General features: G+C 36.0%; 7 protein-coding genes across 13 annotated transcripts; 2 read left to right on the top strand and 5 right to left on the bottom strand.

The window, feature by feature from the left end:
* The first annotated feature begins 2,229 nt into the window (after positions 1 to 2,229).
* stk32a (serine/threonine kinase 32A) lies at positions 2,230 to 55,759 on the top strand. 2 transcript variants are annotated; one of them, XM_051093126.1, is made up of 13 exons: positions 2,230 to 2,722; positions 4,093 to 4,233; positions 8,008 to 8,063; positions 8,615 to 8,766; positions 22,367 to 22,540; positions 33,696 to 33,733; positions 40,681 to 40,770; positions 42,837 to 42,940; positions 43,084 to 43,200; positions 43,326 to 43,451; positions 45,167 to 45,295; positions 53,753 to 53,817; positions 54,076 to 55,759. In XM_051093126.1, exons 2-13 carry the CDS (start codon positions 4,182 to 4,184, stop codon positions 54,188 to 54,190), a joined length of 1,218 nt encoding a protein of 405 aa, XP_050949083.1. In that variant the 5' UTR covers positions 2,230 to 2,722; positions 4,093 to 4,181; the 3' UTR covers positions 54,191 to 55,759. The 2 variants fall into 2 exon arrangements, with proteins under 2 accessions (XP_050949083.1, XP_050949084.1); XM_051093127.1 differs by having other exon boundaries at positions 54,079 to 55,759.
* Positions 55,760 to 55,846: 87 nt separating this feature from the next.
* dpysl3 (dihydropyrimidinase like 3) lies at positions 55,847 to 94,215 on the bottom strand. 2 transcript variants are annotated; one of them, XM_051093114.1, is made up of 14 exons: positions 93,868 to 94,215; positions 83,209 to 83,297; positions 80,171 to 80,355; positions 78,362 to 78,526; positions 77,439 to 77,500; positions 75,776 to 75,856; positions 72,694 to 72,762; positions 72,140 to 72,260; positions 67,905 to 68,061; positions 67,102 to 67,243; positions 65,679 to 65,849; positions 60,848 to 61,027; positions 59,434 to 59,590; positions 55,847 to 56,968 (listed from the first exon to the last, which is right to left on the bottom strand). In XM_051093114.1, exons 1-14 carry the CDS (start codon positions 94,189 to 94,191, stop codon positions 56,883 to 56,885), a joined length of 1,989 nt encoding a protein of 662 aa, XP_050949071.1. In that variant the 5' UTR covers positions 94,192 to 94,215; the 3' UTR covers positions 55,847 to 56,882. The 2 variants fall into 2 exon arrangements, with proteins under 2 accessions (XP_050949071.1, XP_050949070.1); XM_051093113.1 differs by lacking the exon at positions 93,868 to 94,215 and adding an exon at positions 88,372 to 88,523.
* Positions 94,216 to 102,216: 8,001 nt separating this feature from the next.
* Positions 102,217 to 137,793, bottom strand: jakmip2 (janus kinase and microtubule interacting protein 2). Its single transcript, XM_051093110.1, is given in 23 exon segments — positions 102,217 to 104,328; positions 105,773 to 105,846; positions 106,017 to 106,082; positions 108,245 to 108,448; positions 108,826 to 108,903; positions 111,633 to 111,701; positions 112,841 to 112,906; positions 113,046 to 113,099; positions 113,186 to 113,284; positions 115,573 to 115,671; positions 116,657 to 116,719; positions 116,930 to 117,013; positions 117,374 to 117,502; positions 117,608 to 117,730; positions 119,533 to 119,586; positions 119,674 to 119,814; positions 120,146 to 120,292; positions 120,503 to 120,601; positions 121,066 to 121,113; positions 121,115 to 121,276; positions 123,896 to 124,393; positions 126,465 to 126,699; positions 137,648 to 137,793. Coding segments are annotated over 21 exon segments (2,463 nt in total). The 5' UTR covers positions 126,594 to 126,699; positions 137,648 to 137,793; the 3' UTR covers positions 102,217 to 104,328; positions 105,773 to 105,795.
* A 1,148-nt stretch (positions 137,794 to 138,941) lies between these two features.
* Positions 138,942 to 146,594, bottom strand: LOC127152770 (prolyl 4-hydroxylase subunit alpha-2). Its single transcript, XM_051093614.1, has 14 exons — positions 146,473 to 146,594; positions 145,168 to 145,264; positions 143,862 to 144,013; positions 143,488 to 143,619; positions 142,889 to 143,107; positions 141,953 to 142,098; positions 141,568 to 141,735; positions 141,364 to 141,434; positions 140,229 to 140,328; positions 140,096 to 140,146; positions 139,921 to 139,980; positions 139,774 to 139,842; positions 139,582 to 139,678; positions 138,942 to 139,012 (listed from the first exon to the last, which is right to left on the bottom strand). Exons 1-14 carry the CDS (start codon positions 146,552 to 146,554, stop codon positions 138,942 to 138,944), a joined length of 1,515 nt encoding a protein of 504 aa, XP_050949571.1. The 5' UTR covers positions 146,555 to 146,594.
* Positions 146,595 to 147,218: 624 nt separating this feature from the next.
* LOC127152449 (interferon-induced GTP-binding protein Mx3) lies at positions 147,219 to 166,355 on the bottom strand. The gene is made up of 14 exons (XM_051093112.1): positions 166,142 to 166,355; positions 165,635 to 165,831; positions 165,414 to 165,542; positions 165,194 to 165,301; positions 154,954 to 155,108; positions 154,739 to 154,877; positions 154,454 to 154,652; positions 153,206 to 153,284; positions 152,368 to 152,490; positions 150,253 to 150,385; positions 149,778 to 149,921; positions 149,558 to 149,634; positions 147,889 to 148,098; positions 147,219 to 147,811 (listed from the first exon to the last, which is right to left on the bottom strand). Exons 1-14 carry the CDS (start codon positions 166,246 to 166,248, stop codon positions 147,587 to 147,589), a joined length of 2,025 nt encoding a protein of 674 aa, XP_050949069.1. The 5' UTR covers positions 166,249 to 166,355; the 3' UTR covers positions 147,219 to 147,586.
* Positions 166,356 to 180,761: 14,406 nt separating this feature from the next.
* p4ha2 (procollagen-proline, 2-oxoglutarate 4-dioxygenase (proline 4-hydroxylase), alpha polypeptide 2) lies at positions 180,762 to 199,308 on the bottom strand. 5 transcript variants are annotated; one of them, XM_051093123.1, is made up of 17 exons: positions 199,105 to 199,308; positions 198,743 to 198,944; positions 196,204 to 196,298; positions 195,905 to 196,001; positions 195,668 to 195,819; positions 193,968 to 194,105; positions 189,051 to 189,290; positions 188,660 to 188,859; positions 187,303 to 187,479; positions 186,364 to 186,434; positions 185,692 to 185,791; positions 185,476 to 185,529; positions 183,295 to 183,354; positions 183,165 to 183,230; positions 182,224 to 182,292; positions 181,383 to 181,479; positions 180,762 to 181,170 (listed from the first exon to the last, which is right to left on the bottom strand). In XM_051093123.1, the coding sequence occupies exons 3-17, from the start codon at positions 196,283 to 196,285 to the stop codon at positions 181,100 to 181,102; spliced, it is 1,674 nt and encodes a 557-aa protein (XP_050949080.1). In that variant the 5' UTR covers positions 196,286 to 196,298; positions 198,743 to 198,944; positions 199,105 to 199,308; the 3' UTR covers positions 180,762 to 181,099. The 5 variants fall into 5 exon arrangements, with proteins under 5 accessions (XP_050949080.1, XP_050949079.1, XP_050949077.1 ...); XM_051093122.1 differs by lacking the exon at positions 183,165 to 183,230; XM_051093120.1 differs by lacking the exon at positions 183,165 to 183,230 and having other exon boundaries at positions 193,950 to 194,105.
* An 8,216-nt stretch (positions 199,309 to 207,524) lies between these two features.
* Positions 207,525 to 221,602, top strand: oatx (organic anion transporter X). Its single transcript, XM_051093115.1, has 10 exons — positions 207,525 to 208,001; positions 209,806 to 209,909; positions 212,484 to 212,638; positions 213,037 to 213,205; positions 214,087 to 214,210; positions 214,297 to 214,412; positions 216,762 to 216,976; positions 217,267 to 217,375; positions 219,741 to 219,947; positions 220,040 to 221,602. The coding sequence occupies exons 1-10, from the start codon at positions 207,618 to 207,620 to the stop codon at positions 220,140 to 220,142; spliced, it is 1,686 nt and encodes a 561-aa protein (XP_050949072.1). The 5' UTR covers positions 207,525 to 207,617; the 3' UTR covers positions 220,143 to 221,602.
* Positions 221,603 to 227,470: the final 5,868 nt, after the last annotated feature.

Consider the following 227,470-nt stretch of genomic DNA (forward strand, 5'->3'; position numbering starts at 1 on the left):
AAATGAAATAGAATGACGCCATATATTCTGCCATCATTTCATCATTTGTTGAAGAGAATTAATCACAGTTTTTTTCTAGCAGAAGTTTTGCTACTTAGGTTTCATCTCGTTTAATCACATAGTAAACTAAAATATGTTTTTGAAACTGGAAATATTGAAATATATTTATCATTTTACATTTACAGTAAAATTGTTGTATCAGCTAAAAAAAAAAATTAAAAGACTCAAAATGTTAAGCTTGGTCAACTTGAGACTTTGACAATTTGAATATTCGAACCTTAATATTTTAAGGCAGCATAAACACTTATGAAGTTACAATTTGGTACATTAATATATTCATTTTAAATGTGATATTACATAACACACTACTGTTCAAATTATAATCAAGTACTTTGTATGTGCTTTAGCATGTTAGTCAACACATCTGTAAGTGTACTTAATTAAAACATGTCAAAAGTTTACTTAAAAAGTAAAACTTCTAAATTGACATTATTACCATGTGCACTTCTAAAAGTGAACTTACGTGTTAAGAAAAATAGTCATGAAAGTGTAGTCTCTTTAACTACACTTATGCTGTCTTTATTTTATTTATCTTATATTATCTGCAGTTTTTTAATACACTTTTAAAATTTGTAGTACACTATAAGTGCACATTTAGTAATGAAGCATGCTTCTTTTTCATGCTTATCCTTTTCCTAAAAACAAGCACACAGTCGTCTTGGCATCTATAGATGGCTTATGCATGTGAAATAAGCTCATCAAGAAAACAAATATCACGTACCTGCGTTCTCCATGATGCATTTGATGAGAATGATCACATACAGGTTTGAGAAAATAACAGCCAGTGGTGTCCTGGACAGACCTTTCTACAAACTAGAAAAGAAATGCTCGTCAAGACAAACAACGTTGACAAGATTTTGTCTAGATTTTTAAAATCTCTAAAGTTTTAAGGTTATAAAGGAATACATGGTTTGGATCAAAGCCCGCTAAAGTTTATTAAAATGCCAAATCAAATTATTCTGAATTAAAATCTTCAGGGAAACACATGTTAAATAATCGTGCAAGTCAATAAAATGTGTCTAGATGTGAGTCGTGTGGCGCTAGATGGCAGCATAAGGTCTGCAGCGGCGCATTGCTTGACCTTCAGTAACGCGCTGTAGCGTCCTCCTCCTCTCCTGCTCCCGAATAAAGCGCACTTCTACAGTTTAACAAACACACAAGCTCATCAGTTCGAGTCAGTGAAAGGAAGCGCGCATGTGAGGCGAAACGTGTTATATATGTAATCAGGAAGAGGTGACTAGTGTATTTGTAAACGCCAGTTAAGCTATAAAAGAGCTGTGTGTGCATGAGGCATCTAATCTTGTAAAGTACTCCGCTGTGCCAAGAGTGTAATGGTGATTTGGCTGGATTTTGAGAGATCCTATTGCTCTGACCGCCTAAACACGATTTCACTTTCGAGACTGATGACCCAGAGCAAATTCATTACAGCCTCATATGCCTAAAGAAAAAAAAAAAAAAAAAAAAAAAACATGCTAAGCAAATATCTGCGAAAATTCACATGACCTTGTCTTTGACTTACACACGTTTGATCTGCAATCACTGATGTGCTTCTATTTTATTCTATTCTATTCTTTTCTAATTACTGTGTAATTATAATTTTATCTAAAGTCATTCATCAAACTCAATAAAGGATATATAAAGTTATGAATGAATGAAAATACGTTTTCAACCCTACTTTAATAAAGTTAAATAAATAAATAAATAAATAAATAATGAAAAACATATAAAAGAAAAAAGAAAAACAAATATGAATTAATAAAAAAAGTTTAAACACGTTTTCAACCCAAATTAAATAAATAATGAATGCATGCATGAATGAATGAATAAATGAATGAATGAAAAACATATACTACAAAAAAAAGATCATGAATGTTTGAATTATGAATAGCAGTGAAATTCATAATTATAACATATAACATAATATGACATATTATATATATATACATATATATATATATATATATATATATATATATATATATGATTATTGTTATTATTAATACATAATTTTAAAATGGTTTGAAAGAAGTGACGATAAATTATGTCATTGTTTAAATGTATTCAAAAAAGAATTCTTGAATAAATTAAAGGCATGGTCTGGGGAGACCAGTGCACTAACATTGCGTACATGCTTCTTGAGGTACATTATGCATAAATGAAGCTCCCCGGCAGTGGGACACTTTGACCACCACCATCATCATCATCACATGCGATGCAAATCAGATCTGTAGTCAGACGCATAATGATGCCTTTATTCAACAGTTGAGGACGTGGGCTCAGCCGTGCAGCTCTCTCTCTCTCTCATCACGCACTGATCCGGGATCGGACGCATGTCATCTGCTCGGCTCCTGTCGGCGGATCGGATCGGATCGGATCGGATGTGTGTGCTGTGATGCAGGCGTGAGTGTCTCTGGACTTTGGCGTGTGTTCGGGAGCTGAAGCAGCATGTGCGTGTGTTCTGCATCAGTGTGTCATTGACTCCGGCTCCGCAAGGATCTTATCACGGCATTGCGGTGAGTGGAGAACTTGTGTGGGATAGTCTCCGTGTCCAGCGCTCACCTTTACACTGCAGTCTCGTCTGTCACCACTGCTGCCGGGATCGCTTTAATAGCCGCTGTTATTCGTCCAGTCGAGCATTTCAATCATCCTGCCATATAAAGCGGTAAGTGTGTGGTTTCTGGTGATTTTACCATGTACGGAGTTCAGCTACAGGTCTATACAGCGTGTTTTCTAACTCATACCTTTCAGCACTCCACTGTATGTGGACTTTACATTACACTCTACTGTACAGCCACATAATCCTAGAGTAATTACCAATGAACAACACGTACAATGTAATGAAGTATTACTTGCACACTGTCACAGTGAGTACTATTTTAATAGGGGCAAGTTGCCACACTTTTTATCCAGTGAATATTAAGTCACATTTTATTTTAAGCACCTATTCTCACTATTAACTAGCATGTTTATTACAGCTTATTGGCTGTTTTTAGTACTTATAAAGCACTTGCTTTATTTTGCAGGAGCATATTTTAGATTCCTTAATCCTATCCATTACCTAAACTTAACAACTACCTTACTAAGCAGCAAATGAAGAGTTTACTGAGGCAAATATTAGTTAATAATGAGAACTGGAGCTTAAAAATAAAGTGTGTCCGCATATTTCTTAAGGCAGGTTTATTTTTGTCAATTTCTTGTGTGGTCATATGTTTAAAAAAAAAAAAAAAGATTCTGAGAGATTACATGCAATTTTGAAATACTACCCTAGTGAAAAACAAATATACTAAAATGTATTTAAAATATTTTTTTTCCATGCTATGTATACTACAAATACATTTACATATAATGTACTTAAAATATCCTGAAATTGTAATTTTAGTATACTAAACTGCTAAATTGGAACAACTAATTGTGCGGAAGTAGTGCTGAAGTCCAACTAAAGATATATTTAAGAAATGTTAATTGTGCACAAGTAGTAGTCCAAATAAAGTTTAATTACAATTTTTATATCAGTAAGTCTCAAGTGATATGTCAGTATATGGTAATAGGCTGGAAGTATACTTAGTAGAAAATAAATGCATTTTAAATCTATTACTTTTTTACTAGGGTAGAATGGCATATTCCACAAAATATCTATTATTTTTGTTTTTTTAAGCACTACTCTGTCAGATAAAATCTACTGTTATTCTATATTGTATATTTCATTAGAGTGGTAGTATTGTGTTCACTTGTTTGTCCAACAAATACAGCAAAGCATTTGAAAGGACAACATGTACTATAACTTAAGACAGTTTTGATCAACACTGTAAAAAAAGAATTGTAACCACATACATTTTATTTAAATAAAAAAAAAATGTAGCATCACTGAATCAACCTAAATTCATGACTTTATACCAACAAAATTCATTTTTATTGCTGAATAATTAAAGACTTGCTCTTTAAAGTAAGAATTGCAGGCTTTTTACAAAACAAAACTGCTGCTAGAGAAAACAAGTATTTGTACACTCACTCTTCACTCTGTCTCTGTCACAGGTTGTTCTTCGACAGAGGTAGATATCCTTATTAACGAACACAGGGGATGTTTCCATTTTAAAGCAGAAATCTTCACCTCTTCAGAAGTCATGGGACTCGGTCAGTCCAGCAGGACGTCGGTCAGCGATGACCCAGAGGAGGGTAAGTGTGTTTCTGAAAAGCAAAACAAGCTGTTCCAGTTCCTATAGTTGGACAGAGGACCCACATTCATAACACACTAAGACATGAATTACTCTGTGAACTAGGCCTAATTCTTCACCCAAACTTATAACTCTATAACTGCTAGGATGCTTTATTTAAACATAGGTGGAACTGTGTCATTTGTGGAATGTTAAAAAATGTAAATTGTTTTTATCAGAACATCACAAGGAAAAGACAAATTTGAGGAAAGACAAAATATGCCAAAAACGAAATTCTTTAATCGTTTATTCCCACTCTGTGGTTCAGAAACTGTATGACTATCATGTCTCTAAATTGAGAAACAGAATGTTTGAGCTGCTGTTTTTTATACAATGAAAGGATACAGTAACGAGGCACCGTCAACCTCCAAAAAGGACAAAAAGCACTATTTAGTGTCATAATGAAGGGACAATGCCCAATATGGAAAGCGCAGGGCATTAAATGAAGGTGGCGCATTAATACAGAAACTGACTGGAACTACCTGTGCATTAAACAGTTTTAAAGCACACCTTCCAGCCAATCAGAATCAAGTATTCAGACTGACCATGGTATAAAATTGGTATGTATTCCAAGTCTTCTCATGTTAAACAACAGCTTTTTGTGTGCGAAAGAGAATAAAATTATAGTTAATAATTTTCCCCAATATGTGTCTTGTAAACCAATCACAATGCGCTATGTACAGTCACAAAAGTTTTATTTTAACTTAAATGTAGTTATGCACTGTGGCATCCTGACAAAACAGTTAATTACTTTTTTTTAAAGAATATATTAGATTGCTCACTTCCAAACCTGGATTTTTCCAAAGTAAACTTATATAACTGGATCTGTAGCTGCTGACTGCAGAAAGTCATTTATTGAGTTTCTTATAAATCTGTCTGTGTGTGCAGGTGGGTCTAAAAATTTACACCACAGATTCCAATACACCTGTGTGTGTGTGTGTGTGTGTGTGTGTGTGTGAATGAGTCAAAGAAAGAGATGGGCTATCACAAGTACAGTTATAGCAGTTATAGTTGATTGGCCCATTTTACAAGGTAATCATGTAAATGGGTGTTAAACTAGATTTTTACATATTCTGAAAAAAGAAATGGGAGTGGTGCTAGTATATGGGAAAATTTCCTTGGGTTTTGTGTGTGTAGAATGTTTGACAATTTGACACAAAATAAAATTTGATATGAAAACCAAGCCCAAAACATGTTTGAACATCCAAAACAAAAATGCATGAAACAAATCCAAAACATTTCTAAACAGCCAAAACAAAAACAAAACAAACAAGCAAACAAACAAACTAAAATGTATGAAACAAATAAAAAAAATCTGAACAGACAAAAAAATGCACGAAACAAATCTAAAACAGTTCTGAACAGCCAAAGCAAAAAAACAAATAAAAACATGTCTGAGCAGCCAAAACCAAATGAAATGCATGAAACAAATCCAAAACATTTCTGGACAGCCTAAACAAAAACAAAACAAACAAGCAAACAAACAAACGAAACAAAATGCATGAAACAATTCCAAAGCATGTCTGGGCAGCCAAAACCAAACAAAATGCAAGAAACAAATCCAAAACATTTCTGAACAACAAAAACAAAACAAACATGTAAACAAACAAACAAAATAAAAATGCGTAAAACCAAATCAAAACATTTGTCTGAACAGCCAAAGCTAAACAAAACATAAACACATGAAACCAAACCTAAAGCATGTACATATGTAAAAATTTCCTATTAAAATCTGATTTAATCAAGAAGTTAGTACACAAGTGATGTGACAAACAAATATAATAAACAACAGGGTCAGATGATTCAGACTAATAAACAACACAGTCACCCACATGATCAGTTTTGTCAAGTAAAATGAATGAAATTATATTAAACAGAAAATGAGTTCATTTTCATATCATTTTGACCATCATAAAAACCACAGGTGTTTACAGAGAATTTGATCATTTGTAGTCTTATTATATTCTGTTAAACAAATTCGTTGTGGAGTTTAGAAACATTTTACAGGCTTAAAGCCTAATGGGATTCATTTAAGTCAGATTGCTTAGAAAAGTAATTGCACAGGATGCATGACATGAGGTATCATTTATCTCCTTACCAAGCAAAACTAATAATTAAACAGTATTGATGGAGAGAAAAACATTACCTGCACTCCTGTGCATGTGTGGGTTTATGAAGCTCTTGAAAGTTGAGGCAGAGCATGTTTAACATTTTATTAAGAGTTTGAAGCTTTTTGTAGCCTTAATTTGGTCATTGTTATTAACTTTGTGGTAGGAGTTTGCTGTTAGAGATGGGGCATTTAGTATTTAGGACATGCCTCTGACCCCTCTGGAAGTCACTGTGAAAAAGGGTGTCAGCGTTCTCTAAGTGGCTGTCCTAGATCGTTTGCCCACACTTGATAGGTCGCCGATTCTTCAGATATGGGACAAAACATGTCCCTCAAATGTACCTTTACTTTTTAAAATAGCACTGCATTTAAAGAGCACAGTGTTTGAGCTTTGACGTTTATTTCATTTCATTTTATCTTTATTTTATGACATTTTTACTTAAAAAACAACCTATCCTCAGACCATAATTCAATACTTTGTATACATTAAAAAAAAGAAAAAAAGAAAGAAAGAAATATGATGTACATTTTAGAGATTACTACATTACGACTAATGTCCTAATGACATAGGAGTTCAATTATATAGCTTGACAGCTGTGTCCTTAATTTCTGTAACCACTATCAGCTATTTCAAAAAAACACTTATGATATGCTTTATACGTTGAAGTATTTCCATATATAATATGGATGTGTAAGTTTAACTAGGGGTCACTGCATAGAAATCCACTGTTTATTACATAATATGCAAAAAAGGTTATTTTGAGTTAGGTTTCTTATATATATATACCTACTTTTGATTAGTTAAAACTTATTTACTGATAAAATGCAAAGAATAAACAGTGTAATTCTCCCTAACAAGGTAACTGGTACAAAGCCAAATCCTAACCCTAAACTTAAACTTAACCCACGTTAAGTCTATGTAGTTGCCTTATATTAGTCAATATACTTGGGTTAGTACACAAGTGCACATACTGTAAAATAAAGTTCCACACAAAATAAATATACTCTCTGTGACTGTCTGAGCATTCTGAGACTTCTGATTTAAAATATAACAATCATCGCTGGTCCTCGACCAACAGAAATAGTGACCATCGAGTAGCGACCATCAAGCTGTAATTGCTGCTGACAGGATGCTTTAGACTGACTCAGACTGCAGTTTCAGAGAGACGAGCTGTGAGAGCAGAGAGATGGGACGCGGTTCATTCACAGGTCAGACTATGAGTTTTGCATCAGATGAGGAGTGAGATTCAGCTGAAATGTCTTTTGGAACAAACCAAACACATTGTGCATTAATTTTTTGGACTGCACACCAGTTTAAATCAGATGAGCAACTTATAAAGAAATTTAAAACTACTGTCAGCTTATTTTATTTACCATTCAGCAGAGTAATTGTCCTTGAGATTGAATCTCTTTGTTCTCAAATATGGTGTACTTTATGTCCTTTTTGGAACTTGAAACTTATAGACTCCACTGAATTCATTGTGTGAACCAAAATTGCTGAGACATTTTTCAGAAATCTGTGTGCGTGTTCCAGAGAAGAACAAAAAGATGATCTTGTAATGCACTGTTATATATTTCATTAGTGTTTTATACTGTACACTAATATGTATATTTATTGTCTCTCCACAGTCAACTTTGACCACTTTCAGATCTTGAGAGCCATTGGTAAAGGCAGTTTTGGCAAAGTAAGTTTTGCTTATATTTACTAGAAAAACACAACCAAACAATTTGAAGCTGATGGTACTGAAGCCAAAGAAAAACGTCAGTGACCTCCATTGATTGCGCTTTAAAACACTGATACTGTAGATTAAGACCTCATTTGGTTGATTCAATTGACTCAAGAATAAGTGCACCAGCTGGCCGAGAGATGGTTAATTACTACTATGTTGACTCTATAGTATGGCAAGTCAACTGTTAATGTCTATTAATGCCCAATATTCAATATGTTTGAACTCTCTAGCCAGTATTCCTTATTCTGGGATTCTATCTTTGTTAACTCAAAAGTATAGCTTAAAACCTCCATTCATTTTCTCCATAATGAAAAGGATTTTTTTTTAAAGATAACATAAATCTTTAAAGACAGACTAACTGTGAGCTCAGAAGTTGTTAATAAATGGCATATGCTGTTGTTAAATAAATGTGTTTGCATTATTTCAAATTATTTTTAAAATATTCAAGTTTAATAGCAGAATTTTTTGTAAAAAAACAACAACCTTGTACGTTTTTGTTTCTTCAGGTTTGCATTGTCCAGAAAAAGGATACGAAGAAGATGTACGCCATGAAGTATATGAACAAACTGAAGTGTGTGGAGCGCAATGAAGTGCGCAACGTCTTCAAAGAGCTCCAGATCATGCAGAACCTTGAGCACCCGTTCCTCGTCAATTTCTGGTGAGTTTCATGAATTCATTAAGTGATTCATCAGTGCTGAAACGAAGTCAAACTGCAGTATAATATACAAAATAACCCTGAATATTAATCTGTACATTGGTTCAATTTTCATGATGTAATAATCATAAACAGGTGACCTTACAGTGTTCCAACAGCATATAAGCAGCTTACTAAGAAACAAGTCTAACAACTACAGTCAAATGTTCCTCAAATCCTAATGAGCTGAGTCACTGATTTTGACTGCAGCTGGCCACGTTTTTCTAGCTGAAATGAAAGTTTATAAGTAGACGATTATCAAACTGTCCTTCGGTTTGTGAGAGACTTGACTAAGTGGCTTACATAGTAACACTGTTGATATACAAAGAAGGTTGACTCCTATTAATAATGAATAGGACAAACTGCAACGTGCAAATTGGTGGAATTTGTCCTGCCTTCTAAATGAAAGTCCCAATTGCTGATTGGTAAATCTGATAAAGTCATTGCGTCACTGCGGCTGCTATTAGAAGCTGACTTGTGCTTATGACTGCACCTGCGCATTGGCTGATCTAGACTGAAATATACGTTTTTTTAACGGTATTTGAGCATAAGGAACAACATTTTTGGGGCACTTTATTTCAGATTTTGTTGTTGATTCGAAATATGTCATTTAATTAGGGCCCGAGCGCCGATGGTGCAAGGACCCATTTGGAATTGTTCAGTTTCTTCTTCTTCTCCAAAATGAATCACATTTTTGAGGGCCTAAACATGCTCAAAAGCTCAAGAAACTTGGCACACACGCCAAAAGTGGTGAAAATTTACATTTGAAATGGGTTTCAGAAGTGGGTGTGTCAAAATGGCTCGATAGCGCCACCTATAAGATTTCAACGAAGTGCCAAGGTATGTTTCACATACGTGTACAAAGTTCGGTAGACACAGGTAACACACCTGTACCTTCAAAAAAGTCCAAAACCCAACAGGAAGTCTGTTATTTTTAATTTTCTCTGCAAGCTTTGTGCTGGTTTTGCAATTTTCAGGCATTGTATTTAAACAAACTTCTCCTAGATATTTAAACAGATCAACACCAAATTTGGTCAGTCTAATAGAAAGCCCTTTGTGACATTAAATTGTGAAAATCGTGAGTATTTATTGAAGGGCGTGTCCGTGGCGACCTGACAAACTTTGATGTTTCGCCATGAAAGAGGAAGTTGTTATAACTCAGTCATACAATGTCCAGTCTTCACCAAAATTCTCATGTTTGACAAAGTCCTGTCCTGATCACATGCCCATGACCATATTCACTTATAGCCATAGCGCCACCTGCTGTCAACAGGAAGTGACATGTTTTTTACGCTGTAACAAACTTGACAAAACTTGTAACAAACCTTGAGATTTAATGACATCAACATTATATTTAGTCAGTCTAATCTAAAGGCCTTTGTGATGTTAAATTGCAAAGCTCTTGAGTTTTCATTAAAGGAACAGTTCACTTTTTTTGAAAATAGGCTCATTTTCCAACTCCCCTAGAGTTAAACAGTTGAGTCTCCGGGTCTGGAGACTGGACTTTTATCATAGCTTAGCACAGATCATTGAATCTGATTAGACCGTTAGCATCTCGTTCAAAAATGACCAAAGAGTTTCGATATTTTTCCTATTTTAAATTGACTCTTGTGTAGTTACATCATGTACTAAGACCGACAGAAAATAAAAAGTTGTGATTTTCTAGGTCGATATAGCTAGGAACTAGAGTTGTCAAAAGGTACCAGGTTTGGTACTTTCAGTACTGAAATTTTAAAAACGTCCATTTCCCACTCACATTTGAGCGCTGTTGAGCTGATTTTTAAACATTGCTGAGTGGACATAGTGTTCACGTGCTCAACAGACATGACTGTGATTGGCTACAATGATAAGCGCTTCACGCTCCTCACCGGGCGCGCACACATAAGCACAACGGGAGCGTTTGAAAGCCTCGTGTGTCAGCTGATCCCTAATACATTTGCACATAGATCTGCTGACAGACACGGCTTTTAAAGGGGTCATCGGATGCTAAGTTCACTTTTTCATGTTGTTTGAACATTAATGTGTGTTGTCAGTGTATGTACAAATCTACCCTATAATGATAAAAATCCAGGCAGTGGTTTTTAATTAATCTGTAAAAATAATAACCCCTTTTTCAAATCGAGCCGTTCTCAGATGCCTGAGCAATTGAGGTGTTGTGTTGCTGGATGTAATAATGAACATAGTGGTCGTCATTTACTCCCGACATCTGAGCCGCTGAAGATGCAGGAGATTACGTTTGTTTGTGAAGGGAATGCGCCTCCCGATCTACATATATCCGTCTATGTTCGCGCAAATCATTCATGATCCAGCTTCACTTACAGCAGAAGTGAGTATAAGCGTTTTTTTATGAATCTTTGCGATCGCCTTTCCTTATAACGTGGAAGTTAGATAGTTTAGCGGCTAAACGCGGCTAAATGCGACTAAAGTAAACAGGATCATCATTCCACAGAGAGAAGAGAGGGGCGGGGCGAGCAGAGCTCATTTGCATTTAAATGAACAACCCCTTAGAATGAGATGATTTTTGCAGAGCTGATTTTGATAAGGTAAAAGGGGTGTTGTTTTACAAAACCATTGAGAATTTTTAATCAAAGTATATTAGAGACTTTTCATTAAGACCCTAAAGAATCATATTAACTTGTGGAAAATGGGCATCCGACGACCCCTTTAAACACTCCCGTTGTGCTTATGTGTGAGAGCTCGGTGAGGAGCGTGAAGCAAAGGGAAGGCGTTTTTAAATTTTCAGTACCGAACCCAGTACCTTTTGACAACTCTATTAGGAACTATACTCTCATTCCGGTGTAATAATTAAGGAACTTTGCTGCTGTACCATGGGGGCAGCAGGCACAAGAAGTCTGTAAATTCCTTGATTATTACGCCGGAATGAGAATATAGTTCCTAGCCGTATGGGCCTAGAAAATTGCAACTATTCATTTTCTGTCGGTCTTAGTACACGATGTAACTACAGAAGTAGTTTACTTCAAATTTTAAATAGGAAAAATATCGAAACTCTTTGGTCATTGTTGAGCGTGCTGCTAATGGTCTAATCAGATTCGATGATCTATGCTAAGCTATGCTAAAAGTGCTACTGGAGATCGGCTGAATGGATTCAAAAACTGTAAAACTCAACTGTTTAACTCTAGGGAGTTGGAAAACGAGCCTATTTTCAAAAAAAGTGGAGTGTTCCTTTAAAGGGTGTGTCCATAGCGGCGTGACAAAGTTCGATGTCATGGAAATAGAATAGGGTTGTTGTAACTCAGCCATAAAATGACCGATCTTTTGGCGCAGGATATGTCATGTTTTACACTAACTCAAACATACCATGTTCAATCTGCAACAAACTTCATATGTTTGATAAAAGTGCTGGCCTGAACACATCTACATACCAATATCCTGTTCCAATATTCCAATTCAATATTCCTTCTGTATTCACCACTTTAAATGCATATTGCCGACTGTTCACTGTTTTCCTGAAGCCACAGGGTGGCTGTGAGCCCGGGTGTGAGTGCCCTTTCAACACTGGTTGCAGCTTTAATTGAATTTAAAATGTAAACTTTCAAACTTTAAAAATGTTCCAAACTTTAAGCCTTTTACAACTAATTCAAGCTTTCAGGCTTTCTCAAATTAACCCAAAGTTTGTCTTGACAATTTTTTTTTTGGTCTAGTTTGTATACTATACAATCTGAAGCAGTGTTTGAATCATCTGTGTGTGTGAAGTTGGCAGCTCACTATGTGTTGAGACACAGCCAAGGTAATCCCAAATTTCCATAGGTGGACAGCAGCAGCTTATCAGATGACAGCGTCCGAGTGTCTGCCTCATTAATTATGCTGCCTATTGAAGTAGTTCTGAATCAAACATATATTTTGTCTTTGTGTTTAGAAATTTTGTAGTTCAGCTTTCGGCATGTTGGGAGATGGGGCATAAAATTGCTAACACTTGGAGCATGAAATTTAGAGTCGGATATGGGACAAAACAGTGCAGTCACTGTCAGGATGCCTTTAGCTTGACAAATGCATGGAGCAGAATACTAGAAATACAAGCGCACTTCATATCTAGAAAGATTTTAATGCTGTTCACTGCTTTATTTCAGTAAATCGTGACCTCATTTGATTCACACACAACATAACTCTCAACCATTACTCTGTTTTTGCTGGTATGATCTCATCAGTATTTGTACATTAACATTTACATGTGCATTTTCACTGTTGTGTTTTAGTGTCTATTCAATATATCAACACCCATCATCATTAAACCTAAATATGATATATACGAATCTAAAATATAAATGTAATTAACTGATTTCTGTGTGAAAAGTCAGATCAAGTAAATGTATAAACTACAGTGTAATAAGTTCAACAAAAGAGCAAAAATGTACATAATCAGTTAAATTTTTTTCAAGTTAATAAACTCTATAAGATTAAGGTGAACTTCAGATTTTGTACACAAGCGTATGCACTTAACATGAAATACTGAGTGAGCTAATTAGTTTATTAATTTCAATACTTTATGAATGTCAAAGGATGTATCAAAATGTGTTCATACGTGAACAAATGGCATGAGTGAGCTTTCTAAATATTCCAAGTTAGATGCAATTAACATGGTTGTTGCACAAAATTAAAACCAATTAACTTAAACTTTAAGTTTATGAACTTTAAAAATATTATCAAATGTAAAACTAATAAAATAAAACTAATAAAATACTCAAATATATAAAGCCACGCCAAGAAAACTTATGTGTGCACACATATGAACACTAATAAGATCACTTTGGTTTTATGGCAATCTGATTTACAATCAATTACAAACGATGCCAAACACGCCTAAAATATTATGACACACATCTTGTTTTCTTTATCAGGCTTCACTGAAGCATATTGGCACACAAACCATCATTCTTGTCAGTGTGTGATGCAGGAATGACTAAATTGCAAATGACTAAATCAATACCACTGCTTTTTTAATTACAAATGTAATAATAAGTATAAATGCCCCACAGCGCAGCAGAGAAAACCGCCCTCTCTAAATAATAGCTGTGCTGCATGGGACGGTAAATTTGATAAGAATGGTTGGGGAATGGTAATGTGCTGGCGGCAGTTTGAGACCGAGGTGAGCGCTGTGCGTGTTTTCCTGCAGTGCTGCGGATTCGTGTGAGTTCTGCCGGACCGAAACAGGCTCTCAAGGTCAGATGTGAAAGACATCAAGATACTGTGCTCCTCTCTCTCTCTCTCTCTCTCTCTCTCTGCTGCTTCACTGACTCTTTCTCTGAGGAATTTTGGCAGCTGGAATCCTGCTCATGCAACTATTGACAGAACAAAATTCATACAGTCAGAAATCTTTGGCAAATATAGAATGAATAAACATTGATCTGTTCTGAAATTGTTTAGTAGGATCAAACAAGGATCAAACACCTATTTCTCAAAAGTGACAGCAGTAAATACTGTGACAGCTCTGTGTGTTTTCAAAAAGAAAAAACAAAAAAAAAAAAAAAAAAAAACAATGTATTCCTTGTTATCAAACATATAAAAACCACGATTAAGAAAGAGGTTGCAAGGTTGAAAACTACTCTACTATTACCTATATATATAGGAATAAATTATGGTTAGGTTTAGAGATAGGGATTGGGTTGAGTCTATATTTTTGGACAGTAATGTTGATCCAGGATCAACAAAAGATGTTGATCCAGGAACATGTTCTACTTGGCAAGATCACAGCAATCATGTGTCAGGAGCATTCGCTCAGTATCATTATCTCATTTTTGACCGAGATGGCTTTTAGCTGGTTTTGCCTCTGAACTCTTCATATATAAGGAGTTAAAGTGCAATTAAAGGAACAATTCATCCAAAATTGTTTAATTCTGTCATCATTTACTTACGCTCTACTTGTTCCTGTATGAGTTTCTTTTTTTCCATTTAATACAAAAAAAAAAAAAAAAAAAAAAAAAATTAAATTTCATAGTGTTTTTTCCATGTCAATGGTTACCATGAACTATTTGATCAACAACATTTTTCTGAATATCTTTCTTTTTTTTTTGTGCTCAACAGCGGAAAGAAACCTCTGGTGAGAAACTGTTAACTAACTATTAACTACAACTTTTTGTTCAATTTGCTGCTTATTAATAGTTAGTAATGTAATTGTTAAGTTTAGGTATGGGGTAAAATTAAGTTTTCTAAAACATGTTTATGCAGAATAAGGCATTAATATGTGCTTTCTAAGTACTAATAAAAAGCCAGTATGCTAGTAATATGCATTATAATAAACAACTAGTTAATAGTGAGAATTGCAATAAACTGTTACCAAAGAAAGTCATACAGAAACAACTGGAACTTGGAACAACTTGAGGTTGAGTAAGTAATAATAAAATGTTAATTTTCTGGGTGAACTGTCCCTTTAATTGACACAATCAAAAAAAAAAAAAAAAAGAAAAAAAAAAAAGAAAGAAAGAAAGAAAGAAAGAAAGAAAGAAATTAATGGGGGCTTGAGGCTAAAATGCCACCAATTTGGACAAATATGCTCCTATGCAATTAAACTAAATCTATCACAGCTGTTGTAAATAAAGTGAAAACAAAAGGAAAAGTGTTGATTGCGGCATCACATTTAGATCTGCTCATATCGCATCATATTTCTTTTTACATGTTTTAACAGCATTGCACATTATAACCAATCACTTAGTAATAAGTAAGAAACTTAGTAAGAAACTATAAACCACAGGTCGAGAACTGTAATTCCAGTTGTGCAACTCTGCATTACTGTTTGCAAATGTTTGTTGCAATTATGGTTTCAGCAAATGCAGAACCATAAAACTGTGTTGGTGATATAATTTGCAGCCAAAGTTTTTGTCATTAACCACTGCAGTAAAATAATTGGCAATAGACAGTTACTTCAAATATTTCTCAGTGCAGCGTTCAGATATAACACTTCTCTTTGCATTACAACTTAAAAAAACTTAAAAAGAAAGCCTTATTACTTTTAATGAAATGTAGATGTAGGCTCTACTCCCATGGCCAGCTGAGACTACAACCTCCTTTATATTTAAAGAGAGGAGCTCTCACGCTATTTCCTGCCTCACGTGGAGTGTGTTTCCCTCAAACTCTTCTGCTTGTGAACATCAGGTTTCGGCAGATGTTGAATTCTCATCTCATGATGTCTGAGTCTCTAAAACAAGAGAATAGCATGTAGAGAGAATAGCTTTATGAGCACACATGTGTAGCTTTATTCTGATGTTGAATAATGTTAGATTATGCCTTTAGCATTTTTAAACTGAGGTCCCAGATGCACTCAAGGTGAATCAATCTTTTGCTTGTACAGGAAGTATAGCTTGACGAAGTGGGCTCGCACCTTACGCTTTCTCAGCAGCACGATGTAATTCGGTCCCTCTCTGTCAGGGGCCGCTGAGCAGGCATTGCCAACGGACAAATAAAGCCTGTCAATCAAAGCGCAGTTTAGAATCAATCTGACACGTCTCACGGTGGCATCTTAAGCAGGTTTTCATGCCATGCCTTTTCCTTGTCATCAGTAATTTATTAGATGTGTTCTTCTGCAGTAGTGCAGGATCTCAGTCATGCCCTCAAATATGAATTAAACTGCCTCAAAGAGTCATTAGAGAATGAAAAATTCATGCAAGAGTTAAAAAAATGTGTTTGTATTTTGCAAAACATTAATTAAACAAATTTAAATTAACCTTTCTTGCCGTTTCATTTCAAAGGCAGGATTATTATCGTTAACTAAAATTAAAACCATAAACCAAAAACATGTTCACCGCTTGAAATAAAATATTAACTAAAATAAAATAAAATATATATATAAAAAAACCCTCAATATTTTCAATACTTATTTTCAGTATTTTTAGTATTATAACTAGTAGTAAATCAACTAAAACTATAAACAAAAACTACAGTATGTGCATGATTATTAGGCAAGTTGATAATTTGATTATATAAATTTTTACCAAGCATGTTTTACCAGATCACGTCAATCCAAATAACTACTAATAATTTTGTATAAGATCATTTAGAAGTGATATATAATTGTTAAAGAGACCAGAAAGTTAAAAACACCTTATATTCAGGTGAGCATAATTATTAAGCCGTTTTATTTAAAGGGAAAATAGCCCAAAAAAGAGGTTTTACTCACACTAAAAAAAAAACTTAGAAATTATTAAATGCTTATGAGAAGCATGCAGTACTATAGAAATAGAAAATGAAGACATGACCATTGGACAAGAAGTGCTTATTGGGGCATTTTTCCAATGATCACGCCTTCATTTTGCTATTATGCACACTGGAATAACTACTTAAAGAGTAACTAAAGGAGTAACTAAACTAACTAACCAATGCACTTTGAGCTCAATATAATAGCCATTTACTAGCTTACTGTTTTTATATTTTTATTTCTATAGTACTTACGTGTTTTCTTGCCAAGTAGAGTGTTATCCATTCCAGAAGTTGTTTATTTTATTAAGAGAGCAATAAAAAACGGTTAAGCAATCTACCTTTATCTCTTGCTTTTTTGCAACCAAAGGCTTTTTATATGCATCCTTCTGGCTCATTTTAGTAACAAGCTGTCTATTTAGGCTGGTAGCTCCCCCTGCACGGTTTGTTGTATGGATATGTATGGTTTCTCAAATTGTGTGGCTTGTTGACTGTGTAAAAAAAAAAAACTGAACAATAAGACAAGCTGTCAATTTTTGCTTGGCAAATGATAAACAGGGCGAAACCATCTCATAGGCCAAAGCTTTATCTATAGACCCTTTCATAGGACCTTCAGGAGAATCTAACAGCTTCCTATCGATTTACTTTGATGATGACCAGCAATGTCAGCTGTCTAAACTAACATCACTGCATTTTTAATATTTTAATAGTTTACAGTCTCCTTATAAATTCTGAGATGATTCCCATCCTGACGGCAGTGAGCTCTGCAGTGTATTTGACTATGACGTATGGTTAACATGTTCATTTAGATGACTCACACCGGTCTCTTGAAACGTTAAGCAGTGAAATGAAAACATCTGGAGACTGTTGTTATGTTGCTCATAAACCCTAAGGCTGTTCTATTTGTGTACGGCAGACACGTGTTGAGTTCAGTCTCTGACAGATGGACATTTCTAAGGAGCAAAGACTATTCCTACATTACCTCCTGCATTGAGGACTTTTACTTTTGCAGCCAAGATTTCTCCTGTCCTTTATAAATATTAACTACACCCTTGTGAAAAAGAACTACATTTTAGCCTGCTGTACAAGCGCTTTACCGAAATATACTTAAGACTAAAGCGCAAACTGAGTGTAATGCTTTTGAAGACTTAAAGGAGAAGTCCACTTCCAAAACAAAGATTCACATATAATGTCTCATCCAAGATGTTCGTGTCTTTCTTTCTTCAGTTGTAAAGAAATTGTTTTTTGAGGAAAATATTTCAGCATTTTTCTCCATATAATGGCCTGATATGGTGCCCCGATTTTGAACTTCCAAAATGCTGTTTAAATGCAGCTTCAGACGATCCCAAACGTGATTGTATACTATCCCAGCTGAGAAAGAAGGGTTTTATCTAGCAAAATGATCAGTTAATTTCATTTAAAAAAGTACAATTTAAATACTTTTTAATCTTAAACACTCATCTTGTCTTTCTCTTCATGAACTCCAATCGTATTTTCTCCCTCAACTTCAAAAATTATTTCAAAATCAAACACCCTTAACAAAAAAGGTAAAACAGCGATTTAGGACGATTTTGAAGTTGAGGGAGAACATGAGATGGGAGTTTTTCGACATACATTAACTGACATGAACCAGAACAAAAACAGTCCAGGCAGAGTAAGACAAGACGAGAGTTTGACTTAAGTATATAAATTGTATTATTTGTATTAAAATAATTGATCATTTCACTAGATAAGACCCTTCTTCCTCAGCTGGAATCATTTACAACCGCATCTGTGATCGTTTGAAGCCGCATTTAAACTGCATTTTGGAAGTTCAAACTCGGGGCACCATATCAGTCCATTATATGGAGAAAAATCTGAAATATTTTCCTCAAAAAACCTAATTTCTTTACGACTGAAGAAAGAAGGACATGAACATTTTGGATGACAAGGGGGTGAGTACATTATTTGTGAATCTTTGTTTTGGTAGTGGACTTCTCCTTTAATTACATGTTCTGTATAAATAACTACATTTAAAATGATAATCAAATACTTTCCATGTGCTTTAGTATGTCAACAGATCAAAATAAGTGTACTTATAAAGCATGACAAACATTTATTAAAAATTTGTTTATTTAAGACTTTGAAGTAGAACTTGTGCACTTCTAAGCATGAGTATCTTAAAAAAACATGAAAATTTACTCTCTTTAAATACATATAAGTGGCCTTTTATTTCATTAATATTATTCCAAAGTACAGATTTTAAACATATTTTAAAGATTTGAAGTGAACTACAAGTGCACACTCAATACAATTAAGTCCACTTCTTTTTCACAAGGGACAATAATTCCTCTCCTTTAAATATTCACAAGGACTATCACAGTCTCCAAAAAACTGATACTTTCTTCAGGACTCTTTGATGAATAAAACATTAAAAAGAACAGCAATTATTCAAAATAGAAATCTTTTGTGACAACTTTTGTTACGCTGTTCAAAAGTTTGGGAGCAGTAATTTTTTTTTCTTCTTTTTTTGAAAGAAATTAATATTTTATGCAGCAAGGGTGTGCTAAATTAATAAAAAGGGATAGTAAAGAGTTATATTGTTAGAAAATATTTCTATTTTGAATAAATGCTGTTCTATTTAACTTTTGAATTCATCAAAGAATCTTTGAAAAAAGTATCAACATTTAAAAAAAAACATTTCCAACACTGATAATAAATCAGCATAATAGAATGATTTCTGAAGGATATTGTCACACTGAAGACTGGAGTAATGAAGCTGAACATTCAGCTACACATATATATGTATATATGTATAAATATATATGGATGTATCTGGATGCTAGCGTGATAAGACAAACTTCTCTTTAGTTTATGTAATGCTGTGAGAGCTTTGTGAACTAGTCATTTTTCAAATATGAACGGAAGGGCACATCAGCAGGCAGCGAGTATGTAAAATCAATGGTGCTTTGCTGAATGGTTTTTCAAATGAGAGTAAAATGAGTGTTTGCTGATGTAGAGCTCCTGAGAGTGTCAGTCATTGATTGACAGATGGGTTACTGAGGGCACAAGCAGAACAAGCTCCGACCTGCCAGTGGGAGATCTTTCTCTGACACAAACAAACAAACACCCCACAAAATAGCTCAGCAAGCACAGTTTTCATTCCTTTGTTGACACACTGAAGCGAGTGTGATTTGGGTGAGACATAATGTCCCTTTTTAAAAAGAATAATTCATTCACTCAAAAACAACAATTTTTGAAAATTTGTACTTACCCTCAGGTCATCCAAGATGTAGATGAGTTTGTTTCTTCATCAGATTTGGAGAAATGTATCATTCCATCACTTGCTCACTAATGAATGCTCTGCAGTGAATGGGTGCCGTCAGAATGAGAGTCCAAACAAAGTATCACAATAATCCACAAGTAATCCAAACCACTTCAGTCCATCAGTTAATGGCTTGTGAATTGAAAAGCTGTAAGAAACAAATCCATCATGAAGATGTTTTGGTAACACTTTCTATGAAGCCCACATTTATAATACATTATAAGGGTATTCTTAATGAACGAATAATGCATTATAAAAAACCTTATAATATGTTATATCATCTTATGAATAATCATAAGAACAGTTTTAATGTATTATAATATTTACTTATTTGTAGTTATAGCTTAAGAGTATGATGATTTATAACACACAATGATCATGTTGCATTCACTTAAAGTACAATGGATTATATTTCTCAGAGTTATAATGTATTATAAGTCGTATATCTTGCCATCTTTCGTATGCTACTTTACTTAAAGCAATCAATGACCACTTATAAGTATAGTTATAATAATAATAATAATATATTTTTTTGTCTCCATAAGATCAGATAAATGTGTAATATGACACATTTGCTCTATTTTTACTGTAATATCAGTTTGATCATTTTGATGGTACCCTTTAGTCACCTGTTGATTAGTAATTCTGCAACTATGTCAACTAGCAGTCATAGGAGTATTAGTAGTATGTCTGCTAAATATGTGCTAACACTTTATTTTGATGGTTCCCCAAAAGACAAACTGACTTTGCAAGTACATCAACATTCTACCTACCCTAACCTTAACCTTAAGCCTACTAATACTCTGACAGTTAGTCGAGATGTAGTTGCAAAGTTGCCTTTAGTCGACTAGTCAGTAAACTAAGGGGAGCATCAAAATAAAATGTAACCTAAACATTGAATTTTTTTTTTCAGTTGAAATTATTAACTAGCTCACATCAAAATTAATATTAGTCTCACAGGCAACACTCAAATAACATTCCACACCACTTAAAAGATGTAGTAAGATACTGTGCAGATCTTAAATAAACAATGTCAAGATACTGTATATAGCCCATTATAAATGTAAAATAAGACTTAATATGGTGTTCATTGTGTGTTATATATAATGATAATCTTAAAAGTTATAACCTCAAATGCGTAAGCATTGTAATTATTTATAAGATGATATGACATTACATACATTTTTTATAATGCATCGTGCATTCATTATAACGCCTTAAGAAAACCCTTATAATGTATTATAAATATGGACTTCATAGAAAGTGTTTTTAACTTGGACTCCATAATCCACAATAACATTTCCTCCAGTGGTGTGGTCTGAATCAGAAGAGAAATCTGCACAGATCAAGCACCGTACAAGCCAAAACAGCTCTAAATGAATATGTGGCTGGATTTTGATGTGAAAGACAGCAGGAGCTGGACTTTTCCACTGAAGGAAGTGTTATTATGGATCATGGACTTGTATTTTGGCCAGAAGCAAATTAAAAACATCTTAATGATGGCTTTGTTTTTTACAAGCATGCAATTTTTTAAATTCACAAACCATTAATTGATGTACTGGAATAGTGTGGATTACTTGTGGATTATTGTGATATTTTTATCAGCTGTTTAGACTCTCATTCTGACGGCACCCAATTGGTGATTTGTGTGTTGCACGTGGTTATTTCCGCTATTGTTGTGCTCTCTTTTGACCTCTCTCATTACCAAAGCCTTTTCAGCCACAGAAGTGTCACTCACTGGGTGTTTTTTTGTTTTTCTGCATTTGCTGTAAACTCGAGACTGTTTACAGTGTGTGAAAATCCCAGATCAGCTGTTTCTGAGATACTCAAACCACCTCGTCTGCCACCAACAATCATTCCACAAAGTCACTTAGATCACATTTCTGACCCAACAAGGATTGAGTTGCCACCTCGTGATTGGCTGAGAAGATATTTGCATTAACAAGCAGGTGTACTGGTTGCAGTAATATAGCTGGTAATCTACCGGTCATCTTACTAAAATATCCATCTTTATATTAAATATCAAACAAATGCATATAATAGCTCGAATCCAAAATTAGGCTTGCAAATTAATGTGAATTATGAAGACTCACTGTCGTCGTTTGTCTAATGCAGGTACTCGTTTCAAGACGAGGAGGACATGTTCATGGTAGTCGACCTGCTGCTGGGAGGAGATCTGCGTTACCATCTACAGCAGAACGTGCACTTTACAGAGAGCAACGTCAAGCACTACGTGTGTGAAATCGCCCTGGCCTTGCACTACCTGCGCAACAAACGCATCATCCACAGGTAATGACTGCATGACGCTCTTACACATCCAGACATACAATCAAAGCAAGAAGGCACAAATGATTCAAGAAATGACTCATGCACAAGCATTAGTCAGATGCTGATATCCTGTGCTGTTCTTTATGTGTGGCCTTGTTTGCTTATATACATACAGACAATAGAGCTGTTAAGTGGGTTAGATATTGTGTATGGTTAACATTACAGCATAAATTACAACATAATTTGAAGCAAGTTTGAAGTAGTTGTGTTTTTAAAAAAAGGTTGCATTTTGAAACTTGTTTACTTTTCTGCTGAGCAGCACTAAGACTGAATTAATGCAGAAAGTACATCAGGAGGTAAAATTGCAAGAAAAAACATAGAAGCAAATGTACAAACAAAAATTAAAAACATAATCAAGAATACTATAACAAATAATAATAAGATTTATATACGCATATGGAAGCATATATACAAGTCCTTTAACAAAAAAAAAAAAAAAAGCATCAACTCTCAATCAGACGACAGAAGACATGTAGTAGATTGTGTATTTCAGGTATTTGCATGCAAAGTTTGAACTTATTTGTGACCCTGGACCACAAAACCAGTCATGAGTATCACAGGTATATTTGTAGCAAAAGCCAATACACTGTATGGGTCAAAATGATCAAATTTTCTTTTATGCCAAAAATCATTAGGATATTAAGTAAAGATCATGTTCCATGAAGATATTTTGCTAAAAACTTCATTTGGACAACTTTAAAGGTGATTTTCTCAATATTTTGATTTTTTTGCACCCTCAGATCCCATATTTTCAAATAGTTGTCCTATTCTAACAAACCATACATCAATAGAAAGCTTATGTATTCAGCTTTCAGAAGACATATACATCTCAATTTAAAAAACCTTATGACTGGGTTTGTGGTCACATTTATGTCGATCAATTAGAGGCCTTCAAAATTACATGTCAAATACGATGCAGTAGGGTTTTTCTGTAGAGTTTACACCTCTGTGGGTGATGTTGAGCCCTGAATATTTACAGTAAGACTTAGACACATCATATGTATTGTTAACATTTATACTTTAAATGTATTGCATATCAGCAGCAGATACTTCATCATAAAATCTGGACTAAATCTCAGTCTTACTGAAGGGCCGAACTTTAAAACCAAACCCAAATAAACTGTAAACTCTGGGCAAATGTGCTGTTCTCTCGTCCCAGTCAGACGCATGAGAAGAAAGATAATCAGGACAAATGAAAGAGCTCATTGCCGCAGACAGTAATAATTCATCAACAGCCTTAAAACGCATTAGAGAAATTCAGGAGATTACTTCATCTCTGTCCAGCAAGATATACTTCTTTGTGATGATTAGAACCAACGACTGTGCCTTTCATGCATGCAGGTGATTTACTGGTTATAACATAGACATGTTCACGCTGTTCTCATGTTTGTTTAAAGACAGTTTTTAAAACTAGCTGCCCATTCTCTTATGTCTTTTTATGGCCATATGTAGGCAGAACTTAATGGGGTAACTGGATGCAAAACTCACTTTTACATGTTGTTTGAACATAAATGTGTGTTGGTGGTGTGTGTACACGTCTACTCTATAATGATAAAAAAATCACCCAGTGGTATTTTTTAGTCTCCATAAATAATATCCCCTTTTTCAAATCAAGCAATTCTCAGCTTCTTGTCTGTGTGACGTCACACCAACCAATGCCGCTCCCACAATAGTTGATGTACAATGGCGTTTTACCCTAGAACAACCTCAAGTGAGCTAAGTGAGCTGTAACAATCTGACCGCCATTGTTTTGAAGCCGTAGCAGGAGTAGACAAGAATGTCTCCTAAGTGATTTTGGTGTTTTGTTGTTGGCTGTAATAATGATCATAGCAGTCATCATTTACTCCCGACATCACCATCAAAAGTGAGTAGATGGTTGCGTGTCCACCAAAGCATTTTTAGGTAGCTGAAAACGCCCAGCTGTGAGCGCTTGAGAGTGCAGCGTTCTTTTTCTGTTGAGACGCTGCGGTTGCTATGATATAAAAATAAGCTTTAGTAATACGGCAGACGCGGCGCGAGTGAAATGTTTCTCCAAGCATTATTTTTCATAACAATAACATGGTAGTCTGGAATTTCCATCTGGCAAAGACATAAATAGTCAGAGACATGCAATATTAACTTCTCCAGTGTTGTTCAGTCATAGTACAAGAAGGTTTTAGTCCCACCCCTCCTCCACTCTGATTGGTTATCTGACTAGAAAGTGACAGTGATGAGTTCAGTGTTTTACTCAAAGTTGAACATTTTTCAACTCTTGGCGCCAAGAAAAAAATGCCTGAACGCTCAGCACGAGAAAGACGCTCAGCACTCGGCTCATTCCACCTTGAGAACAACTGAAAAAATACGCCAGCCTCGGGAAAAGCCTTGCCTTTCTTAAAGGGGTCATCGGATGCCCATTTTCCACAAGTTGATATGATTCTTCAAGGTCTTAATGAAAAGTCTATAATATATTTTGGTTAAAAATTCTCAATGGCTGTGTAAAACAATACACTTTTTTACCTTGCCAAAATAAGCTCTGCAAAAATCAACTCATTCTGGTCCAGGCTGCTTTAAATGCAGATGAGCTCTGCTCACCCCGCCCCTCTCTTCTCTCTGTGGAGTGACGAGTCTGTTTACCTTAGCCGCGTTTAGCCGCTAAACTTGCTAACTATAGGAAAGGCGACTGCAAAGATTCATAAAAGAAAAGCTTATACTCACTTCTGCTGTAAGTGAAGCTGGATCATGAATGATTCGCACGAACATAGACGGATATATGTAGATCGGGAGGTGCATTTCCTTCACAAACAAACGTAATCCACTGCATCTTCAGCGGCTCAGATGTCGGGAGTAAATGACGACCACTATGTTCATTATTACATCCAGCAACACAACACCTCAATCACTCAATCAGAGATATTCTTGTCTAACTTACATCCCTGCTCCGACATTGAAACAAAGAGGTTGGACTGTTACAGCTGATCTGAGGTAAGACGCTCATGTCAATCAACTATGGTGGGAGCGGCCTCGGTCGGTGTGATGCCACACCGACAGGCATCTGAGAACAGCTCGATCTGAAAAAGGGGTTATTATTTTTACAGATTAATTAAAAACCACTGCATGGATTTTTATCATTATAGGGTAGATTTGTACATACACTGACAACACACATTAATGTTCAAACAACATGTAAAAGTGAACTTATCATCCGATGACCCCTTTAATAATATACTAGTGAGCAAGTTTCACGTCTAAATGCGGCTAAATTAAACAGCACAGCTCGTCACCCCACAGAAGAGAGGGGCGGGGTGAGCAGAGCTCATTAGCATTTATAGGGATGTGCAACAAAACAGGTCGCTGTGAAAAGAGCTGAGTTTGACATGGCAAAAAGGTTGTTTTACACAACCATTGAGAATTTTTAACCAAAGTATGTTATAGACTTTTCATCAAGACCCTAAAGAATCATATCAACTTGTGGAAAATAGGCATCTGATGACCCCTTTAAACATCAACATGATGGCAGTAGACTTTCTATCCATACGAGGTTGGAAACTGTTATTTCAGTGTCTGAAATTACATTCTCATTTACTCGTTCATTTATTAACTCTTTGAAATCCACTAAAAATGATTTAAAATCTGGGATTCATTCGGTTCAGACTCAGTGGAAATCTATGCATCAACAAATGTGCTTTTGTTTCACTTTTGTATTCGTTAACATTATCAGGTGGTTTTAGGGTTGGGTTTGCTGAAGGGTGTTTGTTATTTTCCAACACGATAGAGCATTAACTCTTTCCCCGCCAGCGTTTTTTTTTTTTAAAGTTGCCAGCCACCACCAGCATTTTTGGTGATTTTCACCTAAATTTGTCAGCCCTCAGAATATTTTCTGCTATGAATATATGAACATATTGTATATCAAAATAAAGATCCAAGCCTCTGCTTTTAAACAAAAACATATATCTTTTATTCTATCTTCATGTGTTCATATTTTATCATCCTTTGTACGCAGATAGGTTTATTCAGAAATACAACATTTTGGACAAAAAACTGAGAAAAATGCATTTTTATCAAAGAGTTCGTGCCCATCAACACCTCCAGTGTCTGTTTAGATTCCTCTTCATTATTATATGTGATATGATCTACATTTTCTCTGATCCTTCCATTAATGCCGATCATCTTGTATTCGCACCTGGAAGACCCGGAAGTCCCGTAACTCATTCAGGGAATGCGCCAGGGCTTTCTCTACCACAATACACATAGAACGTGGATTGCCGTAAAAACTTGTCAGTGGCGGGGAAAGAGTTAATCTCTTAGTGGATATTTGAATTCTGAACCGCTGTGATACATGCATGAACAGAGTAATAAAAATGGCCACAGTCATGTATTGAATGCACGTTTTAGCGCCATTCACTGGACCTTTCACTCTGAAACTGCCACAAAAATGTGCCGTAAGGTACTTAATATATTGCATAATTTAATGAACCTTGGTTGAATGCATTTCTGTGGTTTCAAGGTTTGATTACCAACATAGTTCAGTGATTCTGTGTTTCCTGAAACCATAGTTCAAGTAAACATTTGCAAATAGCATTGAAAACTTATTTGGAAAATGGCAGTTATGGTAAGGTATGTGGCATTTCTTGATCATGGTTTAAGCAGTTTGCCAGTCAAAACGCAATGGAGCAGCTGACCAATCAGAGCACATTTCATATTTTGAAAGGTGGGGCTTCATCGATGTTTGAGACAGAATGGCATAATTTAAAATAAGCGAAAAAATAATGTGTTTCTGGAACAATCAAGGATGAAAACCTATTCTAGTACACCAAAAAAACAAATCAAGACTTCAAAAGTAAGACTGCTTTAAAACATGAGACAAGTTTTTGTTAATGAAAATGCACATTGTGCCAAACAAAATCATTTTACCACAGCTACAGTACTGCCTCTGGTAGCCCACTAACTATTCCTGTTATATTGTCTTAGTAGCTGTATATTGTAATACAGTATATCTTAAACCACAAGAGGAACAGCACATGTTTATCAGCCTCCGGTGCATTTCCGTTCCTAATGGAAGATCTCCCCAGAGACGGACACCCCTGTTCCCTCTGCGCTCTTGAGACGAAAACAATACACCCTGTTTTTTGCTCACGGCTACTTGAATTATTAACGCTGGAGTGCTGCTCAATTAACAGCATCTTAAGAGATGAGGCTCTTCAAAACAGGATGTGGCAGATGAATGAGAAAGACCAAAACATCCACTCACAAATCCATTCCTCATTTGCACTATTCAGATGAGATTCGGTTTGTAAACCCATGTTTGAGTCACGTTTAGTAACATAGGAAAGTCATGCAATTTACACTTAGACATATTAGATAAATTATATACTTAATATCGAATAAGAACTAAGCTTGAACTGAATTTTGTCAGAACTGATGAATTCTGCAACATCAGCACTGTTTGTTGAATTCAACTGAATCAGCACTGACCTATGAGTCATATTAAGCACTTTTAACACTAACTGCACATTTTTAGTGCATTGCATTTGCCTTTCACGTCCAATTTATCAGTACGAAACAAAACATTAGAAGAGACAAACTGTCAGCAGTTAGTATCTCTTTGCTGTAAAAATATGCCAGAAACCACAAACTATTTTATAAATAAATCCCAAAGAGAACGCAGCACTTAATGTGCTGAAAGAAATATTACTGAGACTAAATTGCATAATAACACAACAGTATAAAGCACATTTAAATCAATCACACAAGGACATTTTGTCACAATTATATCAACTGCCTATTTACATGTCTGTTGATGTATTATTTCTATATAGTTTTCCCTTTACTTATCATTTTAAATTGGTTCTTCATCTCATGTTTTCTATAAAACATGGAAAGCAAAGTGTTAGCCATCTTAGACTACTGACAGCAATACCTGAATACCCATGAGATTAAAAAATGCATTAAATATAAACAAGGCAGAGATGCATGATGTGTGTATGCAAGGGGTTAGTTATTAAATCTTATTTGTTAACGGATGTTGACTTTGGAGAGCCGTCCTCTCTCACTGACTGACAGCTGTCAGCTTGAATCAGCTCAGCAGATGAATCTTGTGTTGATGTGCTTTACCGCCTTAGAGACATTTGTTTTGCTATCTGGATGTGTTTGTTTGAGTGTGTTTGTATGAATTTTTAAGAATACGTCAGATCTCATTTTGTTCGACAACAGCTGATATGCAACAGTTTCAGCAGTGGCCGATATCTAGTCGAGTTTCATCTCTGCTTTCAGCTTGATCTTTAGTCTCAGCTTAGTGAAGGAACAGTTCACCAAAGAAAGAAATGCTGCCACTTACTGTATTATTCATTCTCATATGGTTCCACATGTGCATGCTGATATTTTATTGTAAAACATAAAAAGGGGAAACAGTTCAATGTCCAAAAAATAAAAAATAAAAATAAAATAAAAAATTAAAAGTACCATAACAATAATTCAGGACTTGTTTGCAGAATTCTTCTTCTCAAGTCTTCTAAAATTGTTTATAATGTTCTTAAATTTTAGTTCAGTATCAATGACAATACATTTATTTATTTATTTATTTATTTAAACATGAATAAGATTTCAGGGCTTTTGGTTACACTTTATTTTAATGTGCTCTTATTACAGTGTAATTAAACCAATAAGTACTGCACAATATTTATTAACAGGAAGTACTTGGACAAATGAAACAACTATTTTTGTCACAAGAAAAGGAGAGAATTTTAAAAAAATATCTTAATTTGTGTTCCAAAAATGAATATATGAAAATAAAATATCCTTTGTGTTTAAAATGACATCATGATGACTTTTCATTTGCTTTGCGTATAAATTTATCTACAATTTTTTTTTTTTTTTTTATAATTTTACTAGACAAACTCCTGAATAAGGTGAATCCTGCCTCATCATCAGATTACATTACGATCAGTAGAAAGACTCTATAAGCAGACTTTTAAAACATTAAATTAAAAGTCAATTTTATATCAAGTTAACATTTTAACTAAATACGACCTTTTAAACTTAGAAAACATGATTATATTTGCATATATTTTACTTGTGTACACTACCAGTAATTTTTTTAATGTTTTTTAAAGAAGTCTCTTCTGCTCACCAAACCTGCATTGATTTGATCCAATTTACAGCAAAAACAGGAAAATTTTGAAATAATTTGAAATTTTAACATCATTACTCCAGTCACATGATCCTTCAGAAATCACTCTAATATTCTGATTTGCTGCTCAAAAAACACTTATTATTATTATTATTATTATTATTATTATTATTATTATTATTATGTTGATTGAAAAAAATTTACTCAACTGTTTTAAATATTAATAATTATAATAATAAATGTTTGTTGAGCAGCAAATCAGCATATTAGAATGATTTCTAAAGGATCATGTGACACTGAAGACTGGAGTAATGATGCTGAAAATTCAGATTTGATCACAGGAATAAATTACAATTTAAAATACATTCAAAAAGCAGTTATTTTAAATAGTAAAAATATTTCACAATATTACTACTTTTGCTGTACTTTGGATCAAATAAACGCAGGATTGGTGAGCAGAAGAGACGTCTTTAAAAAACATTAAAAATCTTACTGTTCAAAAACTTTTGACTGGTAGTGTATACATTTTCATTCATTAAAACAAACCCATAATTCAAAACATGAGCAGACTCATGTTCTCTCTGCTTATGTTTTGAAAGTAATTTTGTTGTGTCTGTGTCGATATGCTTCTGTTTATGTTTGCTGGAACATGCTATTACAGGATTCTTTAATGTTTAATGCACCATATGGTCACATCATTTGCTAATTATAGGCATACGCACTTTGCGCCATCAACCTGCCAAAGACTGCAGATGAACATTAGCCTGTATGGCCAAATCTGGTGCATTTTCATGACTGAGGGCGCATTTCAATTACCGTGCATTGTCCCTTTTAGAATAAAGAATTAAAAATGCAAAAAGTTTTGTACATGTGCATGTCAGTGAGAAAAGCATAGAAAATATGGTAAATAAAGAGTTCTGCAGCTTACACAGTTAAACAAAACTGAGTTTAATAAGCATTGTTAAATAAATACTGAATAACGTTGGTTTCAAACCAAATTCAAGCAGATATTTTCTTTATTTTTCATGTGTCAAATAAAAACAATCCCTTTATGGCCAAAGCAGCAGGCTTTGAATGCCACTAAGAAACACAGACACCAGTCTCACCGCTTCAGTGATTTTGTTGTGAGAGAAAACACTCCGGTTTTAAACGAACAGCAGGTGTCAAAGTTCTCTCTCCTTTCTGCTTCCATTAGTTTTCTTCTGTTGTCGACAAATATTCCTGCCACAAATGGATAAGCGTATAGTTAAATCTGCATTCAGGCCACCTGATTTTGTACTTGCTATAGTTAGAATTGGTTGGACGTTCTAATAATAGAGTTTGTTTAATTGGACAAAAGGCCAGTAAAGGGTAACACATGTCCAGCTCAGTCCGGTAAAGCAGAAAACCAGCCATCTCCCTTCATCCAAAGCCACTAGCAAACATTCAGCCGCACATAAAGGGTTTATTGAAGAGCCTGTGTGTCGGGCCCCAGCTGTCCCTCTGTTCCTGAGTATCTCAACAGGGATCCGGTGACCAGGAGGCCAGCTCGCTTACAGCCCTCATCATGATATGTGATGTAATGAGGCCATTAGATCCTGCTAATAGGTTGTCGGAGCAGTCAAGCGAAAGAAAAGGTGGATCGGTTTGGGTGGTCAGATAACACTGCCATTGAGCTCTGAGAAAGGTCAGGTGTGTGAGGTGTGGAGGAAGAACTCGCGCTCACTTCCCACGTCACTTTTATAACAGGTGCATCAGCTTCAAGATGTTTTAGATATATAATTGACAGGTGATGAGTATTACTGTCATCCAGTCATAACTCGTCTTAACTCGATAACGGTGCAGGATGGCACATCTATTGACAGCTGGTGCTGAAAGGTTGCTGCATCTTCTATTTCGGCACACAATTGAGAATTAAGTTCTGAAGCTGCATCCAATATTACAGTATCTAATATTGTATGCCCCATTTTGTCAGCCACTCAATGTAAAATTAAAGTGGTCCTATTGTTGCTGTTTAAGCATTAAAAAGATCTGCAAGGATACAAAAGTTAATGGTCTGCTCTTAAAGGAGATATTTAATTGAAAACTCTTTTCAAGAGCTAAAACAACTGCCTCATTTGGACAACAGCATACTTATGCTGTCACTCATTTAAATAATCCCCACCCATTGAATATTTAAAGAAAAAGGGGGCGTGGCCTGGTTGAGCTACACTACAGACCATAGACTGTATAAAAAAACATACCACTCTAAAATGTCCTGTAAAATCCATGCTTGAGAAAGCTTATTCATAAACATTCTCAGGGTCTGAATTGAGCTCATTAATATTTACAGCTGAGCAGATGAAACTGGGAGTTTCAGTTTAGGGGGCGTGGCATTTCCAGAACTCTTAAGTGATTCACCAACCACAGCACACTGGACCAGCTAAACCAATCAGAGCACACTTTGGATTTTGGAGGGAGGGGTTTCATTGAAACAGGAACTAAATAGCTGGTTTGCGACCGACTGGGAAGAGAGGTTATGCAATGTAAAATATGTGGAAAATAATACATAATACATTTTTGAAAGAAGCATGAAAACCCTGTTGTAGTACACCTTTTGTCTTGTTTAGCATAGGCACCATGTGCAAGTGCAATGTTTATCATGTGTAGCCTAACAGTAGTGGAAATAAATAGCATTATATATATATATATATATATATAAATAAAACCTTTCAAGCTACACTGTACAAAAAATCTGTAAAAATAAGGCACAATGTACTGTATTAATATGAAAGAATTTTCTGTATTTTTATTTATTTATTTATTTACAGTTGTTGTTGGGTTTTTTTTGTTTGTTTTTTGTTTGTTTGTTTGTTTTTTAGTTGCATTTGCATTGTGTTTTAGGCTTAATGAAAATGTCTGTAAAATTACTGTATAATATCCTGGCACAAAAGAGTGCCATTATAATTCTTTCTTTCTTTCTTTCTGTCATTTATGTATTTATTGCAGTGTAGATTTGCAATTAATAACACTGGAAATGCGCCATCTACTCTCTCAAACTATTTGAATGTTTGAATATCTACATATTTTTTGCAATAAATAAATGTATTGTTTCTGTGTAGATAATCAACATTTTGTATTTATATGTATTTTCTTCAAGCAAAAGTCATAGTTAATGGTTAGTTAATTGTGCAAATTAGACCTTAAAATAAAGTGTGACCGAATACATTCAGTATTGTTCATTTTGTTTTTACAGCAAATGACAGCTTTTGCCAGTAAATTACCAATGCAGTTACAGAATAGAAGAAATGAGCACCACATGAGCAAGAAACAAAACCAGAATTGCAGCTTCAGTGTATTTAAATGATCTGGTTTATTTTTGGATTATAATTTCTCCATCTTAGCTTGTTAAAACATCATTTGCACAGTAAAACTGTAAACAGACTCATTTTACACAAGTAATGAGATAGTAATTTCCTCTAGCTGCCCATTGGATGAAAGGCACAAAAATAACTGGCTGGAGGCAGGTTGCCTTGACACCTGTTGCCCAGGAAACCGTCCAGCAGCTGCCATGACGAGCAGCATCTTTGGGTATAATGTGTTCTGCTGATATGCAGTAGCTCTGTGCAAATGTCAGCTCATTAAACTCAACACACTTGACCTTTCTCACCTGAGCTCACCTGTTTGTGGAGAAAACTTATGAACTGTGAACATCATCTCTTCGCTTTGATATTCAAGGTTGACGTTAATTGGCCTGTGGATTCCAATTTAATGCAAAAAAAATAAAATAAAATAGTTAGAAGCATCTTTTGGGTTTGTTGCTCTGTTTCAAAACCTAGTGATGTTTCTGTCTACATGGGGAATGTTATGTTCAAGTATGGGACTCATTTTCTGGGTTTTTCCAATGACGCTGTTCTTTTTGGTACGAGCGTCTCTTCATTTTACAAGTGACAAGTGATGCTTTACTGGTTTTCTCCTGCATCCGGATGAATTGTTAGAGCAAAGTGTCCACAGAACATTTGTCCTAACTGAACTTTATTTATGTGTTCACAGAGACATTAAGCCAGACAACATTTTGCTGGACGAGCACGGTAAGTCCTTAAGATACCATAAATCACCATCACGTCTGCTTTTAGTGCTTCTTGTTAGGACAAGCATCACTATTTCTCTAGCTCAGACTGACTCTCTCTCTTTTGGGCTTGTGGAGTGATAACACAGGTGACAGAAAGGCATTGAAGGTTATTCCTGACAGATGCTTCGCACAGGTTTGGCTAACCGGTGTTGTCAGGGAGAAAATGCAAACTGCATAATTTTTCATCAGTATGATAATAGGCAGGGGAATATTGATGTGAGGATAGTTATGACCCCGTCACTAAACAAAAACACACAGCAGGTGGTTGAAGTTTTTTCCCACCTCTACTTTCTCTCTCAGCATCTGTTATTTTCTCATATACTCTTCTGTGCGCAACCACGCAATTTTTCAGTAGCTTTGATCCTGGACAAATTCATTTTCTCCACAGAAACATCTAAACAAACCAAAATGAATAACAGCATTAGTAACTTTGCATCAAGAGTATCTTAAAATGGTCAAATTCTCAATTTTAGGCTCTTACCATTGTTCAAATTTTGGACATGCATCCCAGTTTTCATATATCTGAATTGGTGTGCAAGTTAAAATGAGTATATTTTTGTTGGACTGGAAGTTGTAGTTTGCACACTTTAGATGCACGGTGTAATACCACAACCTGTTGGACTCTGGTGCCTGATTTGTTTCAGACCTAGATGTCTCCTTTATCATTGCCCATATTGTGTTAGATATGCAGAACAGGTTTGAGAAGCACTGATTTAGATAAGCATCACCTGCAGGTTCTTTATTATCATCTGTGGTTCCATGAAGGCTTTAACATCCACAGAAACTTTCCATTTCACAAAAGCTTCTATACAATGGAAAATGGTTGTTTCGATTTTTAAAACGCTCTTTACACTATAGAAAAAAATATTTTACATTATTCAATTTTAAAAATAGTAGTTTCGTCGGAATGGGATGACACTTGGTGACTTTTGTCACATTAGCTATATGAACATACAAAAACAAATAATAGACATGATTTGGATATATTTAAGGGTTGAAAAAAAAAACCTGGTACCTTTGCAGTCAAAAATTACTGTGGGGAAAAAAACAGGACATAAAAATGTTTAAAAATTGCATAATAATCAAAAATATTATTAAACAAAAATACATTGATTTTCCTTAAAGAAAAGAAAAGAAAAGAAAAGAAAAGAAAAGAAAAGAAAAGAAAAGAAAAGAAAAGAAAAGAAAAGAAAAGAAAGTTACATTTCAAGGCTTTGGTCACTTTTGACTGTGAAGGTATCAAGTGTAATCCAAAAATTAAAGGGCTTAGAGTTTAATTAATTTTAATGTTTAAAAAAAAAGCTCATAGAAATATAATAATAATAATAAATAAATATATATATATATATATATATATATATATATATATTTTTTTTTTTTTTTTTTTTTTTAGATTAGATTAGATTAGATTATTAGAATTTTAATTGCAAGGGTACCAAAGTTTGACCCAAAAATGAAGGAGTTCAAAGGGTTAAGAACTGATCACTGAAAGGTTCTTTCAGGAACCAAAAATGATTCTTCTATGACATTGCTGTGAAAACCCCTTTTGGAGGCTTTATTTTGAGTGTACAGTTCTTGTCCTTTAATGTTCCTCATAGACATCTGTTCCTGTGCTCAAGAACATCAGTTGGTTTTTCTATTTTGATCTCGGCTGCTTCTGTCTGTACAGATTTATGTCACTGGTCTCAGAGCAGTCATTTCAGATTCAGACTGTGAAAACAGTATGCAATGGAAAGAGTGATCTGTTGTTTTCACCAGGCAGCACTAAACACTTCTTGTGACTTTGACACAGACTTAATGCCTTTCCATTTCACACTCATTCTGAGTTAACCCCATTTTTAGTGAGCATTTTGTTTCTGTGGGTTGATTTTGGTCTGTATATATATATATATATATATGAGTACAAAATATATCAATATGCATATGTGTACATGAACCAGCAAACTCGATTGAATGGATTGCTGTGGACTGCAGGCCAACAATTGTTCAATATTATTGAAATAAAACAAACAAATCATTGAGTTTTAAAGACTTTATTCAATTCTTTAACATGATGATGTAAATTCATTGAATATACCCTGTAGCAAGATGCTGATATGCAACTTTAATTAACTCACAGCTTTAATTAATTAATTGCTTTATTGGACCGTCTTCGCAAAGCTACACTGGTGTTGGCAGCATTATTGATTTCAGTTGATTTTTAATGCTATCCCATGGCAGAATATATCTGCGCTTGTGCTGCAGAAAACTACATATACTCATCATAACTGGAGCGATATCTCCTATAAGCCATATTTACATGCTTCAGTGAGTTTGTGGATATGGCGTCTTCATGAAATATGGAGTCATTTGGTTACCTAATGATGCACAAAGTTGAAAATGATTGATAAAAAGATGCTTGTACATCTTGCTTGTACACTAAAAAGTAAAAGTACCTCAGGATCTTCAATAAGTACACTGGCAGCCTTAAAAACTAATGAAATCTACTGTTAATACCATAATTTTTGGACACGATTCTATAGAATTACCATGTTTTTTGCACATTGATGACTTAAACATGAAAATGTGACTTGAGAAACAATTTAAAAGGTTTAACCCGTGTGCTTTTTGTCCTTTTCAGTTTTGTTCTTTTGATCATTTTGCCTGTTTTATTGCCAGCTGCTTAAATTTTGGCACAAGTGTGTTTTTTAATTGGAATTTTACTATTTCACCCCTATTTCCTTTAATAAATCTATTTTGCACTAGGTACAAAAAAATAGTTCCTCTCAGAACCTGAAGGACAAAAATGTCCCCATTGAAACCCATTAAAACTGCTACTGTAAAATGATGCATTTTTTTTGTTAATAGATTTTTATTCTGTTGGCAAGTCTTCAAAATTTAATTTTTTACTATTTTTGACCAGATGGTGTCATTTTTTTCAGGTTTGGCCTATAACGCAAATACGCTCGCCTTATTCCTGTTTTCTGCTTCTGCATATTATAGAGCCAGTCGGATAAATAATGCAGCTATAATTGTGTGGGTGTGTTGGTATGAATGTCAGAATGTGGTTTGTATGTGTGTCATAAAAAATAAAAAATAAAAATTGTGTGTATGTGTGAATATTTGAGAGAGAAAAACTCTAAATTTGGTACTGCGCCCAAACAAAATCTTACTGAAAGCTAATTTTTTGAGATATCAACCTCAAATTTGGAACACAACTTGTTTAGATTTATGGCTTTGATTTTCTAGCAGGTTTAGAGTTCAACATGTTTCATAAAATATATATTTAAAATATAATTATAAAGTATATGAATGTATCTTTTTTTTATTGATGCACAAGGGTTAAACTGCATTTCATGACTCCTTTAGCTTGTCAAGAAAATCTGTTTTGAGGGGGTTAATCAGTGTTTCTGCCTCTGGAGAATCGTGCAAACAATCAATATCATGGTATATATCGAAACGTACCATTATTTTACCATCTGATACCATCACTGTAGCACTAACCCAAAAAAAAGAAAGACATACAAGTTTGTAATTTTCATTTTTAGAGAACTGTCCCTTTAACTGCTGATGAAGCCTATGCCAACACATCCATTTGCTTTTGAGTGAAAATCTGACAGATATTTGGAAGTCGAAGTGCTTTTTAAGGCCATTCGCTCAGCTTACAGACACAGAGCAGTGCTGTTCTGAATCCCTGGAGGGTCTCTGGAAAGCGCTGACTCCTGCAGACCTCACGTCTAGAGGAGACGCTCTCCACAGCTCACTGGACAGTCGCGTTTTTACACCCTGAGGAGCGAGAGGTACATTACCTCCACTGCCCCTCTGCAGTGCACTCAAAACTCACAGAGAGCACAGAAAAACACTGTGTACTCACACATGAGACGAAGTTAAAGAAATGTGTCTTGAGATCTACACTGTGAAAAACAATTTATTGAGTCAACTTAAAATAATCTGTAACCTGGCTGTTTTGAAATTTTAAGTTCAGTCAACTCAAAAAAAGTTTATTCAACTTGAAATGTTAAATTATACTAAGTGACAACTTAGATATTTGAGTTGAATCAACTTAAAATTTTAAGGCAGCTGGGTTACTTACCCATCTGTTAAGTTTAGCAAACACAAATACCTAAGTTGTTACTTAGTACAACTTAACATTTCAAGTTGACTAAACTTATTTGAGTTGACTGAACTTAAAATTATAAGGCAGCAGGGTAACAAATTATTTTAAGCTGACTCAACAAATTGTGTTTATTTTTTACAGTGTACGCTGGTACAACCAGAAACCGATGTCTGTCAATAAAAAGAGGGAAAACAGTCACAATAATCTGTGAAAATATTCTGTTAAAAAAGAGCTCAACCAAAAATAAAAATATTAGGTCACACTTTTTTTATTTTAAGGTCCAACTCTCTCTTAACTATTGTTTTTGCCTCAAAAGAAAAAAAAAAGTTTATGTAACTAGTAAAATAACACATCACTTTCCATAAAAAGTAACTAAGTAACACAATTAGTTCTTTCTTTAAGGGATTAATGCAATATTGTAACGCATCACCTTTAAATGTAACTTTCCCCAACACTGTGATTCATTATGGCAGCTTGGTTTGTATAAAAATTGTTTTTGGACTGGCATGATGTTTTTGTACTACAATCTTGTAGTATGTCAAACTATAGACCAATTATGGGTTTGTAAACATTCGGGATGCGCGCAAATCATGGTTGCAGAAAACCCGGGAGAGATAGCCTTTACGGCTAGAGAATTACACGGATACGGTACAAAATAGTTAGATTTAAAAAGATTAGAGATTATATTGATTAGATATCATTTTCAAAATGTTCTCCACATATTACAAGAGCTTGTCACCCAGCGATAAGCACTGCTATTCAACGAAATTGACGTTAGATAGTGGGACAGTCTTACAGATCCAAAATAGGGATGTTGTTTTTGTGGGCGGTTCAAGTAGCAGTCTGTGGAGCCATGGAATTAAAAAATTAAATTTAAAAAAAAAAAAAAAAAAAAGTAATTTTAATGTTATATTTCAAAATTCAGACTGACTCAGATGATATTTCCCAATTCTAATAAGGAAAAACAACTCATCATTCTCACTTTTCCCTTCAAAAAAAAATCTTTCGAAAAGTTGTTTAAACTTAATATAATTTGTTACCCCAATGCCCTAAAATCTTCAGTTTAGTCAATTTTAAATTTTAAGTTACTTAATTTAGGTGACAACTGGAATATTTTAGTTGACTACAAGCAGAAACAATTTTTTTTTTTTTTTACAGTGTAGACCTATTGTTTAAATCAAATTTATGCTTTAAAAGTAGAGTAACCATAGCAGTTTTTATCTGCCTCAACATCTGCGTTTAACTTCAAATGGCGTCTTTGAGTATTCTATAAAAATTATTTGCATTCCGATTTTGACATCAAAAGGCACAAAAACATTTTTTCCTTCTTATTCCATGGATTTTACCCGTTTAGCTGCACTTGTTACCAGTGTTTTTTTTTTTTTTGCAACCACTATGCACGCAGCTGCAAGTGACGTAACTGTGACGTCTACTCCAAATTTTTTCTATAATTTTGGCTCAATTTCTTAATTCCCGACTCCTTTAAAAACAAAAGACTGCAAACGGAATAGCTATGAATACAAATGAGATTGTTGCTCTGCAGGAAACTCTTTCGTCTCCTCTTTATCACTGATGTCCATTGTCGGCGTGTAAATAATGCAGCTGCTGCATGAAGGTGTTTTACATTCATATCAGCACTGCACACATCCACAGCATCTCCTCTCTCTATGATACAGGCACACATATACATACGCTTATAGAAACTGAACCCCACGTACCCCCTTCCTTCCACGTGTCGCATCTGCTCCGGTTCCCTCGCGCCCTGCGGCGATGGCAGATCTTCATCAAGGTGAACGGCTGACTTTGGCCTCCTCGCTCCGCTCGCTGTTATTTCCTCAGCTGCTCGCTACACTCAGTGTCATCTCATTACCAGAAATGAGCAGAGGAACTGGCCGACAAATCAAACCTAACTGTTTTATTAGGGTAGACAGGAAGGAATAGATTTTGGGAGGTGCTGTTTCAACCTTTAAACTGTGAGACAAAGCTGCAGAACGGAGGAGCAATGTTTGAAATGCAATGGCTTTTCACACTGCACTCAACCCTGGGTTATCATCGTTCTTAACCCTGCTTTTAACCACACTTGTAATTTAGAAGCAGGGATAGGACCGCTTTTTACCCGAGGTTATGAGTGTTTGTGGTGTTGTGGCACTGTGGTGCCAAACGTGTGAAGCGATGTAGTGTTCGAATATTATGGCTAGATGCTAATTTTATTATAATGCTTTGCAGGTGACATTGCCAGTGACTACTTGTTTTGTCTTTTGAGGCCTCTTAAAAGCGTGGAAATGAATTATGCTTATGACTCAAGATAGATAAAAATAGCTAGAGAGGGGTTGGGACTGTGCACATTGTTCGATGTTGTCAGTACGTTGTTTCCCTGCGGCTCCAGGGTGATTAGTTACACAACTGAGGTGTTTGGAAAAAATCTATAGAAATCTAAGTGCCAGAAAACTAGATGGTATCATGAATGTCATGTACTTCCATTCCTGCTCCAATGGAGCAAATTCCATTGAGATGACAGATCGCTTTCTCTAGATATTAAAGATCTTGCCGATATCAAGAGGCACTGATTTCATGATGTAGCAGTACGTCCCATGTTTTCAGCAGTGCGTACTTTCCCATCACCAGCTAAACAAATGCTTGCTAGTATACAAATCTGGATGCAATTAGCATGAAACCATCAGTCTCAGGAAAGTCTGTGTAAGCATCAGTGTAACCACTTTCATTTAAAGCAAATGTTTGTTTAAAGCCTTATGTTAAATACAGTAGTGTACAGTATGTGGTTTTATTGAGTGTTTATTTCTTCTTTGCAGGTCACGCTCATCTGACAGATTTTAACATAGCTGCTATTGTGAAGGAAGACTTAAAAGCCACATCTATTGCAGGGACAAAACCATACATGGGTGAGAGCTTTCATACTTCTCTTTAACACGGAGAAACTTCTAGTTATGCTTCATTTGTGTGATTTAACACTACTTTAGTCAAAGGTTCTTTATCATTTTTGTACCCTGTCTTTAACAATTGTACAGTTACATTAAATGCACAAGTAAGACATTTTCACAGTTCAGGAAACAGAAGCCATTCATCTCATTAGAAGTCAGTGAACCATCAGAATGATTTTGATTATTTCAAGGTAAAACAAACTTACAAAAAGTTGCAAAAAGTTGTAATTAGTCAAAATGTAAAATGTTGCTTGTCTCATTACATTCAGTTATAAATTACATGAATCATGCAAATGATAGCATATTTTCTATTTAAAAAGAAAAATTTGAGGAAAAAAAAAGTAGGTTGCATTACTGGATGTTAGGTTTATATTATTAAATATTTAGCAACTTCTTACCTTGCACTTTTTAACCGTTAAAACTGAAGCATCACACTGGAATTTATACTCTGCTTCTGTGAACAGTAACAGATATTAAAATGAAATATTAAATTACGCTCCTAGGAAAAAAGTAATACATTTAAAATACATTTATTTCATACTAAGTATAATCTATTAGTGTATTTACTGACATGTCTTTTGAGACTTACTGATATAAAAAATTGAATTACACTTTATTTGGAGTAGTACTTGTGCACAATGCACATTTCTTAATATTAAGCCTAAAATGTATTTTAATGTCACTACTGATGAGGATAGTGTGATCTTTAAATAATATCAAACTTTCAATGCAAAATATTTAAAATATAACATTTAAAAATATTTAACTTACCAAAGTATACTTGCAATAGTTCCACTTTTGTACAGTCAAATACACTTAAGTATTTATCTTTAGTTGGACTTCAGCACTACTTCCACACAATTAAAGTGCAAAATTAGTTGTTCCAATTTAGCAGACTTTAAATATACCAGTTTAGTTTACCAAAAGTAAAACTGTGAGTATTTTTTTATTAAATACATAATACGTAAGTGTATCTGTAGTATAGTTAGCATGAAATAAATGTATTTTAGTATATTTATTTTTCATTAGGGACACTAAATTTAAAATTTGAATCAAGCACTTTACATGTGCTTTAGTTTGTTAGTCAACACTTCATAAGAAAATGTACTTCTTTAAATCACAACAACGAAAAAAAGATTAAAAAATATTTAAAATGCACTTTAAAAGTGCACTACAAAAGTGTTAAGATGTGTCATGAAAGTGTACTCTCTTTAAACACAATTTTGGCCTTTTGCCTTAATATTAAATTATATGCAAACATCTAAATCTATTTTTAAGATTGGATGTACACTACATACACACATTCAATACAATTAAGGTATTTCCACAAAGGGTTGACCTTTACCAAATAAATACATGAGTAGCTGCATGGTATTATTACAGGGCTACAAGTGCTATATTGCATTCATACAACAGTTTAATGGCACAAGTGTGTAAATAAAAAAGAAACATCCACTGAGTGCAATTAAAAAAAAAATACTTTCTGGGCAGAACTACTTCCTTCCACCACAGATTCAAATCTCAGTTTGACAGTGTCTCTGTGTGTTGTAGGGAGGACACGGGAGACAAAGGAAAATAAGCTTTAACAAACTTTAATAAAATAAACGATGGGGGAAACAAACTAAGGCGCAGGCTAACACAGGAACAACCAAGTAACAAAGTAGACAAAATGACAAACTCATAGAACAGGAACTTAAATACACTTGATAATTAAGAGCAGGTGGAGGAGTAATCAATTAACTAAACAAGACCAGGAAAATGACCAAATAAGGAAACAGGAACTAAGGCTGGGGGTAAAACACGGAACACAAAGTCCAGAATCCTGACAAAGAGCCTCTGTTACTAATTTGAAACATCATTTTAGAACTTGTAATGAAGCTGCATCATTAAAAGCTTAGAAACATTACTAATATAACAATACAACTGTATAACAGTATTGATATTGAACTTGTTGAATTGTCGTTCATTTTTTTTGAGTACAAATGATAAAATCATCTAATGTGCTATTGTTTTGTCTATTGTTGCAGCCCCAGAACTGTTCCAGTCGTTCGAGGGAACACACCCAGGTTACTCTTTCGCAGTGGACTGGTGGTCTCTAGGGATCACTGCATATGAGCTTATCCGTGGACAGGTGAGGCTCTCTCAACCATCTGATCTGAGATCAGCAATTCAGAATGAGTTATATTAGCTAAGATTAGTCCCACTAACCCTGCTGGAGAGAATCAAACTGAACAACAACTAGACATTTCATTGACTGTTGGTTTGACTCTGTAGAGGCCGTACATTATGCGCGCCAACACACCAGCCAATGAGATCCTGCAGACTTTCCACAAAGCGCACCCCTGTTACCCTGCGGCCTGGTCTACGGGGATCAAATCACTCTTACAGAAGGTAACATTAATCATGTGAACGGCGCTGTAGTCATGCTTTATTTATTTGATAATTGCAGTTGCGTTTGGTATCAATAATGATCTAGTACCGTATGAAGCATGACGTGTGTTTGCTTCGGTTGTCAGCTGTTGTGTGTCGATGCTCAGAAGAGGATTTCCAGTCTCTCGGAGCTCCAGGACTTGGAATACCTCTCTGATGTCAATTGGGATGCTGTACTCAGCAAACAAATCCCACCTGGCTTCCTCCCTAATGTAAGTATAACACACACACACACACACACACTTCAAATAAACAGACATGCACATGCACATATTTCAGATACGAATGATTTGAACAAATACTTATGTAAATATCTTGTATAGATCCATTTAATTAATACAACTAAGATTGTGCACTGTTCATGTTAACTACTTAGAATAACAGACTATATATAGTGTAATAACGGCATTAATAACACTTTATAAAAAATACCAAAAAGTCAAATGTTCATAATAATAAAGACATTTAAAAAAAAAATTATGGAGTAATTTAACAGTGTTCTGCTTACAGAACCAGAGCGCATTTGCAGATGCGGCTCGTTTAATTTACGCTACACTTGGCAAACCACGCACAGATTTATGATGATTGGTCTGGACTGAGAGGTTTTCATGCAATGAATCTTGTGTCTATCAGTTAAACTCTACAAAAACGTACATTTAGAAGCCTTTTGATGTGCTTTTGAACATTTCTGTTTGGTTGTGGTGGTGGTTCTCGGTTCAGCCTGTCCTGCGCAAGCATTATTTATGCCGTTTGAAAAGCACTGTAAAAATGTTGAATTCCTAAATTGGCTGTAAGATCTCAGAAAAGCTCTGGCACTGTTTTAACCACTTACTTGAATATTTTGCAGTCTGTGTGTATCGAATCTGATGACGTTCAGATGTTTTAAAGCATGACTTCACTGTCTGAACACTGTACTGTCTCATGTTAATACAGTATATTTTAGGATTTTGAGTGTTTAAATATAAATACTTTTTAACTAAATAGTAACAGGAAGAGTGGCCCTGTGAAACTGTACACCTAAGTATACTTTTAGCACACAAAAGAATAAATAATATACTATATATATATATATATTTAAATGTAATATTTTCAGAGACTTAACGACTGGTTATTTGTAATAAAATGAAAAAGTATTGAACTTTATATTGATATGAAACGCAATCTTGCTGATATTTACAGTATTTTTTTATATATAATTTCATAATAACTACATTTTGTCTTTGAAATATGGTTAAAGTGTACTGCTGAATGTACTGACAAGCACTTATGGTAAACAAAAAAACATTTCTATTGAAACTTGTGTGTCATGCATTTAAATGTATTTGTAATTACACAATGATGAAGCTGTAATTTAGTACGTTTCAAATATATTCATTTTTATGGCAAAAACTTTTAGGATATTAAGTAAAGATCGTGTTCCATTAAGATATTTAGTAAATTTCCTAACTTAAATATATCAAAACTTAATTTTTGATTAGTAATATGCATTGTTATCAGCTTCATTTGGATAACTTTAAAGGCAATTTTCTCAATATTTAGATTTTTTTGCACCCTCAGATTCCAGATTTTCAAATAGCTGTATCTCAAACAAATATTGTCCTATTCTAACAAACCATGCAAATATGGAAAGCCTGTTTATTCAGCTTTCAGATGATTTATAAATCTCGATTTCAAAAAATTTACCTGTATGATTGGTTTTGTGGTCCAGGTTCACATATATATGAAAAGTGTCATGAAAGTGTACTGTTTTTATATACTGCAAGTACAGTTTACTTTTAAGATTTACAGTAAAGTACATTATCAGTAGAATTAATCATCCTTTTTCACAAGGGTGTAACTGCAGTAACGAAATAGTGCTTGCCAATAAATGTTAATTTGTTCATGGGCACATTGTGCAGTTTATAAATGAGTGTTTGCACGATGGCAGAGGCGACGACTGAACTGCGACCCCACATTTGAGCTGGAGGAAATGATCCTGGAATCCAAACCGCTGCATAAGAAGAAGAAGAGGCTGGCGAGGAAGACGAGGGAGAGCGGCTCAGATGGATCTCCTCAGGTAGAATCTCATTATTATTACTTTAGAACATAACGTTCACAACACACAAAAAAAAAAAAACTGACAAGGTTCAGTTACACTTGTTAACACCGTCCGGCACGAGGTTACGCAACAAGACAAAACAATCGAAGTTCTGTTTATTACATTACCATGTTACCCTTGAGTTTTCCTGCAGTCACTCTCTTCTTTGTTTGTCAGTATGAGTCATTACTCTGAAGGATTTGCGCAATGGGAGATAAGAATCGTTGACCTTTAGAAACATTAACTTTTTTGTTTCGCAGAGTGATTTAATTACTCACTGATCTTTTGTTGTTTTGAATAGTTTTTTTGTGTTTGTTTTGTTTTTGGATTAAGATGAGATATGATACACACTCGGAAACTGGGCTGGAAAAAATTAAACATCAACAACTATGCAAGATTTACAAGAAGACAAAAATATGACCCTTGTAAGAAAGAAGTGCACCTAATTGTTTTTAATGTGCACTTGTAGTTCAAATCTTCAAATCTTAAAAGTATATTTTTAAAAAACTGTACTTACAAATAATATGAATGAAAAAGGCCACTTAAGTGTACTTAAAGAGACACTTTCATGACTCTCTTAATTGCTTTTAAAAAGTGCATTTTAAAATAATGTAAAATAAAAGCTTTAAAGTATTTTTAAATGATGAAGTTTTAATCTTTTGTTGTGCTTTAAAGAAGTACACAACTGTAGAGTATTATTCAATTTTGCATTTAAGTTTCTGTTAGCCATTGACTTTGCCCCACAGTATTTCCCCCCCATACAATGGAAGTCAATGCCTACCATCAATTGTCTGGTTATGAGAATTCTTCAAAATATCTTTTCTTTTTATAAAAAACTCATACAGGTTTGGAACAAATGAGTAAATAATGTACATTTTCATTTTTTAGGTGAACTGTCCATTTAAGTTCAACTAATATAAATTTAAATGAAGTTCCAAACGTAGGTTTGGGAGGAGCCTAATCGTTCAGTCCTGTCCATCATTACGAGCTTATATAAGCAGCTCTCATTGCACCATCCTAACCTCAGTTCCTCTGGCATCCCTCCACCTCCCCTTCTCCTCCTCTATTTCTGTTATTCTCCCTCTACACTGTAAAAAACAAAAAACACAATTTGTTGAGTCAGCTTAAAATAATTTGTTACCCTGCTGCCTTAAAATTTTAAGTTCAGTCAACTAAAATAAGGTTATTCAACTTGAAATGTTAAGTTGTACTAAGTAACAACTTAACAGATGGGTGAGTAACCCAGCTGCCTTAAAATTTTAAGTTGATTCAATTCATATCTAAGCTGTCACTTAGTATAATTTAACATTTCAAGTTGAATAAACATTTTTTGAGTTGACTGAACTTAAAATTTTAAGGCAGCCAGGTTACAAATAATTTTAAGTTGACTCAACAAATTGTTTTTACAGTGTAGGTAATATCGCAATGGGGGGTTGAACTCTGCGCTCAAGCCGAGCCTCGAGTTCGAGCCTCCATTAAGGACAGCAAGCAAAGTTTGTTTACCATTGCCCATCAGGACTGGATGGGTGGGCAAACTCATGAATCATTGTAAACAACATGCAATTAAATGTCAGAAAACATTACATTCAGTTCACACCTATTTTTTAAAGTACAGCTTTTTTTCTGTAATACATATACTGTTTTTAAACGTATTCACAGAATGAAAGATAGATACTGTGGGGGTTGGAGTTTGTGTTGTACGTGCAGATTTTCTGAAGCAGTGGGGATCAATAAAGTCTGACCAGTCCTGCCCTGTAGAGTATCTGCTCCTGACTCTGTTTCTCTCAGACTTACTCCCACTAACTCCATCTGTCCTGACTGCCTCTCAGTTTTCTCTTCCCACTGAAGTTTGTAATGTATGGAGAGATGAGCTCAATCCAATCACAGATAAATGCAGCGGAAAATTGAACTCTTGTTGTGAGAACAAAATAAAGAGAAGCATCCCACAGTGACTCCCTCTCTTCCTAGAGTTCACTCGCTGTTCAGAGAAAAGTCTCGTCTGTATCTTCAGTACTTATTATTAGGAATGGCACATATTTACAACCAGTGTAAGGAAAATTACTTTGAATTACAATATTGCATTACTCCCTAAAAACTAATTGCATTACTTAGGCTACGTTCACACTGCAGGCAAATGTGGCCCAAATCCAATTTTTTTTGCTCACATGTGACTCAGATCTGTTTTTCTCATGTCAGTGTAAACAGCACAAACCACATGGAATCTGATCTTTTCAATTCCAACTTGTGCCACTTCCATATGTGATACTAAATCCGATACAGGTCAGATGTTTTGCAATGCAACCGCAATGTGAAGTCATATCGGAATTCATGCAAGTTTTACATCACTCTAAATCAATATTTGTCATGATTTCACAGACATGCGAGTCACTTCAAAGACTTTACATACCCATAGTTATCAAAACAGTTGCAAAAGATAATCAGTGGAAGTGCGATGTGTCAGAACTCTGAAGTATTACAGTGACAACTCTACCTACAAGCAAAAGATGAGGGCTTGTGTCAGTTGTGACATCATTGTCTTTATTTATCATATTGCCTGTGCATTACTATACTGGATTCTGCAGCAAATCACACTATAAATAAACGCATAATCGATTTATGTCCTCAGTGTTTACTTCCGTATGACAGCGCACTGTGCAAGTGTTGCCAAATCCACAGCTTCCCTGCGGAATTGGACTACTTTTTGCACTGTTGCCGCATTGTTTTTCAACTCCATGGGTTGAAGCGACCCCACTAACGTGATATTTACCTCACAGAATGCGACTAGTTTTGGACTAGTTTTGAGAAGCGGATTTTATTGTGAAAACCTGGCAACCCTATTTGTTTTTGTTTGTTTGTTTTGTGTGTGTGATTCCATTCAGAACCATGATCTGTTCACACTGAGGCCCTGTTTACACTAGTGCGATCCTCGTCTACACTACCATTTTCACTGCATTTCTTAAACGATCTCCGTCTACACTACACAACCGAAAACGCATGTCATATGACCTTTCATGCAGGTACAACCACAGGTATGTATAGGTAGATTCCCTGTTATTTAGATGGCAGACGCGTCTACATGCTTGGAGCGTTTGAATGATGCATCTACCTATACATGTCTATGGGCACAACAAAGAGCATCACGTTATTGTTTACACGGTCTTCAAGGATACGCAGAGAATGTGGGCAGCCACACCATCGTTTTCAAAAGTCTACGTTTTGGTCCGTTTACACTGAAACGCAACCCCGGAGTTTTCAAACTAAACCGGGGTTTGCAGCATTTCTAAAAGTCTCAGTTTTCGAGAGTCGAAAACACTGGAGTGGCATAAACGACAGGTGTAACCGTAGCAAAAATGATGTGTTTTAAAATGAAAACGCATTAGTTTAGACGCAGCCTGAAAATCTATTATTGCCCACATTTTAAAAAACTATGTGAACAGCTATACAAAAAAAAAAAAAAATGGATCTGTGCAAAAATCGGATTTGAGCACAAAGGCTTACAGTGTGAACATAGCCTTCTGGCTCGTATCCACTGAGCAGTACAGTTCAATACAGTACAGTTCAGTATGCAATTATGTCAGTTTCCATTGTCAAAAGTTGTGAACCGTACTGTACCACTTTTTGGTACCCTTCTGTTGGGGTACCTAGCACAGCAAATGGTACCAAAAGGCTGGAGCTAAACTCAAATCTAACAGACAATCATTGGTCTCATGAATCTATCATTTGTTCCTGGTCATATCGTTTTGGCTAAGCACAAAGTTATGTTTAACTGTATATATTTATTTTGAACTTTACCGTAGTACTGCGCTGACTTTGTAGCATACGTTTGACTGAACTGTTTGCTTTTGTCTTTACTTCCTCTTATATAAGCCTCTTATACTTTGTACTTATACTTTTATAATGGCTATTATTGTTCATTAAAACTGACATTTAACAAAAGGAGGCAGAATTGTGCTTATTGTCGTGTTTTATCGTCGATCGCTACTTTCATACACCACGCCCATCAAGTAAGACTCCTGTTGGCGGTGGAAACGCAAGCTGGATCAGGACGTTTGGTCCCCAAATTGTACCGTACTGTACTGAAATGACCCGTACCGCTCGGTGGAAACAAGCAATTTGTTACTTTTTATGGAAATTAATGCATTATGTTACTTTTGCGTTATTTCTTCTCATCTGGCCTGGACTTGCTTGTTTGATTTTAATATAAAAAGTTCTGTTTTTGGCAAATGTAAAAGTGCTTTCACATCAAAAGTGACATGAATAAGCCTCAGGCTGAAGGAAATGTAAATTCACGTCTGTACAGTAGACACAGGAGAAGAAAGTTTAACATTCTTCAGCAATAAAAAAAAAAGTGAAACGCACATGTTGTGTTTATATATATTTCGTATGGTTGAATTGGATAATTGAAGGTCAGCAGCAAAGACTAAATAAATGAGATTAGTTACGTAAAGGATATTTACAGGTTTGCAATAATTGTGTTACTTTACTAGTTACTTGAAAATGTAATCTGATTACTTGTGCTGTGTTGCCCCCAACACTGGTTCTCTAAAACTAATGTCAAAACTCAATGCTTAAAACGTTAGTTCACCCAAAACGACAAAGCTGCTGTTATCTGTTAATCCTCATTCCAAAAACCTGTATGTATTTTTTTCTTGTATGGAACATGACATACTGTATGTTCAGCAGCTTGTGACTGAATTTGAAAGAGCTTTTTATTGGATGGAGTGTAAAGGAGGCCTCTGCTGGATTGTAGCATGCTAAGCATCAGTCACGCTTACTCGAGGAAATCCCTGCGCTGGTGGAGTTGCGTGGCTGGGCTTTCTGGAGTAAGCACTAAACACTCGACACCTGCTGACGCCTCATCACACCCAAACTCATGACTGCACACATTTACACAGGGAGCAGCTCTTGTCGTTTTGCTTTGCAGCACACATTTTGTGTTACATTAGAGACATTTATGGCCCTCTAATGCTCAATTCGGGCTAGTCTGGAGTAGACAGACTTTTAACTATCAGCCTAAATCTAGTACACATTGCAGCTTATTCTTATTCTGGCCAAAAAAAAAAAACATCCACTTAAAAAAGAATGATCTGGATGACGAATCATAGTTTGTTTTTACTTAGCTTTTACGGTCATGCTTGGTCCAAGTAACCCAAGTAACAAGTTTGATAATGGAAGTGCATTGGAATTACTGAATGCTTGCGTACCTACATATACTCATATACAGCTGTACCACACACCTCCTGACAAAAGGAAAAGCTCTGCATGATGCATGACTGACTTCTGTTTTTTTTTTTTTTTTTACTGTCATGAAGTGCTGTCAATGTGAATGCTCCTGAAGGCTTCTTTCTGCTGTCCTGTCTGCCTGTCTGACACCCTGCTGTTGTAGCACCTGTAGTCAGCGACAAATCTGCAAGACAGCTATAGTGCAATAGGGCAAACTCATCGTCTGCAAGCTTCAGTCAAACTGACAATGCTTCTCTGACTGCATCGACCTGACAAAACAAGCTTTAAAACAAGCTAAGAAGGTTAAAAATCCCCCCAAAAAAAAATCTTATTTGAATGTTAATAAATTCTTAAGTAAGTAGCACGGGTATATTTGTAGCAATAGCCAACAATACATTGTTTGGGTCAAAATTATTTTTTTGTTTTTTGTTTTTTGGTTTTTTTTTTATGCCAGAAATCATTAGGATATTAAGATCATGTTCCATGAAGATATTTTGTCAATTTCCTACCGTAAATATATATAAAAACTTAATTTTTGATTAGTAATATGCATTTCTAAGAACTTCATTTGGACAACTTTAAAGGCGATTTTCTCAATATTTTGATTTTGTTGAACCCTCAGATTCCAGATTTTCAAATAGTTGTATCTCGGCCAAATATTGTCCTATCCTAACAAACCATACATCAATGGAAAACTTATTTATTTGGATTTCAGATTATGTATAAATCTCAATTTTACAAAAACTGACTCTTACGACTGGTTTTGTGGTCCAGGGTCACATATCAACTCCTACAGTGAATATGAATCTCTAGAATGAATATTGCATATTCATAGAAAAGAAATTGCTATTTGAGAACAATCACTTTATCCTGAAATCTAAACGACTAAAATCCTCATGTAATTTCACTGGTTGTAAAAAATGTGTGAACCCTGAAACACATTAAGTTCTTGACAGGCCTGGAATGATGGAATTGTTTTCATGTTTACAGTTATATTTCTGTCATGACAACTCTGTGAGAGATTAGCACGGTGACATTACGTGCAGCTGAAATCATGGCGCACATTTAGCATGGCTAATGAAAATACCCCTTTGAAAATAAATAATTGAGGCTGCGCAGCTAAATGTGGCGAACTCCGGTTAAAAGTATATACAGTGCGAACGATTATTTCACTTGAATCTGTTCTCATATCAGTGACTCAGTCGGCCTCACTTTACCTCACAACAAATGCATACAATAGGCCGCTTGATGCTGTAGGTGTAAATGCATTTGCGTAACCACTGCTGCTTACATGTTCATCGAATGCAAGACTGTTAAACATGACGCTAAGTTTAAAACTTGTTTATGATTGTTAATTTAGGAGTTATTAAGGCAGACCACGCAATATGCACACTGATATGAAGTGAAATAGCGTTCACATATCTTTGAAATTGATTGATCCAAACCGCCAAAGCAAATGCTGGTCAAGTATTTGAAAGTTGAGACCCAACTTCATTGGCTGCTGATGCGACAGAGACCAATCAGCTGCGCCATCTAGAGTTTCATGACAGAGCTTTGAATTTATTATTTGTGACCCTGGACCACAAAAGCAGTCTTAACTAGCACAGGTATATTTGTAGCAATAGCCAAAAATACATTGTATGGGTCAAAATTATTGATTTTTCTTTTATGCCAAATATCATTATTATGGAAAAATCGTGTTCCATGAAAATATTTTGTAAATGTCCTATTTATTCTTATTTATTCAGTCTTAAGCCACTAGTATTTTCATCAGCTAAAAATGGTTTAAAGTCAGTTAAAGTCGGTCTGTTGCTGAGGTGTGTCAGTAAGAAATATCAGTTTACATTTCTAAACATTCATTTTGCCATTAATTATAATAATCCAGTGAGATTTTTGTGTGGAGCACAGGCTGTTGTCAGACTCCTTGTGCAAACAGAGATGTGATCTCTCCATCATTCAATCAAGTCTGTCTTAAGAAACAGAAAAAACGGAGACAGACTAAATCCAGAAGAACTGTGGCAACATCTCCAAGATGCTTTAAGAGACCTATACCTACAAAGCTACAGTACTGTTAACATTTTTAGGCAGTTAGGCACAGAAAATGAGGATGCTGTCAAAAACAATGTCATAAATAGATTTTCTTTATCAATGAACTTCTATTAACTAAAATAAATCAGCATTTGATGTGACCATCCTTTGCGTTTACAGCAGCTTTTGCCCTATGTGCACTTGTGCAGAGTTTTTCAGGTAGCTTTGCAGGTAGGTCTCTTGAAGCATCTTGGAGATGTTGAAACAGTTCTTCTGGATTTAGTCTGTCTCAGTTTCTTCATGCCATTCCAGAGACAGACTGGATGATGATGAGATCAGACGTCTGTGTGGAGCACTGGCTGTTGTCAGACTGCCTGTGCAAACAAAAATCTCACTAGATTATTACAATTAATGGCAAACAGAATGTTTGGAAATGTAAACCCATATTTTTTTACTGACACACTACAGCAAAAGATAGAAATAACTGACTTTTTTAGCTGGTGAAAATACTAGTGACCTAAGACTTTTGCACAGTACTGTATAAATATTGAAAAATTTTGTGGTCCAGGGTCACATTTGTACTTACTTTTTTTTAATATATTGCCACACTCCAAGTTTGGGTTTGGGGGAGAGATGCTGTCACAAATGTAACGATCCTTTCATTTAAATTAATTAAACAATGAATTTAAAGAGAAACAAAGATAATAAAAGAACTTGAACCTATGGTGAATGCATTCGAATCAACCCAAAAATAATGTTTTTATTTCATTCACTTTTTATTTTATTCGCATATACTCTTATTCGTATGCCTAATATGCCTAAACAGCTCTGTTAATGTTTCTTGTCACATTCAGTTACGAATAATATTACACTGATTACATAAATGACAGAAATTTAATAAAAAAAAAAAAAAAAACAGTTGCCATATGTTAAATGTTTTGCTATTATTGCTTACCTCATATTATTTCATCGTTAAACTCCGCCTTCTTTGGTTTGATTGGCCATCTCAATCATTTTGACATTGATGAGCGCTTCCGAAGCTGAAAAAAATGTTCACATTCCATTATCAGAGGGGCAGTTTGTCCCCTTGAGTGTGCTGGTTACGACTACACTTATTTCACAAGACATTCACCTAGTAGTAGTATTTAATGTGAAAATTAAAATTCTTTTATTTTGATTATACAGAATGGGCAACTGCAGCAGCGCCTAGAGACGGTCCAAAGAGATTTCATTGTCTTCAACAGAGAAAAGTAAGAAATATTTTGACAGTTTAATATATATAATTTGTTTTTATTTTTGAGTTTTCCATTTTAATTTTAGGTCAACTATTAGTCATTTTATGGCGTTTCTGTGATTTTCATCAGAATATTTTGTCTGTATATTTGTGTTCATTTTCATTTCAGTTTTTAGTTGTAGTTAACTGCAGTAACCTTGACTTAGGATAACAACAGCATATTTTAACACTGAAGCTTTTGTATGACCAGAGTTGTTGTCGTTTCTCTGTTTTGGAGGTTGAGGAAAACCAAAGCAGACGCTGAGACTAACAATCTCAATGCAGAAGAAACGAACAAAGCCATTCAGGATGGACAGAACAACAACGTCCAGCATTGTTTACCAGGTTAACATCTGGACACACTACAGCGTTCCTCCTCCTTTCACGGGAAGCTAACGGCGGATCAGATGCCCCGTTGCAGCCATGGACCCCAGCAAATGCATGAGAAAATCCACACGGGGAGACTGGAACATCACGGATTCTGGATGGACGCATCAACCCGGCGTGACCCTCATGCCCTGCATTAACTCAACAACTGACGGCGTACGCTGGTTTACAGTGACGGGCTGACTACACAATCACACATATAAAGAAATAACTGAATGATGATGCTCTCTGCACCTGGCTATGAAATGTGTGCCTTACTACTTAATGGATTTCTCTAATGCGTCTGGAGGCACGTGAAGATTTACTGCTGTCTGATTCAGCGAGTGATCAGATTCTAGCCGTTCGCCATGATTTATAAAGCTGCTCAAATGCAGAGGACAGAATGCACAGATCCTCATTTCACCTCATTATGCCTCTGCGATTCATTCAGATGATGTAAATGTGAACTTTACCGAGCTGCAGAATATTGTCATTCATGCCACTGAGAGCATTTATTTGTCCTTTCTGGTTCTTTTTTGGAGATTCATTGCCAGATACTATTGCGCTGATGAATAAGATATTGATCACACTGTACAGACAAAATAATAATAAAATAATTTATTAGCATCATCTGACAAGTCTGACTAAGGTTTGCATAGCCTAGGAATATTCACACAATGTCTCATAGATTCATGACGTAAATTAAAAAGCTTTTCATCTGAAGCTTCACACTGTATAAAAAACAAATCTGTAAAAATAGGGCCTAATATACTGTGTTAATATGAGGTTTTTTATTTATTTTCACAGGTGTTTTACCTGTGTTTTAAATATACATTGCATTATTTATTGCGGCTAAAGAAATGTCCATAAACGTAAATGATAATGTCATGGCAGTACCTTTTCCAAAGCTTTTTCTTACAGTGCAGCTGTTTTTTTGTTTGTTTTTTTTTTTTGTTTTTTTTTTAAGTTTGCTGGAAAAATACAACAATGAATCAATATCGCCATCTAGTGGTCGGATGAATATTAAACATACAGACTTGTTAAAGAACAATAATTATGATAAATATAATTTTTTTAAAAAAGCCATAGGACTGGAACGCAATTTTTGTTGTTTGTAAATTGCTGTTGTTGTTGTTGTTATTATCTAATTTAGAGGGCTTTTTAATATTTAGGATGTTATATGTAAAACATCAAATTAAACTAAATGTAAAGTTTATTTCACATTCTTTATATTATTATTATTAGTATTATGGATTATACAGCTAATTGCATTTGACAGTCTAACAGAACCATTAGCATTTTTCCCAAAATCATGCATTACACAAATGCAGAATGTGACTTTCTCATTTATTTTGGGGGTTTGAGAGCTGCATGAAAACCCCGTCATGTATTTACTTTTTAACAAGAATAACTTCAAGAGATGTTTCCCTCATTCACATGAGTTTGGATCTTCTGTGTGGATCATTTGACCTGTCTGATTCTGACTCTGATATTCAGATATGTATCTGTAACATTTTTTAATTTCCTCAAATGATTAGCAGATGTTATAATTTTATGTCTGTGTATGTTTTGTAGTTCTGATTTCCCTGTACCGTGAGGTGATAAATACATAGAGCAGCTGAGAAATCTCTCACAGGCAGTCAGTTGTAACTTCTGTTTATTGAGGAACAAATTTTGCACATCACACGTTCATTTTCACCTGCTTTTTTGACTCAGATGTTAAAAAAAGAAAGGAAATACAATCAAACCTACATAAATATAATAAACAACCTATTCCACATCAATCGGTAAATCGCTTTATGCCGTTGTTATTCGGGGCATCTAACATACAGCATGTTGAACTGTCTTTTTCAAGAGCTTTCCTCCTCAACTAGACCTCTGCCAAAGATTTAGATATCAAAAACATATTTCAGTATTTCATGTGATTTAAGAAAAGATGTTGTAGCACCTGTTAATTATCCTTCAATAATCTGAGCTTGAACTGAAAAGCAAAAGGTGAACATCTTTCCCCCGCAGGCTTTGTTTTGTTTTAATTTTTGCAAGAATTGTTTCGATGTGTTTGACTGAAGTCAACTATTCCTTTACATAACGAATGCATAATGTTTTTCATATCTGCAGCTCCAGCGAGACGGTAATGAAAGCAGTACAGTATGTGAATGTATGTCAATGTCCTGTAATATTCTGTTTTTCCTTAACATTCAACTTTATTATACTTCCAAAAAAAAACTGTTTAACACTTCAACTTCATTTACAAAGTAATGTTTTAACTAGCATAATCACAGCTGATGTACGCAAATAAAGCTTATGAGGGAATACAGACGAAGCCCTATGAAACGCACGACAGTAGTCCTTCCTCTACCGAACGCAAACGCCGGGAAAATTCAACTGTTTCCTTTCATAAATATCGCTGACCATCCAAATGAAAGTTGTTTTTACGGTAATTCTAATGTCTTCTATTTGAGTTTATCTAAACACATGAATGAACGTAACGCTACGCTAAATGCTTTGCTTTCTCAGAGGTGGACTACTGCTCTTCAGTCATTCAGCAGGAGGAAATCATGAAGGGTAAGGCATGAGTTCAGTGTTTTACGCTTCTTTTGTTTCTTTTCCTGACTAATCACCTTACTCCTACACGCTTGATTTGATCCTGGCCTCTCTCTTACATGCTCTTTATATTTAACTGAGGGAGGTGATGTTGGAGCGGCCACCAGGGGGCACAACGATGCGTCTTCCAGCCGGTCTGATGGGGGCTTCCTCGGGACCTACAGCCAAACAGAGATATAAACAACCGCCTTCATTAAAGCACTATAAAACATTAATCAAACCAAACAGCTGCGAGACCAATTACAGCTATACAAACTTTGAAGTGAAGCACTTGGACAAAAAAACAAAAGTAAGAATGGATTAATGGGGGAAAGAACTACAGTCCCATGAACAACTGTGAATAACATAGTCAACTGATGGAGAAATATAAGTTGTTGATTGTATATGTAGCGTCAAAATCTTTTACATTTATTGCAAAACATACAAGCTACAAGCATGTATTTAAATATTTATTTTAAGAGCATGGGAGACTCAATTATGTTATGCAAAGCGGAGCTTAGTGCTAATTTGGAGCAATTTGCACTGATTGGTGGAATTTTCTTTAAAGCATCATGGGTAATGTAGTTTTTCAATAGGGATTCTGCTGTTAAACGTGTTAAGCTGAAATAATGCAAACTGATGGCTTTATATGTAAGGGATAATGTACATCCAGCCGGTTGCTATCACAGAATAAAGCCGGAAAGGCTTAGCAGCATATATCTGTTGTATAAGATTGAAGGGCTTTATTCTGCAATAGCGACCGGCCGGATGTACATTATCCCTTTTATTTAATTTATTTAATTAAGTTGAATTATTTGAACGCAAAGCTTCCGTGAAGAAAGCCGTTACAAGAAAGCGTCAACATTTCACCTTATAAATAATTATGGCGACAAAAGATGTTGATTTTAGATGAAAATGTTTCTAAATCTTACCAGTTTGTTAATTATCTTATAATCCATTACTGTGTAAAAAACAATTGTCGCAAAATGACAGCAGCTGCATTTGTATGAAATGAGAGAACGAGTCCGCGATGCCAGGATGACACATTTAATTCAATAATTGTACTCATAATATTGAATTGAGTTTAAATATTTAATTATCCAATCAAACGCAAAGCTTCCACAAAGAAAAAATGTTCCCAGCAAGCAAACAGCGCCGAACGCAGGCAGCATGAGCCTATTAATTTGTGGTGACTGACCAATCACAAGTGAGAATTTCACAGAGCCGTGCAATAACATCGAACAACCTCAGAGCTGACAGTAGAACAGTCTTTAAAAGTTTATAAGATATTGTTAAAAGTCAATTTGAATGGCATTTTACTGCTGAAAACAGACTGTTGTGTTTTATGTAATATTTTAACTACATCGGAGTAAAGGTATGATCACATTTACTTGTTCTGCAGGCAAAATCCAGTCTTTTTAATAGAAATCTGTTTTGCGTCCACGCAAATTTCACTTGTGTTTAGGATTTTTTGGTTTGAAAGTCTGAAAGTGACTTCTGTGTGAGCGGTGCTTCAGCCATCACTAGACTACTGACAATGATCTTTACCGTCAGTACATCACATTTTGAATTGATACACTGAGAAATGCAACAGACTCTAACTAGGAAATAGACTTAAGTCATTCTTTTAGTTTTACTCAGTTCTGTGTACCTCCATTACTCAAAGAAAAAAAAACACTGAAAAACACTTTGAAACTTTTAAAAATGATAAGGTTTTGTCAAATTCTACTGTATGTACATTTTGATTTAATATTAATCAAAAATATTTATTTTCACACAAGACAAACATTCATACAATAATTCATTAATATATTTTCTTCTTTCATGAAGACATTTTTTTTCGTTCCTTATATTCAATGTAGACTAAAATAGTGAAATACAATCACATACGATCACGCTTTCATCATAGCAGTACAAAAGTATATAGACTTTATAAATGTAGACAACTGTGAATGACATTAAAGTAATGTCATTGTAATAATCCTTGTTACAGAACACTCACAACGTTTTGTGAATTTTGCTTTATGTTTTTTTCAGCATATTTCTGTGAAAGCCCGTTTCTGCCACAAGGTAATAAATAAATAAATTTAAAAAAAAGTAATTGCAACTTTTCACCTCAAAATTCTACATTTTTCTTAAAAATGACAGGACCTAAACTCACAAATGTGGTACAAATTTGCAATTCTGAGAAAAATGTCAGAACTGTGATAAAAAAAAGTACTTTTTTTTTTTTTTTTTAAATTCTGTGGCAGAAGAAATTAAATGTGAGAATTGTGAGATGCAAACAAGAATGAAAGTTTATATAAAGTTTATGTAAGAGTTTTACTGGATATATTTACACTTCTCACTAAGGAAATGACCAAACATTTTATGGATTAATGTTGCATTTTGCATCTGTTTTATTTCATTCACGCATTTGGCTTTTATCCGAAGTGAATTCAAGGTTTTTTGTTAATCAGTTCATACATTCCCTAGGTATCAAACCCATGATCTTTGCATTGCAACTGTAGTTCCATGGTCTACAGTCTGAGATACAAGAACAGCTTTATCCCATATCTGCCAGAAGTGCATGACATAAATCATCCCCAGCAATAATTAGGCCAAGTTTGTAGTATAAATATGCAATATAATTTTCCAGGCTTACCTGACAGTGTGAAGCCAGACTGGTGGAGGTTCCTTACAGGGACTTTGGTGGGTGAGGTACGGGCGGAGGCAGATGGCGTGCCGCCCCTCGACATGGGCAAAAATTCAGACACGGGGCCGTCATACATGCCTCTGGGGACCGCCTTCAGAATGGCCAGCTTTAGGAGAAACCCAAACACAGCGCTTCAGTTTAATACAGCATTGTGCAGCACACCATTTATAGAGAAAGACAGAGAAAAGGGAAATTTGTTTTTTTGCAATTACATTCCATGGACGCGTTTTTCCTCATGTGGGTTGTTTTTGGGAACCGTGTGCTCACGTAAATTGTAAATATCATGTTGTCTTGGAAATTGATTCCAGATTTGTCTGACACATTGTTGAGATGATCAATTGAGTTGCACTAGCAACTCCGTTTATACAATTTAAGCAAGATATTTTGGAGATTTGCTGGATTAAAACAAACAGTGAAGAAAAAGCTGGAAGAGGAAAAAAAAACTGTGACTCAACTTAAAATCATGTTAATAGAGTCCAAACATTCAAAAATCTATTCAAGATTTTCCAGACAGATGAGTTTTGTAAATGAGTTTGTTTGTTCATCTGATTTGTAGAAATGTATCATCCATCACGTTCATCATTGGATCCTCTGCAGTGAATGGGTGCTGTCAGAACGAGAGTCCAAACAGCTGATAAAAACATCACAATAATCCACAAGTAATCCACACCACTCCAGTCCATCAGTTCACATCTTGAAGACAAAATAAACAAATCCATCAAGACGTTTTTTAACTAAAATACAAGTCCATAATCTATAATAACACTTCATCCAGTGAAGAAGTCCATCTCCTGTTGTCTCAAAATCCAGCCACATATTTGTTTAGAGCTGTTTTGGCTTGTAAACAGTGCTTGATCTGTGCAGATTTCTCTCCTGATTCAGATTAGACTACTTTTTCACTGGAGGAAGCATTATTATGAATTATAGACTTATGTTTTAGTTAAAAACATCTTAATGATGGATTTGTTTTAGCTTTTGTCTTCTCAAGATGTTAATTGTTGGACTAGAGTGGTGTGGATTACTTGTGGATTTTTGTGATGTTTTGTGACGTTTAGACTCACCCATTCACCCAGAGCACCCATTCACTGCAGAGGATCCATTGGTGAGCAAGTGATGGAATGACACATTTCTCCAAATCTGATGAAGAAACAAACTCATCCTAATCTTGGATGTCCTGAGGGTGAGGACATTTTTGGGTGAACTATTCCTTTAACTCATACCCATCGTGATATTATGATAAACTGCAGAAACATGTGGGGAAAAAAAGGAATAAAAATAATAACGCACTGTAAAAACAAATAAAGTACTGTCACGCATGTGTCCAGGGTCATCAGGATCTGTGCTCCTCTCGGAAGAGCCGTACCTGTTTCCTGGCTTTGACACGTTTGTAAGCAAAGTCCGGAAACGGGGTGCAGGGAATGAAACGTCCAGTGCCAGCGCTCGCGTGCAGGTTCCCGTCCTCCAGAACAATCTTGCCCTGGCAGACGACCAGCATGGGTGCTCCTCTCAGCTCCATGCCCTCAAACACATTATACTCCGCCGCCTACAACAACACAAGAACATCATGCAGAGAAAGTCATGTATGAAACACCTGTGAACCAAAAATGACCACTGCAGTGCAAATGTTTTTTTTTTATTTTTTTTTTTACTTTTTTGTAATGTAGTTTTTATATTTGAATCCTTTTTGTGCACATAATAGCCTTCAATATCTTTACCAAAAAGAAGTATACTTAAAGTTTTATTATTAAGTATACTTAAGTCAAGTTCAAGTATATTTTAAGTATACTTTATGTAGTAAGTATTCAAATATCAGTGTACTAGTAGTATACTTTAAGTGTACTATTTCAGTACTCCATGGGACTAAATTGGCCCACTTTCTAGTATATAAAAGCATACTTTTAAGTATAACAGTAAACTTTGAGTACACAACTAGTTTAGATCTATGTTTTCAGTTTGCACTGCAAGTATACTAAAAGTGAACTTGTAGGTATGGAGAGTTTACTAATTAAATACTTGTTACTAATTGTATACTTGTAGGTTTTCTTAAAGTGAACTTTACATCATACTTTAAGTACACTACTATGTCCCCATTTAGGTTTTAATTTGAATATATTTTGTTATATGAATATCTGAACATACAAAACATCTACATTCTAACTTTATGCATTCTTTTTTTATAAACGCTTGAATGTGGGTAAGTTTCATAAAAAAAAAAAAATTAAAAATGCTGCTTTTATGTCTGACGATTGTGTTAGATCAGGGGTTCTCAACCTTTTGCAAGCTGGGCCCCCCCAAAGCTGGTTCATTGCAGTTGAACCACCCCCCCCATAACACCCCTAACCATAACACCTAACCATAACACCTTGCATAGATAGATAGATAGATAGAAAATAAAAAATAAATAAATAAATAAATAAAAGTCGCCAGGAGGATGATTTGTTTGTGTTATAATCAGTGCTTGAAGTGGGGGGGGAAAGGTGGCGGTATTTGCATTGGAAAATCATTTTTACAGTGAAAAACAAAACTTGGAGATATTGCTGTTACAACAATTTATTGTAATTTATTTATTAACAACATAAATGTATTTAAACATGTTTGTGTGTGCGTGGCTGTGTGCGTGCGTGTATTTCACAAAAACTAAAGGAAAGCTTTAAATGTAGCCTATATTCTGACTAGTTTATTCGTTTTATATCAGTGATGCGCGGGTCAATGTATAAGCAACCCGAACCCGACCGAAGTTTTCAAATAACCCGCCCGCAACTCGGACCGCAAAAAAAGAAAAAGAAAATATTGTACCCGACCCGCTTCCTGAACCGCATGTTTAATATCTGCGACTGACAGCAGCGATTATATGCGGCTATGCGGTGGAGATGCGTTCACTGTCAAAAATCATTCGGCATTAATTAGGTTATTTTGTCAAAAGAAATGTTCTTGATTACAAGAAAAATACAGATTGTTCTTGTTGTGATTTATTTTGTCTTTCCTTTATACAGATTTAAATAGTTTCGTTTTCGAAGTACTCTAAATTATATCAGTGATTCTCCGATGTTAAATATGATCAAGAATTATTTTATTTCGATCTACAGTGTAATAAAAGTTAAGAAAAATATTAGCCTATAGCCCTAAATATATAGATTACAAGCTAATTCCTTTTTTCTTAACTTTTAACTTCTTCTAAAAATTATCAAGAATATTAAATCAACTCAATAGACTAAAGAATTTTCTTATACAAACTTAACGAATGCACTTCAAAACGAAGTTTTCATATATAAATTCAGGAATCACGAATATGACAAAATAATATTATTTTTTATATATTAGTTGTATAGCTATAATAGTTGTATCAAATGATTAAGGAAATTATGCTTTGAATTTATTAAGTAATGTTTAATTTCGTTCGTTTCGCTCTCTGGAAATGTAAAGAAAAATACCGTTTTTACTTGGAATTCGTTTTTAATCCCTGGTTTTAAACAAGGATATACATGAGATAATTTATATATTATTGCTTGAATATTTCCTATAAATTACAAAGGTTTAATTGGAATCTTTATTTCAAACTACCCGACCGCCGCGACCCGAATATCATTAAAAATATTTTTGGATGACTCGTAACTGCGGGTAACCGCGGGTGACCGCAAGCACCCGCTCATTTTGGATCAACCCGCGCATCACTGATCAAACAAATGAGCGCCGTTTTCTAAAGTCTATGAGCGCAGCACACACAAATAAACTAAATTGACATACTGCAGTTAAATTTCAAAATGTGGTGTTTTTATATTTATAACATTTGAATACAGTTCAGCAACATACATCACACGACCTGACGACCAAGAGAGCTGACAATTGACCATCACTTAATTTCACCTCACGATTGAAAATGTGACACTGATTTCATATGACAGTTCAACAAACAAGTTAATAATATTAAGTCACTTATATTTTTGATGAAATAATGACTGTTTTGGTCTATTTTAGCAGCGAAAATAGATCCGATGAATCCAAACAAAGATCACGAATTTGCATTTTTTTTTTTTTCTGTTTTTTTCTGTTTTTTTTGCTCCCATCCTGTAGCCTACTCGCGCCCCCCCCCTGTGTTAGATTACGTGTGGAAGCATCTGTTGTTTTGGTTTCTTCTTCACTTGTGTTTTAGAAATGCTGTACAGAAGATGTGCAATAGCACCCCTAGCGTATAAAAATGAAAACACGGAATCTCAGAGCACAAATATATCTCAAATATACTTAGACTTTTTCTAAGTATAAGTCAAGTCTCATTAAATGTCATTTTAAGCACATTTCTGAGAAGTACATAAAAAATAAACTGAAAGTATACTTTCCTGTTTTTAGTTTAAAAGAACTATACTAATAGCACACTTGAATAAACTTCTTTTTCGTAAGGGTATGCAATTAACATAATTGCATAAACCCCATTTATTAAAAAAAAAAGTGAAATATTATTACAATTTCTAATAGCTGTTTTTGTGTGAATACATAGTAAAATGTAATTTATTTCTGTGATCAAAGCTGAATTTTCAGCATCATTACTCCAGTCTTCAGTGTCACATTATCCTTCCGAAATCATTTAATATGCTGATTTGCTGCTCAAGAAAGATTTCTAATTATTATCAATGTTGAAAACAGCTGTGCTTTCATGCCATCTGTGATCTTTTTTTTGAATAGACTCTCTGATACATAGAAAGTGCAAAAAACATCCAAAACGTCCAACATGACATTGAGCTGCTGTGCTTTCCAACATAAACTGACACAAACAGCCGTTTTGAGTTACAGCTTCTGCAAAGAGAATCGTCAAGATATTCCACACTAATGAAGATCACATGTAGGAGCGTGAGATACGACTCTGGCCTCATTCATTCATTCTCATTCTCATTTTTCACCTCTTCGCCAAACAGCTGGATATGGAATGACAAAAACATCCTTCTCCATTTCCTTGTCTTTTTCTCACAGCCTCCTGTCTTTTGTTACCCCTCTCTCTAAAACAAATCACTTCTGTCTAGGTTACTACTCCCCTATTTTGTGATTTCTTCATCTCTAGTGGATATCGCATTTTTGTGATGTCCCTCCATGATCCGCAGTCTGTGGATTTGGCGCTCGTCCATCCTTTGTGTGCAAGAACAGGAAATGACACGCACGCACTTCTGCCAAGAATGCTGGCATGGGCTTAAGCTCATGTAGAATAACACAAACGCAAGACTTTCTCGCAGGTGATGAAGTCATGTTTTAGGTGACTACACAGAGCATGGGAACCAAGGATACGGAGCCACAGAATAAACAATCAATAAACATTAGCCATGTTATCCACAGTTGAAAGCAATGGCAGCCAGGGCTGTTTGGATGTGTAATAGTCTCTAGAGAAGAGGCTGAAAGGAAATGAAAACGTGATGTCATTTTGGCAGCGCCTAAGTTCTGCTGAATCTCTCCCCCCCGAACGATCCACATATTTAGCCCTTGTAGTATCTGCTCAGGAAATTCCAGTTCCCATCTCACCCCAATCTAAAATCTGTAGCTCTTCAGTCAGTAGTTTAGGGCTCTTATGCTGATGTTTGGAAAAGGAAAAAAGAAAGAATGCGTCCAAGCGTCTGGACACTTTCATGGCTTGGTGAAAGAGGTCATAAACCACTCACTGCTGGTTCTGCTGCACTGTCACTGCAACTTCTATTAGACTGTGACACAAGAATTCTCCAAATCGCGAAGATTCATTGCAATGGTGACTAGATGAGTAAAGTTGGTAAACAAACTTTGATGTTGGCTTGACAAAGCCAAGTTTGGAAGTTTGAAATAATCTTGAAAAGCTTTCAGTTTGAAGATTTGGTAACACAAGTCTAGGGACATTAATTAGTTGCTTACTTAAAAACCTGTGAGTTGGATCATTAAAAGTGATGCTTGCAATTCTCATTTATCAATACATTGCTACAGTACTAAATGTCTGCCTAGACTTCATAAGGAAACCCAAGTGGTCAGGTTGTCAGATACTGTATGTCCTGTTTTTGTGGCCTGTTTCTTTCCAGCGGTTTTATTTACGAGGGGTTCCTGTATGGACACACAGTTTGATTAGTTAGAAGCCTCTATTTCCGCTCAGAGGAACTGGGAGGTCAGTTGAGTTCTCTCTCTATGTTTAGATTTTCCTCTGAAATGTGAGTATATAGTGTGTTCAGTGAATTTGTTTAGAGAGCACCTACAGAATTATGTGTTTTTGCAGTGATGGTCCGGACGGCATCTGTGTCCCAGATAACCAGATCGCTGTCAGAGCCCACGGCTATCCGACCCTTGCGTGGATAAAGGTTGAGGATCTTGGCAGCATTGGTGCTTGTCACAGCGACAAACATGTTCTCATCCATTTTACCAGTGACCTGAGCAAAGGAAAAACAGACAACTGAGAATCAAACACAGTGCTTGTTTTATTTTAAAGCTTTACACTTACTTTAGGTAATATATGTAAGATTTAGGTTCCTATTTCCAAATCCACATTAGGGTACAAATTAATTTATTAACTCTTTCCCCACCAGCATTTTTTAACAAAAGTTCCCAGCCAACGGTAGCATTTTTGAACATTTTCACAAAAATGTCTTATTTTGTTGTGTGAATATCTAAACATGCAGTTTATTAAAAGAAAGAACACAGCCTCTACTTTTAAACAAAACAAACCCAGCTTCATGGGTTTTTCTAGCTTCATGCATTCTTTATCAACACCCAGGTTTCATGAAAAAAAGCAACATCTTGAACAAAAGGCTGAGAAAATGGAGGTTTTGATGATCAATGATCAAAACATAGATGGAGTAGATTGCTTCTATCAACATCCCCAAACCCTCACAGTCCTAAACCGCTTTCTGAGTTGACATTTCATTTGGTAACTTTAGGCAGTTTAATGCTGTTTATTGTTTGATGATCTTATAAATGCATCTGCTTACATATGCAATTGCATGTTTGTGCTTCTTCTTTGCCTGAGTTTGATCCAGGTGTGCCACATACATCCTGAAAAGTGAAGCTGAAACATTTAGATCACCAGATTTGGGCTCTAAACAAATCACTACTGCACAGATTCAGGCTCCAGTGGAATTACTTCTATGCAGACTCGGGCTCCAATATGAATCACTACTGTGCAGATTCAGGCTCCAAACGAATCACTTCTGTGCAGACTCGGGCTCTAACCGAATCACTACTGCGCAGACTCGGACTCTAACCGAATCACTACTGCGCAGACTCAGGCTCCAAACGAATCATTACTGTGCAGACGCAGGCTCCAAATGACATAATTGGCACAAAATGCCAAAAAGCGGCTATACTGGGCTGTTTTGGCTTCACTTTTCTATAGTGGAAGGAGATGGAGATGCGTCGTTTTTTTTTTTTTTTTTTACAGTCTATGGTTTGATCCAGAGATTCAGTACTCTTTGAGAAGATGTGTAATAGCGCCTCCTACAGTATAGCAGTGAAAACACGGAAAGCCTGAAAATTCTGTCAATGGCAGGGAAAGAGTTAATAAATTGAGTAAATATTCAGATATTTTATATTTTCTGGATCTGAGGATGTGAAGTAGAATCAACTCATAACTGAAATGCAGTCACAGATATATTTTGAACTGTACGTGTTTATTATGATCCTCACCACAGCCTTGTCCCAGATGATGGACATCCTCTCCTCCGCTCCATTCACTCCTTCAGGAATCTGAGTAAAGTCGTCTTTTCCTATGGCTTTCTGAGCCACAGAGAATGTGCAGTGAGCACTGCCCACCACCGACAGATCACCGCTGACAAACACAGACACACACTACTTCACTGACTGTACCATATATGCAATAGACAAAACTTTGAAACTGATGGTATTTAGCCTAAAATGATAAACAGTATGGCTATAAGAAGTCAGATTTTAAGGGTCTGTGCTACAGTCTTACAGTGTTGTGGTATCACATGAGCAAGAGTGTTACTGTTCTCTATATCAGTGGCCTCATTGACTAAATTGAGTGAATTATTCAATGACTAATACATTTTTATATACAAATTTCTGCCAACATTGCAAAGTGTAGTAAAGTGGTGACCTGCAATTGTTACTTTAAAGAGATATTTTTATTCTGATTTTACCCATATTAATCAGTTTTGGTGGTATGCATTAATGTAGTTGATTCAGTGATATTAAATAATGTTTTTGATTAGTTCATTTAATTGTTATCATTTTTTCAGTGTATCTCTGGGCATAAGCAGGGAAAATTCTTGGATGGATGGCCAGTCCATCAGTGAAATATTTTACAATAAAATGAAAATATCATCTATATTGTTTTTCACATTTTCAATAAATTACTTTTAGTCAATGGTTTTATAGTCTATAAGTTAAAAGACTCACCAGTTAGGAACTCACTGACAGAACTATATCACAAATTATGTCATATATTTTTAGTATATGCTTGTGTTTACCTGGCCAACAGGGTGTTCAGGTAATCTGGAGTGGTTGGGTCAGGACTGAGGGGGGGTGAGGTCACAAAAGAGGCCGCCTTCGCCCAGTTCTTGCTCCAATAATGAGTCCCATCGGTTCCCAAACTGGCAGAGATTGGCTCGCCAAACACCACATTACCTAGAAATAAACAGCTTTCATCTCATTATCCAGCTCGTTTTAAGTGTCAAGGGCACGAAAAGTCCGAATGTTTGACCTACAAGGATTCCTGCTGGCAAGAATACATCGTCTTGTCAACCAAACAATGTTAAACGTTAAACACACATTAAAAACGTTAAAAACACATAAGCAGCCCATTATAGAGCAGCTACTCAGGCTTAAAAGTCTATCATTACATAAACATCTGGCAAAAACTGACAAACTAATCAAGAAGAGTTCAAGGCCTGCTGATGCAGCTTTCCATTAATGGCAATGACAGATGAGTTTGTCAATATACTGAGCTTGCAGCTTTGTGGTTGTTCACTGCCCCAAAAGATCCACCTTTATTTCTCTTTGATCATCTGTTCTAGATTTGACCTTCAGCATAAATCTATAGGCTGTTTCCATCTGCTATTTTTTCCACCAGTCAAAAATCATACGTCCAAATGTTTAGAAAAGTAACAGCACACTTCTCCTGAGCACAAACAGTGCAGGATGAATTATATGAGTAGGGGTTTGTTCAAATCCCTAAGCCTATGTATGCACAATTTTACCATGCTTGTTACAGCAAGTAAATGCATTGAAGACCATTGCAAAACTCATTAAATGCGTTGTCTGGATGAAACTGCACAGGACTACCTTATAAATCTCAACTGACACGAAGCTTTAGTCTCCATTCAGGACAGTCAGAAAGTATAAAGAGGCACGGTCTAGAATGTCACAGGTTTGTGTCCCTTTTAAAGACAATGATTAAGCACCCAATTTAACACACCAGAACAGTGATGAATAGCATAACAGAGACTGTAAGACATTGTACAGCACTTTTGGGAACGCTCTCAACCATTTCAGAGACCTAGAACTGTTGACGAACAAATAAACTAAGCTTTATTAAATGCTTTTTATCATCAAGTCTTCCGAAGACTTCCATTTTCCTTCAAAACACAAATGAAGATATTCATAATGAAATCTGAGAGATTTTTCCATTGAAAGTCTGTTTGCCCATTTTTTCATAGTTTATATGATGTGTTAATCACATATAAACACTGATCAACACGCATTCATAGAGCACATGAAATATGGTACATATGTGAAGCTCAAAAGTGCTTGCTTGACTTGCTGGACCAGTGAACCTGCTTCTTCTTGCATGTCAAGCAAGTATGAGCTTTCATTTACCATATCTGAATTTAAATGCACACATGCATGCATGCAATGCATGTAATACATTTTAATAATTGAATGATGATTTATTATATTTTCAAAATGACTTCTTTTGTGTTACACTGACAAAACACCACTATATAAAGTAAATAAATGACCATTTTCAAGTTATTTTACAAAATCTACACTGGGAAGATCTGAATCCAAGTCCAGAAATAATAGCCAGAGGAGATCTGTGATTAACTGGCATATCATGCGATTAATAAAATTGTACAAATTTTATACATTTACAAGACTTAACATTTACATTTTTATTTATTTGCATTTGAAAAAACTATAGTTAAATGTTGTCTAAAATTATTTTGGCTGGGTTCTGTACTCCTGAGGACCTGACACTCTCCAAAACTGTGCAGATCAAAACATACAGTAACTTCTTAACATGGAAGAGTCATTTCACATTCATTGCATCTGGTTAGGTCACTGTATGAGTTTCCCATAGTGAGAGCATTGCATCTGAACGATTTACAGTAACTAAACAGCGAGAGCTATTATAATGACGGATTGTGGAACCTTTACAACAGACCAGCCAGCGATATATAATAAACATTTCACAGAGTGAAATAATGTATAGGCACCTAATATATAATAAAAGGACAAATGAATAATAATACATTTATAATAATTAAACTGTTATTTACACACATGCCACACAGTTGTATCCAACCGAAGGTCATTACTGTCATGAATATATACGTCAAAGGTGACTGTAACTCAGCAGAGGTTTATTTAACTCTGATGAGATGTGTAAACTTCTCGACATCTGTGAAAGCTCAAACGTTACGCTGCCGACATGATTTCTTATTTTATCAGACACTTCTGCACTTGTTTTCCCAGGAATCTCAAATGGCCTCTCCCGAATATTGTTTGTATTCACACAATTATATATGAAGTGTAAACAATGATGTAAACAAGAGATTCACTGTGCAGTACAGACATATTTTTTGGATTATAATGGTTTTCACTCAGCGAGTTTGTGCAGGAGGTAAAATGAACTGAATCAGCTTCGTTGATTATAAATGGAGTGTCTTTGCACAATTGCAGTGTTTGATAACTACAGCAATGGAAAGGACACAAGTAAACAGATGTGTCAGAATAAATCTGGGCCCATATTCATAAAAATTCTTAGAGCAAGAGCTGCTCCTACTTACAAAATTCTAAGAAAATTCTTAGAAATGTGGGTGTTTCCTCTTGAAATAAAAGAAAACATCCTTATAATTTAACATCCTTAGTAATTTAGGTCCTAAGGTGCACAATTTTTAGGAGTACGGACAAGGACTTTTAAGAGGCTTAAGAGTTTCTTTCGCAGTGGAAAAAATTGACAAAACATGAACCGGCAGAAAAAATGCGTTGCACACAATGAGTCAATAAGATGCTACACATTAGATCATGTTTGTGACTGATCTTATTAGAGACATGCTAACATCTCCAACACAGTGCAGAAATGCCATAGTGCCAGAAATGGAAGTAATCACCACATTAACTACATTAACATATTTGGCAACTGGAAAAAATTCAGCTATGCAGCTGATTTGGCTTTGTCACAAAAACATTTACAGCACTTTCAGAACCTTAATATGTCACTGCTCATTTCTTATCAAATACTTTAGAAAAAAGTAATTCTAAAATGTGTATGGTAAAACACGGAAAATTACGACTCTAATTTCAAAGTGAAGGCTTAAAAGCACTCTTTTATTTCCTTCTTGGACAACCAACCAATTGCAGTCTTCAAAGGGCTGTGTTATACTGTTCCTAATAAAGGGCTCAGCCCCGCCTCCTCATTAAGATAAAGGTTTTGTCTTTTCCTCACTCAGAGTTGCTCTTAGATTGGTCCTGAATCACTCTTAAGCTAGGACTCATACTATGTAGAAATTTTTAGGCAGAGGTTACTTACACTAAGTGCAAATAGCTATAGATTCTATTTACACATTGTTAAAATAGCAGGATTTTTGTGCAATTATTTGTGCCTATTGTAGTACATTATAAAACAGTATGCAATAATAACATATTGAGTTAAAACCATAGTTTTAAATTTAAATTATTAAATGGATGCCACCATATTGGGGCAATTTAAAATTTTAAGGCAGCCAGGTTACAAATTATTTTAAGTTGACTCAACAAATTGTTTTTTACAGTGTAGGCAGATTTGAACCCCAGTCTTTCACATCGAAAAATTTACAGTACACGCTTTATCGACTGTGTCACTGGAGCTGTTGTTTAGCAGGCGTCTTTTGTTGACTATTCCAATCAAACATTTGTGGGCGGAGTTAGTGTAAATAGCCTCTGCCAACAAGGCAGGCTATTTGCACTTAGTGTAAATAGACACCCACGAAATGTTTAAGCTAAAGTAGGAGCTTTCTGAGAGAATTCTTAGTTTTGCAATCTTGCACTGCAAGTACAACAGACCTGACACTTGCTCATTTTCCTTTATTTCTTTGACATTTTAATACGTCCTTTTGATCTTTTTAATGCAATGTTTACATAATTAAACAATATTTAAAGTGTACATGCTAATGTATTAACATATTTTTACTTATGATTATTGTACCAGTAATAGTTCATTTTATTTAATAATTTTATTTTCCAGTAGTTAAATAAAAGTTTAAAAACAGTAAAAATACATAATTGAAAATACACATTGACATTAATATTGTTTTGATATTGTTAGGTATTGTTTGGAATTGGCCACGTTACAAGACATTCATTACTTCTAAACTTTAAAGGGCAAACTTTTTTTGCTAGATGATTGATTAATTGATTGGGTTTTTTTTAAATCATTCTTTTTTTATTACGAATTACCCAATTGATTGCTGATCAGGATTTAAATGTGTGTGATACTGTGTACCTTTTTTCCTGGCCTGTGAGATGATGTCAGCAGCACTCTTGCTCATCACACGGGTCACGTAGAGTGGACAGTTGGTCTGACTGGCAATAGTGACAGCTCGAAACACTGCTTCAGCCTCCAGCTACACACACACACACACAGATTCAACTGACATTTGCATCTCTATGACATGTCAAAGCAGATTGACAATCACAAACACACTCTTTCGATTTAGTGCTACACTGAAAAACAATCTGTTGATTCAACTTAATATCATTTCATTTTCATTATCATATCTTTTTTTTTTTTTTTTTTTTTTTTTTACAGTGTATGCACAGCTAAAATATCTTACATGTTTCCCTCCCTGCTTCCTTGGCTGACCTTAGTAAAGCCAGATAAAGGATCATGTCTGTAAATGATCACTGATAGACTGATGCCAGATAAATTGGATCTGTGTGGGGGCCAGGTTCCTTGTCTTATTGTGAGTTTTACATGAAAAATGATAGATGAAGAATGTTATAGCACTAACAAGCCACCGTACAGGACAGGAAACAGCTGTTTCTGTGGTCACTGACCTCCTCTGGACGGCTGAGAACATGTCCCTCGGGTCCTGTGATGCCCATCTCCAGCATACGAGCCTGCTCCTGAACAACACACAGACCAGATGAGTTTCTTTGTAATGTACTTGTATTATTCATGCTTGTTTTAACATATATGGTGCACGAACAACACAAACACCTCTGGTTGCTGCCATTAAAGGAACTGTTTGTCCAAAAATAGATCATTTACTCTGACGAACACCAACATTTTTCAAGAAGATCAGCTCTTTTCCATATTACAATGAAAAACATAATGTGACCACAGCTAGGTTTCCAAATAAAATTGAGTCAAATCACTCTTCTGAAAAAAGGAGTGCATTTTAGCATATTTTTACTTTAAAGTAAATTGAAAGAACAAAACAAAGAACAAAATATGTTGGACACTTAGTTGCACATACACACTATTAAATGAAAATGTGTTACAGATTAATTGTTTATATTAAATGCAACTAGTTATTTATCAATTATCGTTTCTATTAAAACTTGTATGTCATGTATTTAAATATATTTGTAATTACACAGTTATAATGATATAGATGACACTTAAGTGGCCTTTTATTTAATTATTTTTATATTATATTGCAAGTACAAATTTTAAAATATACTTTTAAGATTTCAGTACAATTTTACATTTTATACAATTAAGTTACTTATTTTCATAAAGGAGTGTTATACATTAAACCTTTTTGGAGCTTGATAGTTACTATGGATTGCTGTTTTACTAAAAAAAGCATAAGAAATTGTTTTAATTCTACTGAAAAATAACATCAGGTGTGGGTTTTGAAAGAGTGAATAATATAAAATGTACAGTATTCCTACACTCTTAAAAATAAAGGTGCTTTAAAAGGTTCTTCACAGCAATGCCACAGAAGAACCATTTTTGGTTCCACAAAGAACCATTCAGTCAAAGGTTCTTTAAAGAACCATCACTTTATAATCTGCAGCATCTTTTTTCACCGAAAAGAACCTTTTGTGAAACGTTCTTCGGATGTTAAAGGTTCTTTATGGCATCGTGAAGCACCTTTATTTTTAAGAGTGCAACTACAATATTTTGCTAACTTGTTGAACAGAATCCCAACAGAATGCTGATGCAAGTGAGCAGAGTAACTGTAGTTCAGAGGTAATCGCCAAAAGAGAAACCTCATCTGTAATGAATGGAGACCACCCATACGCCGACCAGCCTGATCATGTCCAGATGATCAGAAATTAAACTGGACGAGGGGATTCAAGACACACAGTACAGTAGAGTATCCTCCCACTCATCAGAGCGACAGAGGCCATGGACTCTGCTGAAATATGCTGCGCTCAGCCTCATTAAAGAACCACGTAGCACAGATTGACCTGTGAAAGCCTTTCTCAACATAATTCACTCTAGGAATACATGGTTACAAAATAACCAAAAAAGCCTTAAAATGAATGCATGCCGCATACTTAACTCAGAAAACACTGAAACTAGAGAGGGTTTTATTGATTCTGGATCAGATCCTGGTTCCCTCAACATTTACTGTACCTAAGTGCTTCTATTATGGATTCTTGTTGTTTTGAAGAAGAAAGAATAGTCAATGTTAAAGAGCTATTTTACTGCACTCACTGTCATCAGAAGGAGAAAGTTTGACAGTAAATAAGACAGAACATCAAAGAGAGAAAAATGCATTCTTTAAACCGTTTCAAAAGTGTCCCATTCTAAAGTGTAGTGAGCTAACTATACTAAGTATAGTTCAAGTCTGTTAACATATTTACTGACATATCGCTTGAGACTTACTGATATAAAAATTGTATTTAAACTTCATTTAAAGTAGTATTTATGCACAATGCACATTTCTTAATACTGAGCCTAAAATATGTTTTATTGTTACTGTTGATGCGGATTGTATGATTTTTAAATAATATCGGTCTTTAAATGCTAAATATTTAAAGTGTATCTAAGGTATACTTACAGTAGTTCCACATTAGTGCATTTAAATATACTTAAGTATATCTTTAGTTGGAATTCAGCACTACTTCTGCCCAATTAAAGTGCATTGAGTACAAAATTACTCATTCCAATTCAGCAGACGTTAAATATAGCAGTTTAGTATACTAAAAGTACAACTGCAGGGTATTTTATTAAGAATATAATATGTAAACATTTTCTAGTACATATAGCATGAAATTTTTTTACATTATTTCATGTATGCATAAGTGCTGATGTGCACTTATAATCTTAGGGGTTTTTGTATCAAAAGGTCATAATTTAGATATAAATGGCCTTTTTCTACTATTGATTTAGCCTCTGATTTGAGTGCTCTGTTTGGAGGGGGCGTGTCTACTGTGAGATGACCACTGCTATGATTGGCTGACAACTTTGCATATGAAATGAGCATTACATGTTGAACTCTCTAAAATGTATAACGCATTTTTACTATAACAGCCTCCAAGATGAATTAACGGTGAAAGTGTTAATTACAGCATTATATTTAGAGCAGCAAAACATCATGTCTACTGACACAATGATCACATCGATCTTCTTATTGCAACATGCTTTCATCATAACGAACACAGTGAAACAGTGTCATTGATTATAATGGGAATTTTAGTGAAAATTCAGAAATCAGATCACTCACAGACTCACTCTGCTTCAGTGATTATAAAGAGAACCATCCTTGATTATTTATGTGTATAAAATAACAACAATATAGAGAACAGACGGTTTTCACACTACTAACGGGAACAGTGTGACGTTAATCGTTTAGGTCACTGGCTTAATTTACTAATGCAGTAACAGCAGTAAATCACGAAGAATGTCTGTACACGAGTTCTTACATAATCATAGCTCATGATGCTCATTAGATGCAGTTTCAGATTTTTCATATTATGTTTTTCAAGATTTGTTTATAAGGTTTGCAAAGTTTTTTGCACCAAAAAAGCTCTTTCTTTAGCTTAGAGCAGCTCTTGTGATCACTGGACAGACGTGAATCCAGAGACTCCTCCTTGATTACACATGACAATGGGTCGAGGTCGAGGAGAATCTTTTAATTCTCAAATCATGACCATTTTTATATTCATAAGGTGCACATACCTCAGCAATTATTTCTCCATTTTCTGCATGGACTTGTGCAATTCCTCCATGCTCTCCAAGGAAGGTGAAGATCTCATAAAGCTGTTCATACATACATAAAAAAGCATATTAGATATAAAATAGTGAGGTTTTAAAAGAGAAAATAGCTTTAAATGTTACTTGCAATCGAGTAAACTGTAAGAACAGTGGAAATCTAGTCTAATCTTGTTTTTAAAGAAAATGGCATTTTTCATAAAATTACATAATAGAAGAATAACATTTATATATTGGTACATACAGTACAGTTCTTTTATATGCACCAGTATATAAATACTCATCAATAAAAGGCAAAATTCTTTAAAAATTCTTACATAAAATGCCATTTGTGAACAAGTCTGAGTGAAAAAAAAAAAAAAAACCTTACACCAACAAAAGTCATTTTTAAGCATCAGACAGAAATAACTCCCAACAGAAAGAATGAAAGAATGTGTAGGGGAGCACGGGGCACAAACTAACATTGGGTTAATTGTAACACACGTGGTTTAAATATTTCCACACACGCTAGCATAACCAAATTTACGGTATTTACTAGTTGCCATAGCAACACTATACAAAGAAAAAAGTGTGCCAAAATTCAAAAGTGTTTTGAAGATATCACTTAATATTTATTTTACCATAAAAAAGTACATTTCTGGCTGAAGTAAGTTTTTCACCTCAGTTTTTAGTATTCATGTAAAATGAGACAAATCTGCTATTATTTTAATTGCCAACCTGTTGTTTACCAGTTTAGAGTTTATTAATGCTTGGCAAACCATCAGAAGACAATAACCAGTTTTATATTCCAGTCGCACTGATGGGGAACATTGTAACACTGCATTACAGTCTGCCTCGCTATTATTAAACTATGCTATTCTATGACATTATTCATGTAATTTTCACTATTTACTTATATGGATTTTAATAAGAAACCACAAGAAACAGGTGAATAAAGACTCACAATCAATGTTTAATGTTCAGAAATGATTATTTCAAGAAATGTAAAACATTTTGGCTTGTTTGTGTGTCTGGTGTTCTATGAGCGCTGTGTTTGGAGGGAGGGGAGTGTTTTTCTGAATGTCTGAATGTGTTTCATCTATTTAGGCACATTGTTTTGAGCTATATTGTATAGCTGTGTTTTGTGATCAGGGCCGTCCCACGCATGGTTGCGATGTGTTCATTGTGAACCTCAAAAATCGGAATATTTTTAATTCTTAAAAAACGCCATTATTTTATTTAAAACAGTTAATCATTTTATTTTGTTCACAAAATATTTTAGTTTGTTGTGTATATTTTTTTCATTCGATCAGACAACATGTTAAGCTGTCATATGGTCATGTTACAACGTGCCCCTCACATGTTACACTGTACCCCACATGTGGGGCATGTTGTCACAATTCACTTCCTTTCTTTTGAGGTAAATAACGAAAAACGTGTACACTGTAAATATGAAACAAAGCAACATATTTGTACTAGACGAGGGTGAAATTAACGTGGATAAAAAAATTATACACTGAACCCCACATGGATTCACACAAACTGAGAAGTTCAAAAAGTGTTAGGTTGTGCCCCGCCCTCCCCTATACACACTATTCCGTTTTTTTTACAAACAATAACTTTATATTTTATAATAATTTCTTGAGCTTACCTCACTGTTGCTCATTTGATAGAGGTCTTTAAAAGCCATATAGACCTGGAAAGAGTTCACTCCTATTTGGACAGAAAGAATAAATCAGAAAACATCTACTCTGCCAGCATTCACAAACAGGTTTTTTTTCCCACATAATGTTATGCATTTTTTATTCTTGTGAAATACCAGCATGGGGCAAAATGTTAAACAATATAACGTGATGAATCATGCACAGTAAGACCAGCGATGTGGGATAAATTTAGATTTTTATGTTGACTTTTAAAGTAGATAATAGTATAAGTAGTAAATCTGATAATGGTAAAAAAATAAAACACTGCCTAAAAATAAATGTCAATGTTAATATGGATTTATTGAAATCCTTTTCACAAAACTCATGAAATGCTCTGCTGTACTAAAAGTACATTCATTTACACATTGTAATATGCAGCAGAACAGATTCTGTTCTCATTTGTAAGTTAAGCAGTAAAAAAGTAACTTGTTTCTAAGCATCATTTTCAGAAATAGCTCAAATGACTATAAATAACTTGTCAAATCACAACACATTCCCTGTGGGATATCGTACTGTTATATTTATAGCCTCAGAGGGATTTTTTTAGTATGCTGAACCATTTTTTGAACAATACAGATTTTTTTTCATCTGGATGCGGAAACTCTTTGGTCAAGGGCTTACAGTTTTTTAAAACTGCTCTCACACACTAAAAGTTGTGCTTGAGGCAGACTCAGTCTGCAAAACTGCAAGCACATTATGTGCTTTACACTCAGTTTGAAACTGTAAAACAAACATTTTGCAAAATGCTAAACGGTTGTCTTGTCTATATCAATGTGTGTGTAAAGTTTAGATAAAAAGTAGCTATAGTTTTAGAAATTGTGTGTATGCAGTTTAAAAAAAAAGAGTAATAGTAATAGTAAAAGACCCCCACCTTTTTCCTTAATGAGACTCTCAACCTCTTGTTTGACGCTGTCGTTCCAGTGGGTGATGTCCACATGCAGTGAGTAATCACAGCAGGCTTTCTCATCCGCCCATTCACGCCAGCGCTCGAACGCCTCCACCAAACTAGAGCCAGGCTCCGGGATCACATGATCCACTGCAGGTGACACAAGACAGACACAGAGCAGAGGACGGAGGGGTTATTCTCTTATTTAGACAACACAGCTTGTATTTTAGGTAAATCACTTACTAAATGTGTGCTATTGGAGCTATAAAGCTGTCTGAAACATCTGGGAGGGCTATTTTACCAGGAGAAAGAAATTCTGCTTATGCATACCGACTTTGGAAAGAATGATTCACTCAACTCATGATGCGATACGATTCACGATACTGATTTGACGATACAATTTTCTCACAATTAAAAAAAGGCCAAATGATGAATAAAAGGTGTCCTTTTACTATTTGTCCAGCAAAATACTGCGCATTTCTTTGTGAAATTGAAATATGTCACATAATGAAAGTAAATTGAAATTTTAAAACACATCCCAAATCAAATAAATAATACAAATAAAAGATATCTCTTCATATAAACAAACTAAAGCTTTACATGTGCTCTTTCCATTTAAAGTGAACCACTGCATTTTCGATCACGATGCAAACAAAAATGCTGCATATATGATGCATGGGCAGTTTCTGATTTAAATTAAATTGTATAATTTCGAAATTTGAAGCAAAAATAGAATGGTCTGACATGATTTTGTTTATTTACTTACATTTATTTAATTTTCGTCTATTTTCATTTTAATTCACTGCTTTAAATATAATTGCAATAGTGCATATTTTCTAGGAGGTGGAGAAAAAAAAAAGATTCCTTAATACACCACGATGCTCTCTTTAATGATTCTGAAAACTTGAGTTGTTAGCTTCTTCTTAGCCCTGTTATCCTTATATAAAGTAAACCAATCTAAGCGCCATTCTGAAGAGATTCAGTGAGGAGCCTCTCAGTGTTTTCACTGCTTCTTCATTGTCTCTATATTATCTACATGCATGATCTACCACACACTTCCTCTGGGAACAAAGGGACACATACAGCTGTTTTTTTACTCACTATAAATCACTGTTAACAGTCCCTGTTAAACACGGCGTTTACTGTACAACAAGCCACTCTTATACACCAGCTGTTGTTACTTTTTTTTTCATGATGTGTAGCTTGTGTTGGTCAGAAAGGGCTGCTGTCTTTCCACGCAACTAGAATTTCACCGTGGGCCGCATACAGAAGCTTTGTGTGGTCTGCCGGAAGTCTAGTATTGTTGTCAATGTTTATCCCTTTGCATTAACACACACACATACACTTTCCCACGAGGCACAGAGCCTCAATGCAAAAAGTGTTCATCTGCAACTGTTACAACAACACTGAAACAAACTGTCTGAAAGAATCAGTTTGCAGAAAATAATAATTTTCCCGTTCGCCTGAGTTGCTGAATTTCTTGCACAAACTGTTAATTTCACTTCATAAGACCTCTATATATATCGTCAGGAGCTACAGGTATTCATTTTGTGTTGCCTGATATGCTTTTTTTTTACTCTTAAACGATGGTAACAGCTGACTTGCATTTTATTAATAATCAAACACCACGATTTCAGCTAAAAAAACTTTACTGTTCTACTAAAAAAAAAAGTCACCTACATCCTGGATGGCCAGTAGGTGAGTAAACTGACAGCAAATGGGCTCATTTTTGGGTGAGCTATCCACTTTTAATCTACTTAGCAGATTAATATGCCACTTTTCCAGAGATCTCACCGATCATAGTGGTTCCTCCAGCGAGAGCCGCCTTGGTGCCCTGGGTGAAATCATCCACAGTGGTCGTCCCCCTGAAGGGCATCTGTAGGTGGGTGTGGATGTCAATTCCTCCAGGAATCACCATCTTCCCATTGGCCTCAATGGTCTTCACCCCTCCTGGGACGATCAAGTTGTCTCCAATTTGCCTTAAAGTTGACAGGAGATGATGAGAAAGGAGAAAGATGATTTTTTAATTATGCTATGATATAAATGTTAATGGATTGATGAGGAAATTATTATTTTTTTTCCAGTGTAAAATGTCAAGGTGGTATAACTGTTCTCAGATCATAATGAAGAGTTGGCTGAATTCTTGGAAAAATAACTGTTTAATCATTATCATTATGAGAATCAAAATGTAAAATATTATGAATAACTGAAAATCTTTGATCTGTAGACACACCGTAAACCCTCATGATTTTGTGTGATGGACAGATAATTAAAAATTATCTGAGAGATTTGTTAAGGCTGTCAAATGGTGCAATCCCAAGAAAACGTTTGTATATATTACTGAAAAATACATATTCATAACTACAATTTTCTATAGTTACCATTAGTTTTTTTCTTTAAATTATGCTATTCATAATTTGAAAATGGTATGTGTAAAAACTATATATCTGTAAAACTACTTTTTTTGTTTTCAAAAGATTTTTAATGTGACATACACTCTCATATGTTTGAGTTATAGCATTTCGATTACTCATTACACATTTTTTTTGTTTGTTTGTTTATTTGTTTTAATAAAACATGCATAGCATAACATGCATTTATTACAAAAAAGATGGGTGAAAATTCATTTCTGTCATGATAACTCTCGGAGGGACTGGCATGGTAATGTATATGACAATGTAAATGTATTTGGTCTTGGTGGAATGGATCTGCTATGCTGCTGCGGCAGAGCAAGTACCAAGACTTGCTACTACCAATAAATCCACAACATGCTGCTGTGAGCACGTAAGAAATACTGCTGCTGCACATATAACACACAGGTGCATCTCAGTAAATTAGAATGTCATGGAAAAGTTCATTTATTTCAGTAATTCAACTCAAATTGTGAAACTCGTGTATTAAATAAATTCAATGCACACAGACTGAAGTAGTTTAAGTCTTTGGTTCTTTTAATTGTGATGATTTTGGCTCACATTTAACAAAAACCTACCAATTCACTCTCAACAAATTAGAGTATGGTGACATGCCAATCAGCTAATCAACTCAAAACACCTGCAAAGGTTTCCTGAGCCTTCAAAATGGTCTCTAAGTTTGGTTTACTAGGCTACACAATCATGGGGAAGACTGCTGATCTGACAGTTGTCCAGAAGACAATCATTGACACCCTTCACAAGGAGGGTAAGACACACACATTCATTGCCAAAGAAGCTGGCTGTTCACAGAGTGCTGCATCCAAGCATGTTTACAGAAAGTTGAGTGGAAGAAAAAGATCCACAACCAACCGAGAGAACTGCAGCCTTGAGAGGCTTGTCAAGCAAAATCGATTCAAGAATTTGGGTGAACTTCACAAGGAATGGACTGAGGCTGGGGTCAAGACATCAAGAGCCACCACACACAGACGTGTCAAGGAATTTGGCTACAGTTGTCGTATTTCTCTTGTTAAGCCACTCCTGAACCACAGACGACGTCAGAGGCGTCTTACCTGGGCTAAGGAGAAGAAGAAATGGACTGTTGCCCAGTGGTCCAAAGTCCACTTTTCAGATGAGAGCAAGTTTTGTATTTCATTTGGAAACCAAGGTCCTAGAGTCTGGAGGAAGGGTGGAGAAGCTCATAGCCCAAGTTGCTTGAAGTCCAGTGTTAAGTTTCCACAGTCTGTGATGATTTGGGTTGCAATGTCATCTGCTGCTGTTGGTCCACTGTTTTTTGAAAACCAAAGTCACTGCACCCGTTTACCAAGAAATTTTAGAGCACTTAATGCTTCCTTCTGCTGACCAGCTTTTTAAGGATGCTGATTTATTTTCCAGCAGGATTTGGCACCTGCCCACACTGCCAAACGCACCAAAAGTTGGTTAAATGACAATGGTGTTGGTGTGTTTGACTGGCCAGCAAACTCACCAGACATGAAGCCCATAGAGAATCTATGGGGTATTGTCAAGAGGAAAATGAGAAACAAGATACCAAAAAATGCAGATGAGCTGAAGGCCACTGTCAAAGAAACCTGGGCTTCCATACCACCTCAGCAGTGCCACAGACTGATCACCTCCATGCCACGACAAATTGAGGCAGTAATTAAAGCAAACCAAGTATTGAGTACATATACAGTAAATGAACATACTTTCCAGAAGGCCAACAGTTCACTAAAAATGTTTTTTATTGTTCTTATGAAGTATTCTAATTTGTTGAGATAGTGAACTGGTGGATTTTTGTTAAATGTGAGCCAAAATCATCACAATTAAAAGAACCAAAGACTTAAACTACTTCAGTGTGTGTGCACTGAATTCATTTAATACACAAGTTTCACAATTTGAGTTGAATTACTAAAATTTATTGAGATGCCCTGTATATGAATAACCCCCATAACATACATGAATGACCTGATAGCAGATCTAGACAGGTGGAGCTGGGGAAGGTGGAGGGTTTCTGAAACACACTGCAAAACTGCACTAGTCTTATATTTGAATGTTAAGCAGTGAGCTCATTGGCTACTGATACAGGAGAGAACCAATCAGCTGTGCCATGTGATAATGAGTTAGACCTATCAGAATTGCGCCATCTAGAGTTTCATGCCAGAACTCTGTATTTCATGCTGAATTTTGGAAATATATTTTGTTCTAAGCAGAAGTAAGGCATTTTCAGTTAATATTAAGGAAAATAGGATCAGTTGACTTAGGTGAATCAGTTGTTGAGAGTCTGATATGAGTTTAACATCAGCAGTCATTTAGTCAACAGTGTTGATACATATGGGTGTGGCTTTAATTTCAATTAGTAACATGATTCTGGATTTAGATCCAGTGTGGCTGTCCTGTATATGTGTACATGTGAACGCAGCTTACTTGATGACTCCATCCTCCATATAGATGTCTGCATAGAAGGACTGGTCATCGTTCACAATCCGACCTCCTTTAATCAGGAGCCTCTCACTCTGAGAAAACATGAGAGAAAGACAGAATCAGGATATTTAGACTGCAAAACAAATGTAAAAATTACCATTTTCATTTCAGATTGCAAAATGGTAAATAGTTTTAATTCAAGCAGCATGTGCATACAATGATAACTTCACTGAAAGATTGCTTTTTCTAGAAACCAATTTTTGAGAATTTATGGACCGCATGCAAACAGACATCATTAGATTTAAGGCTCCAACAACTGATGAAACATGAAAATTAATAGCTAAATAATCAACAGCAGATTTTATTATCCTTTACTCAAAAGAACCTCTGTCAGTGACGTGCCTGTGGACACAGCAATGTAATAAAACATGCAATGTTATACAATGAACATGGAGAATCAAAAACACATTGCATAAAAATCAATATAGCAGGAACCCTGAGTGCAACTTTAAATCATAAATGATTGAGCTCATATGGATCTGTGGTCGATCTGTCTGGGGAATCATGAATCACACCGTGCATCAATGCTGTTTCACTGTCTCAGCTGTTTGGTCGCTTGTATTGTTGAAAAACTAGATTGTCGCCCAGCTCTAATCTGATAAATGCAACTATAAAGACATTAAGAAATAATAAACATCTGGATCACGATGAAACGGCTTTGAAACAATGTTTAAAACGTGAATACATTTGATCTGACTTTATAAAGACTTTTGCATACTTTTACATTTCTATTGCAAAAAAGGGCTTAAAACTAAAACCACTGTGCAATTTGCTGCTGTCGCTCCATCCATTTTTTCTGAATAATCAGTTCATGAACAGCATGTTACCAGTGTCACTTCAGAGCTCAAAAGACAAGAAACCATTTTGTGTCTTGAAACCAACAAGACACCACCCCAAATCGAGTTAAAGACTGCTTTTACAATGCACAGTTCACTCTGCGTAGATACAAAATGCCACATAAAAACAGTACTGAACTATTCATTCAGTAATGCTTCACAATAAGTCCAGACTGAAACTACAAAAATAGGTGCATGAAGCCCCTGTAACCTCAAAATGTAAAAAACATGATTCATACATATGTTTCCTATAAAAGACCCAACAACATTCTAGGATGAGAAGCTGAAGGATTTCAGGAGGATGCTGACCAAGCAAAGATGTGTATATCGACTGTAAAGGACAGACAGTTCAACGAATGCCAGAGTCCAATCTGAGCCGTGCAAGCAAACAGTGCTGTCATTTGTTAAGTGCGTATAGGGAGCGGGGGAAACACAGCCAAAGAACGCCGAGCCAAAGGACATTAAGGCGTGGAGCATTAGCCATGCTTGTGCGGAATAACGGGCCGGGATTGAAGAAAACCTCTCTGTATGCATCCAGAGCTGCAGCCTTGTTGCCTGGTGACCAAAATATTTACCATCCGCTCATGAGAGTTTCTGCTTTTTCTGCCAGCATAGCAGTCAAAACACTGGAGCTTACCCATCTACATGACGACCAACCTCTATTACACTTCAATACATCCACCCTGAGTTATACGGGATGTTATAGACAGGGGCCTCACGCTTGAGGAGACACAAGTGATAGTTCTTCCTCATAGTCTAGTGGAGTAACATTATACATGATCATCCTGCTCTACTGTATGAAAAACAGAGACTATAAATCTGTTTCCAATCCCAAATAAAAAAAAAATAATTACTGTGGTTTCTTCATGATGAACTAAAGAACACACATTATTAATGCCTTTACTGTTGCTATTACAGATTGTAACAAATGTCCTACATTAACTCGGTCTTCCATGTATCATGCGAGGCTGAACTGTACTTTATTTCCACGATTGGAAGTGTATTTCGTGACAGATTCCCTGTGGAACTCATCATTTCCACAAAAGGCTGACATTTAAGTGAACATATAATACATATCTCATTACATGCAATAAATTCTTTAAATGTGTTGTGTTGTTAAATTAATACTTTGTACAATTTTGGATGAATTCCCCCAACCGCTTGCATTTAAACTCTTATTGGTTCTGCACAAATAATATGGGAAAAATAGCATATTTGGGGTTTAAAACAGCAAAATTCACTCCAAGGTGATTAAAATTTTTAATCTGATTAGTTACATGACGTGTCGCTTAATTAATCGAATTATTCGCAAATTACATTTGGCTGTGAAAATACACCTAAAAGATTATTTAAAGCTATTTTTGTGTTACATGAGACATTACAAGCAGTAGCTTTAGAAAGAAATATTTTATTTGAAGGCTACAATGGCCTAACATAAACTATGGAACATGAATTTGAGATTAAAAATTTGAGACAAAAAAAAATTTGTTCATGCAGTGGAAGTCACTGGTAACCATAACAGCTTTGTTACCAACAGTCTTCAAAATACCTTCTTTTATGTTCCACAAAAGAAAGCAAGTCATTCAGGTTTGAGTAAATGATGGCATAATTAAATTTCATTTATTTATGAAATTATACTCTGAATAACAAACTCAAAGTGCCAGCAGGTGGCAATAAATGTCTTTGGATTCGTTTAAAACGCTGATTCATTCTGAAACTAAACACAGCTGTGTAGCTCTGAGACAAACAATTCTGCTCTGGCTTTATGGGTAATATTTTTGTATTTTGTTGGTCTTTTGGAAGTTCCATTCAAAATCTAATTTTGACTCTTCTGGTTGTACTAACTATGCCTAAAGTGCCACATCTGGAATATTAGAAGTATTTTTGGAATATTTTTGGTATTATGATAATGTAAAGGTCTTATTTTACAAATCATTTAAATACTAAAGTAATATACTATAGTAGTCATGTAGCACCATAGTATAGGGTAGGGTCGGGGGAAACACAGTTTTAGTGACAATGGCATAAATTATAAACAAAGTATGAAAAATTTCCAGAGTTTTCATGTTATTAGATTTTCAACAAAAATTAAATTTGTACTAAATTTGCCCCCCAGTCTGACAAAGCAATTTGCTTTAAACAGTTACAGCAACATCAGAGTACAGGCAGTTTTAGCTAGAATTTAAAAAGAATATAATCAATAATTATGAATTACCAAATTATAATAGCCTATTTGAAACATTTGTTAGCTGACGCTAACTGGCTATCTGATGCTAACTTGAGGTCATTTTTAAATATAAAATCCAAAAAGTTTTATTCAACCAACTAGTTAGAATTCATTTGATGGAAAAAACAAAGAATTTGATGTTCAGAACAGAGTAACTACAGTAAATGTCCATTGCTCCCTGAGGGCGTTTTACCCCAGAATAAAATTATGTCATTCTTGAAAATATAATTATAGTTTTGTTAAATGACACATACTCCCTATCTACAGGCCCTACTGTTCTATATTATATACAACTGTGAAAATTAGATCATGTACTGTGAAATCCGTTTTCTCTCCGGGACATCATCAGTGTAAGCTTCATTGTGAAAACTTCTACATCACTCTTGTTAACGTCGTCCATGGCGACAATAAAAAAATGTATCTTGATGTCATCTTGTGGTTATTTTGGGGAAAAACAGTAAGGGGTGTTTTACCCCATGGGGCCATTTTTCCCATTCTACCCTACATTAATGTATCATCTGGCACTGCATCATGATGGCGTCAGCATCTGCGGTAATAATTTTCTACTTGTCAAGCAGCCTTTTTAGTAATGCACTTAGAGTGAATGGCTAGTTTATTGAACATGGCATTATACTGGAATAATTGGCACTGCTTTGGAAGTACAGCCACTTGGTAACACTCTTACTAACTCTGTATGCACTAAATTATATACAAAGTCCAATATCACAAGCGGTTTTCGGCCGATAAAAGCATTTTTTGCCATATCGGACAGCTGCCGATTGTACAAACAGCCAATGATCAAAGCTCATTATTTCCTGTCAATCAAAAGGGGGCGGGCAAAGTCGTGGCTAATTTAAACGGCTCTGATGTGACAGGCCACTGATTGGTTACAATGTTTCAACGCTGGAAAAAAACACATACATTGTAAATGGAAAATGATTTCACACAAAAACATACAGAAAACAGAAATTCGACAGAGAAAAAGCAGCTTTATTCACATTTTAAAGCAGTAGGTCTTAAATATATAATATTTAATATAAAGTAAGTTTAAATATACAAGGTGCACATATGCTTTTAAACCCTCTTATTTTTGGATAGTTGTTACAAAGTGGGCTGGTGGACCAGACTAAACAATTAAAGATGGCCTGTGGTAAGCGACAGCATAGAGCACTGTGCATTCAGACAGGTCTGCAGGCCTGATGCTAATGTGCAGAGATAGATGGCTCTTTTGGGTAGGTCACTGCTGAACAATAATATTGATGTCCAGAGCATCTGACAGCAGCGTCAGTCAGAGAAAGAGAAAACCACACCTCGTCTCTCCTACAGCACAGACGAGACAAACGCTCACATTAAGACTTGCATTTAAATATGCCATCTCATGCGCGTTTATTGCACATTATTGCACATCTTTTCAAATAGACAATATTAAAGAGTAAATATTAGGCTGGGCGAAATACGTGCAACGCCTGTGCGACTGGACTGCGCAGTCTAACAGCATCAGCACCATGAGGATCTCTGAGACAAAGAACATCCCTGTAAAAAACCGCAACACATCCCTGCAAATGATTACAAAATCTCTCCAACACCCATGCACACGCACTCAACCTTAAAAATGTCCAGTTTAAAATCAGTCTGGGGTTATTGTGTGCTGCTGTATGTATGTAGTATGTAGCAGGCTCAGTTATGGGCGTGATTTTCTTGCTGCAGTACACCGGCTCACACTCAACCCAACATTTCCTTTTTCCTACAATATTCGGGAAAGACCGTAAGCATCAATGGTATAATAAAAACCCATCCACGGTGTCTTTTTTGCGGTATAATTATTTAGCCACTTCATTGCACTTTGAATATGATTCCTATTAAAAGACATTTATAAAACACATCTGAACCGCAATCAGTCCCGATTCCTTAGCTACTATCAGTATCTGACACGCCTGCAGCCTGACATTTAATCCTGCTACAGCTTTTGTTACAAACGTTCAGATCAAGCCCACTCTGAAAGAAAATATGCATCAAAATATGAATATAAATGCATGAACTTACAGTGATCTTTGGGATATTCTTTTTGCCTTGGTAAGACATGGTTTGTTCTCGGGTTGATGCAGATGTCTTTATTCTGTTCTTTTGCTGATGTTAGTGGTTGCGCACACTGGACTTGATTGTCTGCTTTGCTGGGCTCCTCCCTCCATGTCCTGCCGGGTGTCGTGTGTGATTTCAACCACCAGGCGGCGCCAACATCCGCCCGACTCATTTATAAGAATCGGTTCTCTCGAACAGTTCTTGTCCCTGAACCGGTTCAAAAATCGAGTCATATTTACGACATGACCATTACCGAGATGTCAGGTTTTAGTATATTAAGTTTTTAGACACCGTCTCTTATACTGATACAGTAGATCTAATGATAAATGATAAAAGCTCACTGATTATCAGCTACTGCAAAAGTCACAGAGTGAGAAGGATAGGCTAAGTAGAATGAGATTAATTTTGTAATAATTGCATTCTTTTATCCACAACAGTAGTAGGCTAATAACAATAATAACCCAATTTTCTTCACCCGGGTACAATCAAACTCCACCTTTATTACTTTGAGAACGAGCCGGTTTCATTTCAAAGAACCGATTCCAAAGAATCATTTGTTAATGAATCGGATATACATTGCCTGCATGTAAACGCTTTTGTCAAGCAGACATATAAATAGTTTTGTTTAGTTTGCACATTTTCACTCACCCATGGAAACAGTGGCGCTTAATGTCAAATGCTTTCTGGCTATTAAGATAAATTAATGCAATGAACACTATAAACACATAAAATCACATAAATATTACACTTTAAATTTACATGTTTTTTTAGACACTTGAATGAACGTTATTTGGAATTAAATGAAAATCTGAAAATCTATTATACTTAACATTTATATTTAATTAAATTAGTTGAATTTTAGAATTTTTACATAAGTAGGACTTAAGTACATATATATGTTTTTTATCATTTCAATGTTAAAGTGAAATATGGTTGAAGACAGCAAACTAAAATTTACTTTAGTGTAATTTCTTGTGTTATGTATTTAAATATATTTATAATTAAATATTAGTGACAATGAAGTTGCAGTTTAGTACATTTAAAATATCAGTGTAAATGTTATATGGATTAACGCCGTTAAAAATAAAAAAAAACGTACTTTACATGAGCTTTAATATGTTGGTCAACTAATCAATCTTTCAAAACACATCAAATGATTATGAAACCATAATCATTTAAATGTAATTTAAAGTAAAACGTTTATTTGAAGTCTTACAAAGTGCACTTGTTTAAAGGTGTTAAGAAATGTTTATTTCTTTAATCTGCATGTACAGTTTTTTAAATATACTTTTAAAATAAGTCTCACACAATCTGAAAGGCTAGTTAGCTGTTTCACTGTCTTTAAGACTGAATGTTGTTCCAGTGTCTCGAGTGAGTGCACAGAGCAGATTTAAAAGAAAGAATGCTGTCTAGTTTATGTGTTGGGAAAGCGCATGTTTACTAGTGAGCAAAGACTTTCGTAATCAAGGACTAGACAGCGAGCGTGACGGTGGTGATGATGAACAAAAGAGGAGTGTGGTCCGGAGAACAGCTGCTGAGCTCCACCCTGCCATGTGTCTCTTTGTCTAAGCAGAGCCCACCCCCCTCCACACACACACACACACACACACGAATATACACACATACACACACAAATGTGCTCACACACATGCACATACGCACACACACACACACACACACACACAAAGTATTTCACAATATAAGTGAGGACATTTGGCCCTCTTAAGTATAGTCAAAACAAGTACACACACACACATTTCTACTGCATTTGTCTCGTTCCAGATCAGCTATACTGTACATGACTTCCCACATCAGACAAAGTTTATTATGTGGATCAGTTATTCATGTTCACACTATGTTAAGCATAATTACTCCCTTCTGATAAAGCAATAATATGTTAACAATACAGGTTTGTTTTACAGTCACCAGGGGTCAGTTGTTCAAAATGCTTAATCTGGATCAGAATGATGATTTCCCATGCTTTGCCATCCAGGATCAGGTAATCCATCTTATTTTTCTGCTGGTTTTTCTAAGCAAAATTTAACTGGATCACAATGATCCAGAATCACACTTTTTCAGATTACCCAATCTGGATTACTAGTGCTCAACGAAGCCCCTAAAGGGACATAGTGATGAGAAAAATGTCAGTGCATCTCTCAGAAATGTTTTGCATTGCATTCACACAAGACACTCACAAACAGTGAATTAAAAATTCGATATTGACAGCTGTTTGGGGATTATTTTATACACCAGAATCTCTTTTTTATTTTACTGTAGGGTGCTGAAAGGCTGAAGAGACCTGTCTAATGTCTCTGTATACTGTATAATGTGTGTGTATTACATGTTACAAATGTATTTTTGGATAAATTTTAAAGTTTTTTATAAGTTTAATTTTTGTTCCTGAAATCCACCCTTCTGCTGGGATCAGTATAATCCTGATTTTTTTGAATCAAAACTATCCCAATCTTACTGAAGTTTTGAACAACACAGACTAATGATTTGATCCAGATCAAAACCAAGATTGGATTTTGTGATCTAATCTGATTTCTGAATCCCTTTTTTTTCTTTTGAACCCATTTTCAAGATCTCTGATTCAATCTGACAGCTGAAATATGATCAGATTACTTTTGCACAATCACCTTGTTTAAAAAAATTAATCTGGATCAGAATGATCTGGATTTGGAAATCCCATGTTTTGCTATCCAGGATCAGGTAACCCATTTATGCCGTTTTCTCAAAGCAAAATTGGATTGGGTCACCCTTATCCAGATATATAGTAGATATGGTGATGGAAAAAAAATATTTTGCATTCAGGTTTTGCATTGCTTTTACACAAATATCAACTTCTAACTAGTCCATCTCTGATGATTGTGTGAATATAAAAAATAAAAAAAATAAAAAAAACTTGAAATTAAATATATTTTGGTTGATATTGACAGCTGTTTGGGGATTTGGGGATATGTTACATGTTAAAATGTTGTATTTTTTGTACCAGTTTTAAAGTGTTATTACATTTTTGTTCCTGAAGTATATCTTTCTATCTTTTTTTTAATCAATTTATCAAGTATCCCAGTTTTGCTAAAATGTTTTGACCAACTCAAACTGAGGATTTAATCCAGATCAAAACCAAGATTGGATTTGTGGACTTCTTTTGAATAACTATTTTTAAGATCTGATCCTATAGCCAAAACCTGATAAGATTATATTTGAACAACTCATCCGAGGACCGGTTTCTCAGTACTTAGGTCACTTTTTCACACAGTGAGCACAGCCACAGTCTATGTGGGTTAAACTGTGGATCATTTATCATTGCTTCGGCACAAAATGCAGTGACTACACCTTTCAAATTACATCCATATTTTTCTGACACAAACACAACCACCACCAAGAGGAACCTAAAAGTCAATTTGCATGTTTACAGTTTTTTTAAAAACTGTTTAAAATCAAACATAGTAATTTGTTACAATTCAGTAACACCATACTGAAATACATTCCAAACCTAAAAAAAATTAAAGAAATTAAAACAATTAGATGACGAACACTTACACAAGTCTTTCAATTTCATCACCATCTACATAAAGTGGGAAACTTAGGAATAATGTTGTACTGTAATGTAAATTCAGACTGTGTAACAAATATCATAGTGGGTAGAGTGTGTCATTTTTGTTTTGTAAAGACATTTTACAGAGGAAAACTTTGCTGATGTTAGTGTTTTTAGGTCATTGTTTTATAAGTGATGACAAGTTTTGCTAGCCTAATGGAAAAATGGGCTGATTTGAAATGTATGAAGTGTTTTAGTGCATTCTGCGCTGTGCCAAGATGAAAGTGGGTAAGGAGAACTGTGTGAAGAGTTAGTGTCTTGAGTATTGAGAAATGGGTCTTAGTGATTGTTCAAAAAACTTGAAAGCCTTCACAAGTCCAGATCTGCATAGTGCAAAGGGAAGACATATCTTTAGGGATGGTTGGGCTGGGAATCATCTGCAAACTGCATTAGAGTTAAACTCCTATCGTTATTGTTAGTTTAATTATCACTGATTGACTTAACTGTATAAAATGTGTGATGATACAGTATAGTATCTGCATGTTATACATCCAAATCAGCCAGTCTATTAATAAAAGGGTACTAATATTTCTTAATTATTGGATGAGCTTCCTGTTGAGTCAGCAATAATTCCTGTCCACTAGATGGCGATGCTCCATTGAAACATTCTGTCTGTACCAGCAATTTCACAACAAATACTGTCTAAGAATTTCATGCAACTTAAATATTACATGAAACAGCACATATATAGAAGATCTTACATTTACATTTGAAATAAATGCCTTACATACTATATTAGTTCAATTATTATGCACTGACAAATGATTAAACAAACTGCAGATGTAGGAATATAAACTAATAATTAAACAAATAATTTGACATCATAATGAATCCCTTCTTTGTTGGGGCACAATATTTATAGATATAGTTATTTGAAAAATAAATAAATAAACCTCCTAATAAATAAGCATAAATAATGACTCAGAGTACAGACATACTGTAAACAGTAACAAACGAGCATGTGCAGTCAGCATGAATTAGATTATATGAGCAAATTATTGAATATATTTCAGTTCTCTCGAAAGGAGCAGCTGCTTCCTGTCGCTTGTATCAGGAATAGTAATGATGAAAGAGTTTCTTCTGGATTCAGCCAAATTTCTATTAAATCAAGGCACATAATAAGAGTCTCCAGCACATCACCTGACAGCAGTAAGTGTGTAATGTGATTCAAAATCATCACAAAGGACACTCTCAGAAAACAAGCCCAAACTTTCTTCCTTTTCAATAGTTCAGTGAAACTAGATATGTACACTAAATGATCTTATCTGTTATAACTAGGATATTACATATTATTATATGATATTTTATATTACAATGTGCAACATATATCCGTTTTTATTGGAAAACCCCTGGTTTGTGTACTACAAAAACACTATTAAAAAAGTGTAACAACTGAAAAAAATGTTTCCCTGGCATGATAAAAGACACAACTTTATGGAAAGCGCCATTATTTTTAACAGGGTGAGTAAGGTTTTTATGTTCTATGACACAGTTAAGACAGGATGAAATAACCATTTGCTTTATTGCTTTGAAGACGTCAATTTTATAAACGAAGAACATCTCTAACATGTCTTAAACTAAAAGCAAAAGTAGCTTAAACTGAGTTAAAAGTGCAATATCAAGCCTGAAGGCCATTTATAGGAAATGTGTAGGCCTCACTTATAGATTTTCAGTCAGTATTGTTGCAAACAGCGCTATATTTCAGATTTGTGAGGAATGTGAAGCTTCGCTGACCTGCTTTTATCTAGATCTCCAAAACAATTTAACATGATTCAGCGCGTTACAGAAGAAAATTACAGAATGTAGGCTATTGGTTTTAGATAGATAGATAGATAGATAGATAGATAGATATTAGTTACCTTATGAAGGTTTTGTGGAGGTTCGTTCTCAAACGCATTCTTTATCTGTACGGTGTCTTCAGGTTGACGTTGAGTGTGTGAAGGTGTAAAGTTCGTTTCGTGCTTTGAAGGCTTCAGCTCTTCTCTGTTTGTGGCTCTTGGGCTCCTGGAGCTTCGCTGACCGACAGTGAGAGCGTCAAAATCGATGGTTTTGCTCTCATACGCCCCTTCTACGTTGCAAAACAATCCTCCGTATTTTTGTCGTGGCACCTGGTCCGCCGTGCCCGGACGCGCCAGATACACCGGCAGATCATCGTCCCGGTCCGCGCGTTTGCGCTCAGCCATGATATGAGATGAGATGAGATGAGATGAGATGAGATGAGATGAGACAGACTGAGAGCGACTGCAAATAATCCTGAGTCACAGAGCCGGAGGAGAAACTCCGGTCCTGGAGCCCACGCCTCACTGTCACACACCTGCAGCTGAACATACACTCATTCACTTACTAGGTAACAGCTCTTTAACTTTTGTTGATGACATTTATTGTTTTGTACAGACGTTGTGTATAGAGCACTGCAGTATAAGAAAATACTATTTCAGTCTTTCTGCTTGATTTGTGAGTATATTAGCAATCATTTGAACCAGACTAAAAGTTTCATTAGCAATACAGTCTTTATTATCATAAGTAATTATATAATAAATAATTTTTCTCTTTGTGCTTTAAGAATTTTAGAGGATAAATATTGCTTGTGTACAGCAGGGTTATTATGATTTTAAATAATTTGTTAATTAAAATAAAGCTGAAATAAAATATAATATAAATGAAAACTTAAAACTAAGGAAAATTAATGTTTAAGTTGAAGCACTAAAATTGCAACTGAAAAAAAACAGTTCAAATAAATTAAATTGAGTTTAAAAATAAACAAACAATATAAAACAAAAAAAATATTTAAATAAAATATTGGTAACACTTTATAAAAAGGTTTAGTAGTTATTCGTTTATTACTTATTGTAAGTGTTACCAAAATATTAAACATATTAATAACTATTATAGTACATAAATAGTACCTTGACAACTGAACTGAGTTTAAGTTGAGGCACTACAATGACAGGAAATAAATAAAAATGAAAAATGAAATAAAAATAAATGAAAGCTAAACCAATATAATGATTTTGAGAAAGAAAAAAAAAGTGAAAAGTTTAAATAACAGTTAGGCTACTTGACATGACATGAATTTCTGAGTGAAAATAATTAAAAATAAATCTTACAACATTTTTTTAATCAGTCTAATTGGACTACATGCAAAGATTAATTTATACATTTCACGTTTATATTTGAATCAGTTAGTATAAGCATTATGTAATTCATTTTATTATAAACTGTGACATTTATTTATTTAGCTGGATGCAAATAAATTAATGCATTATTTAAAAAATTAAGAAATATAGGAAAAGTATGAAATGTATCTTAATCTGCATTTTTATTTTATTTGTTATATATTTATTATTTTTTGCTGTTTAATTAACTTTAATATTGCATTGAACATTCCATTTTCACGACTATTACATAAAGAGACTGGGCTTTATACTTTTTTTTTTTTTAACTTTAAAGAATAAATGTAATATCCCAGATTCATGGATTTTATATAAAGGTGTTGTTTTGTATTTTTTATTTTTCCCATCTTGTCATTTCCTAACAACTGGTCTTTACTTGTATTGATTGTTTAACAATGTTCTAAATTGTATTCATTGTTTTTTTTTTTTTTTTTTTATTTATTGATTTTTATAACATCAAGCAGGTCTATACAATAACTATACCTTCTAAGCATTTAATAGCAGTTGTTCGGCTGGCGCAGGAGCCTCCCTTTGTCCGTGAGCATTCAGTTTGGTGCTGTACCTTTAAAAATCATTCGCTGTGCTGTTCAGAGCTGAAAGTCTGTGTCACTCATGATGCAGCTATTGCTCCAGTCAGCACAATGACAAGACTCTGCCCGCTGATGGAGGAAATGATGATGACAACAGAGAACCAGCACAAGGAGTCGCTTGATAACATTTTACAACAAGGTTCCATTTGTTAACATTAGTTAGTTAGGTTGAACTAACAATGAAAAATACTTTTAGCATTTTTTTAATCTCAGTTAATTGCAACATTTACTAATGCATAATGAAAATCAATAGTTGTATCTGTTAGTATTATTTAATGGACTTTAGCTAACATGAACTAACAATAAACTGTTGTATTTTTATTAACTAACGTTAAAGCAACTGTATGTAGTTTTGTGTGTTTTTGTGACTTTAGAGCCCCCTAGAGTATGTATCGCTGTCAGTGTATACGTAAAGCAATACGCCCTTTGTCAGAATTTCATGTCAACATATCAACGATTGGGTTAAGTGTTACTGGGTCATTCTATAATTGTGGGTACATCTCATGTCACTCATATATATTTTTAATATATTTTCATCAATATAAAGCCCCAATGCTTAATTTCCTAGTACGCAATTATATTTTTCCCAGTCACACTACTACATGTTGAAAAAGCCATATCTTTTGTTCAGAAATGATTCTTCTCTACATTTAAGCTTAATTACCTCAAATATCAATTCTTTTCATAGTTTTGCCTCCAGTTAGAATAGGTTAAAAAGACATTTGGCTGTGTGCTTCAAAAATAATAAGTGTTTTTCTAGGCTTCCATGTTGAGTATAGGTCCAAAAACAGATCGTACAGATCACCTTTATTTATGTAGCACTTTATACAATGTACAATGCCCTCCAACAGTTTGGAAACGCCCTAGAAAAGTGGGGTTTTGGACAATATTGGCATGAATCCTTTTTAATTTGTAATAATTTTGCACTGATAAGGGACAACACAAACTACAAAAACATATTTTATTACATAAACAGTTTATACATAGAAAAAACATAAATTTTCAATTCATCAAAATATCCAGCATTAGCAGCTATTACAGCTCTGCATAATCTGGGCCTAAATTCATTGTATTCTAAACTTAATTGACAATCAATTATTGAAGCTACTAAGGTGTGCTGACCCAAACATCTTTGAAAAACCTGGGCCAAGTTTAAACCAGTAACCAGGCATCACAGCTGGCAAAGGGGCATGTCTGACTTTGACATGTATATATTGTCATTATTATGTAATAAAATGAAAATTAATACTTCTGATCTTCAGTGATAATGTCAACTTACTTCAATGTATTTGCACCCAAAAATGCTAAAGATTTATGCTGATATCGTCCAAAACCTCACTTTGCCAGGGGTGTTTCCAAACTTTTGGAGGGCAATGTAGATGTTTCAAAGCAGTTATGTAAGGCCATTTTTGTGTTTTTGGGAAAAAGGAAAAAAAAAAAATCTTTACATTTTCAAATTCTAAATGTATCCCTAAATATACAATGACCCTACTAGACACCTTTTACTTTTAGCATTAAAAATTCGCTCACATCTGTAAATACAGGTGGTTGACTGTGCTGCAAACAGTTTTTAGCAGCTGTTGTCCTGCTGGCGGGGTCATGTTGGACTGTGTACTGGTGGAGTGCTGATGTAAGAGACTGTACTGAACATGACATATCGGTCTAGCCAGAGGCAGAGACATGAGAGTGTCAAAACAAAGATGACAGTGGGGGACAATTCAGTGGCACCAGTGAATCATCAAATATAGAATCATGAGCAGCACATTTCACTAGATTAAAAGAGTAAGCTGTTTCCTCCTAACCTTTTACCTTCTATCAGCTGTTTGGACTCTCATTCTGACGGCACCCATTCACTGCAGAGGATCCATTGGTGAGCAAGTGATGCAATGACAAATTTCATTACTTAACAATCTGCATTTGGGTTCGCAGTCTCGTATTTTGAGACTCCCTTGTTACAAGTAATGCTTTCAGAAAAAGACAATGTTTCCTGCTGCACAATGCAACTGGGAAACTGTTGGCCATTTAAGAATTAAAAATGCATGAGAGATCTTCTCACAAGGCTATAGGATCCAGTCCCTACACAAGCCTTGTCTGCTAATTAATCATTTATAAATGTGATGCAGTGTGACTATACTTTAATCTATCCATTCATTCATGACTGAAGGTGAGCTTTGTTGTTGTTGTAACGATTATCACAATCAACATTTAAGAAAGCATGGGAAAAGATGAGCACCTGAGAGATGGGCAAGTAGACACTGAACATTTGTGTGTCATTAATGGTGTCACGTTAATGTTTTTCTATATTATAGTTTTAAACCAACTTTTAGAGCTGATGGTGTCCAGACAGACTCTGCTCCACCCGTCACAGCTGGTTTATAATCAGTGCTGATTGATAAATAAGCTATGGATGATTTCCAAGCAGCTGCATCCGTCTGGAGTGCTCAGAGGGCTCGGCAGATGATGTTTAAATTCACTTATAAAAACCTTAATGAAATGATTGGCTTATCACAGGCTGGCTCTGGTTTGTATTTCTGTGTCAGATGACATTGACCTGCCGCTTCAACCCTAACCCTAACTCATAATCTTCAAGTCAGTGCGTATACCACAGATAGCTTAGTTTATGCGCATATTCCAGAGATACCCTACACTCAGCGGTATCTCAGTGGAGGTGGCTGAAGTTACTCTTGTTAGAGGAAGCACAAAGCTGTTAATATTGCATTAGTGTCAGAGAGAGGGGAAGCGAAGTACAACAGGTGTCGGTTGCACAGACTTTCTCTGGTTACAGAGAGGTTACGACAAATGCTTTGTGTGGCTGTAGTGCGTTCTGTGCCGTACCAGGCCAAACTAAACCGGTTACCATCCTCAACTAACTCTCTTATATAAAGCACAAATTTCTGTTTAATTAATTCACAAAGACTCACATTGCATTTCCACCACAGCAAGTTACCTAATGCTGCCAAAAATATCATTTGTGTGGTATAAAACAATGTTTATGGCTCATAACCTTGCCTTCCAGCAATTTTGTACATGTAACTTTTCAGGTCACTTTTTAGTTCAAAGGTAATGGGTAGCATCTAATGAATATTGCAAAACTTAATTAAAACAAAACACAATTAATAAATTGTGTGGATTTTTGGTTGTCTAGTTGATTATCATGTAATAACTATAATATAGCAGTAAAGAGCACAAGAAACAGCAGGTCCAAGATGTTTAAGGTCATTAAAATCAAGGAAATTAAAATATTATTTTAGAATTAGAATTACATCCTAAAATGTGGTCATTATGGAATTGTAATATACACTCTTAAAAATAAAGGTGCCTCACGATGCCATAGAAGAACCTTTTTGTTTAAATGGTTCCATAAAGAACCTTTTAATGTCTTTCACAAAAGGTTCTTTGTGGCGAAAGAAGGTTCTTCAGATTATAAAAAAGTAAGAAAGAGATGGTTCTTTAAAGGGGTCATCGGATGCCCATTTTCCACAAGTTGATATGATTCTTTGGGGTCTTAATGAAAAGTCTATAATATACTTTGGTTAAAAATTCTTAATGGTTGTGTAAAACAACACCCTTTTTACCTTGTCAAAATCAATCTCATTCTGAGGCATTGTTCCTTTAAATGCAAATAAGCTCTGCTGGCCCCGCCCCTCTCTTGTCTCTGCTGTTCTGAGAGATTGTTTACTTTGGCCACATTTAGTGTGTTTAGCCTCAAAACTTGCTAACTAGCACATAGTAACATTCAGTATACAGTGCCATCCAGTGGTGTAGTAGTGATTAGTGAGTTGGGCATATTGTGAATTTACCAAAACCTCACTTGTGTATTTAACTGGGCTTGTGTAAAAACGTGTTTGCCCCCATAGTTACTAAATTCACAGATCTATGAAGCTGCATCTATAATGGGGTTTATTGTGTGGAACAAGATAACCGAAATACCTCAGTCTGGGAAGGGTTGCAAGCTATTTCAAAGGCACTTAGATTCTGAAAAACCACATTGAAATCCATTATCCATTAAAAAAAAACTTGCATAGTGCCAAACCTTGCCAGAAGTGGTCGACCTTCTAAAATTCCTCCAAGTGCAGTGATGACTCATCCAGGAAGTCACAAAGACCCAAGGATGACACTGAAGGAACTGCAGGCGTCTCTTGCATCAGTCAAGGTCACTGTTCATGACTCCACTATCCGAAAGACACTGAAATACAAAAATGGCATCCATGAACGAGGTACGAGGTGAAACTCTAACCCAGAAGAACATCTGAAGAACATGAATTTTGCCAAAACATTCCTTGATAATCCTCAAACTTCTGGGGGAATGTTTTGTGGACTGATGAGTTGAAAACAGTTCACCAACTGTTGGTTCCAGACGTTTGATACTATGGCAGCTTTCACAGAATCGTGTTCTCAAGTCTTGAGAATTCAAAGAGTGGCTCTTCAGTGGATTAAGTCGTCAGATAGATGTTATACAGTCAATCTTGGTCAATTTTTTATCAAATTCAGCTCCTTTTATCTGCGGTGTCCTCCAAGGGCCCGTACTTGCCCCGCTTTTGTTTTCCCTGTATATGCTCATTGCGATTCGCTTCAATATCATACCAGTGACATGCAGATTTATCTGCTACTGAAACTAAAAAATAACTCCTCTTTGATCGCTTACATTTCTTAAGGCTCAATTTATACCAAAACAGCCATCATTATGTTTGGGCTAAAGTTGCACACAAGCTTTGGAACAATTTACCTTTGCATGTTAAAGCAGCTCCAGCTCATGTATTTTCACTTTTAAAACATTCTAAAACATAATTGTTGTTTTTGAATTTTCAGTTGCACATAGTATAAGCTGACAGATTCTTTCATATGTATGATTTTATTGTATCCATGTATGTGTTTACAGACATATAGAACGGTGAAATCACTCCACAACTTTCTCAGGACGCTGGATACGCCAGTGGTCATCATTGCTCGTGTTGCCAGAAGTCGTCAGCTTTCCACTGAAAATGAGGCGCTATATAAAACTTTATGTTATATAGTGCCTTTAAAAGAGTCTTCTCAAAACACTTTACATAGTAGCATCCCTTACAATAAGAATTAAGAAATATGCACAAACCAGCAGAAAATAAAATTGCATACATGTACTAAATGCATTCTAAATACACTTTCAGACAAGATTTAAAAGTAAGTGACTGTGCCTCGTGAATCGTGATAGGAAGGGAATTAAGTCTTAACTGTGTTTTTGCAGATGGGGGCCAAACATCTGATAATAATCATCTGTAAGAAAAACCTCATTTTTATATGTAAAAATGTAAATATTTGACCGAGTTGGGACTCAACAGCCTTTGATTCTACTATTGTTTCAGCTTATTAACATTCACCATTGTTCAGACACACTATCATACATTTGTAAATCATTGTAACCACTGGTTGATGTCACATCTTGTACTCACCCAACTTTGCACTATGTTTTTAATATAAACATTTTATAAAATATAATACATAATTATTACTTAATATAGTCAGATAAATTCTATATATTGAGGCACTACATTATAATGTTTGGGAATATAATACATTTATATTTATACTGTCAACCGTGTCTAGAAAGAAGCATATTCTCAGTAGTGTTGAGAAGTAATGTGAGTTATGTAATTAGATTACTTTTCCAAGTAACTAGTAAAATAAATTACTTTTTAAATTTACAAGAAAATATCTGTTACTTTTTCAAATAAGTAATGCAAGTTACTTTATGAGGTGCAGAAAGTAACAATGCATTCCATTCCATAAAGAGTAACTAAGTAACACAATTAGCTATCTTCTTATGTAACGCAACACTGTAATGCATTACTTTTAAAAGTAACTATCCCCAGTACTGGTTCTCAGCATGTCCGAAAGTGGAAAAAAAAAGAAAGATTATCATATTTCTGAGGAGGTATTTAGACTTTAATGAAATGAAGCCAAACCTGGTATACAGAATGCCCCAAAAACATATTTACAAGCCAGAGACACAGCCAATTAAAGGGAGTTAGAAAGATCATTCAGTACAAACCAGTTAGTGAAAGTCCTGCTGGTATGCTACAGCTGTTCGTTTGAAAGAGTAGAAAAGAACGAGGCTCAGGGAGGAGATGAGTAAATACAGGGACAATCGAGGAAGGCGGAAACATTTTCGTCTGCAGCCGTCACCACAATACACGTCGCAATTTATAGTCATGAATAAATTCTAAACTGCAAAGTGACTCTACTGCTCAAGCTGCAGGGGGAGAAGTGTATTCACATCAGAGGAAAGAGAGACACATGTACATATCAACAAACATTTATATTACACCGCAGTCAGAAAGGGGTACTGTTGATCATAGACGGGGAATATTATTGGACAGCGGGCCTCATTCGTGAACCGCAAGCAAAATTGTGGAAATCGTCTGCAAAACCGTTCTTATACAGGGCCTATGTTGTCTTTAGGTGACAGTTTACTTGCAAAAATGTTGCAAGATGTGACCGTTTTCTAAAGAGTGGTCTCACACGGTGTAACATTTAAGGATAAACATGTTTTGATTCACGTGGTATAACAATTTACACAAGAACAGTTTAACTCTCATAAACTGTCGCACGTGAATGGTTTTACTTGCATAAACACACATGGTGTGACAGTTTATGAAAAAACTAATTTTAACCGGCATGTGGTTCAATAATTTACATGAGAACAGTTTAAGTAATAAAAATTCGGTTGTATATCTTATTGCCAGTGATTCACTCATGTATATATGGAAGACGGTTTCCACCACAGAACTTTTTTTTTTTCAGTAATTAGAACTTTTTTCTCACAAGTCTGACTTTTTATATCAGAAATAAAATTAGAATTGTGTGAAAAAAGTCTGAATTGTGAGAAATAAAGTCAGAATTGTGTAAAAAAAAAAAAGCCTAAATTCTGAGAAAAAAAGTCGAGATAAAATTCATAATTCTAACTTTTTATGCAATTGCAGGTTTATATCTTGCAATTCTGATATAATGAGAAAATTATGATAAAAAAGCAATTGCAATAAAAAAGTCAGAATTGCAAATATAAACTCACAATTAGGACTCTTTTTGTTTTAAGTTTAGTTCATATCTCAAAATTCTGACTCTTCCTCACAACTCTGACTTTTCTCAGAATTGTGATATAAACTCACAACTGTTATAAAGTCTGATTCTGACTTTGTTCTCAGAATTTTCTCTTTATTTGAAGGAAAACCATAATTGCAAGAAATAAACTGACTAACTCGCAATTCTGTGTTATAAATCCAGAATTGCAGGATATAAACTTGATAACTCATAATAATGAAAATGAAAATTTTGAGAAAAAAGGTCAGAAGTGCAAGTTTATATCGCGCTATTGCGAGAAAAAGACAGAGATAAAAAATTCCCAATAACCTTTTTTATTCAGCGGTGGAAACAAGCTTCTGTATGTATGTGTTTTATTTTTACTTTTTTTTTAATCTCGCCATTTTTTAATCAAAATGTCATAGCTGGATCTTCCAGTGAATTGTCAGACTTTTCTCTGGTAACGTATGCAGAATTTCTCCAATCGTATAGTCGGTTTAAACCCTGCTCCTTTTTTACAATCGACTGCAAGCTCATTTATTCAAGTCCAATGCCCTCGTCTCAAAATCCAATTAACAACTGATCCATAAAAACAAGTATATACAAGTATACTAAAATGTATGTCACAATAAAAAAGAAAAGTTCTGTAGCACGTGTTAGGTCAAAAATGGTTTTGGTTGCATGAACTGTCACATTGTGCAAACAGTTTTGCTGCGCCACCTTTACATAAGAATGTTTTTAAGAATGATTTACATTCAAATTTAGCTTGTGATGGAGGAATGAGGCCCAGTTTGAGGAATAATTTTAAAAAAAATATATTAAAAACCAGGCTGCTCAGAATAAGTTTTTCAGGTTGCAGTAGTCTACTCAACTTTCTAGGGGTAAACGAAAACTGCTCGTGTGGATGGTTTGTAGTGGATGGTCTCGCTTTCTCTCTCAATCTGTCTCATTGTCCTTTCTGTGTTCAGGCAGTGAGGAAGACACCTCTCCTACGGGGTCCTGATAACAGAGATGCGACAGTCACCTCACTAACAGGCCCTGAGTCAGCACCCATAACTCCTGCGAGAGGATGTGTGTGAGTGTGTGTGTCCGCAAGGCGTCCGTTTCGCTTCTAATTTCCCAAAGTGTGTGTGGGACGAGAGACAGACAGACAGACAGAGTGAGAAAGAAAGAGGTCTGCGGGTTCTGTTCGGTAGCGGTCGCTGTAGATGCAGTAAAGACGTGGTCGTGACGGGTCCCTGCATGGCAGAGATAATTTATAATCCTCTAGCTGGGTTTGACAAGTATGTTTTGTACTTGTTTTAAGTACTGATCTGTAAGTGTGATTTCAAGCGTTCCTCAGAGGTTGAATCCAGTGCAGATAATCCCAATGACGTCCAGAATCATTAACTCTGAATTTCCCACTTCCACACAAGCAAAACAAAACAGCCACTAATACACCTTGAGTCAGTACAACCGGACGACTGCAGTTGCATGCGACAGCTCCAGGTTGCATCAAATCCTGTGTACGACAAAAGAGACAAAACCTGAAATCAGTTTGTGTATTTTTACCAAACTCAGACCAGTTTGTTTCTTCATCAGGTTTGTAGAAATGTGTCATTCCATCACCTGCTCACCAACGGATCCTCTGCAGTGAATGGGTGCCGTCAGAACGAGAGTCCAAACAGCTGATAAAAACATCACAATAATCCACAAGTAATCCACACCACTCCAGTCCATCAGTTGACATCTTGGGAAGACAAAAGCTAAAACAAATCCATCATTAAGACGTTTTTAACTAAAATACGAGTCCATAATCCTCCAGTGATGTGGATTATTGTGATGTTTTTATCAGCTGTTTGGACTCTTATTCTGACGGCACCCATTCACTCCATTGGTGAGTCAGTGATACAATGCTGCATTTCTCCAAATCTGCTGAAGCAACAAACTCATCTACATCTTGGATGACCTGAGGGTGAAGACATTTTCAGTAAACTGCAGTAGTTCACTTTCAATAACACAATAAATGTCATGATTCATGTAATGCTTCTATGTGCTTTTATGTACTTATTACCAGTGTTGGGGAAAGTTACTTTTAAAAGTAATGCATTAAAATATTGAGTTGCTCCCTAAAAAGTAACTAATTACGTTAATTAGTTACTTTTTATGGAAAGTAATGCATTACTTTACTTTTGTGTTACTTTTTAATTCTGGGCAGGGCTTGCTTGTTTGTTTTTTAATATAAAAAGTTCTATTTTTGGCAAATGTAAAAGCCTTTTCACACCAAAAACCTCAGTAAATTCACATTTGTAAAGTAGACCGCAGAAGAAAAAAAAGTCAACTTTTCAGCAATATCTTGAGTAATTTTTGTTTATTAGTATGGTTGAATTGGATCATCGAAGGTCGGCAGCAAAGACATTGGTTAATAAAATGGGATCAAATGCATAAAGGATATTTGTGTTATTTAATTATTGCAGGTTTGCATCATATTCTGAGTTGAATTTCACTGTTTTTATTTATTTTGAGGAATACTGAATCTGTATGAGTGAGTTTGCATGTTCACATTTATTCTAGAACTAACATCTTACTCCTGATTTCTCTCAACATGGGGACAGGAGAACTTTTAATCAGTAAATGGGAGGAAAAGTAACTGGCGTTACTTATTTGAAAAAGGACCTCAGATAATTTATTGTCAATTAAAAAGTAATGCGTTACTTTACTAGTTACTTGAAAAAAGCAATAATAACGCATTACAAGTAACTTGCGTTACCCCCAACACTGCTTATTACTCTAATGTACTCATCACTGCAACATTTAGTGACTCATGAGCTCTGAATACAATAGTTTAAAAATAGTTAAAAGTTCTAAACCGTACCTTTTGGAATAGATTATGAAGTTTTCCTCAAAATGCTTCTCAATATGAAAACAGAAAGATTAGAAGGAAGCAGAAAAGATCCTTCACTCACCTCTGCAGGAGATGTCACAGACATCAAGGCCAAAGAATGAAGGCAAGAGAGAAGAATAAAAAGAGAAATAAAAACTGAAAGAAAGAAAGAAAGAAAGAAGAAGAAAAGATGTATTAATTAAGGTTACAGCCAGGATATACTGTAGGAAAATGCTCAACATTCATATCAGAACAAAAAATGGAAGACATGAAGGAAACATTTTTATCATCTGCGTCAGCGATTGAGCTGTTATAATGTGTCTTACCTTCTCCTCTAGATCTTTAATCTGTCTCCTCTGAATGTCGGTCTTGTCCTCCAGGTCTCTGATCCTCTGCATTGAGAGAAACATAAATCACAGATTGTTTATTAATTGCTGCAAACAGGTAAGAGAAAGCTGAAATCATTGATTACGGTACAGCACAGTTGCAGTGCTTATTAATATTAAACCTCATATATAAATTCAGTCAAAGAGCACCAAAGAGAGTTGAATGCACCACTGGAAGCAGATGATAAACATAAATAACATAGCAATTTGACATTTGAATTGAAAACTGTACATTGGTTTTACAGTAGTATTAGTATTTGGTATGTCCCAATAATCTGCTGCCCTCTTCTGTACATAAAAGCTATTGCATCAGATCACCAGTCGACATACTGTACATCACACAGAACCAACAAATGTCTTATATAAGTTGTTATTACACACAATAACTATCTTTCTTGTCTTTTACAGTGTTTGTATAACAGCTGCAAGTTCGTGGTTGCATTTCACTCACATATGTGACTGAATAAATACATTTGATTTGATAATTGTTTGAGTGTACTGTTGAGTGTGAAATGTTGTATTGATATTTCCACTTGTTTACTGCCTGATGGCACAATGCCGCTGTGCTCTTTCCAAAATCAGTTTATAAATCGACTGAACTGGTGAAATCAGTTGGAATTCACAGAACTAGTCATCACAACTTTTGCCATCTCTGATCTCATCATAGATCTGCTCTGCTGAACACACAAGTCTGCTCTGGCTGATTCTGGTTCATTGGGTTGCTTTGTGTAATCTGTACACTTCTTCTTTCAATTAGTTAATTCTTAGTCAGAAAAATCTATTTTGTAAATCAGAGAAAATCTAAATGAATAAAAGGTTTTCATATGTGACCCTGGCCCACAAAACCAGTTATAAGGGTCAATTAATATACATCATCTGAATAAATAAACTTTCCATTGATGTATGGTTTGTTAGGATAGGACAATATTTGGCCAGGATTCAACTATTTGAATATCTGGGGGTGCAAAAATATCAAAATATTGAGAAAATCACCTTTAAAGTTGTCCAAATGAAGTTCTTAACAATGCATATTACTAATCAAACATTAAGTTTTGACATATTTACAGTAGGAAATTTACAAAACATCTTCATGGAACATGATCTTTACTTGATATCCTAATGATTTTGGCATAAAGGAAAAATCCAAAATTTTGACCCATACAATGTATTGTTGGCTATTGCAACAAAATTATACCTGTGCTACTTATGACTGGTTTTGTGGTCCAAGGTGACATGTGATGTTTTATGTTGTATCATATTTGATACATCAGACTTGTATTATTTTAAAAATTGCATTCTTTTTTTTTTATTTTTAAGTATATTAACATAATTATAACATAATTAACATAATTATATTAACATTACTAGATTAACAGTATAACACAATATTTACATAAAATACATATAAATATCAGTTTACTGGTTTTAAATATCAGTGACTGTTTATCTCCCAGTAACATGTCTTAGTAAGATGATATATAATGTTTAGTTTTATGATCTACAGCGTTCATTGTGGGGGCAAAACATGTAATGCAATACAATACATTGATGACTGAGAGAATAATAAATGTTCCAAATAAATGTTCCTCAAAAGCATGTTGTATCACATTTGATACATTTGGTAACACATTAGTATGGGAAACAATTCACACTGTTAACTAGCTACTTATTAGCATGTATATTACTGGCATATTGGCTATTTATTAGTACTTATAAATCACATATTCTGCATGACCATATTCTACATCCCTAATCCTACCCAGTACCTGAACTTAACAACTACCTCACTAACTATTAACAAGCAGCAAATTAGGAGTTTATTAAGGCAAAAGTCATAGTTGATGGTTTCTTAATACCGAGAATTGGACCTTAAAATAAAGTGTGACCATACATTTTAGCCACGCCATTTGTCACCTGTCTTTACATTAAAAAATAATAATATTAATAACATGACTTTTTAAAAAAAAATGTCCATCATGTTGATCACATCTATGGCCTGTCTCCTTGGGAATATGAAATATAAACGACAGAATTTTGTCTTTACAAGATAAAGTCTCATCTCTTTTATTACTTTTATCTTATGTTTTATGTTTGGTTACATGAAACACATACTATATGCATGAAAATATGTTAACAATGCTGAACATTTGGTGAGACATGAACAGTACCTGATGGGCTTGATGGAGCAGCTCCATCCTCTCCTGCAGCACCTGACAGTCATATTCTCTGCTCTTACGCAGCATCTGTCGGCGGAGTTTCTCCACGGCCGTGCGTAACTCGTCCTTCTGCAGCTCGTCCAGAGGTTCTCCGTATTTGATGACTTTATCTTGCTGAAGTGCGTTGTACAAAGTCGCCTCCAACTCCTGGATTTGCTGTTGCACACAAACACACACACACAAGTTTTTCCTTTCAAATCAAATGTTTTGTTTGGTTCATAGTTTAGAGAAAATGTATTGCCAAAGTAATTTTGGAAGCAAAAATCTAAGAACAAATTGGTGCCTACTGTTTTAAAATGAACTGGTTCATGTGAAGTTCAAATAGACAAACTAGTCTTGCCTCTGTAATGAAAATCCAGTGGACTACCAAAATAAAAGGTCAAACAAAAGCAATAAAACCACTACATCATCAGAAGATTTTACTACTTTGGCTCAAAAAGACAAAACATACCATTTTCTAAAACAGAACATGACAGTAACTTTTCCATTTAAGTTCATAAAAAGAAGAAATTGCTTAAAATGTTGTATTTTACCATATAGGCCTGGTCCAGCGCCTGTTTCCTGTAGTCCAGCTCCTCCTCCAGATAACCCTTCTGTTTGCAGAACATCTCCTGCAAAACAACAGTCATGTTGTAGATGACATCAAGACATCAGGTTGGGTTATTAGTAAATGGCTTTCCCTCAGACTTTGTTGGCCTTGTTTAACTAATGCATTTTGCATGGCATCTCACAAATGACACCTGTGTATTAATTTAAGCTTCTAACACATCCAATACAGGCTAAATCACCTTATTATACTGTGATATACCCTATACATCAAACAAAAACACTCTCTCATTTCATTCTGTTATTGACTGTATTTAAAACTGGAGGACTTTAGTATTAATAGTAGGCCAACTAATAGTGTTTGTCTTGTTGCTGTCACGGTGTGTGTTGGTGAGGAACGATAGAAACAAGGAATAGCAAAAACAGTCTTTAATATAGTCCAAGCACAGGGTAAATCCACAATAAAAATGGCAGGAAACACACAAACATAACAAATAGACCCGACCAACACTAACTGAACAGACTGGGGCTATTAAACACAGGATAATGAGGGCCAGACAGATGCGGGCAATCAACTAATAATCCAACTAAACAAGGACAGGAAACATGACCATAAAAGGAAAAAGGAACAAAGACAGAGGTAAAACATGGAAACATAGGTCCAAACAACATGCGAAGGGGCGGTTGGAGGAGGACGAGCACACGGGAGGGGGGCAGTAGACAGAGTCCATGGAGGTGACTAAAGAGGGAGGAGCCAGGGAGACAAAAGGAGGGACTTGGAGTAGGCAGCACCAGGTGGGACCCAGGCCCTAATGACGGCCCACGGTAGAGTTTACAGAAGGAGGAGCCATGGAGGAGGAAGGGCTGATGACTCCAGGGGCTGCCCGATGGTGACGGAGCAGGTGGTGAAGGAGCCGAGACGGAGAGCCAAGGATCTGGGGGGGCCAGGGGGAAGCCGAGGGCTCTGGCAACTGAGGCGGAGATCTGCAGCAGATCCGGAGCGACTGAGGACCAAGGTGGAGCTGGCAGGAGGGAGGAGCCGGTGGGACGGAACGACAGGGTGAAACCGGAGGAGCGGAGTCCTGAGGTGATGGCAGAGAGCCGGAGGGATGAGGGAGCCCGGTGGAGCTGGTGGATCAATGGGTGATGTTGAAGGCTAGGGGGCTAGGGGCCAAGGTGGAGCCGCTGGGACTACAGGCCAAGGCAAAGTCCGGGCCTCAGAGGCTGGAGGCCGAGGTAAGGGATTCTCCAGCCACAGGGACGATGGAGGATGGTAGACCCGCAGAGTTCTCACCATATAGATGGTGGGCGAGCAGAGGGGCTGCCAGACGACAGCAGTGGAAGATGCAGGAGCGGGCAGGTGGGTGGTTATTCGTGAGCCTCCTGGCTCTCAGGGCTTACTTCTGGAATCAAAGCCCACTCCTGACTGTACTCGGGGACTGAGTCTCTCTCTCGGCTGGACTGGGAAACGGGACCCCACTCTGGGCTGGACATGGGGACAGGAGACAAAGGAGGGCTGCACGGGACCAGTGGAGACGAAGGAGAGAGGAGATGGGGCAAGTTGGCGTCCAGATCTGTTTCCCAGTCAGTTAGGTCACCCTCTAAGCCCAGCAGTCCCAGATGTATGATGAAGGAGACGTGAAGGGGACGGAGCTCCACTCTGCACAGCATCCACAGCTTGCTCCCTTGCACGATCACCGGCTCTCGCACCTGGTCTGATGGGTTGGGCTCTGCTTCTGGGGAAATCCTCCGCTCAGTCGCTCGGCATTGCACCGGTTCGTTGATTGCGGCGGGAAATGACTGGCTCCACACAGCAGGGAGATGGTGGGCTGGGCTCTGGGTCTGGCTGTGTCCTGGATCGGAGGTAGACATTCTCCAGACACCAGATGATCGATTCTCTCCAGCTTAATCCGCTGGTGTCTGGGAGGTCGATGGGGCGGTGGTAATTTGCTCCAATCCAGAACAGTGAGTTCAGAGCATGAACTCAATCACATACTCCAGTAGGGAAAGGTCTCTGCAGGCGAGGGAGGTGAACCTTGTGGCCAGGGGATCCATACAGGGAACACACAACGGAAACAAAAAAACTTGAGAAAACGGGAAAAGAAAATGGCAGGTAAACACTGTTTTAGGGCAAGTCTTTTGTCACGGTGTGTGTTGGCGAGGAATGATAGAAACAAGAAATAGCGAAAACAGTCTTTAATATAGTCCAAACACAGGGTACATCCACAGTGGAAATGGCAGGAAAGACACAAACATAACAAGTAGACCCAACCAACACTAACTGAACAGACTGGGGCTATTAAACACAGGATAACGAGGGCCAGACAGGTGCAGGGAATCAATTCATAATCCAACTAAACAAGAACAGGAAACATGACCATAAAAGGAAACAGGAACAATGACAGGGGTAAAACGCGTAAACATAGGTTCATAACACTGACAGTTGCCAGGATGATTGTTTTGTACACTGTAATGGATAGATAATAAACAGTTAAGATTTTTCTCAGATCTTTATTTCATGGCCCTGTCTTAAATTTATGTGGTGAAAAGCAGTGTACTAAGTAGTCTGACTATTTATTATCCTTTAAATGTCTGTTTTGTCTGAACTTGTTTGTTGGTCTTGACTTAAAGCTGCTTGCTAGGAATAGAGAGCTGGACTCTAGAGGTCTCAAATATAAGAGCTTTCTTCAAGGCTTTGTTTAATTAAATAAGCACAACTTTATTCTGAAATGTGTCCAAACTGCAAAAAGGTAGTGCACAAATAATGAGTAAAGATAGGACTTGTAGTTTGTACCATCTCGAGCTCCAGGTCCATCATCTTCTGATGCAGAGCTGCTTCTGTACCTTCAATCTGCTGAATCCACTAAATCACAACACACATAAACATGCTGGTTACTGACAAACTTCCGTCTTCATCACAAATAATCATTATGGTCCTTCACAATCAGAGTAAGAAAAGTGTGTTAAGTAAATATATTATATATTAGTACTGTGTCACTTCAAATGTAATGACTAGTGCCGTAGTCAAGAGACCACCTAAACTGAGACCAAGTCAAGACCAAGACCAGAAACTGTCTTGACCAAGACAAGACAAAGGTAGTGTGAAACCAAATCAAGATCAAGACGGCACTCTTCACATTTGTCTGAAAGATCCACAGGCTTTTTTACTGACAGAGAAATGCCTTGATAAATAATGCAATAATTCAAAATCATTATGCTATCATTATGAAATTAATGTAAACTTTTGAACATGGAAATATGATATGGAAATAAAAAAGATACTCTCAAAATGAAACTAAAACAGCCAGTAGGTGGCGACAAATCACTTAATGAGTGATTCGTGGAATCATTTATTTAACTGATTCCTTTGAAGCGGCTGATACACTAACAAAACACTGATGTGAACATGCAGGAACAAAGGAGGTTTTTTTGTAACAATATCTTGAATTTTGTGGGTTTTTGTATTCATTTTGGTGACATTTTTGACACAATCTCCCCTTAATTTCTGACCCGGCACGACAGTATCACACAAAACTAAAAGAAAAGTTACAGAGTGCTTCTGAAACAAAGGAAAATAGTCACTGGTTGAAAAAGAAATAAGTTACTGATTGCATTTGAAGCAGGAAATTTGACATCCGTCATGGTTATGATAATACAGATTGTTTCAAGGAAGCTTTACAGTGTTAAACAAGAAAAAACTGATTCAGTGCTGCAAACTAATTTAAATTCTGCTGTAAAAGACAATAGTCAATAGTCATTATTGAGTTGAAATGCACTGGCAGTTTAGTGAAACCCCTGCAGCTGATCTTCACTGGTCTTGAAATAAAATCCAAAGTCCTCTTATACAAATGCAATCGATACTGAGCCCTTCAAAAAAACTGATCTTGAGAACAAGCCCAGTCTTGAGTACTACAACACTAGTGATGACATTCATTATTCAAAACACTATCCTGGGCCTCTTTAGAATATTTCTCTTATATATAACCTGAGAAAACAATGTACCTTCTCAGCGAGCGACAGCACAGTACTGGCTTGAATAATGGCCACCTGCTCCTCATTCCTCAAGTTCTGCAAAAAACCATTAACACACATTGTCTGTGCATTGAGTCTCAGGTCTGCATTATTCACATTAAACACTACAATGCAAATTTGACTTCTGTTAATAATCGAGCACATGACTAGATTATTACATATGTCTGTAACGTACCCCGTTGTCCCCTAGTATATCCAGCAGCTTGATGAGGTCTGGTATACACACGTCCTGTTGAGAGCAGATGACAGCAGATCTGGGTCACAAGTTCTCACTGTTACTGAAAGCAAAGTGCCAGTTCATGACTTCATATATACCTTCACGCCCTCCTTTATACAGTAGATCTGTAGCGCGCTCACTCCCTCAGCGAAAGGATGGATTTGAAGGGTGAACGGAGGCGATCTCCTTTCACGCTCCTGACAGATCACATCAAACACACGTTACACACTTACTAAACCGACAAGATTATTCCACCTGTGATTTTAACTATATATATATATATATATATATACACTACCGTTCAAAAGTTTGGGGTCAGTAAGACTTGTAATAGTCTTTAAAGAAGTCTCTTATGCTCATCAAGGCTGCATTTATTTGATTAAAAATATAGAAAAAAAACAGTAATATTGCAAAATGTTTTTACAATATAAAATAATGTTTTTTTATTTTAACATACTTTAAAATAGAATTTATTCCTGTGATGAAAAGCTGAATTTTTATCAGCTGTTACTCCAGTCTTAAGTGTCACATGATCCTTCAGAAATCATTCTAATATGCAGATTTATTATTAGAATGATCAATGTTGGATAATATCAACAGTTGTGCTGCCAAATATTTTTTGGAACCTGTGATTTTTTTTTTTTTTTCAGGATTCTTTCATGAATAACAAGTTTAAAAAGTACAGTGTTTATTCAAAATATAAATATTTTATAACAATGTAAATTATTTATTATTAACTTTTAATAAACTTTTAATTATTAACTTAATACATCCTTGGTGAATAAAAGTATTAATTTCTTTAAAAAAAAAAAAAAAAAAAAAAAGAAACAATAAAAATGTACTGACCCCAAACTTTTGAACGGTAGTGTATATATATGAAGAGTTCAGATGCAAAACCAGCTAAAAGCCATCTCGGTCAAAAATGAGATAATGATACTGAGTGAATGCTCCTGACACATATTATACGTCCATCAAATACTTTTACTTCAAACTCGCTAAATTCCAGCCTCAGCCCAATCAGAAGTGCCAGTACTTACATAAAAACCTATACAAAGTAGCCAGAAAAAAACGCTCATTTTAAAGAAAAACGTCAGATGGATTTAGCTGGTTTTGCATCTGACCTCTTTATATATATCTATAAACACACACACACACACAGATATATAACATATATCTATATATCTGTTATATATCTGTGTTCCACCACTAGATGGATGCCTCCATCTGAAAATGAGACAAAGAGAGTTTACATTGGTCAAGTGGTAGCATTTTGGCAAGTTTCTGCACACGTGTTTTACTTACAGATAAAAAGCTAATTTTCCAGGGTCCAGGGATGGAAAAGCAATATTTGTGGGTGGTTGCAGCAGCTTTGCATAATTAAGTTGTGGCATAAAAGAGCACCATGTTATAAATTATAACTTTTACATATTTCCAGGTTACACCATTAAACTTGAAACTTAACTACATGCGTAAACTTAATTGAAAGCCTCCAGCAGGAATAGCAGTTGGAATAAAATCTGTCAAATAAAATCTTAATAAAGTAACATCAATCATAATAAATGTGTGTATGGGTATTTTAACAGTATTTATTTATTGCAATTAATTTCAAATACAGTTATTATAGTCAAATACAGTTTCTTATGGAAGTTTGCTTACGGCACAGGATTTAAAATAAATTATTATTTTATGTTATTGTGATTTTTTTCATCTCACAATTAAGACTTTTTTTTTATAAACTGAATTGTGAGATATAAATTTGCCATTTTAAAAAGAAAAGTCATAACTGAGATTAAATGTTGCTTTTTTGTAATTCAGAGTTTATACGTCGCAATTCTTTGCAAACAAAATTCTCAGTTTTAATTATTTCTGTGTCAAAAAAAGGCTTTCTAGTTTCTCAATGTTTTACATATAAAATGTATATAAAGTTAATTATTAAAATAAATTATTACATGAATTAATTTAATAAATAACTATTGTATTCCAGTGGAGAAGTATTTTTACTGCAAGCTAAGTTAGAAACAACCTTAACAGGCAAAACTGAAGCTTCTGCTCGTATTTGAAGGCTGCTGTGGATTACTGAGATTAAATGTCATGTAACGTGATTATGCATTGCTTTACAGAGCGCTTATGAACTAGTACTGTAGCTACATTCTGCCTTAAGGACTAATGGTGCAACCAAATTAAGTCTAGAGTTAGTTACAAACTAGCTAGTAGTTACCAAGCCTTTAGTGTGGACTGTGATATTTACAGATGCCTCCAAACAGAAATAATGGTTTAACTAAATGTGCATAGCATCTGGTTCATGAGTATTTAATAAATATTTCCTATAATCTGCTTGCTACACCTCGCCTTAAGAACAAATTAAGATATGAAATGTTTAAAAAGTTTAAAGTTAAGGTGCGGTCACATCACAAAATATGCAAGGGGAAAACTTGGATAAAACACTAGTATGAACTTCATATGTGCACAGAGACAGAAATCAAACCTCCAGCTCGAGTATGCGAAACTCCAGGAGTTCATTCTGATCTTTAGAGTCCTGTAGTTCCTGCTGCAGCTTTCCGTTTTCATTATCCAGCTTTTCAACCTGACAAAGAACCATCAGAAAAATGTCACCTGACTTGAGTTTATACTTTCACTGTCAGGGTTTTTTTTGTTTTTTTTTGTCAAACCGGCCTGCAATTAACAGCCATTACACCAGTTTTCAGTGTCACATGATCCTTCACAAATTATTCTAATATGCTGATTTGCTGCTTAAAAACATTTCTGATTATTTTCAATGTTGAAAATAGATGTGCTGCTTAATATTTTTTGTGTAAATTGTGATACTTTTTTTAGATTCTTTGAGGAATAGAAAGCTCAAAAGCATTTACTGGAAAGAGAAATCTTTTGTAACATTACTAAACTTTTTTGAACTACTATTAAAGGAAATTTATCTGTAAATTTTTGTTCTGGAAGTGGACTTCTCCTTTAAACTACACATCTGTTTATAACATTGCTAATAATCAAATGTTTGTTGAGCAGCAAATCAGCATATTAGAATGATTTGTGAAAGATCATGTGACACTGAAGACTGGAGTAATGATGCTGAAAATTCAGCTTTGATCACGGCAATCAATGATATTATGATATACAATGATATAAGTATATTAACATGGAACCCTGTCATTTGAAATTGTAACAATATTTCACAATTTTTCTGTCTTCACTGTATTTGAATCAAATAAGTACAGGCTTGATGAACAGATGAGACTTATTTCAAAACATTTAAAGATCTTTATCGTTCCAAACTTCTTACCAATGGTGCACATAAAAAAATGCATTTGATACAATGTATTTATTTGAACGTGTAAATTATTACATTGTATTTAAACTTACTGTATCTACAAGTACCTGGATTTATAATTACACTCTTGATCCTAAACTTGCCCCAAATAAGAAAAAGTACACAAAAGTAATGTAATGCATTACTTTCCATAAAAAGTAACTAAGTGACGTAATTAGTTACTTTTTAGGGAGTAACACAATATTGCAAAGCATTACTTAACTTTGTGAAAGCAACTTTCACTCACCTTCTCCAGCAGCTCCTGATTGCGCCTGAGGAACAGTTGCTTCTCTTCCACCCATCTGGAGTCCTGTGATGTGAGTAACAGAGCAAAAGATATGAACAGACATACCTGTGCCATACTGTGCTTTACAACCAGATACTCGGTGAATTTAGTTTGTAAGTACGGAGAAACACTCAGCATGATAAATACCACGCTAGATATTACAGTCTGAGCATGCTGAAACGTTATCACAGGTCAGTGGGTATAATATCAATAGTAGTAAAAGTAGATGTTTACCTGTCCTTTTAAAGCAAGCTCATTTTCCAGGTCTTCGATTTTAGCTTTATACCTCTGAACGTCTGCCTGGAGCTGCTCGTGAGCCTGCAGAGATAAGAGAACTATCAAATACTACAGCAGTTTCACTTCAGAAGCTTATGTTATGAACATCTGAGAGCAGAATTTCTGTAGGATATAATTTTATTATTATTTTGTTATTATTATTTCATTTTAATAACCCTGATGAGGATTTTTCTTTTAATGATGACATCAGGACAGTTGTGCCACCCCAACATTTGAATATCAAAATAAAATTTCATTCAGAAATTAAAAACATTCATATTGTTGTATGTATGAATTGCATTTAGAATTTTTTTAAAAGAGTTAATAGATCTGGGCAAAAACAATGTTTTCCATAATTCCTGTAATGTTAACAAGTAAGCACAGACAGTATCCGAGGAATACCTTAGCCTCCATTTCAGCGTCCAGCACACCTCCTTTCTGCTCCTGCAGGATGGCATAGGCTCGTTGAAGAGCCTGATATTCCCGTGTCAACTGCTTAAAGCGCAATTCAGACTCTTCAGCCGCCAGACCCTTCAAGAATAAAAAAATTCTATGAGAAATAATGAACACGAACAGCATAAAACACAGCAATCCTGTGTGAGAAATTAAGGAAATCCATAGTTTCTAAATGCTCACCTCAGCTAAATCTTCATCTGGTGTAGCCGGGGTTCGATCCATGCGCAGGGAAGCCACGGAGGAAGTTTCCGAATCCATGGACTCTTCATCATACCCATAAAATGTATCTACAACAATATGCCTCTGTGTGGGAGAAAAACAAGAACAATTCTAGGAAAAAATGTACTTTTTTATGAGATTTTGGGTAGTCCATACCCCAGACTGCTGACAGGAGAAAATATTGTTATAGTAGCAATTTTTGCATCCACAAATTTTAGAGTATCACATAAAAACACCAAGATGTGCATTAAAAATCTCAGAATACATATTAAAAACTTTTCTTTGGTAACAAAACAAGCATAAACTATCATTTTTTTACCAGATAAAATTCCTACATGCTCAAAAAAATAAAATAAAAAAATAAAAACTGGACTAATTTGCAGACTATTCTTATTTTATACTGTCAAAAATATTGTTTTAATCATTACAAAATGCCTGAGCCAAAGTGTGTCATCAGAATGACTTGGTATAATTAAGCAGTTTTTAATTAATTTTTTATATTATAGGGTACAACGGGGCTAAAGGCACACCCTAAGAAAAAATGTGCTTTCCACTGCGCCCAGTGTATGACTGCAGAAAAATATAGACGTTTGTATTGAACATTTACGGAGCAACAGATTTTGTGTGAAAATAAATCATACAAGTCGTTTATTTAGTTTGGTGGCAAGGGGGGCAAAAGGCTTACAGTATTGATACAAATACTTTATCAAAGTTTGTACTATTTTTTGCTTATTTTGATAAAAAAAAATATTTTTGGTTCAATAAACATACTGTCATTCAAATATGTTAATATAAAACATATATTTTAAAATACAGAAACAAAATCATTTTAAAAAGTAAAGATTCTGAAAGAACTGAAGTAGATCCCATAGTAATTTAATATAGATTTACATTAGTAATGTAAATCTTAGTAACAACAAATGATATTTTATTATATCATTAATAACAGTTTTAACGTTATTCAAATATGATGGTTTCATTCTAAACATGGCGACTGACACCAAACATAATATATGATATTTACCATCTGAATCTAACAATGTCATGTCAACAAATAGAAAAGTCAGCCTTCTATTAATTATCATGTTAATTATTGTGCCAACAGCAGGGGTGCTTTTTACCCCAAATACCATACTTTTACATATTCTGTCGTTATTTAAAAACTACCATTTAAACGATCTTAAACAAAACTGAAAATCAAGATCTTTGTCTAAAGATATACTGAATAATTTTAGCGATTCTCATTTGCTACTTAAATCTACAACATTTTTGAAAACATCAAATATTAGATCAAGTAAGCACAGAATTGACTTGGCGCTGCTGCCTGCCTCGTGTCAAGGATCAGACAAATTTGCACGTGTATGTTGAAAAGCAAATGTTTTGGAAAGTGCTACACCACATTTAGAGGAAAATAATATCAAAGGTGCATTTTACCATGGGACGCCTTTAGCCCTGTTGTAGTACCCTACATTTCACACTTGGAGTTAGATTAATATGCACATTGCTTTGCCTAATGAATTTTAGAGTTCATTTTCATGCATATTTGTACATACAATGTTCTGGGTACAGAAATGGCACCCATTCAGTGGAATGACTCATAATTACCTCCCAATTCCCACATCAGACACCCGAACGCAAGATAACATGACAGCGTCTGTTATTGCGTCTTTCATCTGCACGCTCTGAGACGCAAGTCATTTATTATGTAGCTATCATGTTGCTCCAGTTGCAGCGACTTACTGATATTTTGTGCCAGTCTCCCAGAAAGTGAAGATTTTGTTCTCTTGAACACAGTGGATTTGCGTTTTATGTGATATTTCAAATTTTCAACTTTGAATGAAAATATAGCTAGCTGAGAAAATCACACGCTTTAAAACAATCCTCACCTTTATAGGTCTGCTTCGTTTATGCCTCTTCTTTCTCAGGAGTTTTTCTCTATCCTGAAACATGCATAAGAAAGATACGATGGATAGGTGTTCAGTGCTCACTGCTGTGATTTCTGGCTCATGTTTTTGAGAAGTACTCACCCGTGTCAGCTCATCGATCATGCTCTGCTGCTCGAGAACCTGCAGCTTGAGGAATTCAATCTCTTGATCATCGCTGGCCTGATCCAGATCATTCAGAGACTTGAGTTTCTTCAGTGGAGGATGGGAGGTGATCTTTTCCTTCTGAATACAACAAAACATAAGAATACAACAGCATTGAAAAGACTGAATTTTCATCCAGAGCTTTCTAGATGACACGCAGTGACTGTGAATTGATAGAGCGTACATTCAAAGTTCAGTACAGCTGCCTGACCACAATAACACTGCACTATTTGCTCAAAGCATCACGTTTGTAATGAGATTAAGATAAAAGTTTAAGAGCAACACCGAGATGCCTTTCTGTGCTTCGTTAGCATTCGGTAACAAATGCATTAGATTTAATCGCACATCAAACTTGAATCACAAACCTGCACTTTAAATGTGCACAGACATTAGAAAATAATGAGGAACCCACCATCTCCAGGTTCTCCTTGGTAATGGATTTCAGTTTATCCTCCATCCTCTGAAGGGACTGGCTGAGTTCATCATTTTTCTTACTTAATAATTTGTTCTTCTCCAGTAACGGCTTGCACTGTTTCTCTGCTTCTCGAATGCGCTTCAGCTGAAAGGAGCAATTGAGGGTTAATTATTCATAACCAAAAGACATAAAAAGAGAAAGGTTTCCAAGACCACACATAAAAGAAGATGCATGCTGAGGATTTTATAGTCCTGTAAAACCAACAATAATTCCATTGTTTTTTTTATCCAGCACCGTGACACTGAGTATCCACAGAGCATCTGTGCAATCAACATCAATGACCCTGAAACATACCAGCTCATTTCTTTCATCCACTAAGATTGTATTGCGGTCCTCCAGCTTACGAATGGTGGCTTTGAGTTCACTCATGCGTTTCTGGTTTCTTCTCATGTCCTAAAACACATACAAAAGTTATATCTGTAACATTTTCCAAACTTGACACAAATGCATGTACTGTTCTCTGCATAATGAAGAAAAATGTATGCACTAATATAAAATGTTTACTGTATTAACCCATATTTACACTGAGAAACTGAGAGTTTAGAGCCTTTTCTAAAAGCTAGTAGAGTACCGTGTAAATGCATGAGTGTGAAAGAGCACTTGCACTAAGTCATTCAACTGGCCTGTATCAAATAATCTTAACTTAAAATGATGCAGTACAAGAACAGACATATTCATTTAGATAATTTGTCAATCTTTTACTTTTGCACAGAAATGTGTACTTTCAGCAGCAATATGCTGAAATCATTTTTGAGATGTCAGTTATATGTTAAAGACTGCACTACAGGCCTACAAGAATGTGTGCACCTGTGGATTTGCATGTGCATTTGTGGATTCAACAAGTCTAGTTTCTTTACCGGACTCCCACAATGCTCCGCTCCATCTCCAGCACGGCCGGGGATCTCCCCTTTTGGGGCTTCCCAGGTTGCATTCGGCCTCTTTCACCAGAAACAGCTGCTCATCGAGCGCGTCCTTCTGCAGCTGCAACTTCTGCACGAAGCCTGTCGCTGTTTCCAGCTCTTTCTCCAGTGAGAAGATCGTCCGGTCCTTTGACTTGATCTCATCCACCTGCACGGTTTAACAAAGGTCATAATGAGTTTATCCACAGGATTGGCTTTTTAACTTTTGCAATTAGTGCCTACTGTAACTATACTGCAAAAACACTCAGAATTTTAACAGTAAAAGGCTGTAATAAAAAAGATACTGTGAAACCTGTTAAATGGTTAAAGCAACTTTTTCTTTACACAGTGAAAATTGTGACAGATCGAACAGAAAATTTCATTTAATTTTTAGGACTGTCAGACTTAATTAATTAATTATGAAAAATACCGCAATTAAAATATTTTTACCTGTACGTCAAATATTATGAAGGGCAACAACTCCATGCAGTTACACCCTAAAATTCAAGATATTGGTGCAAAAATGGCCCTGTATGTGTTTTGTCTCATATTTAAATATATATATCATATATCACACAATATCACACGGGCAGCAAGAGCAATATGACACTATATGACGACATGAACACTTAAACTTAATCTGGGAGAGTCACTTCATGTTAATTTTACTGATTCATTAGCTATAAACTAGCATCATATCATACTGTATACAAAGAGAAACTAAACGGCAACCCGTCAAAATAAAAGTACAGTTTAACGTTACAGAAATACATGTCTTGTATGACTTTTGTACAGTCAAATGTAGGTCTTTATATATTCCTATTTCTGCCAAATTTAAATGAAACAATTAAATGATAAAAATAAATATTACTACAAGACTAACCACTTGATTGTAGAAAAAAAATACTACAATTATTATTAAAACTTTTTAAATTGAATATTCACACAATTTTTCTGTTTTTACAGTAAACCTCTGTTTGTTTGGCAAAAAATAAAAGGGTTTAATTTTCATTTGATTAAATAAAATGTTTAATGCCTTCATTTGATTATCAGAAAAATTAAAACACACAAGAATTTCTGGGAAAAAAGAAAAAGATTGTATTGTTTAAATTGTTGAAGTTGAGAATTTTGGGACTTCTTTTTTCACTGAAATAAATGTTTTCGTTATTACACAGAGAGTCCAGTACAGAATAAAGAGTACCACTGGGTACTTTCTGTAAATTCTGTCATCATTTACTCATGAAAGAAGGTATTTTAAAGACTGTTTTGGTTACGAATGACTTTCATCGTATGAACAAAAATTACTGAGATGTTTCTCAGAGGATCTTCTTTTATGTTGCACAGTTGTAGCCTAAATGTTTACGTGTAATACATTTTATGTTGAATCAAATAAAATATTTCTTTCTAAAGCTACAGTTTGTAATGTCTACTTAATACTTTATCATTTAACACAAATATAGCTTTAAACAATCTTTTGTGGGTATTTTCACAGTCAAATTTATTTTGCAATTAATTAGATCAATGAATCGAAACATCATGTAATTAGTCATTTTATATTAAGATCCTGTTAGATGTACAGTTTTTGCAAGTGAAAAAGAAGAATCATCTTATAATTTGCAGTGGAAAACCATGAATTGACATTTGAAGCAACTGTTTCTTTTTAATTGTTTTTTTTTTTATTATTATTATTTTTTATCAGCTATGTACGTAAGGGTTTTATGTTATGTCTTATGCTCTTAAATTAAGATTACTGCATTATTTTAGTGTCATGTCATGTGTGTCATCATCATGTAGTTTTCTCTTGCCAACTTTGTTTTTAAAGAAACAGTTCACCTAAAAATGAAAATTTCACTCTCAGATCCTCTAATATGTAAATGAGTTTGTTTTTTCATGGTATCAGATTTGTAAAAATGTGTCATTCCATCACTTGCTCTCCAATGGATCCTCTGCAGTGAATGGGTGTCATCAGAATAAATGTCCAAACAGCTGATAAAAACATTGCAATAATCCACAAGTAATCCACACCACTCCAGTCCATCAGTTGACATCTTGACAAGACAAAAGCTGAAACAAATCCATCATGAAGACATTTTTAACTTCTTTTTAAGTTCAAACTGCTGCTTCCGGCTAAAATTTGACTCCATAATCCATAATAACACTTCCTCCATTAAAAAAAGTGGTTTGTTTTGAATCAGGAAAGAAATCTGCACAGATCAAGCACTGTTTACAAGCTAAAACAGTCCAAAACAGCTCTGAACAAGTATGTGGCTGGATTTCTATGCGAGAGACAACAGGAGATGGACTTTTTCACTGGAGGAAGCGTCATTATGGATTATGGGCTTGTATTTTAGTTAAAAATGTCTTGATGATGGATTTGTTTCAGCTTTTGTCTTCTCAAGATGTGAACTGATGGACTGGAGTGGTGTGAATTACTTGTGGATTATTGTGATGTTTTTATCTGCTGTTTGGACTCTCGTTCTGACGGCACCCATTCACTGCAGAGGATCCACTTCAAGTTCCAGTGAAGAAACAAACTTATCTACATCTGAGTACATTTTTTGCAAATATAAATTTTTGGTTGTCAGTATAAAGGTAAAACAGATTTTAGTTAACGAAATATGTTTTCAGCCATAAATTTCACAGTTTTTCATTGTACATCATTATACGAGCAATAAACAGGGAGATGTATATAATACCTATAATGCTTGTATCTCTCAGAAGTATGCAATATAAAATCTTCCATGTTTGATTAATGGATTTCTTCCCTAAGAATAAAACCCTGGCTTACCAATCGACGAATATCTCGCTCGCAGTCCCACTTGATCTTGGAGATCTGCTCCTGGTGCGCTTGATGTTCAGTGCGCAGGTCACCTGCCTTCATCTTGTCGGCTATAATCATAGTATTCAGCGCTTCATCCGTCTGCCGTTTGGAGGATTTCAGCTCCGCTATTTCTTGCAGCAGCTTTACTCGCTCCTGGTCAAAGAAGCGGCGGGCTTCCTCTCGAGCTTCCAGCGTCAGCGCGGTACGTACTTTCTCCCCGCTGCCGTCGCGCAGCGCACTGAGCGCAGTCCGCAAACGCTGGATCTCGCCTTCTTTAATCTTAGCGGTGCGGGCTAGCTCCTGCTCGTGCTGTCGCGTTAGCGATTCCCGCAGAGTTGCGAGTTCCTTTAACTTCTCTTCGTGCCATCGGGCCCGTTGCTCCGTCAGCGTCACCGTATGCCGATGCTGCTCCTGTTCGCGAATGCGCTTGCCTTCCTGCACCTTTTCTCGCTCCAACTTGGTCACCTGCAGAAATGAGTTCATGAATGAGTTACTTAAGTCCTAGGGCTTGTGGTAATATTGCATTTATCCAATATCTCTTCTAGGTGGACAAGAAATGTACAGCAGGGTTAACAATTTAGTTTTTTTCTCTGTAAATCAGTAACTAAAATGGCTCATTTCTTATACCAGAGTTACCCAGACTTTTTATTTGTAGGCCCAAAAATCAAACTTAATGGAGGGCTGTGGTCTAAAAGTCACATTATATTATATGTTGCATTATATACAACCCTCTCTCTCCTTCGGCTTGCTCCCTTTATGAGGGGTCGCCACAGCGGAGTGATCAGCACAGCTGATTTGGCACGTTTTACGCCGGATGCCCTTCCTGCGCATTATATACAACTATAATAAAAAAAAATATATAAATTATATGCAAAAATAATAAAATGTATTAAATTGTAAAATATTTTAAATAATTAAACAAAAATATAAATAATAAAATTAAATTAATAAAATAATAAATTAAAATTAAAATGTATTATTTTTTTTTTTTTAAAGAAAGTTTTAAAGAAGTCTTTTCTGCTTACCAAGGCTATATTTATTGGATTAAAAAAACAGTAAAAACAGTAATAATGTGAAATATTATTACAATTTAAAATAACTGTTTGTTTATGTGAATATATAGCAAAATGTAATTTATTCATGTGATCAAAGCTGAATTTTCAGCATCATTATTCCAGTCTTCAGTGTCACATTCTAATATGCTAATATGCATAATATATATATTTTTTAAATCTGTTTATTCTCATTTATTCAAAACAAAAAATCAATTCTAACAATATATCTTATTTTATCAATTTAACACATCCTTGCCAAATAAAGGTATTAATTAAAAAAAATTACTGACCCTAAACTTTTAAACAGTACTGTATATTGTAAGAAAACATTTCTATTTTGAATAAATGCTGTTCTTTTTCATCCTGGAAGAAGTATCACAGGCTCCAAAAAATACACTGCCCTTCAAAAGTTTGGAAACACCCCTGGCAAAGTGTGGTTTTGGACGACATCAGCATAAATCCTTATCCTTTTTTGGTGCAAATACATTAAATTAAGTTGACATTATCCTTGAAGACCAGCAATAATAATTTTCACTTTATTACATAATAACGGCAATATAATATAGCCAGCTGTGATGCCTGGTTACTGGTTTAAACTTGGCCCAGGTTTTTCAAAGATGTTTGGGTCAGCACACCTTAATAGCTTCAACAATTGATTGATAATCAAGTTTAGAATAAATGAATTTAGGCCCAGATTATGCAGAGCTGTAATAGCTGCTAATGCTGGATATTCAAATCGAAAATTTACGTTTTTCTATGTATAAACTGTTCATGTAATAAAATATATTTTCGTAGTTTGTGTTGTCCCTTATCAGTGCAAAATGATCACAAATTATAAAGGATTCATGCCAATATTGTCCAAAACCCCACTTTTCTAGAGCGTTTCCTAACGTTTGGAGTGCAGTGTATATATTCCAACACTGATAATAAATCAGCATATGAGAATGATTTCTGAAGGACTGGAGTAATGATGCTGAAAATTCAGCTTTACATCACAGAAATAAATATATTTTATTAACATAGAAAACCGTTATTTTAAATTGCAAAAAACAAATTACAATATTACTGCTTTTTTGTATTTTTAATCAAATGCATTATAATGCAAATACACTATATATAATCAAATGCATTTTTTAAAATAAAAAGACACTAAAAACTTACTGATCCCAAACTTTTGAATGGCTGTGTGTGTGTGTATGTGTGTGTGATATGGTATAACACGCCATTTCAAAGGTCATCTTTTGCCTGCGGGCCTTGGTTTGGGCATCTCTGTCTTAAAATGTTTTTGAAATGGACTGTGAGATGGAGCTTCTGATTTTTTGTGAGTGAACACAATCTAAACTGTGCGCTGCTTAAAAATGTCAGAAATGTTCAGCAAAGGTTATGCAGGTTGTAAAGGAGCTACAGTTTAATTCAGGAGAGTTTGTTTTCTTCTTTCCTTTTAGAAACACCAGGTAAATTTGTACATGCCGTTTGCCCACCTTGCATTTTTCTTGATGCAGTTCAATTTGAATGTCGGTTAATTTAGACCTGAGATCTTCATTGGCTGCCTGTAAGGCAGAGATGAGCGCTTCAGGCTTCTCGCCCTTGGCGCGGCCTTTCTTTGCCATTGGGTCAGATGTAGGGGTTCCTCAAACGCTCTTAGTATCCATCACTTCAAGTTACACTGACGTTCCCAGTTCCGTCTTTTCCTCATTATCCTTGTAGTCAGAAAACCTGTGAAACACACATTTCCATTACTATTTGCAGTAAGGGCAGACAAAATCACTATGCACGTTTGTAAAATTAAATTGTCGTACAGTAACTTCAGCCACTTCTTTTTGTTAGAATCAACACATTTCGCCTTTATGGAGGAAGCTTTATGGATGGATTGTCTTGTCCCGGGCCCACAGCTTCAATCATAAGATAAGAAAACCCATAATAAAAATGTGAATTATATTTAATTATGACTGATAATAGGAATTATTATTACATGTTCATTTTTATTGCACGTCCTTTCAAAGTCAGCTGTGACTTTCTCAAATAACGCAAAATCGTGTCAGATCTGTAGTGTTCAAGACATTTAAGAGGAGATTTGACATTTTAGTAACACTTTATTTTAGGGACATGCTAGTAACTTGTTAATCATTATAACAACATGCTAGTTACATGTTAAGTAACGTGCTAACAACATACTATCTATCTGTCTAATCTTTAAAACTACTTTAAACTTCAGACTTCTTCAAACTGTAAACCTTCATACTTTTTTAAAAAACTTTTTAAACATCCTGTTTTAGCTTTCTTAAGCCATCTTCAAAGTTTGTCTTGATTAACTTTTTTTATCTAATTGCTTATTAGCATGCATATTACTAGCACATTAGCTGTTTATTAGTACCTATAAAGCACATATTAATGCCCAAGGAGCTGTTCACACAGAATGCGTCTTTGCATCTAAAAACGTGAGACGCAGAACGCAGAGGCTTTTTTTTTTTTTTTTTTTTTTTGAGTGCCATGTTGCTATAAAAGCTTGCTATGCTTGCCCCGCCTCCGGGCTCTTCTGATTGGTCCACTGTTTTGGAACTGACATTGATGAGCAGCACTGCATGTAAAAGCTGACATTCTTTTAACTTGACACAGTGTTTTAAAAATGCGGCGCTCATGTGCGAGACGATGCAAAAGATGTGAGATTGCAAGTGAAATGTTCAAACACGTCCATCTAGTGCATTTACATAGAGAAACAACAGAAAAGTTGTTACACTGGAATAGAAAAACACATTTTGTGTGAAGAGCCCCTTATTCTACATGACCGTATTTTAGATCTGCTGATCCTAAACTTATTTAACCTTAACAACTATCTTACTAACTATTAATAAACAGCAAATTAAGAGTTTATTGAGGAAAAAGTCATATTTAATGTTACACTACCAGTCACAAGATTTTTAATGTTTTTTTTAAGACGTCTCTTCTGCTCATCAAGCCTGCATTTATTTGATCCAAAGTACAGCAAAAGCAGTAATATTATGAAATATTTTTACTATTTAAAACAACTGTTTTCTATTTGAATATATATTAAGATATAATTTATTCCTGTGATCAAAGCTGAATTTTCAGTATCATTACTCCAGTCTTCAGTGTCACATGATCCTTCAGAAATCATTCTAATATACTGATTTGCTGCTCAACAAACATTTATTATTATTATGTTTACATTTATTATTATCAAATGATTCTTTGATAAATAGAAAGTTCAGAAGAAGAGCATTTATCTGAAACAGAAATCTTTTGTAACATTATAATTGTCTTTATCATTACTTTTGATCAATCCTTGCTAAAGAAAAGTATTCATTTCTATAATTTCTTTCCATATATATATATATATATCTTAATTTATCAGTTTAACACATCCTTGCCAAATAATGGTATTAATTTCTTTTTAAAAAAAAAGAAAGAAAGAAAAAAATTTACTGACCCTAAACTTTTAAACAGTACTGTATATTGTAAGAAAAGATTTCTATTTTGAATAAATGCTGTTCTTTTTAATCCTGGAAGAAGTATCACAGGCTCCAAAAAATACACTGCCCTCCAAAAGTTTGGAAACACCCCTGGCAAAGTGTGGTTTTGGACGATATCAGCATAAATCCTTACCATTTGCTGGTGCGAATACATTAAAATAAGTTGACATTATCATTGAAGAGCAGAAATAATAATTTTCAGTTTGATGACATAATAATGGCAATATATACATGTCAAAGTCAGACATGCCCCTTTGTCAGCTGTGATGTCTGGTTACTGGTTTAAACTTGGCCCAGGTTTGTAAAAGATGTTTGGGTCAGCACACCTTAATAGCTTCAACAATTGATTGCCAATTAAGTTTAGAATACAATCAATTTAAACCCAGATTATGCAGAGCTGTAATAGCTGCTAATGCTGGATATTTTGATGTTTTTGATTTTTTTTCTATGTATAAACTGTTTATGTAATAAAATATGTTTTCATAGTTTGTGTTGTCCCTTATCAGTGCAAAATTATCACAAATTAAAAAGGATTCATGCCAATATTGTCCAAAACCCCACTTTTCTAGGGCGTTTCCAAATTTTTGGAGGGCAGTGTATACATATTGTTTGTTAAGCAGCAAATCAGAATATTAGAATGATTTCTGAAGGATCATGTGACACTGAAGACTGGAGTAATGATGCTGAAATTCAGCTTTGATCACAGGAATTAATTACATTTTAAAATGTATTCAAATAGAAAGCAGTTATTTTTTAAATAGTAAAAATATTTCACAATATTACTGCTTTTTTGGATCAAATTAATGCAGGTTTGGTGAGCAGAAAATAATTCTTTAAAAAAAACATTAAAGATCTTACTGTTCAAAAGACTGGTAGTGTATTCAATAATGAGAATTAGAAAGAAAATTTCTTTAGTTGCACTGTCATTTTTGAGGAAATTACATTGTAAATAAAATGCCAAAAATCCTTTGTTTTATTAACATATAATTTGATATGGTGCAGAACAAAAGACAAAAATGAGCATAATTCGCTTGTGACACATATCAGTGCACTGCATTGTCAGCACAAGTACAAGAACAAGGAAACGTGTGTTTTATAGCTTTTTCATAGCAAAAATACCTGAATACAATTTTTATTGGCCCAGTATTTAATTATTAAGTATGACAGATTAACAATCAACTTACACCAGCTACAGAAGCTACTGACAGCACAGGCAAGAGTTGCCTTGACAACACGTGCGGCAAACGCTCACCCACACACACATGCTGTGTCACACGAGCACTCAGATACTAAATCTGGGCTGCTGACTGTACTAAACTACAGGGATGTTGCTAGAGTTTAACCACGCTTCAACAGTCTTCTACAGTCAGACATATAAACTCAAGAAGGCCTTCATTACATAAACAGACTACAGAGAGGCATTATGATGATTAAGAGATCGTGAATGATTATGATGATGATGAGGCATAACGGTGATTAGGAGATTGTCAATGAAGAATGCAATGCTCGTCTCTCCAGATTCAATGTCTGGAGCTCATCTAAGAGCTGTCAATACAACACAGTAGTCGCATGAAACTACTCAAATAAGGCACAATTATCAGGGCAAAAAAAAGATGCGCTGCTGCTACAAGACAGCATGAAGCATTTGACAGAGCAAAGTCAAATTAATCACTTGCTGAAATGCATGAGCCTTCCCAGATGTAGATGAGTTTGGAGAAATGTATCATTCTATGATGACCTTACCAGTGGATCCTCTGTAGTGAATGGGTGCCGTCAGAATGAGAGTCCAAACAGCTGATAAAAATATCACAATAATCCACAAATAATCCACACCACTCCAGTCCATCAGTTAACATCTTGACAAGACAAAAGCTGCATGTTTGTAAAATAAGGCTTCCTCCTGTGAAAAAAGTCTATCTACTATTGTCTCCCACATCACAATCCACCCACAAATTTGTTTAGCTTTTAAATGGTGCTTGATCTGTGCAGATTTCTCTCCTGATTCAGACCAGACCACCTTTTCATCTTCATGGATTATTGTTTCTATCAGTTGTTTAGACTCTCATTCTGACGGCACCCATTCACTATTCACTATATCGCATATCAACATTTGCCTGACAAAAACAGCAACTATACTTCTGGTACTGTGACATATTGTTTTAGATACTTCATTGCATATTATTTACAATTAAATGAAAATGTAATTTACATTTAAATTAAATGCAATTATATGAAACTTTAATATGCTTTTTCTGACCCACCTAAGCAAACATATAACAAAGTATATCTTTATGTGTAATTTCATAATTTTGTCTGTGCAGGTCTGGCAGTCTTTTTAACAGACAAGAAATATCTGTCTTTGACGAAGGGTAGTTCAATATACAGGGTTCCTACCCATTTTCCATTTCAAAATTCCATACTTTTCCAGACTTAGATTTCCAAACCAGTAGATTTTCAAACCACATTTAGCATAAATCAGCTTTAGATTTGGAATACACTTCAGTCATCTGTAAATATTTTTATTTTCTCAGGGGTTTTTTTCATGACAACATAGAGAGTTCCTAATTTTTTTTTTTTTTTTTTTTTTTTTTTTAAATACAGACTATTACAAGCACACAAGAAACATTTCTGTGCCTTCGAGAAACTATTCACATGCACATGGGAATTTTTTGCATGCTTACTCATAACAGTTTCTAGTTTTATTTAACCTATTATATCTAATACCAAGGCCTAATGTCCAATTTAACACATCCTCTGTGGCGGTGCAGAAACCATAACAAAATAAACTCAAGTTCAAGTAGGGCTGCACAATTAATCGAATTTCTAATCGTGATTACAATTACAGATGCCACAATTACGTAAGCGTTCAAACACACAATTACAAAAAAAAAAAAAAAAAAATTTACTTACATTATTCTGCTTTCTTAAGATGTGTGGATGGGTGTGTGTGAGAGAGTGTGTGTATTTTTCCTACAGGTTATCTTAAGAAGAAACTATTATAAAAAATGTGGCATGTAGTTGCTTCAAACAATGGTATAAAGCAATTCAAAACATCACTCAATGTAAATTGTGATAATCATAATTAATAATCGCAATTACAATTTCAAGGGAATAATTGACAATTATGTTCAGGGGTCTATCAAAAAGACTGGTACTGTAAAAAAAAAAAAAGTGTTTAAAATGTGGCTTTTATTAGGGCAGTATACCATATTTCAAGGCCTTAGATCTCTTTAATGCATACTTTGTGGAGGCCAAGAAACCACACTGCGAAATGGGCTGATGGCACAATAGGCAGCTCAGTGTGCATCGTCCTATGTGCTAAGTTTAATGGTTTCTTGTGTGTAAATAAAAGTCCGTATATTTTTTTATTTTGCAAAGGTGCTTGAGGCTATGTAATATGGTGCTAAGAATATTGTGAGAAGAAACCCAAAATGCTTATAACCTGCATTTTGCATAATCAAAAAGTGCATATTTGACAATCACTAAAGAATCACTAAACAGCTGCCATGAAATCTCACTTTTTGTATAATTTATTTTCATTAAATTCTTAATTTTCTATAATTAAAAAAACAAAATAGGGGCAAATATCTGGAAACACAAATATACTCTGCTTTCTTTTTTCCATACTTTTCCAGACCTGGAAAATACTCGGATTCCATACTTTTACATACATTTCCAAACCCCGTAGTAACCCTGAATATAAAGGACTAAAATACACTACATAGCAGGCAAATCATACATACGTTTTTTGTAAAGTTCTTTTATTTCCAGACAGACAAGCAAAATAAATTGGCTGGAGTTGCAGTGCAGCGCATCCAAAATAGAAATGCTGCCAAAATGGCCTTAGTAGACAATGCCAGCGCAGACAGCGCCATTGATTATCACGGATCTAAAATGGATCTCTAGCCATTTTCCATAAGAACAAAGTACTAAAACGATCAATGTGCACAGTGAGACGGGCACAGACTGGGACAGACATGTTCAAGAATTTTTCTCAGTGTTTAAATTACATCAATTAAAAAAGAAATATTTAAAATACATGTTAAAATAATTACGTTTAATTATATATATATATATATATTTTTTTTTTTCTCCACTGTGAATACATCAAAAATGTTAATATAATTTCCAGTACTATATTTCAAACGAAGGGTTACGCTTACAGAAACTGTCCTGTTTTAGCACTTGCTGTAATGTCATACTGTATATTTGCATACTATCTAGTTTGCAGAGGATGATAATCTTGGTTATGTAATTTGTACCAGTTAATCTTTCTTCCCGCCAGAATCTCTGATTTAACCGCTTTAGATGTCGGGCAGATATTTTGATTAAACTGCATGCTCGACAGCAAAATCCATTCGATTACTGATGCGCTTTTCCTCCAGAGAAGCTCAGTTCATTCCAAAACGGTAAATCTATGAACATCTTTCTCCATGTCCTCATCAAAATAAATACACCAGTTTCATTCCATGCAACAATCCACTCTGGACATCAGATTTGAATGAGGTATATTTACCAAATTCTGCTTTTAGCACACATGAATTACAGACAAAAATCTACTATTCAGAAAGGCAGTTCAGGACTAAATGAGTGTGAGTACAGCAGCATCTCGATGCCATACTGTACCGCACTATAAAACCACTATCACTAATACCATATTAACCCAGAAACGAGTGAAATCACAAAAGCGCACACTGTAGCCACTGGGTGCTAAGTTCAAAAAATATATTTGTGTGTGGCAATAATCTGATTTCTCCTCTCCATCTGTCTGCAGACATAGCAAATTAGCCGCTGCCGCAGGTCATCCGGTCAGATTCAGCTCTCTATCACAGACCTCTGCAATCATAAATCCCTCTAAACGGTTCTGTGCAAGAGTTTAGGTGTGCTAAGTATAGGACATGCACCCTTTCACACTGAATATTTCCAGCGGGGAACACCTTTTTTTGTCATCTAGAAGCTTTGCATTCATTTACAGTAAAACCTGCTAACACATCCAACACATCAGCGGCACTAATTACCATGGATGCATAAAAATACATTAGGTGCTGTATGTATTTTGTGAATATTCACACTGCCACTTCAGTTCAGATCCAAACCAAATCATAACTAAACATGCAATTTCTCCATGTGCTTAAAATTTTTCAGACTCCCAAATTAACCATGTTTTTTTTTTTTATTAAAAGTGAGGTAACTATGTTTTGTTATGTTTTGACAGATTACCATTTCGATAACTGTGGTACCATGGTTAAACCAAAGCTGCACGATGACAAAAATCATAATTACTCCCTTGAAATTGTAATTGCGATTATTAATTACAATTATCACAATTAACATTGAATGATGTATTGAATAGCTTTATACCATTGTTTAAACCAACTGCATGTCACATTTTTATATATTGTTTCTTCTTTAAATATAAAAAAGTAAAAAATTTTAAATTGATACAATGAGGAAAACAAAAAAACTTAAGACAAACTTAAGAAAAAATACACACTCCCCTATCACACACACACACATCTTAAGAAAGCAGAATAATGTAAGTGATTTTTTTTTTTTTTTTTATAATTGTGCCCTTGAACAATTACATAATTGTGGCATCTGTAAACCCTAGATTAAACTATGGTTAGTGTAGCCAAACCATGGTTAATCTGTGGTTACTATGATTTAACTATGATAACCGTGCTTTTTTTTTTTTTATTTGTAGTAAAGCCATCGTTAATTTTTGTAAGGGCCAAGAATGAGACTTTCAATTCATTGTCAAGTGTCGTGAGTCATATGAGTTTCTATATGGTGTTTTTGCTTTAAATTTACAAGGTGCCATTTATTTTTTTACTTTTTTTTTTATGCATACTACATTAGCAAGACAGCTGCCTATTTCAGCTCAACTATGCACATTAACACTGTCTTGATTTCAATACTTTGGTGAAGTCCTATTCTGACTATAAAAATGTTTTCTTTATTTTTAAAATGATTTAAAAACGTTTTGCATATTTAAAACAATATTTAAATATCTTTCAAATATTTAAAACTGCAGCTTCCTTATAGTTTTGGCAATGTAGATCTAGTCTTCTCTTTTCAATTTCCTTGGTAAATGTGTTTATGGGGCACTTTCAAATTAGCAACAAAATATCTTGACAGATTTGCAGAAAAATAAATAAACAAACACGTTTGCGATTTCTCAAATACAGTGCTTTGAAAACGTCTTTACATTGAATCTCGTAGCTTGTTGGAAATTTTTAACATTGAATGGGGTCTGATTTTATTGTGAACAGAGGCAATATATACAATACAAATTTTGTTGTTTTTATTTGTTTCATTGATTTTTTCATTTTTTTTTGTAAAGATTTTGTACTGTAAAGTTTGTAAAATCCCTGTAAAATCCCAAATACAAGCATGTGTAAATGTAAAAGTGATGCTCACCTTAGTAAATGCCACTTATAAATGTGCACGTGACAAATCAATAGACTGAAATGTAGTAATGTGAGCTAAACAAGCAAGTGATTAATTGTGCATCACTACATACAGTAGGTAAGAAAAATGCCTAATGTAAGTCCACTAATAAAATATATGATTAAAGTGCTAAACTGGCTGCACTCTGAAACATGAAACGTTGCCCAATTTATGGAATAATGAAAGGCATCTAATTACCGGAAGAGCTGCAGATTCTTGGAGGGACTGGGATGTTAATGGGACGTTACAGTCAGTTTCCCTTCCAGCTGCGCTGGCCCATTTACTGCTATAGCATGAGGCAGAAGCACAAACACACTGGCATCATGACCCACTTTTACATCCACTGACACCAAACTCCAGACACCACAAACACAGCAACAGACAGTTTACAAGCCATGGCTCAGTTTAACCCCTGCAATAGGGGAAAAAAAAACCTAAAACGCCTGTTTCCGGGAAGCTCGAAATAGACGCCAGTGCAATAATGCAATAAATCCAGTTTCAAAGGGTTTCTCTTTGGCGCCACAACTAACAGTCATGAAATTCAGTTCAATTTGAAATGCAAACTCCAAAGTCCATTGATCAATAATCTGCAATATCAATTCACACTGTTTTCAGGAAAAGTCTGTGTTTTTAAAAAAAAATATATAGCACTTATTCGAAAAGCCTGTTGTGCTCCATCACCCCTCAAGATATTTCCATTCAATTTCATGGAGATTAAATACATAAAACGCTTGTTTCTCCAGTTAGCAGACTCGTGTGTCATTTCCTTCCTGTTAAATAGATTTCTGGGATAATGCCTCTATTTGGAAGAGAAAAATAATCTTGGTTATGTCATATGTACCAACAACAAAATCTACTAATCCAAAATCAGGCAACACTCTAAACTTCAAACGGTTGGGCTTTCAGACTTTAAATTTAAGAGATATGTTCAAATTCATAATATGTACAATTAATAAACAATTATTTCAATATGTTTAAGTAGTTTATTATATAGGAAAGCTACCATATTAACAAAATGCTACTATTTTACAGTATAAAAGCAAAAACTGTAACATGTAGAACACACTGATTATTTGCTAATTGATTCATTGCTAATTTATCATATAATGAACATATTGAAGACTAACACATGACTGGTTAAGAGTAAAAATATAGAGTAAATATAGAGTTTCTGTAGAGTATAGAATATATAGAGTACCTAGAGAAAAAGTTATGTCCAATAATGTGTTTTTTTTTTTTTTTAAAGAACAATAACACTTTTATATAAATGATCATATAATGAGCCACTGTACTGCTTTTTCATTTATGACATTTTCTGAAGGATTCCCTGCATCGAATACTCATATTTGGGTCCTTTGTTAAAAATGCGTAGGGATTCCTAATACAATTTTCATCATTTGGAACCAATCCTAAATGTTCTCTAATGGAATTGCCTTTTTGGATTTCAGCTCAAAATAAAAAGCAGACCCTTACGAACACATTCGCAATAGGACTTTCCTGATTCCCAAAAAGAAAAAATGCCCCTTTAAGACATCAGATGTGACCCTGGATCACAAAACCAGTCGTAAGTATCACGGGTATATTTGTAGCAATAGCCAAAAAATACATTGTATGGGTCAAAATGTATGCTAAAAATCATTATGGGAAGATCATGTTCCATGAAGATCCTTTGTAAATTTCCCACCGTAAATATATCCAAACTTAATTTTTGATTAGTGCATTGCTAAGAGCTTCATCTGGACAACTTTAAAGGTGATTTTTTCAGTATTTTGATTTTTTTGCACCCTCAGATTCTAGATTTTCAAATAGTTCGCCAAATAATGTCCTATCCTAACAAACCATACATCAGTGGAAAGCTTATTTATCCTGCTTTCAGAAAAGCATAAATCTTAAAACATCATTTTTTTCGAATCTGAAATTGATCCTTATGACTGGTTTTGTGGTCCAGTCACAAATGTACTTTTTAAGAAAATCTTATACATCTTCCCAAAGAGATTTTCTTTAAACGTCCAGAATTGGACATTTTATAACCACACATGTAATTATGCAATGTCGAACAGGACTCTGTTTTGAATCTAAGTTTCATTTCATCCATGTTATTTGACTTGAATTGAATCCGATAACGAATCCTGTGTATAGGAATCCTGTCCACAATCCTGCAGGATTTTTAAGTAGGGATGAATATATATAATACAAAGCTCCTTTCTCAAGGGATCTTTAAATATTTGAAATATCAACATGCTATTTGTCCTGTCTTTTCTGTAGTAGACATACAATCAAAGGATACAGATCTGAGGTAGCAGAGGTCATGTGACAGTCTGCCTCAGGCCTTCGACAAATGATTGTTCTGCGCTGAGATCTGGATGCTATTAAGTGTGAGTAGCCTTATGTATGTGAGTGTATAATGTGTGATGTACCGCATCAGTGTCTCCTCTCGGCCTGCAGGGCTGAATCACACGCGTCCTGATGCGCAGGCCGAGCTCGCCCATTCCCATTCACACATCCTTACAAAAATACCACATCGCACGAGAACCGAATCATAAACACCGAGTGCTGCACGCTTCCTAGGCGTACGCTAAATTCAGCCTAATTTCATTTGTGTAAGCCTTGCTGTACTGCTGTCAGTCTGTCCGGTGTCTCTCTGAAGCGCATCTCAGCGACGGCGCGCACGTACAGTTAAAACAGCAGCGGCTCAAATACGCCCGGAATAAAGCTTTGCTTACCTAAAAAACAATCCGCCACGATGTGCCACGGTCCCCAAACCTCAGATCCGCAATCATGGTCCTACATATTTCTCAGCGCGACCTCTCAGCATCAGCAGCCGTACAATAAAACGACAAGCTCCGATGATGCTGCGTAACACCGCCCTCCTCCCGCTGTCAGAGTGATGCTCCGTAACCCCGCCCCCTTCCTACTGTCAGAATGATGCTGCGTAACCCCGCCCACTCCCGCTGTCGGAATGACCTCATCACATTCAGTTCACACACTGCAGTCCTCCTACACATAGATAGATAGATAGATAGATAGATAGATAGATAGATAGATAGATAGATAGATAGATAGATAGATAGGTAGATAGATAGATAGATAGATAGATAGATCTGCACAAACACACACAGAGTCATGCTTTTAGAGTTATTAACATTTATTTTATGCATGTGGTGATTTTTTTACCTATATGGTTACCAAATATACATTTTAATTAAAATATTTGAAATGTTGCAACCCACTACTTTTTTTTTTTATTCAAAGCAATTCAATGTAGGAAAATTATATCACAAAAATAAAACAAAATAAAATATGTTGAATTTTTTCCCTACATGGTTACTAAATATATACATTTTAATAAAAATACTTGAAATGTTCCAACCCACTACATATTTTTTTTATTTAAAACAAATAAATGTAGGGAAATTATATCACAAAAATAAAATAAAATAAAATAAAATAAAATAAATATATAGATTTCTTTACATGGTTACTAAATAACTACTTTTTTTTTTATTAAAAGCAATTAAATGTAGGGAAGTTCTATCACAAAACAAAATAAATAAAATAAAATAAAATAAATATGTTGATTTTTCCCTATATGGTTACTAAATATATTCATTTTAATTAAAATTCTTGAAATATTACAATTTTTTTTTTTTTTTTTCATTTAAAGCAATTAAATTTAGGAAAATTATATCACTAAAATAAAACAAAATAAAATAAAATAAATATATAGATTTCTTTACATGGTTACTAAATAAATACATTTTAATTAAAATACAACCCACTACTTTTTTTTTTTTATTATTTAAAGCAATTAATTGTAAAAATAAAATAAAATAAAATAAAATAAAATAAAATAAAATAAAATAAAATAAAATAAAATAAAATAAATCAATAAAATAAAATAAAATAAAATAAACACTGCAGTTGCTGTGTGTTCAGTTTTTGCCATGACATCACATTGCCTTCTAACTATATGTCATTACTTGGATGGATGTTTCTGTGCAGTCTGCTTTGGCTCTTCTAATCAGATCTGACTGTAGAGCACTTTCTTCTGAACTCTTGGCCGTGAGTACGAATCCACTTGTTGGCAACTAGAATGAGGAATTCAAAGGAAACAGTTTTCTTACAGTGTGTAAAGAACAGGGTGTCTGCTTTCTATACCTGGATGCATAAAAACTCTTAAAATTTCAGTTCACTGTTCACCGTGCCAACCTTCAGTTTTTACTTATCTGCCCGATTTAACCCATATAAAGTAGTTTTGGTGGAATAAATGAATGTGTTCAGGTTGAGTCAGCAATTAAATAATATTTTTGACTAAAATAGTATCAGTTAATTTAGATGTTACCATTTTAGTTTACCATTTTTTAGATGTAGATTATTTTTATGGACAAGCACTGATAATAATCTACATTTAAATCCACATGTGGATATGCAATTTAACAATCATCTCAATTTTTATCAGACAGGTTATACACTGTAAAAAACCTGCTGAAATGTGATCTCTTAACATATATATATATATATATTGGAAGCAATTGTAGTAATGCAATTGGATTGGATTTAATTAAATATTTTGATCAAATATTAAAACAATGAATTCTCTTCATGCAAAACATATTTTTGTATTTTGAGATGAACTGTAAGCCCCACAGACACTTACCCCATTTACTGCCTACAAACACAGGACATGCTGCATGTAAAGTTCTGGCATCTTCATTTCCATTTCTCAGCAGGTTAAACCACAACACCGCTGTACCCTTGTGGAACAGATGTGAGAACATGTGAGCGCATGTTACTCTAAATAAAGTCAGTCATTAGCACATTGTATGGAAATAATGCTGCTTCAACGAACTCTCTTTGGCTGAAGTGCTGCACCGACGTCAGGGAACACTGTAGCCCCTCCGATATCCACATCACTCATCTACAACAAAACGGTTGACTGTCAATGATCTGAAAGTGGGAAGTATTTAAATTATATGAAATAAATATACTTGCTCACATAGATTAGGACAGTAGCAATCCGGCCTCCTCTGAGCTGAAAGTCTGAGTCATTTGTCAACTGTGGAGAGATACTAAGTTATGAAATAAAGTATATCCTCTATCATATATCTTCAAACAGGACAGAGGAATAACAATAACACATATTTTAAAAGGTTAACACCTTCATGATATACCTTTGAGTCATAATGTGGCTCATACTGGCCTCCAATTCCATAATTTGCAACCTGTAATAGAGTAAATAGTTGGATTAACGGTAACTGATTATGCTTGAAATTCAAGTATATAGTGATTTGATGGAATGAACACCTGGAGCTCCTCTGCTGTCTCCAGATCTAGACCAGTGACGGCAGCGATTCTCTGATTGACCCGAGTGATCACGGGATCTTCGTGTTCAGAGAACCACGCGCTGACAGAGATGAAGGCACAGTCATGTCAGAAACTGACATCAATGGGCAAAATGTGCAATAAGTTCATTATACGATCCATTTAACAACCTGAAAAAACGATGATCTAATGATACATGCCAAAATCCTCTTTTTGAGGATGTGCATTTGTTTGAGGATGTCCAAACATCAGTAAAAGTTAAAATGTATATATATATGTATATATATATTTCCACCAACTATCACTGGTCTTGCTATATGAGGTCATCTTAGTATCACAAGCATTTTTAAAGGGATACTCTACCCAAAAATAAACAAAAATCCTACATGTGGTTCCAAGTGTGTACAATTTTGGAAAACACAAAATGAGATGCACTTAAAAAACAAACTGAAGCCCTTTGATTTCCAGCACATCCCATACAAACAAACGTCTGGAAAAATATATTTTGAATAAATACATGTTGTAAACAGTGAAGCAAAATGTAAAATATTTTCCCAATTGAAAATATATTTAGTTTCTATCTAAATATGCTAAATGCAAATATGTGACAGAATTGACTACTAGAGATCAAAACTAATTTTATAATGATTTAATTTTTATATATATTGTAATATTGTTTTTTTTTTTTTTTTTTTGGAAACTATAAAGTATTTGATTTTTATTCTAGACCTGTTATAAAAAATAAATGTGTGTATAGAATTTTTTTTTTTTTTAAGAAATACATATTATATTATATTATATTATATTATATTATATTATATTATATCATATATATTTATTAATTTTATTTTTTATTTCTTTATTTTAAATGGCCAAAAATATACTTATATAATATTACTTATATAAATATTACATAAATATATTTTTAAATATATTTGAGCAAATATATATTTTTGTCAATTTATTTTATTTTTTAAATATATTTTTTAAAAAATATAAAAATATATACAATTTTTTGCCGTATGGGATAGACTCATTTTTGTTTCACAGAAGACAGAAAATCCGAATCATTTGGACAGACAGGAGTGTGGGTAGATTTTGTGGTGGAGGCATGTACCTTTTTGACACACGAGTGGCAGCAGAAACTTTTTTTCCAGAGACTGGATCTATGACTTTAGCTCTGGAAAGCTAAATATAAACAGAGATGTGTTGCATTAGATGGACAAACACACTGAATGCTTCAGGGAAAAAATCATCCTCAAATATTGCTGAGCATGTATATGTGCTACTTCATCAAACACACTTGACATGTTGCACGCACCTTTGGCCTGGCCAGTGATTTAATGGTGTCAATCTCTCCTTCAGAAAGAAAGTCATGGTATCGTAGTATCGTCGGCTCGTCCCACTCCACTTCCTCTTTGAATATCATTAGTGGGTTTCCTCTTCCTGTCCTGTACCTGCACACCAGCTTCCTCTCTCTCTGTGGCATCTATAAACCATAATGCAGCATTACTCCACATTCACACATTCATTAGATCTTATTAGGTCCTTCACCTCTGGCTTTATAAATTCATACGGGATATTTTGCGAACACACAATCTCACAGTACATTCACATGGATTCCACATAAAGTTCACCTTTAAAAGACTATAGAAATAGTAAATGAAGAAAATGTATCTTGGTAGATCTTCTCAGGCTGTACTCACCATCATAAACCTCTTTCCAGTGCAGAGAGCCTCATATGTTTTGTCAGTGGAGTGCGGGATGTATTTTGCAGTCCAGTCCCGGGTCTTAATGCTCTCGATTATGCGCGTGTAAAGCTCAGACTGAAATAGATCACTCTCAGCGGCCTCTAAGAACAATTACAAATTAGATGCATTATAAATAAGTGAGTTTGTATCAAGTGATTTTCATTTAGTTGTTGCTGGTTATTGGTAAAGCACACTGCTGACGTGGAGCATTGTTTAGATTTGCATTATACATAATGCTTTAGAAGCCAACATACAGTGGGAACATAATGTATGATGCCAATTAAAACTCTTGGATTTAAAATCTTCATTTAGACTGTGAAATTCTTTAAAATAAGAAAATAAATATAGTTTGTCATGCATCATGTGAGCTCAAAAGGCTTCTTGCTTTCATCAAAACGAACAAAGCTGTTCTGTGAAACACTCTCAGATCACGCTGAATAACATGCATCACAAGGTTTCACACAAGCTTGAGGACTTCATACTGTCATTAAAGCAAATGCAGGTTGATTTTTTTCCTTTTTGCTCCACTGAATGTTTACATATAGAGCAGTATCATCAGGTGATTCCTGCACTGTGAAACAATTATTATTACATAATAACATAGTAAACATACTGTATTTTAAAAACAGCATTTAATGGCCTTTTTTTCGAGTGTTAAAATGTTCCAAAAGTCCATTGCATATTCATTAATAAAGAGATTTTACCATAGCTTTTGGTAGATGCCCAAGACACTATACATACCAGAAATTGTATTTTTTTTAATTTATATTTTAATTTTTTATATTGCATTACTTTTATTTTTATGTTATATTTTAATGTTATTTTATTTTTATTTATATATTCATTTATTTTTGTTACTTATTCATTCATTCATTCTTGTAAACTCCTTACCTTGTCCATATGGCAGCTGAATCACTGCCAGCTGATGGGAAAACAAAGCAAGTTGGTAAATAACCTCCTCTTTAGTAACGGCAGCTTCTTCACCCTCACTGAGTTTCCTGAGGGTTTCCTCCATCCAGAGCACGGCATACTGAAAGCGCTGATTGAGCGATGAGATCACGCCGATATGGAAAGTTTCATCTGGGTCCAGCATTATGTTGTGGTTTGTTTCTGATAAGCCACACATCAAGTTGATATCACTGAAATCTTGAGAGCTGCATATACTGTATAAACTGCACTAGAGATAAAAGTGCCCACGCTAAAGTCTCTATTACATTCTTGTCTGTTGGACTTTTTGCCTCTTTTAGTTTAAGATTTATTTTTTGGCATTTTGCCATTATTACAGACAGGACAGGAAGTGAAGCGGGAGAGAGATGGGGGGTGGGATCGGGAAAAGTCCTAGAGTTTGGATTCAAACACGGGACGGCCGGAGCACAACAGCGCTATATGTCTTTTTGCCTGTTTTATCATTGGAAAATTGTATGTGTACAAGCACGAGCTGTTTTATACATATGGTGATAAAGAACAAATAAAGCCACTATGAAACCCACCTGAAAATAACGAGATGTTCCTCGGATCCAATCTGTACATTTCTTGCAGTCTAACCAAAGCCATCACAACACCTTCTACATCTCCTGCACTGGGAAGAGTCTGAGCTGTAGATTTCAGGTTCTCCAAAGTGTCTGTGAAACATGAGAAATGTTACTGACAATGAGCTCAGTTTTTTAATCACATGCACTTTATTGCTTTTCCTCCTCCAAGTGGTTCCATCAGTCGATCTTCACTAATAAACCATTAAAACACTGACAAAGTCATTTTCCATGGCATGTTATGGCCTGAGTGATAGCACAGTTAACTGCAGTGAGGAAGCCCAGTTTCTGAATGACATGCTCTGAATTTCCAGAGTTTGTTCTTCTCCTCAAACCTTTTGCACGTCTTCCTTCAGCAAGTTCCCGTGCGACGGCCCCGACTTGACTTAGCTTTCTCACGAGCTGAAATGCTGCAAGAGGGTTGCTGATGAACTTCTCTGGATCTCTGGGAGAGTCATCAAAGTTATCCTCAAGTGCATTCAGAGCCCTGGTAAATAAATGATATCAATATAAAAAATACTGAAAGATGTGTTACAGACTTCTGTGGTTAAAACAAATTCAAAAACACATCATCTGCACTCTGTGTGTGTGTGTCTCTGTAACTATATAACTGATCATTAACAAACACTGAACTTTCAGTCCCATTATTTGATAGATTCAACTTTTTCAGGATTAATGTATGATTTCTGAGGCTTTGAAAAGAAATATAGATATTAATTTAATTAATTTGTAAATAGTTTTTAACCCTTTGGTGCTCTTCATTCAAGTTTTATATTTTAAATGTTACATTTGAAGAGTGAAAAACTAGCTCACGTTTTTTGGCACTGGTTATATAAACACTGAAAACCGGAAAAGGCAAAATGGTCATAAAAAATATATACTTTTCATGGTCAAAAACGACGTCATAGGAAAAACACAGATTTTTGGGGTACAATCCACAAATCAGCCACAATGCAAAATAAAGCACACAGCAATGAAGGGATAAAAGTCTAAAACGTTAAACAAAAAAAAAAAAAGACACACACAAGCTGGGCCAGCAGACTCAACTAAGAGGTTAAAATCAGATCAGACTCAAATCAGGATTACTGAACAAGTTTACATGCATCTATTCTACAGTAGCAGCTAGACTTTGGTATTACAGGTGATTTTATTTCTTTCCACCAGATGGCACTAATCTGCCTCCATTAAATGGATTTTAAAAAGTCTATATGTGAATATATAAGAATATAGGGGAATATACTTTAGTAACATGAAATCCCCTAAAAAATAATAATAATACATTTTAAAAATTACTTTTGAACTAAGATATACTATCACAAGTATTAATGTAACTCCTAAATGAAGAGATTAGGGGGTTAATTAAATGTATGTTACCATATTTTATTAAGGAAATATTAGCTAATATAAACTATAACCTAAATTTGCATTTTTTTTTCATTTTAAACTGCAAATTTCTAAATATTTTCTAAATATTAATCTTGTCTCATTCTCTCTTATTGTCATACCAGTCTACACCGAGTTTAAAAACTGACAAACTGAGAAAGTATACTTTCCTATTTTAGTTTAAAAGAAGTATACTAATAACACACTTGAATAAAGTTCTTTTTTGTAAGGGCTGTCAGCCCTTCAAGTAACACTTACCTTCTCAGAAGGTCTGCTTCACTCTCCAGCGCTTCTGTATGTTCATGTAGACTTTTGGTAAACTCTCTTTTGATGTCAATAAGCTGAGTCATATGATCTGCAGACAGTATTTAATTTTCATACAGGTATTTTTGTTATTCTTCAAAAACATACATGGTTGCCCTTACCAAAAAGTAGTTTACTTCAAGTTTATTTTATTAAGTATACTTAAGTCAAGTTCAAGTATATTTTTAGTATACTTTACGTAGTTATTATACAAATATCAGTGTACTAGTAGTATACTTGTAAGTGCACTAATTCAATACTCTGGACTAAATTGGCCCACTTTCTAGTATAAAAGTATACTTTTAAGTATATTTTAAGTATAACAGTAGTTAACTTTGAGTACACAACTAGTTTACATCAATGTTTTTAGCTTGTACTGCAACTACACTAAAAGTGAACTTATAGATATACTTATAGTTTACTTACTAAATACTTGTAGTAGCATTTTTAGTACACTTTGAAGTATAGTCTCAGTAAACTTCTAGTTTAGTAGTTTTATACTGCAAGTATACTCGTAGGTTTTTATAAAGTGAACTTTACATCATACTTTAAGTACACTACTATGTCCCTATCTAGGTATTTATTCTGTTACATGAATATCTGAACATACAAAACATCAAAAGAAAGAACAGGATATGCTTGTAAATAAAGACATTTTATTCAAGCTTCAAGCATTATTTTTTTAAACACATGAATGTAGGTAAGTTTCATAAATAAAAAAGAAAGAAATAAACAACATTTTGAAAAAAAAAAAGCAGAAAAAAAGACTATGAATTGGATTCAGAATGATATAATTAAAACATAGATGCAGTTCATCAACACCCCAAAGCTTTACAGTCATTATTACCTCTTCATTAGTCGACATTTTATTTCACAACGTTACTCGGTTTTGATGCTGTTTTATGTCTGATGATCGTGTTTAGATTACATGTGGAAACATCTGTTGTTTCAATTTCTTCTTCACTTGTGTTTTCTTTTTTTTATATTCTGTACAGCAATGAAAACATGGATTCTAGGAGCACAAGTATAGCTCAAATATATTTAGACTTTTTCTAAGTATAATTCAAGTATACTTAAATGTTATTGTAAGTATATTTCTGAGAAGTACATTTAAAGGAGACTAAAAGTATACGTTCCTATTTTAAGTTTATAAGAAATATACTAATAGCACACTTGAATAAACTTCTTTTTCGTAAGGGTGAGATTAAAGATGTTATGAACATTCTGTTTTATCATCTTATGGTGAAACAACACACTGACCTGTTGAAGAGTAGAACTCATTTGCAGCAACACAGAAACTCCAGCATGTTGATAACAAAATTATCATCCACTTTGTTTCCATTTCGAGCCGTTAGATGAACTGAACGTCAAGTCTTATTCTGTTTAAGGCAAAACCAGACTATGTGCTAATAATGCGAGTGTGGTGAGTCAAGTGAGACCTTCAAGAAAACAGATTATAGCTAATTGCATTGTTGTCTGACTGAATCATCTCCTATGATTAGACAAGCTTACAACCATGACAGAATGTAGGTCTAAATGCAGGTAATTACAGCAGGTAACAAACATAGATTTCTTAGAAAGAAGAACTGTGATTGCATCACGTGTTTACAGCAAAAACATTACAGTGTCAAATCTGATTGAGAAAGAGGTAATTACAGAGACTTTTTGCACTTGTGGTGAGTCAGTTTGCATTTTTGTAATCTTCTTGCTAGTTCATATTTGCTTAAATTCTAGGGACTAATGTATTAAACACAATGAAAACAACATATATAAAAAAAAACAATTCTGATATATATAGCATATAACCATGAGAATCAAAGTAAACAAAATGAAAGTATACAACATGAGTTTAGTGGTTGTGTAACCTGAAATGTTGGAAATGAAGCAAGACTTTGCACCTGCTACTATAGATAAATCTGTGTAGCTGACAAAAATAAAGGCAATCAGTATGAGAAATTATTTTAATTTTCGATAGATAAAAACACATACTGTAACTGAGGCACTGAGGCATTTAGCTACTTTAGAAAACAAAATCAATCTTTGTTCCCAATAATGTTGTGAGCAGCTTGGATACAAATTACTGCCAACATGAAAACAATCCAAATTATTTGTATTCTGCCAGATACAGAATTCAATGCACTCGCACTTGCAAGAATAACAGCTATTTATTAATTACTTTAAAAGGGTTACACTGCAGTCGTTTGGTTTAAAGAAACAACAGAAATCAAGCAATATATCAAAAAATGTATATGCTGAATAAAGTTGGATTAAATTGTTGGATGTTTTAAAAAAGATCACCTACTTATTTACCGTTATTGAAAAACTGTTACACGGAGGTTTGAATAATATGTTTAATCCTTCATCAGTAGATCTCTCAAATAAAATCACTAAGTGCTTCCTGAGCAGTAGTTAAACGGCTCAGACGAGACTGCAAGTATTTGCGTCTTTTGCTGACGTCAGAGTCCTCGAACAGGAGCTCGCTCGCATTTGCCCCTTCCAGTATACTGAGCATGTCAGTAGACAGGAGCTGAGCGGTCTCCTTTAGCATGTAGAAGGTGATCAGCATGGGCAGTTGGTCGGCCATCCGCTGCACAACAATCTGAAAGAAAATCAAGACCTACTAAGCTACTTCTCTCTGAACAAGGCTTCAAATCTGTTACTGGAAACTCCATGTACCTCATAATAGGCCTGCAGCATTTCACTGTACTTGCTTTTTATGTCAAAGACAGGTAATTGCGCTTCTGAAAATTTCTCTCCGCTGACCGCATTCAAGAAGTTCAAGTAGATGGGATCTTGAGTGTAGATCATGCTTTCCATTTCAAACTGATCCATGATCCGCTGCTCCGTTTTGGCTTGCTGGCTTGACTGAATGTTGTCGATTTTGTTCTATGGTGTCAAGTGAAGATGTACAGAGGAACAAAAAGTCAATTGACTGAATTCTGGGATTTTTGTACAATTGCTGTCATTTTCTTTGGCCACGTGCATCTAAATTTGGTTGTCAGTTCACTTTGTAGTGCTTAATCCTGTTCTGTACACAAACAGTTCAGTTATTTATGGTAGTGACAATGTATTCTACAACCGAATTGACTCCCAAAAAATGCAGGTAGTGGCAACCGCATTTGCAGAAATTCTACACAGGATGCACAGAAGCAAACTAAACAACATGTTAATTATGTATTTAAATCTTTTCTGCATGTGCAGTGCAACAACTCACAAGGTACACATTGACTTATTAGTGTTGCCAGATCTTGCTAGAAAAACAACGACAAAGAGCAAACTCTAAATAAACTCAATTCAAAATAAGCTACATACCAGACTATAGTACACTGTAAAAAAAAATGACCGTGAATGTAACGATAAAAGACTGTAAAAATGTTACAGTAAAATCATGTTAAATGGTTTAACGGTAAATTCCCCTACTATATGGTGAAAAACTATATTGAACATTGGATGTAATTTTACAGTAGTATACCGTTTTTTGAAGTGGAAAAAGAACTTAAAATTTACAGTGAATAACTGTAAATTGACATAGATGGGGTTTTTTTGTTGAAATAACTATGTTTCTTAGTTTTTTTCTTATATGTTTTGTACATTAGGGTTGTATGTTACATATAATGTTGTTAAATTCATGTTTATTGCATTATTTCCATTTCCATGATGGTGTTTAGTGTTTGTGTGAATGATACTGTACACCTTCTATATATGGTATTATTTAAAAGCTGTTTGTGATGGGCTTTGGTTCATCATGTGACTTTCTCATCACCACCTGCTTTTGGTGGTTATCGGTGTATTACAAAGATACAAAACAGATTTCAGTACTTCAATATGTTGATTACAATTACATCAGTTAATGAAATTTTGGTGTTCAAATGTAAATTTATATTAAAACTGTAAAACCTAAGGTTGCTACCATATTTTTTAGGGGAAAATTTCCGGCAACCACAGCTGCCGTTTTTTACCGTAAATTTAACAAATTTTTTTTTTTTACAGTGTAACCTGCTCCTGACTACTTTATTAACTCTATCAGCTGAGTCGCTTTATGAGCCGAGCTCAAAACAAAAAATTCCAAAGACGCTTAATAAGCATCGCTTATAATAAGTTGACATGGCAACCCGTTTAGAGCTCGCTCTACAGACAAACAAAAACAAAACAAAACATGGAGGCTCTTTCACACTGGTTTAGCTAAAATTGCTGAACATAATGAGTCTTTGTTTGCTGTAATATAACTTTCATCAGAAATAATGGATACCAAACACGTTACCACGTTTAGGGGATTCAGTACCGTATTTAAATGCAGTTTATAGTGTGTACGTGGCCTTCGTCACAAATTAGAAACAATATTTACCATAGTTGTATTTAGAAGAACAGGGTAGTTCCGGAAACATTGATGAGACACGTCAGTGAACTGCTTGAGAACAATGTCTTCAAAAGTAGAACAAAAAGACAAATAGCCACAAATACTTCAGGTTTGATCATTCAGATGTGATATACTACTACAACATTCTCACTGTATACTAATCCTTTGATTTTAGGTTCCCGTTAAACATAAAGATGTGTGACAGTACCTTTAACGGAATGGAGTGAGTCGATGGCTGGCTCTTTCAGTTTAGCCACACGGTCCTGCAAAATCATCTCAAAAACTCTGTAGTTGCTGAAGCCGGGCAGTTCCCTCCCTCTGTAATTCTGGCTTAACTCCTTCGAACTGTCAACTTATTGGAAACAAGAGGGATTTTTTTAATATAAAAATGTATTTCTTATCAAATCTGAACAAGATTCAAAGGCTGCTAACGTACAGCCCAACAGCACTTTTGACTGTCTGTGACACCCACTTTTCCAGTCAGTCTGTGCAAGAGTATTTGGGGGATTTGATTCAGTGATTCTTTATGACCTCCAGCTCATTCAAAACAGCTTTACTGTGGCTTTACTAGGACACAGACTCTGATGTAATTTAATAAATATAAACTCTTGTTTATTAAACAATATCATGCTGTTGGTCTGAATATCAGCAAATATGTATATTAAATGTAAAAATGTACTGACAGGATGTCTTTGTGTCGTTAAGATCATCATTCCACTTCTTGAATTCAGTCCGAAGCTGGACAAACAAATTTTCCTTAATGATCAGCTCTCCTGATGATAAGGACCTGATTTTGTCATTGAATTTTGTTAATATCTGTGAGAAAGATATAGTAATACTTGTTATGAGTGCTTTTTAATTAAAATATGAGGTCACACTTTATTTTGAGGTCCAAATCCCACTATTAACTATGACTTTTTCCTCAATAAACTCCTTATTAAAGGGGTCATCGGATGCCCATTTTCCACAAGTTGATATGATTCTTTAGGGTCTTAATGAAAAGTCTATAATATACTTTGGTTAAAAATTCTCAACGGTTGTGTAAAACAACACCCTTTTTACCTTGTCAAAATAAGCTCTGCAAAAATCATCCCATTCTGGTCGAGGCTGCTTTAAATGCAGATGAGCTCTGCTCGCCCCGCCCCTCTCTTCTCTCTGTGGAGTGACGAGCCTGTTTACTTTAGCCGCATTTAGCCACTAAACTTGCTAACTAGCACATCGAAAGACGATCGCAAAGATTCAGAAAAAAAAACCCTTATACTCCCTTCTTGTCACACCCCTGTGGACTGTTTCGTTGGTTTTTCCCTCTTGTCTCCTTATTTGGTCTTTCCTGTTCGGTTTCTTATTATGATGTCATTCTTTAATCACTTACACCTGTCCTTGTCTTATTAGCCTGGTTATATAAGTTTGATTCAGTTCCTTGGTCTTGGTCGGTTCTTAATGTTACCTAATGTTGTTTTCGTTGCGTTAGCGTGTTGTATCCCTGCTGTTCCTGTTCGTTCCTGTACCTTGGTTTGGATTTTATTAATAAAGTGCGTGTTCATGACTTCCTCGTCCCTACTCCTCCTTCCCGCACACAACGCCTGACGGAAGAACCGACCACACACGAATATGTTCTGGGCTGAGGAATTCCTCATGAATATTCAGCAGGTGGAGAGGCCGTTGGAGCAGTACGCATGTTTTCAGATGGGGCTACAAGATGACCAGTTGTTTTGTTCCGTCTACCCTCAGGAACTGTGTGCCCCGCCATGGCCGCCTGGACTGTGTACTTGGCCATGGCTCCCCGAGCTCCCTGATCCGCCATGGTCGCCTGGACTGTGTACTCAGCTGTGGCTTCCCGAGCTCCCTGACTCGCAATGGCATCCCGGACTCTAATGCTCCGCCGTAGCCCCCCGAGTTTGATTCAGTTCCTTGGTCTTGGTCGGTTCTTAATGTTACCTAATGTTGTTTTCGTTGTGTTAGCGTGTGGTTTCCCTGCTGTTCCTGTTCGTTCCTGTTCCTTGGTTTGGATATTATTAATGAAGTGCGTGTTTATGACTTCCTCGTCCCTACTCCTCCTTCCCGCACACGACGCCTGACACTTCTGCTGTAAGTGAAGCTGGATCACAAATGATTTGCACGAACATAGACGGATATATGTAGATCGGGAGGCACATTTCCTTGACAAACAAACGTAATCCACTGCATCTTCAGCGGCTCAGATGTCAGGAGTAAATGACGACCACTATGTTCATTATTACATCCAGCAACACAACACCTCAATCACTCAGTCAGAGATATTCTTGTCTAAATTACATCCCTGCTCCGACATCCAAACAAAGAGGTTGGACTGTTACAGCTGATCTGAGGTAAAACACTCATGTCAATCAACTCTGGTGGGAGTGGCCTCTGTTGGTGTGATGCCACAATGACAGGCATCTGAGAACAGCTCGATTTGAAAAAGGGGATATTATTTTTACAGATTAATTAAAAACCACTGCATGGATTTTTATCATTATAGCGTAGATTTGTACATGCACTGCCAACACACATTAATGTTCAAACAACATGTTAAAGTGAACTTAGCATCCGATGACCCCTTTCATAATTAGTAAGGTAGTTGTTAAGTTTAGGTATGGGGTGCATCGATAGATCTAAAATATGATCCTGCAAAATAAGACATTAATATGTGCTTTATAAGTACTAATAAACATCCAATATGCATGTTAGTGAGAATTGGTCCCTAAACTACCCTGAGGATTCAGCACTAATGATCATTCTGAGAAGCATGAAGATGGCTTGAGATGATCAGTTCTTACTTTAATGAGAAACTGTTTGGCTCCCTTCGGGTCCTGTGGTGGACCAGCTTCACACTCCTTCAGCTCATTCCTCACATCCCACAACTGCTTTTTTATCTGCTCGTCAAGCTTTGGAAGTGATTTCTGACAACCATGAATATAAAATGGATGTAATAAACCCAACAAATGCGCAGTGGATGTTGCAAGCAGTGTTGGGGGTAAGGCATTTCAAGTAACACAAGTTACAGTACATCACATTACTTTTTCAAGTAACTAGAAAGTAAAAAATGACTTTTTAATTTACACTAAAAAATATCTGAGTTACTTTTTCAAATAAGTAAAGACAGTTACTTTGTTTTCTATTTAATGACTGACAACATGCTTACTGTAGTTCCAAAATAAACAAAATGTCACCATGCATTTACTTGCACGGGAACAGGTTCAGTATTCCTAAAAATGAATTAAAACAGCAACATGCGAATTCAGAATATGAAGCAAACCTGAAATAATTAAATGTGTTAAATAACACAAATATGTGTTTTTAGGTAATGAATCCCATTTGATCAACCAGTGTCTTTTCTGCCGACCTTCAATGATCCAAATTAAGAAAACTAATAAGCAAAAATGACTTTAGATCAACATAATTTGTTTCTTTTTTTCTTTTTGTAAAAAAGTAATTAAGTAACAGAATAAGTTACTTTTTTAGGGAGTAAAGCAATATTGGAATGCATTACTTTTAGGTTCAAAACAAGTGCGCCACTCATTTTTTTCAGACTGCAGTGGTGTGATATCATAGTCTCTCAATTCATTTGATATTCATGCGGCTAAAAACAATGTAAACAGGCATTTACAAACTTACTTTAATATGACTGACGAGATCCTGTGTGAGTTTGGTGGCAAGACATTTAATAGTCGCTTTATTCTCATCTAAGAGGAGTCTATAAAAAAAGAGAAGGAAAATTTTGTAAAGTGGCTTAGTTTAGAACAGGGGTGGGGAACGCTGATCCTCGAGGCTCGGTGTTACTGCAGAGTTTAGCTCCAACCCTAATCAAACACACCTAAACAAGCTAATCAAGGACTTCAGGATAAAGGTTGTTTTGTTTTTTTTCAGGGTTGGAGCTAAACTCTGCAGGGACACCAGCCCTCGAAGATCAGCGTTGCCCACCCCTGGTGTAGACTACACCAGAGATTCCCAAACCAGGTGAGTTTAATTTAGTTATTCATTTATTTATTGCACTGAAACGAGAGAATATACACTACCGTTCAAAAGTTTGGGGTCAGTAAGACTTGTAATAGTCTTTAAAGAAGTCTCTTATGCTCATCAAGGCTGCATTTATTTGATTAAAAATATAGAAAAAAAAAACAGTAATATTGCAAAATGTTTTTACAATATAAAATAATGTTTTCTATTTTAACATACTTTAAAATAGAATTTATTCCTGTGATGAAAAGCTGAATTTTTATCAGCTGTTACTCCAGTCTTAAGTGTCACATGATCCTTCAGAAATCATTCTAATATGCGGATTTATTATTAGAATGATCAATGTTGGATAATATCAACAGTTGTGCTGCCAAATATTTTTTGGAACCTGTGATTTGTTTTTTCAGGATTCTTTCATGAATAACAAGTTTAAAAAGTACAGTGTTTATTCAAAATATAAATATTTTATAACAATGTAAATTATTTATTATTAACTTTTAATAAACTTCTAATTATTAACTTAATATATCCTTGGTGAATAAAAGTATTAATTTCTTAACAAAAAAAAAAAGAAACAATAAAAATGTACTGACCCCAAACTTTTGAACGGTAGTGTAAGTGAATTTGATTTCATTTTTTTTTTTTTTTTTTTTTTTTGTATAATTGGATATATGCAGCATTTACTTTCAGCCCTCAGTCAAGTTTGATTTTTGGCCCTTTATAGTAAAAAGTTTGGGCACCTCTGGTCTACAATAACAAAGATTGTATGGGCTGGACTGCACACATGCTTATGTAAATATTTTATTCATAGGGCCAACATTTTAATGCTTAAACATTTAGTAGTGTATGCTGGGTAAGCTGAAACATGTCAACAAAAGTCAAATCGTATTTTCTTTCGATCGTAACTTGAAGAATGCATGATTTTGGAAGAAATTTGTCTCAATTTGTGTCGCCTCCTCCAGAGGAACTTTCTCATCGAGCTGTTGTTGTCCTCGACACTTCACCATGATGTAACCTTTGCGGAGAGGAATCACTTTGTTCTGGACAATGGCCAGAATATTCTTCTCGGTTCCCCTGTCTATGAGGTCTGGCTTGGTCAAAATGGCTGTGTGAATAAAAAAAGAGTTATTCTCTGAAATGTGCTATTTGCTGACAAAGTGCTGAAAGATGTCAGATGATCATCTTCATTACCGAGAGTTCTTACGCCCTCAGGATCTACTTCTTGTGCCATTTTCAATGCTTCTGTTGTGGCAATGTCTATGTTACAAGGGACCACTACCATGTTTATAGTCTCTTGCTTCTCAGTAAATTTCATGATCAGACGTTTGATCTATGAGACACAAAGTTTTAAAACTGGGTATATACAGTACTGAATCTGGAGTGCAAAATCAGTTTATACTGCCCACCTGGTTTCCAATATCTTGTGGTTGTCCTTGCACTGGGACTCGGGCAATTCCAGGTAGATCGATCAGTGTGAGGTCACACACATCTGGTGACCTGACCTCCAAAGTAATAAGATCATCAGAAATTTTCACCCCCTTTCCTGCCAACTCATTCTGGGCTGTAAAACACACACTACATAATGAAATACAAAGTTCTGGCATGAAACTCTAGATGGTGCAGTCTGATAGGTCTAACTCAATCTGACCTAATGACATTATTGTCACATGGCACAGCTGAATATTTTGAATATGAAATGCAGAGCAATAGCAACTATTACACCTTGGGGAGAACATGTCCCTCTCGGTTACAGAAATATCTAAGTTTGTCCTGCAAATTTTATTCTTTTAAAAGAATATATATTATTTAAAAATTTAAATATTTTGTTATACATTAAAGGGGTTATAAGCAGAATTCAGAAATACTCATTTACTCGTGCTTGTACACGTGCACACGTGACGTACATGAGACTGAATGTCCTGAATGACCTGATATACTCACAGCAATGATTTGTTTCATTCTTTGCATACTGTTAGCGAATATCCAGATGCTGTACAAGCTGATGAGAGTGATGTATGTAAATATATGTAAATATATGCTGCGCAATTTCTCAGTAACCAAGAAAACACTAGGGCTGACCTCAACACAAGATTTTTCTGGTCAACTAGAAGTCATTCTTTTTTAGCGATTAGTCAACTAAACGCACATTTACTAATATACCATTTAAATCATAACAATGAGCCTTTAAGTAATACATTTTTACGTGCTTACATGCTTACGTTATTTTACAAAAGCGCAATGTTTTGTTGTTATGGTAAGTGCACACAAATAAACGTGCAGTCTTTACAGATTCAAAAGATGTATTTCCCTTATCTGTATGACCAAAAATTATGGAGTATTTTAAGAGCATGTGACCGCACTGGTGCCTCCACCTGTCACTCAGTATAAATGTGCCACTGTTCAGCTTCCACAAACACTTAAACAGCGCACATTTTACTAGGTTAACATTAGATTGAGTTGCAACCACTTACATATTTCAGACGATAGGCCATATTTGAGGTTAAAAAATGATTTGGATGTCCTGCCCGATGTATTACCAAATAGACATGCCATTAACGATCTGTCCATAACAGACTATGTGACTTTGCCACTTCATGTGGATTTTATTTTTTTTTCTGCGACTAAGCGACAAATATAATTTTTGTTGACCAAGCCTCTTCTTGTCGACTAACGGTTAGTTGACTGTTATGGAGCAGCCCCTAATAAACACACAGCAAACATGACAGTGTTGAGAAAACAGCAGTTAGAAAGCATCTGATCATAGTGATGTGCATATGTTTGCACAAGATGTGCAATTTACCGGCATCATGATGTATGATATTTTGATAATAAAGTATATTTGAGACTGCAGACTATAGATCTGACTATGTGAGATATACTATAGTTTGAATGAATCCCATTTTTGGAGAAGGGTCTGGCTGCAGACATGCACCTGCACTCTCAGACAACTGCACTTCCGGAAGTGACGTCACTTGCAGTCGATTTTATTTTTATTTTATTTATTTATTCATTTATTTATTTATTTAATTGGATCTCTCAACATTTTAGAACAGTAGCCAGGTGGTGAAGACAAGAAAAAAGAAACTAAATTACAATGTCACTCGCAATCGCCACCTGCGCTCTCAGCTACCTGTGACGTCACTTGCAATCCACACAAATGGTGTGTTTTGCCAATTGAGACAAGAAGCTGTGGTGGTTAAATGATTAAAACTAATTTAGCATAACATACGAATCCTGCAAGTCATCTGTAGGAGATAAAAACAAGACCCGCAAATCCGTGGCCACAGAACAGCAGAATATGAACGCGCAATGAATGCGCAAAGTCTCTCGTTAAGTTTTTTCCTCCTGTAGAAAATCATTAACACTTGATTAATGCTCGATATTAAGATACATTAAGTGCCATTAAATGATCAAATTTGTAATATAGTTTATTAATTTAATGTACTTCAAGGCAAGCATATGGCCATGAATGCGCAAACTTTCACTTTTATAGGAAACGCTTAATGTGGCAAAACAGACTACGATGATAAAGACCAAATTCAATATAAACCTTACTGTTGTCAAACGATTGTCAGACCTGTGTGTGCCATTTGGACTGTTTGTATGTGTTTTCCCGGTGTTTATGTACTATTTGGACAGAAATCACCGACCAACAAAGATGCTCTGGGCTGATGATTTTCTCTTTAACATCCAGCAGGCGGAGAGGCCGATGGAGCGTTACGTGGAAGAATTTCTGAGCGTAGTTCATCTGGTGAGTTGGAGCGATGCTACTATTAACGCGTGTTTTCAAATGGGGCTAAACGATGATAGATTGTTCAATTTGATAATGTCATGTGCCTGGTCTTTGTCTTCTGTATTCGTGTTTAAGGACTTTTATTTTGTAGTTTTTGTGTCTTATTGTTCCCTGCTTCCCTGTACCTCTGTTCCCTTGTTTGTTGCCATGGATCTTCATTGAACCACACCCACTCCCTCATCAGTTACCCCGGTTACCAATTAGATCATTACCTCACCCTGTGTATAAATAGTCCTTGTCTTTCCCCTGTATTTTGGTCAGTTGTTTAATGTCTGTGATGGTTGCTCCCTGTTCTTGCCTGGATTCTAAGGGTTCCCCGTTCTGGATAATTTGTTGTTTTCTTTGGATGTACAATAAACTCTTGCACATAGATCCTCGTCTCATCTCCGCTTCGTTACAGAACAACTGACCAACTATGGATCTAGCAGGAGTTTATCGCGACCCTCTGAGCACTCTTTGCTCAATTTTTCAAAACGGCCGACCGATCGAATATTATGTGGAGGAGTTCCTTTATTACAGCCAGCTAGTGCCTGGAGATGACACCAAAATAAAGGACTGTTTCTGGAGTGGACTCGATCCAGAGGTTAGTTTAAACTTACCGGATGAGGACCCCAGCTGGACCCTGTCACAGTATATAGACTTTGTTTTGCTGTTCTGTGAATCCCCTTTTTCTGTTAAGGAAGTAGAAAGGGTAATTCACAGCATGGTCGCCACTCCTGAGTCTCCTTGCAAGATGGCCGCCAGCCCAGACCCACTGCACAAGATGGCCGCCACGCCAGAGCCAGTCGCAAAGATGGCCGCCACGCCAGAGCCTGTCGCAAAGATGGCCGCCACGCCAGAGCCTGTCGCAAAGATGCCACGCCGCCAAAGACGCCACGCCAGAGCCTGTCGCAAAGATGGCCGCCACGCCAGAGCCTGTCGCAAAGATGGCCGCCACGCCAGAGCCAGTCGCAAAGATGGCCGCCACGCCAGAGCCAGTCGCAAAGATGGCCGCCACGCCAGAGCCTGTCGCAAAGATGGCCGCCACGCCAGAGCCTGTCCAAAGAGCCACGCCAGAGCCTGTCGCAAAGATGGCCGCCACGCCAGAGCCTGTCGCAAAGATGGCCGCCACGCCAGAGCCTGTCGCAAAGATGGCCGCCACGCCAGAGCCTGTCGCAAAGATGGCCGCCACGCCAGAGCCTGTCGCAAAGATGGCCGCCACGCCAAAGCCAGTCCACAAGATGGTCGCTGTCTCCAAGTCACGCCACATGATGACCCACGTGTTGGACTCACCCCTAATGGCTGTACGGACAGCTAAGATGGCGCTCCCTCTTGTTGCGGCAGCTACCCCTGATTCAAGTCAAGCTACAGGGCCGAGTCAAGCTACAGCAGCTGTTCCCCACGAGTCAAGCCAAGTCAATGTTGTTCCCGAGTCAAGCCATGTTGTTCCCGAGTCAAGCCATGTTGTTCCCGAGTCAAGCCATGTTGTTCCCGAGTCAAGCCATGTTGTTCCCGAGTCAAGCCATGTTGTTCCCGAGTCAAGCCACGTTACAGCAGATCTTCACAAGCCAAGTGACGTTATCGCTGCTGCTCTTCCCTTAATGGCAGTGGCCATGTGGTGTGTGTGGGCTACACACTGTGCTCCTGAGGTCACGCCTGTTCACAGGTCAGCCTCTGAGCTCTCGTCTGATCACAAGCCTGCACCAGAGCTCTCGTCTGGTCTCAAGTCTGCCCCAGAGGCCCCGTCTGGTCTCAAGTCTGCTCCAGAGGCCTTCCCCGTCGGAGAAGCTGCGCCAATGCCTCCAGAGGTGTCGGCGCCAGCCGTAGAACCTCTTACGGAGGGGGCGTTAACCACCAAACTCTCTGCTTCTCCCTTTTCCCTGTCTACACCCTCTGTCACTGTTCTCCCCAGGTCCCAGTCGATGACGCAGCCTCCTGTTCCGCCCGGAGGGCTGCTCCGCCTCCTGCTCCGCCCGGAGGGCTGCTCCGCCTCCTGTTCCGCCCCGGAGGGTTGCTCCGCCTCCTGTTCCGCCCTGGAGGGCTGCTGCGCCTTCTCCCTCTATTCTGTCTGCCTCCTCTGTCCCTGCTCTCCCCAGGTCCCAGAGCGTGATGCAGATTCCTGTTCCGCCCCGCAGGGCTGCTGCGCCTCCTGCTCCGCCTCCTGCTCCGCCTCCTGTTCCGCCTCCTGTTCCGCCTGGGAGGGCTGTTGTGCCTCCGGCTCTGCCCTTGGGGGCTCTAGTGTCGCTGGCTCTGCCTCCGGCTCCGACCTGGAGGGCTGTAGCGCCGTCTGTTCTGCCTCCGGCTCCGCCCTGGAGGGCTCTAGTGCCACCTGTTCTGCCTCCGGCTCCGCCCTGGAGGGCTCTAGCGCGCCGCCTGCTCTGCCTCCGGCTCCACCCTGGAGGGCTCTAGTGCCACCTGCTCTGCCTCCGGCTCCGCCCTGGAGGGCTCCTGAGCCTCCTGCTCCGCCCTGCTGGGTACCGCCTGCTCCGCCGTGGAGGTCTTCTCTCATGATCTGGTGGTCCTCAGCTCCTCCCATCTGGCCGACTCCACCCTGGCCTCTTGCTCTGCTTCAGTCCCTTGTTTATCTCCCCTTACATGGACCTGGCCCTCCATCCCTTCCCCAGTTCTGCCTGAGCTCCTCCCCCTTCCTGGACTGGTATTTCTGTTTGGAGCGTCTGGAAGCCACTCTTTTGAGGGGGGGTTATGTCATGTGCCTGGTCTTTGTCTTCTGTATTCGTGTTTAAGGACTTTTATTTTGTAGTTTTTGTGTCTTATTGTTCCCTGCTTCCCTGTACCTCTGTTCCCTTGTTTGTTGCCATGGATCTTCATTGAACCACACCCACTCCCTCATCAGTTACCCCGGTTACCAATTAGATCATTACCTCACCCTGTGTATAAATAGTCCTTGTCTTTCCCCTGTATTTTGGTCAGTTGTTTAATGTCTGTGATGGTTGCTCCCTGTTCTTGCCTGGATTCTAAGGGTTCCCCGTTCTGGATAATTTGTTGTTTTCTTTGGATGTACAATAAACTCTTGCACATAGATCCTCGTCTCATCTCCGCTTCGTTACAGATAACTCCTGACGATTGCCGCAAACTGGTTGTGGAATTTATCAATCATGTCCTTGCCCTTTGTCATTCCGAGTTCCTTGTCGATGTGTAAGATTCTTATCTTCCCCCTTCGCTCAATCCAGTTCTCCATCACTCCTCCCTCATCCTCAGCCCAGAGCCCACGGCCAGCGCTTGGACTCCTGCCGCGCCTGCGGCCAGCGCTCGGACTCCCGCTGCGCCTGCGGCCAACGCTCGGACGCCACCCACGGCCAGCTCTCGGACTCCAGCCGCGCCCGCGCTCTGGTTCAGAGACCGGCAATATGACAAACTATTTTAATATTAAGGATTATGTGGCTTTATATGAACTGTTGTCTCCGCTGGTTCCGTCCAGCTCTCCTCCTTCTCCGCTGGTCCTGTTCAGCTCTCCCAAGCCTCCACTAATCCCGTCCATTCCTCCAGAGCCTGTGCTTCCTTCAGAGCCAGAGCTGTGTCCAGCGCGCCCTCCAGCGCCGGAGCTTTCTCCAGAGCGCCCTCCAGAGCCTGTGCCACGGTGGGTCAGGGAGTCCAGAGCCTGTGGACTGTGTACTCGGCCAGGGTTCCCTGAACTCCCTGACCCACCGTGGCCACAAGGACTGTGTGCTCGGCCATGGTTCCCCGAACCCCCTGACCCGCCATGGTCGCCTGAACTATGCTCTTGGCCATGGCTCCCCGAATTCCCTGACCCGCCATGGCTCCTAGAGCTCCCGGATCCACCCTGGAGGCGTAACCTTTATCGCTCCTGTGTCTACCCTGCACAGCCTCCAGGGCGCCCACCCTCCTACCCCGGTGTATTAAGTTAAGGGGGGTGGGGGGATGTCAGACCTGTGTGTGCCATTTGGACTGTTTGTATGTGTTTTCCCAGTGTTTGCCCATATTTGGTCTTCCTGTTCCTGTTCTTGTTAGTCACATCATTGTCCTATCATTCGCACCTGTCTTGTTTTGATTGGTTTGTCTGTGTATATAAGGTTGGTTGTCCCCTTGGTATCTGGTCGGTGATTGTATTGTTACTCAGTTCTTTTACGTCGTGGTTGCTGTTCCCTGCTGTTTTCCGTTGTTTATGTACTATTTGGATTGTTTAATAAACCCTCACGCATTGGATCTCCGCTCTCCATTGCATGACAATGTAAACGGAAGGGTATGACTTACAATCACCGACCAGGATGCTGGGGAACAACCAAACCTAAATACACAGAACAGACCAATCAAAACAGGACAGGTGAGACTGATTAGACAATGATGTGACTAATAAGAACAAGAAACAGGAAGACCAAATAAGGGTAACACAGGGAAAACAAAACTAAACAGTCCAAAAGGCACACACACATATCTGACATTACCCCCCCACTCCTAAGGCGCGACTCGCGTCATAACATAATACACTGGGGTGGGAGGGTGGGCGTCCTGGAGGCTTGTGCAAGGCAGACACAGAAGGGGTACGCATCCAGGGCGGATCCAGGAGCTCCAGGAGCCATGGCGGGTCAGGGAATTCGGGGAGCCATGGCCAAGAGCATAGTTCAAGCAACCATGGCGGGTCAGGGGGTTCGGGGCGCCATGGCCGAGCACACAGTCCAGGTGGCCATGGCTGGTCAGGGAGTTCAGGCAGCCCCCCAAAATTTTCTCTGGAGGGAACGGAGGAGGCGCAGGCTCTAGCCTGCCCTGGGGATCACGGGAAGGCCAAGCTTTGGAGGTGCAAACACAGGAGGGCGCTGCTGGAGGCGCGCTGACTCTGGAGGGCGCGCTGACTCTCCAGGGCAGAGGAGGCGGGAACCTGGGGAGGCTCTGGAGGCGTAGAGAGGAGGGGGAGAAGCAGATAGCTCTTAACGGCGCCGGAGGAGGCGCACAGCTCTAGCTGACACCTCAGAAGACATTGGCGGGCTCTCCAGTGAAAGAGGATTCTGGAGCGGACTTGGCTCAGTGAACTCTGCTGCTACTTGACTTGGCAGCTGGGCTCTAGCAGCGCTGACTTGCCTTGGCTCAGGAAACGCAGCTGTCACTTGACTTGACTCAGTAAATGCAGCCGCAACTTGACTAGACTCCGTAGATGCAGCTGCAACCTGACGTGACTCAAGAAACATAGCTGCAGCTTGACTTGACTTGACTCAGGAAACCCGCTATAACTTGGCTTGACTCATGTGGAGCAGCTGTGACTTCACTTGATTCAGGAACGACGGCTGCAGCTTGACTTGACACGGGAAATGCAGCTGCAACTTGACTTGACTCAGGAAACACAGCTGCAACTTGACTTGACTCGGAAAACACAGCTGCAACTTGACTCCGCAGACGCAGCTGAAACTTGACTTGACTCTGGAGACGCAGCTGCAACTTGACTTGACTCTGGAGACGCAGCTGCAACTTGACTTGACTCTGGAAACACAGCTGCAACTTGACTAGACTCAGGAAGCGCAGCTGCAGTTTGATTTGACTCAGGAAACGCAGCCGTAACTTGACTAGACTCAGAAGACGCAGCTGTCACGTGACTGGACTCCATGCACGCAGCGGCCACTTACCTTGACTCGGGAGACGCAGCCGAGTCCATACGGTGCCTTTTCCTTGCCGCCTTCTTGCAAGCGGTGGGCGGCGTCCGAGCGCTGGCTGCGAGCTCTGGTGGAATGGACAGGATCAGTGGATGTTTGGGAGAGCTGGACGGGACCAGCGGAGAGGGAGAGCTGGATGGAACCAGTGGAGAGGGAGATATCTGGACGGAACCAGCGGAAACACAGGAGAATATCCACATACATCCATATAGTCCTTAGAACTCCGAGAGCTGTCCGCGGGCGGCGGCGTCCGAGAGCTGGCCACAAGCTCTGGGCTGAGGACAAGGGAGGAGTTATGGAGAACTGGAGTGAGCGAGGGAGGACCGGAGGGAGTGGGCTCGTTGGAGCGGTATGCTGAGGATGCTGGCTGGGGGTGAGCTGGAGCGGCCGCATGTTTGCAGATGGGGGGAAGAGCGGAATCTTCCACATCGACATAGTAATTGGAATTACAAAGGGCAAGGACATAACTGATGAATTCCGCTACGGGTTTGCGGCAATCGTCAGGAGATATGGAATGGAACAATCTATCATCGTTTAGCCCCATCTGAAAACACGCGTTAATAGTCGCATCGCTCCAACTCACCAGATGAACGACGCTCAAAAAATCCTCAACGTATTGCTCCAACGAATTCTCTGACTGCTAGATGTTGAAAAGGTAATCCTCAGCCCAGAGCATTTTGCCTTGGTCGGTGATTCTGTCACGGTTGTTGTCGTCGTGTGCGTGGAATGAGCAGGAGAAGAGCGGAGATCCAAATAAGTGCAGTTTATTTGATAATCCAAAAGTGTACATAAACCAAACGCAGGGAAAACAGCAGGGAACCAGCAACCATGACAAACATGAACTGCATGACAATGTAAACAGAAGGGTATGACTTACAATCACCGACCAGGATGCTGGGGAACAACCAAAACTAAATACACAGAACAGACCAATGAAAACAAGACAGGAGCGAATGACGTAACTAATGAGAACAGGAAACAGGAAGACCAAATATGGGTAACGCTGGGAAAACAAAACCAAACAGTCCAAAAGGCACACACACAGGTCTGACATTAGTCTTTATCATCTTAATCCGTTATGCCACATTATGGCATGTTTTGCGAAGGAAAACACTATATAGCCTACATATACACTACCGTTTAAAAGTTTGGGGTCAGTACACTTTTATTGAAAGAAATTAATACTTTTATTCACCAAGGATGTATTAAGTTAATAATTAAAAGTTAATAATAAATAATTTACATTGTTATAAAATATTTATATTTTGAATAAACACTGTACTTTTTAAACTTGTTATTCATGAAAGAATCCTGAAAAAAAAAAATCACAGGTTCCAAAAAATATTTGGCAGCACAACTGTTGATATTATCCAACATTGATCATTCTAATAATAAATCCGCATATTAGAATGATTTCTGAACTTCTCTTTTGGCATTAACCTGTACATTGGACATGTAGACTGTTTCATGTGTCATAGAACAGAAGAGAGGCAATCGGGAGCGTGCGTAAACTTCACATCCTTTTGATTTCTCAGCAAAAATGTTGGATATCTTCAGAACAAAATTATAGACAACGTAGGAAGTAGGGGAATGTCTTGTTTTTTTAAGTTTAGTTACAAGCTGTTTACACGCTGGCAATAAGAGAGCAATTAATACATGACAATTCTTACAAATAGGCCTTTTAAATAATTATATTTACATTTACATTCATTTATTTAACAGATGCTTTTATCCATAGCGATTTACAAAAGAGAAATACAACAAGCACATGATTAACTGATGTTTAAAAGTTAAGGTGTTATTTTGTATAATAATAATATTGTATTTTTCTTTAACCATCGTATTTTACATTTGTCAACAACAAAACAATCTTGGCATGAATCATGTTTTGTAACCAGTCAGAATTAACTGGTTTTTCCAGTTTATCCAGCAAAGGGAGGAGCTTCTGTGTACAGCTGAAGGGATGAGATACGGTCAAATTCCACACATGACTTTATGAAATGGTTACTATATAAAGAAAATACTAAGGACATAATTTGTCAGTAAACTGTTATTATATTAAACCCGTTACTAAATTCATTTGCCAACACTCTTTGGATTATTATCATTCTGCTGGAAGACACATTAACCTATATATTAGATTATTGCTTATGCAATAAAAGTAATGATTCAAAATTCATTTACTTATTGTCAATTTGTGTGTTATGTGTCAATAACACTGACAAGACAATAGATTTTAAGCGTTTTACTAACCTGCTTCAACATATTTTTCAACTAATGAAGGATCCCCAACGTCAATGATCTTCTCCTCATAGGATAAACGTGGCCTTTTGCTCGCTGAACTCGCCAGTTGGTTAGAAACTAGAAAAGTAACATGTAAAAAGCAAAAAGTAACATGATTTAAATTTAGTTGTAAGAATAAAAATCTAGAGCCAGAAAAAAAAAAAGTGAGATTGCAAGCTTTTTCACGAACCTGCTTCAGGAGTTTTTGCTGAATTCATGATATCAGTGTTCTTCTTACGGTAAGACAGAACAGCCTTCCAGCTGACCCCACCTGTTACGTTCCTCAGCCTCAGCTCTAGTGGACATCTAGTGACAATTCCTATCAACAATCATTAGAAAAACAGATGCTGACAAAATATTCTCTCACTAATTTAGCACTCTATTACACACACATATGAATATCTAATTCACCGCTTCCTCTTGGTAACGCAATTCCAGACAGTGCTTCCAACACAGAGCTTTTCCCAGAACTCTGGTCTCCGATCACTACGATAGTCGGCAATGCCAAATCCTTCTGAATGCCAACTGAGCGCAGCGTGTCAATCAGATCAATGTATGGACGAATGCTCTCCTCTAAATGACGATGAACCTCTCCTTTCATTCCATGACTGTAAAAATAAAAATGAACACTTTATTTGTCATTTTGTGTCAATATATGCCCGTTTATACAGACTTTTTTTTATTTTTTTATATATTATGCCAGTTAAAAGCATTTTGAATTAGTATTGTGAAGTAAATGTGCTTTTTACATAAACTTGATTTGTATTTGAATGTACTTTGCTTTTTTAAAATCTAGAGCACACAAAGTAAAACTGAATCTGTAAATGCATATAAAAATATTTACCTCCAATTAAAAATAATAACAACTGACTAATTCAAAATGACATAAGTAATAAGCAAAACAGAATGTATACTAGCCTTTCGTTTAAAGAATTATCAGGGTCTTCAACCTTATCTTGAACACTGCTTCGAGCTGAAAAAGAAGAGGATGATGAGAAAAAATAACGCATGCTTAAATTGGTCATTTTCTGGAAAAACTGAAGAGGGAAAAAAATGAAAAGGTTAACAAAAATAGATAAATGTCCTTCTTTTAAGATGCCACTTATAAATGTTATACTTGACCCAAACAGTGTTTGTGGTTATGCTGAAGAGAAATCACAAACAATCTGTGTGTCAGACTCAATTTATAGTGCATCACACCCATAAGACTGAATTTGAAAGTAAAGAACAGACTGAACACGTCAGAGATTTTCATATTTCTTAAAAGAGCTTTATGAGTAGACCTATTAAAATATCTTTTTTTGCATAGGGATTAGCATACATTTGTATGTATGTGGGTGTGCTTATACCTTCAGGACAGAGTATGAAAAGTGTTTCCTTCAGCATACGTACAGCTCACAGAAAACGATTGCTAGTCACACAAAGGAGCATCACTAGAGATTCTGCTTCGGGCCACACTGAAATCCCATTTGTGTGGACCATATATATTAAAACTACTATAAAAATTCTTTAAGGCCATTTTTACTACAGCCAGTAGCTAACAGTATTAAATTAGGGCACCATTGTTTAACAGTGTATGTTTAGTCATCAGTGCTTTTCCACATTATTGTTAATTGTTTTTTTGGGTCGGTATCCTGTAAATCTGACGTACCTCTCAGGATTTCATTGTACCTCACCAGTGAGTTAAGTGAGCAGGCTTGTGGGTTAGCGTTACCTCCAAAAATTGGCTACTCATTGTCGTAATTCTAATTATTTAATCCTAATTATTCTAACGTTTTGACCAATCATTTTTGCACCAAAGTGCACCTTTAGTGGTACAACATCTTGTCAGAAGGTTTCACAAATCCTGTCTATGTGGTCTTTCGTCTGCTCACCATCAATGGTCACTTTTGCATTACATTGACTCTCACGCTACACAAACTGTTACATTTCACCCCGGACTACTTTTCCCATGTTCTGTTTCACTAATTACAGATTCACCTCTAGCCAATCACACACACTATTTAACACCAACTCAGATCCTTCTCAGATCACCGAGGATTGTTTGCAGTTATCTCTCTCCTAGCGATAGCAACATTACGGAGCCTTTCCGTGTTTCCTGAGCTTAAGTCTAGTTCAGTCCTGTTTATTCTAGCCTGAGTTAAAGTCTAGTCTAGTCTGTTTCATTTGTGTCTTTGACCCCAGCCTGCTTCATCTCGTCCTGTCTGTTTCTCTGCCTGCCCTGGATTTATCGCCTGTCTGTTAGATTACCCGTTTGCCTCGTCCACTGCATTATGTTTGTTGTCGATTGGCCCACTCGTGTTTACTGGACTACTCTTTTGTCTTGCCCATGCTATGCCTGTCTGCTGGTGTTCAACCCTGCCTGTGTTTTGACCATTTTTTCTAATAAAAGCTTGCATTTGGATCCACATGCCTCACATCTCAATCACTCCGTACTTGGCCACAAAAGGATACAGCAGCCTTTCCGAGGAATACTGTTACGGAATGGTAAAAACACAGTCAGGCTCGAACACCAGCAGAAAGGCATAGCACTGGCAAGACACAAGAGCAGCCCGATAAATCCAGGGCAGGCAGAGAAACAGACAGGACGAGATAAACCAGACTGGGGTCAAGACACGAATGAAACAGACTAGACTAGACTTAAACTCAGAAAACAAGGCTCCGTAATGTTACTATTGCTCGGAGACAGGATGTTCTGAGAAGGACCTGTGTCGGTGTTAAACAGTGTGTGTGACTGGCTATGGCGATTCCATAATTGGAACATGGGAAAAGTAGTCCGGGGTGAAATGTAACTGTCTGTGTAGCGTGAAAGTCATTGTAATGCAAAGGCAACCAAGGTTTCCAAACCAAGGTCCATAAGATTCATGAAAAGCAAATAATTAATTAAACTTCTTAATTAAACTTCAAATAATTAAACTTCAAAGAATTAACACAACTTCTTGTCCAGGCCCTGGTCATCTCTAGGCTGGACTACTGCAATGCTCTTCTAGCCGGTCTTCCTTCATGCACAATCAAACCTCTACAAATGATTCAGAATGCAGCAGCACGACTGGTCTTCAACGAGCCCAAAAGGGCCCATGTCACACCTCTCTTTATCATCCTGCACTGGCTCCCAATTGCGGCTCGCATCAAATTCAAGACACTGATGCTTGCATATAGAACAGCCACAGGCTCGGCGCCCGCCTACCTCCACTCACTGCTACCAATCTACACTCCCTTGTAGGGTATCAGAGCGAATCAGACAAATGGAAGATTCAATCAGAACATTTGGTTGAAACCAAAGAGCCAAATTCCACAAAGGGGCCCAGAACCACGTCATAAATCTGTCCAGGATACCCTGGCGCCAGCCAGCCTGAAGTAAGCCTAACCAACTAACTTTCACAGCTTTGAACAACTTGCAACATTAAAACAAAAGAACACAATTATTGATAATCCCATCTCAGGAAGGAGATTATCAATATTGGGGCGAGAAACCCGAGATTAATGGTCAAAGATGCAGCCCATCAGGACCATCACATGAGGAAACTTTGTTGGGTGGTGCTCCCCCACCCAAGACAAGAACCAGACCAAGTTTCTTCTAAATTCCTTTGTTCCTTGGAACATGCCCTTAGTTCACAGAATGGCAGAGACTGTCCATTTTACCTAAATATGCACCAAAACGATGCTTAAAAGGACATATGAATGAACATCAGACCATTGCATAACTCCCTGCTATGTATGCCACCCACACATTTGTCTATTATGTTCTAATCACTCGTTGTGTATGTCCTTTTTAATAACTATTGAATAGCTTAAGGGTTTATATTCATGTTTGGTATGTATGAGTTTGAAAATTCATGCTTTGAATGTTTCCACCAATCAATTCATTGTCAAATGTGTTGTATTCATGTTATAGGAATCATGGCCAAATTATACTCTGCAAGAGCGGGAAAATTCTGACCATGTGACTGATAAGATAACATGCTGATTTATGTTTTGGGAGGAGAAACATAGCAATATCCTGAGTTAAGACAACATCTAATTGGTCAAGACACCATTTTGGGATGTGTCCAAAGCTGAGTTTAAAACCACAGGACACCATCAAATTTTGCTTTTAGCTATTTCCATCGCTCCTAGCCATGCTTTTAGCTTTTAGCTTTAGCTTTTAGCTATTGGTTTAACCATTGCTTTTAGTCAGGCTCTTAGCTTGTGCTTTTAGTTTGTGCTTCGTGCCATCTCTTTTAGCCATGCTTTTTGCCATAATTTGCCGCTGCTTTTTGCGTTCTTTGAACGCTTCCTGGCTTGCACGCCAGCCACTCCTCTAACGAAAACATGAGGAGACCGTCACATTTCTTTCTTTTACTTTAATCTTTTCTTTCCGTTGAGAGTTTCGTGTTCTAAGTTAAGTTTTGCCGCTAAGCCGTGTCTCAGACTTCGTGCCTGCCTCAAAACTTCAACCAGCGTACACGACTCCATCATCCAGCCAACGCCCAAGACATCACCTCCAACGACCACGGACTTCCAACCAATCAGCAACCTTGGGGAACCCCTTTCTGCAACGACGTCATCAAAGGAAACCCCTTAACACAAAGGCAACGCAAGTACAACCTCCAGATTCTAGCTGAACTGGTGCATTAATATAGCGTTTAATAACCTCACTAAGAAACTCAACGCGAGGGTTAATTAAATGATTGATGGTTGTTCAGGTCTAAGCAATTGCATATACGTATGCTATAAACTTGGGATTTCACATTTTCACTCTTCTAAACTCATTCTTTCCTCATCTCTCTCTCTTTCTGCAACTTGTATGAATGTGTGAATGCGCGTCTATGTGTTAGATTAGTTTATATGTCTTAGGTTTTTCCAATAAATTCCTATTCATATTGAAAAGAGAAGTATCTTGTGTTTTGTGCTTATAAATTAATGTCTTAAACTGCCGACCTTGTTACCGTGCTAAGAAATAGTGTTTTCACTATATTTTGGATATTAGTATCCAGTACAGTGTTGATGTTATACGGCTCGCTCAATGAATCACTGACCGATTCATTGATCCGCTGTATACGGAGATTCTGTTCAATCTTAAATGATTCCCTTTGAGCAAAATTGACTTCTGTAGATCCCCTACACCCTCCAGAACTCAGAGATCCGCCAGTGAGCGACGCCTCGTTGTACCATCACAAAGAGGCACAAAATCACTTTCCAGAACATTCTCTTACGCCGTTCCTGGCTGGTGGAATGATCTTCCCACCGCTATCTGGAATGCCAACTACCTAACAACTTTCAAGCGACTGCTGAAAACCCATCTCTTTCGACACTATTTAAAAAAAAAAAACCTTTATTCTACTCTTTTCCCTTTCTAGCTTGTACTTATCTGAACAATGCCTGTTTTATGGTATTATGAGCACTTCATAAGTCGTTTTGCCTCCTTAGGACAAATCGCTTGATGTATTCCCCACCTGTAAGTCGCTTTGGATAAAAGCATCTGCTAAATTAATAAATGTAAATATATGTGAATGTAAATGTAAATCATAGAAATTGTAAAAACTAAAACAAATCATTTTTAAATAACAGCAATAACGCTTACTGAAAAATATTAAATATTTTATTTACCTGCGTCTCTGAGTACCACTGTGCTGTTTCATTTCTGAATAAATTTGCAATGAATTGGGTGAACCAATGATTCAATGGGGCATTCATAAAGAGAAACATTTACTTTATTCCTCAATCAGTCAGCCATTTGAATTAATTAAAATGAATGAATGACTCACTGACTGAGTAGGTACTTTTTAGAATATGTATTTACTCCGCAACCACAAAAAAGTACATTCTATATAGATTGAATGTTTGTTGTCATTTTCACAAGACCTACCAGTGTCAGTTGCATTGCGTCACTGCCATTCATAAACAGTGTTGGGCAAGTTACTCTGAAAAAGTAATTAAATTACTGATTACTCCTTTTAAAAGTAATCAAATTACAGAAATTACTGTTCTGATTACAATAAAGTAATCAGAACAGTAATTTCTGATTACAATAAAGTTGTAATGTAACTAATTACTTCAAAAGTAGTTAGTTACATTACTAGTTACATTACTTTTTTCTGTACATCCACGCAAATTAAGTGAAATAGTAAGTTACATCCCAGTATAAACGCTCCCAATAAAATATGTGTTATTAAAGCATCAACATTCACAAACCACTGTTATTTTTACTAAAAGCAATAGGCTGCTGCATGGCATTTTGAGCCGTGAGTGGGTTGTCCATTGCATTCCAGAAATCAACATTGTTCAACGCTGCAAACGTGTTATAAATAGAAACTTTGCCTATGCTTATGCGTGTTAATCGTTTTTGTTTTATATTAGTTGTTCTTGTTGCTTTTGTACAATACATGAATAGCACTTTATTTGTATATTTGCACTTTACTTGTATTGTTTATTTGAAATATTTTATGTTTAGATATTTTTATTGGTAACGCTTTAGATTACAACCCGCAAAGAACTACGTAAGTAAACTGAATTTACGGTGTATGTTTCTGTAATTATAGTGTACCTATAAAGAACGTACATGTAGGTATACGGGAACAATATGTTATATTTGGGTGATAAGGGGATAACAAACCAGATATTCAACCTGCAAAGAACTACATTAGTATACTGAATTTACGGTGTACGTTTCTGTAATTATAGTGTACCTATTAGTACGTATGTGTAGGTATATGAGAACAATAGGCTATGTTACGTTTTGGTAATTCGGGGGTAACAACCAGATATTCAACCTGCAAAGAACTGCGCAAGTAAACTGAAGTTACGGTGAATGTTTCGTATTTATATTGTACCTACGTGTAAGTATAAGGGAGCAATATGTTACGTTTGGGTAATAAGGGGGTAGCAAACAGATATACAAATAATTTATAATGGATTAATTTAAAAAACGTAACAGGTACCTGTTCTATTAAATCGTAAGTTTGGTGTATCTATACGTAAGCTTTTTAAAATTACTGGGAAATAGTGATGGGTCGTTCTTGAACGATTCGTTCATTTTGAACGAATCTTTAATGTGACTCGGGACGAACGAGTCGTCTCGGGGAGTGATTCGTTCAGTCGCGCATGCGCAACATCCTATTAGGTTCTGTACAGGAATTAGTTCAACTGTTTTAGAGTCGTTCGTTCACCTTATGGGGCTGTCACGTGATGAACGAACGACTCAAACCCGAAAACTTGTCAGATAAGAGGTGAGGTGAGCGAATCATAGTCTAAATTACAGGGTAGGTACAATACATAAGCACACAATCTGAAAATATATCTAAAAATATTTTTTTATAGTCGCTAATCCCACTTCTACCTCTAAACCTAACGTTAACTATGACTGAACTGTAATAAAAATATAAAAAACAGGAAAGTGCAATCACAATCATTTATTTATTGCAAAAATGTCAACAGCCATACAAAAAAGTAATCCAAATAACGATGCGTTTGCAGCCGCAGTCCTCTCTGGCGGAATACAGAAAGTTTGAGGTGCAGTAGGATGAGAGCAGAATTTAAATTGTTAATCGCTGAAAATATTATCCAGATTATTGTCTTGATCCACTCCTCGAAGGCGCCCGCGCGTCATTCCAACACATCTCACCAGAAACACGGCATGTCGTAATCTGTGACGAGAGCCAATGAAGGCGAGAGCCAATGAACGTCCGATTTTCCTGTGGCAAAATGCACTTTAGCACGGATTTATGGCTGTTGCTGCTGGACTCGCTGCTAGAGATGGAGATGAAGATCGCCGGACAAAGCCTTGAATTTGGTTCTGGTCCTCGCAAATCGTATGGATTCTGAAGATCTGGGTTACAGCACACAAATAAAATTGTTTAATTTGTAATTATGATGCGTGTTCGGTGTATTTTATGGCTCTATTGTTAGTCACAGCATGTTAGAGAAAACGCCTTTGTGTTCCACCACGGCAAACGAAGTTAATATTACATGAATGATTAAACGATTGCAGAAATATTATTTATTTTAAGGGTTTAACGTGTAGTCATGATAACATTATGCAGACCTATTCTTGGAAACGAGTTGGCAACAGAAATCACACAGAACAGAATGAAATGTTATAATTTCATATTAAGTAAACGTTAAATGTTTAGATGATGTAAATATGTCAGTATTGTACATTTAGTGTCTGTAAAAATGTAAATAAATGTACATTTTGTAGAACCACATTTTACGTCGCGTTGTTATATGTACCAACCCTGTAACTTCGTTGAACAAGAGGGGAACAGTCGCCACTTTAATTTACAGCCCGCAGAGGGCACACTTACCCTGTAACTACAGGGAACAAGAGTATATTTTCCCAGTAATTTTAAAAAGCTTACGTATAGATACACCAAACTTACGATTTAATAGAACAGGTACCTGTTACGTTTTTTAAATTAATCCATTATAAATTATTTGTATATCTGTTTGCTACCCCCTTATTACCCAAACGTAACCTATTGTTCCCTTATACTTACACGTAGGTACAAAATACGAAACATTCACCGTAACTTTAGTTTACTTGCGCAGTTCTTTGCAGGTTGTATATCTGGTTGTTACTCTCTATTACCAAAACGTAACATATTGTTCCCGTATACCTACATGTACGTTCTTTATAGGTACACTATAATTACAGAAACATACACCGTAAATTCAGTTTACTTACGTAGTTCTTTGCGGGTTGTAATCTAAAGCGTTACCAAATTCTCAATGGTTGTGTAAAACAACACCCTTTTTACCTTGCCAAAATCAGCTCTGCAAAAATCATCTCATTCTGGTTGAGGCTGCTTTAAATGCAAATGAAGTCTGCTCGGCCCGCCCCTCTCTTCTCTCTGTGGAGTGACCAGCTGCTCAGAGAGATTGTTTACTTTAGCCTCATTTAGTGCGTTTAGCCGTTAAACTTACTAAGTTGCATATTATTAGGAAAGGCGATTGCAAAAAAACCCTTATACTCACTTCTGCTGTAAGTGAAGCTGGATCACGAATGATTTACATGAACATAGAGGGATATATGTAGATCGGGAGGCGCATTCCCTTCACAAACAAACGTAATCCACTGCATCTTCTTTGGAGATATTCTTGACTAACGTACATTCCTGCTCTGGCATGGAAACAAAGAGGGCGGACTGTTACAGCTGATCTAATCAACTATCGTGGGAGTGGCCTCTGTGGGTGTGACGCCACAACGACAGGCATCTGAGAATGGCTCAATTTTAAAAAGGCCTTATTATTTGTTATAGATTAGATTAATTAAAAACCACTGCATGGATTTTTATCATTATAGGGTAGATTTGTACATACACTGCCAACACACAGTAATGTTCAAACAACATGAAAAAGTGAACTTAGCATCCGATGACCCCTATAAAATGGATATGGAGTTTTTCGCGGTTTAAAAGGTTTTCTTTTCCTCTTATTGACAACACACAATAATTTCCCTGCCTTTGACAGAAATAAACTCAAAATAATGATTTTTATTTGTATTTCCAGCTACAGAACACCTACTTTCCTCTCTCCATGCTGACTTTGTTTTGATTGGTAGTATCCACCTCACAGGCTCTTTCCAGTCAAAGTAGGTCTCAAGTAGAGGACGTCGCATATCCTAGCCAAAACCCTTTTTACAATATAGATGAAATTCAGTCGGCAATGATGTAACGCAACGGTAACGCATGCTTGTAACTATACTCTAATTACTCATTTGGAAATTAGAATGCGTTAAATTACTCCCGTTACAAAAAAAAAATCAAAATACAGTAACGCGTTACAAAGTAAAGCGTTACTGCCCAACACTATTCATAAATCCTCTCCTGTGGCATCATGGCAGGCCCGTAGCCAGCCTAGCGGAAGGGGGGGTTCTTTTTTTCCAAAAAGTGGACCTTTTCAGTTCCCACCCATTTTGTATTTAACTATGAGGTTCAAATACTTCATTCTGGTGACAACTCATGGCCCAATTTGCGCTGTGTTATCCTGTCTATCCTGCGCTGTGTTATGATTTTTGTATTGACCAAAAATATTTACTACAATGTTGTCAAACTGTTTACCAAGATATCGCCTTGTTCAGTAAATATGCACCAATACCTAAAGCAATAAGTTAATTAAATGAGTGACATTTTTAATGCAATAAATTAACAGATTATTTATACTGACACATATATAAATGGTGGGTGGATGTGTGTCCCTCTAGGGGGGTCTGGGGGCATGCCCCCCCAGGGGAAAATTTTATACATTTTAAAGTGAAATTCATTCATTTGGTGTACTTTAAGAACTCAAAATTAAGAGATCCAACCCATGTTCATTGTGCAAATTGAACAAACAAAAAAGTTGATGACAGTCTGAAAAAAAGGTTCTAGAACCACCCCTGGTCAGAATATACTGTGTTCTTCCTTGACCCATGCTACACCCTTCCACTGAGTTTTCTGAGCCCCCATTCTGGGCCCCTTTCAACCTCTGAGCCCTATGCAGTCTTTCCTCCTTTTCAAAATACAAATATCAAAAAAGGAATTTCATGCAGCGTTTTTTAAAATCAAATTTAAGGCTTTTTGTTACTTTTTTAAAGACCTGCAGAAATAGAATTATTAATATGGAATAAGCAAGATGTCTAAACTGATATCCTGATTTACAGCACAGATAATGTTCATTATCAAAAACAGTAACATCTGTAAAAATTGTAATAACCTTATTTTGATATGATGAAATTATTAAAAAATAATTATTCACCTCAATACCATGGTATAAAAATGAACTACATGGCTTCTAGGTATTTGTATGAAGAACAGTGGTCTTAGTATAAATCCACAAATGCTATTAATCACAAAATACTGTAATTATATTCCATTACTCCTTTAATATTTAATACATGTCTACATAATAATATAACACAGTTCGATATGTACCATAATTCTGCGGCAAGACCATAGTGCAGTCAGTGTTACAGTAAAAATAATCCATTATATTAAATTATTCTGAGTTGCGCACGGTGTTTCTCCTGTTTGTCAGTGCTGTTTCATCTGTTTAAATGTCATTGTGTTCTTCACCGATTTCAAGCGCTTCACTCTGGATCTCACAGCGCTGTTTAGTGCTCGCGAGTAAACGCGTCTGCTCTAGTGAACTTGCGCTCCGCTGCTGTTTGAACTGTGATCTGTAGCGGATAACGCGCGCTTCAAACGACTAGCACATTTAATCCATAACGCGATTTTTGTCTTTTCGTCCCCAAATTTAAGACCTCTTGAAATTATAATTTAGACTTTTCTTTCTATTAATTAAGGTATTTAATACTTTTTTATGGCTTTAAAAGTTCGTTGTTATCTAAAGGAACACTTGTTGATTTAAAAAAAAAAAAAAAAACCTTTGGCTGGATGGCTTCGTGGATTTGTAGCGGTAAGAGGGGGGAAAAATTAACCCCAGTGTGGAAAATCCTGGTGGCGACGGTGAAACTGAGCATGTACTGTAACAATATTGGTACAGAAAAAAACACTCGCCACACGGACCATTTATCCGCTCGGACCTGCTGCGCTGCGCGGGCCCACTAGAGAAGATGCATTTATTATGTCGATGTGGCGCGGACCCGCCTGGAAAACCCGAGCGCGTCGCACTACATGCGCGTTTCCCTTATTATGAGCGCAGCTGCTGCGCACCTACATTTGAAATAACCAACTTGAAATAACGCACAAGACGCGATATGTGAACGGCTCCGGCACGCGAGCACTAAACAGCGCTGTGAGATCTAGTGTGAAACACTTATGGTATATAATTAGGGCCCGAGCACCGGTGGTGCGAGGACCCTCTTGGAATTGCTCTGTTTATTATTATTATTATTATTTTTATTCTTCTTCTTCTTCTCCAAAATGAATCGCATTTTTGAGGGCCTAAACATGCACGAAAAGTCATGAAACTTTGCACACGCACCAGAACCGGCGAAAATTTACATCTGATATGGGTTTCAGAAGTGGGTGTGGCAAAATGGCTCGATAGCGCCACCTATACACTTTCAGCGGAGTGCGCCTTGAGCTACGTTTCACGTACGTGTATGCAAATTGGTACACACATGTAACACACCAATACCTACAAAAAAGTCTCCTGGGGCAAAATCCGAAAACCAACCGGAAGTCGGTTATTTTTTATTTTTCCAGCAAATTTTGTCTCATTTTTGCCATTTCCAGGCATCGTACTTGAACGAACTCCTCCTAGAGATTTATTCAGATCAACACCAAATTTGGTCAGTCTAATCTAAAGGCCTTTGTGCAGCCCTAATTCAGACATACGTCTTCTGTCACATACTGTTTTTCGTTAACTGTGTAGTAGGGAAGTATGTGATTTAGGATGCACAGCCAACTATGGTGGGAGCGGCCTCTGTGGGTGTGATGCCACAACGACAGGCATCTGAGAACGGCTCGATTTGAAAAAGAGGATATTATTTTTACAGATTAAATAAAAACCACTGCATGGATTTTTATCATTATAGGGTAGATTTGTACATACACTGACAACACACATTAATGTTCAAACAACATGAAAAAGTGAAATTATCATCCAATGACCCCTTTAAAACATTTACAACCATCAAGTAGCAGTTTTAGTTTCTTCAAAATTTCATATTTACATTTTCATAAAACACCAACTAAAGGCATAGTTTACCCCAAAATGAAAGTTCTGTTATTAATTAATTATTCATCCTTGTGTCCAGGATGTCCACCCTTGTGAATACATTAAATGATTTATTTACATCTGATATGGGTTTCAGAAGTGGGTGTGGCAAAATGGCTCGATAGCGCCACCTATACACTTTCAGCGGAGTGCGCCTTGAGCTACGTTTCACGTACGTGTATGCAAATTGGTACACACATGTAACACACCAATACCTACAAAAAAGTCTCCTGGGGCAAAATCCGAAAACCAACCGGAAGTCGGTTATTTTTTATTTTTCCAGCAAATTTTGTCTCATTTTTGCCATTTCCAGGCATCGTACTTGAACGAACTCCTCCTAGAGATTTATTCAGATCAACACCAAATTTGGTCAGTCTAATCTAAAGGCCTTTGTGACGTTAAATTGCGAAGATCTAGAGTTTTCACTGGAGGGCGTGTCCGTGGCAGCCTGTCAAACTTCGATGATTCGCCATGAAAAAGGAAGTTGTTATAACTCAGCCATACAATATCTGATCTGCCACAAACTTCACATGTATGATAAGACTCTGGTCCTGAACACATATCCATGACCATATTCAGGTATAGTTATAGCGCCACCTGCTGGTAACAGGAAGTGACATGTTTTACGCTGTGAGAAACTCCTCCTACAGATTTCATGAAATCAACATTATATATGGTCAGTCTAATCTAAAGGCCTTTGCGATGTTAAATTGTGAAGATCTTGAGTTTTCATTGAAGGGCGTGTCCGTGGCGGCCTGACAAAGTTCGATGTTTCGCCATGGGAATAGAAGCTGTTATAACTCAGCCATACAATGCCCGATCTGCCCCAAACTTCACATGTTCGATAAGAGTCCTGGCCTGAACACATCTAGAGGCCAATATTCAGTTATTATCATAGCGCCACCTATTGGCAACAGGAAATGACTTATTTTACATTAACTTAAACATGCAATGTCTGATCTGAACCAAACTTCACATATTTGGTAAGAGTACTTGCCTGAAGACATCTAAAGACCAATATTCAGATATAATCATAGCGCCACCTGTTGGCAGCAAGATATGTAATGTCTTACACTAGCTCAAGCATACTGTGTTCAATCTGCACCAAACTTCATATATTTGACAAAACTTCTGGCCTAAACACATCTACATGCCAATATTCAGTTATAGACATAGCGCCACCAACTGGCAGCAGGAAGTTTGGCACATATAAATGACTTTGACATATTCCTCCTAAATTTACTATGTGAAAAGCATAGTGCCCACCATTCGCCTCCGATCGGCGGTGAGCCCGGGTGCGAGGGCCCTTTCATCGCTGCTTGCAGCTTTAATTATAGTATGTATTTGTGATGAAGCTATAGCATGTGTGCATTTATACTGAATGTTTTTAGACTACCATTTTTCATACAAACAGGCTACCTATAAACCAAGTAGTTATATTTTACCATGGTATTGAGGTGCCATTATGTGTGGATTTAACTGTTTATCATGATTTAAAATGCTACTATGGGAGACGAATGCTTAATTTAAAATAATAATAAATGTAACCATATAAAACTGAGGTTGCTACAATTTTTACAGATGTTACTGATTGATAATGAACAAAAAATTACCTCTGCATCCTCAAGCTACTATCAAACGTGCATTTCTAAGAGACAAAAAAGTGATGTTATTATTATTATCATTATCATTATTAGAGAACCCAAACCTGTTTCTTGATTTGAAACAATACAAACCTGCGGTCTGCTTTATTTTATTATTGGTCTATTTATTATTTGTTAATGTTCTTGTATGTTCAAAAACTTTTAAATTACTTTTATTCACTTTAAGGGGTCTAAGCACTTTTTTAATACTAAATGTCCTGTGTTTTTTTTTTCTTTTTGTACTTGAATGCAGTAAATTTTGGTTGAAAAAATGAGAATCGTGTAAAAGAATCGCAATCTCAATTCCCATGGAGAAAAATCGTGATCCACATTTTAGTAAGAATCGTGCAGCCCTAATTCAGACATACGTCTTCTGTCACATACTGTTTTTCGTTAACTGTGTAGTAGGGAAGTATGTGATTTAGGATGCACAGCCAACTATGGTGGGAGCGGCCTCTGTGGGTGTGATGCCACAACGACAGGCATCTGAGAACGGCTCGATTTGAAAAAGAGGATATTATTTTTACAGATTAAATAAAAACCACTGCATGGATTTTTATCATTATAGGGTAGATTTGTACATACACTGACAACACACATTAATGTTCAAACAACATGAAAAAGTGAAATTATCATCCAATGACCCCTTTAAAACATTTACAACCATCAAGTAGCAGTTTTAGTTTCTTCAAAATTTCATATTTACATTTTCATAAAACACCAACTAAAGGCATAGTTTACCCCAAAATGAAAGTTCTGTTATTAATTAATTATTCATCCTTGTGTCCAGGATGTCCACCCTTGTGAATACATTAAATGATATTCAATGAAATGCAATACACTCAGAGCTGAAATTGAATGATTCTTGATTTAAACACTTCAAACTCATGATTCAAATCCAGCAAGAGAAAGTCATCCAGGTTTGAAATGACATGAGGGTGAATAATTAATGACAGAATTTTCATTTTTTGGGGTGAACTACCTCTTTAATACCCATTTAAAACCTATTAATCTCATTTAATTATTCATGCAGTTGTAATTGCAGTGTAAATGCATTCATGCCACATCTAAGCTGCAACAAAGTGTCTGTAAATTGATCTACATTTCAATTCAAATACAGCTTTTGAAAAAACATGCTGTTGTAGCCTAACATTTAGAAAAGCTTGTGTGGCAAATTCTGTTGATATGAAATATTTCTTTGTAACTCTATATATAGTCCCTAAATACCTGCTCAAAAGGCAGACAAAGAAACATTACATTTAGACATTTTTATTGCAAACCATATAAGAATATAAAATAAACACTGAAGAACAGAACAATAATTTATGTATTACATAAACGCAATGAGATTTCCACCATGACATAATACTCCAGTTTAATCTGCCAAGAAATGTAAAGCAAGGGTTAAATGAAAACACTCTAAATAAAAGAGAATCCCTTCCACACAGAATGGCCCACAAAACTCAGCCTGCTTGTGTTTCACAGCAGCTAGTCCTGACTGGAACTCATGTACGTTCTTGAGGCATCTGGAGTGTCTGATCGTGTCTGTGTTTGCAGAGTCGAGGCACTGCGGTTAGAACCGAACTCAAGATCAGTCCACTTCAGTCAGGCCACACGGGCGTCTGAACTCTTGACCTCTCTCATGGATCCATTTGTTTGAAACTGCCAAACGAGAGGACTTGTAAATGAGAACTGACATTTGATGCATTTAAAACAACCTACTTCTTATGCCATGTTTACTTTATTGTAGTTCATTTTATATAACAGTAGTAGTAGTTCTCTATCAGAAGAACGTGGGATTTGAGCATTTAAAAAGAACACCAATCTGCAGCCTATTTATGATATCAGCAGTGTTTAAAGACAATTACACTTACCCCATTTACTGCCTACTAGAACAGGACAGGCTGCATGTCTCGTTCTGTAATCTCCTTCACCACTTTTAAAGAGGTTGTACCAGAACACTGCTGTTCCCTACAGAAAGACGAGAATCTTTTTTAGATTAAAAAAAAATATTCTTAAATCAAGAAGGATTTGATGAATTTTGCCTCAATGAACTCTATATCTAAAAATTCAAGAAGGAGTTTTTGCTTGGAACAAGCAAAATAATCTTATTTCAAGCAGAAAACTTCCTTAATTTTGACTTGTTTTTAAACAAGTTAAATCCTTCTTGATTTAAGAATTTTTAGATATAAATAGAGTTTGAGGAAAAATTCATAGTTAATAGTGAGAAATGGACCTTAAAATAAATGGTGACCTAACTAAATGATCAACTGAACATTACAAGCCCATGTAAAACTTTTAAGTAATATTAAAACAAAAAAAAAAAAAATACAGATTCTAGTAAAATATTTAATCAAAACTGATTCAAAATATGTATTATATACTGACAAGGACGAGTAGATTTTGAACTGCTGACACAAAAGAACGGTAAGAGTTAATTACCAACGCAATAATGTCAAAAAACCTAATATTAGTCGATTAACTGGTAAACGCTTGTTTTTATCTTATTTGCATTGTAACAGAACAAACAATATATAATTTACAGGATTATTTTAGCACATGTAATACTGCTTATACTGTATCTACTACAAATATACCATATAGCTATAAAACGTAACAAAAAAAGTGATTACTGAAGTATGATTGTCATTAAAGTAATGATATCATACATGTTTTTTTAAAGGTTTATAAAATAATTAGAAAGGTTGTCCGTACCTTTCTAGGCCAAATAGCAGCACCAAAATCAGGGAAAACTGTCGCCCCTCCAGCCTCAACATCACTCATCTGTAATGAAGAAAGATTATTAACGTCCATCTAGTAAAGTAAAACATGATATGCCATCAGTGATTAACATTTTTGATGCGGAAATTATAAAAAAAGCACTATATAATGCAGAATATGGGTGTAATTTTTAAAAACCTGAATTATAAAAGATTCTGTCTAAAATAAAGGTAAATTAGAAACAGAAGTAGTATTACAAATCCAATTTTTGTATTGTATTTTAGTCTATTTTTTCTTGTAAATATTGTACTGTAAATAGCAGTACCCAGAAGTCATGGCATGTTTGCTGTCATTTACTTTTTTATGCTATATAACTTTCTCCTACTTTTAAGCAGAAAGTCTCTTTTATTTTTATCATTGTGTTGTATTTTATTGTATTATGAAACACTCTGGATTAATCTGCTGATTAAATATTCAAACATATAATATTATCACAAAATATGCATGGCGGCCTTTAAAGTGCTGTTAAAGTGTAATGCAGTGGTTCTCAAACTTTTTGACTCCAAGACCCCTATATTATTCAGAACAGCTTTTCAAGATATTCATTTTTAATTGCTTTTTAAAATTTCTACCGACTTTTCTAGATCTATAAAGATCACACTTTGGTGGCCACTTCATATATCCAGTTTTTTTCAATACAATGTGAATCCTGGTTCTTCAAAGGAAAAAAAGCAGCCGTTTAAGGTATGAATTCAAATAAGGAATATATATTTTGAGTTGCTTGGCTTCTTTTAACGCTTGTTTTGTCTCATTGCTCCTGGTTGAGAACCACTGGTATAGCGTGTAATGTTGATATGGATTCATATTAGCCGATGACATGAGACCTGATGCCAAGTCACAAGCGATACCAGGCACCACAAGATACACATACTTACATAATTTAAATAAGTAGCCACACGATTTCCAGTGCCTAATGATTTGAAAGCATCAGGTTCATCTTTCTATGAAGATAAAATTTTAGAGTAAAGACAGGCAGAGAAGCAGAGGCACAGCACATGTACTTACGTAGTTGAGATAGGTGGCAAGTCTATTTCCATCAACCTTGAGGTTGCTGTCAAAAGGACGCTGCAACAGACGTTTGTGACTTTTAAACCAGACTGAAGTGCAGCAGGGAATATCTCCGCCTCTGAGGCAACGTTACTTTACGCTCAATATGACAACATACAAGCTGAGAGCAGGGTGTCAAATCAATGTACAAACATGTACTCAGTTAAAAATAATCTCAGGAAAATATTCAGCTCCAGTGGTTTGTAAAGCACTGTTGTCTAAATCAAAATGCCTAATGAATTACCATTTTCACAAACAATAAAAATCCCTATGACATTGACAGGAAATTTATTACCACCAGCAACAAAAATGTGCACTGTAAGCTGCTATTACAACTTTTTACAACAGGGGCATTTACACGACATCCTTTTCAACTAAAAACTGAAAATCTCTAATTGATTTTGGCTGTTCATTTAGAGGACAACAGTGTTTTAGGGGTCTGAACATGCAAATTTTGAAAATGGGTCTCAAAGATTTTAAAAACAATAAGATTATTGTGATCAATACGATCATCTCCGTGTAAACAATAAAAATGCAAATTTGTGAAAACGGTGATGTCACGCATGTTCTGTTGAAGCTACAGGAATGCACATGTTTGTAGTGTTTCTTTACAAAGTGACATCGCCATGGCATGAAGCGTATACAGTGAATTTGGTCATTTTCGTGGGTTTGTGTGAACAGGGATTGTTTCGGCAACATTTTCGTTTTTATGCAAAACTTTTTAAAAACGCAAGAAAAAAACTTTTAGTTCAAAGATGTCGTGTAAACGTACCCTTAGAAACATTTAAAATGGGATTTTTGCCATCAACTGACGCACTATACTCCACATAAAACATACTAAACAGAACTTATAATAAATAATCATGTAAAATCTTTTTTTTTTTATTCTTTAAGGAAGTTTAGATTGACCACCTCAGTAGCTAGTGATTACTTCTTATTTATTTTGTTCTTTCCCACTTCCATGCTTCTGTTATTAATCATAAATAATAAACCTTGTTAATAATAAACTGTAATTCTGTGATTGACAATGAACATTAACATTAATAACTTAACATATACTCTCCCAACCACAACTGGGATGGGTCTCAACAATTGTTTTACATATAAAACATGGATAAAGTTGAGAAATGGATATTGTGTCAGTTGACAGTAAAAAAAGCCCCAATGATATATACATTTTCTTTATTATCAGAGAGATATCAATATGACATTGCATTGTTTTAAAGGGGTCATCGGATGCCCATTTTCCACAAGTTGATATGATTCTTTAGGGTCTTAATGAAAAGTCTATAATATACCTTGGTTAAAAATTATCAGTGGTTGTTTTACCTTGTCAAAATCAGCTCTGCAAAAATAAACCTTTAAATGCATATGAGCTCTGCTCGCCCTGCACCTATCTCGCCGTGCTGCTCTGAGAGATTGTTTACTTTAGCCACATTTAGCGCGTTTAGCTGTAAAACTTGCTAACTAGCATGTTACTAGGAAAGGTGATTGCAGAGATTCCTTAAAAAAAACCCTTATACTCACTTCTGCTGTAAGTGAAGCTGGATCACAAATGATTTGCGCGAACATAGACGGATATATGTAGATCGGGAGGCGCATTCCCTTCACAAACAAACGTCATCTACTGCATCTTCAGCAGCTTAGATGTCGGGAGTAAATGATGAACACTGTGTTCATCATTACATCGAGCAGCACAACACCTCAATCAGAGACATTCTTGTCTAACTTACATCCCTGCTCCGGCATCGAAACAATGGAGGTCGTACTGTTACAGCTGATTTAGGGCAGGTCTAAGGTAAGACGCTCATGTCAATCAACTATGGTGGGAGCGGCCTCTGTTGGTGTGACGCCACAACATCAGGCATCTGAGAACGGCTCGATTTGAAAAAGGGGATATTATTTTTACAGATTAATTAAAAACCACTGCATGGATTTTTATCATTATAGGGTAGATTTTTACATACACTGCCAACACACATTAATGTTCAAACAACATGTAAAAGTAAAGTTTGTATCCGATGACCCCTTTAATGGAAACTCTCACTACTATTTCTTCATGCACATGTCACTGTTCTAGCGTGAAATATCATGCCACATAATTGAAAGAACAATGCAAATCTTGCACAAAGGTCTTACCCTTGAGAAATCAAAATGTGGTTCATATTGACCTCCAACGCCATAGTTAGCCACCTATGATTCAACAGAAGGTATAAGAACACTTCTCACACAAATTCAATTACAGAATAACAAGAGACAATCTTCTGTTCACATTAAGCTTTGTGTTGTAATGTTATATTATTATAAATGTTATGTTATGCTATGAGATGTGAGACTGAAGCCTATAGAGATCACCTGGAGAAGTTCAGCAGTGTCTACAGTTAATCCAGTGATGTCCTCTATTCTCTGATTGACCCGCGCAATCACCGGATCATCTTCCCCTTCTAACCACGCGCTGCAGACACACAAAAAGACAAAAGAATAATGACAAATTCTGTTCAACAGCAATGTCTCAACATCAAATAAGTACACTTATTAATGCATTACTGAGGGGTAAAAATTTATGACCAAATCACAGAATGAAACACTTCACACTAAATTAGATCAAAGTTACTTTGCTGGAAATTCCAAAAAAAATCCAGTTTATTCAAGCAACGTCACATGATCAAGAGTGATGTTGTTCTAAATATCAGCAACTAGGAATAAAAGATTCCTTGTCTACCAATATTCACACAAATACAGCGCCTTGCATTTTTGTTGTTGTTAAACTGCTTTAAATGACTTTTTCCCCACATCAATCTACACTCCATACACCATAATGACAGAGCACAAAGCAGATTTGTGACATCTTTGCAAATTTATGATTTTATACAGTACTATATGACTTTCGCAAGGCACTGTATATCTATATTATATACTTTGTATTGCAAAATATAGTACACCCAGACCCTGTTCCCTTATGTTCTTATCAAGCCAGACATAACCACCATCGAATGAACTCACAGTATGTGTATGAGATGTGCTCACCTTTTGGAAACTCTGTAATGGGCGACTGTCAGAACACCTGTGTTTGGGTCTCTCACTGTGGCTCTCGCAAGCTACAGAAAACAACTCAAAATTAGCTTTGCATTCAGATTTCAAACAGGTGATGTGTACGGCAAAAAAGGACAAAGATTCACATATAACAGTGTATATAATAATACTTACGTTTTGTATAGTCATAAACAATTATGTCTAATTAGATTTTTATAACTGGATATTCTAATGAAAAAAATAAACTTATGTGAACTGCATTCTTTGAACGCAACGTCCACGTCTTAACGTCAAAACAACAAACACAGAGAACCAGCCTACACTTTTTTGATATGTCACTACTTCTGTTTCATTGCAACTTTAATCTATTAGCTAAACAAATTTGTTAGTTTGTAATAAACATTAAATAAAATTTCTTGGTTTAACTGCAAACACAAATAAGTCTTGAAAAAGTCTCTCAGGTTCATCCTATCCATTTATATTTCTATATTAATGTAGGAAGCCCATTAGACTTTGTTTTTAGTTTCTTACAGTGCCTGTGATTTTTATAGTGAATGTTTTATATGGGTATCAATGGATTCTTAGCATATCAGACCTGATCTTGGCTGTTCTTTCACAAACAGAAAAGAAACAGAGAGGACAGAACAAGAACAATTACTGAAGACAGCAAAAACAATAGCCGCCGACATATGCGAGTGCATGTGTGAGGACACTTCAACACCAACACCAAACTCTATTTTAAATAAGAAAATGCGCAAACACTGGGCAAGGATGAATTTCAATAGTATGCATGTGTTGTCAAATACATCTGAAAACAAACCATAGCATGCTTTGGGCTTTAGGGTGAACTATTCCTTTAAACTGGTCAAATGGTTGACCTACTACTCATGCCTATATACTGTCCATCTGTCCATCTAGGGTTTGCACACTCACCTTGGGTTTGGCCAGCTCCTTGATCTTCTCTATCTCTTGATCAGAGAGGGCCTCCAGAAAGCGAACGATGTGAGGACTGTCCCACTCATCCTCCTCCTTCATCGGTTTGAGCAGCAGACGCGGGTTCCTGTTGCCATCCTGATAACGGCAGAACAGCCGGCTACGTCTCTTGATAGTCTGTAGGGGAAATAAGAAAAAAAATAATTATCTATTATTTACATGTATGTATTTACATTTTAATTCAGATGAATAGAATTATACATGCCAAACACTGATCTGAAATAAACATTTAAATACATAATGATTCGAATCTACAGCCACAAGACTTGAACATTATGTGTGTTAACATGTTAGTGTGATAAAATTTAAATCTTGGTCCACTTCATCCTGCCTATAAGAAACATTTACATTGTTTGTATTTACTATTAAAATTTGGAATAATTAAGTTTTTTTAATGCATTTGAAATAAGTCTCCAATGTTCACCAAGGCTGCATTTATGCGATTAAAAACAGTAAAACTGTAATATTGTATTTTTTTTTTCCATTTTTAAAATAACTCTTTTGTATTTAAATATATTGTAAAATATAATTAATTCCTGTGATGCAGTGCTGAATTTTCAGCATCATCACTCCAGTCTTCAGTGTCACATGATCCTTCAGAAATCATTCTAATATTATTGTTATTAAATTTATTGGTGCTCAAGTATTAATAATGTTTCTTAATATTATCAGTGCTGAAAACAGTTTTTGCTGCTTAATATATTTGTGGAAACTGTGATACATTTTCCATAACCCTTTCAAGAACACACAATTCAAACAGCATTTATTTAAAAAAGATTTTTTGCATCAGTATAAAATGTCTTCATTACTTTTGATCAATTTAATGCATCCTTAGACAAATCTTCCATACCCCAAACCTATAAATGGTAGTGTATTAGCTTCCACAAAACTATTTAACAGAACAGAACAGAACAGTTTTTAACATTGCTAATAATCAGAAATGTTTGTTGAGCAGCAAATCATAATATTAGAATGATTTCTGAAGGATCATGTGACACTGAAGACTGGAGTAATGATGCTGGAAATTCAGCTTTGACCACAGCTATTAATTTCAGTTTATAATATATTCACATAGAAAATGGTTATTTTGAATTGTAATAATATTCCACAATTTTAATGCATGTTTAATCAAATAAATGCAGCCTTAGTGAGAAGAGCAGACTATAAAATCTTAATTATTTCAAACAAAAGTTTGAAACATGAGACACTGTAAATGGCTCAAAATGGTAATCACTTACAAAAGCAAAAATATGAAATTATTCCCTCATTGTGCATTTGGAATAGAAGCTACGCTCACCATTTTGACTCCCTCTCCCCTGCAGAGGGCCTCGTAGACCTCTCTCTCGGGCAGGTAGTCTTTGGGCCGCTCATACGTGTCCAGCTGAATGGGCCTCTCGTCTGCAGGCTCCTGCTGGCTGCGACCCTTGTCCCTCAGCTCCTTAGACAGCAGCCGCTCAAAGTAGCGCAGGTTTCCTCCTGCCCTCTGGTGACTGGGATCTGCATGTACACATAGCACAGGATATACAATTTGCAATGGAAAAACTGTATCAGATATTTTTCCTAGATTCCATGCAGTACATATACATATACATATACATATATAAATAAAAGAGTTTCAAGTGCTTTCACACTCTATTACATTTCCTAATGATCATCTAACATCAGAGAGAGAGAGAGAAATGGTTTACCGATGGCCACCAAGCGTCTGGTGAGTTCAATGGCTCGTGGCAAGTCATCCATCTGATAGACTGAGTAACTAAGATAATCTAAAATATCAGCCTTGGGCGTCTTGGCGTCTTCGCCCGAGTCCATCTGTCTGAGCGCCTGCTGCATCCACAGCACTGAATGATAGTAGTCGTTCTCATTGTAGGCCAGTTTCCCCATGTCAAAGCAGTCATCCACTGTCAGCTGAGCGTTATAGCGCACTCCTGTAGACAGAACGTTACATCATTTATCTCAGGTTTTATGGGTATTATATTAGACCAAGTGTTACTTTAAGCAATGTGCCCGCTGCATGATTTATAATAGTCTTTTATGACGGTTACCTGTCAAACTGTACAAACATGATCCCAGCTATTAGCCATGTATCACTCTTAGATCTGCTGTAATACACGTCAGAATGTACAACAGTCAGGACTCGTTAAAAAAACGTGTCTTGGCAACTAAGAGAAATACTTTGTTTCAGTTAATAAACACTTATTTTATTTTGAGTTATACATTTTTAATGGTTTCAGTTTTAGTTACAAAAGCGACAATGGTTTGATTAAAGTCGGGATTAAATGGAAGTTGCAGTAGCCTTTTGTTCTCCATCGTCATCTGAGTGAAACTCAAACAAGAAAGATGTAGGGCAGGACTTCATTTTGTTCATCAGGAATTGTTTGGATCATTGGATTGTTGTTGAATGTTTGAAATTATTTTTATTAAAATAAGGGCACAAGAATATTTTAAAAATTAATTACGCGCACGTATAAATCTTGCAATACTGCAATTATTCGTAAAAACCTAAGAACTGTCCATTTTGATTTTATGGTGTCATGATTTCATGCTATACCATGATGATGCACACTTTTTTAAAGCACATAAACAATACATTAAGATAATGCTGCTGGTTTATTTAAAGTTTATTTTTAGTCTACCACTGTCACTGAGAATGACATAAAAAACACATCTCAGTAGGATTTTAAATGTAATAACTGCTAACAATTAACTAACAATCACTTTGTTAAATCTTCCTTATTTGCAACCTGCTCTTTTTAGAACAATTGACGAAGTACTGGTGTGCATACAGTTCTGCTTATAGCTTATGTGCCTCTGAAGCATTCTGTAGTTAAAAAGTTTACACACCCTGTTAATGCATTGTGTTGCCTTGCTGTCCTCAGTGTGAAAAGAATTGAGTCACTGTTTGGAAAGGGTTCAAATATGCAGCAAAATAAAGAATATGAGTACCACCGACAGAGAAATATGATACCAAATTATCACTGCAAGCACTAATGCAAGCATGACGGACCACATCAGATCACCTACAGCAATTTTAGTCAAAATGGCTGAAAAATCATAAATGCAATTACATGTGACCCTGGACCACAAAACCAGTCATAAGGGTCCATTTTTTGAAACTGAGATGTATACAACATCTGAAAGCTGAATAAGTGGAATGTTGGGATATGACAAAACTTGTCTAAGATACAACCATTTTAAAAATCTGGAATCTAAAGGGGAAAAAAAAAATCTAAATATTGAGGAAAATCACCTATAAATTTGTCCAAATTAAGTTCTTAATATATGAAGTTCAGCAATATTGATATTTTTAGGGTAGGAAATTTACAAAATATCTTCATGGAACATGATCTTTACTTAATATCCGAACGATTTTTGGCATAAAAGAAAAAGAGACCCATATAATGTATTTTTGGCTATTGCTACTAATATACCCAGGCACTTTATGTCTGGTTTTAGGGTCACATATGATTTAATGGTTTATCACTCTTGATAAATAAATGGTGTTAGCAGATTAGCATGAAACTGGCATGATCAATGTGAGGTGAAAATGTGAAAATGACAGGAACAGGTGAAAATGACACTGGTGTCATATTGTGTTTGGTGTCAGTATGTCAAAGCTTTGCAGAGATACAGACTCGGATGCAATTTAGCACCTGACCATCAAATTTGTTAAAGGAGAAGTCCACTTCCAGAACAACAATTTACAGATAATGTACTCACCCCCTTGTCATCCAAGATGTTCATGTCTTTCTGTCTTCAGTCGTAAAGAAATTATGTTTTTAAGGAAAACATTTCTGGATTTTTCTCCATATAATGGACTTCATTGGTGCCCCGAACTTCCAAAATGTAGTTTAAATGCAGCTTCAAAGGGCTCGAAATGTTCCCAGCTGAGGAAGAAGGGTCTTATCTAGCGAAACGATCTGTCATATTTTTTTTTTTTTTTTTTACAAAAAATTGTATACTTTTTAAGCACAAAAGCCCATGTACCACAGGTTCTGAGATGCGCGTCAACGATGCTACGAATTAGTAATGGGTCGTTCTTGAACGATTCTTTCATTTTGAACGAATCTTCAATGTGACTCGGGAAGAACGAGTCGTCTGCACAACAGTCACGCACGCACAACATCCTATTAGGTTCTGTACTGGAATTAGTTCACCTGTTTCGAGCCTTCGGGTTTTTCGAGTGGTTTGTTCATCTTATGGGGCTGTCACGTGATGAACGAATGACTCAGACCTGAAAACTTGTCAGATAAGAGGTGAGGTGAGCTAATCATAGACTAAAGACCCAGGAAAACAATGAATGAATCTTTTCTGTTTCTTATAGCATTATAGTTTTGTCTTGTTTGTAGTGTGATCAATGTTTGTATAAGCAGTAGATGTGTTCTGGAAGTAACACATAACATTTTAATTATATTTTGCTAAAATGAACAAAACCACTCGAAAGAACAGATTCATTCATTTTGCTGAACGAGACTCAAAGGTCTGAGTCGGTAAAATGATCCGAACTTCCCATCACTACTACGAATCACGTGCAAGTTCATCGTCTGTGTACTGAGTATGGAGAAAAAATCTTATTTTCTCCTACAACTTGAGAGGTGGACATCGTTGTACCTTTTGGTACAATGAAATGTTTTTCCTCAAAAACCATCATTTCTTTACGACTGAAGACAGAAAGGCATGAACATCTTGGATGACAAGAGGATGAGTAAATTATTTGTGAATTGTTGTTCTGGAAGTGGACTTCTCCTTCAACGTACTAAATGAAAACCGTTTTGTGTATCAACATGAACTCCACAACTTTTTGCCAGCATTCTCTGAAGAGGAGTCAAATTTGGTGAAAATTGGACGAACGCTCTAGGAGGAGTTTGAAAATGTAGTTTTTCAAAAAAAAAAGATTCAAAATGGCAGACAGGAAGTTCGGCCGATTTTGGCATAATTGGTATCAATGTTCTCAGCATGATTCAGGGAATCTATCAAGACCAGTCACATGACAAAAGGCAAAAATAATAAATGTCATTATAATTATATACATTTTTTGAACACCTTCAGGGCTTGGTGCCAAAGACATATACCAACTTTTGTAACAATATGCCAATAAGTTCATAAAATATAGCATTTTTTTTAATGGCTTACAATTAAAATGCCTGACATGATGTCATTCAACCTGGTACGTGGCACTGAATCTAAACAGTCCTGTCTTGTGATTTTTGGCCAAACTGTTCAGAAGTTATAAGCAAAAAAATAGCCATTTTCATATCTCCTGACCACTAAGTGGCACTGTGCCGAAACCATGCAGGTAACCTTAGATCATGTATGTCATAACACACACCAAGTTTGGTCTGAATACGTAAACGCGTTACCAAGTTATAGTCTCACGTCCACTTTGGCGAGCTCTTCGTCCATGCATTACTCAACAGTTTGACTAATCAACTTGAAGTTGATAACTTTTGGTCAGCATGGTCTGAATATGATCTGGTTACATTTTCACATCATCATCTTCATTACTCTGTCATTTTTATACCATGCTGACAAAAAAACAGTCTAGAGATTTTTTTGGGGAAAATTTAAAATGTCATGTAAAATAATGTCATGCAATTGCACTGATAATGACATCAAAGCAATTCAATCTTCTTGAGCCAAGGAATCAGAGGGAAAAAAATAATTTTGCTTTTAGACTTTACAGCATAAACTTGAGTTCAATTTTGGACAGTTCGTGGCGTTAGAGGGTTTGCATTAGAGACTCCAAATTTGCTGTGGTTAATGTTGGGACTGTCCTCTATATGTGTGCCTAATTTCATAACTTTCCCGCAAGGAAGGAAGGAAGAAGAAGAAGACGACGACTTACGAATACAATAGGTGACTAAGTACCACTGCTGCTTGGCCCCTAATTACTAAATCAAGCTAACATTCCAATGTAAGAAATTATAGTCTGCCTGGATCCAGATTCCACTCCACAATATATGTTTAATCATGCTCATTTCCCAAAATGGCTTAATTATTATAGAGAAGAAGAAAGTCAACAGTTATGTTGTTTCTAGACCATTTAGGATGATTACATCCTGAGCAAATGGTGACCCATTGTAGCATGGAAGCGGGTGTGGGACACTGAGAACCATCTCAGACAAAGAGGTGTTCGAACATGATTAACATACAGACCACAGCTGCTACGAAGGAGCAACTTCATTTACTTCATTTAAGGGTAGTAAACTTCAACTGTATAAAAGGTTTGAGCTAAGGATGTTCTGGGTTCATTCCGACTCCGTTGAACCCAAGGTACAACATGTACTTTGCCACTGCTATGCTGCAATAAACATCTTCATCAAGATCTTCTACGTCCTCTTCACTTTTTCTTACACCCATTTCAAAATAACAAAAAAATAAATAAATAAATAAATACTTTTCTCATAAAAACACTATTTAAGTCTCAGAAAATTGATAGTGAGGGTGTGATTGATTTGTTCCCCTTTGAACATCTTGCAAGGACGGTCTCAGTTTATCACTGTCTCTTTAACTGCTATCGCAGCACAGGACTCAGAGCCTTGTAGAAAATGAAAACAAAGAAGTCTGAAAACAAGATTTGGAGTTACCAGAGTACTGCCTCTGACCTGGCAGTTTGCCTTTAGAGAAGCTTTCCGAGTCCAGTTTGTACGTGTCCTGCAGACGCATGAGCGCTTTGGCTGCTCCCTTCTCATCCTCCTCATCTGGGAAATACTGTCTGTGCATAGACATGTTTGATATAAAGCCTGAAGAAAATAAAAAAATAGGAGCTTTTTATTACACATGACTTTAAGGCATCTGGTGCTCATTGAAAAAGAAGATAAGAATAATTGATTACATTTTTAAAGACAACGCTTTGGAGTCATCAATTCTCCTTGGACAACAGCAGTATCATGTGATTAAATATTTTTGAAAAATGAGAGTTTCTCTCTAACTGACAGTTTACAGCTGTAATAGTTGCACGCCACTTCTTCCCACATAATGAATTGATTCTAACTTAAAGGGACAGTTCACCCAAAAATTAACATTTCTGTCATCATTTACTCACCCTCATGCCATTCCAAACCTGTATGAGTTTCTTTCTTCTGATGTTGGTAACCAAATAGTTGCCGGTAGCCATTTACTTCCATAGTATTTTTTCCATACTATGGAAGTCAATGGCTTTCTTTGGTTGGAGTGTGAGTTAATTACTGAATTTTCATTTTTGGTTGGACCATCCCTTTAAGTCTCTCTGTGTTTTATACACATGCATGCATTTGGTAAAAAAAAAAAAAACATTATTAAATAATCTGCATCATGTTGGGGTGCTGTTGACCCTGTCGCAGTTATTTCCTGCGGCAATGACTTTATCGCTTGCATGAGTTTCATTTAAGTGGAAATTCTCAAGAACTCCACGTGGCAACATGTTGCAACACATGTTCACACAAGTTCATATTAGGGAGTGAAAAAAACACAAGTGAGTGGCTTATGCTTTCACACACACTTAGACCCTGACATTTCACTATACAGAATTCAATTTTATTTGCATAGCATTTTTTTTTTTTCACAATTTACATTGTTTCAAAGGAGCTTCAAATAAAATAATGTTGTCAAAGTTTGTAATACCTTAATTCGCAATAGTCCACATTTTGCAGTTTAAAGCTGGGCGAAAGGACAGTTTCCATATTGATACAATATAAACAATCATGCAATTAAGATTTGCTATGTAATATATATATTGCTTTATGTGAGTATACCGTATAAATGTGGATAAAGATGAATATATTTGTAGTAATTGTAAGCTGGAGTTATTAATTTGTTATGATGATATAGAAATCTGTAAGGTACATATGTAGTCAAAAGTTTGGAATCAAAGATTTTTTAAAAGTGACAAAAAAGTTCCAAGTTTTTGAAAGTAACAAACGTGATGTAACATGTAAACGAAGAATGTAATAAGGAATGCAATAAAATACATGTTGTGAGTAGAAAACAGTTCTTTATGCGGTATCAGTATTTTATAATATTAGTGTTTTTATTGCATTATAAGTGTTTTAATTTTTTTTATGGCCTCGTTTGGGATCTCTACCTTACAGCAGTTCAAACATGTTCAGGTAAAGCTCTTGTCGTATCTCAAAAGAAAGCTTAAAAGATAATGGCAAAAGATAAAATTGTATAACAGCAAACATACCACAAAATTATAGTGTCAAAAAACATACAACTATCATAAAAACTACTGTCCAATCCAGAGAATTTTTTGATTACAACATTCCTCAGTACGGAGTTCTCAAAGTTAACTTTCTCAAAGTGATAAACACTGTATATACTGTACCATCTGATGGGTCCTGCAGCACCAGACTCTCTAACTGAGACCACTCAGTGTTGAGTCTCTTCATCAGCTTGTAGGCGTTCACCGGGTGAGCCAGGAAGCCTTCAGGGTCCGATGTGGACGCACGTGTCAACGTATCCAGTTTATTAGCCCAGCTGAAGCCAGACGGGAAAAAAAAGGACATGAATGAGTCACGGGTTTATGCATAGTCATATTATAAAAATGTTGTGAAAGATTCACCTCTTAACAGCTTCAAGTTTCGTCTCTTCTGCTTCAATGTATTCTTTCAGGGATTGGACAAGCTCCCTCTCTGTAAATATCAGGTCTGTCATTTGGCCTATGAAGGACAGGGCAAAAATTGTTTCATTAAAAAAGAAATGACTGCAAGACCAAAGATTTACAGTCCTTCAGCAAAGCCAGTCATGATTGAATAACAATTACAAAGGGAGCATTCTTTGATCACTTTCTGTACATAGTTTAATCACAATTTAAATACTAGATGATTTTCATGCAACTAAGAGGAACAGGAGGAATTTTACCAATTGATGTGAAGATTTCGGCTTGCGCGGGAGAAGAGAAGGACGACAGAGTCAACAGCGTTAACACCAGAATTGTTGCCATTGTCAAGCAAAACCTGCAAGAAAACCAAACAGCCACTTTAGAAATGTGCAGACTTACTTTACATCCAATTAAACTTAACCAAAGTCGTTCAATGAAGATTGCTTGTTAAAAATAGAACTTTATGCACCAAGTCTGCGCATATGTGTGTTAAACGGGCTTGCTATTGGGGACTAACACTAAATACTGAGCCAAGTCAGTTTTTTGGTGCTCAACCACAAATAGGTCAAGAAACAGCTGCAGAGCTTTTATTGCTGGTGAAAAACAAGAGTATGACTAAAAAAACACATTTTATACAATAACCAGTTCAACTTGCATAAAGAAAATTGCTTATAAATACACACACACACACACTCACACTCACAATACATGCATATAATTGCAAAAATATTATGCAAGCATAATTGCATATATGCTTCAACTGCAAAAACAATATGTAATTTAGCCTCTGAATGCGTTATATATATGATTATTTAAAAATAATCAGCACAATTTTACAGCACATTGGAAAACAAGTATGTTCTATTAATTTTAAAGACTTCTTTTTGTGGGGTGACTATCTACTGCTGTTGTTATAATCGCAAAAGTGTAAGTGGAATTGGTTACAGCCACAAATAGCAAACTCTTGGTACAAATGTGAGAGTGGGAAGTAACTAAGCTTTTAGCTAATGACCGGTCATTACTGTCAAAGTGCACAACCTGCCAGAATGAACAGTTTTAACTGGGCGTTGGTGAAATTGGCTGAACTTAAAATGGAAACCACAGAGAATCCACAAGTCTTTTAAGACAGGTCACCATTTAAAGACCTCACGATTCATTTTGAGTTGGTTTCAGAAAGTCAAATTCCAATTCCAAGATGATTCTTGATGCGTCACAATTTTTTAGTGAATCTCATGAACACATTTTCAGTGAATTAAGGTTCAAGAATCAAGATTGAAGTGCTACTAAAAGCTTTCTCTGCAACAGACCTGAAATAGAAATAGAACAAGTGGGTATGATAACTGTCGGATCATTAAAATAACATGGACTGATCCACAATTATCTGCACTCTTAAAAATAAAGGTGCTTGACGATGCCATAGAAAAACCTTTTTTTTGTTTAAAAGGTTCCATAAAGAACCTTTAACATCTGAAGACACTTTCTTCTTCACAAAACGTTCTTTGTGGCAAAAGCAGGTTCTTCAGATTATAAAAAGGTGAAAAAAAAGGTTCTTTAAAGAACCTTTGACTGAATGGTTCTTTTATGGCATCGCTGTGAAGAGTCTTTTAAAACATCTTTATTTTTAAGAGTGTGCTTCAGTGAATCAACATTTTTTTTCCACCTCTTTTAGAGTTGTAAATTTGTGCAACTTACTTACAGTGACTCGAACATTAAGGCATATAATTCATTAAACAATCACACACGGTCAAGATTCAGTTCACTCCTTAAACATCTGGAGTAGGTCTTTGCACCTACTTTCAAACTAAACTCAGTGTAATGTAAACTCAGCAGTGTTTGAGTCTCTTCAGCTTCTACTGTTTATGCTAACGGTCCTTTTAGAGATTTTGAATGGTGACGGGTCACTGGAGGAGGCTGAAGATTCTCCTGTGTGTAAAAATAGGGCACAATTCACAGGATACCAGTGATCTGTCTGTTAGGAATTGAGTCGAACTTTCACATTACAGTACATCAGGAGCAGTATTTATCAAATAATTTAACTTAAGGCAGCATTAGCTTACTGTTAAAAAATCCTAATTAATCCTTAAGAGCAAACCAACACGACCTCTAAACTCCCTAACGTTTCTGCAGTGAGCGCTTGAGCGATGACGACATCGGCATCTTCTAGAAAACTTCTGTCCTGCCCAAGAGGATTTGCTGCTTACAGCAGCAGCATGTGCCTGAAGCTTTCAACCGCTGTAAAACATCAGCAAAATTCTATAACATATAACTCTAATAAAACAATCCACACATTCTGCTACACTTAGACACTGATTCAGTAAAACATACAGTAATATTAATATTAGACTCGTTACAGCAGCTAACTGTGTCCCTTGTATTCATTGATAAAATGAAGAAGAGAAAGTGGACTAGAAACAAACTAAGACAGTATTAAAAAAAACTAAATAAAAATTGTGGAGTATGTTTGACACACTTATGCCAAAGATCTGATTTAACACTTGCAGAACGAAAACCAAACTTAAAACAATACGAAACGTATAAACGATATAAACGTACCCACACTTATTTTAATACAGGTTTTACTCAAACCAAAACACAATTTTAAAACTTAAATTTTATCATTAGATAACAGGCTGCACTTAAATCTACAACAAGCAACTGCAATAGTCTGAACAAAAACGTTAGTATGAGAAACATTGTATCAATATGATTCATTCCGATGACATGTTGCTGTTACATGGCACGCAGAACTGTTACAAATCAAAGAATCGGCTAACATGGTTAAAATGTAACAGCGCTTACCTCGGTTTGAGTTGGAAGTGTGAACGTGTGATGGGACAGATCCGCTGAAGGAGCTTTATAGCGACTCCTCCGCTATGTTTCAGCTGTTTTGCAGTGATTTTTCGCTGCCACGTACAGAAGAGCCTCTCAGAACACTCTCCGCACGCGTTCACAATCCTTGTAATAAACGCGCGCTCACATTCCCCAAATCCACGATGAGCGGCTATATCAGGAAAAAACATTTAACAAACAGCTTTTAACAGCGTTGAATGTTACATAATATTAGTTGATCCATCCTTGAGTACAACATATATGCATATTAAAAGTCTATGATCAAAGGACAACGTGTACACGCAGATGAATGAGAATATTTGTTTGTTTACCGTCTCTGCGTCGTCATATAATCCTGATAATGTGACAGAGAACAACGTTTTGGCAGACCTTACTGTCTTGATCCGCTTATGTTCAAGTCAAATACAGGTTGCTGAATCTTAATCGAGGCACTGAGTTCATTTAGAGGTTTACCACCCGTAAAGTTAACCACATCCGAGATCGATACGACACAGAAAATCAGGCTATACACGGTGATTTACGGTAAAAGGGAACATGATGGACTGCACGTTCCCATTTGACTTGGAGCTCTGCTGAATCGTTCAGTTGTGATTGGGATGTCTGTCACATAATGGAAATAGGAATTACTATGTTTTAGCAACATATATAGAAGAGTTAATTTGTCACAATACATGTCTCAGTGCTAGAAAAAAAAATGTTTGCATGAATTATCCCAAACAAAAAAAAAAACTAAAATTAGTTTGGAATCTTTTGAGGCAATTTCCTCAAAAACATATTTAGCCACTGTTTAAAATGATCATATCTCGACAACAGTTTGGAGTAGTCATAGCAATTATATCCTCAGAAGGCAGAGAGTTTACTTTTTCATTCCGTGCATCAAACTTAAAATGTGCTTCTGAGTCAGAATGACTGTAAATGATGGAGCTGGTCACATATAACATTTTATAACTAGACTTAATTATACAACAACATCCAAATATATGGCTGAGCAGCATAGCGACAGTGCTGATAGAATATGAGGGTACGGTGCTGCCTGAAAGTTGGTGAACCCTTTAGAATTTTCTATATTCTGCATAAATATGACTACAAAGTTCATCAGATTTTCACACGTTTCGAACACTGACAAAGAGAACCCAATTAAACAAATGAGATGAAAATATATACTTTGTCATTTATTATGAAAAAATTATCCTTATTATTATTTTATTGACTCATTAATTGATTAGTCATTTATATTATTAGGGGTTCGAGTGCGTAGCACTGAAACCCTATTGTAATTGTTAAGATTTTTTTTATTATTATTATTCCGCGCTAAAACTGATCGTGCAGCCCAAACCGTAAGGCCTAGAGAGCTGAAACTTGGTCAGAAGGTAGTAGTCTATGGGATTATTTTTGTGCCAATAAGAATGAACGTAACTTTATAAAACTGAACGTAACTTTCCAAGAAACGATCAAAAATATGCCACTGCAAAAGAAGAAAAACACAATGAAAATGAAAAAATGAACTCAGTCGGACGAATTTAACATGCTCTTCAAATATGCTTCATTCTTTGTTAATGATTTTCAAAGAATCGTTTTCGCGAATCATGGATTCTGAATGCGTTGCCACAGCTTTCGCTTACGCTTCGCAAATTTTCGTTTGCTGTTTTGGCACAAACCTCTCGTGGGGGCGGGCTTAACAACGATCTACTCTAATTGGCTAATGAGCTTTTGATGGACAGTTGCTCTCTGACCTGGAAGCACGGACGGTGACGTCAGTGGCGCACATATTGGAAAGTTGTTGCGGTGTGCAATACGTCGTGCTTTGTTTATATTAAGTATTAATGTTATTAGTATTTCACCTACGGTCGTCTCTTAGTTTCTAAAGATGAGCTCCCAGCAGAGACACGGAGCAGCATCATCTTCCACCTCAGCTTGTCCCTCAGGGCAGCTTGAAGTAAGTTCGTGTTGCTAAAGTAACGTTAATCAATAACATCGATAAAAGTTTTATTAATGTACAGTGTGCAACAGTTCTGATATTTTCTATAAACAAAGCACGACGTATTGCACCACTGACGTCACCGTCCGTGCTTCCAGGTCAGAGAGCAACTGTCCATCAAAAGCTCATTAGCCAGTTAGAGTAGATCGCTGTTAAGCCCGCCCCCACGAGAGGTTTGTGCCAAAACAGCAAACGAAAATTTGCGAAGCGTAAGCGAAAGCTGTGGCAACGCATTCAGAATCCATGATTCGCGAAAACGATTCTTTGAAAATCATCAACAAAGAATGAAGCATATTTGAAGAGCATGTTAAATTCGTGCGACTGAGTTCATTTTTTCATTTTCATTGTGTTTTTCTTCTTTTGCAGTGGCATATTTTTGATCGTTTCTTGGAAAGTTACGTTCAGTTTTATAAAGTTACGTTCATTCTTATTGGCACAAAAATAATCCCATAGTAGTCCTCCTCGCTACTCAGGCGCAAAGAACCGGCCCAATCGGCCTAACGGGGGCGCTACAGCGCAAAAAACGAACTTTTTTTACAATTTTGGCCATAGCTCGTACATTTTTTGTCGTAGACTCAAAAACTTTACATCGTTGTAATCCTTGGGTCAAGCCGAAGAAAAGTGTATTACGGAAATTTTGCTCTACGGTGTTCGGTTTTTTTGCAAAATGGCGTTATGTCCGAAACCTACTTTTGCGAACTAGTCCTAGGTTTTTCAGCCGATCGGAACGAAACCAGTGCTGAAATATTCTCTGGACAGTGAATATCAATAATTATCAAAAAAAGTTGAAATTTCGACTCACGGTCGCATAGCAATGACAAAACGTTCTATGTTAATGTTAGCCAATTGCTACATTTGGCTATAACTTTTGAACGGAATGAGATATCTTCACCAAACTCTGTACACATGTGTATAAGCTCAATCTTTGGTCAAATAAAAAAAATTGCACAGCTCAGCCACTTGGTGGCGCTATAAGCCTGAAAAAACATAAAAATGACTATAACTATGCAATCGTTGGTCTGATCGACCTGAAAATAGGTATGCAGTGTCTCTGTCCAATGTGCCATAAGGGTCTATGAGGACATTGGCGTATCTCAAAAAACATGGTCGCCATAGGCCAATGAAGTTTGAGCACCTATTAGACAAGGTTAACGGAGGCCGATCGGAACGAAACTCACTGGGCATATTCGACTCATGGCCCTAAAGGTCTGTAAGAATTTTGAAAGAAATCGGCCACTAGTTGGCGCTAACGAGTTTTTTGCCTCTGTAACGTGCCTCACTCACGTGGTATTTCACACATCCACACAATATGCATATCATTTGATAGATCTCCACATGCTGAGCAACTTTGCCTCAAGAACCATTGCTGTCAATCAAATCATTCATTAATTATTCACAAATGTGTGAAAAACCTATTTTTGCGAACTAGTCCTAGGTTTTTCGCTCAATCTCGATCAAACCACTGCAGCGCAGTTCTCCAGACTCTCTAGATCAATAATTATCAAAAAAATGTTGAATTTTGTCCTTTGGGTAGCTATAACGGGGTAATTCATAAAAGGGGCGTGGCCACATATACCCAAAAGCCTATAAAACCTAAACAAAAACTCAAAACTTTACAAAAGTTGGAGAAAATATGTGTCAGATGACTCTTAACAAGCATGTAAAATTTCATGGAGATCGGACCATAGGTGGCGCTATGACAGTTAAAAAGGCTTCAAAAGCACGAAATTTCAAAAGTAAATTGCCTTAAATTGCTATAACATGCTCATATAATCACAGAAACACTAGAACTTCATACCATATGATAGATCTCCTCATGCTGAGCAACTTTGCCTCAAGAACCATTGCTGTCAATCAAGTCGTTTATTACATATTCACAAATATGTGAAAAACCTACTTTTGCGAACTAGTCCTAGGTTCTTCACTCAATCTCGATCAAACCACTGCAGCACAGTTCTCCAGACTCCCTAGATCAATAATTATCAAAAAAAAAGTTAAACTTTTGACTCACAGTTGCAATGGGGCGCCAAAACGTTCAAAAGAGGTGGGGCCAGTTTTAGTAAAATGGCTATAACTTTGGAACAGAATGACATATCATCACCAAACTCAGAACACATATGTAAAAGCTCAGCCTTTGGTCAAATCCAAAAAATTGCGGAGCTTGACCACTTGGGGGCGCTATAATTGAGAAAAAACTTAAAAATGGCTATAACTTCGCAACCGTCAGTCCAATCAACCTGAAAATTGGTATGCAGTGTCTCTGTCCAATGTGCCATAAGGGCCTATGAGAACATTTGCGTATCTCAAAAAACATGGCCGCCATCGACCAATGAAATTTGAGCACCTATTAGACAAGCTTAACGGAGGCCCATCGGAATGAAACTCACTGGGCATGTTCGACTCATGGCCCTAAAGGTCTGTAAGAATTTTGAATCAAATCGGCCACTAGTTGGCGCTAACGAGTTTTATGGCTCTGTAATCACGTGGTGTTTCACACATCCACACAATATGCATATCATTTGATAGATCTCCTCATGATGAACAACTTTGACTCAAGAACCATTGCTGTCAATCAAATCGTTCATTAAATATTCACAAATATGTGAAAAACCTACTTTTGCGAACTAGTCCTAGGTTTTCCGCTCAATCTTGATCAAACCACTGCAGTAATATTCTCTGGACTCTCTAGATCAATAATTATCAAAAAAATGTAGAATTTGGTCCTTCGGTTAGCTATAACGGGGTCATTTAGAAAAGGGGCGTGGCCGCATATACCCAAAAGCTTATAAGACCTAAACAAAAACTCGAAACTTTATGAAAATTGGTGAGAACATGTGTCAGATGATTCTTAACAAGCATGCAATGTTTCATGGAGATCGGACCATAGGTGGCGCTATTTTATATATTTTTTTTCCCATTGTTGTTTAGTCTTATGACTGTGTAGCTTCAAGGGCTGTTTGTCTTCATGAATAAGAGATACAAGGGAATGTTTATAGAAACTCAAGGTTTATGGGATGTTGCTGTGAATCAGTTTGGTATAACAATACTTGTTGGATTTGTGTTCTTCAGACCCTGGTGAAAAAACCAGCATATGCTGGTAGGTATGTTTTGATGCTGGGATGCTGGTTAGGTAGGTTTTTGATGCTGGTTTAAGCTGGTCCTTTGCTGGTCACGTTGCTGGTCAAGGACCAGCATGAACCAGCAAAGGACCAGCTTAAACCAGCATCAAAAACCTGCCTAACCAGCATCCCATCTGACGGGATCTAGCGTCCAGGACTGGATCTTAATTATCTAGGCATGGAGACAGCGATCTAACAGTGTGCATGGCATTAAATTTAAAACTGAGCGATAAAAGGCTTTATGTCACACTTTATGTTCTACTACCAAATTGTAAGTAATATTTAATTCGAAGTCCGCAGTTCCTTAACATGATGAGTGATGGGATAGACTTAGCCTCAAATACTGCTCTGAAGTGCTGTTAGAGATAGTGTGGATATAGTGCGCTTTGAGCGCCAGCAGTTTTCAGACCTGGCTGTCCCAGGTCCAGGTCTTTTTTGCACCTATACTTCCTGTCACATGCGCACATCTCAAGTGGCCAAGACCGCAGATGTGGGTTTAATGTGATCTCACATTAAACTCAGAAACCAGCAACTACTCATCAACTGGCCAAAGCCAATCATTTGTGATTACAACCTTTAAAAGCTTAATGTTTTGCCATTTTGCCCATGTTGGTCCATGTTTACCTTTTGGACAACCTTTCCTTTGTCAGCGATTTTTCCCTAAAGGCTTATTTTATGATAAACCCATCCCGGTTTGTGAACCCAACCACTTTCTGCCAAGCAGAAGAAACATTTCCAGCTCTCTCACTTTTGCAGGATCCATCACTAGAATGTGAATCCCTGAATCCCTATTACATATAATCAGTCAGTGCCCTTATTTTCAGTTTAATTATGTGTTATCACAAATCTTATCATTTACCTTCCCTTAACTCACCATTAGTCTGTTCTGTTGTGTGGGAAAGGGGAATATACAGAGAAATACAACAGAATAAGCAAATATTCTGTTTTCAGAATGACACTGGTAGCCTGTGCAATATTAGTTAACATGGTGTTCTTGATGGACGGTGTCGTACTTGTTCTCCTTGTTCTTGATGGTGTCTTACGTGGTGTCTGCAAATGATGACAAGTCAGTCACTAATTAACACAAAAAAGAGTTTAATCATAACATTGTGAGACAAGACCCATTTTAATGACTGCCTGGTCAAAATTGCTCCTTTGGCTGTACACAGGTTATTTTCCATCTTGGCATCTTTAGACAATGTCTAGCAAATGAAAGAAAAGGGACATTTTTAAGTGTGTCACTGCTAGGCTATAGTTCTACTTTTTTGTATAATAGCTCAAGCCATATTTTGCTCTGAAATTCAAATAAAAAGTACATTTGCATGTAGTAGAGCACGAGAACCACTGCATCCACTTAAGGTTCTCTCTATCCATTTTGGGTTTTTTATCAGTTTATCACTTATATAGTTTGTTGGTGTTTTCAGTATCTGCTTTCAGAAGATCAAATTTAATTTTTAGTCGAATTAGCACAAGAATCCGTCAGATCATTCTTTTGCAAACGCTTAAAACATTGGGTGTCAAACTCATCTGGACAGGAGGAATCTATGATCTATGAAGATCCTTTTCTCTTGCATTTCCCTTAAGCCAATATTTAGCATCTCGTAAGATGTGGTTACAGCTGAACACCACGTTTATACTGGTAAAGGTTTTTTTCAAAGCACTCACGATCCCTTGTTGTTCCCACACATCAAAATCCACCCACACATTTGTTTAGAACAGTTCTGCATTGTAAATGGTGTTTGATCTGTGCAGATTTCTCTCCTAATTCAGACCAGATGACTTTTTCACTGGAGGAAGCGTTATTATGAATTATGGACTCATAATTTAGCAGTAAGCAACAGTTTGGACTTAAAACATCTTCATGATGGATTTGTTTCTTACAAACACACAGCTTTTACCTTCTCAAGATGTTAACTGATGGACTGGAGTGGTGTGGATTACTTGTGAATAATTGTGATGTTTTCATCAGAGATTCTGATGGCATCCATCCACTGCAGAAGATCGATTGGTGAGAAAGTGATCTGTTCCAAGTGAACATCAAAATCAAGAAATTTGTAAGCAAATTTTCATTTCTGAACTATTCCTTTCAGCTGAACTCTTAGGAGGACTCCTAGTGGTAAGATTAGATGTTTGTGAATGCGACCCCGGGTGTCTGAACAAGAAAAAACCTGTTTATTATGAACAAGCTGCTTTCATATATTGTAAAATGTGAAAACACAATTAAAAGCTTCAGTATTTCTACTCAGGCTGTACAACCGCACACTGAATTAAAGTATGTCTAGAACAGTGTGGATATGTATATGTATGCGCATGTACATGTACAGGTATAGGTACATATGTATTTATATTAGTATATATCTGTTTATATGGAATGTGGAAACAGGGATGCTATTTTATGTAACTGTATGTGACACTGGACCACAAAACCAGTGTTAAGTAGCACAGGTATATTTGTAGCAATAGCCAACAATACACTGTATGGCTTAAAATTATTGATTTTCATTTTATGCCAAAAATCGTAAAGTAAAGATTATGTTCCATTAAGATATTTTGTAAATGTCCTACCGTAAATATATCAGAACTTAATTTTTGATTAGTAATATGCATTGCTAAGAACTTCATTCAGACAACTTTAAAGGCAATTTTCTCAATATTTTGATTTTTTTGCACCCTCAGATTTCAGATTTTCAAATAGTTGCATCTCGGACAAATATTGTCCTATCCTAACAAACCATACATCAATGGAAAGCTTATTTATGTCGCTTTCAGATGATTGGTAAATATTAATTTTCAAAAATTGACCCTTATGACTGGGTTTGTGGTCCACTGTCACATATGAATGGACACTGTTTATCTTTTAATTCATCCTCTTATTTTATTTTCATGGATATCTTATCTTATTTATTTTATTTTATTTTATTTGCTTGGACTAAGAATTGTATTGTTGAGTGTATTGTTTAATTTGTTTTTTTTGCGGTTGCTGTTGCTGCTGTAACACCTTAATTTCCCTTTGGGGATCATAAAGGAAGTTTAAGTCTAAGGCTGATGATACATGGGGCAACTTTTTGAGCAGTGTTGCTGGGCCATGTTTCTGTCAACGGGTAACCAGGTGAGACACGGGGCTCATGACAGATCGAAAGTATCCAGATAGAAATTTGTTGCCCATTCTCAAAGGGAAAGTTGCCCCGTGTATCATCACCAAGTCAAAGAAATGAAATAAGATGGTGTACCTACACTGGTTTGTGTAAAATTGTTGGTTTGAATAAATCTAGTCATTACCATAAGCACAATTTAGGTTGACAAACATTTTTAAAGTGCACTTTACAAAAACTGTTTGCTTATTCCTATAAAAAGACATGGTAAAGAAAGGCTTATTTTGTCAAGGTCATTTGTCCTGCACAAGCTCTTTATGAAAATTCCAGTGCAGGGTATTTTAATCAGATTAAAACTTCATTATTGTGCTGTGTGTGTGTGTGTGTGTGTGTGTGTGTCATGGAGGGGGTGACTTTTAATTCACTTCAGCTCTGTGTTTGGAAAATGTTTTGCGTTCAGAAAATCAGACACTTCTCTGGCAACCATTAACCTCAAAATTAATCATTTAAAGCTTTAAATAACTTGTTTGTGAATTTTTGACATAACATCGAGAGGTCCGTGTGTCAGTCTGCTGAGGAAAGGAGAAATATATAAACATAGGAGATCTAGAAATCTGAAAGAGTTCAATACCAACATGGGCTTTTCGGATCTCCTGGATGAAGTTGGCGGGTTTGGACGCTTTCAGTTGATTCATGTCACTCTTCTGGCCATCCCTGGCCTTCTCATGGCTAGCCAGAATTTGCTCAATAACTTCACGGCTGGTGTGCCGGCTCATCACTGTCGCATCCCGAACATAACGGCGGCGCTGAACGAGAGCACGGCGACACTGCTGCGTGCCTTCATCCCGCTGGATTCATCATCACTCACACTGTCCAAATGCTCCCGGTACACCGACGCTCAGTGGCATTTAATCACAGACACATCGGCTTACACAAATGCAACTGGACTGCAGACAGAGGGCTGTGCTGAGGGCTGGACGTACGACAAGGCTGAATTCATCTCATCTATAGTATCGGAAGTAAGTCGTTTCCATACGTTATGACATTAATTACTAGGTCAGTAGGCAAAGTAGACACTGAGATACAGTTGAGGTCGAAAGTTTACATACACCTTGCAGAATCTGCAAAATGTTAATTATTTTACCAAAATAAGTGGGATCATACAAAATGCATGTTACTTTTTTATTTAGTACTGACCTCTGAATAAGATATTTCACATAAACTGCCTGCTGTTCTTCAGAAATATTCTTCAGGTCCCACAAAAACTTTGATTTTCAGCATTTTTGTGTATTTGAACCCTTTCCAACAACTGCGGGACTCATATGCAACTATTACAGAAGGTTCAAACACTCACTGATGCTCCAGAAGGAAAAATCATGCATTAAGAGCCGGGGGTGAAAACTTTTTGAGTTTGAAGATCAGGGTAAATTGAACTTATTTTGTCTTCTGGGAAACATGTAAGTATCTTCTGTGGCTTCTGAAGGGCAGTATTAAATGACAAAACTATGATATTTAGGCAAAATAACAAAAATGCACACATCTTAATTTTGTTCAAAAATTTTCACCCCCCGGCTCTTAATGCATCGTTTTTTCGTTTTGGATCATCAGTGAGCGTTTCAACCTTCTGCAATAGTTGCATATGAGTCCCTCAGTTGTCCTCAGTGTCAAAAGATGCATCTCAAAATCATACAGTAATTGCTGGAAAGTGTTCAAATACACTAAAATGCTTGAAAACCAAAGAATTTGTGGGACCTGAAGGATTTTTCTGAAGAACAGCGGGAAGTTTAACTGTTTAACAACTATCACTAAACAAAAATACACAGCTGTGGATCATTCAGGAACAACACAGTATTAAGAATCAAGTGTATGTGAACTTTTGAACAGGTTCATTTTTATAAATTCAACTATTATTTTCTCTTGTGGACTATGTAAACATCTTTTATGTGAAATGTCTTAATCAGGTCAGTACTAAAAAAAAAACATAACATGCATTTTGTTTGATCCCTCTTATTTTGGTAAAATAAGTAACATTTTGCAGATTCTGCAAGGTGTATGTAAACTTTTGACCTCAACTGTACATGAACAAATTTCCGACTTAAGTAAAAATTCAATTGTTTTTAGTGCTACAGTAGCACTAGATGCTCTCTTAAATGCTTTTTCAAATCATGTTGAATACATATTTCCCACATGAATTTGAATTTATAGCTTTTCAACACTACAATTGTTACGCTAAAAACATAATTAGTAAATATAATTATAATTATATAAATTTAAGTTTACTGTAAAGAAAATGCTCTGTGCTAAATTGTTTTACTTTATATAAAATAAATATTTTTTACAGAATGTTTTGGATATAAATCAAAGCCATAACTAAGGCTTTATTTTTCATAGTAACTCAATGGTTAATTTCAAAATGGTTATTTTTCACAGGATGAATTTTGAGTGTTTAAGCTTTCAAATCTAATTCATTACTAAAACATGTGATGGGAAAAAGACAATAAAAAGAATGCAAAGGGTCCTGATAGTGGGATGCTGAAATTTAACAGGTTAAACAGTACTGTGATGTGTGACATCATAAAAGTTAAAGTATTCCACCTCATTACAACTGTATGCATAATCTCCGTTCGGAAAAAAATTATATAAATTGATATTTACATTCCATCCTGAGCAGAATTGCAAATCGCCATCTTTCTGAGAGGTGCTTCATTTTAAATGAAGGGAAAAGGCTTCTGTTAATGTAGAAACTGCATCCTAAGTGAAATTTGCTTGCTGTCCACTACAGGAACATGTTTCACAGTAATGCTTTTCTCTTATATGTCACAGTGGGATTTGGTTTGCACCCTCCGTCCTCTCAAACAGATGAGCCAGACTATTTACATGGGAGGAGTGCTGGCAGGTTCCATTATATTTGGAGGGCTATCCGACAGGTAAAGCATCTGTTTCCGCTGTCATTATGACACCTTTACACAAAACACATTCACATATGATGCCTTTTTGGATAGAAACAAGATTCAGTAAATTATCTGTCAAATTATTTTTCAGTAGCACACATGCACACATACCAGCAGTTACTTTTACAGTTAAACAACACAATATTGCATTCACATTGAATTGTAAAAACATGATGAGAAATGAGAATTGAAAGTTAGCCACCATGGATGACCAATTAAATAATAATAATAAAAAAAACTAGTTTAAAAGAGTGATTCATTTGTGACTCTGGCATTGCTAGTTCTTCTAAACAGGTCAGTATATGATAATCTCCAATAGTTAAAAACTTCACTGGCAGACTAAGACACATCATCAGCAACAATGAAATAATCATCAGATTCAAGACAATCATTCAACTGGAAAACAAAGCCAAAACCTGGACATTTTAAGCAATCCCAATATATGTGATTTTTCCTGGTATTGCTGACAAATGGTTTTGAGAACAAAATAGTTAGTAACTTTTGATTTAAAGATAAATCGGTAGCACGTAACTGTTCCTCCTGGAAAGCAGTAATTCAGTAAATCACACATCAGTAATACAATATTCACATTGCAGTAACTACTATTAGGCTACAAGAAACTGATTAACAAATTAAGTAACACTGAGTTGAATGCAGTACTTAACTATTAGCTAATCAGTAACTGTTTTTTCTATGCCTCCCAGAGAACTACTAAGTTACTTAAATGATGCATAACACATGGTATACCAGATCATGGTAACTAACTAGGGTTTACTCTTTAACTATTAACCATCACTTTTACATCATTAAACTCCTAATTTGCTGCTTATTGATAATTAGTAAGATAGTTGTTAGATTTAGGTATGGGGTGGATTAAAGGAGAAGTCCACTTCCAGAACAACAATTCACAAATAATTTACTCACCCCCTTGTCATCCAAGATGTTTGTGTCTTTCTGTCTTCAGTTGTAAAGAAATTATGGTTTCTTAGGAAAACATTTAAGGATTTTTCTCCATATAATGGACTTCATTTGTGTCCTGAATTTGAACTTCCAAAATGTAGTTTAAATGCAGCTTCAAAGGGCTGTAAATAGGCATATCTAGCTAAATGATCGGTCATTTTTTTGAATAATAAAAATTTGTATACATTTTAAGCACAAAAGCTGGTGTAGCACAGGCTGTGGGATGCGCATCCACGATGCTACGAATCACATCTAAGTTCATCGTCTGTGTACTCCGGCTCAAAAAGGTACAGTATGCGAAAAACTCCATCTTATTTTCTCCTACAACTCTAGAATCGTCCAACATCGTTGTACCTTTTTGTTTGTAAACAGCATTTGACTTACTTGCACTTCCTTAGTCTTCGCATGTTCGCTATGTAAACACTGGCTCTGTAGTTCCACGTGACCTTTCGACATGATTCAATAGTACATGGCATCGTGGACGTGCATGCTAGAGCCTGTGCTTCATGAGCTTAAAAAGTATGCACATTTTTATTTTCCAAAAAAAATGACAGATCGTTTCACTAGATAAGACCCTTCTTCCTCGGCTGGGGTCATTTACAGCCCTTTGAAGCTGCATATAAACTACATTTTGGAAGTTCAAAATCAGGGCACCAATGAAGTCCACTATATGGAGAAAAATCCTGAAATGTTTTCCTCAAAAACCATAATTTCTTAACAGCTGAAGACAGAAAGACATGAACATCTTGGATGACAAGGGGATGAGCATATTATCTGTAAATTCTTGTTCTGGAAGAGGACTTCTCCTTTAAGGGACCTAAAATATGATCATGCTAAATAAGACATTATTATGTGCTTTATAAATACTAATAAACAGCCAATATGCTAGTAATATGCATGATAATAAGCAACTAGTTAATAGTGAGAATGTGGTCTCTAAACGAAAGTGTGGCTATTTTTAAAATCTGTTTTTATGCAACAATGTGCAATAGATTAACTTGGAAGTATCCAATCTAATAATCATTTGCAATTTCAGTGGCATAAAATGACAAAAAGGTGATTTTCCTTTGGAAGTCTGAAAAGTCTATTAGTATTTTTGTTTGTTTGTTTGGTTGTTCGTTGTTTTTTCCCCCTAAATAGTGTCCACATACTGTAGGTTTCCACATAAACAAACCATAAAAAAAACATAAACATTTGGTTTTTACTAACAATCATTAATTAGAAAAGGCTTATGTGCTTATATGTTCATTACACAAAAAGTCTTTATGTTAAAGCAATAAATAAATAAATAAATAAATGAAAGCTACTTATGTAATTTCTGTTTTCCCAGTACAAGAGACTTTATACTTTTACAAAATACTGTTACTCACTTTCGATATTTTCCAGTACATGTAAAGGAATCTATTGGTTCAGCTTTTACTGTAAATGATGGGAGGCAACATGCAGTTGTAAGTAAAAAATAAAATCGAATTCAAAATATGAGCAGAAATAATCAATAAAAATAGACAACACTGGCAGAGATGTAGCTAGTAAAGCGTAAAGCATGAGTGAGTTTATCTGTATCTTTATTTACTCTTTATTTTCCTGTAGGTTTGGGCGAAAGGCCTTGCTGGTTTGGTCGTATTTTCAGCTCGCCGTCTTAGGCACGTTCACGGCTCTCTCTCCGTCGTACGTGGTTTACTGCATCTTGAGATTCCTGACGGGAATGTCTGTGTCCGGAGTCATTCTCAATACCGTCTCCCTCAGTGAGTGTCTCTATTCACTCATTGCTTCATCCAACGTACAGTATACAAAATGATTTACATAGGAGAAATACAATGGAAAAGATATGAACAATTAATTTTAAAGTCAATTACTATGAATGTGTTTGTTGTTTTACTCAAAAGAAAAAAATTCTGAAGGTTTGTGTTTAAAAGACAATATCTGGAAAATATCACTTCACTGACACAACAAAACCTGAACCTGAGTAATGATGCTGTTGTCTTCCGTAGAGCTTCTTTACAGCTGAAATGGATGAGTTTTGCCACATTAACGCTGTTTTTTCCTGTTTACTACTGTGTAGCTGCATTTAAACAATAGCGTCTGTATTATATAAAGTGCCTTATAAATAAATGTGATTTGAAATGTTGAAATGTTTTCTTAGAGGTGGAGTGGATTCCTACTAAAACTCGGACTCTGGTGGGCACCATCTCGTCTTTCTTCTTCACGTTCGGTCAGATGATTCTAGCTGGAGTGGCATACAGTCTGAAGGACTGGCGTAAAATACACGTGGCCGTCTGTCTTCCCTTCTTTATCTTCTTCTTCTACAGCTGGTAAGAGATTATTCAGATCACTCTTTGGTGCTGAATAAAACTTAAATCATGACATTCTATATGACTGGTGTTTGTGACTGATGTCAGGTGCATATCAATGATTTGAACAACCTGCATTAACCATGCATTATAGCAAAATAATATTATGCTGCAAATTTCATGTGACTTTCAAAGTTGATTATCCAGTGAGCATTCAGTTTTAACCAAAAGTGAATGGGTGCTGTCAGAATGAGTCTAAAAGAGCTGGAGTGAAAAAAAAACACTAAATGCAAGATAAAACCACAGTTTTTAACAAAAGGCATCTTTAAACAAGAAGTCATATGAGTCTTTGGTCATTTTTCAGTCTGTATAGACAATATGTGACCCTGGACCACAAAACCAGTCTTAAGTCGCTGGGGTATATTTGTAGAAAGAGCCAAAAATACATTGTATGGGTCAAAATTATTGATTTTTCTTTTATGCCAAAAATCAGTAGGAAATTAAGTAAAGATCATGTTCCATGAAGATTTTTTGTAAAATTCCTACTGTAAATAAATGAAAACTTAATTTTTGATTAGTGATATACATTGTTAAGAATGTATTTTGAAATTTATTTGGACAATTTTAAAGGCAATTTTCTCAATATGTTGATTTGTTTGCACCCTCAGATTCCAGGTTTTCAAATACCTGCATCTCAACCAAATATTGTCATACTCTAACAAACCATACATCAATGGAAAGCTTATTTATTCAGCTTTCAGGTGATGTGTAAATCTCAATTTTGAAAAATTGACGCTTATGACTGGTTTTGTGATCCAGGGTCACATATGTGATTGTCTATATTTTACAAGTAAAAACTAACGCAGGTCAATAACAAGTACAAAAACATCTCCATGTCAAAGGTGGTTCTCTGAATCTTCTCGCTGGCTGGTTCTGAACGGCCGCTCTGAGGAAGCACTGAAGAATCTCCACCGCGTGGCTAAAATCAACGGCAAGCCCGAGATGACAGAGAAGATCACTTTAGAGGTTTCACATCAACCTTTTGCAACATTTCACATTTCATCATATCTGTGTTATATACCTTCTACGGTAATGTACCTCTTCATGTTTAGGTGCTGGAGTCACACATGCAGAAAGAGATTCAGTCCAGCAAGAGCGTTTATACTGTGTTTGATCTCTTCAAAACACCAACCATGAGGAAGATATCCATGTGCCTAGTGTGCGTCTGGTGAGAATCAGTTTGTTTTGTTTTGTCTGTGAGTTGTTGATGTGACATGGCATTTTCACTGTGCCTTAAAATAAAAATGAATATAATTCATATTGTCGTTATTTAAAATGCAGTAAATAATTAAACATTTCTTTGTCCTACACGGATCTGTTCTTATAAAAGCTGCAGTGTTACTCGACTTTTTAAATCTCAAAGCTGTCTTATGGTGTGACTGTCTCAGACATGGTACAAGTGTCTATTTTAGTAAATGGCAATCTTTTTTTAATCCATATATTTCTAAAAGCGTAGGAACTTGATACATTTTGTCTCTGAAAACCTCTGTGTCCTCTGGTGTGACACCGTATCCTGATTTTAAATCGGCCAATTCCAGAAAAAAAAACATTTATTAGTTGAAAGACTCGATTCATGGTCATGTTACTGAAGCCCCCTGTGAAGCCCATGACATGTACACACGGTCAATTTTTGTCTCAGAATTGTTCAAATATTTAACTTTTTTGGAACCACAACCACTTACGTTTTTTTGTCCTTTGGTGTGACACCCCTAAATTATATATTCAAATTCAAAATTGTATGTTAAACTACATAATCATGGAAAATTATGCAAATGTGTCTTACTAACCGCCAATGACAGATTAGCTCGGAATCGCAAGGAATAGCCGAAATGTCCTTCGGTGTGACGCCTGTACTGTCACATCATAAGACAAAAATGTCACACCAGAGGACAAGGTCTCTTTGAAAAGCATTTTAAATAACTGAATAAGATTTGTTCAACTGCTTTTTTTTATTATCATTTTCAGTGTTTTTAAATGCAATAATTACATTAATTAAACTATTTTCTGATGTTTTTGCAAAAAACTTGTACTGTTATAAAGTACTGTTATAATGAAAACAAGTATAAAATGTGATACTTTGTTCTTGAAACAGAACAAATTGAGGGAGAGAAATTAGTGGAAGTGAGAGGACATGGAAATATAGACAGAAAATGAACAGGGATCCACCAGAAGGGAGGAGATTTTAAGAAAGTGATACAGAAAGAGATGCTAGAAGAGTTTTAGTAACATACTGATTGACTGCGAGACTGAATTTTGTTGATGAAAATTACTTTGTTTTGTTTAAAAAAAAAACATGTTGAAATTGTTTGTATCAAAATTAAGCTTTCTTTGTCCTTTGACATTTTGTCAAAATTAAATAGAAATACTTTAATAACGACCATTTCCATCCTTTAGTGTGACATAATGTCCTGTGGTGTGACACACATAAAAGAACCACAGATTTGTTTTTATCTCAAAATATCTAAAAAAAAAAAAAAAAAAACAGTTGAGGATTGCAGTAGGGAAGAAATAAAAATTACTCATCTTAAAATGGTATCACTTTCAGCAGTTTTGAACGGATGACAGCAAAGTTTGTCTTGAAATTGTCCAAGAAGTCACAGGGAAAAAAAATATGTTAATTATAATTTCATATTAAAGAAATAACACTATATGAAAATATGTGTCTAACAATGAAGATGAATCTCTCTCTCTCACTATTTGTATATTATTAAGAGTTTTTTTTGTTTTTGTTTTGCTATGTCACACCATAGGACAAATTTATGGTACATTTCCGCAAAAAAAAAAAAAAACAATGAAAGAATTGACAAACTTAGTGACCCTTTATATTTTCTCAAAGATCAGACTTCACACTACATAAATGTATGCATTTCATCTTCAGAATTGGTCTTTTACAAAAATACTCCCTATTTGTCAACTACCTCTGTATTCTGCAAGGAATCTGGATGGTGGTTATGATACATTAATTCACCTTCCTGCATCACACTGTATTTGCTGAATGAAATCCAATACTTATTTCTTACTAATTTTCTTACTAAATAGTGCCTGTTTTGCTCAAGCAAATCATGCTTTTCCACAACATCTGATGCATTCTGTAGCATTTTCGCTTTTGACAACTAATTAATCATCAAAGAAAACTTATTTCTTAATATTACTAAATATAAACATTTATGTAAAGTTCTCAGACAGTATTTGAACATATTTTTCCACTCCTTTTCAACAATCTGTGCATTTTGCAACATTTTTGCAACATTTTGCAAGTTACATTTTTAATAATTAAAACCAAAACTTTTGACTGTTTTTGTTGTTTTTAAAGTACATTCAAGCTGATGCGTAAATATAATTTAAAAAATCTTCATTCTTATTATATGAAAAAAAAAACATGTATGTGATGAACTCAGCATCAACAAATTGGGTACTTTAAGGCTTTTTTTTTTTTTTAATCTGCAAAGTGTTTTAAGATGCAGGGCTGTGTTATGCACATATAAATAAATGCACACTCTGTTGTTCTCCCAAACAGGTTTTCGACTAGTTTTGCATATTACGGTCTGGCCATGGACCTGCAGAAGTTCGGTGTGAACATCTATCTGATGCAGATTATCTTTGGAGTGGTAGATTTTCCAGCTAAACTGGTCGCTCTTCTGATGCTGAGCTTTCTGGGCCGACGTGTGACTCAAGGCACATGTCTCCTCATGTCAGCATCTGTAATATTTGCCAACATTTTTGTTCCTAAAGGTAAGCCAATGACGACGTGTTTATTATGATGCCGTCATCATCTACAATTATCCGCCTAATGGAACGGCTCACCTAATGCGATGAAACAGATTTTCTAAATTGCAAATAAATGACTGCTTCTATAGAGTACACAATTTAATAATGTCAGTGTAAGTATAAAAATTCGAAAAAAAATCATTCTTTCCCAATTAAGTCATATATTACGTGGCAACACAAGCCTCTCTCCGGCATAACCCACATATTAATGACTGATTTATACTGACCGGTAATGAAGCTGTGTGTCATTGCAGATATGCAGATAACAAGGACAGCGCTTGCTGTTATCGGAAAAGGCTTCACGTCATCGTCCTTTACTTGTGTCTATCTTTTTACTGGAGAGCTTTATCCTACTGTCATCAGGTCAGAATAAACAAACTATAAAAGACAGAAATTATAGAATCTGTCTGAAACAGCCAATGGTGATAGTGTTGTTTTGATCATTAAGCTATTATGTGTCTTGTTGCATCATAACACTATGGTATATAAATATAGTAGGCTAATCATTGAGATATTACAATCTGACAGCATCACCGTATCACTGACTGTAAAGTACATGGGCACACCAAGCATACCATTGGCAAAATGTTTGATTAAATATTGCATTCTGATGATGATTGAAAAGTGGTTTTAAACAACATCAACTTTTGATTAACTGTTATGGTATTTTCAGGTGATGGTTATGGCACCTATAATGGTTAGAAGCTATATGAAGTATACTTTCATTAATTCATAATGGTGGAGAGCACTATGGTATACCTTACATTTCCTAACAAATCTAACAAGACCAGTCCTATGAAAATATATAAACAATACACTTTGAAAGCTTAAAAAGAGTCAGATTTTCCTATTTGCCTGAGGCTCTGGATTACAGGTAATAATGCTGTAAATAATGTTCAGTTTCTTGCACAAACTGATCGTTTCACTTCATAAGAGCTCAGTATATCATCAGGAGCCATGGGGATTCATTATGTGTTGCCTAAAAGGCTTTTACTCTCAAAGCGCTGGTAGCCATTGACTTGCATTATATGATTCACCAAGAACCACATTTCCGGCTAAAAATCTGTTTTACTGTTGTGCTAAAGAAAAAAGTCACCTATGTCTTGGATGGCTGGAGTAAACAGCAATTTCATTTTTGGGTGAACTATCACTTTAAGTTACATCATTAACATTATTGAAATTTTAATTAAAAAAAAAATATATATATATATGTATGTATATATATATGTATGTATATATATGTATATATATCATGCCTAAAGTTTCATGTGAAATCTAATAGAAAAAATTTATTATGTTTTTTTGAGGGAAACATTTCAGGATTTTTCTCCATATAATGGACTGATATGGTGCCCGAGTTTGAACTTCCAAAATACAGTTTAAATGCGGCTTCAAACGATCACAAATGTGGTTGTAAACGAGTCCAGCCAAGGAAGAAGGGTCTTATCTAGCGAAACGATCGGTTTTTTTAATTAAAAAAAAAAAACAATTTAAATACTTTTTAATCTCAAACGCTCATCTTGTCTTACTCTCTGTGTATTCTGGCTCAAGACAGTTAGTGTATGTCGAAAAACTCCAACTGTATTTTCTCCTTCAACTTCAAAAATCATTTCAAAATCATCCTGCATCACTGCAGAAGTACCGACCCAGTCTTTGCAAAGTGAACATGCAAAGAAGATCAAACACCCTTAACAAAAAAGGTAAAAACAGCGATATAGGACGATTTTGAAGTTGAGGGAGAACATGAGATGGGAGTTTTTTGACATACAATAACTGTCACGAACTGGAAACAAACAAGCATTTGAAAAAGACGAGTGTCTAAGATTAAAAAGTATATAAATTGTATTATTTTTATGAAAATAACTGATAGTTACGCTAGATAAGACCCTTCTTTCTCGGCTGGGATCATTTACAACCACATTGGTGATCGTTTGAAGCCACATTTAAACTGCATCTTGGAAGTTCAAAGTCGGTGGGCACCATATCAGTCCATTATATGGAGAAAAATCCTGAAATGTTTTCCTCAAAAAACATAATTTTTTTACAACTAAAGAAAGAAAGACATGAACATCCTGGATGACAAGCGAGTGAGTACAATATATGTGAATATTTTGGAAGTGGACTTCTCCTTTAACAGAACATTTATGACATTTATTCATACAGATTAACATTACCAATTTATTAGTCTATGTAGAAATTAACATTTTGCGTTGTATAAGTTAAAATTAGTTCCTGAATTATGAATAAGCATGTAATAAATGGTTAATTCAGGCCCAAAATGCAAATTACGATATTATTTACTCAACCTCATGTTTTTCCAAACCTGTACAAGTTGAACACAAAAGAACCAAACAGTTCACTTCCATAGTATGATAAAAATATACTGTGGACGATATATACTTTGGGAACCAGAATTTATTTAATTGTCAACATTCTTCAAAATATCTTTTGAAGAAACTCAACCTGAAAAAAACATTGCTTAAATACTTTATGTAACTAACTAATGTGAATAAACAGAACCTTATTATAAAGTGGTACTATAAAAGAGAGGAAAACATGTTATTGTACATGGTAGCTAAGTATTTTTAATGAAAATACAAAAATCACAAGTCACCAAGTGGCACCACCCATTAGAGAAACTGTACTTTGAATCTCCAGATTAGATAGGAATAGCAACACTCACTTTCACATGAATTTTATCTCATGAGTTTTCATGTTTGTTCCACAGGCAGACCGGCTTGGGCTTTGTCTCCACGATGGCCAGAATCGGCTCCATGGCCGCTCCTGCTGTCCTGATCTTGGATGAGATCATGCCGGCTCTGCCTAGCATTGTATATGGAGGATCCGCTGTGCTCGCTGGTTTCATAGCCTTTTTTCTTCCAGAAACCCTCGACGTTCCTCTGCCTGATACTATTGAGGATGTAGAGGAGAAACGGTAAAGTTCACATGCCATCTGTAACCAATCGCTGTGATTAGCTTTCAGCACCGGTTTCATTATACACTGTACTGTACATTCCTCTAATACAGGGAAAAGAAAAGTCTAAGTCTTAAGGAACAGGCATGGAATGAGTCGCTGACCTTGCAGGACATCAAACAGGGTGGAGAAACATGTGAAGTGAACAAATGTTGAAATGTTTCAACGCACAGCATTATGATGTTATTATACAGTATTTCATGCAATTATGATCCTTTATGCACTATTATTTAAAATGCCAGTAATGAACATTTTGCAGTCACTTAATAATATAAAACTTAAATGTAGAATGATTTTTTTATTGTAGTTTTATTGTATCTGATTTTACTGTAATTTTTAATTGTATCCAAAATGTAACAAAATGTTAACTTTTTTTGTTACATTTTGTAAACAAAATGTAACTTTTACAATAAAGTTTCATTAATTGACATTAGCTAATGCATTGGGTATCACGAACGTAATATTAATAGAAGTTCTTTACTAATATGTAGTTAAGTGTTAATTTATACCATTGTTCATTATTAATTTACGCTCATTAATAATACATTAACTAGAAAGAATTGATGTTAAAAATGTATTAGTAAATGCAGAATTTAATTGTTTAAGAATATTGTTTATTGTTAGTTCATGATACCTAACAGTGATGCGCGGGTCAATGTATAAACAACCCGAACCCGACCGCCGTTTTCAACTAACCCGCCCGCAGCTCGGACCGCAAAAAAAAAAAAAAAAAAGAAAATATTGTACCCGACCCGCTTCCTGACCCGCATTTTTTTTCAAATGGTGCGCTCAGAGGTGCGGCGGCGAGAGCAGGCAGTTCTTGAGGCGACCCATTACTACGGCGTTTTAGTGCCACCTTAAAAAAGAAGAAAAAAAAAAAAGATTACGAGATTAAGCTCGTAATATTTCGAGAATAAACTCGAAACAACGAGAATAAAGTCGAAATGTTAAGAGAATAAAGTCGAAAGCTTACGAGAATAAAGTCGAAATGTTACGAGAAAAAAAGTCGAAACATTTCGAGAAGTCAAAATATTTCGAGAATAAAGTCGAAATGTTACGAGAATAAAGTCGAAATGTTACGAGAATAAAGTCGAAATGTTACAAGAAAAAAGTCGAAATATTTCGAGAAAAGACAGAATTGCGAGAAACTATGGATGTGGAGGATCTGGTTAAATCCTACTTTAGGTTAGGATTTAGCAATAAGGAAATTCTTTATAAAAACGTATAAAAAATAAAATAAAGATGGCGACGACAGGTATAAGGTTACCAACAAATGCTGAGGGGATATGCATGCCAACGGAGACGGACAGCGTTCTAAGAACCGTTCGGTACGACAGTGGAAAAGCGGCTTATGAGGATGATGATCAAATAAAGCAATCGATCCTGAAGGAGTTGAACACCGGCACGCTCGACGTCTCCGACGTCGCCAGTACTTCAGCCGGGGTCCCAACGCATTGTGGCATATGGATTCATATGATAAACTCAAGCCGTACGGCATTGCAATTAATGGTTGCATTGACAGCTTGTCGGTTTGTGTTGTGGATGGAAGCGTACAATACATTCACGTAAAAATTCTTTATTTTCGTAATTTTGACTTTTTTTTTTTTTTTTTTTTTTTTTTCAAAATACTACGATTTTAATCTCGTATTACTACGACTTTATTCTCGTAACATTTCGACTTTATTCTCGTAACATTTCGACTTTATTCTCGTAAGCTTTCGACTTTATCCTCGTAGTTTCGAGTTTATTCTCGAAATATTACGAGTTTAATCTCGTAATCTTAGTTTGTTTGTTTTTTTAAGGTGGCACTAAAACGCCGTCGTAACCCATCATTTTCCATTTCAGCTGTCTAGATACTGATGAATGCCAGTTTTGTGGCTATCAAATGTGTAAATAGCATCACAAGAAGTACACATGACAAAGCCAGCACTTTGGTCATCATCTTTCATTATTTCGGCAAATGTCTCCCACACTTTGCTCTTTCTATTTGTGTATTCGCGGAGCTTCCACTCCCCAGTCTTCACCTTTTCTCTTGCCGCCTCCATCTCTACATGCAGACTGAGCTTGTGCGTCATCTTCGTGCCAGTAATATAGCCAATAAAGTGTAGGCCTATGTATTTCATAGAAATTGTGTCTAGTACTATATAAATTACAAAGGTTTAATTGGCATCTTTATTTCAAACGACCCGACCGACCGCGACCCGAATATCATTAAAAATATTTTTGGATGACTCGTAACCGCGGGTGACCGCTCATTTTGGATCAACCCGCGCATCACTGATACCTAATGCATTAGATAAAGTTAATATAATAAACCATATTATATGGTTTACTTATTAAACATCCACATCCTTAAATCATTTATCTCATTTATCTTCAATGTATAACATTGTGACTGGATTTTAATATTAATAAGCAGTTTCCTTAATGCTTACCATTTAAATGTTATGTATCAAATCGACTGATGCATGCAACCTTTATCACATTTAAGCCAGACATCAGGTTTATCAAAATATGGTGACAAACCTGCCCCTGACAAGCATCAAAAAGATTTCAGATAGTCAAGAACCTCCATGTGAATGGCAAAGCGTTTCAAAACACATTGTGAGCTGCATCTTCACTTTAAAACAGTAGAAAATCAACATTTTACACATTGTAATCAAAGCATTCTACAACTAGAAATTAAAATGGCCACACTACTTTCAAAACAGTCAAAACACTACTTTCCCAGTTTACTTTTACTGGACCCACAAAACTAGCACAGAATGAGAGACTTTGTATAAAGACACAACTGTGAAAGTGACTAACATGACTGAAATGTAATGATTGATGGTGATGGTGGTCAGTGTTGGGGAAAGTTACTTTTAAAAGTAATGCATTACAATACTGAGTTACTCCCTAAAAAAGTAACTAATTACGTTGCTTTTTTGTTTTTAATATAAAAAGTTCTATTTTTGGCAAATGTAAAAGCCTTTTCACACCAAAAGACTCAGGCTTTGAGAAAAGTAAATTCTCGTCTGTACGGTAGACCGCAGAAGCAAAAATATCAACTCTTCAGCAATTAAAAAAGGAAAACAAATGTTAGATTATCTTGTGTAATTTTGCTTATTAGTATGGTTAAATTGGATCATCAAAGGTCGGCAGCAAAGACATCGGTTAATAAAATGGTATTAAATGCATAAAGGACATGTTTATTATTTAACATATTTAGTTATTGCAGGTTTGCATCATATTCTGAGTTGAATTTCACTGTTTTTATTCATTTTGAGGAATACTCAATCTGTTTTTTGTGAGTGGGATTAATTAATGCATGTTCACATTTATTCTAGAACTAACATCTTACGCCCAATTTCTCTCAACATGGGGACAAGACAACTTTTAATCAATAAATGGGGGGAAAAGTAACTGGCGTTACTTATTTGAAAAAAGTAACTCAGATATTTTATTGTCTATTAAAAACTAATGCGTTACTTTGCTAGTTACTTAGAAAAAGTAATAATATTACGCAACTTGCGTTACTTGTAATGTGTTACCCACAACACTGATTGTGGTTGTTTTTCTGTAAATAAAGTTGCAAAAATCTTTAGCTGTGAGAGAGAGAGAGCTATGGAGAAAGAGAAGGCAAATTATTTGATAAAGTGCACCACTTTTTGCCCTTAAATATATTTATAGTGAGAAAAAATAAAAAAAATAATATACAGTGGGTATGGAATGTATTCAGACCCCCTTAAATTTTTCACTCTTTGTTATATTGCAGCCATTTGCTAAAATCATTTAAGTTCATTTTTTTTTCCTCATTAATGTACACACAGCACCCCATACTGACAGAAAAACACAGAATTGTTGACATTTTCGCAGATTTATTAAAAAAGAAAAACTGAAATATCACATGGTCCTAAGTATTCAGACCCTTTGCTCAGTATTTAGTAGAAGCACCCTTTTGATCTAATACAGCCATGAGTCTTTTTGGGAAAGATGCAACGAGTTTTTCACACCTGGATTTGGGGATCCTCTGCCATTCCTCCTTGCAGATCCTCTCCAGTTCTGTCAGGTTGGATGGTAAACGTTGGTGGACAGCCATTTTTAGGTCTCTCCAGAGATGCTCAATTGGGTTTAAGTCAGGGCTCTGGCTGGGCCATTCAAGAACAGTCACGGAGTTGTTGTGAAGCCACTCCTTCGTTATTTTAGCTGTGTGCTTAGGGTCATTGTCTTGTTGGAAGGTAAACCTTCGGCCCAGTCTGAGGTCCTGAGCACTCTGGAGAAGGTTTTCGTCCAGGATATCCCTGTACTTGGCCGCATTCATCTTTCCCTCGATTGCAACCAGTCGTCCTGTCCCTGCAGCTGAAAAACACCCCCACAGCATGATGCTGCCACCACCATGCTTCACTGTTGGGACTGTATTGGACAGGTGATGAGCAGTGCCTGGTTTTCTCCACACATACCGCTTAGAATTAAGGCCAAAAAGTTCTGTCTTGGTCTCATCAGACCAGAGAATCTTATTTCTCACCATCTTGGAGTCCTTCAGGTGGGCTTTCATGTGTCTTGCACTGAGGAGAGGCTTCCGTCGGGCCACTCTGCCATAAAGCCCCGACTGGTGGAGGGCTGCAGTGATGGTTGACTTTCTACAACTTTCTCCCATCTCCCGACTGCATCTCTGGAGCTCAGCCACAGTGATCTTTGGGTTCTTCTTTACCTCTGTCACCAAGGCTCTTCTCCCCAGATAGCTCAGTTTGGCCGGACGGCCAGCTCTAGGAAGGGTTCTGGTCGTCCCAAACGTCTTCCATTTAAGGATTATGGAGGCCACTGTGCTCTTAGGAACCTTAAGTGCAGCAAAATATTTTTTGTAACCTTGGCCAGATCTGTGCCTTGCCACAATTCTGTCTCTGAGCTCTTCAGGCAGTTCCTTTGACCTCATGATTCTCATTTGCTCTGACATGCACTGTGAGCTGTAAGGTCTTATATAGACAGGTGTGTGGCTTTCCTAATCAAGTCCAGTCAGTATAATCAAACACAGCTGGACTCAAATGAAGGTGTAGAACCATCTCGAGGATGATCAGAAGAAATGGACAGCACCTGAGTTAAATATATGAGTGTCACAGCAAAGGGTCTGAATACTTAGGACCATGTGATATTTCAGTTTTTCTTTTTTAATAAATCTGCAAAAATGTCAACAATTCTGTGTTTTTCTGTCAATATGGGGTGCTGTGTGTACAGTAATGAGGAAAAAAAAATGAACTTAAATGATTTTAGCAAATGGCTGCAATATAACAAAGAGTGAAAAATTTAAGGGGGTCTGAATACTTTCCGTACCCACTATATATATATATATATATATACTGTGTGCATAATTATTAGGCATGTTGATAATCTGGTCATATTTTTTACCAAGCACATTTTACCAATTCCAAACCACAACAATCTTAATAACTACTATTAATTTTGTATTTAATCATTTGTAAGTGATATATAACTGTCCGTGAAGGCTGGAAGTGAAAATTATTAAATGCCCATGAGAAGAATGCAATACTATTGCATTACAAGAATTTGCAACATTAAGGCTTGACCACTGGACAGAGAAATGCTTGTTGAGTCTGCATGGTCAGAAAAAACAGGTGGAGAAGAAAAGACACATGTTAACTGCAAAAGAATTAGGAATTAAGGTGAAGAATTAGGTGTGACACCATCAGGAACCGTTTAGTCTCCAGCGCCACAATTTTCCAGAACTGCTCCTACCTGGAGTCTTCAGAAGCGCAATGTGTCAGGTTCTCAGAGACTTTGCTTGGTAAAAAATCCTAAAAAATGCCCCTGACTTAATAAGAATATCAAGCTGACGTGTTGTGAAATACATGAAGACAGTTTTTTTTTTTTTTTTATAGGCTTTATAGACAGATAAGTTGAGAGTGACTCTTGAAGGACAAGCATCACATCCTCTTGTACCTCTGATTCAAGAATTTATCTTCCAAAATCTGGCAGTAAATTTTGGGAGTTCATTTTAGTCCATCTCTGCAAGTCAGACTTTTCAGGATAGGAGACTAAACATGAACTAAGAGGTACAAGAGAATGTGATGCTTGTCCTTCAAGAGTCACTCTCAACTTATCCGTCTATAAAGCCTATAAAATAAACTGTCTTCATGTATTTCACAACACGTCAGCTTGTTATTCTTATTAAGTCAGGGGCATTTTTTAGGATTTTTTACCAAGCAAAGTCTCTGAGAACCTGACACATTGCGCTTCTGAAGACTCCAGGTAGGAGCAGTTCTGGAAAATGGTGGCGCTGGAGACTAAACGGTTCCTGATGGTGTCACACCTAATTCTTCATCTTAATTCCTAATTCTTTTGCAGTTAACATGTGTCTTTTCTTCTCCACCTGTTTTTTCTGACCATGCAGACTCAACAAGCATTTCGCTGTCCAATGGTCAAGCCTTAACGTTGCAAATTCTTGTAATGCATTAGTATTGCATTCTTCTCATGGGCATTTAATAATTTGGACTTTTCAGTCTGGGTTAAATCTCTTTTTTGGCTCATTTTATCTGTAAAAGAACCCTTACCAAAATGTAGTATACTTCAAGTTTATTTCATTAAGTATACTTAAGTAAAGTTCAAGTATGTTTTTAAGTATACTTTATGTAGTAAGTATACAAATATTAGCATACTAGTAGCATACTTTTCAGTGTACTACTTTAATACTCCTTGGGACTAAATTGGCCCACTTTCTAGTATATAAAAGTCTACTTTTAAGTATACTTTAAGTATAACAGTAGTAAACTTTGAGTACACAACTAGTTTACACCTATGTTTTCAGTTTGTACTGCAAGTATACTAAAAGTGAACTAATAGGTATACTGATAGTTTACTAATTAAATACTTTCTTATGCATTTTAGTACACTATAAAGTATAGTCTCAATAAACCACAAGATTAGTAGTTTTATACTGTAAGTATACTCACAAGTTTTCTTTAAGCAAACTTTAAATCATATTTTAAGTATTCTGTTATGTCCCTATTTAGGTATTAATTTGTATATATTTTGTTATATGAATATCTGAAACATTATGAATAACATAGACAACATTATCTTTTTTAGTAAAGTATTTTTACAAGATTAAGGTATCTGGGGAATGGATATAAATGGTTGAAAGTATCTAGGCCTCAAAACTAGATACACAACCCTCAAGAACGGTGGCAATTAGCAAATATTAAAAAGATTAGATCTTTACGTCACAGTACAACAAATAACTAACAATAATGACAAAACAACAACAAAAAAAGTTTAAATGAAGTCAGCAAACAGCAAAACAATAATCCTATAACAGTAACTGGATAATTTATTCATGCTGCAATGCATGCTGGGAATGTACAAAGCCTTAAATTTTCAACAATATGAAATTCTTTGCTCAGACAACTGTGTTTGACTAGTTGGGACAACATTTGTGTAATGTTTTTGGTCTGACAATTATTAGTTTGAAGAAAATAGCATTTTTTAGT

This window comes from Labeo rohita, chromosome 21, assembly GCF_022985175.1.
Source record: "Labeo rohita strain BAU-BD-2019 chromosome 21, IGBB_LRoh.1.0, whole genome shotgun sequence".
NCBI classification, from domain to species: Eukaryota; Metazoa; Chordata; class Actinopteri; order Cypriniformes; family Cyprinidae; genus Labeo; species Labeo rohita.

What these genes read in the sequence shown, in the direction of transcription:
- stk32a (XM_051093126.1), top strand. Translation starts at nt 4,182, where the DNA reads ATGGGACTCGGTCAGTCCAGCAGGACGTCGGTCAGCGATGACCCAGAG. An exon ending in GTAAAGGCAGTTTTGGCAAA is followed by an intron (nt 8,064 to 8,614) that starts GTAAGTTTTGCT and finishes TTGTTTCTTCAG; the next exon opens with GTTTGCATTGTCCAGAAAAA. An exon ending in GCTCAGATGGATCTCCTCAG is followed by an intron (nt 45,296 to 53,752) that starts GTAGAATCTCAT and finishes TTGATTATACAG; the next exon opens with AATGGGCAACTGCAGCAGCG.
- p4ha2 (XM_051093123.1), bottom strand. Translation starts at nt 196,285, where the DNA reads ATGGCAACAATTCTGGTGTTAACGCTGTTGACTCTGTCGTCCTTCTCT. An exon ending in CATTACAGAGTTTCCAAAAG is followed by an intron (nt 185,792 to 186,363) that starts GTGAGCACATCT and finishes GTGTGTCTGCAG; the next exon opens with CGCGTGGTTAGAAGGGGAAG. An exon ending in TCTAGTAGGCAGTAAATGGG is followed by an intron (nt 181,171 to 181,382) that starts GTAAGTGTAATT and finishes CTCGTTTGGCAG; the next exon opens with TTTCAAACAAATGGATCCAT.
- LOC127152449 (XM_051093112.1), bottom strand. Translation starts at nt 166,248, where the DNA reads ATGACCAATTTAAGCATGCGTTATTTTTTCTCATCATCCTCTTCTTTT. An exon ending in TGCGTTACCAAGAGGAAGCG is followed by an intron (nt 165,543 to 165,634) that starts GTGAATTAGATA and finishes GATTGTTGATAG; the next exon opens with GAATTGTCACTAGATGTCCA. An exon ending in CTCACTCCATTCCGTTAAAG is followed by an intron (nt 149,635 to 149,777) that starts GTACTGTCACAC and finishes CTACTTTTGAAG; the next exon opens with ACATTGTTCTCAAGCAGTTC.
- LOC127152770 (XM_051093614.1), bottom strand. Translation starts at nt 146,554, where the DNA reads ATGGAAACAAAGTGGATGATAATTTTGTTATCAACATGCTGGAGTTTC. An exon ending in AGCCACATTATGACTCAAAG is followed by an intron (nt 139,981 to 140,095) that starts GTATATCATGAA and finishes ATCTCTCCACAG; the next exon opens with TTGACAAATGACTCAGACTT. An exon ending in GTTTGTAGGCAGTAAATGGG is followed by an intron (nt 139,013 to 139,581) that starts GTAAGTGTCTGT and finishes TCCTCATTCTAG; the next exon opens with TTGCCAACAAGTGGATTCGT.
- oatx (XM_051093115.1), top strand. Translation starts at nt 207,618, where the DNA reads ATGGGCTTTTCGGATCTCCTGGATGAAGTTGGCGGGTTTGGACGCTTT. An exon ending in ATGTGCCTAGTGTGCGTCTG is followed by an intron (nt 214,413 to 216,761) that starts GTGAGAATCAGT and finishes TCTCCCAAACAG; the next exon opens with GTTTTCGACTAGTTTTGCAT. An exon ending in GAGGATGTAGAGGAGAAACG is followed by an intron (nt 219,948 to 220,039) that starts GTAAAGTTCACA and finishes CCTCTAATACAG; the next exon opens with GGAAAAGAAAAGTCTAAGTC.
- dpysl3 (XM_051093114.1), bottom strand. Translation starts at nt 94,191, where the DNA reads ATGGCTGAGCGCAAACGCGCGGACCGGGACGATGATCTGCCGGTGTAT. An exon ending in ATGGAGAAATAATTGCTGAG is followed by an intron (nt 72,763 to 75,775) that starts GTATGTGCACCT and finishes TGTGTTGTTCAG; the next exon opens with GAGCAGGCTCGTATGCTGGA. An exon ending in CTCACAGGCCAGGAAAAAAG is followed by an intron (nt 68,062 to 72,139) that starts GTACACAGTATC and finishes GTTTATTTCTAG; the next exon opens with GTAATGTGGTGTTTGGCGAG.